We start from the raw sequence: 288,358 nt of genomic DNA, 5'->3' as shown, positions 1-288,358 counted from the left end.
ACTTGGATGTATTGAAGGTCAATTTTGGCAGCGTAGCCCCAGCCAGGACTAGCATAGAGTAATACTGGTCGAAATATAGATATAAGAGGAGTTTATTTGAAGCGGCCATGTTAGTTCTTCTGCCAAGAAGTGGGTGCATAGGTCAACTAAACGTCTCTACATTATCAAGAGTAGTGCTTTTGTGGATAGCTACTTCAACAAGTGGAATTTTCCGTCCAAGAAACGGACGCGAGCTAAACGGCTCCGTTGAAGGGAAAACATGGCACTCACTCTTTTGAGCTAAAATTCAGTTTTTAGACCCTTAGGGCGCGAAAAGATACACAGCCTAATCAAAAACGTTATTTTAAAATAAATATTTCAACTATTTCTCAGCACATGAGTCAAATATTTTCGTAGCACATGAATTAATTCAAAGGATATTCTTCGGAGAACAGCCTTGACGCCAAAAGAAGGAGAAATAGTTTATTATGGTAGATCAGGCTATGGTTATCATCCGATGACATACTTCTTCTAGGGCAGGGATGGACAAACTATGGTCCGCCGGAAGGATCTATCCGGACCGCGGATAGAATTTTCATTTGCCGGTCCGAGGCAAATTAAAAGAAATATATTATTTATATATTATATATCCATCTCCTTTTCTACCTTATATCTAGTATAAGTAAAAAGTGTTAAGGATGGAGAATGTCAGATGGATATTTGTGCTTTTCTCTGGGAAATGGAGAACATCTAAGAGAGTTGATGCAGTTGTTAGGATGAGTGAGAACTGAATAGAAGAAACTTCTGGCAAATTTTTGAATATAATCTTGAATTGTATCTACTAAATGAAGATAAGCTTAAGAATTATGAAGATGGTTCGAAAAAACTACATTTTGAGTTCGAACGCAGATTTCAAGATTTCAGATCCATTCAAACAGAATTGGATATTTATTATTTTAAATATTATTTTTTTCTTCCTTTTTTCAATGGACTGGTGAACTTTTTATTGTCTCTATTTTTGTTCTACAAAACATAAATCGACGGAAATACCAAGCACGGACAGCTTTCAATTGGTTATGTGTTAAAAGCAGAAGTTCTTTGTTAGTTATAGCTGTAGATTTTCTCCAAAAAGCGCTATCTCTTTCTCAGGGAGCAGACATATGGGAATCCAATATAGGTGAATTAGATCTCACGTGTGGCAGACTGTGAATTGTAAGCTCCAGCCAGCGGCTTTTTCTTTTGGCACGAGTTCTAATATTATTGATTGCGTATTAAAAGATTGCGAACATACACTGGTGTGCAAAAATTAAGGACGAAGTCGAAAAATTAACATATCAGCTGAACGAAGAGGCAGAGTGTACAGAAAGACCAATCAGGAGATTAAGTAAGGTGATGTACGGTAGCACATGCGCAGATATGCAGGTAGACGTAATGGGGGAGTGTCTGAGTAGTATAAAGCATGTTGTCGGTGTAAGATCAGTATTTCTGGCAAAGAGATTGCACGCCGCATAGCAGTTAAAATCACACCGAGTTGCTGCCTCAGCGAGAAATGGCGAATAATCAATCTGTTAGACGACATCTGGATGCTTTTACCCGAGGTCGAATCATTGGGAAGTTGGAGGAAGGCCGCAGTGTGACAAGTGTGGCTGCAAAGTTCGGAATTCCTCACAGCATCGTTTCACAACTTTGGAGACAATTTCAAACTACAGGAACATCTATCCGGGGGGTTCAGTAGTGGTCGTCCACGAGGAACCACACCCGCAGATGACCGGTATATTGCCTTATAGGCCAGAAGAAACAGACGGCAGACAGCGGGAGAAATCGCTAGACACATGACACAGGCGACTGGACGACCGATATCGCGTTTTACCGTGGCCAGAAGACTGCAAGGTGATGGTCTGTTTGGTCTGTTTGCACGACGCCCTGTACGGTATGTACCTCTAACGCCTGCCCATCGGAGAAGACGTTCTCTGTGGTGCCGGGAACACCGGAATTTTAGAGACAATGAATGGGGACGAGTACTCTTTACAGATGAGAGCGGATTCAGTCTGTGTAGCGATTCTCATCGCATACTCATCTGGAGAGAGCGGGGAAGCCGCAATCATCCCTCGAACATCATTGAAAGGGGCAGGTATGGAGGTTGCGGTGTTCTCGTTTGGGGAGGCATCATGCTTGGTAGTCGTACAGGCCTTCACATCTTTGACGCAGGTTCAGTCAACGGGACCCGTTATTGTAACGAGATTCTTCTTCCATATGTGCGTCTTTTTAGAGGCGCTATGGGTCCGCAGTTCCTTTTCATGGACGACAATGCACCATGTCATCGCACAGTAGCTGCCGAACAGCTCTTAGAGAGTGAGGACATTGAACGTATGGATTGGCCGGCACGATCTCCGAATCTCAATCCCATCGAGCATGTATGGGATTTTATAGGCAGACGCTTGGCAGCTCGTACCTTACCACCAGTAACGATTCCGGAGCTTCGATTGGCGCTGCAAGACGAATGGGCAGCAATGCCTCAACAACTCATTGACACCCTCATTCTCAGCATGGGCAGACGCTGTGAAACCTGCCTAGCAGTCAGGGGAGATCATATCCCCTATTAAAGACCTGATGTTTCTTGCTGGACACCCATCACAGGGATGTTTCGGCCTTCAGTCGCATTGCGCTCCATGCTACTTTTTATCCCTCTGATTTCTCTTTTAGTAAGTGTTGCTTACATTACTCATGTCCTTACGTATTGGAGATCTTACGGTATTAAATGTGTTGATTTGGGAAGCTTTTGTACAAAGTTATATTGAAAAAACCGTCTCGTCCTTAATTTTTGCACACCAGTGTATATCATCATTGTGAATAGTGGTGAAATTATTAAAAGTATAACGTAACTGGTGCTTGTTTGATCTATTCGTAAAACATTACAACCCCGAAATGGCCACTAAAAACGTAAAGTAGATTCAGAGTGCCATGCTATTAATAATGAATACACCTGGAAATATTTTAAAGTTGTAAAAGATAAACCGGTGTGTCTCATCTGCAATGAAGCTGTAGCAGTCTTCAAAGAATATAACATTTCCCGTCATTTCACATCTAAGCATAAGAATTCCAATTATGAAGCAATGTCCGAATATGAAAGAAAACAAAACGCAGAAAGTCTTTGTAAAAAATTATCAAGCAGACAAAATTTTTTCCAAGCAGGTTAACAGTATCCAAGAAGCAGCTACACATGCAAGTTACATTATAACATACAATATTGCTAAAAAATAATAAAGGTCTGAGTGATAGGGAGTTCGTTAAACAATGCATGCTCCAAGTTTGTGATGTTTTATGTCCGGACAAGAAAAATAATTTTGTGACTGAAACTTATCTCGAAAAACGTGACTTCTAGAATCGAAGACATCGATAAAAATTTGACATCACAATTAGAGTCAGAGATTGGCCAGTTTGAATTTTGCTCCTTAGCAATGGATGAAAGCACTGATATAAATGCTGCTGCTAAATTACTATTATTTATAAGAGGTGTTGATAAGAACTTTGAAATTACCAAAGGAACTGGCGTGCATACGTTCTTTAAAGCGAACTACAATAGGATGTGATATCTTTCATGAATTTCAGGAATTGCTTTTAATTTTGAAAGTGCCTATAAGAAATATATGTAATATTACGACCGATGAAGCGCCAAATATGACAGGTAAAAAATCAGGATTTCTTGGACTCTTTAATCAAAACTATCCGGGGAACAATGTTGTTTTCTACACTGTGTTATACATCAAGATGCTCTGTGTAAATCTGCATTGAATATGAAACCCGTGCTTGATTCAGTCCTGAAATTTGTAAATACTATTCGATCTCATGGGCTTACTCACAGGCAATTTCGAGATTTTCTTCAGTCCATGCAATCTTAATACTCTGATGTACTTACACGAAAGTAAGGTGGTTTAGGGCAAAATGTGTTTTCGAGCGAGTCTGGCAGCTGAAAGACGACATTGTGTTGTTCTTTCATGATAAACAGTGTTCTGCTGTATGCGAAACGTTAGAAGATGCAGATTGGCTTTCGGACTTTGCATTTTTTACAGATCTTCTTTGTCAGATGAGGAATTTGAATGTCAAGATGCAAGGAAAAAAATCATTTTATCGACTATCGACGATATCTGGGCCTCTCTCAAAGCTTTTAAACCAAAACTTAATCTGTTTGCTGAGCAGCTAGCTAAGAACAACATGTCTCATTCCCTGAGGTTAAATTCAGTATCTTACTACTAAGAACATATAGTGAATTCCAGTTTCAGAAAGCAGCGCATTCTTTTACTCTGTATCGCGTGAAGAACATCAGTAAAACAAAAAGACAAAAGTAAAAGTCAGGTGGCCGCCATCAGTCAACGAAAAAGGTGAGTGTCTGGTTGAAGGTCCAAATCAGTAAACTGAAGAATCTAGTATAAGTAAAAAATGTTAAGGATAGAGAATGTCAGATTGATATTTGTGCTTTTCTCTGGGAAATGGAGAACATCTAAGAGAGTTGATGCAGTTGTTAGGATGAGTGAGAACTGAATAGAAGAAATTTCTGGCAAGTTTTTGAATATAATCTTGAATTGTATCTACTAAATGAAGAGAAGCTTAAGAATTATGAAAATGGTTTGAAAAAACTATATTTTGAGTTCGAACGCAGATTTCAGGATTTCAGATCCATTCAAAAAGAATTGGATATTTTTACCATGCCTTTCAACGTAAATTGAGAAGCAGTGAGGCCAGATATGCAGTTTGAATTAATTGAGTTGCAATCTAACAATCATCTCAAGCAGTTATTTCTAAATACGCCAAAGTTAGAGTTTTATAAATCATTATCGAAAGTAAGTTTCCCAAATTTAATATTTCACACCCAGAAAATCAGTGCTATGTTTGCTTCATCTTATATATGTGAAGAAGTGTTTTCAACTATGAACCTTAGGAAGAATTACTTCAGAAATAGACTGACAGATGAGCATTTAGCCTCGTTCCTTAGAATCAGTACATCTCACTTAGAACCTCAATATAAGAAACTTAATGAAAGCGCAATTTCATTCATCTCATTATCATATTCCAATTGTAACACTGGTATATTGTTTTTAAAATTTAAAAAAATTATCTCAACCCGACAAACTTTTTTTTTTTTTTTTTTTTTTCGATTTTTGGCCCGCGATCGGAAACGTTTGCCCATCCCTGTTGTAGGGAGACAGCCGTGATACTTTTTCCCTGCTAAGGGATTATCCGTAGTAGCACATCAAGGTACGTCTTCGTAAATATCGTTCTGTTTGCTGTTTACTATCAACGGGGTATAGCAAAGAGTATTAAATTCAAAATAACACATAATTGAATAAAATATAATTCTAGGTATAATTATTGATAACTTATGTAAAACTAAGTATTCTGCGTCTATAAGTATTTATTTAATGCTTTATTTTCTGTTTTTATTTACTTTGTTATGCTTCCCTGTATTCATCGATGTTCAAACTTGGTTTATTCTATAGCTTTTTAGCATTTGTTTATGTGCATTGCAAGTAATCTATTAACATTTTCTTGTATGCCCTCACTGATACCTAAATTACTATACTTATGTGGTGTAAATGTTTTGCCATCGGCTTCGTACCACTAGATACCCGTGTGTGATAGGAACAATCATAATAAACTTAAGATCATGAGGGTATAAACGTTTGTATAAAAACGTTTTCTTCCTTTCTTTAACGACTAAAAATATTTCAATTACTATTCACTATTGTCGATTCCTAGTGTGTGTTCAAAATTATAATCATCAATTGAATGTGTAAACTAGTGTAAACGGGCTTTTCATAATCATTTTCCATAAAATATATAAGCTTAAAATATTTAAAAGCCAAACTATTCTACACCACTGTAACATACACAGTGACAGAAACATCTTTTGTTGATTATAGCAGTGCTGAAAAGGTTTATAAAAATAACAATTTACTAGAATTTTTACATCTTTTTTTTTTCCTCCTCGCATCCTTTAAAAACGAAACTGGTTAAAATTAAGCTATATCTCAATTAATTGGACTCAAACCACATCAAGTTAAACACTGACGTCTGAGAAGATTTGAATTCGACCATTCAATTGAGATATGAAGTACTTAAAAAACGACATAAAAATTTATGTATTTTTTCATTCCAAGGGCTAGTTTACAGATTTCTTTCTGACCTCTTCTTGGTAGTTGCGACGTATGTCGTCGAAGATCGTCATATTGTTTGAAGCTTCCGAAAGCAGCGCTTTCGCTTTCTTCACATCTGATGGGAGCATCTGGGAAGGAAAGGGGAGGGCCGTTCGACTGGAAAGTAGTACTGCTGTTTCGTCGATCATATGGCGGGAGTGGAAACCCGGTTGACTCTGCTGGCGGGGGCGCTCAGTTCAATGACCCTAATAGCTAAGCTCTTCTGCTGGTTGCTGGGGGAATAAGTATATCCGCTGCGCATTTGTGCTTAGAATTGGAGGGGCGATTTCTTAAAGAGGCAATTAGATGATTATTGTGGTTTCTGACTTTACTGAAGAAGTTAGCTGCGGTTTCTATTATATAATCGTTGATGGGCTTTGAGATCGTCGTGAATATTTACATTCGGGAGGAACCAGGGTTCGTCAGTGATTTCTCTTAAAGTTTTATTTTGAATGACTTGGAGTTGTTTCAAATTTGTCTTCGCGGCATGACCCCAGATTTCACATTCGTAGAGTAATGCAGGTCTTAAAACTTGGTTATAAAGAATGATTTGGTTTTTAAGGAAAGATTGCTTCTTCTTCCTAGGAGGGGACGCATATGGACCCTGGTGTAATTGAGGTTTTGTTTTGTTGCTTTAAATTGCTGGCGAAAAGTGAGTTTATTGTCAAGTATTATTCCAAGGTATTTTGCCTCGTTTTCCCATTCTATTTCTTCTTCGAAAATGATAGGTTTGGGAGGTCTTTTATCAAAGTTGCCTTTTTTAAATAAAACTGCTTTGGATTTTTGGGTATTAATTGTGATTCGCCATTTGGAGAGCCGGTATTCAAGTTGATTTAGATAGTTTTGTAGTTGCAGCCAGACGTTAGTTAAGGTGGAGGCTTAAGTTAAAATAGCTGTATCATCTGCGAAAAGCGCTATTGTGATAGATGGATTTCTTGGAATATCGTGAGTGTATATATTATAAAAGAATAATTTCCTTACATATTATAATATAGATATAAAAAATATGGGAAAAGTGCTGATCCTTGAGGTGTACCTACCATTATACGAACTTCTTCTAGAGGAGAGACTGCTATTAATTTTGACCGAGAAGGTTTCTGTTATCTAGGTAGGAGGCGACAAGTCGGAGGAAGTGGTTCGAGAAATTTAATTTGATGAGTTTGAATATAAGGCCATTGTGCCATACCCTGTCGAACGTTTTTGCGACATCCAGAAATATGGCACTTGTGGGCAGTTTGGCGTTGAATCCATCCGTGATATAGTTGATAACTTTTAGTAATTGATGTGTGGTGCTATGTTTTTCTCTGAAGCCAAATTGTTCGTCAGGCAGGTAGTTGAAGGAATGAATTTTTTGCTGGATAAATATGATACGGTAACCTATTTTTGCGAGGTTGCTCAGTAGACTAATGGAACGATAATTTTCTGGGAAAGCCGGATTGGAGTTAGATTTCGGGAAGACAACAATAATTGCGTGTTTCCAAATTTTAGGATAATAAGCCAGTTTGATGATGCTGTTGATAATTTTAGTGAGACAGGTGATGGCGTTGATGGGAAGAATCTTCAGTGCAATATTTGTGATTCCATCGTCCCCTGAGGCTTTTTTCCTTTTCTGATAATTGATAAATTCCGCTACGGTGATAGGATTAGTGAGGAAAGTAAAGTTGCGAGGTCCAGGGGTATTGACAAAGTTGTTAACAAGGCTATTGACTTCATTTATTGTGTCTTCATCATATGGGTTTGGATTTATGAGTGAATGTTTCTTGCAAAGTGTCAGCGATGGCGTTTGCTTTGTCTTGGTTGGAATATACTACGCCGGAGATTGTGTGATGATTAGGGATTTGTTTATAACTATTTTTGAACTTTCTAGTGATTTCGTAAAGACTATTGTCTTCTGTAGATAAGTCATTTAAATAATTTTTCCATCTGTCTTGCTTGAAATTTGCGATGTTTCTTTTAATTTCGTTTTGGATCCTGTTGAGTTGGTTTTTAATAATGGGGTCTCCAGTGTTTTGTCAGATTTTTCGAATCCTGTTTTTTCTTCTAATCTTGTCCTTGATTTCCCTGGGGAGAGGCATATGATTATTTTTGATAGTGATGTTTTTGGTAGCTAGATTGATGGCATGTTGAATATTTTGAGTGAATTTATCAATTTCTTCTTCTATTTGGGATTCCTATTCAATTTTTGGGTTACCTGGTATCATAGAGTTTAAAATTTCGGAGAAATTTGGCCAATTTGTAATTCCCACACAGCGTCCCAAAGTCGGAGAGTAGGCATTAGTGGATATTCCAAGCATGATCGGGTTGTGGTCGGATGTTAAGGCTGGAATGGCAGAGATGGTACAGTTTGGAGTTAGGTTACAGGGAAGAAAAAAAGTCTATTGTAGAGTGGCTATTGTACCCGTAATGGGTAGGCTCATCGGTGGCATGTATGTTAAGATTTCTATTTTGAATGAGGTTGAAAATGTCCCTGCCTATTTTATTAGATGAGTTACGATTCCATAGTCTATGTTTGGCGTTGAAGTCGCCTCCCATTATTGCAGTAGAGTTTGTAGGAAGTAGAATTTCTAGTTCTGTCATGTCCGGGTTATTTCTTGGTGGGATGTAAATATTAGATATAATATATCTTTGATAGTTGAATTTCACTATAATGCTGTTGCTTTCAAATGAGATTAAATTATTGGGTGAATTTGATGATCAAGACTTCTTTTGACATAGGTACAAATTCCTCCTCCTCTTCCTGTGTCCCGGTCTGTCTGGTAGATATTATAATTTGCTATTAGTACTTTTTTGCACGGCTTCAGGTGAGTTTCTTGAATGAGAATTACGTCTGGTTCCAGTTCTTGAATTAGGTCATTAAATTCTTCTTTTTTTGCCGAACAGACCGTTCGTATTCCAAGAGAGAATTTTTAGTGAGCTGCGACTGTTATTGATTGGGCGTATGTACTGCGACGTATGTACGCACGTATGTAGACGACGTTTGTAGACACGCACAGACGAATAAGGACCATTCTGGTTTTTATAACCTTGTCATTGATTCAGCTGGCAATGCGCAGATCACAAAAATATGTTTCTGCGCAACAATTCGGAAATTTACAAAAATGTTTTCGAAATGCAGAACGTCCGAGGTGGGACTGCTAGACACATTTAAGATAGCAAATTTATCGTTGTGGAATTGAGTAATAGTGTGTACTTCGGCGAATTTTGAGTATGTAATTGTTTTCCATTTTATTTTCTACTATTTGAATTCTAATAGTTATGTATTATTTTACTCTTGCCTATCATAAAAAAAAAAAAAAAAATACGTTCACAGTCTTGAATGTGGACAAGATCTAAAACAATGTACAGAGTCGTTTTTTCGTGTTATGAAATTTATCTGTATTCAAATATTTAAGCTTTATGTTTTGTGAGTTGAAACAGGGATTTGTTTAACTGCAGTTTGAGGAAAGAAATGTGGCTTCTTGCGAAAAAGTCATTTATTTATTGTTAAGCTATGCGATGGGAAATTAGAGCTAGTTTAATATTATATTGTATTTATTTGGTGTTTCATTTAAAGGGAAGAAACGTTCAGGAACTTAATCCTGTTTAATGGCCACTGTGAAATGAAAGCTGCATTTTCAGCGTTTTGGTGAAAACTGTTTTTTTATTTGTTTAGAGATGTTCCGTATTGTCTCCCTTAGCTGTAATTAAATATTTGTTTAAAAGCAGAAGTGTATACTTTTTAAGTATAAAAAAAGTTAGAGTTATGTATGCTATTTTAACTCTTTTCTTGTATCCATTATACTCCTTATATTTTCAGAGCTTCACTATTTATCTAGATGCATATGAAATCTGATTTCGGTAGTAGCGAAAATTTCCGCTGCTGTATTTGCTTTCATGTCCGTACTGGAACTATAATCCTTGGTATTTGGCACCTGGTAAGTTCACTTATGCATGTACGAATTGATTTAGCTTATAAGTGTTACTAGCTATTTACAATTTAGTCCATAATATTAATTATGTTTCATATGAGTAACTTTCAAATCTGAAACTCCAATTATTGTTACTGGTATTTTTCTAGAAGATCGAGTAGTACTGGAGAGTGTTAATAGTTTCTCTGAAAATCTAAAAAGGAAGTGTGCAAGTAAAATTAGACTGCAAAATAAAATTGTTATATCGTTTATTGACATTACTTGAGAATTCATGAAAATGTTTCAGATGCTATCAAATTTTCTAATTTACATCAATTAAGAAAATTGTTGAATAGAGTGAATTTTCGGTTGATCTTTACAATATGGTAACTCGTAGTTTGGCGACATTTTGGAGGCGATAAAGGTTACTACCTGGGACTTTGGTAATAAAGTGAGCAGTACTCAGTTCCGATTACGCATTATTTTGTGTGAGGGAAATGAGAGATCATGGGATATGTCATGTGATATTAATGGACGAATTACGGTTCTTGAATCGGAAAAGAGGGGAAATCGGGAAAAAATCTGGAAATTTTGTATTTGGTTTATTCTGTGTTGTGTGAAACAGTGTTCGTGAATTTTTGGATCCCATGGCCGTAACTAAAGAAAAGTTTATCGGACACGTAATCAAGATTCTGAAGAAGATTATGTAAGTTAGTATTTTTAATTACTTGAGGATATTATTTTTATGCATTGTTCTAAATGTAAGGTGGAAGTAAAGGAATTTGGTATTATTGGGAAAATTGTTATTAGCAATGATTTAGTTTAAAGTAATTAGGATTGTAAGGTAATTTTTATTAATTTAATGTATGTGCTCATTTATATTTTAAGTAGTGTTTTTGAATTTAATTATATTTTAATTAAATGATAGTTATTTTGTGAATTTTATGTTTGTAGGAATTTGGTATACGTTATCAGGTAATTTCATATATATTCTTTTTACCGGGTTTAAAGATTGAGAAAATTGTCATGTATTTTCGTGAAATTTTTCTAATTTATGAGAAAAAAGCAGTGTACATGGATGTAGTGAAGAGTGTGCGCAATGCCATTTTTGTGCAATCCTGGGATGTTTTTTTAAGTAAAAATAAGTCGACGTGTACATGGTTTAGTGATATTTTAATTAAATGATAGTTATTTTGTGAATTTTATGTTTGTAGGAATTTGGTATACGTTTAAGTTGAAGTAAACGTGCATGGAAATAATTTAAATATTTGATATTAAGTATTTGTAATGCTTGCGGTATGAATTCGTTGGTGACGTGTATAATGTAATAGATGATTTAGAGGTAAAAGTTTTTGGATATTTTATTTATTTTATATGTGGAAATGTTCATATTTGGAAAGGGTAAATACTTTTTCGCGATCAGGTAATTTCATATATGTTCTTTTTACCGGGTTTAAAGATTGAGAAAATTGTCATGTATTTTCGTGAAATTTTTCTAATTTATGAGAAAAAAGCAGTGTACATGGATATAGTGAAGAGTGTGCGCAATGCCATTTTTGTGCAATTCTGGGATGTTTTTTTAAGTAAAAATAAGTCGGCGTGTACATGGTTTATGTGTATGTGTTATTTTGAAAAACGCGTAAGGAGTATGGTATTGTGCACTTTTTCCAATTTTGCAGTGAATGTTTGTCATGATTAAGTAGTTTTGTTAGATAAAATTTCTAGCATAAGTGTAATTCGGCTAGTAGATTGTTGGAAGAAGTGTTCAGTAGATAAAAAGAAAAGAAACATGTCTTTACTTCGTGAAGACAAAATGGCGGCGGGAAAAAAAAAATAGAGGGTTGCTGTAGGAGAGTTGGTCGCCAAATTTTCGCCAAAAAAAACGCCAAGTTACCATAATATGACTACGAAGTTTCTTGGATATACACAGACGCATATACAGAATTATCATAAAGAGAACGCTGCTGAACACCAGATTATTAGGAAAAAATAGAATAAAATAAAATGAATGGCTGTTAGAATTTGGAAATTGGTGAAGTATTTGTGAACTAATATATTTTTTAATTTCGCACAGCGTATAGAATAATGAAATGCACATTATAATTTTAAATTCCATAGATTTAAGGTCCAAATTGGAATGCTTTTCAAAGATTGAGCTGTGCAAACAGTTTATATCCGATAATCATAATTCAGTTTTGCTTGATTTGGTAAAAATATATTTCAGGTACCCCCCTTGGTGAAAATTGATGATTTTTTCGTGCCGTTCCCATTTACATCCAAAGAGCCTTCCTAGTAAAATGGCATCCAAAACGTAATACAATAAAACATACAGTGGAACCTCGAGTTTAGTATGTTCCAGTATTGAGCATGTATAGCGAATTTCTTGTATCTAGAAACAAACTTCCCCATTCAAAATAATGGAAATCCAGTTAATCTTTCGCAACTCCCAAAATAATCAACATAAAAATCAATTTTCATAATAAATAACACTGGTAAATAATGCCTGGTGTTTTTCAGAGGAGGTTCAAGTACAGATTCTTAACCTTAGCACAAATGTTAGCTTCCGACACCGAATCACCTTTTAACTGCTTCTCGCTAATCCACACCAACAACAGCTTCTCAACATCTTCTAGGAGTTTTGGATGGTGCTTGAATGTAATAGTTACTCCTTTGACCACATCAAGTTTAGTTTCTTCCTTCTTTAGAATAGTGCAAATGGTTGATCTTTACATTATGGTAATTTGGCATTTTTTTGGCGAAAATTTGGCGACCAACTCTCCTACAGCAACCCTCTATTTTTTTTCCCCGCCGCCATTTTGTCTTCACGAAGTAAAGACATGTTTCTTTTCTTTTTATCTACTGAACACTTCTTCCAACAATCTACTAGCCGAATTACACTTATGCTAGAAATTTTATCTAACAAAACTGCTTAATCATGACAAATATTCACTGCAAAATTGGGAAAAAGTGCACAATACCATACTCCTTACGCGTTTTTCAAAATAACACATACACATAAACCATGTACACGCCGACTTATTTTTACTTAAAAAACATCCCAGAATTGCACAAAAATGGCACTGCGCACACTCTTCACTATATCCATGTACACTGCTTTTTTCTCATAAATTAGAAAAATTTCACGAAAATACATGACAATTTTCTCAATCTTTAAACCCGGTAAAAAGAACATATATGAAATTACCTGATCGCGAAAAAATATTTACCCTTTCCAAATATGAACATTTCCACATATAAAATAAATAAAATATCCAAAAACTTTTACCTCTAAATCATCTGTTACATTATACACGTCACCAACGAATTCATACAGCAACCATTACAAATACTTAGTGTCAGATATTTAAATTATTTCCATGCAAGTTTACTTCAATTAAAACGTATACCAAATTCTTACAAACATAAAATTCTCAAAATAACTATCATTTAATTAAAATATAATTAAATTCAAAAACACTACTTAAAATATAAATGAGCACATACATTAAATTAATACATACATAAATACCCATTTCGAATTCACTTTAGTTACGGCCATGGGATCCAAAAATTCACGAACACTGTTTCACACAACACAGAATAAAGCCAAATACAAAATTTCCAGATTTTTTCCCGATTTTTCCCCTTTTCCAATTAAAGAACCATAATTCGTCCATTAATATCACATGACATATCCCATGATCTCTCATTTCCCTCACACAAAATAATGCGTAATCAGAACTGAGTACTGCTCACATTATTACCAAAGTGCCAGGTAGTAAACCTTTATCGCCTCCAAAATGTCGCCAAACTACCAGTTACCATATTGTAAAGATCAACCGTGCAAATTATCGATGTTGAGCAGCCATCCAATTCCATGACTCTTATACCACGCTTATGTTTATCTATGATTTCTTTCTTATTTTCAATGCCCATGGTTTCCTTCCTTTTCTTTGCAGCACTATGTGAGCCAACAATCTTATTGGGAGGCATCGTGAAGTAATTATTTTCATGTTAAATGAAAAAAAACAGCTCACAAGCATACAAACTCATAGATCAAAGAACACTCGGTGATCTGACGAGGGGTTTCCCAGAGTCAAGGCGAATCAGGAGACTCACCACGCATACCAGCGGTACTTGTAACTTGAGTCAGTGCTTGTATTTAGAGATGAATTTTTCACCCATACTTTCCTCGTATCTCAAATGTTTCGTATATAGAGGTGCTCGTATCTCGAGGTTCCATTGCAAAACAAAATAAGGTAAAACTGGATATTACGGTCCAGTTTGGCATGTTCTCAAAAAACCGCCAAATCGGTTATTTTCACGCGTTTTAGAAAATCGCTAACTTATCATATCGGCATATTAAATGGTTGCGAATTTGAATTAATTCTGTAAACATGAAAAAAATGGGGAAAGTGCAGAATTGCCCACTGCTTATCGCATTTTTAAGAATCGCACATACTCGGTATCCATGTACACATCGACCTGTTTTCACTTAAAAAATTATCCCAGAATTGCACAAAAATGGCATTGCGCACTCCCTTGACTTAATCCATGTACACATGACCTATTTTCAGTTAAAAGTCAAAGAAAATTGACAAAAATCCAATTCTTCTTACTCTTGTAAAAAGCGTCAAACAAATAAGTGGGTGATTTTGCACTTTACCCCCAAAAATAGGTGCAATTTCGCTTCATTTGGCGACTGGACAATAATCTCCAGTCTAGCCCAAAAAGTATATAATCTCAATAAACTGCATTTTAAACCAAATGACGGACTAACATAGGAATGGAAATGTATGTTATGTAATCTGTGCAATACAAAAAGAAAATATCAACTTGCGTTATTTAAAAATTTCTGTTTCTTCGGTACGTGAAACACATGGAATTCCTTAACAGCATCCAAAATCTATTTAAAATTATCAAAACTAGAATCTGTATACTGCAGTCACCACATAAATTCACAAAAGCAAAAATGAAAAAAATATATCCGGACTGTCGATGGCATTTCTTTCAAAAATCCTTTTTTTATTACATCTTGCATACCTTCAACAGTGTAGATCCTTAAATCTCGCTGCGTAATTTACCATGAGGTGAACGAAGCCATTTAAATCTTCATTTACAAACCAGTCAATCGATGTTTTATTTGCCAATCATTCTAAAGTCTTAGAGTTAAGGTTAAAGAGACTTAAGGTTAATCGTACCATCAGCAACCAGTTTATAGTGTAAAGCACAAAATGAGCAACTTACTTCCTAACCAACACCCAACACATAAACTCTTAACAATTATTTTCCTATCAGTCGAATTCACCACAATCATGTCGTAATAGGGTTTCCATAACATTCAACTACTCAGGTTACCATAAGTGAAACAAGAACTTGGTGATAATCCAAGGGGAAACCTAAAATATAAATGTACCTTTGGCTTATACTCATCATAATTTAATTCGAAATACAATGAGTAAATACAATATGTTAGTCAATTATTTAAACACTGAAACAGTTTAATAATCATATTGGTGAAATTTTTATTTTTTTTTTTTTTCATTTCATGTATTATTTTATGGTCAAATTATATTTCAGGTTGGCGATTGGCCAGCAAGGCACAATTTCAAGATGTCCGCTACATAAAGCCAAAATAACAAGTCAAAGACTCACACAAACTCGGTGTCCATGTACACATCAATCTATTTTCGCTTAAAAAAAATCACAGAATTGCGCACTCCCTTGACTTTGTCCATGTGCACATGGATCTATTTACACTTAAAAAAAATCAGGAGAATGATGACATTACGTAATGTTAAAACAAAGTTATCACCAAAATTGAACAAAATTTGTAGCCAATCGAACCTCAGTAAAGTGCATTTTAAATCACACAGTGAATAACATAAAAAAGGAAATGCATATTTATCACACATGCGCATTACAAAAAGGAACTATTGACTTACCATATTTAGAAATTTCTGTGGCATACAAAATTCCTTAACAGCATCCAGAAACTTCCTAAAATTATCTGAACTAGAATATGCATACTACCGTCACCACATAAATTTACAAAAATAAATGTAAAAAAATATCCTCTGTAGTGTCGGACTGTCGGTGGCATTTCTTACATGAATATTTTTTGCGGCGAACCCAAAGTGATCTGAACGATCTTTACTTTCAGCCATACGCATTTTCTTTGTGAAAACAAGACACTTATAATGACTGCTAAATGAACCTTCATTTACACACCATTCAATTAATGCTTTTTTTCCCTCTTTCATTCCAAATCGTACATAAACTTCAGATTAATTTCACCACTTACAACCATTTTACGGTGTACAGTACAAAATAAGCAACATACTTCCTAACTGACATCCAATGCAAAAATAAGTCCTTACAAATATTTTCCCATTAGTCAAATTCACTGCAATCACACAGCCAATCATATCATAATAGAGTTTTCATAACATTTAGCTACTCAAATTATCATAAATGAAACAATAATTTGGCAATAAATGAAACAACAACTAGGCAATAATGCAAGGGTCACCTTAAAATGTAGACTAACCCAATTTATGAATACTGCTGATACTTATACGTGGTATAAATTTACATGCAAGTTTATTTTCAGTATAGCGAAAAATAGAATTAAACTAAAACAATTTCATATGAGTATACATGAAATATAATTTTGGTAAACGACTGATGCTTATGCGTGGTAAAAATTTATGTGCAATTTTATTTTCAGTTTCAAGTGAAAAACAGAGAAAATTCATCTAAAATAATTTCTGGACTAGTGTTATGAATACATAAAATGTAATGTCAGCAAAAATGAAATTGGAAAGCTCGTAAATTTACATTTATTATTAGAATCAAGCCTTTAGCTTATTTTTGTACATTATGCAGTTAATGGGCAGTCAAACCTGGTTGGCAGAAAAAAAAAAAAAAAAAAAAAAACAACTGTGAAAAATTGTAAATTATTGAGTGTACACAAGTAAACAGCATCCACACCTCAATATTGACCTGTATTCTATTGTGTCACTACACTGCAGTCAACAGTCTGTACCTGCTCGTTCATCAACCTCAGTACGAAGTTGTATTTGGCAAAGAGTTGATATTTTGTTTGTTCCCTTTACCTGTGACAATGTTCGGTTTACACTGCAGTGTTTTTACCTTGTATTTACATATTCTGTTCTGTGTTGTGATGGCTTCAAAGAGGAAAAAAGTGTCTTGTTTCTATAGAAGAAGGGCTGAAAGTTTTAAAGAGATTGAACAAAGGTGAAATATATTAAAAGTGGCACAGGGTTATAATGTATGAAAAAGACTATAGGAGACTGGAATTTAGATGGAAAAGGTGTGTTCAGAGCAAATGACAATTAACATTGTAGAATAAATAAAAATGTTAGCAAAGTATTGTTTCATTATAGAGATAAAGGTGTCCCTCTGTGTAGGTAATCTTATATCATAAAGCCTTGCAATTCTGCAGAAATTTAATGAGACTAACTTCACTGCGAGTATTGGATGGCCTGATAGGTGGAAGAAAATGCAGCTAATTGTTTGTGAAGAAAATGATGAGTGAGAGAGCTTCAGAGATAAGTTTCGCAAGTTATTGGGCAAGGAAAGTGACTGGTGACCAGATATTTAGCTGCAATGAGATGGCACTAAATTATAAAATACTACCTCCTAAAACACTCGCAGCTAAGTTTGAAGCTTATAAGTGAAGTAAAGAGCGAGTAACAATTCTTTTCTGTAATAGTGACACAGCAAATCTTAAAATGAAACTTACTATGATAAGTATATAAAATAATCTAAAAGCTTTCAAGAATGTGTCCAAAAGTGCTCTTCCAGTGAAACATGTTTTACCCACTAAAGTACTTGGTTGAGTTCAGATATTTTTAAAGATTGTTTTTTCTAATGGCTGTGCTACATACTGACGAGTTTTTGAAAAAGAATAATTTGCTAAGAAAATAAATACTCAAAAATAAAAGCCACATTTTTACCTCCAAATATCAGGTATCCTCCAAATATCAGATCAAGACAATGCAGACAAACAAGTTAGTATTAAAACTGTAGAAGTTTTTATTAAAACTGAAAATGTGAGTGAAGAGATCTGAAGCTACGCGAGAAAAACTAAATGTCAGGAAAGAGAAGCCACTAATAGAACAAAAACAAAATATGTCGCTGATTCTAATCATGAGAATCTGAGAGGAGGAATCATCAGCTGCTTGGGATATTAAACATTAGAACATGATGCAAGAAAGTGAAAGAGCTGAAAAGAGGGCTAAGATCTTAGAAAAAATGAAGAATTTGGAATTGGTGCACTAGTAGAAAAAGAATTCTATAAGAAGGCGGCATATGCAGCTCAAGATTTAAAATAATTAACTATAGGTCATGATGCTGGTGCTTTTAAAGATCATAAAAGTGTTCTTAACATTTGAAGATAGAAATGTTGTTGAAGAAGATGAAGATGTTTTAGAGAATATGAATGTTTTTAACAGTGAGCAATATGCTAAAAATGTTGAAAATAAGAAAAAAAAACCAGATTATAGGTCATACGAAGAGTCTGAATATGATGAAATGGAATGAGAGAAAGAAAGCATCACAGATTATTACTGTTAATAGTATGCCATATGTTAGCAAAGAAGAAGAATTGGAATTACTCAGAATGAAATCAAATCAACAACATGAGGTATATTTAGAGATGCCAGAAACTAAAAAAGCTAATAAATATTACACAACTGAAGAACTCGTGTAGTTCAAAAAGCCAAAGGAAAAACTGTGGGAGCCTTCCATATTGGAAGCATATGATCTTCAAGGAGATGTGATGGATGATGGAAAAAATTATTTGGGTTCAAGGAAAATGAAAAGGTAAAGGATTTCTGAGCCAGAAGAGACCATTCTAGGAACACAAACTAAAATACCATTACCTGAAAAAGAGAAAATGTATGATATTTCTAATGTAGTTATAGATGAAGTTTCAGACTTAGGAGTTCAGAATGCCAAGCTTGCCTCACAAATTGAGTACTCTAAAGAAAAGGTACAAATTTTGCAATTCAACCTGGAAACTAAGAATATACCTCATTTAAAGAAAAGAATTGTCAGCACAGTGCTTTGATAATTCAGCACCAGCAAACAATAAACAGTTTAAGACATGATCTAATGGTAGCTCAAAAAGTTACAAAATCTGAAGTAACTGTTTAAAACTTAAAAGCTGAATGTGAATTACTGGGAAATGCAGAACAGTGTCTGTTGCAAGAGAAAGAATCTGCTGTAAGAGAAAAGCAGCATCAATTGAGAACATCCAATTATCAAGCTGTTCAAAATAATTTGGAAAGAATTAAGTCAGAATATAAATGCAGTCTTCAGTATCAGATTGGGAAATGTGAGAAGGAATATTCCAGTTTGAAATAAATTCCATAAATTAGATAATGCTGATGAAAACTTATCACAATGCTGTAAAAGTTTGGGAGAAATTGAATAAAGATGTATAAGCAAAGGGCGATGCTTAAAATGAAAGAAACCAAAAATTACGTGAAGGCTTAGTTTGAATCCTTTGTGAAATTTGTCTGGTGAGAGGGCCCTGGATTTTTTAATACCCCCATCAGCAAATGGCCAAAGCTTAAACTCTTCCCCAAAATGCAAATCGTGAACTTAGAAAAGAAATCGTCAATCATTTCTGTCATGAACATAGAAAACACAAATAAGTATCATGATAAATATTCTTGAAGTTATTGAAAATTACAATGTAGATGTGCAGATTCATCTCCAACCTTCAAAACTTCTGTCGTACTTTAGGGGAACTTACAACAATAACTTCAAAGAGGTGCCTTAATGACTAAAAGATGTCTACGAGTACTGATCCCAGTGCTATCAAGAAAACTGACTCCGTTGTGGGGTCTAATCAGCAACTACGATTTACTAGAAAGAGCAGACCTTATTAAGACTGCCAATAGACTGAACTAATGAACTCATTAATTGTTTTGTTTACTTCTAATTTTTATTCATTTATTGTAACAAGTTTATTAACCCTCTGACTGCTCGATTTGTGGACCAAAATCACTTCAAAAATTGTGTGATTTTTTTTTTTTTTTTTTCATATTTTAAATCTATATACAGTAAGACCTCGCTTAACGCGGGGGATATGTTCCATCAAAGTAGAGCGTAATACGAAACAGCGCTAAACAAGGCTCTCTTAACATGTAAATAATGGGGTTAGGGAAAGATGGATAGAAAATTGGTTAGGTGTTAAATTTAATATTGTTTTTTTAATAAAAATAAAACCAAACATTTATTTCTTACAAAAATATAAACAATATAAACGAATATACTTATAAAAAACAAATAAAATTCTCAGTCAGTCAGATCATTCAGTCTATTCTGTGTTTCCAATTTTCTGCTTTTTTGTCAAGAAGGCATCTAATGTTGAATCTAAAGAAGTTGCCAAATTCAACGCAGCACTGATTTGAGATTGACGTTCACCAGAATCTAATCTTCTAATGACGTGCATTTTAATTTCCAGTGAAATGCTTTTTCTGGTTGCTTTCTTTTCTTGTTTTTTATTATCACCCATGATAAAAACTAAAGATCATAATATTTGTCACTGTATTAATCGTTATGGTATTATATAAATTTCTACTTACAATAATGTCAACAAATGTTTCAAATGATAAAAATGTGTCCGGACAGCACCGCACCAAACAAGAAACACAATTACACTGTTTCGGATATGTTATTTGGAAACCTAGCGCTGCGCACAATTTCAGGGAATCCCCGAGTTGAAATGAAAGAGCGCTAAACCGAAACAGCGCTAAATGAAACAGCGTTAAGCGGGGTCTTACTGTATACTGGAGAATTAAAAAATGCATTTTTCCTTGCTAGAAAATTATTTTTTTTATAGATTTTTATCATGAAAAACTAAGTTGCCAGAAAAAATTTTTAAAATAAATTTCAGTCAAATTGCAGTCAATTTCTATTTATTGCATAATATACAAAAGTAAAATATATAAAATTTAAGAAAATATAAAGCACTGACGAAAAAATACCTTAGAAATGCAGTTTAGTATGATAGAGTTCAAAACAGGATTCAAGGCAAAGTCCAACTTCACAGTCTTTGCACCAGATTCAATAAATCTAATTAATGATCAATCTAATTATTAATCTAATGAATAAATCTAATTAATAATTCAACAATTTAATTAAATAATCAAGATAATCGCTGAATGTTTTCCAGCAGCTATTTCTGCAAAAAAAAAAGGGCGCAAAAAGTGGAGTTTGAGCGGTAATACCACGTGCCTTCAAATGCCAAAATTTAGTGGACAACTAATGATATTTGTTGGCCAGAATGTAAACTAAACGGGTACTTGCATATTATCGCAACCAGGTTGGCGCTATTTGTAAGTTTGAGTAAAAAAGTATGAATAGAGAGAAAATGTACATTTATTAATTACAGATAATTTGGTACTATTCGGTTTTGAGGGCCGTAAAAAATCGCCAAACTATTGTTTATGCCAGTGCTGCCAAAAATAATTGCGGCAACCCTAACACAAGAAAGGAAGTATAATAATAATAAATAACTATCTAAGATTGATGTTTTAATTTAGATGAAAGGTTAATTTCATATAATACTTTTTATTATTATAATTTATATAGAAAAGGCTAAACATGACTGAATGGAAGCATAAGAGTAAATAACTATTTCAGATCAGTATTAGAGGCCCACCAGCGGCTGAGCGGTAAAGTCGCTGAACACTGGTAGTTCGGTCCGAGGTTCGAATCCTGCGAACGGGCTGGCTGCATGGGTGTTTTCGTGGTTTTCCCCATGTGTAACGTGTATACGAGCCAGTTTCCCTTAGAAAGTCCTCCACGAAGGCATCCCTCCCCTTAGGCAGATAGCCCTAGTGAGCTTTGCCATAATTAAATACACCACACACCACACCAGATCAGTATTAGAATTTATATAAAAATTGCTAAACATAATTGAATGGATGCCTGCATCGCTATTCCGCTACCCAGTTATCGCTAAAGCATACTTTCATCTCGTTGGTTGTTCAAACATAATTTTCTATAAGAATGATGCCTTTTCTTTGGAAACATTGTCGGTAAAATGCAGAATTGCCCACTTATTTGTTTGCCGCTTTTTACAAGGGTAAAGACAATTGGATTTTTGTCAATTTTCTTTTACTTTTTAAGTGAAAATAGGTCGATGTGTACATAGATAAAGTCAAGGGTGTGCGCAGTGCCATTTTTGTGCAATTCTGGAATTTTTTTTGAAGTGAAAATAGGTCGATGTGTACATGGATACCGAGTATGTGCAATTCTTAAAAACGCGTCAAGCAGTGGGTGATTTTGCACTTTACCCAAAATTCTATTGCCGACTTTTCTTCATGGGCAATTCCCAAATTGTTAAATACATAGGATATCAAAAAAGAATTTAAAATCAAAAAAGGATTTAAAAATTAAACTAGTATTTCAATGGCGTCTTAAGAAAGGTAGAACTATATAAACTTACGCAATCTGAAATCAGCGCGTACGTTAGATTTGGCGCACTGTTAAATGGGCGCGTTTGCTAGATTTGGCGCTTTTGCGCATACATTTTCGCTGCAATTTTTTTACGGTCCTCAAAACGGAATAGTACCGATAAATTTTTAATAGAGTTTTTTATATTATTTTGTTTTAAAATATAAAATAGCAATTAAACCCTTCCAGTTTCGAATTTGAATAAGTTGCAGAATTATTTTTTCGGCGGAAATCTTTTGGCTATTGCTTTTAGCACTGATTGAAAACCTTATTTGCCATAACCATGTACACGTCGACTTATTTTTACTTAAAAAAACATCCCAGAATTGCACAAAAATGGCATTGCGCACACTCTTGACTTTATCCTTGTACACTGCTATTTTCTCATAAATTACAAAAATTTGCATGAAAATGCAGGAAAATTTTGTGAATGTCCACATGCTCTTTTTACAAAACTACGTATAACACGTAGGGTTGCCATAAGTAGGGTAGCCAAATTTGGCAATTTATGCAAATTTTGGCCTGGTTGCATTAATACGTAAGTACCTAAACGTCTAATACTGTATATAATTTATTTCAGTGGTTAAATGGGGAAAAAACTGGATGTGCTCCTCAATAGAGGAAGAAAAACCCATGCCCACGGAAATCGCGGGATGAGCAGATTTTGCTACATTTGAGTTGCCCGTGGAAATCGCGGGATGAGCAGCCAGAGGGTTATTAATGTTTTCCTTTTCCTTTATGTTTTATTTCGAGTCTAGATGACCAAAGTCGTAGGTGGAAGGATGAGCTATTGTCACTGTCAGGTGGTGGGTCATTAAGTTAGAGCAACTAACTTCCTGTCTTTTACTGTAACCAAAAGCTGTGATAACTTGACAGTTATATAATTTGTTGCTAAAATGTTCGGTACTATTCGATTTCGAGGGCCGTAAAAAATCGCCAAACTATTGTTGATGCCAATGCTGCCAAAAATAATTACAGCAACCCTAATAATTGCAGCAAGAAAGGAAGTATAATAGTAAATAACTATTTAAGATTAATGTTTTAATTTAGATGAGGTTAATTTCATATAATACTTTTTTATTATTATTTTTTATATAAAAAAGGCTAAACATGACTGAATGGAAGCATAAGAGTAAATAACTATTTCAGATCATTATTATAATTTATATAAAAATTGCTAAACATAACTAAATGGATGCCTGCATCGCTATTTCGCTACCGACTTATCGCTAAAGCATAATTTCATCTCGTTGGTTGTTCAAAAGTAATTTTCTATAATGAATGATGCCTTTCCTTTGAAAATATTCTCGGTAAAGTGCAGAATCGCTCACTTATTTGTTCGCCGCTTTTTACAAGGGTAAAAACAATTAGATTTTTGTTAATTTTCTTTTTACTTTTTAAGTGAAAATAGGTCGATGTGTACATAGATAAAGTCAAGGGTGTGCGCACTGCCATTTTTGTGCAATTCTAGGATTTTTTTAAAGTAAAAATAGGTCGATGTGCACATGGATACCGAGTATTTGCAATTCTTAAAAACACGTCAAGCAGTGGATGATTCTGCACTTTACCCAAAATTCTATTGCCGACTTTTCGTTATGGGCAGTTCCCAAATTGTGAAATCCATAGGATATCAAAAAAAGATTTAAAATCAAAAAATAATTAAAAAATTAAACTAGTATTTCAATGGCGTCTTAAGAAATATAGAACTATATAAACTTGCGCAATCTGAAATCAGCGCGTACGCTAGATTTGGCGCGCTGTTAACTGGGCGCGTTTGCTAGATTTGGCGCTTTTGCGCGTACATTTTCGCTGCAATTTTTTTACGGCTTTCGAAACCGAATAGTACCAAATGTTCAGTTTCTTCCTGTAAAATGTTTGTATTGTAAGTATGGATCGTAATTTTGTCTGACTCATTATTGACTTCAGAACAGCATTGGCATCAACAGAAAGACCTGTCAGCGAAGTGACATTTATACATAATAAAAAGTTTTGGAATTTTCTAATGAGAAAGTTAGCACATAAATACTTTTTGGCCATTTTGTAGGTTGCCATATAATACTGCTCTGCATCAATACTTTTTGGTGGGGAGTGTAGATAAATCAAAGTACCTTATTTATTTTATGTGCTTTTAAATGAATTTTCTGAATTCATTTATTGATGAACGATTCAATTCTGAATTTTATTTTAAAATTTATTTTATCCAGGTTTTACATCTTTTGGCTTTAACACTTCTATTCAGTGTTCTGATAAATCCTGATGCAAGAAATAGATTTACATCTTGGGCTACATCTGGAACAGCTACACCTCATGATGTCAATGGTCTTCTGACGTCTGAATATTATAGTCCTCAGTTACCTGATTTAAGTGCAGGCCCTGCTGCAAATTATGCATTTAGTCATGACAAGCATCAATTAAGTATGTATTTATCTTTCAGCCAACATGCTAATGATATCAGTATTCTATTTTATTTATTCAAACTATATTTTAATAATTTTTATTTTCATCAGAGATTGATTTGAAATTTAAGGGGGGGGGGAGAAATCCTTAAAATTTTTTGTAATGAGCATACATGATTATACAAGCTGGCCTAGGGAAATTACAATATTTTTAGAATGAATTTTAACATTAAGTGAGTCTGTGGTATATTAACATTCTTAAGTGATATTTATTTATATTGTATAACTTATGTATGATATTCTAAGATATTCTTTTCCTACTGTATAAATTATGCCAAAATATTATGAAAAATATAGGAAACAATATTTTGATGATTTTTGAACAGTTAAAGTGAAGAAACAAGTATGCTTTGGTGTCATGTCCATTAACCTTTTGGGCTTGAGGGTTTGGCAACTATACGAGCTTTGAAAGTTAAGGGTTTCTTAAACCTCCCTTTCTTTCTTAAACCTAATACTTTCTTCCTTAGGTCCCCTTTCGGAACCTAATACTCCCCCCCTCACTCTTAACTTACTTGAAACAAGGATCCTCGTGTGTGCTTTAATAGATTCACAAAGGAAATGTAGGGTTTAGTGAGTACACTTCTGGATGTTTTTTTCTCATTGAGGGGAAATTTCAAAGTGCGGTTGTTCCGAAGTCGGACTACTCCAAGATAATGCAAAAGGGAATGTAAACTTCTGTTACAGAAAATGTCATTTTTTAATATTATAGTACATAAACTTTTTTACAAATAAAGTTTGAATTTTAAAATAATGATTTTAAATTACATTACAAAATTATGTATTTTTATAAATAATACACTAATTATTTTATCTTTATATTAATGCTATGTTATAAAATTCCTTCACTGTTTGATTATTTTATAGCTAGTTTTAATCTTTTAGATTTATCTGGTCTTCGTCTCAGTCTTTTTTTTTTCACTGTTAAATTTTCTCATAATTTGTAATTTGGTTTTGTATATATGTTATCAAATAGATTTAGATCTTTAAAATTTGTTTCTATACAAGAAATAGTTGGAAACTGAATGCTTAACACTACAGAAATGATTAAAAATTTAAACTCTGTGAAACTGTTAAAGTTAATCTCTACAGCAATGTTGAAATTTTAACTCTACATAAATATTAAAAACCTCTGTGATAACCTACTATTTAAGGAGGAAATCTGTCAGCAATTTAGAATATGCCAGATTTAATTAAAAATAATTTCATTTTATCATACATTGCTCATATTGCAATGTCCAGTTATGTAAGTGCACCTAGTTTAATTCAGTTCTTCTCCAAAAATAGCTGCAGAATAAAACAGAAGTGTGGAAAACTATTTTCTGGAATAATTTATTTCAGTTTTAAAAACTGGAAAAAGATTATTTAAACTGGTACCGTTTTATACTGTTTATTGAAAATTGCCCAGTAATATATTTCAGGTATTCATAATAGAATGAATTTTAAGTCATTCAAAATATTTATATAGTATGCAAATGCATAATTCAAAACAATTTACTCATGGATTCCTTTTGCATTCTTTTTACGCAAAATTCCCAGCTTTGCTATGAGAACATGTTAGACTGTATAAACATGTTTAACTGTTATCGAAATTAAGAAAATTTCTTAGTTCAAAGAGCTTTTCAAGTTTATAGCAAAATTGTGTGTTGTATATAGTTTGAAAGTCTGGAGGAAAAGTAGTTACATGATAGTTAGCTGTTGTCTTAGATACATAATTTGGCACTTTATGAGAAATGTCCAAATAAATTCAGATTCTCTGCCAGTGAAAATCTCTCCTTTCTGAAACTGTTGTCATATGTCAGTTTTTCTGTTTCCTGTATTAGCTATACCAGTTTCAACTCCAGACTGTCTTGCAGCAGCTTTGACATCAACCATGTCAGCATATTCTAATTTGTGCAGTTTAAATTTTATGATATATCTGTGATATTTAATTATTCTAAAAAAACCTTATTGTGTCAAATGAATCCTGTAAGTCCTATACTGACTCTGTTGAATTGACTACTTTTCACTTTTTCACCAAAAAAATTTGGCAGTCATTCTTTGGTTTCGTGGAGCCCTATATGCACCATTATCAAAAATTTTATAACTAAGAAACCAAGACATGCCTCATGGTTCTGTTTTTCAGTGTTATTGCTGAGGTATGTGTTCAGTGAATGGAAAGCGATTCAAACAGTTAAAGGACAATGTTTAGAAATTCAGATGGGGAACCTCGTCTTAGAATAGTGATTTGTATATTAATGGGAGACATTTTGCATAGTGTTTGTATTATGGGAGCTCAGCTGACAGTGATATTTCACAAATACTGGGCAACAAATGCTATTTGGAAAATCCAACTTGAAAATAAATTACCAGATGTTCTCTGTCATGAAATCTCCAAGAAGAAATGCAACGAAGAAATTTATCTTCTACAAAGAAAAGCAAAATGCTTTCAAATCGCTTGACTAGTTTTAGTGTATTTATGATTATAAGGTTTCAGGTTGAAATTATAAAGCTATTTTTGTTTCTGGGACCTAAAAGTTATATCTATGTTCCTGTAACTTGTTTGAACAACATTCTTATCACATTAAACTTCCTTGTGTGAAAGTCACTTTAGAATGAACAGATATGTAAATAAAGAGGACAGGATGGTTAAGAATGAACTGATAAGAATATAAGAAAAGACTGGTTGTATCTGTACACGTGAGTGCGTAGGAATTTATTTACCTTGTATTGCTGTATGTTGGATTTTTCATGATTGCTTTCTTATTCCCATTCTCTAAGAAGCAGCACATCTTTGTGGAGCTTTGTTTTGAATGTGCCTGTGCTCTTCTGTCAATGAAATGATATCTGAGACTGTAGAGCTGACTGAAGTTCCTGAATCATTGATGAGCTGATTTACAAGATTTCTTGGTTGATCTTTACATTACGGTAACTTGGTGATTTTTTGGCGAAAATTTGGCGACCAACTCCCCTACAGCAACCCTCTATTTTTTTTTCCCCGCCGCCATTTTGTCTTCACGAAGTAAAGACATGTTTCTTTTCTTCTTATCTACTGAACACTTCTTCCAACAATCTACTAGCCGAATTACACTTATGCTAGAAATTTTATCAAACAAAACTGCTTAATCATGACAAATATTCACTGCAAAATTCCGAAAAAGTGCACAATACCATACACCTTACGCGTTTTTCAAAATAACACATACACATAAACCATGTACACGCCGACTTATTTTTACTTAAAAAAACATCCCAAAATTGCACAAAAATGGCATTGCGCACACTCTTCACTATATCCATGTACACTGCTTTTTTCTCATAAATTCGAAAAATTTAACGAAAATACATGACAATTTTCTCAATCTTTAAACCCGGTAAAAAGAACATATATGAAATTACCTGATCGCGAAAAAGTATTTACCCTTTACAAATATGAACATTTCCACATATAAAATAAATAAAATATCCAAAAACTTTTACCTCTAAATCATCTATTACATTATACACGTCACCAACGAATTCATACATGAAGCATTACAAATATTTAGTATCAAATATTTAAATTATTTCCATGCACGTTTATTTCAACTTAAACGTAAACCAAATTCCTACAAGCATAAAATTCACAAAATAACTATCATTTCATTAAAATATCACTGAACCATGTACACGTCGACTTATTTTTTGGCGGATACACTTTTCTTCATTCTCTTTCAGAATCTTTAAAATCATACTTATCTTTCAAAGCAAGATACCAGGTAAAATAAATAACATAATAAAACATGTTTATTTCTCTCTCACACAACCTTAAAAACATTTCTTACTATCCTTTTCAATACCACTAAATACCCATTTCGAATTCACTTTACTTACGGCCATGGGATCCAAAAATTCACAAACACTATTTCACACAACACAGAATAAAGCCAAATACAAAATTTCCAGATTTTTTCCCGATTTCCCCCCTTTTCCGATTAAAGAACCGTAATTCGTCCATTAATATCACATGACATATCCCATGATCTCTCATTTCCCCCACACAAAATAATGCGTAATCGGAACTCAGTACTGCTCACATTATTACCAAAGTCCCAGGTAGTAACCTTTATCGCCTCCAAAATGTCGCCAAACTACCAGTTACCGTAATGTAAAGATCAACCGATTTCTTTTTTTCTGAAATCTGTGATTGATATGTATGCAATTTTCATTTTGTATAAAATAAAGGTGCTTAAAACTGTTAAATCAAGTAAGTGGAAAAAGATTTTTTGGGGGCCCAGTTATCCTTCGGGGCCGACTTACCATTCGGTGACTCAAGTTAAAGAAATGTTTTTGTTGTAGGTTGATACAGTTTCAGGCTTTCCTGTTTCATCATAGGCTGCAAGGGGATTATGCATATTGCTGAGCATAAAAATGTGTTATGTCTTTCCAAGAACCTGAAATAATTCTGGGTAAAAATTTTATTTTAATCTGTCATTTCTGTATTTGGATGGCAGCATTCAATTTTGGGTAATTTTTCTGATTGTTGTGAATTGTACTAAAACTTGATTTTATATTTATATAGCAATTCATGAAATAAATCTGTTGGAGGAAAGAAATTATCCATCAAAAGCTTATGTTCTTTGCCTTTTACTCTCTGCTAGCAACATTACTCACTCTGAAATTTTTTAGATACGTGCAAACGATAAATGGCAGAAAAAAATTAACAGTTAGATGTCAAAATATGAACTATTTTAGCATAGCAGACAAATTTTCTTTTTAGCCATTTGCAAGTAGTTCAGTGTAGAATAAATTTCAAGCAGAAGGAAAAAGTTAACAAGAGAACATTATCACAGAATGATTTTCTATGGTTTTAAATTGGGATTAAATCAAGAAGAATACATTCAACATCTACAGTTAGCATTTGGAAATGAAGGTCCATCTTATATTACTGTATTCAGATGGTATTCATAATTTCACAGAGGTCGCAACTCTCTTCAGGATGAACATACAGGAAGGCCACTGTCAACAGTGTCAGCCAAACGGAAAATGTTAATTGATGATAATCACTGCATATACCAAATGATACAGATAGTACTTAACATTGAATCTGACGCCATACATAAAATTATTCACGAAGAATTACATATGAAAAAACTAGTTTGCTATTGGATTCTCCTTCATTTAACTGAGGACCAAAAAAAGGAGCATGTCAGAATCGGTAAACAAGCCCTTAAATTACTTAAAAATGGTGGCCACCTCATTATTTCTAAAATCGTTATTGGTGATGAAACTTGCATGCAATTTTTTGACATTCCAAACCATCAGGAAAGTAAAGTGTGGGTCTTTGAAGATGATCCTACGTCCAAAAGAGTAAAAAGAAAACATGCCATGAAAAAATATCTATGTCATTTTGTTCAGATTTACAGGACTGGTCAAAGCCATCAAGTTGGAAGGACAGAAGATAGTAACAACTATCTGGTACACCACTGTTTTCCAGAAATTCTTCAAGAAGTGAATGTTAGAGGACTCATGCTCCACGATGACAATGCATCATTGACAGTTGAGTTTCTTGAACAAAAACAGATCAGAGTGATAGAACATCCACCCGTGTTCACTTGATATAGCTATTTGTGACTTTTGGCTATTTTTTAATCTTAAAATGAAATTACTTGGATATTTTCATCCCAAAGATGAGATTCATGAGGCTCTTAAGTGCATTTTTTTCATCGACTCCAAAAAATGAATGGTTTGAGGCATTTAATCTTTAGAAAATTTACCTACAGAAATGTGATTGGACGTCCCTAAAATTTTGTTAAGTATAACTTTAAAAACCTATGTGTATCTCAAAAATTTCAGTGACCCTCATAGGGTATTATACCCCTTAGTCATGGCTAAACTATAGTATAACCTCAAAATAAAAAATTTTCAAATGATGCATTAAAAAAAGGGTGTGAAAGCTTAAGAAATCATTTCTAATTTATTTGAAAGAGGTGCATTTTTAAGAAAAGTATCTGGAATCTGAGGAAGCTTATATTGATGACCTAATATGATCAGTTACAATAAGTATAATTTGGTAGTTTTATGTGTGTAAAACTACTAAAACAATAATGTTAGCTTGTATGTGATTGCATTTCTGTATTTCACATAAAGAGGATGAAAGGCTCTATGTGGAATATTCAAATACAGCAACTTGGCAACATAAATAAATTTATCAAATTTTCAAAGGGGAATATTTTGCTTATTACTTGTGTGTGTGCTGTATGTTTAGAATCACTGCATAAAGATGGCAAAGCTTATGAACTGTTCTTGGATTTGGAGTATGTATAGTATCTTATTTTAGATTCAGCTGATTTTTCATAGCTATTCCCTATAAAGCATATTTGCCTTTTATTGAATTTTTCTGAAATTAATTTCATAGCATGTAAAGTGATAAATAGTTTTTCCTATAGTGATGTACAAATAGATATAATTATATTTGAACTGTGAACAATTAATTTTATTACTTTTTATAGTGATTTAAGTGTTTATAGTAATGAATAGATTTATAGATTGATACCTAGCAATGAAAATGTATTGATCCATACTCATAATTTTAATATTTACTGCTGCTCCAAACTAAAATTTATTTTTTATGCCTATTTTAGAAGATGTTCATGTAGCTTTGGCAATTACTGTGTGTACTGGTGTACTGACATTATTTTTGTTATATGGAACAATCAGGGTAAGTAACAGGAAATCTTTTGTCAAAAGTTAATGAGGAGTATTAATTAGATTTAAAATATTGTGAAGAATTTTATTTCAAAACTTTATGATGAACTTAAAATTAGTTTAGAATTTTTATCTTTTTCATTTAACCCTCTCGCTGTATATCCCACGATATCCATGGATAACGTAGAAGTAGCAAAATTTGTGCAACCCACCTTTTTTCCCATTCATGGTTTCATTTGGGCTTTCCTGTGATGTTTGTTTATTCAGATCTGAGTTAACTAAATGTCTGTGAAATATAAGAGCATATATTGCACCATTTTGTGCACTATTTTTAAAGCTCGAAGATGTCTGACAGGAAGCGTTTCATGAGTGATATAACCTACATTCCTGACAATATTTCCGACACTGATAGCAGTTCTGACTCTGATTTCAAGTATATTGAAGATAGTTATAGCTAAACTTATGAGAATTTCTTGGTGGATAGTGATGAATCTGAATATTCATTTTCTATTCAAAACTTCAACAGTGATAAGAAATTGATATGCAAAATACTCCACCAACTCTTATTTCATTTCTTTTTCCTAACAATCACTGTGGAATGCTTATATCCGTCATAAAAAGAATAACTCATTGCAAAATATAACGCTTCTAGAGTTCCGTTTACAAATTATTTAGCTAAGCATTTCGAAGTATTCAGATGGAAATTCCAGTGTTTCCCTGGCAGATGTAGTTAAACTATCAATCCCATGAGACTAACTGCTTGAGATTTTGCCAGCCATATATCCCCTCAATCCCATTAGGAAAGAGCCCCGTAGATAGTGTGCTGTTTGTTGCTTGAAAAAACAAACTGGCAAAAACAATTCGCTAAAAAACGCGAATTTGGTGCAAAAATTGCAAGGCCTCAAGCCTTGTTCCGAAGTTTAACATATTAAACTTCATTTCTAATAAATGTTTTGCAAGTATTTTTGTACATTTTCATTAGTATATATGTTTTACCTTGGTATTTCATAAAATAATTCATAATTTAACCAAGATTAATTTTCAAAATTTTGCTTTTATATGCTTATTCTTCAATTTCCATTTTCCAACAACCTTTTTTTAATGATCTAATTCTATACTGGAAAACAAAAACAAAAAAAAAAAAAAAAAAAAAAAAACTTTTACAAAAATTTTTATGTTTTAACTCACAAGTGTATGTATACTTGAAATATGTGCTAAGAAAAATACACAATTTTTTAACCTGTTTTTGATTAAAAAAATTACGCAGCGATAGGGTTAATATAACATGCAAAGAAAATTATTGGGATTTGATTTCAGTAATAAATATATGACTAGTTAGAAAGCTTAATGGAAAACACTTTTGTCAGAACCCATTCTTGGTCAGTAATAAAAACCTAAACAATATTTAGCATAATCAATTAACTGCCACTGTACTTATTTATTAACATGTGTTCTAAATTCTTTTAAAGTTATATATTTTAATAAAAAAAAAATGGAATTTTTTGCTGAACTATAAAAACATAAATGAAAGTCATACAAAGTGCAATTTTGCTTCCAAATCAGCTAGTAGATTTAATATTTTGTTCACTGAAAAAATATTGGTTGCTTAGAATCTTTTAGATCTTGGTATTTTTATCAACATTCAGCTACCTGAAATAGTTAGAACCCCCCCTTAAAAATTAAGCAAATGAGATTTGTAAAGCAAGTATAGGACACCTTTACCTGACATTATGGTTTAGTGTTAGTAGTTGATAATCATGGCAACATAAGACAATTATAAGATTTCTGCATTTATGTAAACTCTGAATTCTCGATAAGCTGGTTTAGATATCATGAAGAAGAATATAAATTAACTGATATTTATGTTTTTCCCTTGCATTTGTAAAAAGTGATTAAAATTTGGGACCTGCCCTTTATGTAACAGCACACAGTTCAGAGTAGTACACATTAATGGGTATGATATTGTTGCATTAGTTCTACGGGTTAATGGATTTGGAGTGATTAACGACAACACTTGATGAAGAATGAAAACACAAGTTATTAGCCAGTATTAATCAAGACAGTTCCAAAATCACGTTTACAGTCATCGAAAAACTACGACAAACAAGCTGAAACAATCAGCAACATGGCCTTCAGGCTATAACTGTGAGACAGCTTCACAGCGAAGCACTAGATTACAGCTCCCAACTCAGTTCGGTCATTCTCGGAACTTACCATACTCTCAAGACTCTTCGCACTACAAATTGCGATGCACTCAACGATATACTCAATAGTCTCAATAATGCCACCAACTCACGATACACTCACGGTTAATAGACGATCAATTTGACAGTAGACAGCTACTCCATGTACAGGCAGGGTTTATATAGCTTTTGGCCTGCTTTCGAGAACATTTAACCATTTAACAACAAACCAGTAAGAATTCCTTCTAAAATGTTCTCCATCCGTTTATGGCATATCGCCAATTTTGCCACCAAATACGTGATTTTGCACCAAATCTTGCAACCCTGCCTTTCCTTGCCATTTCTTCTGGCAACCCTAAACTAGCCTTATGGGGAAGCTATCTTAACATCAGCTGGACCTTCTGTAACAATATACAACTTTATTTGCAAATGGATAAATAATGGTTATGCAACTTGAAAAATTATAATAAGCAGTGTCAATGTTTTTGCCGCCGTAATTTGTATTTATTCATTATCTTTCTAAATAAGAATATTTTCCATTAAATATTTGCTAGAATGATTGGCATAAGTATGATGTAATCTCCATCGAATTCAGTTCAGGATGATGCCTTTCCCCATTCAAAATGTGAATGGATACAAGCCATTTTTTTCTTAGAAAATCCTCAAAGGCATCACTTTCCCATAGGCAAGTTGCTTTGCTTTTGTAGCTGTAGCTGGCAGAAATAATAATTACATACTTTCTTATTTAACAAAAAGAGCAAAGAAGCGGCTGAGAGGTAAAGTCGCTGAACATTGATAGTTCGATTCAAAGTTATAATTCCAATGAGCAGGCTGGCCTCATGGCCATTTTTGTGGTTTTCTATACGAGTCAGTTTCCCTTAAAACATCCTCCATGACGGCATCTCTTCCCTGAGGCAAATAGCCCTCAAATCCTTGGCTTCCATGAAGGCATCCTTTCCCATAGAGGCATATAACCTTTAAATGCTTGGGATAATTAAAAAACCAAACTATTTAACAAAAAAAGATACACTCTCAAAAAGAACTTCAATAATATACTTTTTAAGGTTTTTGGTTTTGTTTTTGCTTTTACCATTCTGAAGAACTAAAAAATGACTATAAGCTCAACACTAGCTAAAAATGCAAAAAGTATTTCAAATGAAAAATATTGTATTAAAAAATATGCACATGTACATATGAAATTGAAAATAAATTTACTTTTCAATTCTATCATGACTCCTTAATCGATGAACATATCATCAGTGGGTTTTGAGATTTCATAACTGAATAATTTAAGGTCTATGAAATACCTTGGCTTTTATGTTTGATATGAGTTTTTTTAAGTGTTACATAATTTTAAATTTAAGCTTTTCATGTATAATTTGATAATAGATAAGATGACTATTTTTAGAATTTTAGATTGGAAATGTCTTCTGCCGTTCCTTTGGACTGTCTGCTGTGAATTGCATTTTTTTTTTTTTTTTGGCATTGCTGGAATTCTGGCTTGCATTTTCCTGAACTTTCCAATATTTGACCATTTACAGTATTGAATATTCCCAAATCCTGCTGGGAACTCTAAATTTTGCAGTTTTATGGGAATTATGTACCAAACATAAGAATATGGTCCATCAGTATTGCATTAATTCTGTAAGATTAAGAACAGGGATAGACTGGGGAACAATTTGTAACACAATTTCTGTTAAGCTCGATTTTTTAGCTGTTTTAATGCTAGGCATACTGTTTTCAAATCTGTAGTTACTTTTCTTCTACCATGTCAAGTTTGTCCTTTACTCCTTACGTGAATGTAACCACTCTGCTTCATCGAAAGTCGATCTTGGGGAGTGTTACTGCTCTCCTGTTGACTGACATGAAACCTCCGATTCATGCCAGGTGAATGACACCATAGGAGACCAACGACAGGTGCATACTTGTTTAGACTAGTTCAGTTACACCTGACATACTGTTGTGAGACGTGTGTTACTCTGATATAGTGAAACACATTCCTACACGGAATCCGATTTCTTGTTTATATAGAAGGTTAGCAGTGTTTAATTTTTATTTATATATAAGCTGAAACCTTTTCTTTTCCCTTCCACTGCTACTTTGTGTTTTAAATGCTTAACCAGTTAATTGTGATTGACAAGTATACTCATCATGGAGAAGCGACACGATTTTGTGTATTGACGAGTATACTCGTCATGTGTATAATGAAATGGAAATACAAAAGGGAGGTTTATTTAGTAAGTGCTGTACATAAAACCGGAGCTAGTGATTGATTATAATAAAAAAAATGGGTGGAGTGGATATGAGCGATGGAATTATCATAGCGTACTCCACAGCAAGAAAACGGCGCAGAAAGTAGTACAAAAAGATATTTCTCCATTTCTTAGACATTATATGTCTGAATGCATTCATATTATATAAAAAAAATAATGGAACATTATCACGTATCAACTTTTTGCACAAATTTATTGAAGACACTTTTGCGACGTATTCAGTTGAAAGAAATAAATCGACACAAACCCGACCATTTAGACCTAATATAAGCCAATTAGGTGGAAATCATGTTCCGGATTATATACCAGGAACATCAGGGAAAAAAAACTATGCGAAGGTGTTCGAAATTGCTACAAATGTAATATCAGGAAGGAATCACGTTACTGGTGTTCAGTTTGCATATTGAGTCCCCTGTTTCGCTAAATATCACTCCACAGCATGCATTTTAATTCTTACTTTTATATGTGTAATATTTTATTTATTGTGTTTTTAGTTTCATATGTATGTAATATATGCTTATGTTAACCAAATAAGTAAATATTATTAATAAAATTTTCAATGTTATAAAATAAACCCATCTTTTTCCTCAAATATCTTACCAGCGCAACTTACTGTGTAATTGACGAATATACTCATCATGGCTCGATTCTGGCGACACAAAACGGTGTGCACTCTTAAATGAGAGCACCACAGTTAACTGGTTAAACAGCTCTGATTCATTTTATGTGGAGATTTTACCATTCCCAGTCTAAGGACTTATATCAGCACATTTGTCAGGCAAGTCTATTTTAAAGTGTAAACTGGTGATCAAGATAAATCATGGGGCTCTCACTAAGTCTGCAAGCAGTATGTTGAGAATTTACGGCTGTGGATGAAGTTCTAAATTTCCAGTTGGTGTACCTATGATTTCACAAGAGCTCAAACATCACTCAAGTGTTACTTTTGTATAGTGAAAACATCAGTATGTTACAAGAAAAACAAATGGGGAATAGAGTTTCCTAGTTTAACATCAACTATATGCCCTGTGCCTCACTCAGCTGAACTCCCAGTGCAAGTTTTCAAGGAATTACCCTCTTCAGAAATATAGAAATACGATTCTGGTGAATATCAAATTGACCCCAACAAGGAAGGTTTTGAAATTGAAAATTATTCTCTTCATAAGGGATTTAACCCTCATAAGTTGACTGATTTGGCAAGAGATTTGAGACTTTCCAAAGAGAGAGCTGGCTTCAGAGCTGTCAGCGTGCACAATAAAAACATGCTTATAAAAGAACTAAGGAATCCTGCTTTTGATCTAGAGAAAGTATGTTTCTGCTATACTTCCGAAGTGATGATGGATTTGTGATTGCTGTAACATATAGGGTTGTAATCATTAGGTTAATTTGAAGTAGGAAAGATGAAACATTAGCAACGCCTTTGCCAGGAATTCAACCAAGGACTTCTGGAATATGCACCCAGCCTGCAGACCACCACACCAAGAAGGTAGGAGAAATACCTTATATACGCCCCCCTTTTAAAAGGCACGAACCACGGACCTCTGGAATACGTACCCAGCATGCAGACCACCACTCCATGAAGGTATGCCAAGGTGGGAGAAATACCTTATAGGGGTTAATGTAAGAGTTAGGAATTTCAGCGTATAAAGCAACTCAATGGCTAAGAGCCTGAAATTTATCCTCTCCTACAGTGGAAATTTATATGGGGCAGTCTTGATAGGCCATTTAGTTTGTTTGTCTGAGGAATATAAAGACCTAAAGAGATTCGTTGATTTGTTGTAATATCACATGCACCAATGGATCATCTATGTTGACCTTAAACTGGTTTGCTTTCTCCTTGGCAAGCAGTGTGGATATATCAAGTATTACTGTTTCTTATGTATGTGGGACAGAGCTCATGAGAAACATTGGATGCAGGCTGATTGGCCATGAAAATCCGACCTGAAATCTGGTGATCCAGACATTACATCAGCCAGTTGTCAACAGAAAGAACATTATATTTCCATCTCTGCATATGAAACTGGATTCTGTGAAGCAATTTCTTAAAGCTTTGCCAGTTGAAGGAGTCTGTTTCAAATATCTCATTTTGACATTTTCTAGTCTGTCCTTTGGAAAGATAAATGCCAGTGTGTTTTTATGATCCACAGATTTAATAGCTCATTAAAGATGAACATATTGGAACTCCAAAAGAATGCTTGGTTAACATTCAAAAACATTGTCAAAGACTTTCTTTGAACATACAAGCACAGATTTACAGCCAAATTGTCCAGCAACTTCTGGAGAGCTTCAAAATACTTGGTTTCAATATGAGCATCAAATTGCCTTGTTTTACATAACCATCTTGATAACTTTTCCAAAAATCTTGGTGCAGTCAGTGATGAGCAGGATGAATGATTTCACCAAAATTTGAAAGTCATGGAAGCACAGTACCAAGGTAGATGAGATGCACATATGATGGCTGACTATTGTTGAAGCATCAAGCAAGAATGTACACTGATTAAACACTCCAGAAAAAGACATAAATGAAAGTATTTGCCCTAACTCATGATGCGCTTGCCAAAATCGCGAACATGAGAAGGCATGCTGGGTGTGTCATATCAGAAAGCAATTAACACATTTTAAATTTCATTAATTATATGTTAGGTGATCAAGTATGAACAAGCCCTTATTAAGCATTGGGTTAGGTATTTGCACGTGTTTAGGCAGTTGAAGTCGCTAGGTAGAGTTGCCTAGAGTAAGAGAATCACACCATACTTTATTTAGTAGCCCTTATGATGAATGAAAAGAGTGTGCTCATCTTTGTTTAGCAATGCATAATTATAAAGTTCTTTTTGTGAAAATGTAAAACCAGTTGAAATTTACCTCAGACTGCATGCTCAGTTTGGGGAAGCTATTCTTTCATGGTCTAGAGCAGGATTTCTTAAACTTTTTTCAATCGTGACCCATTTTTATCATTGAGATTTTTTTGCGACCCCCCAGGATCCCATAATATTTACAAAAATTTTGTGGAACCTCATAAGCATTGTGCAAATACAACACACTCGCGAGTGAAACTGCCAATTTCTTCACTTGTACTGTAATATACTATTGCAGTTTTAAGTCATTAACTTTAATTTCTAATTTTAAGTTATAAAACAATGTGAAAATTTTAAATAAGTAACAGACAAAATGACAGTGTCGCATGCAAAGCAAAAAAAACGAACATTTATATTATAAAAAGAACGTGTCTACCTGTTTTCCTTTTTCTTTGGCTGTATTGTCTTATCTTTATCTACTTTCAGATACATTGTGTAAAAATATTTGGTAATTGTAAAATTATTATAATAAGTTAAAGAAATATCAAAACTGCTAAATTTTTGGTGACCCTCTGCTGCAGGTTGAGACCCACAGTTTAAGAAATGCTGTTAAAGGTTTACTGCAGTGAGTTCGAGCAAGGCCATGATCCTGTTGCGAATCAAGGTCATCCCCATCGTCCTTGTATCAGTGCGACTAATGGAAACATTGCATGTGTTCATGTGTTTATCGAATGTGATGGATGTTGCACATTTCTTCAAATTTTGGAACAATTTGGTGTTAGCTATGGAAGTGTCCAAACAGCCATCAGAAAGCAGTTGGGCTTCAGAAAAATCTTAGCTCATTAGATTCCGGTCGTTGGTTTCTGATGATGATAAAAAAGCTGCACTAGTTCACATTTCTCATTTGCCTCAAACTCTTTCTAAAGAAGGGCAGTCCATATTTACACACACACACACACACTCACATATATATATATGTATATATTTCCACCTTTTGCATAAAATTGTCACCTGTGATGAGACATGGGTGCATCATTACGCACCCTAGTCAAAGCGTGCATGCATGGAGTGGTGAAGGAAAGGCAAAGTAAACTCTGTGAAAGCCAAAAAATGTTGGCCATGTTACACAAAAGACGAGATTGTCCCATCCATGAATTGTTGATCCTGTACAACAATGCTAGGCCCCGCACAACATGTGTAACACAGCAGAAACTGGTGGATGCACTGGAAAATGCCTGATCATCCACCTTACAATCAAGAATTATCATCATGTGATTTTCCCATGTTTGGACCCTTCAAACAAGCACTTGGAAGTAAGTGATTGGAGACCAAAGATCAAGTGGAAATAGTGTACAGCTGGTTAGATACCTGTCCAACTTCATTCTGTGAGAGTGAAATGAAAAATTTTCCTAAACGTTAGGAAAAATGTTTCATAAAAGGAGATTATTTAGAAAAATAATTCGTAGAAATTTAGATGTTTCCTATAAAATAAATTTTGTTTAAACCAAAGGCTCGTTTGTATTTGATTCATCCTCGTGTAAACACCGGTGTAAATGGGGATTAACATCAGCAGTACACTTCAGAATATTTTAAAGAATGTAATAAATGAAATACAATTATTATGCACATCTTGCAGATTGTGCTCGTATGCTCCTTACAAATACTATTATTGCAAATCATGTCTTTCCTTGTTTTTAGGGTAATCAGTGCATCTTCTGTAAATGTTTTTCATCTTTTTAGATGGTGGTTCCAATGTTACAACCTTCTGAAATTAATTTTTCTTTTACTTCCAAAGGAAGTATTATTTGCTCCTGCCATTGATTTGTGTAATGATTTGAGTAAAGAATGCCTGTTTCTATTTGGGTTGGTGGCTTACTGTGGTTATCATATACTTTACGGTTGGATTCCTGGACATGTGGGTAGAAAAGAAAATCAGTTGGCAGACATCACAGCAAGATCAGCTGTTGAACTATCTAGTGAACTCGTCCCTTTGAGAGATATCAGAGCCGTCATGAAGCAAAAGATCCTGACTAAATGGGAGCATTTTTTAACCATCAAATAAATAATAAATTGAGAAATGTAAAACTGAAAGTAGAGTTTTGGGAGGCTATTAGAATTTAGAGGGAGGAGGTTATCGTGCTACTGATAGTTATCTTTTGAAAGCCAAGAGTGAGCCTCTTTGCTTGAAATATAATGTCTAGCTTATGCTGCATCACATTTTAGAAAAATGTGTATTTATTTAAAATATTATAATAGCTTTGAAATACCTCTTGGCCATAAAAGAGGTCAATTTAAACTTCTTTTAGTATTTGAGAGAAATTGGCTTTTATTATTTAATTTGATTGGGTTTTGATTGCTTAATTAGTTTTAATTTGTGTTTTATGTATATAGCAAGAGTGCAACTGATCTGCAATTATGTTCAGATAGTCCACAGTTTTCATGGTCTGTTCTACAAAGACTAAGGGTATAATAGCTGCCTATGAGAATGCCCCCAAAGCATAATACTGCCACCATTAGCCTGTGTATGACCTGCTATACAGTAGGACAGGAACTGTTTGCCTGGAAGGTGGTATACCAACATAACCATTATATGTATTGAGATTTTACCTGATTTTAAATTTAAATTTATCATGTTGCTTAACTAGATTACTTGATTAACTTGATAAAAGTCCTTTTAAATCAGCATAATATGATCTTGTGTTTGACACGTCATAACCTTTTAGGTTATACACCATGAGTCATATCCTCCATCCTTCCGAATTTTCAGGTAATTTTAATGTGCCCTCTATCGAATTTGCTTAGATCAGCTGCATTTCCCATCACTCGCAAAAGTAAGTGCAAGAATAATTCCTTACTTTCTCCAAAGCAGCAGTTAAATACCATTCCCACACAATCACATGTCATTCAGTGAGTTCATTGAAAAATATGGGGATAGTCATAATGTTTCGACTCATCAGTGTATATAGTTTTTGTGTGAATAAAACTGTACTTTGTGAAAACAGTATATTTAATAAGGTTTTCCTTTATATGCATATTTTTTATGACTTTTTGATGAAGAGAGGGTATCCTGTAGCTTAAAACGTTGATGTGTTAAACAAGAACTGAGGTTATTTTTGGATTCAGGAGCCAAAAGTTAGTCAAAAACAAGTGACATATTGAAGACCAAGGAATTACTGTTCTGTGATATGAAAGATATTCGAGAAGAACAGTTGTATGTACTTGTAATTGATGCTTAAAATGCCTTTTCCAGTTATATATTGATTTAATAGCCCAAAGGGACGTTAGCTTAGAAGGGCTATTAGTCTCGAAATTTCATTTTGCATTGAATCGCTTAAATGCGATGTATCACTTTTCAAATTGTTGCCACCAAATAATATTGCCTTGTATTATATTTAAAGAAATTAAATAGTGAAGAATCTGCATGAATGTATGTACGCTTCTCGCATTGTGAATAACAGTGGTACCTAGAGTAATCAAATTTTGAATAACATCGGCCTTCACCCGGACGACAACTGGAAGCTTGAATTTTGAATTTGGTTTATTGTCTTATTTCATATTTTCTTAAACTTTAGCAAATTTTTGATTTAAAAAACTCGTGGATTTCAAAGTGAGTAGGGGCAACACTGAAGGGAATGAAACACTTTTATCTCTAATGGGCAAGACTGTCTATCGGAAATTTTAAAAATATGCTGTTTTTAAATTTTTTAGCTCAAATGCTGTAAATGAATAAAAAAAAGGGGGGAAGGGCCGTTTGGGCATAATATGAAATCTGAAATCTTTCGGATTTTATATATATATTTATTTTTTACCCGTTCAGTCATGGACTGCGTGAACCTTTGAATAATTTTTATGTTTGCATGATACATGATTTTACTTGTAAACAAATAAGCCAAAACTGTGGGGGGGGTTTGGGGGGGGGAACCTTTTTGGGCTAGCATACATTCACTTTCTTCCTTTGTGTAGCATTTACATTGAAAGTAATGTGTTCTCTAACTAAATGGCATTTTTATTACATAAAGCAAACAGAACTTTCTGTCTAACCACTGTTTGATGACTATTACCCAAGTAGGTAAGTGCCATAGGAAGTTCTTAAACAGTTTATTTAGTTGGTCGTATATTGTTTCAGATCTTTGTATTGTATGATGATCCACTTTTTTTTCAGAAAAGTCATATGAACTTACTTTCCTAATGCAGATAGTCCTTGAGTGCTTTCTTGTATTATATGAGTGCTTCTATATATTAAAACTATTCACTTGTTATTTTTTAATCACACCTGATTTTCATGCCATATTTCAGCCCTCATACAAGTAGTTAGTGTTTTTGCATTTGCGAAATTACGCTGTTTGTTAGTATTTCTGGGAGAATACTATTTTAATGTAGTGTAAATAGTATAAAATAATTTTTTTGTTTTTTTTTTTTGTTTTTAAACATTTAAGTAACTAAACCTCATGTTGGTAAAATATGTAAATGTGCTCATATTTTAGTTATGTATGCATTAAAAACATTTATCTAGAATACAAAAAAAAAAATTTATATTTAGATTGCTTTTTTCAGGGGAAGCCAAACTACTTGATGCCGTTTTTCAGCCTCCAAGTTTTTGACTTCATAATTTCTGCATTAACGGCTGTTGGCTATTTTTCATCAGTTCCCGATGTGCGTCGCATGCTGGAAGAAGCATCTGATTTACCGCTTCAGAAAGAATTACTACACTTAAATCCTGAATGGTTATGTGCAATTTTGATGATAGCTGTTGTAATTTGTATGATGTTAAAAGTAAGCAATATGCTTTTCTTTATCCCTATAAAAATTAATTGAGCAGTTAGTTGATAATTATATATTAGATTTCATAGCCTTTTTTTTTTTTTTTTATACTACTAAAACATATAGTTTGGCTGAGTTATCACCTCTTAGATTTTGCTGCTGTAGGACATCACATTCAAATTTAAAATTAATTTGATAATTTTATGTTTAAAATAAAGCTATATTTTAAAATGGGGTTGTGCAAATAATTTTATAAGTAATTTTAGCATTTAGGGATATCGTATATAAATCTGAATGAAGTTGATTTTTAATTTTCATATTGAAAGGGGTTTTAAGATATGAGTTTTGATGTTAGTGGGCCAAGCAAACCAAATGCATGTACTGGGTGAACAAGAAATAACATAGTTCTCTAAGAACAGAGGTGTTTACAGCTGTAAATGTAATAATCTAACTAGTAAAAAGAATGTTACATATGAAATGAAAAATAAATAAGCAGTATGAAAAGGAACAGAAATATGGCAATGTGAAACTTAAAATTTGGCAAAACAGGAACCATATTTTGGCATAAAATTCTAAATGAAATTCTATAGATTGCGAGGGCAAACAAACACAGGTTACCTTTCCATCAAGAGCAAAAAATTCTGCAATGAAGGCAGGAGCAATGACTGTATCAAAATCAATGACTGAAGTGAAGTGAAAATGAGTGTAGCACCATCTCTTGAAAATAATAATGAAATGTGAAAAATTAAGAAAAAATTTTAAAAGCATTGAAAAGACTCTATTGGAGTTGATGTCATTAACTAAAAAACATAAATTTGTGTGTGTGTGAAAAGCTTCAAGAATATCAAATTTACCAGCTAAAGAAGCTTTATGGATATTTTTTTTCAAACAAAATGTGATTAGATGTCCAATTGTGATTAGCCATCAAATATTTATTTGTCATGTTTTGGTGGTGGGGCTGCTGAAGAAGAGGAGCTTTGTCTGATTGCCCTTGAAATCGAAGTTTTATGTAAAATCTATACCAAAATGAAGTTGCTTCTTTTTCAAATTAACTTTGATTGTAATTACTGCATGAAATGAAATTTGTTATATCCATTTGTTAAAAAGTACTGAATTGTACCAGTTGAAACAAAAGTGATACACAATTTGCCTTTCCACTTACAATTTTCTTTGAGATACTGAATATGTTAAGAATGGGATTAGAATATTGGTGTTATCTCTTGAAATTTAAAATGTGATTTAAGGGGAAGAGATTAATCTGAGACCAGGTAATAAGTATGTTTTAGCAAAATTCAAAATACCAAAGGAAAAGTTGATATTTTGAATTTTGTTAAAATATACTGTGTGATATCAAGAATGTAACTTGAAATTAGGAGACTAAGAAATAAGTTCAGATTCAACTTCATCAGCTAAGTTTCATCTTCAAAACAGACAAAAATTAGTACTTTTCTATTAAAGGTATACTCTGCGTTTTCAGCACCGTATTGGCACATTTTTGGCTTCCTTCCCTGTCCCTTGTTTTGATACTAGATGTGTTTCCACAAACTTCTGTTTTCTCCATTTTTACATAATTTTTATTGGTAACTTTTTATTTCTGTTGGTTTCATCTCTGAAACTCCTTATAAAAAGAAATAACGAAAAAAAAGTAGTTATTACATCTTAAATGATCCAATAAAATACACTAAAGTAAAATAAAAGTGAACAGTTAAAAGAATCTCACAAGGCTAAACAGCAATCAAAATTAGAAGTGGCATTTAGTGTAGCAGAGAATATTTCTCCTTTGAAATACATATCATGCCATATGAATTTAATTAAATTAGTCTAAATGTTGGCAGGTGTTTATTGCTTAACCTCCATGCTCTCAAAAAATGGGTAATAATGCCCAGTATCTGGATCAGTGAAATGACAAGAATAATTTAATACCAAATATTCCAAATCGTGAAACCCATTTCACTATGTAACACAAGACCTATGATCAGATGAGACATGTTGTAAGCGATTTTAAAGGCAGTTATGCCAAGAAGGAAGCCAAACAAACTGCCACTAAGAAATAATGAGAAGACAAAAAAAAAAAAAAAAAAAAAATAGCATCAATTGATATGACTTTAACAGGAGAGAACTTAAAAGTGCTTTTCTTTAATTTTAAATATGTATTAGACTTAAAAAGAAATTTGTTCACTTTTTAAGCATGTTTTGTATTTTTAAACTTTGATGTATGCTTATCTAATATCTAAATGTAATTTCAAGTATCCACAATTAGTTTTTAAATCTTGTTCTGATTATTTTATTAGTGTTTTTTTTAATCATGTTCTGTTTATTGTGTTCCATATGCATTTGTAAAATAAAAACTGTTTTTATAGGCATATTTTATGGGAGTTGTATGGTCATGTTATAAGTATTTAAAATTGCTACATGTTGCTGAAATTGTCGGGAGCTATATTGAAGCTGATAATGAGGTGAGGAGATATGTTTTAAAATTTTTTAACAAATTGAAAGTTATTTTATTTCATTACTTAAATAACCTTTCATAAAGTCTACTAAATCATTGATGTAAGCATTCTGTCCCTAAAACAATTTCTTTTTGTATGGCTTGAGGGAAGGAAAAGACAGGAGGCTATCTGTCTTTAATGTGTGACTTATTGCTCCTTTCGTAACTTGGGATGTTTTTTCGAAATTTTTTTTACAAAATGTAAATTTTATTTATGTTTGTATACAATTTCTGTTTGTAACTGTTTTATGCAATATAGGACAATGATAAAAAAAGTAACAAACATAATTCAATATCTGTATAATAATATTTCACGTGAATGTAATATCTATAAACAAGTTGTCAAGTGTACTTGGGTAGTTTGTTCCATAAGTACCATGTTCAAATAAAAGTGCTGTTTTAGGAACTTGAATGCCTTTTGGTTTCTTTTCATGTCTATATTAAAATCTCCTATCGTAATAATTGGTATGTCTGTATCTATATCAAACTCTTCATCAATGAGCAAACTTGACTAAGTATCAGTGCACTAAAGAGAAACAGTTTTAAATCAGCTGAATTAACTGTCAGATGAATGTATGGAGATGCCAATATAAAACATGCTGCGAGAACTGCACAATTGGGAGCTTCATACATCTTCGTGTGAGAACTCCTCGCATTACACAGCAGTGAAATTATCATTCTTATTCTCTGCATTCAAATTTTTCATAAACCATAGCCTATCACAAATACTGCAAACATATCTGAATTTATTGTGCATAAAATGTTGTGTAAAATATTTTTTACATTGTTTATCTTAATACTTCCATTGTTTGCAAAAACATTCTCCTGTGTGATCAGTCTGAGGTATGCATAAATCTGGTGATAATGTACTGGATGAATTTGTAGTTGAGGCTCCTTTATTTATTTGAAAATAGTCTTGTGACATTGAAATTGTTTTGCTTTTTTTTCATTGTCGCATTTTGCTTATCCTTTGTGCAACATATTTGTTCGTTTTTCTTTTGTCTTTATCTGAATAGCTACTCGCTCTGTTCTCCCTTTCAACAAATTTTTTCATGGACTCATTTTAAAATTTAATTATTTTCAGTGAAACAAAATTGAAAAATTGTACAACCATTCATTATTATTATCCAACAAGCAACTGAATTGGAGCCGCCCACCATACGAGAATGTGTAGGGGTGGGGATGCATGGGCCTCCACTGTGCATGCTCACAGTGTAAAGCATCATCAAAAGCTTTAAAATTTTTAAATTTTTAAACTTTGACAGTCAGCTGTGGTTAAACCATAATTTCCAAATTTTATTTATTTATTTTATTTTGTAGTGTACACCTGTGTTTGTCAAATGAAACATAAACCTCTGTGATCAACAGTTTGATTTTTCAGTGTTAATTTCCAGGAATTGTTATGTTAGAATAATTTATTAAATCAGTAATTTTAATAAAAGTCATACCATGAACACTAGCCTCAGAATCTTTAGTTGATTGATTGCATTGATAGTTGATAAGAAGTTGTTAACAAGGCAGGAGTGTAATTAATATGCATTCACACAGCAAATATGGTTGACATGTAGTACATCATCATCTATCATGCTAAGAGTGGTCATTGTAATGAAGGTGGATTTAATATACTGAGTTATCAGGTGGGACTTTTGTGACTGGTAGTTGTAATGACTGCTATGATGAGCAGGTGTTATGGGCATCTGATGTTGCATGGATAACTCAGCACATTTCATAGAAATTTCAAATATGGAACTTTTTACATAATGTGATTACAAATTAAAATGTTGCATTTGATTGTCGCAGCATGCAAATAACTCGCATACTTTGTCGTAATTGATTGAGCAAATTGTCATCTCTTCATATTGATAAACATACCTTTTTTTTAAACTGCATTTCTGCTTTTTATGTAAGAGTTTGTAATTATTTTTGTTTGAATCTGTACAACAGTTTTAAAAATTTGTATTCACATCATTTTGTTATTTTAGGTCTTGCTTCCACCAGATTATGATACAGCAACAAAATCGCCACCACATGCTCCTTTGTATGCTCCTCCTCCATACGTTGCTGATTTCCATGGGGTGTGATATGTTTCAGATATTTGTTAACTCGTCACTTTAAATATTGTAGCTAGTCATTTGATTTTCATTCATTATGTTTCTTAGATTAGAGGCATAATATTTGCTAAATTGTGTACCAAAAGTAAGTATTTTAAGTTTGCAAAAAAATTCTCTTTATATGTTATCCCAATGTTATTTAGTGGAATGGTTGGTGGCAATAAAATGTTTTGAATTTCATAATAGATCTCTGTAAATACAAATTACTGCCTATATTTGTTAAATTTGACTGCTGAAAAAATAGAAAAGCTTATTTGGATGTATTTCTGAGTGAAATTTTTCAGTTTATTTCATTGAATTTCCAACTTTTCATTTTTAGAGGAAGGGGTGTCTGTGTTATTTAAATCTATAGTAAATTATGCTTAAACCTTTTGTTCTTCTCATTATGTCATATTTCTGTTTGTCTGTATAATATTTTTCTTAAAATCAGATATCAGAAATCATAATACAGTGAAACCCCACCACAATGAAATTCAAAGGACCGGAAGTTTAGTTTGCTGTTTAATCCAATGAGAATGGATTATCATATAGAAGTGTAAAATTGTCTGAGGAATTGAAGGGGGGGGGAGTAATTAGTACTGTGAACTACTGAAAGAAGCAAATAATGAATTAAAATCATTTTAAGCATTAATTACAGTAACTAAGCACAGTTATTAATCTTTTCATTCTCACCCTACATTAATTTTACATGATAAATTAGCATAAAATCATGCATAAATTTAGTCTCTTCTGTAGTATGTATTTATAATTATTCATGTTATGAATAAAATATATAAAAACGCTCAAAAATAATAATGAAAAATGGTGAATTTATTTTTTCTGCTGACATTTACTGCAGTGTAATTTTATCTTTACAAGACTATAAATTTTGGTTTTGCAATTTGTATGACTAATAAATTCTGAATAAGTTATTTACAAAAACTGTAGAACATGCATCACAACTTTGACTTTTTTTTTTTTTGCTAGAATTCTCTTTCCATGTATATTGTTTCTTCAGTATTCTTACCACCATCAGAATCTTTGAAGTCAGCATATATTACTGGTCGCTATATCTTCACCACCTCAATCTTTGAACATCTTCACCACATTTGAAAAAGCTCGGTCACATTCTGGAAGTGCTGAAATGCCATTTTTTTGCCAACCACTCAGTTATATGCATATCCTTTACTTTATTATCTTCCTCTTCAGCACAGTCTGGACATCTTCCTTTTCAATACACTTTCAACACCAAGCATGCTGAAAACAGATTTAGATGATTGGTTCTGTAATCATTTGCTGAATTTTTTTTAGTTTCATTGCATCAATAAATAAAATACTATAACTTATTTTTAATTGTCACACTTCCTAAAAATGGTTAAACTGAGGTGCGTTCTGTAATAACACTTCAAGGACCTGATCATGTCTTTATCCACATGTAGCAAGATCAAAATTGCATTGGGAGGCAAGAAAAGAATCTTGATGATTTCTATTTTCGACATTGGTGCAGTAAAATTGCTGATCAAATGATCTTTGACTTTTGGCCTGAACTTCTCTATCTGATTGTAATTCTTCTTCAAGCACTTCTGATGACAGACATACCTTATAATTATTAACTATTATCAGAAACAAAAAGAATCATATTCTTAAAGCATTTTGGCTTTGAAAACTTTATAATCACCAAATGTCTATGCTGCTGAGTGCTATTCATGTAGGCACACACCATATTCATGTAGGCATCAGTGTAAAACAAACTTTCTATAAAGGTGCATGTGTATTTTCCCTTTCAAAAAGGTCACTATTTTCCTTGCTCAGAAATAGTGACATTTAACAAACATCTAAGGAGAAAACAACAGCTATCTAAGCATGTATTTGGGAAGAAATTGCTTAATCTCACAACTACCAAAGTGTTACAAGTCCTGGAGTTTTAAAATCACATATAAGCTCATTGAACTGGAAATTCCTTCATGAAAATAAAAGCCTCAAAGCCCTAATACATATAGCTTTTGATTTCTGAAGCAGAGGTTTTTGATGTGAAAAGCTGAACTGTTTAGCATCATTACAAAAATCTTGAAATCTCACTTGTTCTATTAAGAAATGGATTATTCTCCAAGAGAGATACAATTTATTATGCATTTCTAACATTTTGATTACAACTAGTTCTGCATAAGAATTAATTTCATTTCTAATATACAACAATTAACTGTTAAAATTCTTTCTCCCATCTTTCTTAAGAACAATTTCTCACTAAAATAGGAAATGAGGACAAATTTACTGTTAAAGACTTGTTCTCCCTTGATAATTTCTGTAGTAAGCTACAAAAGATATAAACAACTGAAGGCACAGTAAAAATATATACAGTGTTGAAAAGTAGCAATTTACAAACAAAAAACTGCAAGAATGGCATAAGTTTCTAAGAAAATGTTAATACTGACAAATTTCTAAACAATTGCAGCATTTCAAATTAACATGGATGACATCAAACTCTGTATATAATGTTGTTAGGCATAAGAGTGGCACTCCTTGATCAGTGTTGAAAATGTGTTTTCTTTCTTTGTAGTGGCAAGAAACTCCATCCCAGATATTTATTTTCCGTTTCTTACCATCAAATTTTGAAACATTCTGAGTCTTCGATAATTTTTCCTTAAGAAATGTGTTGTTTTTAATCTATCCAACCTGTCATTTGAGTAGTCCCTCCAATGTGGTTAGTAAATATTAGCCCAGATATTGGCAGATTGTGGTTTCTGTGAATTATTTCAGCAATGTTTCTTTCAACATACTTATTTTTGGCTCTTCTCAACTGTGTCGTGAATATTTTTTCCTTGAGCAGAAATTATCAAGTTATAGTTTTCACTCACGGCACTAACTGTAGATTTGGATAAACTGTATTCTCTGCAGATATTGATTAGGCTACATTCACTTTATTTTTGAAATAATGTGTAACCTTGTCTTCAATGCTGAATGTTAACAGTTTGCCATACAGATGAATATTTGACAGAAAATTATCACTAGTGAAGTCAAAAAATATGTGAGGCTTTGCCCTTCAGAAAAAATTTAAAAGGAAGATAGTTTTGTCAGAAAATGCTCTTTGAAGGATCCTCCTCGTAGGCAAATATCTCTTATGGCTTTGCCACATTCAGATAGCCAAAAACCAGTATCCAGTGAGAATGGATTGTTTTCCCAAGAATATGTGGCTGCAAAGCAAAGGTGCAACAGCATTTGTAAAGAAATTCTGAACATTACAAAATACTGTATTAAAAAGACAGAACTTGGAGAATGTTTTAAATACAGAACAAAAACTGATAATAAATTTCTATTCCCTAAAAGAGAAATCACCTGTCTAGTCCCAAACATCTACCTCTTACTACGAGTTAAAAAGTTCACAGCATCAGCCTTAATGGAGCTGTCTTACAGTTCAGCAGACTTAAATGATAAAAACTTGAATAAGAGAACCCAGTCAAGTTCATTGGTTCCATAGTTGTTGTGCGTCTTTTAGAATATGCTTATTGTGTGTCATAGTTTTCCAAGAATTGGGTGTTAAGTCTCCTTTACATAGCTTTTGTTTAGGACACTTAAAATGGTGTGGCTGAAGGTAAAAGAACGTCTAAAAAAGGCATTTTCTACTATCCTGACTAGCCTAAACTTAAATTATTTTAAGGTTAGTAATTTTTCAGTGAAAATTGCAGAAATTCTAGACTGTGTTCATCAAAGATATCCATCAAGTTTGTTATATCTGGTTTTCATACATCGTGAGGTTCACTGTGGTCACAGTCAAAACCTTGTACATTATATACAGAGTTTGATGTCATCCATGTTAATTTGAAATGCTGCAATTGTTTAGAAATGTGTCAGTATTAACATTTTCTTAGAAACTTATGCCATTCTTGCAGTTTTTTGTTTGTAAATTGCTACTTTTCAACACTGTATATATTTTTACTGTGCCTTCAGTTGTTTATATCTTTTGTAGCTTACTACAGAAATTATCAAGGGAGAACAAGTCTTTAACAGTAAATTTGTCCTCATTTCCTATTTTAGTGAGAAATTGTTCTTAAGAAAGATGGGAGAAAGAATTTTAACAGTTAATTGTTGTATATTAGAAATGAAATTAATTCTTATGCAGAACTAGTTGTAATCAAAATGTTAGAAATGCATAATAAATTGTATCTCTCTTGGAGAATAATCCATTTCTTAATAGAACAAGTGAGATTTTAAGATTTTTGTAATGATGCTAAACAGTTCAGCTTTTCACATCAAAAACCTCTGCTTCAGAAATCAAAAGCTATATGTATTAGGGCTTTGAGGCTTTTATTTTCATGAAGGAATTTCCAGTTCAATGAGCTTATATGTGATTTTAAAACTCCAGGACTTGTAACACTTTGGTAGTTGTGAGATTAAGCAATTTCTTCCCAAATACATGCTTAGATAGCTGTTGTTTTCTCCTTAGATGTTTGTTAAATGTCACTATTTCTGAGCAAGGAAAATAGTGACCTTTTTGAAAGGGAAAATACACATGCACCTTTATAGAAAGTTTGTTTTACACTGATTGTTAAGAAAGTAATAAAAACATTATGCTATAATAAATTTAATGAAAATAACACTGTATTTGCTAGTGAATCTTTAATTCGTAATATGACATCAGGTAATAAATTTATGGATCAATAAAGCATATAATATAATAATAAAAAAATTAATGAAATATGCACACACCTAAAGTCACTTTCATGTGTGGTAGAATATTTAAAATGTGAAAGGGGATATTTCACACAGCTAAAATCTGCTTCCCCAGTTCTGACCTTTCAAAACAAATATCTGTAAGTGAATAATTTTCATTATCTGATAAAAGATTTTTGTCTTCAACATCAGCTTTCTCTTTAAAAAAAAAAAAAAAATTATCTTTAATGTTATTTCTAGCTATACTTTGCTTTCAAAATATAGCAATAGAAACTACTTAAAAAACCACCAAATTCACCCTTATTTGTGCAGGAAATTATCCAGTCCTGCTGTCATTTATACGAAGTAAAATTAACTAATTTGCGAGTTCAACTCATTCGTAATGCTGTCAACTGTTTTGAAGAACAAGCCCACTTCTGCACCCACTGGAGCAAAAATCTACTTCATGAGTAGGACTCATTCTTTACCAATTTAGGCAGAAATTTGTAATGCAAGCTATGCTCATTTGTGCTTACTGTGGCACGTAACTGAAATGCAAGATGAACTTGTTGATGACTATCAAGAGGTTAAAATAAATCTTCCAGTGTGAGAACTTAAATATAGGCAAAAAAATGTCAAGTTTAAAATCTGAATGAATTATGGGTATGAAATGTTTACTTTCTAGATGCTTCTCTTTCTCTCAATACTTTCACTTTTATTTATTCAAGTTACATACATGAGTTTTGAAGTCCAGACTCCATTCTGTGTAATGTCAGAAAACCTTCTAGCTACTATTCCCAGACTTTTATTTCTTCAGGTTATCTCAAAATTCTCTGAAGAGCCTGGATTTCTCTTCTTTGGAGACTGTTAAACATTACTTCGATAATTCTTTATGACTAAATTAATTACTTTTTTAAAAAATAAATTTTCTAAATGCTGGAGAGATCCAAGAACAAAATGGTACATATGATTCAATTAAATTTTTTTGTTTTCATGTTGCTTTAATTGTATTTACCATAAAAAAATGCCAAAACTTTCCAGACGACCAAATATATTTTCGAATAAAACTATATTTAAACCTCTGAGTGGCATAATCTTTTACGAGTGCATATGAATAAATGTATTTAAACAGCTTTTATTAGCTACATTTTTTAATAATTTGTCTGCTTTCATAAACTTTCATTCATTAAGATAATCATTAAAGTAAATAAAAAAAATATTTTAAATAAGGTAATATATACTAAATGATAAAAAAAAAAAAAAAAAAAAAAAAAACTCATGACCAAATAAAAGCAAACATGTCTCTTAGGGTGTTATTTATGAAATTGTAGAGAATGGACAGCTCTGATTTTCATGTTTGATTGGGATTTTTTAGATGCTGTCATTTATGAAATTACTGCTTATCTCTTTCTTCAGAGCAATAAATAAAATACATTTAACAAAAAACTTTCACTTTTTGAGGGAGCAAAAATATGGTGAATTTAAATAATGCACATTATTGTAGATGCTTTCATGCACAGTCCAGTCACATTAATGTCACCACCTCCTACTTTTGGCATGAACCTGAAATAACCAATCACAAAAGGCAGCAGAACTAAGAGTGAAGGGTATATAAAGGATGTCGTAAGGAATTGGTTGTAATGCATAATTCCACTCATTGCCGTAATGCAAAAATGGGGCGATTTATCCAATACCCAGAAGGGCATAATCATTGGCTTTTGGGCCAAAGGTGGAAACATTTCCAAAGCAGGTAATTTTGTAAATTATTCATATGCCATTGTGGTAAAAGTGTACCGTTTATTGCAAAATTTTACTACCCAAAATATTAGTGACATGGCAAATGTGGTGCACCATGGGCTGTAGATTACACAGAAGAACAATAGTTGCAGAAATGTGTTTAGGCAAATAGCCCAGATGAACCAAGGGGCTACCAGCAGTTTGCCCTCAACTGTTCTGCAAATGTTGCTGTGTATGGGCCTCCACACCACATAACCTGGTTAATGCACCTATGCTGACTGCTGTTCATCAGTGATGAAGGCTGGAATTTGCAAGTTAGTATCGCAACAGATGGCTTTTTCCCAATGAATCATGTTTAATGCTCCATCGGATAGATGGACGTTGGCAGGCGTGAAACATCTGAAAACAAAAACTCTGCAACAATTGCGTGAAGGATCCAAATTGGAGAAGGGAGCGATATGGTCATTGTAGATAAAAAGAAGTATCCATCTGTCCTTGTAGATCATGCCTACATGCAAGTTTTTTTCTCAGCACAATGGCATCTACCAGCAAGACTGCGAGATTGTCATACAGCCCACAGTGTATCAGCATAATTCGAAGAGCACCAATATGAGAGTAGCATACTCCGCTAGCCATCAAACTTCCCAGACGTAAACCCAATTGAGAATCTGTGGGACCGCCTTGTTCGTGCTATCAATCCCCAAGGAACCTAACATAGTTGGCCATAGGACTTGTATCCACATGGCTACACATCCCTGCGAATACCTTTCAGAACCTGTCTTCCATGCCTTGCAGCAGTCCACACTTCAGAAGGTGATTATTCGTGCTTTTGAGAGATGATCATGCAGTATTTGCTTTTCATTTATATGATGAAATATTTAGCTGATCATATGAATGTCAAAATTTCCAGTCTTAATTAAATGGAAATTATTTCTACTTTGAAATTTAAGCTTGTTTCTGTATAGTGCTTACCAAGCATTGGTGAACATAATCATTTTACGGTCTTTTAGCCTTCATATTTCAACAAAGGGATTGGTAAAGGTTAAACTCCAAGTATTATACAAATGCATGTCACCTGTACAAACTATTCTCCTTAGCTTCACATAGAACCATAGTGTTCAATATCTGTAGATAACTGTTGCCAGTAGAATTGTTATTTGGACTATGGGAAAGCATATAAAGGCTATCTACCTAAGGGAAGACAGAACTTTTTAAGTAAACTGGTTAGTATTCATGTTTTCATAGAGATTTGTCTGGCTTAGTTATTGTGTATACTCCAATTTCTAAGGTTTTATGTTAATTAACCATGATTTGAATATTTTTATCTTTACTGTCACTTCTACTTTCATTGTCAGCTGAATACAAATTAGTTAATGTACATAAGAACAGAGTTCTTGAAGTTAAGAGAGAGCTTTTAGCAGCGATTGCTGACCTTCTGTATATTATTTACCTGGATCAGATTTAGACTTCGGCTAGCCATGTTTGCTTGCACAATTAGTTTGCAGTTTTACTTTGTTGTGCGAATAGCATAATTTAATTACTTAAGTTTTATGTTGACTTTCATATTGTATTAAATTCTAGAAAATGCAGTGACTTTGTTCTGTTATTTACATGTACTGTGCAAGTTGCTAAATTGAAGCTGTAATAAAAATATTAATTTTTAACCTTCTGAGTTTGTAGTTCTTTCTCTGAAAGACTAAGACAGAGCGATAAGTTACCTGACTCTCTACACAGAACTGTAATTTAGCTTTGAATTATACAGATTCCATATGAACTCATTTGTGACTGCCATCTCCTTTATCTACAGCTAGCCAAGAGGATTAAAACAGAATTGTTACTCAGACAGGAGAATGAAATTTCAGTTGTGTTTTAAGAAAACTCCAGTCTATCTGCATAGTGTTTGTTCATTGGCTGTGCTAAAAGTAAATTAATAATGGTACCATCTTTTGAAACAAAACTTTGCCAATTACATATGACTTACATGTACATATATTTATATATAATCCCCTAAGTGTTATTATTTTGACTAATAGAGTTGTTTTTCTCAATAATTCATTTGCAAAAGAAATTAAATGCCTGCAATGCATTTCATCTAAGTAAATAATAAAATCAGAAATGACATTTGTTGATTTTTTAATCCAATGCATGAACTTTTAACACTAGATTTTTCTCCACCATTAATTGTGATAAAATTATGTCATTAATGATAGCTTTATTGTTTTAGAAATTCTTATAAATTGGTAAGAAAGTATAAATAATTCTGGAATGGAAGTTATTGTTCACAATATGGCAGTGTGAGGCTAGTTATATCTATCCTATTAAATAATATATAATTGCCAAACAATCACCTCAGTAATATTACAATGCTTGCTAAATTCTGAAAGATAAAAATAAAATTGTTGATTGAAAGATAAAAATAAAATTGTTTTAGAAGTCAACAGACTTGATGAAAAACTTTTAATATAGGCATATGTAATACAAATTAAATATAACATTTTATTAGAATTCAAGACATTTAGCATATTTAAGCAAAACATTAACAGAAAAAGTACTAATGAAAAATCATTTCTTGTTTTAAGTGGGCAATTTAAGTCAAATGAAGAAACATTTCTGCTGAATTTTTGTTTATTATCGCACAGTTTTTTGCCTTCAAGTGCTTGGTGATATCATAATTCTAGATGTTACTGCAAACTTGCTTTGCCTTTCTGAAGGATTGGTGCCGCGAAAACTGGCTCTATGCCAGCTGCCCGTAACGTATTCAAGGGGTTACTGGAAACTTGCTTTGCCTTTCTGAAAGAAATCTGATTGGCACTGTTGGCTCCACGCTCTAATGTTGCTCACGCGATACACAATTCGCCAAAAAAGTGACCGCTTCCAACATTGGCACGAAAATCTCTTTTTTTGGGGCGGGATCGCAGTATGAAATTCCCAGACTTTTCTAGATTTTGACTAAAATATTTAAATTCCCAGACTTTTCTGAACTATTTTTGATTTCCTGTTTTTTTAGGTAGCCTGGCAATCCCGTTAAAATCTGTTACATGAGGAAAAGAACAGTCAGGGTATAGTTAAAAAACTGTAATGTAGGGTTTGTCTGTAAAATAATGAGACCAGCTGCCGGGTGCTCCATTTGCGAGCAGTGCAGCAGTTGCATCCAAGCTCTGATGCATTGAGGATCATGCGAGCTGCAAAAGCTGTTTTCGAGCTTTTGTCACAGCAAAAAAGCGTTCATTGGAGCAGTGCTACATGATTAAATTTTGCTTTCACTTGGTCAAAACCATTTCTGAGGTGCTTGCCTTGTTAAGGAGGTTTACAAAGTCACTGCTTACTGTCAAGGGTGCAGGTTTTATGATGATTCATTGAATTCAAGAACGGACAGGAGACATTGAAGACATGGCGTGATCTGCATGCCCTTCAGTGAGTGGTTTGGATGAAAACGTGGACAAAGTACGAAATCTGCTGGACTCCGACTGTCATTAGAGTGTAAGACTGGTCGCAGAAGACCTCAACATGTGCAAAACAACAGTTCACAAAATTATTTATAAAAATATGAACATGTAGAAGGTTTATGTGAAATTGGCACCAAAAGTCTTGAGTGGTGAACAAAAACAATGACGAATTGATATTTTCTGTGAGATGTTGGGGCTGTTAGAAAGTGACTTGGATTCACTTGTTAGACAACATAACAGACAATGAATCATGGATCTTCCCGTACGACCCTGAAACCAAGCACCAAAGTTTGGAGTGGCACACCTCGAATTCCCCATGTCCAAAGGAAGTGAGAATGTCGAATGAAAAGCATGGAGTGGTCCACAAAGAATTTGTACCTCTGAGACAAACCGTCAGTGCCGTTTTCTATGAAAAAATCCTCCCGTGTCTCCACAGAGCCATCAAAATGGAAATGACTGAAAATTGCCTATTACTGGAAGCTCCAGATGGCAATACTTCAGCCCACACATCCTTAACTGTGACTGCCAATCTGGCCTGGATAGGGGTTGCATCCTTGCCACAGACCCTGATGTGGGCCTGGTAGATGGCCTGTAACAGTCTTAAACAGTTTACAGCTGACTTTACAGTGAGCCTTTGCAGCATGGGAATTGCGTCGGCAGTAGTGTATTGATGTCCAAGGAAAAGAATTTTAACAATATGTACCAATCAGACCCAGTCTTGTTACTTTTTGGATAAACTCTGTTAATTGGAATAGTCACTTGTGGGAAGTTCATACTTGTAGAGCTTCCAGTATAATCAGGACTTAATAGTACATATCGATGAAAGCCTTTTTACAAAATAAGTTGAATACTTTCACAGCTGTGGCTATTTGGTGGATGTCAGTATTGCAGGAAGTTAAATATTATTTCTGTTATAATTGTAAACACATTTGCTAAATTATTGTAATCTATTAATGAAACGCGTGTTTTAGCTTGGTTACAGTTTCCTTTAATTATGGACATTAGTTTGCTATTTTGACTATTTCTTATTTAAGATGTTTCTTGGATTTTTTGAAAGAAATATTTATTCTTTAATGTATTGCTGGTCTGTAATAGCATCAAATATAATTTAATAATGTATATATATAAGTTTCTCATCATGACAGTTTCTTACAATCACTTAAAAAATTTCTATTAACTCAATAATTCTATATTTGTCAAGCGTATATCTATCATGTACCTCTCCATGGTTAGCCAATCAACAATCCCCTCATTGCCAGCAAGCATGAGAGACGATGTCAGCTGAAGTTGTGATTTGTCTGCAGCAATTCTGAGTGTTCACACCTGAGTTTGTTTTTTAGCTTGTGTCAGGGTTGCCACTCAAACAGGAGAATGAAATTCCCTGACTTTTCCAGGTGTGTTCGAAGAAAATTCCAGTCTATCCGCGTAATGTATGTTGGCTGTGCTAAGAGGTAAATTAATTATGGTATTACTTGTATTGTGTAGCAAATTCACTTAATTATTCAATAAATCCCACAGGACATTTATTCTTAATTATTCTTGGTATATTTTGTTTACTTAATTTGTCCACTTAAGAAACTTAATAAAATTTAAGATATATACATTGGATAACAACTGTATGTTTTATTTAATTATTACTCATGATCATTGCCAGTTCAACACCAGGCTAATCCGGTCTTTATAAATCACAACGCAATGCTAAATAGTTAGGTTAGATTTTAGGTAAATTTAATTTGTGTGAGGTGTCTTCTTAAAAGGCACCTTAACACTTGAAAACACAAATATAATTATAATAGGAGTTGTTTTCTCCACTGAAGATTGAGATTAAAATCTGCCCAATCTGGAATAAAATAAGGTTTTTTTTTTTTGCAGACATTCTGCAGCTAAACGAAAGAAAAATCTATTTAATGATATTTATTTCACAGCATACATAAGGAAAAAATATGTGCATTAAATTTCGTGATGGTATGTCATCATACTGCTAGAATTAATTTCAGGATTATGCCAGAGAACATTTCCTGAAATTTGGAAATATTATTTACTAATAATAAATAAATTTAGAGGTAAGAAGCAACATTAAATGATACGAATAACATAAAAATAAAAATAATTACTTAAAAATTGAATTAGAATAATAAACGATATTTTAGCGAATATAGTTATATTACATGGTTAGCCTCTGATGCAGAGAGGTTTTCCTTCTTTACAATACATATTCTTCGATTCTAATCTCCATGGTATCGTAAAATAAGATTAAACCCATTTTGTTTTATACGAGAATAGGTACTTTCTTTAGTTCATGCACTGCACATGCGATTCTCCCAATTCTCGAGGTTACTGGAATGCAAAAGTTGCGGGAAACTTGCTTTGCCTTTCTGAAAGACAATCAAATAGGAGCTGCGAAAATTGGCTCTATGCCAGCTGCCCGAACGACACTCACGTGATACACAATTCGCCAAAAAAGTTATCTCTTCCGACGTCGGCGCAAAACTTGCTTTTTTTGGCAGAATCATTGTATGAAATTCCCTGACTTTTCCAGATTTTGACTAAAATACTTAAATTTCCTGACTTTTCCCTGAATTTTTTGGTCAATTTTTGAATTCCCTGACTTTTTCCGGTTTTCCAGATAGCGTGGCAACTCTGTTGTGTAGCTGGTTTATTGGGTGTTAATGTTAAGCCCTAAATGGAATATTTCAATTTACATACCCTTCAAAATTATTTCATCAATATGTACACAATCCTAACAGGCTGGTTGCATGGCTTCACAAAAGCATCTTTTCTCTAAAGTGCTTTATTGTAATCAATTAAACAATATATACACAGTTACGGAATTAAGCACATGATTTTCACAATTTCATAATCTGCCTCAAATAGCTGAAATGGATGATAAACAGGAGGAGGAATATGATTTTTCAAGAAATGCAGTAACTTAGTATACATCATGGAATCTGGTGATTCTGGTTTGCAGGTGCTCAAGTGATCCACTGGCAATGTATAAAATTTACCAAATCCAGGATCTAAAATAAGACATATATAGAAATCATACACTTAATAGCAGTTTTTGCACATTTAATACTGTCTAAACCAAATATTTTCAAAATTTATATTAGACTATAGAATAATTTGCATCCAGTACTTATATTTGATCCTGAACATTTCATTAATTTATCATAAATGCAACATTTCAAGTACTCATCTGTTTCCAAACTGTGTCCTACTTTGAAATTTTTTTATAAAACTTAAAATATATTTTTATTACACTGCAAATTCTTTGTTAATAACACATCTGAAAATGATATTTCTGTGTTAAGCTTGTATCTTGTATATTAGCTTGCTGGCCATCATTACAAGATTCATAACAGAATTTAAGTGAAATCATGAATTGACAAAGAAATAATGTTTACTATATAATGTCTCAGAGAGCTTTAATACTGATGCAATGTTTCCCACAAGTATTCAGCTTAAATGCCGGATATGCTATTTATGGATCCTGTGGTCAGAGGGTTACTGCTAATTTGGGATGATAAAAGATGAAATTTGAGTGGACGGGAAAGGAATGGTCAATGTTCTTACTCACAAGCCATAATTTATTGTAGGTGTATAAATTTTGTAAGAGTGATATTGTTTCTTCTGTATATATATATTATAACTGTAGAAAGTGTCTACACTGACTGGGACAGATAGTGTGAAACACAAAAAAAGGTGGGAACTATGTTCATATTCTATATGTGACTGGGATTTTGAATTATGAATATTCATATTATATTATCTGCTAATTACAAGCTTGTGCTTAGCATTTGCCAAGTATTAACATAATCCAGTTCTCAATTCTAATAACAAATTCCTTAAACTTTTCAGTTTAGCTAACGTATCATGGCTTTCATGCATCACAAGAACAGCTCTCAAACGAGTTGCTTGTAGAAACAGCCTAACCCATTTTTTATGAGGGTGTCTTGAAGAATTGCTTTTCAATGTGCCTTCTTAACAAACTCATTTTCTGTTTAAAACTTTCTCTTTCCTGTGGCTAACATTGGCCTAAACAAAAACAACATAAAACATTCAGTTGGCTCATCCCTACTTTAAATATATTTAGCCCTGTTGTTATAGCATGTGCCACCAACTAGATATGGCAAGAGCAATTCTTCTGATAGACAGACAGTAACCAACACCCCCTACCTTACTCAAGACCAGGGCGTGCAGTTTGTGATGTCATTGCAGTAGGGATACTTTCATCCTCGCTAACTTTAAGGATGCCTTCTTAAATATCCATTTGAAAGGCTTATAAATAAATTGAACTTAAACTTTCATATTTTGCTCTTATCGTTTATAAATCTGGAAAACACTTTGTTTTCATTAGAATGTGAAGAACCGGATTTTTATTTTTAGAATGTTTTGGATACGAATAATTAGAATTTTTTATTCCATTAAATGTTATCATTACTAATTTTACCAAATTTAATCGCTGAGAAACTCTTGTTAATAAAAGAAACTTCACACTTAATGAATCAGAATTTTATTTGTATGCAATAATTAAACAGAAAGACGATTTAAGACATGAAGGCAGGATATAGATATAGATCCTAAAAAATTAAGATAAATCCTAACTCATTTAAATTAGGAAGCTATTTTACCTGAAATCATGTAGCAACATAAAATCATTAATTGAAAACAAATATAATTAATCAAAGATGTTTAGTTGTCAAGGCTTAGTAATTATACTTACCACGATTTATGCCTCGACTAATAGACATCTTTGATAAGTATAAGTAATGTATCTTATTTTTGACATATGTTGCTGAATAATAATAATAAATATTCATATTTGAAAAAAAAATAACACTAAGCTTGCAACTATTTAAATAAGTTTTCATAATTATGAGACTTTAGTTGCACAGAGAGAAATATATATTTTGCATTCTAAATAGCAAACCTCTGATGTCTACAGGGAAATTTTATAACATGATTTAGCAGTATTATGTGGAATGTAAATGTAACAAATCCTAAACTGGGATACTGAACACAACAAATGTAAAAGACAATTATCATTGCATTATATTGCTGTCGATTAAAACTACTAAAATATAATGCCTTAAGATGCACTAAATTATACATTACAATTCTAAACAATTAATACAGAAATACTTTGGATAATATGTACATGCTTATTTTCAATTCAATCAACTCAAAGAGGAAGTATTATTCCAATAGAGGAAAAGAAGAAAATCATCAAAATTGTCTTTGCAGTAAATTCAGAATTATTCAAAACTGTCTATAAATGGCAAATGATAAAATATTACTTTTTTATTGTATACTGCATTTCATGAAATAAAAATGTATGGCATGATACTGCTATACAAAATATAAAATTGAAACTAATACATTTGGGGTGAAAGAGAATTTCATGATTTTTAACATATATATGAATTAATTAAATTAAAAAATTAAAACATAATAAAAAAATTTCATGAACTTTAACATATATAAAAATTGCATTGATATTGTACTATACATGTATATGAAGGGGAATACATAATGAATACCTTTGGTAAAAAAGAAATGAAACTCAGAATTTCGTAAATTTTGATGCCTACAAATATATAGAAATGCATGCATTCCCTGAAGCAGGTCAAAATTCAAATTTTGCTTTGAACAGTTTTTTATTTCAAAGAACAAATATTTTTTGTGACAGACACTGTTCAAAGAATGTTTTGTCTTTTTGGTACACGCATAGACCCACATTGCACGTTTCGCACATATCTTTTTCTATGATGTTTCTTCCTTGTGCTACAAAATGTACACTGATTGGATCTAAATTTCACTGGTATGTGTTCAGCGTTATTTAGTTTCTTTTCATCTGGCACATGAATTTTGTGGTTTTTTTATGTTAACGAGGGGGCTTGGTCTTTTTTTTGGTTTGGTACGGATCATTCGTTTCCCATTCATGCTTATTTTATTCATATTTCGTCTCAAAATATTCAAAAAATATTTTTAAATAAAACTTTACGCGATTTCTATTTTTAATTACAGCAGAGTATATTTACATTAAATTTAAACCACAGGAAATAATTTATAAAATCACAATACTAGCTTGGGGAGCAATTGTTTTGAGGTCAGAGAAATGTCTCTGGAAAAGAAAGACCTTTTTACTGGGTAGGTGCATGTATTGTTTAGTAATAAAATAACTCTGTGATTTCAAAACCCCTTATCTATATCCGGGTAAAAATAAACATTCCTATTTGGGAAGCAAGGAAACGCCATTGTGAAGAGCAGTGGTTTCAAGGCACGACCACCAAGCCTCTAGAGCATTGTGACACAACACTCTAGTGGTGCAGTGCTCGTGCCCTGAAACCACAAAGCAAATGCCATACATATAGAAGGTTTTTTTAATATATGCAGTTCAATTATTGCTATTTTTTATTGTTTATGATAGAAATCATGATGTGCGTCGAATAACTTTTGAAATTTAAAGTTGTTTATATTAATAAAAGGAAGTTATTTTGTCTCATTGAAAACAAATTTTAAAAGGCATCCGATTTGAAGTACTAAGACCTAAAACATCTATGATTCTGTAGCCATTTTGTGTTATTTAGAGGTCAAAGATCAGTAATCAATTGATTTTCACTCAAAAATTTCGGAAGGAAGAGGAGAAAAAAATTCGAAAATTGGTGGTTTCAAGGCACGACCACCGCGCGTCAAAGGGTTAACTTGATAAATAATGCCATTTACTACAAATTAAGTGACTAACATGATGATAAATAATGCCATCTGCTATAGATTGAACGACTAGCATGATGACAAACAATACTATCTGCTTAAATTAAATTAATAGTATGATTAAGTATATTAATATAATCACTATTATACTTACAAGAAGATTAAATATGTTTACTTTCTATAAATGTATGTACTCACTTTAATTTATGGTAATTATAATATATTTAACACAGAAGCATTTTTTTTAAGCACAGATAAGTATAAGCTCATTCATTAGGGAGGGGGGAAAGCAATTTACCTTCAAAAATTTTGTTGCCTTGAAATTGCCTCATGAATTGTGTTTATCCATTTGGTTAACAATTTTTTTTCATTAGGAAAAGAGAAAACCTGTACTTTTGGACCATTTGGATACACAGCACATGTGAACCATATAAAAAATTTGAAAAACAAATAATATTAAAGTGGAATAGTCTTAAAATATCTAAAAATTGAAAGAGAATGTTGACTGTTCTTATGAACGCCTAGTGACTGTCAAAACTCCAGAAATCCACCCACCACATTCCTGGGTGGGGAGAGTTAAGTGAAATGCAACTCCCACTAACATTGACGTCACACTTTCTCCTGGGAAACGCGACATGGCCTGGTATGTATCAAGGGGGTGCTGCAGTAACTCACCCATCACACTAGCAGTGACATGAAATGTAATTCCATTTTTCTGTCACTAAAAAGAATGTTTTTCCAGTGTTTCATATATCTTAATGGAAATGGACCGTATGCCACCCTGTTTTAAACTCAGAATTTCTGTAAATAATGTGCAGTAGCTAGACCATGAATAAACAGTTTGGATTCAAATGAAATTGTTGGATTCTGTACTGCTGATGTAAGGTAAATGTTCAAACCATGCATTTCAGATCTATGTCAGTAAGACTGCTCAACAGTATGTGCTTGTTTTAGATATTGGCCAGTATAAACAAGACAAAAAGCTCCATGAATTGATTTGTTATAAAACCTTATCACAGTATTGTCAAACTTGAATTATTTGAGCTATCTTATTTTTAACAAAGATTTATAGAAAGGAGGAAACCATTTTCTTTAATGCTACCTACCAGTACATTGAAATTATGGGTCGGGATGTACACATTAATTGTTGGTAATTCTACTATCAGTCTGGGTTTAAATTAAACTTTTGATATAATTTACATATTGTAAAAACATTTGAAATTGACAATTTATACTTGCAACAAACTACATAAAATATACTTTGAGAGGAAATAAGTATTATTATTATTATTTTAATTTCCTCAAGCGAAAATCGTTTAGTTGAAAAAACAAAGATATCCTAGCTTAACCCTATATTTATATAGATTTTGTAGCAGGTTGTGCTGCAAGAGTCAAACGTTTATTATATCAGTGCTTCTAAATAATTTTAAATCAATTACCTAAAACTTTGGCAACAACTAAGGAATTTTATACGATATGAAAAATTCAAAAGGGCCTCTTTTGAAAGTGCAAAATTAGTTTCAAAAGTGTCTTTTTTGTAAACCTCATCTAAAAAATAATTTAAATCAATTTTAAATATAGTTTTGGAGGGAATATTAATAAATTGAATCACATGGAACTAAATTTTAGTTTAGTGCAGTATTTCAATAGATGCTTAATGCCTAATTTTTTTGTAACTTGGATGCAGTATTATTAGATACATTGCATCCATTTCCAGGGCTTAATTTCTAAAATTAGAAGTGCCGGAGCCCTATGGAAGACCGTCAGCAAAGAACAAAAGTAGTTAAATAAAAAAGTTTATTACAATCACTAATAATTTTTTAATTAAATAGTTAATTATTACAAAATTAATTATTATCTAATTAAGAGCAATAATTAATATTTGTCAATTATTATTTAATTAAATAAAAATAATTATAATTACTAAAATAGTTAAATAATTAAAATAAAATGTAAAGACATAAAATTTAATAAGTGATTTGTAATATAATTTTACTACAAAAAAATTTTTTCGAGATTAAATTTCTACCGAAATTGTTGTTCAATTACATAAAAGAGCCGGAGCCTTCTGATTTAGGGCTCTGGTGTGCTCCGACTGGAATTATGATTTTCCCCCAAAACTAAGAAGTATCGTAGCTGGGCTCCAGTGCAATTCTATTCTGGATGAAATAATTAATGGTATGATCAAAATAAGATTTTTATGACAAATTTTAACAAATACTCTGCATATTACCATCAAAATTGATTTGATTTAAAAATGTTCTCATGTATTATGCAGTAGCAAATTCTAAATAGCTAATGACATACTTTTAAAGTATATGTGTCATATAAAAGCATTATATTATGCATCTTAAAACTTGAAATAGTCTAATAATATCAAATTTGCATTTCTATATCATTTGGCACAGAATGTTAAATTTCTTCAATAACTTTTTAAAAATTAATAATGGCATGATGAGCCATTAGATACTGGATTGCATTTTATTGGACGTCTTAAGATGTAACTGTTTCAGTACTTTCTGAATGCAGTGAAAATGGAAGGGAAAAAAAATTAGCTTCCTACTCTTAGATGAACAGAAAGTTTGCTATGAACAGAACTAAAATTTTAAGGTGGGGGTTTTTGAAGTGTAGAGTATTTACTCCCATATTTCCCTTTCCTACTAATTTTATCCCCGTTGATGAGATCTGCTTAAACAATAAATAGGAAATAAATTATTATAGCACATATAAATATATACTAATATTATATATATTTTAAAGAACTTATCAATTTCAATCATATTTTTACCTACACAAAATACATTCCTCTTAGAGCATACATTTTACACCGTTACCATAAATCAAAAGTTTCTAAATTGAATGCTGTAAAAACTAGAGGGAGAAATTGGCGTGTGTGAATAAAAACAGTATTTATTCACACTACCCTTGCAAAAAATGGGATCTGGCTAAATTATGACTGATATGCTGACAACTACACAACAAGAACCCGGGATAGGAATGTATTTATTTCATCCTCTATCTTATAAATGGGAAGAGGTAACTCTCAGTTCATGAGTCCAAGTTGTTATTGAATTACCATTTACCAATTTTTAATTCCGAGTGCATTTCCACAACATTTTGGGAGTTATTTCTCGAAAAGGTCTTGGTAATCTGGCATAAAATTGTGCTTGGCTTTTCAGAATACAGGACTGCTGTGCTGACTATAACAACAAAAGGAAGGCATGCCTTCAATTCCTTACAGGCTAACAATTTCAAGCTTTTATCATGGAATTGACTGAATACATTATCTACACATAATTTATGAGATGATTTTTAGTGATTTGAAGAGAGTCTTAAGAAATGTTTGCAAATAAGAGCAATTCCATTTTCAATGTTTTTGGAGAATTTCAGATATTCAAGACATTTTTTCCTCTTTAATTAAATATGGCAGAATTCAGATAATCTGCAAATGATTGTAATCCATGCCTAATTTTGAATGTAAAGAAACACAGTTTCAGTTTTCAGAAAACATAGCATGGCAAATTCAGTGTTATTTATTAAGTTTATGAAAATGAATTTGTTTAAAGAAATGTAGGTTATAACATATCTTGATCAAAAAAGCGAATTTATTTCATTAATGAAGTTAGCATTTTTTGTGTCTGTGCATTCTCTTTTTTATAATATTGTAAATGTTTCACTTTAAACAAATCTATCTAGTTAGATGCATTCTGCTTTTAATAATAATTATGAATTTATGTGGCTAATTAATTTTGAAATTTCATGACATTCAGGCTTTTCATAGATGGTTTTTTCATTACATAAATGGTGAACAGAAAGAACTTCTTGAAAGTAGCACTTGTAGAGATTTTTCTCACATTAAAAGTGGAAATCATGATAAAAAGAAAAAGGGTTATAGGGCAGAAATTTAGTTTTAAGAAATCCAAAATTTCTTCTCGGTGCTATCAATCCTACTGCCCATGCACAGAACATAATGGAAGTATTAGGGAATTAAATTAACTGTTGGGCTTACTTTCATTCACAGCTGAAATCCATACTCCTGGTACTTTTGTAAAAGTGTATGTATTTATTATCATATTTTTCTCTCACTTAAGAGTTCAAATTTACTTTGAAAATAATAATGTACAATTCTTTTACATGAAATTCTTTGTCAGATATTTACTTAAGTTCTGAAATATTTGTCTCTTTTATCTCTCTTCTATGTCTTCCCTATTACTGGCCTAATTCTTTTTCAATATAGCCCAACTGCACAAATCAAGGTCAACGCCCTTTCGCCTGTCCTTGGAATTTAACAACCTCATAAAGTGAAAGAAGTTTTCCTCTTCCCTAAATACAAGGAGTCTTCAGACTTAAAAGAGCCCCCTTTATAAAAGCTGAGGGTTACTATTTAGTTTATTTTTTGAAGCCCATAGCAGTTAACAGGAAAAGAAAAAAAAAAAAAAAAGAGAAATAGAATTACATGTCACACGAACAAGTAAAGAATTATCTAAAAAGCAGGCTAATTACTTGAATAACAGCAATAAATGCAAGAGCTAGCCAAGAAAATGAAAGGTATTAGTAAACACAAATATTTGTATTAGAAAAATCTTTAATTAAAATACTAGAGCAAACAGTATTATAAATCAGATAATTATATATTATTATATTTATAAAGCATATGAATTATATTTCTTATAATATACATATGTTAATGCTTTTTTTGACACATTTAGTCATAGTGTCTGGAACTAGACTGGAACATTTAATACAAGATAACAAAAAAACGTTTTCTGATATGGCACTGAAAGAGTAAACCCCAACATAAAAATAGTCGCCAAACCACGCAATGAAGTGGTTAGGATGGGAGTCTGGACATTGACCAAGAGTATAAAAGCACATTGCATCGGTACTTCAAACATAACTCGCACAACGACTGATTGAAATAGCCACGTCAAAGCCGCTCGTTCAATGTTGTTTGCTGTATGATTTTGAAGTGGGCCTGTCAGCAGCAGAATCAAGTCGCCGAATTCACCAGGCATTTGAGGATGATGCCGTTAATGAACGAACCGCTAGAGAATAGTTCCAGAAGTTCAGGTCAGAGGATATGTCTCTTAGTGATGCACCACGCAGCGTTCTGTCACAAACGCTGGAAGATTAGGCCCTGAGAGCAGCCATAGAGTGATAGTAGCCAAACATGTAGAAAATCTGCTGCATACTTCCAGGTATCTGATGAAATGATCAGACTCCATTTGCACTGCATACGAAAGGCTTACCAGCTGATCAAGTGGGTACCCACTCACTGTCCAATACAAAAAAGCAACAGTGCATCGCTGCATGTTTGGCATTGTTTACTCGGCACTGCAATCCATCCATATTTGATCGAGTACTCACCAGCAATGAAAAGTGGGTCCAGTATGATAAACCAAGGCATTCCAGACATTTTTTGTCACCATGAGACCCTGTGCCTCACACTGCAAGACTTTCTTTTCACCCATGCAAGATCATGCTCTGTATTTGGTGGACTAGTCGTCAAGTGTTGCACAATGAGCTCCTGCCAGTGGGCCGAACCATCACGGCTGGCCTGTACTCGCAGCAGTTGAAACATGTGCATCAGGCAATGATGCATAAAGAGCCAGCATAGGTCAATCGTAAATGTGTACTCCTCCTTCATGACAATGCAAGGCCACATGTGGCTTGGAAGGCCATGGACTGGGCAGGGAAACACTACCCCATCCACCATACTCCCCAGACCTTGTGCCAACAGACTACCACCTTTTCCATTCCCTGGACATGAAACGCTTCGTGTGAAATCCTCCAACAACATGCCAGACCTCTAAAAGGCCCTCGCAGACTTCTTTGCATCCAAGACTCCCGAGTTTTATCGCGATGGCATTACACAGCTAGCCACTCGTTGGCAAAAGGCACTAAATGCCAAAGGTGATTACTTTGAGGATTACTAGTGATTATTATTTGTTTTATACTTTTTCTTTCTGGCCGTCCAAAATGGCAAGAACTTTTTGGTTACCTTGTATAATTAAGTGGCATGCAAACGATTATTCGATACTAAGTATAGTTCTGAAATAAATGTGTTAAGCTAAGTAAGTATATGTGTTAAGCAAATTAGATGGAGACATAATCCATAATTTATCGATATCCGTATAAATTCCATGTTTTTGGAAAAGTAAGGTATAATTTGCACCAAGGTATCAATCATGAAAACAGAGTTAATTTCTTTACTTATTATTTTCTTATTAACGAGAAAATCATATGCTTGTCAAAGTAAAAGAAGGGTTAAGTATAGTACAGTTAGAGTAATTGGAAAACAGAATAAATAATTAAGTTTCCAATTTTTAAATATGGAATTTGTAAGGCAGTTAAATAATTTCAATGATTAAAAATGAAAAGCTTAATAAGACATATTACAATAATATTTGTGTGAATTTAGAAATGCTTAACAAACCTGATTTTTAAATTTAATGAAGAGAATTTTTACAATTAAATTAGAACTATTTACCTAAAATGGTTAATATGAGTTAAAACCATTCTACTATCTAAGAAGATTTGTTAACATTTAGCTTGACAAGAAAACTAACTTAAGGTGCACTATATATCTGATATTTGATAGGTTGGTTATATATATTTATCAGTTTTATACATATCAAAACTGATATACAAGTATATACAGTACAAAGTCTGTAATCCGGATGTCCATTATCCAGGATGATCTATAATCCGGACCTCAAAGCCACAAACTTTTTTTTGTATGCTTTACGCATGCGCGTTTAATGAGTTTACACATGTGCGTAAGACTATTTAAGACTTTTTGAAATTTTTAGCATAAAATCTGCTGTGTGGAGCATCGCAAGATCGTGGGAGGATGTGTCTCCAGATATGTTAAAAAATGCTTGGCATAATTTATGGCCAGCTACCATATTTCATAGTGAGGACGATGAAGATGATAGCCGCGAATTTGAAAGTTTTCGGAAATCGCAAACTAAAGGTGAAATTTTCCAGTTATTGTATTTTGTAAAGAAATGTGGAGAAGCGGTAATAAATGAAGATGATATAACAGAAGTTTTTTTTTGCGACGACAATGACCCAATCATCAATCAACGCACGGCAAAATCTGTAGTATGGTTCTAGATCTAGAAAATGCCGCTTCCAACAGTGAAGAAAGTGACAGAAAGGTTATTGAAAATGAAAAAATTTCGATTGACAAGTTAGTCGGCATTCTCAATACAGCAATTACAGGAGTTGAACAGTGGAAATTTGTAACTGAACAAGAAATCATGTCTGTTTATACAATTAAAGAGAAAATATTAGCACAAAAAACGAAGCAACTTAAACAACTTGCTTTGAAAGAAATGTTTAATAAAGTAAACAAATAAATATAAGGTTTTTTTTTTTGTGTGTGTGTAAAATTTGATACCCTTTAGATCATAATTGCTCTTTATTTCATAAATTACGGTTTCATATTTTTAATTGTATAATTTCTGCATGCCATCTTACCAGATTTAAATTGATGATATATAGTCCGAAAAAAACCCTAATCCGGAATCTGAAGTCCCGACGAGTCTGGATTACAGACTTTGTACTGTAATTTTCAATCCTATAATAATAATAAAGACTTAAATAATTATAAATTAACAGTGATAGTTGAGCTGATTACATTCTAATTCAGGCATTCTAATTTTTGAGTATATTTCTTTTAAATGAGCATTTCCATATTATTGATATTTGCTGGTTTTTATGCCATAAAAGTTTATCTTTGATATGTTCCCATTATTTTATATTTTCATGTACACTCCCTTTTCTTATTATATATATTTTAAATTTAAATCTTCATTTTTTATTTGTTTTTGCAAAGATTGCATTATATTTCTTATATTTCGTAATTTTCTAATGTTTATTTCAATTACTTTGAGTTCTATTTCATAATGCCAATTTCCAATGTTTAATTTTATACAAATAGTTTTGAATTAAAATGCATAAACACTAGGGTGTTGGGGGGACAATTACTCAAGTAATTTAACAATTTTACTGCATAAATTGCTTTTAACTCAAAATTGAATTAGCGAAAATGCTTAATCAGAATGACTTCTTTAATGCTCTGCATTGGTTCTTGATCCCTTCAATTCACGGAAATATTTGGCCTAACTTAAATTGCCAGTTTGGCATCGCCTTATTACTTGAGTAAAGGATGAAACACCTTCGTATTCATTTCTTAATTATTGTTCATTGAACAGGAGTTGGTTTGTTCCCCTTGAAAAGTCAACTAATTTCCGATCAATGGCAATGATTACTTCCTTTTAATTTAATTTCTTTTTACAACTGAAATTTTGTTATTCATGATTTAATTCAAGTCCCCGTTAAACATTTAAAAAAATTTACATTCAAGTTACTTTAAAACAATTTTCGGAATTAAACTTACTAACTATGAATTCACTCTTTTTAGATAATTCTACTAAAATTAATCTTAGGAGATAATATAATCAATATTTCTTTAGTAAATAAATTATTATTAACTTACTTTGCAGCTATTGCGCAAGTAGTAGAATAACTCAATTTCGCATTAAGTGAATTTAAGATCATACGACATATATATATACATACTTGTATTTGCTTTTTACGAATAGAGAATGTTTGTTAAAATATATATATATAACAGCTAAAATCTACATCTTGGAAATTTTTGAATTTCTGTGGAGAATAAACAAGATCTGGTTCATTATTCTTTTAAGTATTATAAAAATATAGTATGACTGTAAAAGAAATTCATTTTTACTTTAGCACATATCAGATTTTATTTTGAAATTTTTTTTTTATGCACAATTTTTACAATATTTGATAAGTGAAAATAGAGGCTTGTAGTCTCAATGAAATGTTGCATTAATACAACTTTTTTGTAACAACCATTTTCTTGGGAATTCAGATTCTTAGAAAGAATGTGGGGGGGGGGTCAAAGTCCCGCAGTTTGTGGGTCTTTGTTTACGCTTCATATAAAAGGTTAGGGATGGAAAAGCTGGTTATTGTTTATTGTAGGGGAAATGGCACTTAGATAAGGAGGGAGTCTTCAATTAAATTTTATGCGGTTCATAGCCTACCTTCTTTTTAATGTAATTATATATAAAATGTAACAGTTCATAACTAATGAAATTTAACTAGATAATTATTAAGATATTAACTTATAAGTAAATGCTACAATTTAGTAGGACATCTATAATTCTCAAAATTCAACAAGCCACATAAACCTTTGTCCCGAGTTATCCAGATTATCAAAATTCTAGTCTATAATAAAATATTGTACAAGTAATGAGCAATTAAAAAGAAAAATGACATTCAAAATTAGCAAAATTCACCCTTAGAGTAGCTTTGGTTTTATAAAAGAGAATGCATATTGAGAGAAATCAACATGAGATTTGTCTTTTCTAAGGAAGGCATAACATCAAGCTTCTTCAATAGCCAAAACATTTTTCTACAAAACAAATATATGTTTAATGTTAATTTTTGCCTAACTTTAAAATTTTGCATTAGTTTTCTTCTGTTCCATGTAGTCGGATTTCTATTAAAATTCAGCTTTTAATTTCAGAAGATAAGATAACAAGGATTGTCTGATTTCAACTACATTATAACGTAAAAATGATATAGTAATAATTTTAAATACCTGATGAATCCAATGACACGAGCACTGTTAAATTTAAGCCCCATCGGGATTTTTTAGTTTCCCCAAAGCTTAAAACAGCTATATTATTCTGAAGAACAGTATCTTTAAATTTTTCATGGAGGGATTGTAAACCTGAAGATCCTGAAAAATACCATGAAACTGATATACATATAATGACATACACTATGAAAAACAATTAAATTAAAAAAAGTTTAATGAATCAGTTAATACCTGGGAAAGGCAACAATAACAACAACAAAAAATATTGACTTCAAGAGGCTTATGTTACTACTTTATATTGCTAGCTTTGATATTTATCTTAACACTGATTTCATATTTTTAGATATTCACTAGGAGTGAAAGTTCAGAATTGAAATAACAGTGCAGTATAATCAATAACTGAGAAAAATGACAATATATGTGTAAGGAATGAATCGTCCAATCACTCTTGGATGAATATGGGGCAATGTTAATAAAATATGAAGTAGTATTTTCTAAAAATATGTCGTACCTTTATGAAGTTGGCTAATATCTACAGACGGTTGAAAAACAAAAGGCATCATTTGCAGTATGTTGACAATCTCACTTCCTTTATGTGGAACACTAAAGAAAACAATACCAACTGTGTTACATAAAACTGAGTGTGCTTTTTCATCTGTACTTGCAGCAGCTTCCACTAGTATTTGTTTGACTAGAAGACCTAAAATTTTAAAATGCTTCTTGAATTAAATTTAAAAAATTAAACACAGAATCTGACTAATTTTGTTCAGCTTTAAAATTCTTTATGAAGTTCCTTTCATTCAGCACTGATACATAAATTATGCTTTTTACCTACTATATAAACTTTAATACCAATACCGAATCATACAACATTTTACTGTAATCTTAAAAACCAACTTAATCAAATTACAGAACTTATCCACAAAAAAAAAAAAAAACTTTTTTAACATTTAGCCATCATTTTTCAGCAATTTATGCACATAGGTATAATTTAGAATGAAAGCAACATCATTACTGGTTATAAAACTGTTGTTATGCTCTTTCTGTATAATAATTTTACACTGCTTTTAAATACCTCTCAACTTATGCATTTATTGATACACAACTTATACATTAACTATATACAGGGTGCTCACTAAATGCTTTACAACATTAGCATTCACTTTTTCTTTCCTAGGATGCTAACTCCGCTTTCCACCAGATAGCTTCTTCAATAGTTTTTTGTAAGCTATCTCATCTAATAGCGCATAGCCACTTTACTATACCTAGACACCACTTTTATGACTGTAGCTGCAGCCATTCGGCACTTAAAGGACTGGAATTTAGTGAGCACTCTGTATATAAAATGTATGTATATTGACATAAGTACAAGATAATGACGAAATGAAAGTTTTGAGAAATTATTATGATAATACATATACTTTATTTCATTCTACATATACTAATTAATTATAACTACAGTCAAAAGTCATTAATCAGGAATGATCTATAATCAGGATCTCAAAGCTACAAACTTTCTGCGCATGCGTCAACGCATAATGCGTTCACGCATGCGCATAGGCGTTTACACATGCGCGTTTAATGTATAACGGACGGTATAAGCTAAGCTAAAATTATCTAATTATCTATTTCAGTTAATGTTGCAGATTGCGTTGTTCCTTCAAATTGGATACGGCTTATTATATTTTGCACACTGTTAGAGCAATTTTATAAAAGTGAGCTTGAACTTTCAATTATGTCAAATAGAATTTCCGATTCTGGAGCTCCCAAAGGATCTATCAACAAAGCGAAAGCATGTTTCGATGTCCATCAAACAAAAAGTGGAATTGCTGCAAAAAATGGATAAAGGCATATCCTTTGTTTTTCGTACCATTCTGAAATTTGTTTATCAATTTCACGCTGCTCTGCGAGGGGGGGGGGGTAGTGCGGCACGCTATGAACTGGAAGTTGATCTGTCAGCACTATCCTTATCTTCAGGGCAGATGTTTTTATTTTATTCGGCTTCTACTAATTCCTTACTAAATGTAGTATTTCATCTCGATGTACTCCGTCTTTGATATGATTTAAATCAAATTCCTCATCATTATAAATATCACGAATACACATCAAACAGTTTTCTGGTTGCAATTTTCTAATTTCGACTATGCGTAATGTATGCTTTAGGCATGCGCGCGTTGAAAGAAATGTTTAATAAACAAATAAATATTAAGCTTTTTTTTTGTAAATTTTGATACCCTTTAGATCATAATTGCTCTTTATTTCATAAATTATGGTTTCATAATTTTAATTTTATAATTTCTGCATGCCATCTTACCAGATTTAAATTATCTATAATCCGGAATCGCCGAAGTCCCGACAAGCCTGGATTAAAGACTTTTAACTGTACATTTTTTTTTATAACTCAGGGCAGGATTTCAGTATATGGTCAAGTGCATCTTTGAATATTGACAGAGCTTTTGGATAAGTGCACAGAAGATTAACTGCTTATTAATTATATTTGTATATTTTTCCGATTTTCTAATATGTTATGAAAATGGCTCCTTTCGAAGCAAATTCACACTAGAAAGCAGAAAGTACTCAAAAATTTTAAGCCCCCCAAAATAATGGTGGTTAAGAACAATTATATATATATATATATATATATATATATATATATATATATATATAAATCTTTTTAAGTAAACTTTTAAATAAGAACTGTGAATGAGCCTTTTCATGCCCTTTGAAGACTAGCTACCTGATCAGCCATTTTTTGTCTAATGAGCCTAATACTTTTCAGATATCAGTCTATTATTTCTTTGTACAACATAGTTTACTACTCTCCTTTTATCAAAATTTCCAGTGAATTACACTCTGACAACCAAAGAAGGGTTAAGATTCTGCATCACAAAAATGCATATATATTTATGAAGTTTAGCTAATGTTCATTGTAAAGGCAGAAATCTATAAAATGTTGTCCCCAGGATAAAGAGGCTAGTACTTTTATGAAGATTTCTAGCCTCATGTTAAAAATAGAACTTCATAAAGGAGTGGCACTTTTATGCAGACAGAGATACAAATGTTTTTGTTTTGATAAATACCAGCTTACCTACATAAAAGTAAGCCCATGTTGGGATATTGATATGAAGACACCCCCTCAATGAACATCATCATGTTCTTTATGTATTAACTGAACTAACTGAAAACTAAGATTTTGTGCCCAAGGTGAATATTACTAACAGGGATGAATGTTGTTGTTGAGAATGGATAGAGTACTATTCTACTCTCTCTTTATAAATCCTTTTCACTGAATAACAATATTTATTTAGTTACTGCATTTTATTACAAGTTATGGCATATATAGTCTACAAGAAAAAAAAATATCTTTATGACAGTTTGCCTAGATACAGATACATTTGCAATTCCAATTAACATCACAATCCTCCAACCTTTTGATCAAGTCTATAAAATTAGTAATCAAAATATGCAATAAAGTTCTAATTTCAAAATAATAATTCAGTTTAAAAGTTCAATCCTAAAATCTAGGAGTTAAGTCCTTCCAATTTTTGTCAAGACAGTTTTTTGATTCATTGGGGTGGAAGGAAGAAAGTGATCAGGTTAGGAAAGTCTCCCTTCTTTGCTGGGATCCTTCTTCAACAGATGCAGATATTTCCAAAAGGAAAAATTTTTGAACGGGTTGTGCCATCTCTCCACGAGCTGTTTTTAACTCAAACTACTCTGATGCTCCCATCTTTATCTTATCCAACTTTTGCTTTGAAAAAATTTTTAAGCTTTTGCAGGCATTGAACCAGTCGATCAAAATATTCATTTCTGTATCTCTTTCTTAAAATAGTATCCTTCAAATCTTGCTGATGTCTTAACCTTTTGTTAAGATTCATTTTATCAATTTGATCTAAGTCAAGTATTCCAGCTTCTCTAGTTTCTTCCAGAAACCTTGCTGAGTCAACGAGAAAAGGACCTCTGTATCATTAGAGGCATACATGAGTGGCCTAAAATTCACTACAGTTTCGTGAATACACAAAAGGCTCATGAGCTCCTCATATGTTAGAAATTATCTTCCGAAAACTTGATGTAGAAGTTTTTTAATTATCCGAATCATCCTCTCCAGAAACCCTCCCCACCAAGGAGCTGTAGGAAGAATAAAATTCTATTGGATTCCGTTTATTGAAGCTTCAGTTTTGTGGTAAAGGTAGTTGCTGCAGTTCAACATATTTTTACAATCAGATCAGTTGCATGAGCTTCTTGTGTACATAAGAAAAGATGCTAATGCTTTAGAGCACAATTCACTAACAACTATATAATTCCAATTATCAATTACTGCTTTTGCTATTAAAGAAGCTGGTCTCATAGCAGTGCACATAGCACATACTGGTCTTACAGCAGTGTTCCCACCAAAAAAAGAACATTATCTATAATCCCGGAATGCACTTTGAGATGAGAAAGAAACCAAGTTCTGGATAGTGCTGCCATCTGTTGAGGGAAATGGGAACGATTCCCCACAAATTAAATGACATCCCAGTATATGAATTTGAAAAGATTCTACGAAATTACTTCCATTATGACCGTAAATAACCATAGGACATCCTCTTCTTGCAATAAATCCGCACAATCCAAGTAAAAAACTTAAAAGATGAAGAGTTAAAAGAGAGGTTACTAATTTTAAGGCCCATTAGTGGCCAAGCGGTAACTCACTGAACACTGGTAGTTCGGTCCGAGATTCAAATCCCGCAAACGGGCTGGCTGCATGGGCGTTTTCGTGGTTTTCATCATGTGTAATGTGTATATGAGCCAGTTTACCTTACATAGTCCTCCACGAAGGCATCCCTCCTCTAAGGCAGATAGCCCTTGAGGCTTTGCCATGATCACACACACACACTAATTTTAAATGAATGGCTCTGTAGATAGCACAAGGAAACAAGATAATCCAGGCCTTTTCCTGATTTTTTTAAAAGCAGATCTCTTAAATCCACTCCACAGATCCCCAAAACAGTAGAGTCTCAAATACTATTTGCAAGTTAAGATACTGAAATACTCTCCATTCTTTTAGCTTCATGTTTTGCATTGTTTGATGCATCAAGATATAACTCTTCGAACTGTCTTCCTACTTTTCAGTATCTGGAACGTTTCTCTTAGCTTGAACAACAAAACATGTAAGCCAGCGTGATGCATCTCTAAATGCATATCTTTTAATGATATATTCAAGTTTGATTGCTTGGAAGTAGCATGGGATAGATAAAATCTTAGTGATCTTTCTTTCAATCAGTTTGGTTTTCGACTCTCATATTTTCTCTGTCCATAAAGACATTTATTATTCTCAATTTCTTAATGGTTTCTGCATCAAATACTGGTCTAACTAGTGTGAAGGAATTTTCTTTGAAAACTGGTTGATATGAAAGGTAGTGTATTTTCCCCATTTCATTATCTAGCACTTTTTCTACTATGCCCGATTGTAACCAGTCTTGCATTGCCACATTATAGTCTTCTAATCTAAGTTTCTTTGTGGTTGAAAGTAATCTCTTTTCAGCAGTGTCTTTATTGACTGGAAAATTGTCCTGATGATCAACTCATGGCAAACTGACTTCATGTCTACCATCATAATTTTTTCTCAAGGTCCTATTAAAGTGATCCAATACATCCATTTCCAGTTCTACATTAGACTTGATTCACTAGGATCAGTTATGCCCTTGCATCCACAAATAATCTAAATTATTGCTTCCTAACCAGTATGTTAATTCATACTGATTACCAAAGATGAAGGGTGAGATGAAATGCAGTTGTTTATCTTGACCATAACAATTAAGCCAAATAGTGTCTGTACTGGAACAAGATAAGATGACAAAATATTCCCAGTATGAAGACTTCCAGAATAGTGAGCTCCAATCAAAAGTACTGTAGGTAATGATTCTTTTTCTACATCAGTAAGTCAGATGCCTTTATCCTGTAATTCAACCATCCAAGGTCCTTTTTGAATACTAGGAATGTATACACAAATAACTTGCTAATCCAGAAGTTGGATTTCACAAGAGTTAACAAATTTTCGGGAATGCATGAATCCACAAATTGTACATACTTGTCAGTAGTTATGCTAATCGACTCAAATGTAACTCCAATATGGTTAAAAGTAACTTTTTTATTGAAAAGCTTATTTTTACAGGTAGACTATACTAGATTTAATGTATTTACATACTTATTTGTTTTTGTGGGTTTTTTTAAAAACATTTTAGTCATAGTGGTGGTTCAACCTCGCATAATCAGCAAAACATTGTAATCCTTTTCGATTCATTTGCAGCAATATTTCTATCTCATTGAGCAGATAAGGATTGATAACATTCACAGCATCGTTTCTGTGCTTTCTCCCAGTTCCGAATACTTCTCAAGAAAATGTGCAATTCTTCATTTAGGTGTTTGTGATTCTGTAGGCATTTCATCCAGGAGCTGATCAATAATATTTCCTCTAAATTTTAAAATGCTTTAGTACCCTACCTCTTACGAATATACCATGCATTGACAACTGATATTGTGCAAATCAATTCTGTGATAAGTTTTCTGTATCACTTAACAGTTTTGCATAAGAAATTGTAATATGATACAATTTTATCGGATATATCAATGCCCTTCTTCGCATTATTGTAGTAAAAAATAGCATCAGGTTTTAGTTTACTACTTGCTCCTTGAATCACAGTACAAGTATGCAGACATAATTTTCAACACACTATAAAGTGTTATTGATTATTAACTTTTGTTTTGCTTAAGAATACATAAAGTATTACTTTCACTTACATGCAATATTTTTGCAATTAACAATAATTTGCTGAACTTAATAACCATAGATCACTGCAGCTGAATATTTTTTTGCACCAGACTCTAAAAATATCAAGAAACACATTTAACTTCCAACCCTACTGAATTTATGAATGCTTTCAGACCATAAAGAGAAGTTGTTTGATAAATGGTCTAGTGTGGTGCACTGCTGCTGGCACTTCATTCCTGTTAGTTGATTGCTTCTATGCATCCACAGTACTTCATTATCAGGTATTGAATTAAAATTATTGTCTTTATTTGGTGGTTTAAAATACATACATGATCTGGATATTGTTTGAAGATTATATAGCAGACATTTTGAAATTAATAGATTTTATACAAGAGAATATTACATACAAGAGATTATATACAAGAGAAGTGAAATATATGATTTCTAAGATTTCAAAAGATATGAAAGGGAAATTATGCTCAACAAAGTAATAGAAGAAATTCTTACTTCATCAGCTGAGAACACTTCCTTTGAATAAAATGACACATTTGAAATTAAATTAATACGTAATTTGAGAGGGAAAAATCAGCTGAAACCTTAATCATGTATCATGGGATTCTAAGGAAGGGGGAAAGGTAAAAATTTGGCATGCATTAAATGATTTGAAAAAGAAAACTTGTAGTGTCGCAGGTGAAAATTTATTGAATTTTTATTTTAAAAGAAAGCGAGGACTTCTAAAGGGAAATGGCTCGTATTCACCTTATACATAGGGGATAATGCAAAAACTTCCATGGAACTCTGTTCACTGTGATTTGAATCCGTGTTGAAATAGTTGTGTCAGCCATTTAGTGGTCAACTGCTGATGGCTTTACAATTTTGAAACTTGAGTACAGTGTTTCCTCATTTTTCACAGTTAACGAGGACTGGAACCTCCCGCGAAAGCTAAAAAACCGCGAAGTAGGATTTGTCCCTAGGAATTTTCATGTATGCGGGTACAAGAATGCTTTAAATATGTAAACAGTATTTATACTTTACACATCTAAGACAAATTACAACAGTATACATATTTACTTAAACGTGTCAGTGCTAATTAATAAGGTTAATTACTTGGAGGGAAACATGGTTAAATTTTAATTCAATACCTGATAATGGGTAGTTGTTGTCTTTGTTTTTTCTTTTCCTTCAAAATTCCACAGTACAAGGACATAACCCCGTAAACGCGATTGCTGAACTCAACAGCTCGAACCATATTGTTGTCAAAGTCTTGTGCAAATTGTTGCATCGCTCTTGCCATGTTGCAGACTCTCCAGGGTAAGGCCACGATTTTCAGGTTCTTCTTCGTCTTCCTCTTCGTTTTCTTCCTCACTTGCAGACTTTGTCATCTCAAGGAGGACTTCATTGGTCAGTGGGTCCGAGTGGCAATCGATAAAGGCGGCTGATGTCTTCTTTGTCATGTAGACAAATCCTTCATTCCTTATGGGTGTGAGCCAGCCTCACCGCCTTCTCCACTGCTGAGTGATGAACTTCTTCAGGAGTGAAGGACGGATAGTCATGCACCTCGTTCGACCATAATTTCTTCCAACTAGAACTCATGGTTTCACTCTTCATGTCCTTTAATGCTCGCTGAATATTAGACAAACATGAGGCAATGTCGTAACTGCGCCAGTATGCTTTCAAGGTGAATTCGTCATTGGCATCGTCAACTGCCGAAATGAGACCTTGAGGCACAAATGACACATTGATCCATCAGCTTAATTGGAGATGTAGTGTTTTGGGGCAGAAACTCTATCTGCACACCATCATATTGCAGGACCGTTGCATGGCCTCCTGCACAGTCCATCAGGAGAAGGACCTTAAAGGAGAGGCCCTTTTCAGCCAGATGCAGCTTCACCTGGGGAATGAAGCAATGGAGGAACCATTCAAGAGTCAGAGCTTTCGTTATCCAGGCCTTGGAGTTATGCATCTAGAACACGGGCAACAGAGGCGTATTTTTGTTTTTTTAATGCCCGTGGATTCTTGGCTTTATAAATAAGGCCTGGCTTAAGCATAAAACCTGCAGCATTGCCAGCCATGATGACAGTTACACAGTCTTTGTGAGCCTTGAAGCCTGGCCTCTTCACTTCGTCCTTGAAGAGGAATGTACGTGAAGGCATCCTCTTCCAAAAAAGTCATGTTTCATTCATGTTGAAAACTTGTTCAGGGAGGTAGCCTCCCTTACTGATGAGGTTAGGAAACTCTTCCTCCACATAACGAAAAGCAGCATCGTTGTCAGCAGAGGAAGCCTCACCATACAGAAGCACGCTTGTGAGGCCGTATCTTTTTTGAAATTATTCGAACCAGCCTTTGCTGGTTGAAAAGCCTCATCCTCGAGGAGGCAAATCACTACTGGAAGCGCTATTACTGGCTTGAGGCTTGTCAAAACCTTCTTCAGCCTCTTCATTGTCATCATCGGGCAAGATTTGGTCGTAGACAGCTTTGGCCTTTGTCCTGATCATATTAGTGTCCAAACTCACTGTCTTTTGTCACTTGTCAGCAATCCACAATGCCAGTGCAGCTTCAATTTTCACAATTCTGTTATTACGCGGAGTTACCACACGTTTCACTTCTTTATTAAAGCAGTTTTGCGGATATTTGCTTTCTCTTTCTCGATGCACCGCACTGTAGATTCATCCCCCCCCCGTAATGGTGTGCCACAGATGCATAAGTTCTGATCATATCTAAAAGTTTCACTTTTTCACTGATGGTCATCATCTTCTTCCTCTTGGGCGCCCTGGAGGAAGCTTACACAGGAGCGCAGTGCTTAGGCGGCATTATAAGGGCTTAATTAATAACAAAAGTTATTGCTTAAACAAAAACAGTTATTGCCAACACAACACTAAAATACAGTATGCAAGACAGTCAACATCATGGACAAGACTGGCGAGATACAACAAGAGAATCTGCTAAGTGAGGCAGCAATGATGCACAGACAATCAACTCACAGGGATAAATCTACTCGTACTCTCATTGGTCGATGTTGCACCGGAAACCAATCACACTCCTTTAAAGCCCATGGTATGTACTCTAAGTCAACTCATCTCTTTGTTTGACATGCAGGGATCCTTCTCTCTCGTGCATCAACATGAAACAATGCTCCTTTCTGCAATGTGGCTGCCGACATGGTTGTATTTTTTCATTTTTATTTTTGATGAATATTTTGGAAAAATCCGTGGAGCGCTGAAGCCACAAAACATGAAGCGCGAAGTGGCGAGGGAACACTGTAATTTGATTCAGTTTGCTAATTGTAATTGGTGTAAAACAGATTATTTTGTTCCTTTTTATACTGCATTTTTATCAAGGCTGAACATTCAATCTGTAATTAGTGTATTTATTATTACTTGCACTAGTTTTGCTTGTATCACTATAAATGATTAAGTTACAATGCATTTTTCCAATGTAAAATAATTTCGACATTTTATTGCATTCTGACTTAATTTTTCAAGGGTTAAATTTCCATAAGTTCTATTTTTATTTTAAGATTGTGTGTACTGACAGACAAAACATATTTGCTTTTTATCACTTCATTTGTTTCATATTTCTATTTGATCAATTCATACTGATCAGGTTTGCTAAATTTCCAAACTTGAACATTGAAAATTTTAATAGCTGGCAAATAGTGAGTGCCATTTTGCCAAATCTCATTATTTTTACCACTTTTTTACTGCAGATCTATAGAATATTAACAGACATATTTTATACTACAGTACAAAATCTGAGATCTGAAATGTTTCAGACTTTGGCGATTTCTGATCATCAGTTTAAATCTAGTAAGATGACATGTAGAAATTACAAAGTGAAGAACATGAAATAGTTGTTCATGAAATAACGAAGCATTTATGATTTTATGGGAATCAAAATTTACAAAAAAGTTCAATGTTTATTTGTTTAATTAAACATTTTATTCACTGTAAGCCCAAATATGTCCTTTGTTTAAACTCCTTCTTTCTTTTTGCGTTAATACTTTATTTCTCTTTAATTTTATAGACCGACACAATTTCTTGTTCAGCTACAAAGTTCAATATTTTCAATTGAATCATTGTCTTATAACAATTGCTGTGTTGAGAATTCCCACTAAACTGTCAATCAAAATCTTTTCAGTCTGCAAAATCTGTCTGTAGCTTTTTTTACTAATCACAATGGAAATCACATCATCATCAAACATTGCCATCCCAATGGAAACTTCTGTTACATCATGTTCATTTATAACATCTTCAATAGTACTCAAAATTTAAAACAAAATGCAGTTGTTGTTTTGCCTACTTTTGAAATTGCACTTTCGTAAATCCAAATTGCACCCATCCTATTTTCTCTCACTAAGGCCATTACAGAAGAGTAGTACCAAATATGTTTTCATTTTGCAGATCCTGCTAAAGTTTCAAAATTAGAAACTCTCTTTGGCATAATCAAAATTAAAACTTTGATTTTGATAAGATAGCCATAATAGCAGCCTGCAAAAAAATGGTGACCTGGATTAAATTAGAAACTTAAGAAGAACATCTGCTATGTTAACTGAAATTAAGTACTTTGGGATCTAATTCTTTCTCTCTTCTGACCAGCTGTGCCAAAAGAAAATCTGTATGATCAACATCCCACTCCAAACATATATGCCAAATATGTCTTGAGATTCATTTATTGATAAGGTTAGACAAAAAAATGTTAGCCCTTCCAACAACCACTTGAGGGCCAAAGGCATGGTCACAGCCAACAAGAGTCAGCATACTCACATTGACCTCAGTGGAGTTCCCTAGCCAGCTAGTCTTTGAAATCGACATACAGGAATCTCAGCTAGTCAGAAGAAAAATCACTTTTACATCACATCTACTTATAATATTCCCCACTCTAAGATTTTATGAAAAAAAATTCAAGGGGAAAAATACTGGTGGTCAGGATATTACATCGTTCAGGATCATTTGGATTTCAGATGATTAGACCATGTGTACTTTTTTTTTTTTTTTTTCCCATAAAACTGAGTTCAAATTAAAAGAGCTTCCTTGTAAGTAAGGATGGTGTCAAACAGAATATTTCTTTTCTCATCCATGAAAAGTTATCACATTTGACAGCTGAAAAGAATTCTAAAATATTAGATAGCAAAAGTGCCATGTGATTATTAGTTACTTGAACATGATGATGGCCTTGATTTCATGCAGTAGAAAAATTAAAAAACCATATAGTGTTTTATTGTTCAAATGATTTTTTGTTTGATATTTTATATGAAACTCTTTATCTATTCAGCAGAGTGGTAGAGATACCCGTGTGGTGACCAGGTGTGAAAGATTAGTCCCAATGTAGGCTATGCATCTCATAAGGTGGTGTATGGTGTATTTAATTATGGCAAAGCACACGAGGGCTATCTGCCGAAGGGGAGGGATGCCTTTCATGGAGGACTTTCTAAGGGAAACTGGCTCGTATACACATTACACATGGGGAAAACCACGAAAACGCCCATGCAGCCAGCCAGTTCGCGGGATTCGAACCTCGGACCGAACTACCAGTGTTCAGCGACTTTACCGCTCGGCCGCTGGTGGGCCATGCATCTCATAAGAGATGACTAAAATGGGTACCCAATGTCCAGGGGTATAGCCAGGCATCCTGCCCCTGGGGATTATATCAGGGATTGGTCCTCCAGGTTGAAGGTGGAGCATGAGGTTCACAATCCCACCTTGCAAAATCTACCTGTCCAGAAATCTCAAGGAGTTAATGACAGATGGATCTCACCCAAGCAACATGGCAAGAAAATGGATTTGATTATTCGAAGCCGGAATTTTAGAACTCTTTATAGGAGTGAAGCATTGAGAAATCTTGTTGGTGTTTTTATTGAGTTCAAAATTTATGTCCTGGCATTGCAGGAAATTTGCTGGACTTGCCGGGGGGGATCTTTGAAAAGAGGTAACACTGTGTGTACTACAAGTTGTCAGGATAACCAGCATCATTTTAGTGTAGGGTTCATTGTGAGTAGGAGAATGAAGGTTTATGTAACTGAATTTAAACCTGTTAATGAGAGAATTTGTAAGTTGCGCCTGAGGATAAGCATTACAATATTAGCATTATTTTTGCTCATGCACCCACTGAGGATAAGGATATTACCGAAAAAGAATCTTCTTATGACAGTTTAGAAAGCACCTTTGATGGTTGTGCTCAAGAGTGGTATGAAACTCCTGATTGGAGACTTTAATGCATAAGCTGGAAAAGACAGTACAATAATACCAAACATTGCGGTACAGAGCTTACACCTTATAAGTAATATCAATGGAGGTTTTTTTGACTAATTTTGCTGTTCCAAACAAATTATAAATTGGTGCACAGTGTTTCACCACAGGAATATACATAAGGCAATATGGAGGTAAACAGATGGGAAGACTTCTAACCAAATCTACCATATTCTATTGGATGTTCGATGTTACAGAAGAGCGAATGTGGATTCTGACCTTTTCCTTCTTATCTCTAAAGTTAGATGTTGACTTTAAAAACTTTTCTACCATAAGAGGGAACAACCAAGCAAGGGGTTGGCTGTTGACAAACTCTAAAAACCCTAATATTTTAAATGCATATGGAACTAAGCTCAGAACTAATCTGCAAGCAGAAGTAACTGTACAGAATAACAACTACATTTGAGAAAGACAAGCAAATAATATATAATTCTGAAACTGACACCATACCAGAGAAGAAAAAGAATGGGAGTACAGACTGGTATGATTTGGAATGTGCACTGGCTACATTACAGAAAAATATTGCCTATAAATTAATGATTCAAAATCATTATACCAGAAGAGCTGAGGAGGAATGCAGGGAGTTAAGACGGCAGGAAAAAATTCTACATAGAAAGAAAAAGAGGCTTTTTCTTGAGGAGCAGTAGAGAGAAATTGAAAAGTTTAAGGCCCAAAAAGAATCAAGAAAATACTTTCAGCTGATAAATAATACCAGGAAAGATTTCACGCAAAATGGAATATACTGCACAAATAAAGATGGTGTGCTCCTGAACTAAAAGAATGAGATCTTAGCAAGATGAAGGAATACTTTAAAGATTTGCTCCATGGTTAAGACACTATAGATATAGACAATAGAATTATATTTCCTCTCCATACTGATGAACAAGACCTTCATTTACCAGTATTTTTGAGATTGAATCTGCAATCAAGAAACTTATTTGAAACAGATCAGCGGGCCGTGATGAGATTAATGCTGAACTGTTGAAGGTTGACGAACCTGATCTGACTACGGCTATATGTGCTATTGTTTGCAGGGCTTGGACATCGGAGCAGGTGCCCATTGAATGAGATGCAGGCTCCATCTGTCCCATCTTTCAAAAAAGGTGATAGACCAGACTGTTGCAGCTACCATAGAATTACTCTTTTGAATACTATATTTAAAACAGCACTACAGTTAAAGTTACTATTATTAGTTTATTACACACTTAGTAAGTGATTTCATGAAATAACTACATATTCAATGAAATAACTCAATTCACTTTAACGATAATACATAAACAATATATATATATATATATCAGAATTTTTAGAAAATGTCAGTTCCATAGATACTCCACAAAATAAAATTTAAAGGTTTAAAACGAAGACCATGGCTTAGTAACAAATATGTGATTTTTCAATCACATATTTGAGTAAAATCTGAATAATAGGCAGGAATTTATTGTTTGCAATAAAAACCTCATATAAAGTAATAACTTCATATATACATTCTCATGCAACTGTTCAAATATAACACTCATAACTTACCACCCATAGAATGAGCTACCCATACAATAGGTCTCTCCCCAATCTTTGACAACAGCAATTTTTGCAGTATGTCCTTGGCTTTGACATCTAAATTATCTCTGTGTAAAGCAACACAATAAACAAAAAATTGCATTAACAATTTGACTAATAATTCAGTGAATATCAAATTATTAATTGTAGAGTATATTCAAACAATGTATACATCTAATTTCAATAAAACTAATTATGTTACTAAAATACAGAAATATAAAATATTACACATAATGAATTTTTATTCACATTTCAGTAATTCTGTAATTGTGATAAACAAGTTTTTAGTTATAGCTACGCTCCATTAAAGATGATCACTTAAAAGATTAAAAATCACATAGAAGAGCATAGTTTTCCCCCAGTTTTTGAGATGAATATAAGTAAAATCAATGCACTGATTCATTAGATAAAATATATAATATTTTTATATTACACGAAGGTGTCTTTCAAAGTTTAGATAAAGGGAAACTAAATGAAGAGTTTCAGTTTGCATAATACAAAGCAAAATATTTCAAAACACTTAGCATTTCCTAATTTTGATAACCATTTGCTGTCCTTTTAGAGAAGAAAGTTTGAATACATGAAAGGATTCCCATAAGTATACCACATTTCCAACTTTATGTTAGTAATTCCCTGCCTGTTTCTCAGAGTTTTGATACCAATAATTGCATTATCAAATGAATGAAAAACTTAACATGTAATCCAGACATGTGTTACATAAAGAACTAACTGTCACATGATAAAATATTTAAATTTTGTACTCTTCAGGGCATTCCTTTAAAATTATGTATTAAAAACCGAACTTTATGTTACAAATGATAGCTAGTGCAAAAAATTCTTTAGAATGGAAATATCAAATTGAATATGATTTCCTTCAAGACCTATATACCTAATTTTCACATAATTCTGACAATGGAATCTGAGAATCTCGTACCACTCTTGCTCATAACCAAACACTCAAAAAGACTTCCTGATTGAGAGATTTTAAGTAAGGAAGTTAGAATAGAAATAAGGAGTGTTTCAAGCTTTCTGTATTATTTGAAAATGAAATTTGTTTGACAATGGGCAGCTAAGTTATTGTCAGCAAAACATGTGAAACTATGTTTTGTAAATATGTTACAATGAAATGCAAAATTTTTATTCTAATGTAATGATGATGGTATTTGGCCTAAAAAAACTGCATACCAAGAAGTAATTGTTAGATCATAAAGAAACTTAGCATGAAGGTATGTGTCAGGCAGATAGGCAAATGACTAGAAATTCAGTGCAATTGCACATTGCATAATGCCACTATAGGACAATGAATTTTGATCTCTCTAGCATATAAAAAAGGTTCACAAAGGCATTTTGCCTGTACTCAATTTTTTTTCATAGGGATGCTGTTACATTATCATCAATATGATTAATAGTCACAGTCTGAAAGAGAAATCATTGGAATGAATCATTGGAATGATGGAAGTTCAATGTTCAGCTTGGCAGATATTCTTCCCACCTAAATCATCCTAAATTATTATTAGGAGATCTTAAGACCAGCAGATAAAAGGTTGCAAGCAAAGCGGCCAGGGTCAGCCTGCCCTCAAAAGCTGAGAGGATCATCATGACAACCCAATAATTTGTTCATGACATCTTTCAACCACCAGTATTTCCACATATGGCAGGGCTGTCAGGAGACATCTTTAAACAGGACAATACTCAGTTATACACAGCAGGGTTGTCACAATTGTCACAAGAATGCTTCTGCCACATTCCCAACCTTTCCATGGCCTGTCCACTCTACAAATCTGACGCTGTTCAATCATGTTTGGGGTAATTTGGGACGGGAAGTTGCACAGACTATGAGTTTGATCAAATTACAGGCATGCTTACAGCGAATGTAAAATGACATGATACAGGACATCATATGGGACTTGTATGCCTCAGTGCTCTCTTGTATCGCATGCTAGAATTGCTCATGAATACAGAGTACTAGAACCTCCATTCATTTGGAGCTTTTCCTGTAATAAAATGATACTCTTGTTTTTATTTTATAATCATGTGTATATACTGGGTGGCCATAATTAAACTGACAGTGCTCACAGTGTTCTGTAGCGAGATCTATTTGCGAGAATGACGCCACATTTTGTAGGAAGATTAAACAAGATGGGGGATGAAGGATTCTGCGAAAAAACAAATTAGTTCTAAAAGTCACTGCTAGGGAAATATTTGGCGCTGTGTAATAGAAAATAGAGTGTTAACAAATGCAAATCAATACGGAAATTACCTTTTATTTTGCATTCAAATGAGGTTCAATGTGGCTGCCGTTGTTGTGGACCACATATTGCATTCTGTGCACGGTATGCCCAACAGCAGAAAGTAACATGTCTGCAGGAATCTCCCGTACAGTCCGTGATATGTTATCCTTCAACATAGCCAGGTCCTGGACCACTCCTTGATAGACCTTGGATTTAAGGTAACCCCCATAGCCAGAAGTTGCATGGGGTAAGATCAGGCAACCGAGGTGGCCATGCAGTTGGAAAGTAGCGGCTGATGACTCTTTCTGTTGTGAATTTCAGTCATAGCATCTGTTGCATCCGCACAACAACGTGTGGAGGGGCTCCATCTTGCATGAAAATGATTTCCCCCAGGCATTGTCTTTGCTGCAGTGAAGGAATGACAAAGCTGTTCAACACATGGTGATATCTCTCTCCGGTAACAGAACAGGTTTCCGGTCCTGTTGAGGTCATGTTCTCATAGAAGAATGGACTTACGATAAATTCCGCTGTGAACCCACACCAAACAGTTACCTCTGGTGAATGTAAGGGAATTGCTGTGACTGCATGTGGTGATTTGTCATCCCAAATTCGGCAGTTCTGGGTATTCACAGTTCCATTCAGGTAAAAGTGGGCCTCGTCTCCCCATAAGATTTTCCACGGCCAAGCATCATCCACCTCCATTCTGGCAAGAAAGGTGAGAGCAAAAGTCAATCACTTATCATGGTCGGGGTACAGTAACTCCTGTACACGGCTGATCTTGTATGGATAGAAGCTGATAATCTTTCGTAAGATTTTCCATACCGTACTGTTAGGCACAGCCATATTCCCAGCCACGAGCGCTAGAGGTGGCAGCAATATTGTGTGGTCCTCTGTTGACAATCGCTGTGGCAACTGCTTCGATTGTATCCTGTGGTACAGGTTTTCGTCTTCTGCCTGACTGAACCTTCAGAGAACCTGTTTTCTCAAATGTCGCAGCCATTGCTTTTAGCCCATTAACTGACACAGAACCATTACCTTTATGCACTTTTTTGTGCATTCTAAAAGCACAAAGAGCGGCTGACGCGTTGCACTGGTTGAGGTAAAAGAATCTGACCAGTAACACACGCTCGACTAAAGAAGGAGACATTGCACATAAACTTTCAATCCAATTGATTCGAAACGTAACACAATGCCTTTTAGAACCCAAGCAGCTGGCACTGTGCGAATGGATGTAACATGATATTTGAATAAAGAACTTCTTCTTCTGCTCAGCGTACGTGATATTGCAGATCATGAGACTTTATCGGTGTTTATGTAGATTTTGCGCTTTTTTAAAAGTATTGCCATATTGCACTTGAACTAAATCAGAAAATGTGCATAATAAAAGGTAATTTTATTTATATTATTTTATTATTTATTATTAAAAGGTAATTTAATTTGCATTTGTTAACACTCTATTTTCTATCACACAGCGCCAAATATTCCCCTAGCGGTGACTTTTGGAACTAATTTGTTTTTTTCGCGGAATCCTTCGTCCCCCGTCTTGTTTAATCTTCCTACAAAATGTGACGTCATTCTCGCAAATAGATTGCACTACATAACACTATAAGCACTGTCAGTTTAATTATGGCCACCCGGTATATATATATCAATGTTGAACTCTCATAAAATTTCACTCAATTCTCGAAATTCGTTTTTGGTGCATACATTTTATGGATGTTTTACAACTCACAAAATGCAAGAAATTATGCTGAAATACTGTGAAACCCCCATGCAATATCAGCATCACTTAAAATTCAAAATGATATTTATATATATTTTAAGAACTTGTTTACTGCTTTGCATTATTTCTCAATTCAATTTCCCCCCCCCCCTGCTGTTGGTTACTTTTCAATATTTCCTTTTCAATTTTAGGAATAAGTAATTTCACATTTACTTGGAAAATAAAAGTAAGTTCTTAGAGCTATTCTTATTGCTTCAAGTTTCTTAACCTGATTAAGGAAATTGTCCTGCATTCAAGCTTGATTAAAATCTCAAGTTTAAAAAGCAATTAGGGCAGAGGTTGTCTGTTGTAAACACTGAACTATGACTAATATTTTATTATATTTTTTACTGTGATACCTACATATAAATTTATCAATCTTTAGTATACATTAAAAAAAGATACACTTCATACAAAAAAAAATTTTAACACAGCATAGTTTAGCTTGAATAAATGTATAATCTACATTCATAGCACAACACAATAAATAATGTACATGTATATAGTTGAAGGGTTACTACTATTATTTTTCACTTACCAATTATTTTACATTTTGAATCTTTACTGTTACTTCTCATTTCCATTTCCCTGCCAGTATGTAAATGAGGTAGCAAGAGAGTATTTAAAGGAAAATTTTGGAAGTTTAATTCAGAACATGTTCTGCCCCTCAAGAATGCATTACTAGGTTTTTGCTAACTCACATAAGATTTCACTCTTTGGCTTTGCTGACATTAATGCCGACATTTAAATATTTGCGGCTGTTATATCTGTGAGCCAACATCGCATTAACCGTTTGACTGCTACACGGCACAAAAGCGCTGCGTTCATTTGTCTCGAAAACCGCGACGCAGTGCTTTTGTGTTGTGAGTTTCAGTGTGTCTTTGTTGCTCCGCGGGTGTGAACGTAGTCTGACCTCACGTGTACTTTGTAACAAAAGTGCATTCTAAAATAACTTTTTACCGTTTTTGTATATTATTTAAAAAAAACAACCATGACACAGTCTATTATTTTGAACGTTGATTCGATTGCTAGTGATTCTGAGGATGGTGAAAGAACAGACACAAAGTAGTGATGATAGCATTATTATAACTCATCAAAGAAAAAACAGGATTGAAAGTGAGTCTTCTATCCGATCTTCAGAAACAGAAGAAACACCAACTTTTACGAATATTCCTCCGACAAATGTGTTTTCCAAAGCAACAAATAATTTTTTCGAGACTCCTGGACCTAGATGTGCGCCTTTCCCCGATGCTACACCATAACATATTTCAAGTTATTTTTTACCACATCACTGCTTGAAACCATCGTAAGGGAAACAAATCGATATGCTACCCAGTTTTTTGCCTCGCACACTGTTTTGAATAATTCTCGGGCAAAAAAGTGGGCGCCGACAAGAATATACGAAATAAAAGCCTTTATTGCAGCCTCACTCGAAATGGGGATTACAAGAAGGCCAACAATTGATAGTTATTGGATAAAATGTTCCCGATATATACCATGGTTTACAACAATGTTTTCAAGGGATAGGTTTCAACTGATTTTTTCACTTGATTGACAACATGTTATTATTTGATCCAGGCCATCTGAATTATGACCCATGTGGCAGGTTTGATATGCTTGTCAAACATGCAAATACTGTATTTCAGTGGCATTATTTGACAACATCAAGTCAAAATAGGTCCCGCAGTTTTCGTGAGTTCTTGCAAGAATTGCGTGAAATGCATTGCAAGAATTGCTTAGCAGTCAAACGGTTAAAACATTTGTGTAACCCTTGCTAATAATCTTAGTTTAAACCTGAAATCTGAATTTACCATTACTTTAAGTTACACTGCCACAAGTGGTTGGCTGACTTCTAAGCATGAGTCATGCATTTATGTTTAAAGTTCCGATTTAATAAAAAGGTTTATTGAAACCTTCTCAAGTTTGTCATTAACTTCAGATGCAATGATAATTCGCTCCTGTTCTGTTAAGAAATGGGACTAAGCTTATGTTACCAGAGCAAGTCAAACTTTATATAGTAAACAATACATACATAACGGGTAAAATTAAATTTTTAGTTCAATGCTTTCACCATTTATTAAAATATGCAGTTTTTTTAAGGGGCAATTTGCTCAGAAGAACTATTAATTTCGCTTTGACATTTTGCATTGAAAACCATAGATGGCGACTCACTTTTCAAATTGTTGCCACCGAATATTAGAGCCCTGTATTATATTTAATGAAACTAAGTAATGAAGCTTGCATAAATGTATGTATGTTTCTTGCACTGTGATAAAATAACGGTACCTAGAGCTATAAAAATTTGAATAACATAATCTTCCATAGAACATGGGCAGGTGGAAGCCCGAATTTGAAATGCATTTTATTATTGATTTCATATTTTGATTCACTTCAACAAATTTTTGATTAACAAACTAAACGATTTCAAAGCGAGCAATGGCAACACTGTATCGGGGGGAACATTTTTATCTCCAGTGTACGAGACTCTGTATCAGAAATTCTAAAGATATGCTTATTTTAAAATTATTTCGCGATATTGCTGTTGAACTGAATTTTATGGTTTGAGTACGTAGAACATGATATTTAATAAAAAAAGGTAACACACAAAACATTAAAAAAATGCCCCTTTGGACATAATTTAAAATCTGAAACCTTTCAGATTTTATACTTAATTTTTTTAACATTTCATGAGAATTAAAATCTTTTATACTTAAAAAAATTCAAATAGTACACAATAAAATCCTAAAATATATCATTGTATGTTAAGGAATAACAATATCAGTTACATATAGAAACCAAAAATTATTCTTTCATAATCTGCTTGCTAATAAGTTCTTTACTTCACATACATGACAAATATGTGATGCAGAAATATTTTTCAATATATTTTCAAAATTATAAATAGAACATGAAAAAAAAATTTAGCATTTTTTTATGAAATATAATCCTAATGATTTGTTTTGATCTTCAAGGAATAAAATTGTATGCTGAACATGATTCTATAATTTTTCAAAAATAAAAGTGAATGATATCAATCAGTGGAGGGAGTAAAAGGGCTGCTCTGTGGATTTACTACCTAAGGCATATGCTCACTCCTTTACATTAAGTGTCCCTATTACGCAAAGGCATTACAGTTGCAAGTGTCCATGATTTTTGCAGAATTCAAACTCAAGCCTAGTCTTCTCTAACCATCATGACATCACAAAAAACCTTGAATTATTCAACTTGTATGATTAAGAATGAAATGAATTTATATGTATTACATTTCAAGAGATTGCTTAAGGGATGCAATGATCAGTTGAGGAAAATAATGAAAGATTACACAGAAGTGAGATGGATCTTAGTAAAAAGATATTATAGAATAAAATAAATATAATCATAAAAAGATATTGATGGGATTATTTAAATATTTTCTACTAAAAGTAAATGAACACTGGGAAGCTAAAATACATATATTATAATATCATATATCATAAAAGTTCAACAGCAGCCAAATGTGTGAAAATAAAAATGTCCAACAAATTTTTGAAAATTATAAATTAATATTTTTTTCTGTTTGATCAACAATCGTTCATATGCTGCATATTTTGAATGTTTATAATAACAAAGTTACATAGATGCTAATACATGAAGGAAGTTTTATCAAAAAATAAAGGCCAAACACTATTGCTACATTTAAATTTGCAACACTAACTAGCATCCACTTGCTTTGAAAATATGTACACAGCAGCTTATTTTTATTGTACTTGATACTCAAGTTAGTTACACAGATCATTTACAGTTAACAATTCATTGTTAGTCTTTCTTCATATATACTTGACATTAAAAAATGCATACACGGCAATTTTCTTTTTTGAAAGTTGCCTTTGTATCTGCATTTAAAAACAGAGAAAAATGAAATGTCTTCTTATTTTTTAGATAAAAGAATGTCATGCAGAATTTTAATCACTGATACATCAGCCACTCATATGATCCATAATATGACAGTATTAAATTAATATACTTGTGTTATTTCAATATATATGAAGCAGATAAACTTGCACTATACATAATAACATTTTCTGAAAGTTCAAAATACTGAGAACTATTGTTAGCAACACTAAAATTCATAGTTTTATAATTCACATAGTTTTTCAGAAAATATTCTGAAGTTTCTTCTCTTTCTTTATTCCATAGCCTACAGGATATGTTACTCACTCAGATATTTGCTTTGTTTTTAAAACTTGCAGAGATATAAACTGATTTTCTTTACTCTTTCAGTTACTACCACAGCTTCAGAATATGACAACACAGTGACAATTTTATATAGTGGAAAATTTAAAAAATTCAAACGTTATGACCTCTGGCTACCAGGTGTGTTCCTTAATGTTTGTTTATATCAGAATTAGTCATTTGTAATTTTTTTAAGTAAAATAATCTTCCTTTTATTAGAAGGGAAAAAATATGACAGGATAACGCTTATTACTGAAAGAGATTATGAAAGACCTTTCATTGGCGCAATACTGTAGAGGTATTAAGTTTTTCAAAGTGCAAAGCTTATAAAAATTTACTGTTACCACTGGGGTTCAGACCATGGATCATCTGCCTTTCATATTATGAAAGCATTCACCATGACTTGATAATTCCTTCCCCCCACACTTAAATAACAACAAGGAAAAAGAGACCAGAGATATCATCCACCTCATTTTATTTTGGATTATATTACAGAGACTATTGGATTCCTCAGACAAGGAAGTGTGAAAAATCAACTGTGCCCTCAATAAGATTTAAACCACAGATCTTCCACCTCCCAGCTGAATATGCTAACTAATCATGTGAGCATGCATGGAGGAATGTAACAATTCCCCCACAATGTAAACTAAAGTAGTTGCTCATAAAAAAATCTTAATAATAAATAAACAGACAGTTTATTTATTATCCCTATAAAGCTAATGCGACATAATTTCAAGTAATAAAAAATACAATATAAAAAGCTTACATACTTTTCTTTTCGTTGTGAACACTGCAATTTCCAGTTACTGAGGCATGTATTGTAATCAACAGAAATGAGACGGAGATTAGGAAGATCCCTGGCAAGCCAATCCTTTATATTTAAAAATGTGGATGTAAATAAATTTGTATTAAGTCAGTAATATTCTCACAGTAACAACCGGTAAAATACGCAAGTAACAAATTTTAATATTAGGGGCTAAAATACACAGGACATTATAAAAATAAACATACTACTTCCAATAACAGCAGCAAAACAAAAAGTTTCAGATGCCTTTTAAATCGCTCAAATGATCTACAAGCTCTCCAGGTGAATGAATATGATAATATTAAAAATTAAATATTTATTTAATTACATGCAACTTAAAATTTACATTGCTAAGTAAAAACATAGAAAACTATTCATTACACTGTATTAATATTAAAAATTAACAACCAGTGTTGCCATTCAACAAGTAAAAAGTAAAACAAAAACATAAGCTAAAAATCGTTGAAACTAGTTAAATAGTGATATTAATTATTTTACTATCTGTAATATACTCCCACCTTGCTAAGTGATAAAATTTTAACTTTGTAGTTCAAATTCAAAATCTTGACATGTTTTTACATCAACTTCTTTGTCCCAACCAATTTTAGATTTCCACAAATTCTGCAGCCAGATTTTCAGACACAGTATCACCAGATCCCTAGAGGATCAAAAACTTTCCATAAAGCAGATAAAATATTTTTTTCCCCTCTGATTACTACATTTGTTGCTTCTATCACATCAGGGATGTTGATCAAAAAAGTGTAAAATATCACAATGTCTGTCCTCCATCATTTTTGGAATGCCTGTTTGACTTAATATAGATTCCAATGGGTTAGTATATTCCTACCTTCATAAATCAATTTTTCTTTCAGCCCTTTCAGTGGCAACTTCAATAAATTGCTTCAACTCTGATTCAGTTTTGATGCCAGTCAAGTAATTATCCACACAGAAGCTGAGTCTCAGTTATCAGATAATATCTTCATGATATTTTTCATTTCCTTGCATGGCTTCATCTAGTTTCTTTCCTAAATGGTTATGAGTGGTTGACCCAAGCAAGAACGAACTAAATGCAACACCAAAGACAACTTTGCGATGGTGATAATGTTTCAGCTTTCCATTTTCATCACAGCATAGCAATCGTAGAAAATCTCTCTTGTATACAGACTTATTTGCCAAACCTTTTTGCTTATATCAACTGTTATACCAAATTTATACAAGGGAAACCTTGTTATCATGGAAGGAATTAAATGTATCAAATTCAATCCCTTCAATCACTGTGAACACAATCACTGTGACTGGGAGTTCTCTTTTGTTTAGAAGAAGCATTAAACATAGGCCTAATCTTAGTCATACTGTTCTCCTTCACCACGTGCCGTGCATGGGCGTTTTCGGTTTTCCCCATGTGTAACCTGTATACAAGCCAGTTTCCCTTAGAAAGTCCTCCACGAAGGCATCTTTTCCCTTAGGCAGATAGCCCTCGAGGCTTTGCCATAATCACACACATACACACACCACGTGCCGAAGGGGCAAATAGTGAAAAGATGACTTCATTTCTTCTTCCCCAGGAACCTCTTCGATGATGCCTTCTTGTTATCATTCTTTGAAGACTTCTCCATACTCTTCATATAACTTGCCAACTTTGAGCTTACAAATGGTCATTTGTAATCTCTTGAATGTCTAATTAAAATTGTCAGGCAAGGGTAAATGAACAAGAAGCGGTGGTAGACCAACGAAAAAATGTCCATTTTTGACAGTCTTTAACAAGTGTTCCATTAAGGCCTCTTAAAAGTTCCTTAGTTTCTGATCTGAAGGATCTTGTATCCATAAGGAATACAATTTCCACATTTCAGAAATATCAAATTCTTTTACTAAAAGGGAAATTACCAGCATAGCATTGGTTACAGATACTTCTCTGTCAGGTACTTTTTCCCCATAAAGTCCAACCAAGTGAAGTTTCCATGGTTTCAAGTCTACAGGTCTTTTACACTGACCTGCCGTAAGTTTTCCTATTATGTCAGCTCCAAGGAGTTTATTTATATTTAGCTAAAGCTTGCAAATCGGCTAGTGGTCACAAGGTAGAGAAAAGCCATATAACAATTCTTCTCATTTGCAATGCTTCAGGCGATTGTATAATGAAACCATTGGTTATTAACATATCAAAAACATCATGCTCATTCAAACGAATAAACATAAATAACCTTTCCATTTCTTGGATGGCTAATAGGAAAGCATGGGTCACTGCCATAGCTTTCAATGAATGGTTTCATAACATGTTTGTCCCAGATGTCAAGAATTATTTAAGTGAAAAGGGATTACCTTTTAAGGCTCTTCTATTAATTGATAATGCAGCTGAACATCTTCAAGATTTACAACACGAAAATGTAGAAGTTGTCGTTTTACCAAAGAATACAACTTCCTTATAACAGCAATTAGATCAAGGAATAATTTCGACTTTTAAGACTTTCTATATCAAACAGACCTTCAGGTAGATTTTAGAACAAATGGAGAATGAAGAAATATCTTACTCTCATGGCTCCTTGGAAGAAATTTACAATATTGGATTGTGTTAAGCATGTTAAACTGTCATATACTCAGAGTTAGCAATCAATGCTCAAATATACTCAGATTTAGCAATCAATGCTCAACGCATGCTGGAAAGCAATATGGTCGGATGCTGCTACAGATGATAATGATAGATAACCATTACAGCAAGAATATTCTCAGATCAGTAAATTGGCCCAAACTATACGAGGAGAAGGTTTTGAGGATTTAGCTCAGGCAGATATTGAAGAAATAATGGCTGATGAAGAAATAAATGAAGATGAGTTAATTAACATGATTCATGAAACAAACATGAAGACAATGATTTTGATGAAACCAGTTGCGTTCACAGGAAGTCATCAGGGTAAGACTTGAATTGGGAAGAAAATTAAGCAATCATTTTTTACAATATGTCACAAATGTTGAACGAGCTCTCCGATTCCAATGGGAGCTCAGTAAGTGCTAAAATCAATATGAGGAGGTTTACAAAGATTTAGGAAAAAAAACCTAGGCAACTGATTAATTACGGATTTCACTACAAAGTCTTGGCGATTGCTAATTTGTCCACCATTCAAGCAGAATCTTATCAAGAATGCTCAAGTGATGAAAGTGACATACTAATCAAGAAGAAAAGACTGATAGTTCATGAAAGTGATGACAGTGATTAAACTTATAATAATTTTTTGAATGATCTTATATTTTTCTAATGCAAAATAAATTAAATATGTACTTTATTACTGAGACATATTTGTTATTTTATGAATGACGTGTAACTTTATTTATTTCAAGATGTCATGCTTTTGTTTTACACAGTATGTTTTTCGTTTTACACGGTTTTAGATAGCAAAATCCAAGATTTCGATTTACACAATTTTGAGCGGAACCTATCTTTCATGCAAATTGAGGGATGGGTGTATAAGAGTTTCTTTCCTTGCTGGACTATATCACATTTCTTTCACCAGATTTTTTAAAATATATGTTTTTGAGACTCTGAATCTAGGACTGTTCTAACAAGGAAATCCTTACTATTTGATACTAGCTTTATTTTCATGATCTGAAGGATCACCTTCGGACCATACGTGATGTTAGACATGATGATTTCAAAACTTGCACATTTTCCATCACTTATCCAATGTCTTATTCCGAGCATCTAGTTTCACACATAAGTGGCACATGTGTTTTACCACATACTACACATCACTAACACTTTGCACTTATTAACTAGATGTCCAGCCATTAGGCATGCGACACAGCACTCTTTATCTCTTAAAACACTCTGCATTTCAGCTGAACTCGTCTTTTGAGCAGAAAAACAGTCTGAGCTTGGGTGTTTCCCAGAACAAAAACACATAATTTCTTCATATCCTTTTAAGCTGTAATAAGTAAATTGGCAGCTGTAGACACTTTTCCTGCAGTCAAATGCCCTCCTCCTTTCTTAAAAGATTGGTGATTTTCACTTGAACAAAAAGCAAAACTAGACATCGCTAAATTTATTCTTTCTTTCCCTTCAGCTTCGGCTTAAAGGAAGAACATAAAATTAATCATCCGTTCCTCAGCATCAGCGCAAGAAGATATATGACATACCAGTTAAGAAAAATGCATGAAATGAAACCATAACTCAAAAATAAATGAAAGGTAAGAAATGTATAGCTTCTGTGCCGTTTAGGGACATTTTCAAAAATTTTCTGCTCATCTAATCATTATTTCCTATCTGGTTCATTTGCGGTTTTGCAGCTGAAGATGGTGGTTCGGTAAAACCATCGAAACTAGTCCTGTGAAAATTTTGTAAATATAACGCTGATTTTTGTTGTTTGACTTCTGAATTAATATTTATTTGGCGTGTTATTGTGTCTTAAAATAACGTTCGCAAAAAGCAACTGAGTGGTCTTTTGTGTGGGAACAGCACCAATCTATGCACAATGACAAGGCCATCCAAACTATGTACAATGACCATCATAGGAAATATTTTTAGTGCACCTAAACGCCACATGGGTAGAAACGCCGCACCCGCTGAAAATTTAAGTTTTAAACACGTAAACGCCGCGGCGTTTCTTCCGGAAATTACGGTAAGTTTTTATACTATCAACAGCTTTGGCATAGTTGGCTGCTGGTGGAGAGAAGCTTTCTAAAACTTCTCATGCTCTGGACCCACTTACACTAGCTTGAACAAGGTACTGAAATTTAATTTCAAGTGCAATGTCTTCATTATCATGAATCTCAAGAATTGACTACAAAAGGGTAGCCTTAATGTCACTACTAAACAGCCTAAACTCTAATTTTGATAGATTTAATTAATTTTTAGAACCAGTAAGAGGAGCAGAGTTTTGAGACTTCCCTGCCATTGGTAATTTTATATGAATTTGTGCCAACTCCAGTTCGTGTTGCCTTATCTTTCCCCCTTCTTCGATTCTATTTGCTTTAGCTTTTCCTGATCCTCATATTCTATTTGCTTTCATCTCTTTTTTTCTTTCTACCTCCATTTACTGTCATTTATCTCCATTTTGTCAAAAAATCTGTAACAAATTGCGGATTTTCTACACACTGTTTACTCTGTAAAATAACTTCTTTCAGTTTTGCTATTGTGATCTTTCGAGGTAATGCCACTCCAACTTCTTTGACGACATAAAACAAGCCCTCTTTCAGTCCTTTTGCTGCTTCTTTCCAAATCATAAGTAAAATCTTGTCGCAAAGGTCAGTAAAATGTAAATAACAGCAGCAAAACAAACAAACAAAAAAGAAGACACCTTTTAAATCACTAAAATTAATTGCAGGTTCTCCAGATGAATGAATATGACGTTATTAAAAATTAACAACTATTTATTACATTAAACACAACTTAAAATTATCATTGCTAACAAAAAAAAAAAAATTGAAACTACATTCTATTAATATTAAGAATTAACAATCAGTGTTGTCATTCAACAAGGAAAAAATAAAACAAAAACATAAGCTGAAAATCACAAATGAAAGCAGTAGTTAAGTTGAATACTGATATTATTATTTTACAATGTGTAAGAAATGGCATCCAATAATCTGGTATTTATCTGCAGACAAATGAACACTTTCTTAATACCATCAGGATGTTAAGGTCTGTTATGATGATTATTTGAATACATGTATTAAACAAAGAGACAACATTAAATACAGCTTGTCGAACCAGATCTCATGAAAGCGAGTATTTTTTAATGGAAACATATCAAAGATAAACTTTTATGGCATAAAAACCAGCAAATATCAATAATATGGAAATGCTCATTTAAAAGAAATATACTCAAAAATTAGAATGCCTGAATCAGAATGTAATCAGCTTAACTATCACTGCTAATTTATAATTATTTAAGTCTTTATTATTATTATAGGATTGAAAATTACAGTACAAAGTCTGTAATCCAGACTCGCCGGGACTTCAGCGATTCCGGATAAGGGGTTTTTTTGAACTATAGATCATCAATTTAAATCTGGTAAGATGGCATGCAGAAATTATACAATTAAAAATATGAAACTGTAATTTATGAAATAAAGAGCAATTATGATTTAAAGGGTATCAAATTTTACAAAAAAAAAAATAAAATAAAAAAAAAATAAATAAAAAACCATCATATTTATTTGTTTACTTTACTAAACATTTCTTTCAATGCAAGTTGTTTAAGTTGCTTCATTTTTTGTGCTAATACTTTCTCTTTAATTCTATAAACAGACATAATTTCTTGTTCAGTTACGAAGTTCCACTGTTCAAGTCCCGTAATTGCTGTGCCGAGAATACCGACTAACTTGTCAATTGAATTTTTTTCCTTTTCACTAAGCTTTCTGTCACTTTCTTCATGCCTTTATCCATTTTTTGCAGCAATTCCACTTTTTGTTTGATTGACATCGAAACATGCTTTCCCTTTGTAGATCCTTTGGCAGCTCCAGAACTAGAAACTCTTTTCAACATAATCGAAGGTTCAAGCTTAATTTTTATAAAATTGCTCTAACAGTCTGCAAAAGATAATAAGCCAGATCCAGTTAGAAGATTAAGGAACAGCACAATCTGCAACATTAACTGAAATGCCTTAGAATCAGTAAAGATAATTTTAGCCTAGCTTATACCATTCGTTATACATTAAATGCACATGCGTAAATGCATCACGTGCATGCGCAAAGCATACAAAAAAGGTTTATGGCTTTGAAATCTGGATTATAGATCATTCCGGATAATGGACGTCCGGACTTTGTACTGTATATATACACTGGTGTTCAAAACTTAAGCAACAGGTGTTCTTTTTGACATAAATCCACGAGATATCATCCGAGAGCAGTCGCGTAGCTAGGGTGGGGCAAGGGGGGACATCTGTCCCTGGGTGCAGCATCTAAGAGGCACCAAATTGATGCTACAAATTTTAGAATGAAATGTTTCCCATTCTTGTAACACAGAAAGAGGCGCAAAATCTTTAGTTATCCCCGGGCGTTAAAAACCTTAGCTACACCTCTGTCTGAGAGACATGAAATTCAGAAATAAGAGACAGCATTTTGTATTTAAACGATGACGAAAGCATAATTGCGCAAAAATGAATACAATGCATACAGTATGGAATTAAACACAAACATGCTTTATTGAACTCATAGTATCGTTACACATGATTGTCTATATAAGAAGAAGAACAACAAGCAGATGTTCCTTAGTATGGGATATGCCCTCCCCTTACTGCAATGGTTGCTTCTCACCGTCTCCCCACACTCAGCACCAGATTATCCAACAGATCTTGAGGTGAGAGTACCCATTCCTCAATCAGCATTTGTTTCAGTTGTTGGGTGTTCACCGGAGGATGTAATCATGCCTCAAAGCATCTCCCCAAAGCTTCCCATACATGTTCTATGGGATTTAAATCAGGGGAGTATGCTGGTCAATCCATTTGAGTGATATCTTCAGTTTTCAGTAGCTTTTGAACAGCAGGAGTCCAGTGTGGCCGTGCATTGTCATCCGTAAAAACAAAGTCTGGTCCAATTGCACCTCGGAACAGATGCACATAGGGAAGGATCACCTCCTGACAATAGCGATGTCCGGTTACAGAACTTCTGTCGAAAATGTGGAGCTCTGTCTGCCCGTTCAGCATAATGCCTCACCAGACGAGATCTCCAGGACACCATAATGGTCTCTTTCCGTGATGTTACCGAGATTAAACAGTGTCGTTATCTCTCTCCAAATAAGTTGGTGTTGAGAATCGCTTGGGGCACTAAAACGACCCTCACCCGTAAGGAGGACACGACTCCATTGATGAGATGCCTAGTTTTTGTGCTTCTTGTACCACTCTAAATGGTGGTGCCAATGGCCAACTTTCAAAGGGACGCAGCGTTCAGGACGGCGGGCGAATAGGCCATCTTTGTGAAGGTGTCTGGACACAGAAAACCACGACAATTGTCGCCGGTTGCTGTACACAGTTGCTGAGCTGTGGAGCTTGCTGACTGGTTTTGGGTTCTTTTCGCCTGTAGGACAATATATCGGTTATCTGCTGCAGTTGTTGTCCTGGAGCGGCCCCCACCAACCTTTCTAATAGCAGTACCTATGGTTTGGAAGGCTTTCCAAGCCCGCAAAACGACACTTTTGTTGACTTCGAAATCTTCAGCCACACTGGTCACACTACGTCCCTCCTCCAGCTTTTCGATCATTCTTCCACTCGTGAAGTCATCCAGATGATTTCTTCTAGCCATATTTCATGAAAGATTTTACTTGCAGCGAATGTCTTTAATTGTGTCTTCATCCTTCCTTTTATGGTAGTCTCAATTGGAGCGCACGCGTTTTGCGTACGATCACGTAGCCTGTGATGTTTTTTTTTCGAACATATGCATATGCATGGCCTTTCTACTGAATTGCGTGTTCATTGTACCAATAGCAAGAATCCCTTTTTTGCAACTGCATGGTTATCTGATTAAAATTTGCATTGCTGCTTAAGTTTTGCACACCAGTGTATATACACACATATATATATCTTAGTAAACAATGCATTTATAAACAGTCAAAAAGTGTACACATTTTTTTTCCCTAACACCCTGTACATTATACTCAATTATATAAATTGATGAATTTAGCATAGCTAGGAATTACTAACCTTTTCCTTATTTTAAAATGCTTCAGCAAAACTTTACATAAAAATTCAACTAAGAATGAGAACAAAAAAAGTATTTTTCAAAGGGCTAAATGTACACATAATGGAAATATTCTTTCATAAAGAACATACTATTTCTAAAAAGAAAATACATCACAACTTATATGTTTGTTAAATTTACTAGCAATTAACTAAAATTTCAATTTATTAATTTATGATAAATCTTACCTTTGGCCAACACAGAGTATAATTTAAAGAATTACAAAGTTCATTATGTGTATCTTGTTCAGGTTTCCTTTGTTTTCCACTAGTAGAGATATTGCTTCTTCTCTGATTATCATGCTGACGCCATGTCCAGAAAGTGGCCCCCAGTAACCCATGAACAAATATTATATCAGCCAAATGATCTATGGGGCTGGGAAAGAAAAAATAGATATCTTAACTAAAATTTTCATAAACATTTCAAACTGTTCCATTAATATGCCAGGTGAACAAAAAATAAAACAAATAGCATTAATATACATACACTCAACAATGAAATGTCAGTACCAAGAAGGCAAGATTGTAAAATAACTGTAAATGAAGGAATGAAAAGAATGAGAGGTATGCCCGAGATAAGCAAATGATCAAATTTTCATGAGTCTAGGTCCAGTTAATGACATAACAGTATATAAGTCTTAGGTGGAAAGCAGGTTGTCATCATATACAAGATTTTCCCTTAAGGATTGATTTTTGGTCAGATAATTCCCAGAAGCCTTTTTAAGCAGCAGATTAAAGTAAATAAATGAACATGTCCTCAATAAATATCAGTACAAATATTCAACGTATAATTTGTCATTGCTTATTATAATGTGGAAGAGTGATGAAAAGTCTAGTTATATTGCAGTAAATTGCCTCATATAATGTGTCAGCTATTGCCAACTGCCAGATTCCGAATCTGATAGAATCTCTTAATGTAATACAGAAATTTTTTTGGTCAATATCAAAACACATGCATGCAGAAAAGCACCATTTGATACTGTATACTATACTGCTTCTAAAGACACTTATGAACATGACAATGATGAAGAGGAGTTTAACAGAAAATGTTTATGTTAATGGTTTGCCATATCCGAAGACAGGCAGAAACTTTCCTTTTTATAAATGCAAGTGAATTTAGATGCTACTTATAATAAACTTAACAATGTATAAATAAACCATGAAAAATGGTTCACATGATTATGTTTTTGGGCTGGATAGCCTGTGCCAGTAACTTAATAAAGTCCGTATCTTCACAACGTTTGCCTAACTTGAAGCATAAGATGCCAATAATAGAGTCTGGAATAAATGAATATCTTATTTAATTATAAACATGTTTTTCTCACATTAAGTAACAATGGCTGGAAAACAACTGGAGGCAGTGCACAAAGAAAATGAACAAGCATACACACAAACATGCCACTAATCAAAATAATAGTAATAATAACAATAATTACACTTTTACATTACTTTCAATATGTATCACATTTATATTCATTATACACTGCCCTTAAAAATTTAAGGAACAGTATATTTTTTGTGTCTAATTTGAGAATGAAGTAACACAGAAACATGGAATTTACAGGACATGTTCGAATGCAACATAGAATGTTTCTGAAGTTAAAATTGCCCTCTTGACAGAGAAATCCAGTCTTGAAGAAACAGTATATCATAGTTTTTTTTGAGGAAAAATGGGATAGTAACATTACAAAATGAGTTCTGATAAGGAATGTGTCCATGCCCAGCTGCAATACATTGTTGGCAGTGACGTACCATGCTGTCAATTAAGTTGTCGGTCAGTGAAATGGGATGCAACAACCAGACATGGAGTAATCCTCACTCAAGCTCATCTATCACCTTGGTGGAGAATTTAAACCAGCAACCTGTCTCGTAAGGTAGTCCCAAAGATGCTCTATTAGATTCAGGTCTGGTGATTGAGGTGGCCATTTCACCCGCTCCATACCATGACCCTCAAGATATTCTACATATAACCCCAAGCTCAATGTGGTTGTGCATTGTCATCTATCAGAAGAAATACAGGACAATAGCAGCGACATATGGGCAGACATATTGATCAAAGATCTCATCTCAATATATCACACTGGTCAAAGTTCCTCCATGGAACACATGCAGGTCAGTGTGACCACCGAGAGATATCCCAGACCAAACCATTATATATTCCACCTACTCTGTAACTGTCTTTCCACAATGTGGCATTGGTTGTATCTGGTATGTTGTTCCCTCCAGATCAGCTGACAACCTGAATCACTCTCCAATGTGAACCTGGACTTATATGTGAAGTCAATAGATGCCACTGTTGACTGTCCAGGAGACGTGTTCCCTTGCCCAACATAAACGGGCACCTCTGTGTCCTCAGGTCAAGAAGGCACAAACAACTGGTCGTCTTGCATACAGACCTGTATTGTGCAGCCATCTGCACACTGTAGTAGCTGAGGTTATTGTTCCTGTTCCCACTAAATGATCTACCATGAACTGAGGTATAGTAATGTTACTCTTCCTTTGGGCCGAAGGAGCTAAATAACAGTCTCCCGCAAGCATAGTAACTCTAGGTCTGCCTGGAATATGTCTTCTAGACACAACATTCTCGGATTCAAACTGATTCCATAGTTGGTGGACCACACTACGAGAGACATTGAGACTTCTAGCAGTATGAGCTTGTGACATCCCCATTTCCATCCATCCAATCATCTGCCACCTCAATGTAACAGGCAAACCATTTCTCCTGAACATTGATAGACTCTCCTGGATATCATCCACGAAACTGTACTAACAACTGAAGATCAACAGTCATGAACAAAAATTACAATTATTGCATTTTTTCTCCAACACCTATATAAGTATACATTTCTAAAAAATAAAAGTGGTAGCTATTGATTTTGCATATATTTTTTTAAACTTCCTTACTGTCATGCATGTGAACTGTGAATTTAAATGTTACTGACCTTTTTGTAACAGTGAGCTTTGGGGGGGGGGAAACCATGCTGTTTCTTAACTTTTGGAAGGCAGTGTATATTCATTGGTATTTAATATGCATGCTCATGTTGCACCATACAACTGTAGTAAATGGTGCTGTTGCGCTTTTGCTATCTCCTAATATGGCAAGTAAAGTGCATGTTGTTAAACAGCAATAGCATGTGGTATGTTGTCTACAAGTGTAGCTAACAATATCTGTGTCATTGCATTATACTTTATGTTCATATATTTATATATAAACTATGGAAAACTTTGTAAAAAGAAGAAAAACAGCTAACAAATTTAAAATCCAATGGCGTAATGAAATAGTTGAAAGAAAGACGCTAAACAGTAAAAATAAATTATGAATTCCATCATGGGAAATATTTTTATACAACGAAGAACATAGAGTTATTTGTATTTACTGTTGTGAAAACATGGAAGTAAGGATTTTATTAGTAGGGAAAGATAGGTAGATAATTGGAAACTAAATTTTTTAAGGGAATATAAATAGTAAATCTCGTGGACAGAGTAACAAAATTAAAAAGCAAAAATCCCTTGCTACTGGCAACAGGATTGGTATGTTTATTGAGTGATACTTCAGATGTACATCAAAAGAAACAAATCCACTCCTGAAGAAGTGAAAATATTAATTTATAATGTTGAAATGACTAGCAATTAAACATAAAATTGAAACAACTAAATTAAATTAGCAACAAACTGACAACTGAAATGACTAGCAATAGAAAAATTGAAATGACTAGCAATTAAAATGAATATTTCCTTGCACTCTGTCCAAGATATAAATATGGGAAAGCATGTTAAAATTCAAGAAAACTGGTGAGGTAACAATTATATTTTTCATTTTTTTAAATGATTAATTTGTGGAAAAAAAAAAATATTAACCTTAAGGAATCTAATTTTTGCCCTTTAACTGTCGACGAAAATATTGACATTTTTATCACCAAATGTTTAATACTATAATTTAGAGGTAACCAGAATAACCAAAATAAGACTTTCTTTGGTGTAATAACTAAAAAAAAATCATGTGATGCTTTTCAGTTGTTAAAAGAATTTTATAAAGAAAATTTAAAAGAATTCTATGATGAAAATATAAAAGAATTTTATAAAGAAAATATACTGAAGGGTTATGTTTACTTCTAATGGAAAAGCTGTTACACTAAGATTTAGGTATTTACAATGCTTCACAAACATAAATTAATGACAGATATTGAAACTTTGATGAAAATGATATACACCATGTTTTCTAGATCTGAAAGAAAGTGTAAATTTAAGATACTGCTAATGATTTAGAAAATGAATTTATTACCTTTAAACCATCAAATGAAGTTGGGGGGTTATCTAGGTACCTTGCAATGAAAGAAATAATTAAAAATTACGAAGCATTAATTAAATATTTTAAAGATGATGATGGAAGTAACCATACTTCAAAATACTGCATACAGAAATTGGAAAAATACTGAATTTCATATAAATTTATATGTTATGAATGATGTTTCTGAAGAATTTGTAGCACTGAGTAAAATTTTTCAGTAGTGCAATCAACACCACTTCATGCATTTCACTTTGTTCGTATTAAAATACATAAACTTAAAGAAGAATATCTTAAACACAGCATCATTATTTGGAGTAGTGCAACGAGAATACTTTTCCATAAAGCCGAAAAGAAATATCTAATGAGGACACCATATGACTTCCTTGTATGGTTTACTAAATTATACACATTTTTTGCTGCAGTTCATTTAAACTTATTTCCTCGAATTTCATTAGAGATAAATTTTTTATTCAATTAATGCAATTCTCACTTTGCAGTACGGGAAAAATACATAAAATCTCAAAGCATCTTCATTAAAAATTTTAAAATGCAGAAAAACATAAAACACCAAATACATTTAAAAAGAGTTTAAAAAATTTACAATTAAAATTAGAGCTTTTGCACAAAAACAAGCAATTCGGGAAACAGGCATGAAGACGGAGTTTTCGGTGCACAAAACTGAAAGTTTACTTTTGGTCTCACTCGGCAAAAACACTCTGAAGTTGGTGCACAAACTGATTTAATTCACTATTCTACTAAGAGTTTGAAATGTAAACAAATGGAAGCCTAAACAAAAGGATATTTTTACACTTAACACCACTTAAACTTTTATATTGTTGATAATTCTATAATTATTGTACACAGATTAACTATAGGCATAAAAACCTTAACCATAACAAACAAGAAACACAACTGAATCATTTTTAAAGCAAAAAAAAAAGCACAATTTATTAAAATATAGGAATAAAAAAAACTGGGCTCACTCAGCCAGGTAACAGAGTAGTACATGTGTGTGGGTAACGAAAACAGTCTTAGAAGTAATGAATATTGTATATTTTTTAACTAAAAAGGAAAACGGATAATAAAGCCATAAAAGCTTATTTAATTGAGTATGATGAGATGAGATAATCTGGATAAAAGAAATCAATATTGTCATTTATGCATGCAATGCCATATTCAATAACAAACTTATAAATTGTGAAGAAAGGATGCAGTTATCTACCAATAAGCCAATAAGAAGATGAAAATTAATGACACTTCATGATTCTTAAATGAAACTTCAGAAGAATCCAAACATATGCAGCAACAAGAAGGATACAATGATGGTTCAACGAAGTCTTCAAGCTTAAATATAACTTTTATGGACTAAAATAAGCATCATGTTGTTGGAATAAATATTTTCAAGAGACTGCATCAAAACTTGGCTTCAAGACAAGTGAAATTAACCCATGCTTGTTCTTATGCTGTATGCAAAATTCCTCAAAAAACTGAAATTCACGATTCAAAATCACAACCAAATCAAGCAGCATACTTTCTTATACTTATAGAATTAAGCATCTTCAAGATGTAAGCATTAAAATTAGTGAACAAGCTTACACAAGGAAACTCCTTCAGAAATTTGATATGGAAAATCACCAAGCCAGTGATCACCTCTTTATGCTGAGAGAAAACATGCAAAATAAACAAAGCAGTCTACCCTTACAGATAAACTATAGGTACTTTAAGGCATCTTAAGTACAAAACCAGTTTTAACATACTGTATACGCATTTTTCGTGTCATTTAAAAAAAAAATCCTTTAAAAGTGAATTTGATCAAAGTGGATCATGTATGAACACATAACTAGTTTTTAAACTAAATATGTTACGAATAAGAGCGTAAAACAAGTAGGAATTTTGGAATAGTATAGTGACACAGATTTTAGAAAATGTCAAGAATTGGGAGAAGCATGGAAAAGATGCAGTAATGTTATGGATTAGCCAAAGACAGTCAATTGTTGCAACCTCAACAATAGAAGAACAGATAAATGCAGATAATGAGTGTTAAATAGAAATTGCATGTTTAATCCTGTTCTTAATTCAGTGATGTTACAAAGTTACCCGAAAAAAGCACATGAAAAAGCAACAGATACCTAGGGAGACAGACATTGCTAACATAATGACAAAAATCACCATTTAAACTATAGCTGTTGATTTTTTGTAATAAGATTGGCCTCTTGTGACTTTACTTGTCTATTATTTTTTCATAGACAAGGTAAAACATAAATTTATGCATTATATAAAAAATAACACTTTCTAATTCAACTTTTAGCCTTTGGTAACAAAATTTTAGTTGTTTTTCAGTATCAATTTGACTGCTTGTGCATTACAACATTGTGAAGTTTGATGCAAATTTTTGCAATTCTTATTAAACAACGACTTTTGCTCTACAGTTTATTTAAAAAATACTTTAAAATAATTTTGATATTCATGAATGCAAACTTTATTTTTGATTTCAATTCTTACTAAAAAAATTACATATCACAAGAAATGTGAATTTAGCAACACCTTTGCATAACAACAAATTTTAATACTTTTAGTAGCATACTGGATTTCCAGTAAAAATGAAATATTAAAGCTGATATCCATGTATGCATATTTAGGAACTTCATGATTCACATGAGAGCCTCATGTTCACTTTCAACATACACACTTTTGAACCAAGTAACTTCCCTAATGGAACCATCATTAAAATAAGATACTGAAGTACTGTATGTACAGTAGCACATTTCTTGAATTCCTGGATGCTGAGTTATCAAATGGTAAAGTTTTTAAACCCATATAATGACTTTCTTACTCCCCACAAAGTGGAATTTTAATAATTATTTTTATAGGTACTTTCCTTTCCCGATTCCCACTCTTTTATCAATGAAATTGCATAAAATGTTTTAAAACATATTCTATTCTCAGTAGCTCATTTTCCATTAACACTTGCTTACTTGTTATGCTGAATTTGGATTAAATTTTTAAAATTGTTAAAATATGTTAACTGATCTAACATACTGTTAAATAAATTGTACTTAGATTTGGTTACAAGGAGCACAGCAACAATTTTCATATTTCAAATTTGCTCAGTGTAGAGAATTGTTGATTGAGTTGTCTGTAAAGTATATGCCAAGCTCCATAGCTTGTTGAAGGTAGTAATGCCAGTTTTACTGAATGCAGATAAGGCAACTACTTAAATGAACATGAGAGAAGTTCATGTACAGTTTGCTTTGAACCTTCTTGTCTAATCCATGCAAGGGCTAAGCAAAAGAGATGCCTCTGTGAAGAATTCTCTCACAGAAACTGGCTCGTATTTACATTACTCACTGAGAAAATAATGAAAATTTATATGCAGCCAACCTATTTCTCAGATTCTGAATCCATGACAAACCAATAGTATTCAGTAGTTTTATGCACTCAGCCACTGGTGGGTAATAACAGACAAGAAAAAAAAGCTGCAAAGTGACAGTGAGTGAGTGAGTGAGTGATTATGGCGCAAAAACCAGAGATGATTATGACGCGCCAAACAAAAGATGAGATGATTACAATTGATGACATTAAAATTCAATAAATAAAACAAGTAGATAAATGTATCAAATCCAGAGGATGAAGTCATATAAACACAAGTTAAAAGCAGATATTAAAATTCAAGACACAGTCTTCAAAACAAATTACATTTGGTAATAAAAGCCAATCTCTTTTAAATAATAAAATAAATTAGAATTGACCTCTCTTCCGATTAAACGGTCGAGAGGTAAGTCACAGCTGTTAAAATATTTCTGGCGAAGACTATTAAAACATGGACACTCAATTAAAATATGACGAACAGATAAACAAACATTACAATTAAAACAAACAGGCTCATTTTCAGCTTTGAGAAGATAGTTATGTGTGACTCTAGTGTGACCAATTCTGAGGCGAGTCAAAAGAACGTCCTACTTACGATTTCCAACAAAATCCCAAAGCTCAATTCTAGGCTTGACATTTCTCAACTTGTTGTGATGCTGAACATCCCAAAATTGCTGCCATTTTTTTCGGACCTTTCCCTTGATGACACTGCAGATATCTCTAAAAGGGATAAGGCGACTGGACAGTTCAACAGCAGATTTGGCTGCGATATCTGCAAGCTCATTTCCCTTTATTCCAGCATGTCCAGGAACCCAGCAGTACAGGACTTCATAACCTCGGATCGTTAAATTTATATGAATTTTGAGAACATCCACTACCACAGGATTCTGAGTGTTGGGAAAAGCTTCCAAGGATTTAAGAGCACTATACGAGTCTGTGTAAACTATGAACTTTTTGTGGCAGAGCTTTGAGATGTACAAAAGACCATAATATATCGCAGTCAGTTCAGATGTTAGGACTGAGAAAGCATGGTGCAGGCATCTGCCCTCTATGTAATTTTCAAATACAAAAGCCATCCCGACATGATCATTTGACTTTGATCCATCTGTGTATATCGGATAATAACTGCTATATTTGTGCCTGTGCTCAGCAAAGAGTTGTCTGTAAACGATCTCATTAGTGCTTGCCTTCAAGTGATGTTTGAAAACATCGAGAAGCTGAATCCGTGAATTTTCCCAAGGTGGGATTTCAAAGTTCTGTACTGCTTGGGGGCGCATATCAGAGAGGGAATGTTCCTCAATGATAGGGCGAAGTCTTAAAGGAAAGGTAGGAACACAGGATGGACGTGTTTCAAATAAAGTGTTACACTCATTATCAAGTAAGCACAGCTTATTGGGATGTTCAGGTTGGGATAAGATATTAAAATATTGTAAAAGGGACAATTGCTCACGCCTCAGATAAAGTGATGGTTCGTTAGAGTCAACGTATAGGCTCTGTACAGGAGAAGTCCTGAAAGCTCCTGAACAAATCCGCAAACCTTGATGGTGAACAGGATCCAGTTTTAACAAAACAGATGAGTGAGCGGATCCATACACCACTGAGCCATAGTTCAGTCTAGCTCTAAAGCGCTCTGTAAATGCGAAGCATGGAGCAACGCTCTGCACCCCAGGAGGTGTTCGCCAACACTTTTAAAATATTTAGTGTTTTTAGACACTTCTTTCTCAGGTTTAAAACATGAGAAAGGAAAGTCAATTTCTGGTCGAACGTCACTCCTAAAAATTTCACTTCGGGCACAACTGGAATAATTGTACCATTTAGATATAACTCAGGTTCAGGATGGAGACCTCGCTTCCTACAAAAGTGAATGCACACAGTTTTCTGTTTCGAAAAGGTAAATCCCTGTTTGTCTGACCATTCTTGGATCCTATTCAGAGCCATCTGCAATTGCCTCTCTATGTATCTCATGTCTGCTTCTCGACAGCTAATCTGTAAATCATCTACATATAGTGATCCCAAGATGGTAGGAGGAAGTTCTTTTAATACAGAATTTATTTTTAAACTGAACAGCGTTACACTAAGCACACAGCCTTGAGGCACACCCTCTTCCTGTTGGAAAACATCCGAAAAAACAGAGCCAATCCTTACTTGAAAAGTTCTACTGTTCAAGAAATTCTGAATGAAAATTGGTAGGTTGCCGTGCAAGCCACTCTCGTGAAGATCCCGGAGTATACAGTATCTCCATGCCTTATCGTAAGCTTTTTCAATGTCGAAGAATATCGAGACAAGGTGGCTTCTTCTTACAAATGCTTTTCGAATAGATGTCTCTAAGAGGAGCATGTTATCTACAGTTGTTCTTCCCTTTCGAAAACCGCTCTGATAAGGTGATATAATATCATTCTTTTCCAAGAAGTAGACTAGGCGGCTGTTTACCATCTTTTCAAACAGTTTCCAGAGGCAACTCGTAAGGGCAATTGGTCGATAGTTGGAGGGATTCCTTGGATCTTTCCCTGGCTTAGCAATGGGAATGACAACAGCTCTCCTCCATGCACTGGGAAAAATACGCTCCTTCCACACTCTATTGTAAAGAGTGAGAAGGGCAGTCAGTGACTTATAGGACAGATGCTTTAGCATTTCGTAATTTATGCCATCAAAACCCGGAGAAGACTTATGTGTCTGCAATAAAGCTCTCTTTAATTCCAGCATAGTAAATGCTCTATTGTAAGGCTCAGATTTGGTAGAGTTGAATGCGATGGGACTTATTTCAGAGTGCTGCTTGATAGAGAGAAATGCAGGTGAATAGTTTCTGCTGGAAGAAACGGCAGCAAATGTCTCACCAATAGTATTCGCAATTTCCTCTATGGAGCTAATCACTCGGCCATCTTTTTCCAAAAAGGAAAGTGAGTGTTCTTTATATATGCCGCATGCTTTTCAAACTCTTTCCCAAACCCGCTTACTAGGCGTGGAGGATGTTATTGACGACACATATGAAATCCAAGAATCCCTCTGGCTCTGCCTTCTTACTTTGCGTGCATTTGCTTTGGCTCTTTTAAAGGCCATGAGGTATCGCAGAGTAGGATATCTACAAAAAATACCCCATGCTTTTTTCTGTTTTTTCAGTGCTTCATGACAGTCGCGATTCCACCACGGTTTCGAATATTTTAGTATTTTTCCTGATGTTCTAGGAATCGAAAGCATAGCTGCCTAAATAATAGTATTAGTAAAAGCTTCCACAGCGTCATCGATATGCACATCTTCTACCATTTCCTCTGTCAGCTCTGCGGAGGAAGAGAAGAGTTTCCAGTCTGCCCTGTCCAGTATAAACTGAGGGAGTCTCGACATGGGGTTTCCTCCTCTTCGTTCAAGAGATACAAAAATGGGATAATGATCGCTGTTGTACAGGTCATTTCCGACACTAAAAGTGCAAAATGGCAACAGGGATGGTGAACAGATGGCAAGGTCGAGAGCGTGGAATGTCCTTGAAGGCTCATGGAAGTACGTATCCTGCCCATTATTTAGGAGACAAAGGCTATGATCTTCGATCATCTGCTCAATTTGTCTTCCTCGGCAATTTGTATCTTTACTACCCCAGAGTAGACTATGGCCGTTAAAATCTCCTATTATGATAAAAGGCTCAGGCAGCTGCTCTATTAGATTATTTAAATTTTGCTGATAAATATGCTCATTTTGAGGCAAATACAAAGAAACAAATGAAACAACAATATCAAAATTTATTTGAGTAGCGACAACTTGGAGGGATGTCGTCAAAGAAAGTACATTTGAGGGATAATCCAGTGAGGAGAGGAGACCTACACCTCCACTGGCACGCTCACCTGCAAGGTTATCCTTCCTGACGATAGAAAACCTCCGAAGTTTTGCATGTTGTTCTGGTTTCAGATTTGTTTCCTGTATAGCTAAGCACACAGGATGATACGCATTTATAATAGATTTGATGCCAAGCAAATTTCAGTGGAAACCGCGACAGTTCCATGAGATGAGGGTGGGCATTATGATTGATGTTTGTTGTTCCTGTGTTCCTTTTTAGTTTTGCGCAGAAGCAGATGATCGGGAACTTCTAGACCGTCTTCCACTTCCATACTGTCTGAATCTGCAGATTCAGAAATAATTTCATTTGCAGAACTATTGCTGGGACTTCTATTTTTGGTTTCTATTTTTGGAGGCACAGTTTTGGGTTTGCTCGGGATTGCTATTTCTTTATTTTGTATGATATGTGTTGGATTTTCTTTGTTCTTGCTTGCAGGCTGCTGGATTTTATTTGGTGGAGTCTGTGTACTTATGGAAGTTTGGGTGGCTAATGTGCGGGTTGATTTCACGGCATTGGCATATGATTTGTTTGATGTAGGCTGTGTGCTTTGAACTTGTCTTCTGGCTTCGGCATACGAAATGTTCCTGGAAACTTTTATGGTCTGCACTTCCTTTTCTAATTTCCATTTCGGACAGGAACGAGAAAATGCTGGATGGTTGCCCTTGCAATTTATACACAGTGCTGCAGCGGTGCAATTTTCGCTATCGTGGCCAACCAACGAGCATCGAGCGCACGACAGGACATCTTGGAATGGCCAAAACGCTGGCACTGGAAGCATCGCATGGGGTTTGGAATACAAGGCCTTACGGGGCAGTTTAGATATCCAGCCTTAATATTTTTCGGCAGATCAGGTGAGTTGAAGGTCAGGATCACGTGTTTAGTGTCAGTCAACTGACCTTCCTTACGCATCTTGATCCGCCTAGCACCACAGACTTTTTGGTCAGCTAACTCGGAAACGAACTCTTCTTCTGAAACACACAGAAGGTCGATTTCCGAGATCACACCTCTACAATAATTCAGAGTTTTATGCGCTGACACAGTTATAGCTACATTTCCAAGTTTGGTTTGTGACAAAAGGGAAGCAGATTGGGTTGGCGAGACAGCATCTATAAGCAGGTCTCCAGAACGTAGACGCTTTATGTTCTTTGGTTCACCTATGCAAGAACGGATATATTTGCTTACAACGAAAGGGGACATCTTTTGCAGTTCACCAGAGGGACTCGAGACTACAAGGAAGCGTGGGTTATCAGTGATTACTTTGGCATTTGCATCGGTACGTATTTTCTTAGTAAGAGATTTATCAATTATTTCAATACTTTTGTCGTTTTCATTTGATTTGAGAAGAAACATAGAAGCCATATTTAAGAAAGAAAAGATTCGGGTCCGACGGCCCCGCCCACCACGGAGCCCAACAAGGGAACACAGATTCCTGTGTTAGGGCTAGCCGGACCTATACGCAAACTGAAGCCCCACAGTCGGCTTTCCCGAAAGCAGGTACTCCCGAGAGCTTGACCCCAAGCCACTGACACAAGGACTAGTGACCAGCTGATTGACACCCGTGAGGACGACTAAGGTGCCTCCCGTTTAGCTGAAGCAGAGGCCAAAGCAGTGTGTTGGGGACACTACCTCGCCCCTCAACTACTAGGACCCTCCTTTCCAGCGACACGGGTCTCCACGCACGGCAAACACGTGGGCAGTTTTCTCGCCATTTGAAAATTGGACGCAAGGGTTGTTCCAGTTTCTCGTGACGAGCCCCAAACTCCGTAGAGAGAAACCACAAGGGAGAAGGGAAGGAGAAAAGTTCCAGTTAAGAGGAGAGGAGATGGAAAAGAGGATAGATCACTGGGGCTCCAGGATCGTGACACCCGTCTCATCAAGAAGATGATCCCTTGAAGGGCTAGGGTACCTCGGGACTGCCACACCCGTACTCACAAAAGTGAGCCCCCTGAGGGGCAAAGTGACAGAATGATGAATAACCATTTCTTGCATGTACAGTGTTTCATATTTTGAACTCTACCATGAGGAACTAAATGAAACATGTAATGCAAAAGATACATTTTGTGCACAATCACAGTATTATACTACACAGATATTACATACAGCTTTTCAGATTTCATGATCAAAAACATGAAATAAGTTCTTGGTAGGATTAGTTGATACTATAGACAATTAAAGCCAAAAACAAGAGATTCTATATCCCTGTTATAAAACAAATCAAACAGATGTGACATGGTTCTAAAACACTGAAAAGCAACATTAATAAAGAGTGTGTTGATGTAAAGTGATGTAAAGGTAATGTTACAACACTGTTATATACCCCCCAGCAAATTTTAAAGTGGGACTGCACTGAAAGAACATTTCACTCAATGTTCAACACAGCTGTTAAGGTATACATGAATGTAAGCTGTATGAGTTCTTTTCAAACAACCAGATGGGATAGCCCCATGTACAACTCACAGCTGCATAACCAAAAGGAATGAAGGCCTTATGCAAAATTTATGCTAACCCATTTATTACTGTTTAAAAAGCTCAAAACAATGGATAGATCATTGTTAGGGACTAAAACACAATGCATTGATGGAGTCACGATTCTGGTAAGTGCAGTCTCTAAAGATCCTCCAATTTAGGTCTACAGATACCAATCAAGAAAAAGTGCCTTGCTTCAAGGCTGGTATTATACTCTAGGATATTCTCAGTCTAACTTGAGAAGCAGCCTAGGTAGACAGCATTTGTGCACTTCTTCCAAATTAAAATAAACAAATATAGGACTGGCACTTGCTATAGCAAATCAGTGCCAGAGCTATTGTGTCTTTGTAAACATAAAGCTGCTCGCATTTATGTGAGATGTCTTACCTCAACAGGATATTCTCTACATATTCTTTCAAACTACCACTTTCTCAGAAAACACTTCAAATCCATTAAGACCATGAACATGCGGATAGTTTTTTAACTGAATCTTGTAAAACTCCAAAAGGATGGAAAATAATTTAACATTACAAATAGCAAAAAGCAATACAACAAGGAACATATTTTGTTTAACAAAATTTTTAGGGAGGAGAGGGAAGACACATTTCCTTACATATTATTTTTCAATGCACACTTTTTTTAACAACTGGATACATAGTCATAGTTAAAAAATCTGTTTCTCGGAAATTAGTATTTTTGGAGGGGATCAAAAAGAAACCCCAATATGAAAATAAAATTAAAAGGATGAATTCAACATATTTCAATACCCTTGTCTATTGTGAGGATGAAGTAGATAAACTCCACTGTCATACAATGAATGATGAAAATCATCCTTATCTAGATTTGCAAGAGCTTTAGCAGCTGGAAGATTAACCTCAACATATGGAGATATTTTCCATGATGCTAAGATGCCAATCCAACCTAAATAATTTTAAAGTATAAAATATGTTACAAGGGTTATTTATTTATCCAAAATTTACTATATTATTTTTCTATTCTGTATTTAGTATTAGTTCATAAAATTATAGTACAAGATTTTATGCTAAAATATTAAAAGATTTAAAGAATAGACCTAGCACACTCAAAATTAAGAGTAAGCACAAGTTTTTATGCTAAAATATTAAAAGATTTAAAGAATGGAAATTATTTGCAAAAAAGGTAAAAATACATCATTGACTGAACAACAAAATACTAAGAAAGAAATGTATTTATAATCCTACATATAGAAGCACATTCAAAATTAAGAGCAAAACCTAAAGAAATCATTTGACATTCTTATCCTTAGTAACATACCTTTTATGAATTATTTTGAGAATAATTTGTACTACAGTTTTTTTTAACATATACTAAAGTGTTTAATAACTTTCAGATGTGTTTGTTTACAAGGAAGAAGTTTAGTTTCCTGTTTCCCTTAATGAAAAAAAAAATTTCTCTACTTAAATTATAAATAATTACGGAAGCAGGAATAAGAATAAAACATTCCTGATTTCCTTGGTAGGACTACATGAGAATTATTGGGTCATCTGAAAAGTTCCATACGATGGCCCTTTAAAGTTCTCAAATATGGTGGAAAAGTGCTCAAATTATCCATTCATGGAAAAATTATTTCAGTCTCAACTGACCGGTGAAACCAGCATTTCTGTTGAATACAGACATGGCTACTCGCTTTCCTGATACTTTGAAACCTAGATCTGCCCATCATGCCAAACCAAATATTCATCAAACACGTTCGGGCCAACGTGCATTTCCTTGATTTTTATGTATCATCATGCTGATAACAGAAGGGGAGTATGCAGTGGACTACAGGGAGATGAGAAAATCCTGTGTGTGGTCCCCGCAAGTCACTGCTTCCAAGGTTTTCTGTCACACACCATGCTTCTAACATCGCAGATGCAATAATTCATTCCAGTTAACAGTGCAAGAGACATAACTTCACAACTAGTGTCAGAAGATTTTTAGAGTTCTACATACTGCGTCTGTCATCAAATTCTCTTGATTTCAGGAGGGTTGACAAACCAATGAACGATTTTGTTTTCCCTCTGATATCATTTCACATATAACGAATTAGAGGATGTAAAATACAACAAAAAAATTAAGGAGGCATGCCTAAATGTCTAAAAAAATTTTCCATCAGAACAAGATGTCAGAAGGCTCCTGAACTCTCGATCATACAGACCTACAGTGCTCTTGAGCTTTCGACTAGGGAAGCTCATTAGCCAGCTCCTCACACTATGAGAACTATAATTCCTTTCAATAACTGTCCACACTATCCATGAATTATATACTATATACATATAAAGAGCTCCTCGTAATTGTAATAATATGTTTCGAGTTCAATAATCAGGGTTGCCACTCAAACAGGAGAATGAAATTCCCTGACTTTTCCAGGTTTTCCAGGTGTGTTTCAAGAAAATTCCAGTCTATCTGCACAATGTACGTTGGCTGTGCTAAGAGGTAAATTAATTATGGTATTACTTGTATTGTGTAGCAAATTCACTTAATTATTCAATAAATCCCAGAGGACATTTATTCTTAATTATTCTTGGTATACTTTGATAATTTTGTTTAGTTTTCCACTTAAGAAACTTAATAAAATTTAAGATATATACATTAAATAACAAATGTATGTTTTATTTAATACTCATGATCATCACCAATTCAACACGAGGCTAATCCGGTCCTTATAAATCACAACACAATGCTAAATAGTTAAGATTTTATGTAAATTTAATTTGCGTGAGGTATGTTCTTAAAAGGCACCTTAACACTTGAAAACACAAATATAATTATAATAGTTTTTGTTTTCTCCACTGAAGATTGAGATTAGAATCTTCCCAATCTGGAATAAAATAAGGCTTTTTTGCAGACATTCTGCAGCTAAACGAAAGAAAGAAATCTAATTTAATAAATTGAGGTATTTTATATTAATTTCGCAGCATACATAAGGAAAAAATATGTGCATTAAATTTCGTGATGGTATGTCATCATACTGCTATAATTAATTTCAGGATTATGCCAGAGAAAATTTCCTGAAATTTGGAAATATTATTTACTAATAATAAATAAATTTAGAGGGAAGAAGCAACATTAAATTATATGAATAACATAAAAATAATTACTTCAAAATTGAATTATAACAATCAACGATATTTTAGCGAATATAGTTATATTACATGGCTAGCCTAGATGACTGATTACTATTTTTTTATTTTACTGCAAAATGGCAAGGTATTTATTAAAAAGAAAAAAAAAAAAAAAAGGTTTAAAAAGATTTTGCGGTAAAATTCTAGTATACGGTAAGGCTTTGGGCACGATTTTGAAAATTGTCGCCAAGACCAAAATGACCCGTTTACTGCGCATCATGATGTCGCCAAATCTTCTTATTATTCTAACCAAAGAACGTCTATGTAAAAGAAGAAAAGGTTCCATACAAGTAAAATGCTATTACGCCGCTAGAATGCGGAGGGAAAATTTGCCAAGGGATTTGGCGACGGAACCTGGCGGCCAGAATTTTCCTCTCCGCGATGTGTACAGGAAATTGAGAAACACGTGTTAAGAAGAAACGCTCTTTGACAAAAAGAAAACTACGAAAATCCGTTTTTAAATTATTGCGAAAAATCCAAGAAGAAACGTTTTATTAAAGGGCGTTTCTTCTTGGATTTTTCGCAATAATTTTAAAAACGGTTTTTCGTAGTTTTTTTTTTTTTTCCTGGAAATAACTAATCCATGAATTAATTTACTTGAACCAAAAAATATTTTCTTTTCCTTTAGAGTTTAACCACTTGCGCTAAGACTAAACTTCACGGTTGCGGTGCCATGCGCTACAATATAACAAGCGGTAAAGTGTCTCATTTACGCCGCTCCGCATCTGCGAGTGCAATCCAGAGCTGTAACTCGAGAAATAAACAATCTCGTTGTTAGGCGACGTGTGCACCACGTTATTTTCATTTTTGCGATAAATGCTTATCGACGTGGTGTTCACGTCGCTCGCGGTTTGAGACAAAAGCATCTCGACGTGCGTGGCACGTGTTTTTAGCGCAAGTGGTTAAAGAAATTTTAAACGATATTCATTTTATGAACTCTTGATAACGTGACCTTCGAACTTCGACACCGGTTTCGAGCTTTGGCGACAGATATATCAGACATGCACAGCTGTTTCCCTCTATGATGGAACGGAGCCACAGCCACGTCTGTTGCAGAGAGGTTTTCCTTCTTTACGATACATATTCTTTGATTCTAACCTCCATGGTACCGTATACTAGGATTAAACCCATTTTGTTTTATACGAGAATAGGTACTTTCTTTAATTCATGCACTGCACATGCGATTCTCGAGAATACTGGAAACCAAAAGTTGCGGGAAAGTTGCTTTGCCTTTCTAAAAGACAATCAAATTGGAGCTGCGAAAATTGGCTCTATGCCAGCTACCCGAATGACACTCACGTGATACATAATTCGCCAAAAAGTTATCTCTTCCGACGTCGGCGCAAAAATCGCTTCTTTTTGGCGGGATCGTTGTATGAACTTCCCTGACTTTTCCAGATTTTGACAAAAATACTTAAATTCCCTGACTTTTCCCTGAATATTATGGTCAATTTTCGAATTCCCTGACTTTTCCCGGTTTTCCAGGTAGCGTGGCAACCCTGAATGCAGTAAGTATCACACAACCTCACAAACGTACCCAATTATTATTTATAAGAAGTCAGTTGCACTACCTGCCGCCTGTAACCCACAATAGCCCCTACAGAACATTCAGTGCACAGCCAGCATAAACTTCAACTGCATACAGTAATACAGTTGTCCCTCGGATTTCTTTTCATGGAACCGTTCCCCCCAATGCATTTTGAAATATAGTGACAATGAGGTATGCTGTGCAATCAGATTTTGCTTAAACACTTTTTCAAAGCTTCAGGAGGCCTATGCATACAATGTTTTGTATGCATACAATTTATAGAATTTTCAGAAGGAAGGGAATCTATTGAAAATGAATCTCACTAGGAAAGATCTGCTGAAAAAAATCAGGAACAACTGCAAGAAATGACAAATATGTTGCCAGAATGTGGGATCTTGTGCGTTCTAATCATCACTTAACAGTCATAATTATTGAAGAATTTAATCAGATTTTGACAAATGAATTGGGGATAAAAAAATCTATGCAAAAACTGTTCTGAAAAGCCATTTTTCAGTACAAAAGAAGAACAGAAGGGGAAAATGATTTGATTTCTTGGAGTGGATTGAGAGTGATCCTCATTTTCTAGAATATGTCATTATTGGCAATGAGTATTGGGCATTCAGGTAGGCCCCTGAAACGAAGTGCCAGAGCCAGGAATGGCCCACTTCAAACTCACATACACACACACACACACACACACACAAAAAAAAAAAAAAAAAAAGATAAAAAATACGCAGATTTGCTTTTTTGATGGCAAGGGAATCGTGGCTCCACGCCAAACAATAAACTAACACTTTTACAGACAACTTCTTGAAAGACTTCAAAAAACAGTCATGTGTATGAAGACCAAGAATAAAAACCAATTGGGTACTGCTTCAAGACTATGCATCTTGTTACACTGCATTTTCAATTAATGAATTTTGGGCAAAAGAACATTCCTATGGCTCAGCTTCAAAGGGCGATTTTGAGACTCTAGAAACATTAAAATGATCGTAACAAACCAACTGAAAGTAATTTCAGATCTAAGTTCCAGCAATGCTATGAAGAGTTTCCAATGGTGCTATCATTTCCAATGCTGTTTTGGCTTCCCAACGTGATTAATTCGAGACTGCAATTTTAAATGAATAAAAATTATTTAAAAAAAAGTCTCATTACTTTATTTTTACACCTTGTAAAACAAAAAAATTAAACTGAAAAATGAGATAAAAATTACAATTTATATTATGTCAAATCATTATTATTTCAAATGTAATACAAAACAAGAAGCAAAATTTAAATTAAAAATACAAGAAAACAGAATAAAATTCAAAATAATAATCTAGGGAAGGAAGAAATTTCATTTACCTGTAACAGAAAATATTTTTGTAAATTCTTCTTCCAATGAAAAATTTGCAAGAATTTGAGCAATCAGACTTTGAAATTGATAATCATTTTCATGACATTTTAATATCTTTAACAACAGTTTCATTACCCCATTTTCAACCATAATATATTTATGCGATTTTACAGCAGAATGAGCCAAAATAGCCTCCAAGCAAAGTTTATGAAATGTAAACACAGCCTTCTTTTTTTGCTGGGAGTGATAAATATTGGTCATATCTTCCAACTCATAGTCCCATGTGGATTCCTGAGACAAAAAAAAAAAAAACAAAAAAAAAAAAATTACCATTTGTCTACATAAAATAATATTTATTAAACAAATTTAATATATATAAAATAATATTTATTTAAATGATTTCAGATTTTCAAACAAAAAATGTAAATAATTAAAAGAAGTTGCAAAAAGGCAAATTTTAAGCAAGTGAATAAGTACAATTCCTGCATGGATTAATATGATGTTCTAGCCTCAGGTTATACTTCCAAATGTCAAACATGCATAAAATTCAAATGAAACAGCAATTTAGGTTACTTCACTAATTATGGCACACTTGGTGGCCATCTGACAAGAAGGAAGTGCTTTTGTGACTTTACCCCCCCCCTCCAAAAAAAGGACTCATAACTCCCATGGAAAAAGACATGCAGATCTCATGCTAACAATCCACAGCCCAGCGGGACAAAAGCAAAGAGAAAATATCAGTTTCTGAATAAATGATGATTCATCAAACATTTAAAAACATTTTGTAACAATATTTGAAACCAACATTTCTTTAGTATCTGAGATTTTATTCTTTGCTCACTATAAAATTGAAATATCAATTCAAATTTAAAAAAAAATATTGATTAAAAGAATATCCAAGGCTAATTTTTAATTTCAGAATTCTAATATTTCATAAATTTTTCGTGTTCTTTAATTATCTTGACAATTTTGCTTGGCCTATCTGGAATAAAATTTTGCTCTTAAAATAATAATAATAATAATAAATTAAAGAATCTTCTTTTGACAGAGTATTTTTTTTTCCCCATACAGAGGAGAGATTTTGCCAGTTTCTCTCAAAATGCATAGAGATTTCCTATAAAACCAATGTTAGCACGAGTTTTGTTTAAAGCCACACCACACTACATGATATTTAGCAGAGAATGACTACCAAGTGAGGCTTCAATACCCATTTGAATGCTGTTATGAGCACTGTTCAGAACTAACAATGCATATGGTGTAGGCACATTCAGTGAAAGAGAAAAAGGTTAATGTGAAAAGGCACCAAACCATAAAAGATTACTTGGATATACTGGTGTTCCAAATGAAAGAATTATTAAATCAAACCAAACTTTTCCCCCAGATCACGTAAGAATTGTACATAAGCATTAATAAAAGTATAATGTTTTTCAAACTGAATAATGCAAAAGTGTTGCTGCTAATTCCAAACTATGGACAAAACTCTAAAGCAGGAAACTATCATTTCTGTTATCATCAAATAATTATATCACCATTAGAAGATATAATTATTAATGGGTTCCATGGCCTTTTCTCATCTTATAACACCTTTTGATATTATTAATAAATTAATTCAATCCAGCGATGTAAAACGCCATTCTTCTAAGAGGGCAGATCTATGTTTCTGAGTGTTCTGGGGAATGGAGGTAGTGCTCCACAACTCACTGACTTAAGATAGCCAGACAGGCACAATAAGATTGAGGTCAGGCAAGCATGGTGGCCAATCCAATTAAACAATTTTCAGTTTGAAGGTACTGCCACAACAGTTCAATAACATCGAAAACTGACATCTATAGACAAAAACTGAAAGTATACCAAACTTTAACAGCCTTACTTAGATACAGAATTGTTGATTATCTATAGTCTTGCCCAAATTATTGTTAGGAATTTTGTATATATGTAAATAATTTTAGTGAAATTATGTACGAAATTGTAGTATCTTTTGTATAACGTACCATGAAAGACAACAAAGGTCTGTTATAAAAATAAGATTACAAGGGCACATCTAACATTGAGGTAATTAGCTATCTCATTAAAGTGGCAAAATATCGCCAAGCTGGCAATGGATTTAGAGACTAAAATTTGTGGTCAAACTCAGAATAATCGTCAAATATCGTGACCATTTGGTGACATTTTGGTTCAGTCCCTGTATAACTATAACTGGCACTATAATAGATCCCTACATGTAACTGCATCCTGCCCTTATATGTAACTTTAACTATATATGCCTTCAAGAAATGGAAGATACTAGAGATTTCTCGGCGGCCAGGAAAACTATACAAGACCAATAAAAGTATCAGTTCTCAGATTTTTTTTTTATCTCAGAGTTGACATCGAAGTATTGATATCTTCATGAGAGTTTCACTCTTTAGATGCACTTTGCAGTGCTTTGTGTTTGACGTTCTTAGTACTTTGAAGTGGTAACTACTCATTGTGCTCTGTCATATTGAGAAGAGCTGTATAAATAAATTTGTGGAAAGCTAAAGAACTGTTAAGTCTTTCTTTTCGAAAAATAAATTTTATCAAACTATCATCAGTTCTAAGCACATTCAGTCCATATACAAACCATAGACATGCAACAAGTTTTGGTGTCAGAAGTGGGACCGAATGCCAGTGACAAAAGGTATTAACGAGCAACTAAGCTGGTGACAGCCTTTCCTGCTTTCCATGAGAAGATAGAAGGGCCATAAATTCAGTTAAAGAGGAGATGAAAACTGTTCAAGAAGAGATGTAAGCAGGCCAAGAAAAGACTGAAGCAGGTCAAGAGGAAATGAAAATGCAAATCACTGCCATAAGAAGAAACAAAATCGAGTCTAGGGAAGGCAAAAGAGACATGATTGAAGATAAAGTTGGAGAAATTCAAAAAAGAGTTTCTGCTGTCGATCAACAAACCAAAGAAGGAATTTCTGCTGTCAATGAACAAATTGATAATAGAGTTTCTCGCACAGCAAAGTTTCCATAAAGGTAACAAAGATTATACCATGATACTTCAATATTAAATTCCTTTAAAGCAATTTTTGTACACTGAAGAGCTCTTGAAAATTCAGCAATATTTTTTTCTGATTTCTCTCTTGCTCCTAATATTAATGTATTCATTTATTATGGTGTAAATTCAGAAAAATCTTAACGCCTTTAGAACTAAATTTTCATTATGTTTGCTAGGATGATCTGTAAAAGAAGCAAATATGTCTTTTGGAGAAATTGATTTATTTCACTCAGAAGTGTACTTCATGCAATATAAATCACATTTTACAGTAGTAGGATGTTGTAAAAAAGCATCATTACAAAAAGTATATACATATATAATATTAGATGAATTAAGAAACTTCCTAATATTATCAGGGATAAATTTTTTTTTTAATTTAATTTTGTCCTGTTTATATTCCCCAAAAGGATCAAAATATTCTACAATATTTATATTTAGAATCATTATAGTAAGGAGCCCAGCATGTTCCAGGACCTCTAGATGCATATAAATTAAAGATTCCACTTTCAAATTTTAAAATTTTTTTAGATAATGTATCTGATGAAAATACACCTCTAAATTCTTTTCCCTTTTTTTTTTTTTTTTTTTTTTTTTTTTTTGTATTTTCTTTTATCATTTGATCTTAAATTACCAATTCAGTTATTTTAATTTTCCAATGGCTTTTCTTTTCTTTTCTTTTCTTTTCTTTTTTTCTTTTTTTTTATTATATCCTTGAGATTTTTTTCAGCTTAGTGGAGCTCTTGAACATCCATCCACGTATTCAAAACATTGACGCATTCCTTTTCCTAAAAGTTTCTGAGGTGTATAAGAACCTAAACCACTTACTGCTCCTAATCCGAATGACGCTAAAATAGGTAATATAAAATGCTGAAAACCTCCAAATAACTGGTTGTTGTTTCTTATATAAAATATTGAAAAATGGTGTATTTTCTTTCAAACATGTTTTTAATATTTGAGAATGAAGATTTTCTGGATCCAAATGAACAATTTTTTAATAACTGAAGTAGTCTGGGCATGTTTAAAAATTTCATAAGTTCATTAAGAATTTGTGGTTTTCTGGTTATCTGCTTATTCTAGTTCAGGTAGAAATCTTGATCTGAATGTAGGAAATTAAATAATTCCAATAGCTTCTTGAATATTTTTTACAATTCCTTTCAGTGATTTTTCATAATTTTTTATTTCTTTGGTTTATAAAAATCCTCTCACGATTTTTGAATGCCTAATTTTTCTTCATTATTTTTTAAAATCTGTTTAAGTAAATTTTTAACTGAATCTTTTATCTTCAATTTTTTAGAGTTTTCTTTCTCATTCACTAAATTCTGTCTCTTTTTACTAGTTGTAAATTTTTATGTACTACTTGTAAATTCATCCTTAATACATGAAATCAACAATAACAAAAAAGAGATAGAGAGAATATCTTCATATAATATTAGATGATGATGAAGATGACGATGATGATGATTTTACAGACCCAGATTAACATTCTTTATAACAGATTCACACCTTTAAACTTGTAATCGTTGAAGATTCAGCAGGGTTGCCACTCAAACAGGAGAATGAAATTCCCTGACTTTTCCAGGTTTTCCAGGTGTGTTTCAAGAAAATTCCAGTCTATCCGCATAATGTACGTTGGCTGTGCTAAGAGGTAAATTAATTATGGTATTACTTGTATTGTGTAGCAAATTCACTTAATTATTCAATAAATCCCAGAGGACATTTATTCTTAATTATTCTTGGTATACTTTGTTTGATAACTTTGTTTAGTTTTCCACTTAAGAAACTTAATAAAATTTAAGATATATATATTGGATAACAAATGTATGTTTTATTTAATTATTACTCATGATCATCACCAGTTCAACACGAGGCTAATCCGGTCCTTATAAATCACAATGCAATGCTAAATAGTTAGGTTAGATTTTAGGTAAATTTAATTTGCGTGAGGTATGTTCTTAAAACCTTAACACTTGAAAACACAAATATAATTATAATAGTTGTTGTTTTCTCCACTGAAGATTGAGATTAGAATCTTCCCAATCTGGAATAAAATAAGGCTTTTTTTGCAGACATTCTGCAGCTAAATGAAAGAAAGAAATCTATTTTAATAAATTGAGGTATTTTATATTTATTTTGCAGCATACATAAGGAAAAAATGTGCATTAAATTTCGTGATGGTATGTCATCATACTGCTATAATTAATTTCAGGATTATGCCAGAGAAAATTTCCTGAAATTTGGAAATATTATTTACTAATAATAAATAAATTTAGAGGGAAGACGCAACATTAAATTATATGAATAACATAAAAATAATTACTTAAAAATTGAATTAGAATAATCATCTATATTTTAGCGAATATAGTTATATTACATCATTAGACTGATTACTATTTTTTTATTTTACTGCAAAATGACAAGGTATTTATTAAAAAGAAAAAAAAAGTTTTAAAAAGATTTTGCGGTAAAATTCTAGTATGTATACTAGTGCCAAGGCCTTATTGTAACATTATTGTTATGCCAAGGCCTTATTGTATAATCGTGCCAAGGCCTTATTGTAATAAGGCCTTGGCACGATTTTGAAAATTGTCGCCAAGACTAAAATGACCCGTTTACTGCGCATCAAGATGTCGCCAAATCCCATTATTATTCTAACCAACAAAGAACGTCTATGTAAAGAAGAAAAGGTACCATACAAGTAAAATGCTATTACGCCGCTAGAATGCGGAGGGAAAATTTGCCAAGGGATTTGGCGACGGAACCTGGCGGTCAGAATTATCCTCTCCGGGATGTATACAGGAAATTGAGAAACACGTGTTAAGAAGAAACGCTCTTTGACAAAAAGAAAACTACCAAAATCCGTTTTTAAATTATTGCGAAAAAACGTTTTATCAAAGGACGTTTCTTCTTGGATTTTTCGCAATAATTTTAAAAACGGATTTTTGTAGTTTTTTTTTTTTTTTTCCTCTGAAAATAACTAATCCCTGAATTAATTTACTTGCGCCAAAAAATATTTTCTTTTCCTTTAGAGTTTAACCACTTGCGCTAAGACTAAACTTCACGGTTGCGGTGTGCCGTGCGCTACAATATAACAAGCGGTAAAGTGTCTCATTTACGCCGCTCCGCATCTGCGAGTGCAATCCAGAGCTGTAACTCGAGAAATAAACAATCTCGTTGTTAGGCGACGTGTGCACCACGTTATTTTCATTTTTGCGATAAATGCTTATCGACGTGTTCACGTCGCTCGCGGTTTGAGACAAAAGCATCTTGACGTGCGTGGCACGTCTTTTTAGCGCAAGTGGTTAAAGAAATTTTAAACGATATTCATTTTATGAACTCTCGATAACGTGACCTTCGAACTTCGACACCGGTTTCGAGCTTTGGCGACAGATATATCAGACATGCACAGCTGTTTCCCTCTATGATGGAATGGAGCCACAGCCACGTCTGTTGCAGAGACATTTTCCTTCTTTACAATACATATTCTTTGATTCTAACCTCCATAGTACCATATACTAGGATTAAACCCATTTTGTTTTATATGAGAACAGGTACTTTCTTTAGTTCATGCACTGCACATGCGATTCTCGAGAATACTGGAAACCAAAAGTTGCGGGAGAGTTGCTTTGCCTTTCTAAAAGACAATCAAATTGGAGCTGCGAAAATTGGCTCTATGCCAGCTACCCGAATGACACTCACGTGATACATAATTCGGCAAAAAAGTTACCTCTTCCGACGTCGGCGCAAAAATCGCTTTTTTTGGCGGGATCGTTGTATGAACTTCCCTGACTTTTCCAGATTTTGACAAAAATACTTAAATTCCCTGACTTTTCCCTGAATATTTTGGTCAATTTTCGAATTCCCTGACTTTTCCCGGTTCTCCCGGTTTTCCAGGTAGCGTGGCAACCCTGATTCAGGTTCAGGTAAAACAATTATGTTAGTATTACAATAATATTAATTAAATACTATTTACATTTTTAATGCATTATATATATATATATATGCAAACATATTAATGAATCTGAATATTCTACATTAGAAGAAAACTATACCCTCTTTAAAAGATATTGAAAGAGAAGATACTCTCAAAATTCTTAAACCTAAGAAACTAAACAAAAAGAAAGAAGAAATTAGATGATAAATATTTGCATATTAAAGATATTATAGAAGCAACTGGGAAAAGAATAGAAAATGCTACAAATGCAATAAAAGATCAAGATGCTACTATGAAAAAGTTTATGATATTATTAATGATGTAATTTATTCAAATGAATTTGGTCCTTTATATGCCACTAGTTCACCTGCTGCTATTGAACTTCAACTTGGTAAAAATGGACTATTATTAAACTTTCAAAATTTATAAAATATAGAATAGTGAATGAAGGTTCTGAATTCGTAATATACGGATTTATTCAAATCACTTCAGAATTTTTCAAAGCTGAAATTAAGAAGGGTCATTCAATTTTTGATTTTAATACATATACAAATAAATATAAATCATGTTTATGTATATTAGTAAAGGTGATGAGTTTATATTAGAAGTTTGAACAAAGAAGGTAATTATTATTGAACCTTATTTGAAAACTGAAATGATAGACTAGAAACCTCTTCAGAAGCATCAGCTGTACTGTCTGCTGAATTTTCATCCTTAATAAATGGATATTGGGGTATCAAGAATTATCTGAGTCTTTCATTGCTGAATATAGAGTATATTGGGATATGTATGTAGAACTTACTAAAAATGATCCAAACTTTTTTATGATTATGCATGAAAAATCTTATCAATTGGAGTATTTTATCCAGATATAAAAAATTAATTTTAGATAACAATGGAAAAAATGATTGTGATATAATTTCAGAATATCAAACTTTAATTGATAAATTCATATTAGAAAATTTTAAGAAATTAAATATAATATTAGCTTCTAGATACCAGAACTTATCCAAAAATACTATTGAAGAACTGAAATGTGTAATAGATTGGAATGAAATAATTAAACATCAAAATTTAAGTGAAAACATTTTAAATAAATATGAAGATAAAACAAACTGGTGTAATCTAGATTTATACAGACAAGTAATGTGTAGCTTTATTAAAAGAAATTATGAGAGAATTAATATTACAGTATTAACTCAAATACGTGCATACCTTAAAAATGCTTGAAATTATTGTTTAAAGTTTAGAAATTCATCAAGATTACTTTCAGTGGTGTGTATTTGGGTAAGTTTTAAATTTTTACTTATAATAAATGAAGGACTCTAAAACAGCAGATTTAAATAAGTTCTTTACAAAACCACAGTGGGTTATATATAAGATCGAAATTAGTGAGTATATACATTTAAGCAAGATTAACGAACTTATAAAAACAAAAAAACAAAAATTTTCACAGAAGATTCATGATTGTGAAAATGTAATATTTATATGCAAATATTGTGAAGAAACACATCTGATATATCATAAACTATGTTATACAGCAAATCATCTCCCTAATTAAACTTAGAATTTACACAAGATTTGTACAAAGAAATTAAGAAACACAACACTTTAAATATAGTTAATAATTACATACGTAATTCACCTAACTGTTGAGAGAAAAGACCTTAAAAGCATTTCTCCTTATAACTGGAGATAATTACATAGGTAATTCACCTAACTGTTGAGAGAAAAGACCTTAAAAGCATTTCTCCTTATAATTGGAGCTAACAGAATTTAAATTAATTCAGTAATTAAATATTAATTAAAATTAGGTCAATAAAATTAAAATGGTCAATAGCTTACCTGCAAAATATAATACTGAATATTTAGGAAGTTCTAGATTTACAGATAGTAAATACTGTACTGTAAAATTTTAAAAAAAGATAAATAGATAGATTATATTATAGTGGAATAACTTTATATATTTCCAGGAGTTACATGTTTACCCTCCTGAATCCTTTTAATAATATTTTGATTTATAATATTTTGAATTTGTAAAGAATGAAAACATCACCATTTCATATGGAAATGAATCTTTAATTTAATGCTCCTTCTAGCAGGGGTCATGATAGAAATGCACTTAATTCTAATGGGAGGTTTTGATTATATCGGAAACTCTGATTCTTTTCAATTTTTTAGTCTCATTTGATATTTATCTTTTATTGAAAAAAACTTCCGATTTTTCCTGTAATTTTTTTAGAGTCTGACATAGCTAAAAAAATACATCTTTTGTTATAAAATCTTGACACAAGATAAAGTCGTGCAGGTTTGGGGGATTATGTTCGAGTTCTATCATTTTCACTCTGTCTATCGCTTCAGTAAATATCGAATGTCACAGATAACAAAGATGAACTAACTTTATGCATATTTTCAAAATACATATATCAGAATATATTAATGTGTACAGAAAAAGGGAATGAAACTTACATGTTGAAATAAACGATTTGCAAATATTATAGCTCGCTTTGACAAACGCTGAATGCACAAGTCAACACCATGAACTGGTAATGCCATTACAAAAAGCAAAAGCTCTAATTGCAGATTTCCCTGGAAGAAAAATACAAGAGAGAAATTAAACTAAATGATACAGAATAAAATTCAATTTTGTAAGTCACAATGCTGAGTACAATGCAGTCATAAGAGGAAAAAAATAACATTATAGTAATCAAATAAAATATATTGCATACTTCTATTGCAAGAAGAGTTACAGAAATACAATCAATAGCGGTATAATAATATGGCATTAGCAGCTTTGAAACATAACCACCATAGATTTCTTAGCTATTAAGAGTCCAAACAAATGCATAACTACATTCATTAATATTGTTTTGAAACACTTATTGAAAAATATACATTAAGCTAATCAAATATCCTAAACAAAAAGACTTATTTTAATGAAATAAATGAAAATTAGACCTTAAAGAACAATTACACACATTTAACTTATCTTAACTAAAATGCTACTTTCTCTTACATAAACAATAATCACAAGTAACTTATAAGTACATCTTATATCCAAGCAGTTGAATCATTTTGTTCTGTTACAACAAGAGCGACCAAACTTCACGAAAGCAAAAGCCTCATATTAGAATTCAGGAATATTGAAGAAACATAATTAAACTTTTCAAAAGCTGTAATTAGATATTTATATCATTTTGAAAGTAAAGTTTTTTAAAATGGGGGTTGAAATAAATTAATAAAGATTCTGCATTTTTATGCAATTAGTATAGTTATTTAGAAACTAATGATTCTTGTTTACACTTGTTCTGCATCCTGGAAAGTATATCCTTACAATATACAAATTTCTTCGTGTGGACTTAAAATAAAAGGAATAAAAAAATGCATGTTTAAAAAATTTTTTAAATCAGATTTTTTTATTTAAATCAGTTTTCTCGCCTACATTACTAATTAAATGTTTGCCATGCCGTTATGGGCTAATTAATTTAGCCTCTAATTATTATTACTAATATTAATTAATACATACCATGTATTTTTATATGTATGTTAATACATTAATTTACAATTAGAGATAATACAAATTTCATATAATTTAATTAATTAGTAGCAAAAAACACAATAAAACAACTTGGTACCTTATGGACATTAATAACTTGCAAATTACTTTAATCACTTAGGTATCTTAAATGTATACTAGAACAAATACAAACAACAAAAAAAGACAAAAAAGGAAAACAAATTCTTGTAGTTACATCTTTTATATAAATCAATTTTATATCAGAGTAAATGTAAACATCATAACATTGGCACTTTTATCTGCAGCCTACATAACATTTCCAAAACCAGTTGATCAAATATTACCTTCATTACTGGCATTTGCACTCAGTGCTTTAAACAAACAAAACATACTGCTTCCATTTCAACCCCTGACCGCTTTCTCAATTTACTGTGCGTACATTCAAAAATAGAAAACATTCCTTCAGTCCCGGTCAATGAAGCTTCTGCTATGCTATCATTTCAGTTATAATCAATCCTTCTGTTCAATTCCTCTTATGCATTCTTTCAAAAGAGGTATTGATTGCCATCATTCAGATGAAGTCGCCGACTCTAATTTTCAAAAAAGGATTTCACAGGTGGAACACGAATTATTAACTTCAGTGTAATGCTGAATAAAGCAATGTATACATACTTTTCTTTTACTTATTGAAATATGACTGCTACATTTTACTTCCTAATAAGGCTTGTGCTTTATATTTTGGTGAACAAATACAGTAACCTCACAAACCTGACTTAATGTAAACTGAAAGAGTGACTGAGAATTACTGAAAATGTGGAGTTTTACAGAAGCCATAGATTATTTACAACTCACAACATTTTGTCCAACACCTAAATCCATAGCAATTTTATTAATATTTTCCTTTTTGTCCAGTCTCTTAAGCCATCCAATTTCAATGTTAATTTGTTTTCTTACTTCTTATTCGACATTTTTCACTTACACACACTACATAACATTTCTAGGCCTGGACCTACTGAGAAATTCTACACAGAATGAAGCGAAAGTTGAACTTACAACAAAGTACAGCCATAAACCTTCAGGCAAATCTACTAACGGGAGGGAAGAACAGAAAAGAATGCAAGTGGTAAATAACACAAGTTACCTGACTTTGTTACCAAGAGAAAAAATAAAATGGACTGGAATTTCTGCAAAAAAGAACAAAATCTGTCATCAAATATTTTATACAGTTTTGAGAAGATGGCACTTTTAAAGCATACTTACTTAGATCATGCATAACAGGTTTTGAATTAGTGCACTCAATGCCATATTTACATCTAACACTTGATAGAAGTGACACATTTTCTTGCATTATATTACCATGACTTGTTTAAAACATTTTAAATTATTTAATTTTTTAAAAAGTTTCATTTTTCATACTGAGTAGTTAAAATCTTTGCTACTTTCCCATTTCGCCGGCACAAATCTCACCAAGCAGTCTTTATTGGCGACAACACATAGTATACACATAAAAAATGTCAACAAATGTTAGTTTTAAGAAATTTTTATTTTGAAGGCATAAACATTTTAATATCATTTAAAATTTTGTAAAAAGACAATAAATATTGATGATAAATTTGTAAAAAGACATCAATTTAAGAATTTACTATGCTTTCATGGTACAACATCCTAATTCACCGTTTCATAACATGTGATCCCAAGTAAACTCATCTCATGTAAACTATGCTACAAAAATCTAATTCTCTCAGTAATTGTCTACATTAATTTCAAGTTAAATCTTAATTTGGAATACAAGTTTAAATGCAAGAATTGTTTCAATTTGTACGAATAGCTTACTCAGAAAACATGTAAAACCACAGTGCTTTACTTCACTAGTGCATTCTCATTAGAATTGATGAATTTAACCCTTGGCTGCCTTTTCTATATTTTTGTCTTCGGATGAGCAGTGTGATTGCATCCTAATTGACTTAATTACCACGAATGGCCTTGGTGCATAAAATTGAACTGTCTGGTAAAAATTCTATGTAATTGTATGACAGTATTGAAAGAAACGATCAATTTGATAAGAAATGGCTGTGACTTGTTTTGAAAATGAGACGTAAAAAGTTACCAGTGAGGATATTCTGTTTGGCATTGGTTGCACCATTTTTGGCAACTTTATAGCTTGGGCCGGAAAAATGGAAAAGTACCAAATCTTTTTTAAAAGCATTATAGATTATCTTAATTTTTGATTTTAACACATTTTATTTCCTTTAAAAGAAATGGGACAATATCTGATTCCAATGAATGATCCTTCGTTAACAAATCCACTGATTAAAATCATGATTGAAATCATTCATACCCTGTTGGAAACTCTCATTTTTCTGGTTTCGAAAGTCCCCCCCTCCCCCGATTTTAACTTTCTTCAGAGAGAAAACTGATTTTATTTTAACTGATGGTCATAAAGGATATCACTCTAAAATATATGCCAGAAAAAAAATACCCCAGGGGGAAAAAAAATCCTTGCAAGAAATATTCTTAAAAAATATTTGTTTTAATTTTTTATTATTTTACAAAAAATTATTTAATGTTATGTCAGGAATGTTATAAAAATTAATATGTTTATATATTAAGTTTTATAAGTTTAAATTAAATGAATATGTTTTATCAAATGAATAAGTTTTTGTTTATCGTTACGAATTTTGTACATATATAAATAATTTTTTCGAAATTATATGTGAAAATATAGCATTTTTTGTATAATGTAACATGAAATGCTTGAAAGAGAAGATGCTCTGCTGGAAAAATAAGAACACAGGGGCAAGTTTGTTTAACATTGAGTAAATGGCTATCCCCCTAAATTGGTGCGATATCGCCAAGCAGGTGATGGGTTTAGCGACAAATCTTCGGCTGCCAAATTTGGCAATATATTGCCAAAAGTCCCCATTTGGGTTCAGTCCCTGTATAAATGTAATTATTATTGTATTTGAAAAACTGTAATTGATCCTATATATAACTGCTAACATTCTTAGTATTTTGCACTAAGCAATTTCTTAATAGTTTGAAGGGGTAATTACTGATTGTGCTCTGTCATAAGGAGAAGAGCTGTATGAGTACTTTTGTGGAACGTTCCAGAACTATGACAAGTTTCTTTTGAGTAAAATAAATTTTATAAAGCTAGCATCGCTTCTGAGTGCATTCATTCAATCACGAACCCATAGACTCCAACCTTCAGCAAACCTTGTCAGTAGTCAACGCGCGATCGACATTTTTACAACTTTGAAAATGTGCACGTAGCGTATGTTGTAATTAACCATTCATTAATTTTAAATTAATAATAATTTATTAATTTAATAATTATCGTAATCAATTTTATTACATTTAAAATCCATATACATATAAAACTGAATAATTAAAAATATACCTTATAAATTATATGCACATTTAATTAGAAATTTTCTTTTAACTCCTCAAGCATTCACTAATAAAAAGTACTTCAAATCACTACTAATCATAGAAAAAATCAGAAGCTATAAATCATATCTTTATTCTGGATATGATTTCTACAGGGAAATAAAATTTAAATAACCAAGAATGATACATATAAGTATTAAACAAAATACGCATAATTTATAAATGCAAAGATTTATATGTAGCATGCTTAGCAAGCTTAAGTTCTGATTTTGAGAATGTTTTTTTATAACACAGTTCTTCATTTGCCTGCATATTTATTTTTTCAATCAAAACTGCTTCAAGAGTTTTAAGACCTAAATTTGGTCGAAATTCCGTCTGATTTTTTTTAACAATAGAAAAAATTCTTTCGCAAGCTGCATTTGAATGAGGTATTATTAAGACAGCAAGCATTACAGAAGGCAATACTTTGTATTTAATACACCCATTCATATTTTTTAATTTGGCAATTTCTCCCCATGCTATATCAATATGCAAATCTACAATTTCTTTCAAATCATCTACTTGATACATGGAAAATTCAATTTCTACTTGATTAAGACATTTTTCATCAATAATGGATGGAAAAGTATTCATCAAGTAAAGAACAGATGAAAATGAGACTTCAGTTCTCAAGCTGATGTCAGCAACTTCAGCATGTTTTAGAAATGGATCACTCAGTGGAAATTTATCAATTATATATGAACATGCAGTTACAAAAAAAGCTCGCACAGAATTGAAAAATGATTTCACTTCACTTTCATTCAACTTGGCATTTTTTTAAATATAGTCTTGTTTCCGCACCAATCACTAAATTTTCATTTTCTTTTTGTTTACTATACTTCTGAAATGGAATAGACGTTAGAGTAACATCTTCATTTTCTTTAGAAATTACTGATGGTTTTACGAATCTAACAAATAAATTCATTAAAAGTTCAAAAAGTTCTCTTCTCAATTTATGTATATAAGGAGCTTGTTGTTGCAAATTAATATTTACTGTTATAAACAAAGGCAAAGTATTTTTCAAAAATAACAAGTACAATTTGGTGGTCAGTGACTGTAAAATTTTTTTAATGTTTTGCAATCTCTTTCCTTCATTCTCACTGTTATCTGGTTTATCTCCAAAAAAATTTATCACAGCATCCCACTGTTCCAAAATCCTTGTTATAGATTCTAAAAGAGACAACCATCTCGTACTGCAATATTTCAAAATTTTATGAGATTTTGCATTCTGTCCCAAAATTTGTTGAGCAACTTTGAAGCTATGCTTCCGTTTCGAACTTTTCTCCAAGTAAAAATATATATCTATTATCAACATTTCAATTTCTGAGCCAATTAATTTTTCAGTAGGTTTTTTTGCAGCTATATGCAAGAGGTGGCACGGACAACCTCGGGTGATTATACTTGGTTGATGCATTTTGATAAATGTTGCTACACCTTTAAACTTTCCAATCATATTACTAGCATTATCTGAAGAAAATGATAAGCAATTTTTCCATTCTAAACCTTTGTTTTTAAAGTTTTCATTTACACAATTAAAAATACCTTCTCCTGTATTATTCATGCATTCTAAAATAGAAATCAATGAAGTAATTATCACTCCCTTTTCTTTACTGTAGTATGTTATAACCAATGGGTACAGTTTGTTATCATTGTTATCATTACTTCCATCAGTACTTAGAGAAAATGATGTACTGCACACTGATTTTATAATATCAGCAACAGTATTTTCTGCAAGCGTTTTCACAATAGCAGCAGTTTTGGTATGACCGCAGCTAAATTTTTTTGCTATGGCAGAATCCGGAAACATTGCTTTGAAAAGCTCTTTGGAATGATCCGAAACAGAAAGAGGTAGATTATGTTCAATTAAAAAATGAACAAAATAGCATTCGGCTTTTATAGGATCTGTTTCATCATCTTTTATTAAGAAATTTGTTATTTCTTTAGATTTTACAGTGCCAAGTTCTATATGCTTTTGAGAAAACACATGCCGTTTACAGTCATCTTTTCCGCCATGAGCAACTGAGAAGTCTTTGTTGCATACACTGCAGTGTGCGTGATTCACAGAAATTTCGGACGCTTTAATGCATGGAAATTCTGAAGAATATGAATCTTTAAACTTCTGCTTTGATAATTTTGGCTTCTTCGTTCGAGGCAGCATTATGATTAAAAATCTTTCACCTGATTCACAGTTCACAAGACACACGCTAAGCTCTCGCCGTAAACTACACAATGCAGCCGAATGCAGCCTAAACACGCATCAGCGAGGAACCTGGGAGACAGACAATTGGGTGGAACTATTGATAAGTCGTTAACGGTTGGAGTTACTGATCTACGATTGGCTAATTCTTCAAAACTAGGAACGCACTCAACACGTGATATATGATAACACGAGTATTCAGCCAATCATCGGATGAATTAGTTGGTTCCGTTTTGCGTACTGGTTCTCCTGCTCTTGTTTCTGTAAAATCCGTAGTTTTTTCCATACTTTTCGTAGCTCGTAGTTTTTCATGAATTTCTGTAGAAACTACGGAGAATCCGTAGTAGTTGGAGTCTATGCGAACCCGTACGCATGCAACAATTTTTGGTGTGAGAAGTGGGATTGAATGACAGTGGCAAGAGTGGTGGAGGAACAATTGAGACAACTGCTGACAGCTTTTGAAGCATTTAAAGCAGAAATGAAAGTGGGCCATGAAAAGATGGAATTAGCCATCAAGTCAGCTGAAGAAATGTAAGTGGACCAAGAAAAGATGGAAGAATCCATTTAGACACTTCAAGAAAAGATTGAAGCAGGTCTAGAGGAAATGAAAACAGAAATTACTGCTATAATAGAAAACAAATTGGAGGCTACAGAAGGCAGAATAGATATGGTTCAAAATAAAGTTGGAGAATCTGAAGATGCAGCTTCTCCTGAAGAACAGCAAATTGGAAAAAGAGTTTGTGCTACTGAACAACAAATCGGAAAAACAGTTTCTTCGGTCCAATAACAAATCAAAGATAAAAGCTTCTGCCATTGAACAACTAATCCATGAGAGAGTTTCTGTTGGTGTTGTGAAGGATGTTGACAGTCTACAGAAACCCATAACAACAACTGGACAAATTCACACCTATTGTCATCCCGAATTTCTCTCAAGATATCCATTGTATGATGGAATGACATCCTGCCTAGTGTACAAGATTCAGTTCTCTATAGCGGTGGATGCAAATAGATGGATTCCAAAATGAAGGCCTGCCACCTTGCCGTTCGTTTTAAAGCAGACACAGTAAATATCCTTCAGACTCTGCCCCCAAACCCGAGGCTAGACTTCCAAGCTCTATTTGGCCCGTTGGAGCTGTGCTTTGGTGAAAACTGTTTAAAAGACTATAGCAGGCTCCAGTTAAAACCTCAACAATAGAAGTTCACAGAAAACTACAGAAGATGGCCATGAATGTTGAAAGGCTGTCCCATCTCGCCCTTTCTGATTGCCCAACAGACATAAGGAAATCCTGTCCCAGCAGAACTTCATTGATGGCATTTGGGATCCTGAGATAAAGAAAGTCTTGTGAATGGCAGATGTCAAGGATCTAAAAAGCACTTAGTGTATGCCATGAAGTTCAAGGCAACCCAGCAAGTAACTCGTACAGATCGCCACTCAATCAGAGCTCCTCAAACCAGAGTATGAAATGATTATTTTACTAGATGATTTAACCAGGCAATTCAATGCTTTGTAATGGAATATAGAAGGAAATAAAACAATCTTCAAGTGCTGGAACTTTGATGGTGAAGGTAACCCGCAAAGAAACTGCAGAACACCCTGAGGTACAGAAGCTAAAACTGCTCCCCAGCAATGAGGCAGGAAACAAATTAGAGGCCTTTTTGCACAGAAAAGTTTACCAGATACTGAAAAAGGCCCCATTTTCTGATTTTTGCAATGAGTGACAGCCATAAAGGACTTCCCATCATGGAATATAAAAATGTAGCTTCTTGCTATACGACTATTGATACAGAAACCAATGTTACCATTATTAAAAAAGATTTGGCTCAGCAACTGGAGGGTAGGCTCATCTGGATGGCACCCTGCAATATATGATTACCCTCAAAACTGTATCCAGGGGTAAAATTAACATCAGTGGAAAGCTAAATGTTAAAATTACATTTGAAAGTGCTGCCTACCATCATCTGGGATATGTGGCAGATATTACAGAATCTTGCCACCCAGCTTAATTCAATATTTCAACTAACTGTAAGTTGGTGGCATGGTTCAAGGTCACTGCAAGGTCAAAGGAGAATGTGGCACCCGCAGTGGATAGAATCCCTCTTTCATTAAAGCTTTGAATGTCTATGAATATATGGAAACATGATAACATGGCGGTACTAGGGAAAATAAAGTTACAATAATAAAATCAAAATGTATTTAAAATTCCTTTTAATTTCTGCACTTCTATTCATTAAGCACTCAAACCTTTCCTTATAGATTTTATAATAGCCTCTTGTTAATTTCTTAAATTCTTTCTGGTGCATAACTGTTGCCAGGTTTTATGAAAGTTCTTCTAAGCATATTTGTTTTGCACACGGCAAAACCTAGAAGGGCTGTCTGCCTAAGAGAAGAGATGCCTTCATAGGACACTTCTTAAGGAAACTGGCTTGTATTTACATTACACGAGGGAAAAGGCGCAAAAACACCCATGCAGTGAGCTATGTAAGTTGAACTAGTAATAATCTGCAGCCTTAAAAACTCAGGCATTAGTGAATACTGATCATAATAACAACTGAGACTGTATCAAAGAATAACTACATATATATTACATTTTTGTTTTTTTAAATGGAGTTATCAGTTCAAATACTATTTCTACTGTTCTTGCTTCATATTAGTTTTTCTCCAAAAGTTTTATGTCCGATACTTTCAGAAGAAATTCCATTTTTTTTAACCTAGTGACTTTCAAAGAGTGAAACTTCATCAACACAAAGCAACAGGTCATACTTTGAAAAGTACCATTATATTCTTCGAAAAAAAAATGAAGATTGATACAGATATTGTATAAAAATCTTTTCAACCTATTCCAGCAAAGTCCCCTAACATATTTTGCCTATGCACTTACTGTGCCTCTGGCCTCTTGAAAAGACTTCCTAAATGCAAACCCAGCATGACTGATAGACTCTAGAAAGTAGTGGAAGAAGAATGGAGATTAATACCCCTGAAAATTTTATGAAAAGCCCTTCTATTATAGAAATCACGATGCAGATTTATAGTAAAGAAAAAGGCTATCAGATCAAATATTTTAAAAAATACTCTTTACATTTTACATATTAAGTAAACAGCCCTGAAATCATCCTAAAAATATATAAACGTAAAAAATGGTAAACTAGAAACTGCGATGAAAAACAGTGCTTTGTAATTGCACAAATTTGCATTCCAGCCACTCATAAGAGGAAAACACCTAACGAATATGCAAACAATAAAATGTGATGAGGCTTTTTCAAATATCATCTCAATTATCCACTTTGCAGAAAATGTGAAATATGTCTCCACATAGGTATAGATAATAGTACTGAGAAGTGATAGACATTGGATTGGATTAAATTATTTAGTTTATGTAAAGCACACAAGAGTTGCATGCCTATGCTTTACCCCAATTTTGATCAGAGCCCAGCATAATGGAATCTGCAGAACCTCATATTTCTCAGATCTAACACAAAATTCTCAACAGGACTTTTGACTCAACAAATTTCAGATACGACATGAGGCAAAGACACTAACACTAGTGACTGCATAGGAACATTTGTGACTAAATGCTTGTAATTGTAGTCATGAATATCCTTGCTTACATGGTATTCAAATCCAGATAAGTAACACTGAGAAAAGCAAGAGCATCATCTAAGCATGTTGTTAGCTAGTTACCATGTTGTGTCTACAAAATCCAATTATGATTCAAATGCCGAGCCTGCAATATATGATTAGTAATTCAAATCAATAACCACAATATTATGATCACAACTAGTACGTTAAGACTAGGTTTTGGTTTGGCTCATGAGATTACGGCAAAGCCTTGAGGGCTATCTGCCTAAGGGGATGGATGTCTTTGTGGAGGATTTTCTAAGGGAAACTGACTCATAATACACATTACACATGCGGAGAACCATAAAAATGCAGATGCATGCAGCCAGTTCCTGGGATTTGAACCTTGGACTGAACTACCAGTGGTTGGTGACTTTACCACTCAGCGCCACTGGTGGATTTAGGACTAGGTCTAATACTTTATATCAATTTTCAGTGTTTTATTAAAGTTATAAAGAACTCCAGCACTTCTCTTTCCTTTCAAAACATAATGATTACAACAACTAAAAGAGGAAAATTAAATGTGGGAATTTAATATTTTCCTCCTTCCCCTTCTTATACATTAAATTCAGCAACACAAATATTTCAAATTAATTTAAGTTTTCCTAAAGTAAAAAATTCATTTGTTGTTCATTAAAATTTCTTAATATTGGTGCAATAATCACCAGCCAATTAAATTTCAGCAGCCATTGGAAGACTTTTATTTATATGTAACATCGGCTTTTTGCGCTTTGAATTCTTCAACCATGGGTATAATATAAATGTTACTTGTATCATGCTTATATTACCAGTGGCTAACATTTTGCAGTCAAGAAATCTAAATAAGCTATAATACATTAATAATATACTCATCAAAAGAACATTTTTAAGCAATGCAACCCAGATCTGGTACTTCCCAGTTTCTGAAAAAAATTGTTATTCCAGCTGTAGACCAAAATAAGATATTGAGTATTTTAATATATTATTTAACTATTTAATCTTAATTTATTCATCTTTTTACTCTTTGCATTTTAATTAATTATTTTATTTATTTTTGTAGCAGTAGTTTATTTTTGTGGCATTCAGTAGGGCTCATGCACTTTTATATTTAAAAACCCCATCATGCTGTTTTGTCATTCATCAGTACTTTAGTTCAAAACACTGGCATATAACTGCAAGTACAAAGGGGATGTAAGAGTGCAAACAACATTATTCAAAATCCTTCAACACCTACAGTTGATGAATTTAAAAAAAAATTCTCTGACTCCTTATCTGGATTTTTTATTGTCATTGGGAGGAAGTCAGATTTTCAAGTGATGATGATTTATCATGCCTTTTGTTACTGTCATTGTAACCTGTGGTTTTGTTAAGAGATACCAGACAAAGAATTTAGTAAAAAAGGGCAGTGGTTTCATGACTTTTATGATTTTGGAAGTGAGACAGAATTCTAGCACGATTTTTCAAAAAAAGAAAGCAAAGATCAGTAACATGAAGAAGTGGATATTGGAAGACCTTGGTAAAAAAGGCAATGACTCTTTTTTTTTTTTTTCCACAAACAAAACATGCTCTTCTTCTCAGCCTTGGACAGTGATTACTAATGAGAACTCATTTAGTACCCTGCACAAAGTAAAAATTTGATGCACTCAACAGTGACAGATGATTGTTTGAATTACCTGAGTGTGCATCAGAAACTAGTTTAAGAAAGAAGAATTAAAATAGATAGGAATTTTTAGAAAGTTCTAGTGTAAACAGAAGAAAAGTTATTGTAACACAAGTTAAAAACTAAATTAACAAGAAAAAGTTCAACCTACTTATTCCTATTTCACAAAGTTTAGCAGTCTTACCCATGTACTTGAGTTCATTGCTTATTTACTCTTTAATGACAAAGCACCTAAAGGAAGGCATGTCTCCGTGGAGCGTTTTTTAAAGGAAACTGTTTCGTTACACGTGGAGAAAACTACAAAAATGCTCATGCAGCAAGCCATTTCACCAGTATTTGAACACCTGGGCTGGACTACTAGTGTTCAGCTGTCTTTCAATTTGGCCAATGGTGAGCATATTCAAGCCTGTTTCTAATTTAGTTTTCTTAATCTAAGGTTGTTTGCACTTCCTGTGTGCCTACTGGTGGTGTATAATCATGATTCCTCTGCTAATGACAGACTACAGGTATAAAGCCAGATTCAAGAAAGAAATGCTCACAATTTATATGTAGTATCAACCTCTCATTCGATATGAATATCTGCTATGACATTAAGCTCTTATGAAGAACCAATATCATCAACATATTTTTAAATCTACGCATCACAAATTTCACAGCCAAACTCTCTACTATTTGTTTATAAATGTGAAACATACAGGTATAAGTGAGTGGAACACCAGAATTTCACCATTTGGCCATACAGGTATAGTCTTGCCATCTTTGAAGTTCCAATTTTGAGGGAGAACGCCGGAGGCAGTTCGAGGGTGTCCCATCCCTCTTTCTTTACCACCAATCTCTTAAGAGGCCTTTTGGCTCACTGTGTATTTTGAGTGCTCTTTGCTGTACAGACACTATACACTTAAACACCCATGCCTTCTCCCAGAATTGAGGCACACCAGCGGCCAAGCAGTAAAGTCACTGAACACTGGTAGTTTGGTTCAAGGTTTGAATCACATGAACAGGCTTGCTGCATGGGTGTTTTCATGGTTTTCCCAATGTGTATATGAACCAGTTTCCCTTAGAAAGCCCTCCACAAATGCATCTCCCCTTATGCAGATAGCCATCAAGGCTTTGCCAAAATCACATAAACCAAAACAAACTTCTCACAGATTCGAACCCAGTATGGCAGTCAGCATCAGTAATCACTATACAGGCTAGGAAGAAAGAGAAACCCACATCGAAATATAACCAAATTATTTATGCACAGCAGAAAGGGTTGCTTTGTTCTCTATGTTATTTTGCCTATTCAATCACCCAATTATTAATACATGTGAGACATGACAAGATAGCAATTGTAATGCATTCAAAATGCACCACTGAATTTGGCAAAATGAAGTTTGCCAAATTCATTAATATTTATTAATATATTTACTTTATTTTGCTAGTCTTCAACAAAGCTTGTAAAACTGCATACAATTTATGATTTTGTAATCATCTGCATAAAACATCTCCTTTCTCCAAAACTGTATTAAACTTTCTACATGCTGCAAATTATTTTCTTCAGCTCGCAGTGCATGAATAAAAGACAATATTTTCTTTCCTTGATAAAAAGTTAATTTAATAACACATGTAGGATTACCTAATTATAGCAAACACACAAAACTTGAATAGGCTGGCTTAATTCATGAACCAAACTGTGGTCTCATGGTGAGACTATAGGGTCAAACTATAGTTAATGCACTTCAGGTTCTGCAGCCAATACATTAATATCTTTCTCTGTGTAAATACTGGCTAGTTGGATGGATTCACCACACAATGCTTTGTCAGCATTCATTCTGAAATATGATACAGCAAAATATGACTTACGGTTAAATATATGTTGTTCACACAGATTTGAGCCTTCATTGCTGATTTGATTATTACTGCACAATTTGGCTGCAGCCTTGTTATCTAGACATGCCTAGATGATCCTCTGTGGCACTGTGCAGTGTATCAGGAAACATAGTGTGCATGACACTAATTTCTCCACCCATGTGGAATTGCATGCTCTTGCCAGATCTGATGGTAATTAACATGTAGTACCTGCATGACAGACTCACTTATCTTAGTACTCTCACTCAGAAAGAGATCAATATATTGCTTCCAGAATCAAAAGTGTGTTTTCAAATCTGTGACATAATCTTTGGTTTCTAAACAGCATACTGTGATTGAACCATTGAACCTACATGGCGACCAATACCTGTCACAAACGCAGGTCTAGGTTACCTAAGTCACAGATACAGAATGATGTCACCTCCAACTATAATCCTAATGAGATAGTGCTACAAGACTACAGCCTAAGGAGTGAGACTATTTTAGCTTGCTTATTAAAATTCTGTATTATTAGCCATGAGGTTATTCATAAAGATCACACTAAATTTAAGGCAAATCAGTTTTTCTTTTAGTATAAAAAGTTTCTGCAATTCTTATGAAATACAGTATATATTAAGCACAACCAACCTCCTCTAAATCCCTGAAGGAAGGTGAAAGGAAGAAGGATGTATTAACTTTAGGCATCCTAGCAAGGCCCACAGATGTACGTGAATCAGCTGCTTGAGAAATTATTGTATACTGCCAACCTGTAATTAATAGGAAAAATTGTATTTAAGTGATATAAAACAATTGAGGAAAAAATAATGAGAAATGAAATGGTAGCTATAAGACGATACTTTTCCATTATAGCAGTGAATTAATATGTAATAAAACAAATAGAAATAAATGCAAAGTCAAGTTACAGATATCTCCAAAGATTTGAACAAAGAAAGAATGAAAAGAATTTGCACTATAGCTTCATGAATGTGGGTTAACCGTAGATCATCACTGCAAAACAAACAAAATAACCTAAAAATAACAAAGGATCTTAAAAACCAAGAAAATCTAAAACAAGTTAATTTTCATAATTTGGATCACCCTACTGCAAAACAAATGCTTATTGTATGTAGATAAAAGCAATAATTTAAGCAAGTACTCATAAGATATGCAACTTACAGAAAATTCTAATTGTCTCAGACAAATTTACTATGAAGATGATTGTCCTAGTCCATCAAATGCTGAACTAACTCGGCCATTAAAAAAAAAAAAAAAAAAAAAAAAAACTGTTAATTATCATCAGGATCAACATTTAAGCATTTTTAGTTCATTTATTATTAAAACCTGGCCAATCAGTTCTAATTTTATTCCTTGTCATTTCTACCATCTCCTACAACAGCAATCACCATTGCTTCTGCTGCATTTAAACAGTTTATCGTCTCTTAATTTAAAATCTGATGGCATTATACCCTTACTCAATTCCATAATCTCTAATCACAATTCTGTACTTATGAAAAGTTTTTAAAAGGAATTCTTTTAAGATTTAATATCTTTAACAGCAGCACAAAACAAATTCATCGACTTCAGGTTATATGTTTTGGAATTTCACAATGTTTCCTTACTTCTTTAGTTCTGTACAGCAGTGATTTCTAAAGTGGAGTACACAAAATGATACCTAAGGGTAGAGCTCAAAATAATGCCAAAAATCCAGTAACCCCCCCAAAAAAACTTGTTGCCATAAACTTAAAATAATGAAAACTTAGTACCAGTAATTTCAGTGCCATTAATTTTTTACATGGTCTCTCAGCTGCATCATCTTCATCCATCTTATGCTTCAGACACTCTCTGGTTGCACTGCTAATGCATCTTGATGCTTTGCCTCTTTGCGGCTGAAAGTCTATTAGTAAAGGTTCATTCAGTTAATCATCATCAGGTCATTACGTATCATGTTATCTATACATGTTCTGATATCAGTCTTAATGAGATTCACTTAGCTAAAACCTCGTTCACAAAACGCTGGGGAAGATGGCAAAATTGTGACTATTGACAATAACTGGCAAAGAGGAAATCTTTCTTTATGTAAATTTAATTTAGAAAACCATTCATGTATTTTTGCATCCTGCCCTAAAACTTGGACATACTCATACCATTACCCGTAAAGATTTCAAGGTTAGCTCTTTAGAAGACTGGGTTTAAAATGATAGATATGCTTCAAGGTGAAAGTCACATTTTCATCCTTTCCATAACTTTTCAAATTGTCATGAGGCCGCATGAAAGTATCAAAGACAGCACCTGCTTTTATAACATCTACATCTCATCACAAAAAAGTTTTCTTAAGTGAAATTATTTTCTGTTCGCCTGAATAAAAAATCTGAGAATCGCCTGAATAAAAAATCAATATTTGTAAGCTGAATGTTCCTAAACTTCTCACTAATAGTAGTTGAATTGAAAAGTTATTGTTCATATATGCTTGGTTTAGATTCTCAGATTGCCCTATTCACATGATCCTCTATCTGCTTAAATTATGATCTATGCTTCAAAAATCAGATAAAGTTTCTTGAATATGGAAAAAAAATCTAGCAAGAAATCTTTTGGAAGTTAAGACAAACTGAAAGTTTTGCATTTGTTTCAACAAACCTCATATCGCAGCTTAACAGCTTAGCCTAGTTGCCTTAGGCTTTTTGGAGAATTAATATAAAATTTACACATTTTCTTAAAATCACCATCCAGTTCATCACTATATTTTGTGTCTTTTACTGAGTGCAACACACTTAAATTTCACTTGGGTGGGATACAGTGTTGTGTTACAAGCTCCTTTATGTCCTTTTTTCAACATGACAGATAGTACATTTTCTCTTCCAATTATGTTTGCAGCCCCATCTGTTCGAAGACCTACTTTCCAGCTTCTGACCAGCCAATTGATTCCTAGCTTTTGGAAATCATGACCTTTTCACAATAACTTAACGAAGAAGAGTCTCTAGGTACAGTCGAAAGGAACAACTCTTATAATACCTAACATATGTTATTAGTTTTTCTCTGTACATTTATCAGTTAATACATCGAAAAGAATCCAAGCATAACTACAATCTAAAATTTTTGCAATAACCTCCTTACAGAAAATAGGTGCAATATAAGAAATAAACCCCTGCAATGTCTGCCATTTTGATATTCACTGAGAGCAATGCCTACTTCAAATTTATTAAGTAGCTTAAATCTTTAAAATTAGAAAATGCTTTATTGTGCCTTGCAATGTAATAAGCTGTGCTAAATAGCTTTTCTTAAGTGCTGAAATAGTCTTTCTTTTCTTTTTTTCTTTTTTTTTTTTTTTTTTTTGTTTGGCACACTGCTAATGGTGTTGACTCTGGATATTCTACAATTATACCTTTGAACAAGCAACCTTTATAAATTTGTGATTGATTGTGTAAGTTGAATGTTCCTGATCTGAATAGCATATTGAAACCTTGCAGAACGTGCGAGTATTTATCTGCTATTTACAAATACTTTGCACACACTCTGCACCATTTTCATATAATAACCACTGAAATTCATCACACCACTTGTCTTTCGAGTTGCCTCTTGCTTTTGCCCTTTATAGCACCACGCAATCAATACTAGTATCACTTCCTTCAGGCTGTTCATTTCGTGCACTTAGCACAGGCTATTCAGAATGTTCATGACCACATTGCACAGAAGTCTAATGTGACAAATCTGTTTTCTTGACAAACAGCAAGAGACCTTTTTGATTTGAGGCCATGATCATTGGGAAGGGGGGAATTTGCATGAATCCACTAGCAAACATGTTTATCACAACTCCATCAGTGAAGTACCGTGTGGTACAATATTCACAACAACCATGCTGAAAATACCCTGCACATATACATTTCAACACTGATTTCATGCAGTAAAATAAACACCCATAATTTCAACAAATGATTAAGATCACAGGTTCTACAGTATTCGGTAAAATATTTTAGAAGTTCACAAAATACATCACAGCAATGTTTAATCAGCATTAATGACAAAATGAGCTTCTTTTTTATGTTTCCAACAAGCTAAGAAGTGACAATCTAAATGCACCTAGAAAATCTTACAGGCAAAACTTCAGCCATGAGCCCAGACCATTTTACATGGAGATGAACCCTAAATCATGTAATATAAAATTTTATTTTATATTTGGAAACAGAAAGCACAGCACAAGTACAAACAGAACGTAGCCTGTTAAAAATATCATGAAAATAAATGTGGGAAGTGTTAAACATGTATTTTTTATGTTATCACCTCCCACTCACCAGTACAAAATTTCTCATTCACTAATGGCAAGCTAGTGACTGTTGTTGTAAGCCCTTATGTCACTTGTCAGTTACAATCATATATCATGTGAGTGCAAGGTTCTCTCACTGGTTGGTCTATCTGGTTTCACTAGCATCTGGAGAGCTTAACGTCATAAATGCACATGCTTTTAAAGCACATATTACATTATATGGGGGTACAAAATTTATAATCAATTTTGTCCTGGGGGAATGCAGTCAAAAACATTTGAATATCACTGCTTCACATCATCAACTCCCAAATCCTTTTTTCAGAAACCTTTTATTGTAAAGACATATAGCAGCATATATAACAGTTTGGCCAAGTGACTGAAATAAGAAAATTGTACTGGGTGCAAGAACAAGCATCTAATTTTTATATTTTTAGTTAAAACACTTTTCAGGTCCCAGATGAATTGGAGTATTTCCCAGTAAACATTACAGCCTTAATTTCACTGCTACACTTTTTTTACGGTTGCACTTTGTTATCCTGTAAATCTGACATGGTGCTTTTGTATAAAATACACAGCAAACCAGGCACTTCTCAAATTATAATAATAAATTGAAAGGTTATCTATTATGTTTTTAACTGGTTACAACAACTGAAGTCTAAACATAATAAATAATGTAAATGTTAATACATAAATTTCCATCTCATATCAAGTAGATTCAAACACAAAAGTAACCAACCTTTAGACAAATCCAATTTTTAACAAATAGTCCAATTCATAACTCTAAAAAATCTGATCACGAAATGTTATATTTTGTGAAATACATGAAAGAAAACCAAATCTAAAATGAATTTCTGCAGTAAAATGATTAAAGATTCAGAATACACAAGAAGAACATCCTTTCATTTAGAAATTATATATTTTTCCTCGCTTGTTGCTCTGTTAACATCTTACTACTTATATATATATTTATCAAATATATCGTATTAAAGATGTTAAAAAAAGGGGTGCACAGATGTAACTCATAAGAATGAAGTACAGACCGAGCCAAATTAGCTGCACCTGCAGAAAAATTCCTTTGCAGCAATAAAAGAAAGCTTTTAACTAGCTAAAATGAGTGCCACTATCTTAAACAGCAAGTTCTGTCACATTGTGATCATGTATGCAAGTCATTTACCTGGATTACGAACTTGTGCAATGTCTATGATACTTAATGAATTTCCAAAAACGTGATTAATTCATGAGTCTTCTTCATCCGCATATAATTAGAAAGAGAAGTATACATTTAAGATGTTCCATCTAATTTCTCAGTATTAGTAGTGTGCCCACAAGTGCCATGCATCTGAATGCGATTCGTTTTGCTGGTTTCTTAAAGTTATCACACCTCTTCTGTGCTGCTGGCTTTTCAAGAGGAAAAACTACAAAAGAAAGCCAAACAAATTTTGCAAACTTAATGTTCTTCTGTATTCATTTTTTTTTTTTTTTTTTTTTTTTTTTGGTCTGTCCATATAAATGACCATTCAAATTTTTGTCATAACTTTAGGATAAGTAAGACAGTTATAATTTCACCCTGTCTTGTTTATGACGGCATTACTCTACTGCTCAATTTTATTTCCAATAACTTGTAAATTTTGTGTAATTATAAATGAATACTAGATGAAAGGTATCTAAAATGAGAAGGAAAAACATTCAAAATTATTTCTTCAGATAGAGGAGAATTTAGATGCCCTGTTTCCGATTCTAATAAAGCGTCATCTACTACAAAATAGCTAACAGTTTGAGAAATGGTGCAGTGCAAAAGACATTTCTGGAAAAAAAAAAAAAAAAAATTGAGTATCTTCCCAAATTTTTTACAAGATAAAACTTTATCATTCTATGTTCACAAATGTCTTGAAATAGAAAACTGGAATCTTTCGAGAGAAAAGTAATTACATAATTCATTAGCTTGGGAAGCATTTCATTTGAAACATTTTGCTTCAGTTACATACACAGCTGAAATGATATTGATAAGAGTTGTAGTGGCTATACATTAAAAATTCTTTCTTAACAGAAACATGCCTCATACTTTTGACAAAAATTAAAAAGGCGACTTTAAGGGGCTATTTTACAAAGTAAGGTTATAATTTTGTTTTACTTTTTCTTTCTTTCTTTTTTTTACTTTACATATGCAATGTGATGATTTAAATGTTGGAAGCAATCATGGCCAATTATGTAAGAAATTTTACGTGGAAATATATTTTAATTGCCAAAGAGGGCGTAAATCTTTCATGATGTATATATACTTCTTGTTCTTGGATCTGGCATCCGCCAGTTGAATGTGTGTTAGATTTGAATAAACTTGGCGGTTTAGAAACCTGATTTGTAGTGTTCATGTATTTGAAGTTATGTGTGATTCGAATTAGTGTTTTTTTTAACTATAATATCATGCAATTCTTCACAGTTAATATAATATTTTAGACTTTTGGTGCCCAACAGTTGTGCACGAACAATTTTTTATTTAGAATGCGGTGTTTTTCGTGTTACTGAAAAATTATTCCTTTGCACTGAACGTGGCGGGATTAACGTTCGGAATACGTGTGAATGTGTTTCACCAGGAAAGTGATTTACCAAATTTGGATTATACCATTTGAAGCCTGCACCAGGTAAAAGAATAAAAATTACTTTTGTTGTTATTATGGCAGACGATATTATTAAACTGAAATCTGCTAGGAAAGTCCTGAGAGGCAAGCTATTTCTAGAATAATAAATGTTGTAGAACCTGAAATAAAAAAAGACATTTTGGATAAGAATATGGTAGAAGAAAATGTGTTTTTACTTACTTCTAAACAGTCTGTGCTAAAAGAAATTAATGAAAAAAATATTGGATTGTTTTAAAGGGGATTAGTCTGAAATTGAGAAAGAATGTAATACTGTGTTAGAGTATGATGAAAAAATAAGTTTATGTATTTTTAGGGCTAAAGAGAAAATTTAAATTCTCAGATAGTGAGCATTGAAAGTGAATCGCCTGGTAACCATACTGCTGCCGTAAAGGTCAAAAACAAAACTAACATTCGATTACCTAAAATTTCAATTCCTAAATATTATGGTGATCCTAGTTTATTTTTGGAATTTTATAATTCCTTTGAAAATGCTATTGGTAATAATAATAAGTTAACAAAGGTCGAGAAGTTTACCTGTCTTAAATCCTTACTCGCAGGACCTGCTTTAAGTGCAGTATCCGGGTTTGCACTATCTAATAAAAATTATGACGCTTCTATAAGTTTAATTAAAGAAAGATTTGGATGACTAGATTTGGTAATATCTTCGCACATGAATAAACTCTTGAATCTTGAACCGGTTAGAAGTTCGTCCAATGTGAAAGCACTAAGAACACTATACGATTCCTGTGAAATCAATATAAGAACCTTAAATTCATTGGGTATTGTGTCAGAAGTTTACGGAACCCTTTTAGGACCTGTTATTTTAAAACTTTTACCAGACGATATGAATCTGGAGTTTAATAGAAAAAGAAACTCTAAACACCAATATAGCCTAACAGAACTTCTCGAATTCATTAGATTGAAAGTTGAGAGTCGGGAAGCTTCTAATTTAATAATAAACTCAAAGAAAAGAGACACAAATTACGGTGTTAAACAGAATAAAAATAATTACTTAGAAGGGGCAAGTGTTCCTACTGCTTCAGCGTTAGCTACAGTGACTAAGCTGTATTGTTTCTATTGTAATCAAAATACCCATGATGTAGGAAAATGTGAGAAAACAAATGAGCAAAAAAGAGCGATATTAAAATACCATGGACGTTGTTATAGATGTTTTAAGAGAGGTCATGTAGCTTCCAGATGTAAAATGAAACTTCAACCTTGTGAGTTGTGTAATGGTTTAAATCATAATAAGCTATTTTGTAGAAAAATTGTTCCTGAAGTGGAAGCAGTTTCAGATGTTAAACAGAAAGTAGTTACAGTATCAGATTCTAAGCAGAATGTAGTTGCATCCCTGTCGTTTAACTCTGAAACTGCTGATAAAGGTGTATATTTACAAACTTGCACTGTTAACACTTCAGATACAGATAATACTAGAAGCCAAATAGTAAAAATCTTAATTGATGGTGGATCACAGAGGTCATTTATTAGATCTGATTTGGCTAAAGAACTAAAATTAAGGACTTTAAGGAAAGAAAGGTTATATATTTATTCATTTGGGTATAGCCAAGGTAGACTAATAGAATATAATGTTGTTCAAATTACCCTGAAAAGTATGCATTTCCCTAATGACTCAATCACTATTGAAGCTCTTGTTACAGATACAATTTCTGGAGCAATCATAAAAATTCCCTCCAAAAACATTTTAGAAATATTAAAATCAGAAAATCTAAAATTAGCCGATAATGGTGAAGCAGCTGAAATAAAAATATTGTTAGGATCTGATTCATGTTGGGAAGTGCAAACAGGCGAAAAGAGAAGAGTAACTAATAAATTATTTGCGGTGTCTTCTATATTTGGTTGGTCCTTAGTTGGATCTTTAGAAGGTGATCAGTCTAGTGCCTGTATTTTTACAACTGGTGCTTCTCATTGCTTGAAGGAAGATAATAATTCAGTTAATGACTGTTTGCGAAGGTTTTGGACTCTGGACCATTTGGGATTAGAGGAGAACGAGAATCCTGACGATAAATCAGTCATTGAGAAATTTGAAAAAGAATTGCATTTTACTAATGGTAAATATGTAGCTCGTTTGTTATGGAAATCACATCATGCAAACTTGGGTAATAATTTAGAAAATTCCAAGCGACGTCTAGTATCTTTGGTTAATATACTAAAAAGTGATGAATGGCTTAGGGCGAATTATGATAGCATAATAAACGAACAGTTAAAAAATGAAATAATTGAAGAGTGCAAAATTGAAAATTGTGATAGTAGTAAAATGTATTACATGCCACATTCTCCAGTTGTAAGAAAAAATGTATCAAAAACTAAAGTCCGTATCGTGTTTGACGCATCTTCGAAGTGTAATGGGGTATCCCTGAACAATTGTTTGATGCCTGACCCAAATTTGAATCCTGGTTTGGACTTGATATTGCGGTTCAGACAATACAAACATGCGTTCTCAGCAGACATTGAAAAGGCCTTTCTCCAGATTGGAATCTCGGAAATTGATAGAGATGTATTACGGTTTTTATACTTTGATAATAATTACAATTTGAAACATTATAGAATGACTCGCGTTCCTTTCGGTGTATCATGTAGCCCTTTCATTCTGGCCTGCACTATAAAAAAGCATATAATGAAAATAGATCCAGATAGATAATCCAGATAAATAGATAAATAGATCCAGATAGAAAATCCAGATATTTTTGAGATGTTGAACTGTTCGATCTACGTAGATGATGCTTTCTATGGTTCAGATTCTGTGGAACAGGCTTTTAAGTTAAGTACTGGAGCCTATTGCATGCTTAAAGATGCCGGAATGAATTTGCATCAGTTTAATACAAATTCCGAGAAACTAAAGAAACTTTGGGATGATTGTGGAATAATTAAATCAGAAAATGAACTAAATAGTTCTTTAAAAGTATTAGGGCTTAACTGGTGTATGAGTAAAGATGTAATTTCCTTGAACATAGACAACTTGTGCGAAACATTAAATAATTGTCGAAAAACCACAAAAAGAAATATATTAAAGGTGACTGCTACTATTTTCGATCCAGTAGGTTTTTTGGCGCCATTTGTATTACGTGCAAAATTGATAATGCAAAACATTTGGCAGTTGGGTTTAGAATTTGACGATGAAGTTCCAACTGAATGTAAGCAGTTATGGTTCGAGTGGAGCGGTGAAATTGAAAAGTTAAAGAAATTTGAAATTGCTCAAGAATATTTCCCCGGCAAATTGAATCAAAATAAGGATATCGAACTTCATTTATTTTGTGACGCATCTATTAAAGCGTATGGTTCAGTTGCATATTTTAGGTCAGTTGAAGAAGGACAGGTAGCATTCATTATGGCAAAATCTAGAATTGCGCCAATAAAACAAAATCTCACACTTCCAAGGTTAGAGCTGCTAGGAGCATTAACATCAGCAAGACTTGCTAAACATTTAAAAGAGCTGTTTTCAATTCATGAAGAAAATATTTATCTGTGGACTGACAGTATGATAGTAGTTCACTGGATTCATAGTGCTCCTGAATGATGGAAAATGTTTATAAAAAATCGAGTATCTGAAATACAATCATTAACTTGCCCAAATAACTGGAGACACTGTAATGGGAAGTCCAATCCAGCGGACATTTTATCTCGAGGATGTTCAGCTGAATATTTGTTGTCTTCAAGATCATGGCAGTCTGGGCCAGATTGGTTAGTTGAATCAGTGAGTGCTTGGCCTAGTAAATTTATCATGACAACGGAGTTTTTTGATGCTGTATTAGAGCGCAAAAAGTGTATAAATGATACGACAATACTACCGTCTATTGCAGAAAAATCTAATTCTCTGCTGAATCTTGAAAATTATAGTAAATTAATTAGAGCTATTAGAGTAACTGCATGGATATTTAGGTTTATTCACAATCTGAAAAATAAAACTGACAAGAAAACTGGACCCTTGATAGCAGAACTTTTTGCCGCAGAATTATATTTGATAAAAAAAAGTTCAATATGAACATTTTTCTGATGAAATTAATAGTCTAAAGTCGGGACAGTTGATTTCAAAAAGCTCAAACATTTATGAACTAAATCCTTTTCTAAGTGAGGAAAGAGTTAGTAGGAGGAAGACTACAAAAATCAACTTTAAGTTTTCATGAAAAGCATCCTATAATTATTCCTTTAAAAACTCATTTTACAGATTTTCTAGTAAGTGATGCACATGAATGAGTTCTTCATACAGGTGTAGCTAGTACTCTCATGTTCCTCCGTGAAAAGTACTGGATAATTAGATCCAGACAAAATGTGAAACGTGTTGTAAGAAACTGTGTACTGTGTCAGCGTTATAATTCCTGACCAATGCGACAAGTCATAGCACCATTACCTCTATCAAAATTTAGAGTGCTAAGAGTATTAATATTGTATGATAGTATACTTCTTCCTGAAAATGTAATCGTAATGCTACTAATGTTGTATCTTTTTTATTTAATTGCTATTTAAAGCACTGTATATTTAATATTTAAAGAAATGTATATATTAGAAAATTTTAAGGTTGTAGAAATGTATAAGTGTATTTAAAATTTTAATTTAATTCTGGAAAAAAACAAAAAGACAGGTTTCTTGTAATAATTCTAGTATTTTAGTTGAATTATGATAATCTTGATTTTGAAATAATTTGTTTAATATTATCTTGAGTCATATAAATTCTTGATTTAAATCCTGATGCTTGAACAGGAATGTTATGACAATAATTCTTGATGAAATTTATTTGAAAATTTACTTGATATTCTTGAAACATATGGTAAGTTTTACATGTTCTTGATATTTCTGTGACGATTCTTTATTACAAAACTTGAATTTGTATTGAAATGCATAATGATTCTTGAAAACAATTCTTGAAAATGTTCATGTAACACTGATAATCTTGATTGTTCTGAACTACAGTTCAGCCGGGCCCAGTGTGTAAGAAATTTTATGTGGAAATATATTTTAATCGCCAAAGAGGGCGTAAATCTTTCATGATGTATATATACTTCTTGTTCTTGGATCTGGCATCCGGCAGTTGAATGTGTGTTCGACTTGAATAAACTTGGCAGTTTAGAAACCTGATTTGTAGTGTTCATGTATTTTGATGTTATGTGTGATTCGAATTAGTGTTTTTTTGAACTAAGATATCATGCAATTCTTGACAGTTAATATAATATTTTATAAATTGAGTAACTCCTTTATTGTTGGTAGCATATTTTTAATACAACCACAGATAACCTGGCACAAAAAGCATGCCTTTTAAACAGTTACATTGATACTTTTACTCTTTTGGAGATACCTGAAGAAAAAAGGAGTAGCAGCAGACAGCATGCAGCATACTTGCAAACATGGGAAGGAATGTGTAGTTTCCAAATGAAGTATTTAGTAAAGTTATGGTTCTACTTTTTCTTAGTGGACAATTCTTAGTTTCAGTTCGTAAATTTTAATAATATGACTGGTTGAAGTATTATATGAGAGGATTAATTTTGACACTACGCAGTTAAAGAGCAATTTATTACAAGCAGTTAATATTTTTATGATTGAAAAGGGAAAATAACCAAACTAAACGGAAGAGTTAATAAGCTGTTGCAAATAAAAACTAGAAGGTTGTTTTACATATCTTTATCATACACACATATATAGATATAAAACACAAATGCATAAAATTTGAAACTAAAAGATGAAAAACTGAATTTCATTTGTTGCTTGGATGTGTATCTAAAATTATAAAATCAGAGTGCATTAGTTTAAAAGTACATACTTTCTAATTTAGGTAATTCAGACAATGCCTTTATGGCCTGATGTCGAACTTCACGATCTTTGCATTTAGATAGCATCAACAGTTTCCAATATGATGGAATATTCTTCTGCGACAAGTACCATGTTGTATCATAAAACTCATGACCTATTAAAATAAAATCACATTAAATGCACTTTACACTTCTATTAGGCATGTATCCTCTCAGCATATCAATTAAGAGAGTTATTTAAATTCAGTCAGTATGAAAAACTATTCTTTTGTGGTTATCAAATTCACACCCCAACAGATCATTAAAAAAGATATAAAGTTTTGTTTTTACTTTCACATACTTCAACTTCAGCAGGAAACAAATGCAGTACAAAGTCCGAGATCCAGATTCATCGGGACTTTGGGATATCTGGATTTTTCCAGACATTAGATCATCAGTTTAAATCTAGTAAGATGGCATGTAGAAATTATAAAAAAATATGAAATTGTGAATTATGAAATAGTAAAGCATTTATAATCTAAAAGGTATAAAAATTTTACAAAAAAAAAGCTTAATATTAATTTCTTGGCTTTATTAAACATTTTTTTTTTCAATGTAAGTTTGTTCAAGTTGCTTCGTTTTTTTAAGTTAATACTTTCTCTTCAATTCTATAAAGAGACATAATTTCTTGTTCAGTTACAAGTTCCACTGTTCAAGTCCTGTAACTGCTATGTCAAGAATTCCGACTAACTTGTCAATCGAAATTTTTTCGTTTTTAATCCCTACCACCTTCTTCACGATTGGTAGTGGTATTTTCTGGATCTAGAACCATACTACAGATTTTGCCATCCGTTAATTGACCGATGACTGGGGCATTGTCATCGCAATGAAAAACTTATGTGATATCATCTTCATTTATTACCACTTCTCTACATTTCTTTACTAAATTCATTAATCGGAAAATTTCACCTTTGATTGGCGACATCTGAAAAACCTTCTAATTTGCGGCTATAATCTTCATGAAATATAGTAGCTGGCCATAAATTATGCCAAGTATTTTTTTAATGTATCTTCAGACTTATCCTCCCATGATCTTGTGATGCTCCACATAGCAGATTTTGTGTTATGATATTTCAAAAAATTTTGTATAGTCTTGCCATTACTTGAGAAGTTTGCCATGGATTTTAAAAATGCTACCCATATTTGCATTTCAGCTCACGCACTATTCCGATATCCATAGGCTGAATGACATACATACAATTTGGAGGAAAGAATATTACACATACATTATCTTTCACTAAATCTTTAAGCAATATATGATCCAAACACTTGTATACAATAAGGACAATTTTTGCACCATCAGGTAAACCAACCGAATTAAAATTATCCTGAGCATCAGGTATGAAATGATTTTCAAACCAATCATTCATTAATGCTTTTGTCAGCCATGCTCTTTTATCTGCACAATATATAACAGGGAAAATCTTTATTCCTTTAAATGCTAGATGTCACACATTTTTTCCAATTACCAAAAGTTCATACCTATGTATTCTTTCAGCATTTGCGTATGCTAAAATTGTTAGTCTCGCTTTCGAATCAATGACACCAGTTGGAGCCTTTTTTTGTAGAGGCTGCCAAGTTATTTCACAATACATATTGCCAGAAAAGACCAGCTTCATCAGCATTGTAAATTTGTTCTGCAGATAACTTTTCACTATTAAAGAGTTTGATTAACTCCCGCAAATAGTTCAGCATCTTCAATACCAGCTGAAACATTTTCACCTGAAATTTTTAATTGCCTTTACTGTGGCAATTTTTTAATTCGGTCAACCAACCTGTTGCACTCAGTTTCTAAGCTCATTTTCTCATGAAATACTTTGGCTTGAGCCATTAGCATTGGACCCGTCAATGGTACGTCCTCGCTGCAACGCTCCTTGACCTATTCAATCATCACTTCGTCATGATCGTCACTTTTAGCATAATGAATAATTTTTCTGTTATTCATTACAAGTGGGATGTCGGAATCCACAAAAGCTTTTGTAAGTTCCTTTTTCTGTTATGTCAAATACAGGTGACTTCCCAATGCCATATGCCTCTCATAATTTTGAGACAGATACACCTTTATCCATTTTTTGCCGCAGTTCCACTTTTTGTTTAATGGACACCAAAACATGCTTTCACTTTGTAGATCCTGTTGCAGCTCCAGAAATAGAAACTCTTTCCAGACATCAAAAGTTTAAATTTTAATTTTCATAAATTTGCTGTAATAATAGCAGCCTCCAAAAATAATAAGCTGGATCAAATCAGAAAGTCAGGGAACAGCGCAATCTGCTATATTAGCCGAAATTCCTTGGAATCTTATTGGTAATGGTAATGGTAATTATTTTGGCGCACAACCTGGACAGGTTATTAGTACCAGACACACGATAGTTAAAAACAAGTTACAGTCACATCTACACATAAATTCTAAGCAATCGCAAGTTTAAAACAAGAACAGACTTATAAAATAAAAAGAAGCAATAAAAATGGTGAAAGTTAAGATGAAGTAACTCCTGAATTGTGTAATGATGTAAGATGTGACGCATGTATGAAATCATAAAATATGATATACAATAAAATTTATAGCACTAAAATCCAAATACTCATCAAAAGAAAATCAAATTAAATAACAAAAACCACTCTCCTTGAGGTACTGAAATAAATTAGCATTGGCCGCTTTCCTGATTACACAGTCAAGAGGCAAGTCAGAGTTGTTAAAATACTCCATTCTAAGTGAATTAACCCTCTGAGTGGCAAGGCTTTTTCTGGAAAACCACATTAAAAATAATTGTGTATACTCAATTGGTCTTTTGCAAAAATGGCAAGTATTTTGATTGAAACTACTTGGAAAGTGGGCACCCCCACATGTGAAAAAAAATTAAGGTAATTCTCCCCTCTCTTGAATTTAGTGAGCAAAATTAGTTTTTCTACCTAGGGTATCTTTGGAACATGCGTGGTTGCCAGAATTATATTTTAGCTTGTATTTGGCTATTTTGATTCTAACATCTATGCTATATATTACTTGTAGCTTAATCAGGATATGTGCCAAATGTAGAAATATAGTCAATATGCATCAATAGAAACTATGTAATATGTTTTGAGTTTCTTTAAGAAACTGCTTCGATACTGCTAAAAAATTAATCTTGTATTCTTTAGACATTTTCTATGAAAATACTTTTAAATATCAAAGTCATTTTTATTCAAATTTTAGTCAAAGAAAATATGTAAGAATATTTTCCCCTTGCATTCCTGTTCTTGGAATATATATTATGCACAACTTTTTTAATATGATGTTTTTAATTTAATTTTCAAATATTTTAAGTTTATTTCAGATTAAACTATTAGATTTAAATAATTCTTTATATTGCATTGTAAATTTATTATTAGTTAATTATTTATCATGTCGTTTTCAATAACAATTTAAGAAATTATTTTGGGTAACAATTTTTATTATTAATAATTAAGAAAACGGAGTGAGATAAATTCTAATATTGATATCTGCTGGCAAATATGTTCATTGGCAATTTAAGAATAGCTGAACTTGTTCACTGACTTCCCCCTTAGCAAACAATTCTTATAAAAGTTCTATCAGTGAACAAGTAATGTTATATGCTGTACGTCAAGGCTACATTCTTAATTAAATGAAATATTGTTTTGGCCCAAATACAAGGTAGCTTCACATATATGAATGACCTTACTATTTTTAATTCCTTGCGCGAAGTAGAGAAAATATTGTATTCATCAGAAATTTCAATTTTCAGGTTTCATAGGAAATATCCATTTTGATTAGTTCCGATGTGACGTCAATACTTACGTATGTCGCATAACTTAAAAAAAACGATTCGACACAAAGTGCTGGAACTTTATACATATTTGGGAGTTATGACTAGTTTCGGCATGACATGTGCATGTACGTATGTATGAATGCATTTCGCATAACTCAAAAATGATTATTCGTAGAATGTTCAAACTTTCTACATGGGACTGCTATAATATCTAGTTGTGCACCTAGCTTATTAATGTGAGCTTGTTTTAGTATTGGAGAAGAAAGATACCAGGATGCTGAAACAACAAAATTTGGATTAATTACAAAGGAATAAACTGGCAGTTCTAGCTTCATTAATCGTTCCCATTATGCTATTTGTAATTATTCAATTCACAGTGGATTACAGTTTTAAAAAATTGTTAATGCATTTGAAATTACCAGACAAGGCATTTTCTATGCTCTTCAAGCATAAAGATAATTAAATGTATTTTAAAAACTGAGTTTGTAATCAAGCTTCACTGTCTAGGAAGCTTGTAATTAAATTTGAGATAGAATATAGCTTGCAACTATATTATATAAGTTATATTCTTTCTTAAAAAAAATAATATTTCTTTTGTTCACCTATTAAAAATACTAATCAGCAGCATGTGTGCTTTTGAAAATATCCCTAAATGCAACATAAATACAAGGCAGATTTCTTTAGGGAATCTTTTACAAAGACATTTTCCCACTTATCTGGAAAAAGTTTTGCTAAATTAACCAGAAACTCTAAATTTACAAAGGCGATTTTATGAGAAAACAGATCATGTAAGTTAATTACGTGTAAGTTAATGTACATTGGACTAATAATTAGCAAGTTGCTCATGAGTAGAAAATGGCAATCTTGGATAAAATGAAAACCGAAACGATAAAGAAAATTCTTCAATAAAGCATCTACACATATTGCAAATTTATATAAAAAAAAGTGTTTTTTATTTTGCTAGTTTATTTGTGAAACTATCAGAGAAATAATCTTACTTTATCTTGTTGGACTTGGAAAATGTTTTTATCTGTTATTATCTATCACACATTAAATATTTTGAACATGGATCCATTTTAAGCTGTTGAAAATATTATTTGTGTTCGAGCTTAGTGTGTAAAAATGTTTGTGCGCTGTGTTCATTCATAAGTATATGTATTTCACATGGACTTTGATTTTGCACTTCCCAGTTTTTAGCAAATAACATAAAATTAGCATTTCATGGAAAAAAAAAAAATTGTTTATCTTTAAGTTAAACAACAAAGGTATTGGAACTTTTATTAATTTGCAAAAAGTACTTGGCAAAAAGCTGGATTTTGAATTTGAAATGTTTTTGCTAATTTGGTAAGTAAATTAATATAATGTCGTATACAGTCAAAAGTCGTTAATCCGGACACCCATAATCTGGAATCATCTATAATCTGGACCTCAAAGCTACAAACTTTCTGCGCATGCGTCAACGTCACGTAATACCTTCACGAAAGCGCATAATACGTTTACGCATGCGTGTTTAATGTATAACGGATGGTATAAGCTAAGCTAAAATTATCTAATTATCTATTTCAGTATTATTAACCAGATTGTTTTATTAACCAGATTGCGTTGTTCCTTAATCTTCGAATTGGATCCGGCTTATTATTTTTTGCAGACCGTTAGAGCAATTTTATAAAAGTAAGGTTGAAACTTTCGATTATGTCAAATAGAATTTCCGATGCTGGATCTACAAAGGGAAAGCATGTTTCGATGTCCAACAAAAAGTGGAATTGCTGCAAAAAAATGGATAAAGGCTCCTTTGTTTCTCTAACCATTCTGAAATCTGTTTATCAATTTCACGCTGCTCTGCGGGGGGGGGGGGGTATATCGCGGCATGGTATGAACTGGAAGTTGATCTGTCAGCACTATCCTTATCTTCAGGGCAGATGTTTTTATTTTATTCAGCTTATAATTCCTTACTAAATGTAGTATTTCATCTCGATGTACTCCGTCTTTGATATGATTTAAATCAAATTCCTCATCATTATAAATATCACGAATACAAATCAAATTGTTTTCTGGTTGCAATTTTCTAATTTCGACTATGCGTAATGTATGCTTTAGGCATGCGCGCGTTGAAAGAAATGTTTAATAAAGTAAACAAATAAATATTAAGCTTTTTTTTTGTAAATTTTGATACCCTTTAGATCATAATTGCTCTTTATTTCATAAATTACAGTTTCATATTTATAATTTTATAATTTCTGCATGCCATCTTACCAGATTTAAACTGATGATCTATAATCCGGAATCGCCGAAGTCCCAATGAGTCCGGATTAAAGACGACTTTTGACTGTACTACTTAGTTAATTATGTTTTCATTGGAAACCATTTAAGGACATACACTCACGTTTGTGAAAATTGCAACACCAAGAAGGAATCGTCATAATTGAATGCAATTTAATACACAGTTGAGTGGTAGTGGTACAAATAAATGATTAAATGTTCAAAGCAAACAAACAAGAACAAGAGATCAGAATCAGTATTTTGTGTGGCCACCACGTGCCGCAATAAGTGCTGCTACACGACGTGGCATGGAGTCAAACAAAGTTTGAATGTCTGACTGAGGAAGAGCATTCCATATCGTTCGTACGCGTACCCAAAGTTCGTCTGCAGACGCAACAGGACGAGGATCACGAGCAAGACGCCGACCAATGACATCCCACACATGTTCAATTGGCGACATATCCGGGGAACACGCAGGCCAAGGAAGAAGCTGTACCTGCTGCGCTGCAAAGAAGGATTTAACAATCCGAGCAGTATGAGGGCGGGCATTGTCCTGTTGAAATACAGCGCCTGGCAAGCTTTGAAGGAAGGGAACAGCTTCGGCTGTAGAACTTCACGGATATACCGGTTGCTGTTCAGATTGCCCACAATTCGTAGCAATTGAGATCGTCTATGATATGCTATGGCGCCCCAGACCATAACTCCGGGTGTTCGTCCACTGTGGCGTTCGATAATGCACTCCGGAAGGTGGCGTTCACCGGCATAGCGTCTGACACGAATGCGGCCATCATGGTACCACAAATTAAAGCGGGATTCGTCAGAAAACACGACATGCTGCCAATCAGCATGCCAGTCTCTATGCTGATTGGCCCATTGTAGCCGCAGGCGGCGATGGTCGTGCGTTAGGGGGATCCTGTATAAAGGAGTCCGTGCGCGCAGTCCACACTGCAGCAGACGTCTACGAATTGATGAAGCACACAATGAAACACCTGTAGCTATTGACCACAGTGCTGCCAATTGTCTAGAGGAAGCTGTATGGTCCGTCCGCGCCATGCGGACCAGGTGTCTATCATCGCGAGCTGACGTCACATTTCGGGGTCCACTCCCGGATTTCCGAGTTGTCCGACACCCGTCCGTCCACTGCTTCCAAACGCGCATCACTGTGCTGCTGTTACGCTGCACACGAGAGGCTACTGCACGATACGACAATCCAGCTTTACGAAGGCCCATGATTCTCCCTCGTTCAAACTCTGTAAGTTGTTCAAATCTCGCTCTCTTTCGTCGACGAGGCATAAGTACAGATTGAGTTAACGTTTACCACTAGCAGATAACCACCGATAACCATACACGCCTCGCTACAGCCGTCTATTTATTCGGATCCATCAGCCGTTCAGAGGGCGCTGCTCAGCATACGCATGCGCTACGGATTTGCAATTCTAATCATTTGCATATCATGCGCTACTTTGCATTTCCTGAAAATTTCAGCTCACTCGCGTAAGTCCTTCATGGTGTTGCAATTTTCACAAACGTGAGTGTATTATAACGGTAGAAATTACTTTTTTTTTAAGTTCCTCTATGCATTATATTATTAACCAATTGAGCAAAATTTGCGTTATACAATAAAATAAGTACTGTAACACAACAATGATAAATAGCCTTCTTATATAACAGCCCCAATTAAAATTTCTAACTAAAAACAACAAACACGGAGACATTTCTATTATGTAATAAAGTAAGCTTTAAAATATTTTGGAAGAACTGGTCAGAAATTATGTGATAAAAAGGGAATCCAATTTTCATTTTTAAAAATTTTCATACAATGTGTCAGTTTATTTTAAGCCATTTTAACTAGCAATAGCAACTTGATATTATTTCAAATTTAAAATAATAAATGCAATATCATTCACATTTTGAAATGGCTTATTTAGTTATACTGCTATAACTACAAGAAATAATTGTTGATGGAACATTTCCCCAGCAACATCATTTTGATCTGCTATGCAAGTTTATTTAAGTGTTTAATTTTTTAACAAATATTGAATCGTCGAATGTAAAAAAAAAAAAAAAAAAAAGCATTAATAAAATTTTTAAATGCATATATTTGAATTTAAGTTCAAACACAGCATATTTAAAACAAGAGACTGTTAAAAGAGTTTGCTAGGATCCTGCTAGCAGCCCAAAAACGCTTTATTAGATGGAAACAACTGATTGAAAGCATGTGTTCAAATTATCACATGTGTCATTTATCTGTGGAGAAGAGGAACGACTTTTGTATGAATATGCTTCAAAGCTTGTTTTCCCATTCTGCAAGTATGCCACTCTTTTACCACAAATCTGAACTGCAGTTCTTCCAAAATGTGATTATAGACTATATTTACGATGACATTACTGAATGATTTTAAAGACATCTGCTATTCTGAACCATTTTGTACTTTTCTTTGAAAATACAGAAGGTTATAAGTACAGGTTTTTTTACACATCTACAGTTATTCTTTTCTAATTACTTCACTGTCATGTAACATAAATACAAAATCATTTAATATTTATTTAGTCTTTCACATAACACGTCAAAACAAATTTCTCTTAAGTGATTGGTTTATGGCTGAAGTTGCTATGCGCATTTCTTTAACTTATGCTTTGGAAGTTAAAAATACAGAGATCACAATAAAAAATATAAAAATTCTGCACATTTGAAAATAAAATTATGGTAAAATGCTTGAAAACCATCTCCAATACTAGAGATTAAATTTAAAAAATCATGTTTGTGCTAAAATATTAATCTCTTGGAAAATCTTTTCCATCACACGTGAGAATTTTCTATAGCGCGACAAGCATTTTTTTTTTTTTTTTTACTGCTTAGATCTATGAACCTTAGATCCTTTCCCAGATTTTATTAATCAGGTCTTGCTGACCTAAGATGCAATACTTTCATAAAGAAATTTTGAAAAGGTTAGCTTCTATTATTTCTGTAATTCTGAATATTTATTAAAATTGGGACTACAACAAATTTTATTAAAAATCATCTTATGATTCGAAAAGGTGCTTCAGACCGCTGACGAAGTTATTTAAATTAAAAGGAAACTGTATTTGATATGGTAATAAAATTAAAATATCATTGCAACTGCTTAGACAACATTTAATCTAATAATGCTATTTTAGAGAATTCTATGCATTTCAAATAAAAAAAACACAGATCATTCTTCTTTATTCTACACGACTACTGCAACATTCGCCAACAGCATGCATTCAAAAACAATATAAACAAATAAATAATAAAAACTCCATAAAAATCTGAATCTTTCTACAAATATAATACAGGGCAATAGTATTTGGTGGCAAAGATTTGAAAAGTGACACAGCCTTTTACAGTTTTCAAAGCAAAATCGCAAAACAAAAACAATAGTCAGGGACAACACTAAAAAACGGCCAAAAAAATTTTCAGATTTCAGATTTTGTAAAAGATTTTTATCTCCAGCACATGAGACTCTATCGGAAATTCTAAAGATATGCTCATTTTAAAATTAATTTGCGACATTGCTGTTGAACTGAATTTTATAGTTTGATTATGTACAACATGATATTTAATAAATAAAGGTAGCACGCAAAACGTTATTATTTTTTTTTTTTTTTTGTATGCAGTATACACCATATTCCACAATACTACATTTTCCTTCAACCTGACTACTCTCACAATGGCACTCTCTCATTGTAAAGCCAGGTATAATGATGAGATTCCTGCTAAAATATTTAAGGTGCTGGTTGGTGAGGTTCTAAATACTTGGCAGATGCTCTACAGAAATGGCCTGTGCTAAACTCAAAGCCAACTGCATCATTTTGGTTAAATCAACACCCCACACAGAAGTGCCACGAACATTTATATGCTCAGTGAGCATGTAGTACCATATTTTGAGCATCTGTGAGGAGACACCCCCAACTAACAGCTGCAGTTCCTTGCCTAGTATTTGAAATCTTATGAAGTCTTTCTAAATGTCTTCGATATGACAAAGCTAGAAAATTTCATTGATAGTCACACACAAGTAGCAAAACTGACCAACAAATTGAGTGTTTCTGTCATGCAGTTTTACACAAGGTGTATGCTCATGCTTTTTACTGGGCTACAATCAGATCAGTAAAAGGTTATTGGTTTTGATTTTAGAAAATGTGAGTTTGTGTTTGCTTGCCCATTGGACAGTCTTATTTAATGCCTTCTGAGGATTCGTTTCATATCCATTTCAGCTAGGTCCTATAAGAATCAGCCAAAAGCCACTAGCATAAGCAGTAATTTCCGTATTCCCATTATCATCGAAAATGCAGAGCACAATGAATTGAAAGCGCTTTGGAAATTGATGATGATGATCAAAATATGCATATTATTCTGCTTGTTGCCATGCATTGTGTTCCAAGGGTTATTCAGCTGATGGTCAGCTGATTTTCTGGGTTATGTTACCATATTTCCTGTCACCTAAGATCTTGTTTCTATAACTATGAAAATTAAGTCTCTGCAGGATTGTCATTCTAGGATTTTCTCCATGGCTGGGAGAAGGCAGAATGGCCTATATGAGGTTACCTCATTTGGGTCTTGTTACGTTTTAAGAATAGGGTGATTTCTGTGACTTTTAGTTCACTTTTAGTTGTCAAATTCTCCAGCACGTTTTTATGCATGAAGAAGCAATGCTTAGTGTGTATAATATGCTTCTTTATTAAGCCCATCTGATCCAAGTGTTTTATTCAGATTGAGCCTTCTGATTATGGCTTTGTAAGGTCCTTTCTTGTATGCTGGGATAGCTCTGTGTTTGCTACAGTCATTATGTAGTATTGCGTGATGTTTGTAAAAATTTTCATCTGAGCACCGCTGTATAAATTAGGGTCCGATGTGCTAGAAAATAATATCTAAGATGAAATGCACTATTTGCATGCTATTATTGCCAGCATAGGAGACTGCTAGATGGTCTAAAGATTTTGTGATGAGCAGTCTTGAAGCATGCACCATATTACATGTAAGATTAGTTTTAGCTATCCTGCATTTCTAGGCAGCTCAATGTTTCTTGGATATTCCCTCTACAGCTTCTTTTACTCTGAGGTCATGACATCTTCGGAAGAGTATCTTTAAAGCATGAACACAACTTCTTCCATCCAAACTGTTTTCTGAAAATGTAAAAAATATGGTTTTTGTAGATACGGCACACTGTCTTAAATTACTGAGCAATTATTTTTTGGGTAAAGGATTTATTCTAGATGATGGAACTGTTGCAAATGTTGATATTAGTACGACTGTTTTAAATAGAGATTCAGGAGGATTAGCCATTTTTCCAAATTCTCTGATTTGAGCTTCTTTAAATTTTGCAATTCGAGATTTTAATTTTTGAGCTTCTGATAAAAAAAAAAAAGTTCTAGGTGCATCTATATTTTTTCTGTAATAGATCATTAAGCAAACATTCTATAATTTTTTGTTTTTCCCTTTTTCAATATAACTTTCTAAGGACATTATTTTCGCCTTTCATAATTACAATGCATCCTTGTTTGCTTGTACAGTTTGCACATTCAGAGATATTTATATCATCATTTTTTAGTTCTATTTCAAAATCATTCACATCTGATTTATTTTTGTTATCACTATTGTAACATTTAGCAATTTGTAAATGGGGCAACAGTTTGGATACTACACACCCAGTTTTACATTCCAAGTCATATTTAGCTCATGTATAGTATTTACTAATGCGAATTGACTTTTATATGAAGATTTATCTTCAACGAACTCATCCTAATAAAGGATTTCTAACTAATTAATGTATTTATGCGGATATTTCTGTGTAATTGTAATTACTTGAATTCGATCCACAGTGCAGCTCTAAGTCACATGCCTTTACGAATGCACTCTCACGTTATCTCTGCTCTAGCCATTCTGCATTGAATGCTCATCGTACGTCACACACCATCTCTAAGTTACGCTATAATTGCACTTATAACTAATTACTGAAACAAATTGATTGAATTAATGGAATTCCCTATACCTTCTCCAGAATTCCCTATACCTTCTGACCAGAATTTTGCCTGGGGGGACGGTGCTAATGCACCCCTGATTCAAATAAAAATAAAAGCGAATTAGTGCAACCTATTTTAGGTGCACTTTGAATTAATGGATAAAACTCTTAGGTAGTTAGTGCCAAAAGTGACGATTCTGATTCTAGACAGTTTGGATGCATGTAAAAACAGAACTTTGTCAGTATTGCAGTGCTTTGTAATATATAATATTCTAAGCATATAAATAAATAGTTTAAATAATTTTAAATGCACCCTCTTTATTTTATAGTATTCAGCTTCAAAATGAATTTTCTTTGGACTTAATTCATGTAGTCTTTCAAAAATGCTCTGCATTACTTTTCACTTGTCTCCAACAATTTGTGTTATTTCTCCTTTTGTTCATTGCAGATTCACTACAGCACTGCAGTTTAGTTTCTTTTGTGGCATCTCAAACAAACAATTTTCCCTCCCTCTTCATAATCACTGCATAGTAAATGTTTGTTGAAAATTATTATGTTCTTCACATTCATGTAGCATTGTCTTTGACATTAATGCATCCATTCTTTCATCAAAAGCAAACTGTCTTTTGAGAAAGCAATATCCCTTCCTTTCTTATTTCTATGAGTGTTATGGCATGCTGCTAGAGCACAAGAAGATATATTACATGAATGATAATTTACAACAGAGAACTTAAAAGAAAAGCTGAATAAAGCAAAACATACATTTTTTTAAAATATTTACATAACCAGAAAACACTTATATATGTTTAGAATTAATTTGAGATGTCCACACCACTAGAATATTATTTCACAGCAGAATAGAAAATGCATGAAATCCGGTGACATAATGACATCAGACTAGACTACTTCCTGTCAACTTCCCCTAGAAGCACTACATCACTAAGGAGTCCTTTAAAGGAATAAAGTAGCCTTTCTCTTTAACCTTCAGGCTACCCCTTTAAGCAAAAGCATGCCTTCATGGAGGGCCTAACATTTCATGAAAGGAAAATTTTTTGCTATTTAATAAAAAAATTAGTAAAACATACCATAATTTTCAGGAAGGTAAATATATGAACAAACATTTTCTAATTCTGGTACAGATGGAGAATCACAGACAGCTTGCAAATGATTCAAACATATCTTATTTGTCCAGGGGAAAATGTAACAGCTTCTATAAAATGAACACAATAAATAAACAACACAAACAAATGCAAAATGCATGAATAAGAAAATAAAAATACTAAAACATAAATCAAAGTTATGATTATGAAAACAAAGTAAAACAGGCAGGAAAAATAAATAGGCTTCAGAATATTTAAATGATGATTTAAAAGCACATTTACAGCTCACATGTTGAACAACAGTCTAGTGGGCATTTCAAAATAATCCAATGTTGCTGAAAGACTTATAGCTCCAATTAGTAAGAATAGCTGTAATATTACATATACATTATATAGAATTGGTTTATCAGTCTTCCTTCAGCTTTAGAACTGTTGGAGAAAAACATATGCAAACTTGTTGGTAATGTCAGAAGGAGCAAGAAAGAAATTTTAAAGGAATTTTTACCCCAGAGAATTACCATAACTCCATATATGCTCCTAAAAAAGGTCTGTAGTACTTTTATCTTTGTGGAGAACTTCGCATTTACCTTGCACAAATTCGTGAAAACTATGCACCGTTTGCAGTTGTAATTCCATAAATCTTGCATGATTATATTAAGCATCTCTATCAAATAATGCACCTGCAGCTTCTAAAAAGGCAATTTTGATTACTTCACCATCTTCACATGGTTTCTTATCCTGAACAATAATACTTGAAAATCGAAATGATGCTTCAGTTGCTGCTGCATTCTTGTTTAATGGTTTTTAAAAAGTTGATTGTTGAATATTAAGTTTCAATTTTAGCTACCTTACCTTTTCTTTCCTTAAAGCAGAATTCAGTGGGAAATTTTCAATCTCTGCGCGAATGGTTTTGAATTGATGTTCACCATTCCCATTCTTCCCAATTGATTTGCGTGCCTCGGACAATAAACACACCCATTTGTCCTTTACCTAGGTAAAGAAGTAATCAGTTTCCCATTCCGAATGAAAGTGTAAAGTTTTTTGCTTTTCGCTTGAACACACATCATTACGACATACCTAGCTTAGTAAAAATGCATAAATCAAACTAGCCAAGTTAGCAAATATCTAATATACACACAAAGAACATAATGCACCCAACCTCATGTGTATACAATCAACTATGAGATGAAGCTGACAATGGCAATTCCGCAAAAGCAACAAGTAGTTGTTGTCAGTACCCCTTGTCGTCAGCATCAGCTTACTGCAGAAATCAAGGTTAGCTAAACAGACTGTTAACGCGATCTACTGAAAATGTCCCCATGAGCTACTAGTAGCTTGGAATTGATGGTTTGGCGATCACTGGTTTAAAATAAAAAATGTAGCTAGGATATATAATCTGAAGACTAAAGTCTGAATGCCTCTGTATCAAATACAAACTGTTAACGATGCGGGTTTTGAAAGGATATATGATATCTCAAATGTTATGTATTTCAATGTTAACATAGTGCCTTACAAAATTAAAGGTGTTGCACAATGCCAAAATTGTCAGCAGTTCAACCATTCATCTGTTGCCTTATACTGCATTGCATCAAGCGTGCAGGGCCACACAAGACTGAAAATTGTTCAGCATAAAAGGCTCAAAATTTTGAAATGCTGCAATTGTGGCCAAACAGGACATATGGGGAACTGCCGTGCATGCCCAAAGTTCGCTACCCAAAGTGTTGTCACTAAAATTAAAAGTTAGCACAAGTGCTCGCTTGACAAACATTCTACCTATGCCAATATAGTTAAGAATCATGTTAAAAGTAATGGCGTTAATTATGATGCACCCAACAATGATACTGCCAACACTAGAAAGCATACAGCATACTCAATCAGTTTTTAATGTAATTTTGGAAACTTTGAAAAACTTTCAAAAAATTATTAATGAATTGGAAAACATGTTTCATGGTTTGTCTGTCATGCATATAATCCAAAAAATTTATCTCCATCTTCCTGAATCACAGGAAGTGGAGAATTTAATAGATAAATTTTTTGTGCGTTTATCTATGTTTGAAGAGGTATGTGGTTCAAATATAAATGTAAATATTATCAATTAATTTGTATGCATCATTAAGTGTAATTACATGGCATGCAAATAGTTTATCCTGAAAAATCAATGAAATTTGGGATTCTATAAAAGAGTACTCCTCTGATATAGGTTCATACAAGAACACAAGCTTAGCCCGAATCATCCTATGTATATTGTTAATTATAATATATACAAAAGCCATCGACCCTTGCAAGGACAAGACATCCTAGAGGGGGTGATACGGCTATTTTTATCAAAGGCTGCATTCCCCATTACTCCATCACAATTACACAGCTTTATGCTGTTGAGACATCAGCTATCACACTTACAAACAAACACAAATATAACATACACATTTGTCTCCACTAATATCCCTCCAAATCGGATCTCTGCACTAGTCACCACTGATTTGGAAACTCTACTTACACTTGGTAACCAACTGGTGGATGAGCTGCCTTCTGACCAAAATCCATTCAGAATTATTTTAGATATCAGTTACTATATTATATTATTAGTCAAAAGAGCCATTATTACCGATTGGTCTAAGTTGCTCTGAACAACACTCATTATACATTTCCAACTGTACATTCGGAGAATGCATTAATAGTTTGGTAAGAAATTTTACTGACTCTCTTGACAATGCTCAGAAATGTTCCAGCAGAACCATTAACTATTCCAAACCTCGAGGAAACTTGGACCTAAAAAATCCAATTAAAAAACACAATGCTTAAAGAAGGCAATTTAAAAAAACTAGACATTCATACGGCAAGCAGCAATTTAATAGACTGAATGAAGAAATCAGGTCTCTTATTAACTCATAATCATAAGACAGGACCAACTTTCTGAAATCACTCTCTATTGATGATAACTCCACCCAGAGAGATATTTCTAGATACGGGAAATGATACAATAACATTCCACCCCTTAAAGGACACAACAGGATTCATCACATCAAAGTTGAGACGGCAGAACTTTCAGCAGAGCACCTGGAATCTCAGATTTGCACTAACAGCATTCATCACACAACAGAACACTCTGAATTTCACTCCAATTATACAGCAAACGCACTCACTAACAACATTAATCCAACCCAGCCATCGGAGGTTATTGGCTATATCAAGAATTTGAAATCTAAGATGAGTCCTGGGCTTGATCTGGTAACTAACAATATGATCAAGATATTCCACTTAAAATCATTCTCAAGCTCACAAAAAGCCCACTAGCAAGTAAGGGTCCTACCGGACGATTAGCCTATTCTCAGGTCTAAGTAAAATTACAGTAGCAGCAATCCTTAAAACACTGTAAGATGACCTGGACAGGAATAATATATTATTTTACATCAGTTTGGTTTTAGAAAAACATCTGTTGACCTCCTTTCAACTATAGCAGGTGGTTGAACACATCTCAGAAGGAATGCATCATAAAAAAATTCACCGGTGGACTGTTCTTAGATATAGCCAAAGCATTCGACCGAGTTTGGATGGATGCACCCATAAACAAGATTCATAATCTGGGCTTCACAAATTACATTACACACATAATTAAATCTCTCATCTGTAACACATATTCTACTCACCGTGCTACTTCATTTAGTGTTCCACAGGGATCCTTACTGAGGCCCATTCTCCTCAACACTTACATGAACGACATTCCTCACACACCCAACACTACACTTGAAATGTACACAGATGATATAGCGATCCTTGCTCAGAATGCAATTCGTAGTCCAGTCATACAACACCTCCAAAATCACATCCATGCATTAGAGACTTGGCTACAAAAATGGGAAATTAAGGTAAATGCTAACAAAACTCTTACAATATTATTTACCAGGAAGATCATTAATAAGCATCTGTAGTTCTATGGAGAAACTCTCCCCTGTGTTAAGCAAATCCCTTATCTTGGGATGATCCTCACAAATTATCTCACACGGTACCCACACATACATTCTGTTATCCAGAAGTTTCAGATGCATAAAGCTACATTCAAACCCCTAATTGCTCAACACAGCAATCTATCTATTGATAACAAATTACTCATTTATAAGTCCATCTTGCACACCATGCTCTGTTATGCTTGTCCGGTCTGGGCATACTCATGTAAATCTTACAGGAAAAAGTTGCAAACTGCCCAGAACAGTGTTCTGAAGCAGATTACTGACACATCATGGTATATCCATAATAACACTATTCATGAGGAGCTTGGCATTGTCAAGCTCAGAACCTTTTACTACCATCTTGCTAAAAGTGTTCATTGCTGTATTAGAAATAGTAACAAAACTGAATTCAAAATTTACAGTTATAATTATAATGATGTGCAGAACATAAGATGGCCTATGGCTATACTCAATCCTAGAATTATTATGCAAGATTAACTTATTATTACTTTGCTTTCTTTTGCTATTTATATTGCATGTTTGTGTACTTTTATATGTAATTTTATTCTACCTTTCCTCTGTTGGTATGAATTTTCGCACTTGCTCACCATTGCTCATTGTACCAGCTCAACCGCTTTATGATACTTCTCCCCATTTAATCATTTTCTAGTACAAATTTTAATACATTTTATATTATTAGAAAGAAAAAAAAGAAATATTAGTATAAATCTATATATGTATTTTTATTATAATTAATCTGAAGTTAATTGAGATACTATTTTAAAGCTTTGCACTTTTTGATTCGTTGTAAGGTTCGCCCAGGTACTCTGTCTTACATTCCACAAGAGAAAGATTCAACAATCAACCTAATCTTGCTGAAATTATTTGAAGAAATTTGTTATCGAACACAAAAAAGAACATCTTGAGAGATTATAAAGAGGTAGAATACCAAGTAGCAGCTGAACAAAAGTAGACAACTGCTAAATTTGCCAATGAAGTTTCCCAGAAAATCACCTGTTTATCAGTCACATAAAGAATGTCCAAAGAAATCCATTCAAAAAACTTTATTTATTTTTTAAAAATTTAGTAAACAGTTATGTAAAATGCATTTCCTAATTATATCTATAAATTGTTTTGAAAATATATTGACAAAAGTTCTTTGGATGGTAACAAAACAATTTATTTAGTGTATATATATATCATAATAATAACAATAATAAAGAGAGATGACAAATGAATTTAAAATTTCAATACTTAATGTTTAAGCTTCAATTACTCAAAATTTTGAAGTGCAAGCATTATACAAAATACTAATTTTTATGGTTATATTAATATTCTTATATAAGAAAAATATAATTGATTGTATTACAAAATGTTTTAACATACTAAAATAAGGTAAAAAATAATGAAACACAGAAATAATAATAACATCAGAAGTGCTTTATTGCTTTGACACTTAAATTTTAAAACAAATAATATGCTTCACGTACAAAAAAGTATTCAAATATTTAGTGTAACTTAATTATTTTGTGTAAAGTACTGATATATTAAAGAAAGCCTTCTGTAAATGTTTGTGTCAAACTGACCCAACACATTTCTTACATCAAGAAAGATGGTATGTATGCTGAAAGGTTACAAAATACTACCTTGGTTTCATGATATGGTATGTTATGGGTTTTTATTTGTGGATGTTTCTTTCAATATCCTTCAGACTTTACTAGACTGACATGTGAATAAAAACAGTATGTCAAAGTTGTAAAAAGGTTCTAAATAAACTTTTTATTAAGCTCTTGAAATTAAACAGAAGAAACCTGAGCTTACAAATAACAGATAAGTTTAATAGAAATACTTTTGCTTACAAATAACCTCTGCCACTTGCAGTTATTTAAAATAACTTAAATTGATATTTAAATACAAGGTAATGCAGCAAGAGACTACACAAAATGATCTACTTAAGCTCACTCAAATAATTTAACTGTGCATTTTTAACATCAGCTATCAGCTAACAAAATGGCTAAAGCCAGAATAATCTCTGGCAGAACTGGCGATAGGATATAAATCGCATATAAGGCTGCCAAAAGCTCTAACACTAAAACATTCTAAACCCTTGCCTTAAATACTCAGCCAATTAATCTGCATTCTGGTGAGGACTAAGGAAAGGAGAAGTTACAGTAGAGATTTAAATCATAATAATTGGTCAATTAACATAAAAAACCTTATAAAGTATTTATAAAAATATCACATAATAAACTAAATTTTCAGAAATGACACATGATTGAGCATATGTATTTCATCACAATGACTAGCACTTAATATTTTGAGAGTAGGTATAAGTTTGTGAGTTATGTGGTAAGGTATGCATTGATATCAAATAAAATCTACCTTTTGGTCCCATGCAATTCCTTAACGTTATTTTATACACTCTCTTGCAAAAAAATCGAAGCACGATGAAGGAAGTGGTTGTTTTTGATGAAATTGAATACGTGTATAGCTCATACACAGATAATAAAATGATTAAAAAATCATAGTACCTGTTCACAGATCACAATCACCCACTGAGTGTTCAAATTAGTAGTTGGTTGAACTGCCCCTGGCGGCAATGCATGCTTGAATTCTTCGAGGCAAGGAGTGGTAGAGGTTCCTAATGTCATCCTGCAACACATTTCGACACGCATTCATCAGTTGTCACTCCAGATCTACGATATTTTGTGGTTCCCCAATCTGGCAAATTACCATATCCCAGACATGCTCAATTAGTTAAAGGTCTGGTGAACTTGCTGGCCAAGGAAAAGTATTAACCACATGGAGACTCCAGAGATATGCGAGCAGTATGTGGCCTGGTATTATCTTGTTGCAAAATGGCCCCAGGATGATGTGCCATGAAGGGTAATGCAACCGGCCGCAGGATGGTATCAACATATCGTTGAGCTATTAAAGATGTATGGAGGATGACCTGCTCATAAGAAAAAGCACCTCACACCATCATACCAGGGGTTGTGCCAATATGCCTTTCTAAAACAGAGGCTGATTGGGACCGCTGGCCCCGTCCTCTCCAGACACAAAGACAGTTGTCATCTGCTTCAAGAATGAAGTGGGATTCATCGCTGAACACTATACGATGGCAGCCATGATGATCGGCTGCAACAGCACTCCAAAAGACTCCACTGATGTTGTGGAGTCTAGGGCAAACGTCTTAAAGCACAATCCCACCTCAGAACAAGCACTGTGAGATGGTGGACAGTACCACGAGAGGTATAGACGTGGCTGTAGTGCGTTTAATAGACAACAATGATACCATTGGGGCGGTTCAGGCATTGCAAACATTCATCCTATCTTGCCTCGCATTTGTGCTCCTTGGCCTTCCAGAGCCTTCATTTTGTTGGCAATTTCCTTTTAACAACCATTGCTTCCAACATCTTTGCACAGCAGTGTCTGTATGCTGCAGGTGGCAGCCTTTTGCTAGGTATGACCATCCAGCTTCAAGCAACCCTACAATGTGACCATGTTCATTAAGTCATTTAGTTGTCTGTAAGGTCTTCAATATTGTCGTATTGGCATCTCTAGTTGCTTTTTTATGGAATTACAATGGCAGCAACAAAAAAGATAAATTTTCCACCTCTGTTACTGGTTTTATACTTTGCGAATTGTGCACTAGAAATGTGCGCTATGATCGCAATTCCTGTTCATTTGCCTTGAAACTTTGATCATTTGCATGTTCGATCACGATGTTTTTGCATACCAAATTCCGTCACGATCGCAAAAGTCCTTCTTGGTGCTTCGATTTTTTTTTGCAATAGAGAGTACATATATAGCAAACATCCAAATGCATAAAAATTGGATACAACAAACTCTGCAAATAGCTTGGACTCGCACTTTTTTCTATTTTTTAAATTTTTTTCTAGAATTTCAGCAACTTTTAACTCAAAAGTTACTCACCTTAAATTCCTCCTGTTTAGAATATCAGAATAATTAAAAACATCTTTAGGCTACTATTCTTTTACTTCATCCCCACCTTGCTCTGTGTTTTAAATAAAAGGCTATGCAAGGCAGGTGTGGGACTCAACTCTTGGAAAACCAGGTCACCCAAATAAACATAACAGGAATCCTAGTTTGTCATGCATTCAGCCAAAAAGCCATCGATCCACTGAGAAAAAGATCTTGCTTCAGTTCTTTGACTGAGCTGTCAAACAGCACTCTGCTGAAGGCTGACGCTTATTCATAATTTTAAATGCACAGTTTGGCTAGAAATGTGCAATTAGAGGGATAGAGCTAAGCCATGACTTTTGTGTTAAATAACTGGTACTCTTCTGTTATCAGGACTGGATTCTGAAATGTATGTATTCATTTAAGTATGGAAGTATGTATTCATGTATGCATGTACATATGTATGTGTGTATACGTTTCTGAAGCTGATCCCAATAACAGAGGAGTATCAAATAATTTTTTGGGGTAAAATTAAAAATATATAGTAAAACTGAAAAAGTAATTTAGCTATGGCACATATTAATTATTGTAGTTAACTCTTCATATTTTTCGGTAAAATTACTGTTAACATTTTTAAGCAGATGTAACAATGCTAATGATTCCTTCTGCGTGATTCATCAGATGTAACAATGCTAATGACGCCTTCTGTGCGATTCATCAATCAACTTTTACACTATTTCCTGAGATAATCCATTTTTTTCTTATCAGACTGGATACAGCAAACCAAATTTTTGGTCTCTTGAAGTCTGTAGCAGGACTCGATTGTAATAGCTACAGTACAAATAATTCCATTTTTTTAAATATAGACAGTTTCCTGAAAAAAACAGAACATGGAAAAACGAGCATAGCATGCAAAAAAATATCATATTGGTTTCAGATAAGGGGGAAAAGTATAAATACTACATTTTCACATAAATCATATAAAAAATGTCAATCTTTATTTTCAATACTTTTTACAAAATAATACTGTTTAGTCAAATATTTATTTCTTAAAGACATTACTATTGTGAAACTTCTAAATATTTATAATTTTAACATGAAATGGAAGACTAGATCTATTATACTGAAGACAATTCTCCATAAAATTAGTGTTGCCACTATGTCACAAATAAAATAAGCTTTGCACTATATTTCCACACTAATTAAGATGTTTTTACTACACTTCCCATTCAATATCAGTTTAAATTTATCTTTCTAAATACTCTTAGCCTAATAGATTAAAATAAGAATTTGGAAAGCACAAAATTTGGGGTGGTTTTGATGAATAAAATAAAAAGAACTTGTTAACTGCATAATTGTGTGGGCCAGTCTGGCGCATTTCCGAAAAATCACCAATTAGCCAAATGGGTAAGTTTTGCGTGCTTTAAAAAATTGATAACTGACCGAATATCCATATTATATAGTTGTGATTTTGAATGAAACCTGTAAACACGCAAAAAAGTCATATTTAAAACAAAAGTTCTCGAAAAAAAAAATATTTTAAAGCTATGTATATTATGGGATCAACAATGGTAACAATTTTCACAATATCTATTGCTCATTTTTAAATATATAGTATAAAACATTTTATCACAGAATTAAGAAATCGTAATAACAGTAAATGAGCAGTAAATATGAGGAAAACATATTGATTCATACATAGGCTAAAACTTAAGATTAAATCAAAGCCAAACAAAATGCAAAGGAAAAACTAAGATAAAATTAAAAATCGTGATCATCTGAACCCTGAGCCATAGAAAATAGTAAAAAAAAAAAAAAAAAAAAAAAAAATTAGGTATACAATTTTAACTACGTAATTTAGTTGATTTCTAATAAATAGTAGAAAACCATTTTTCTTCATATGTATACCAAAACATAACAATACAATGAATATAAAATTCAAAATGGTGCACTCATTTCAATCACATGCTTAATCACGTGTAACATACTTGCACCTAATGAGAATTACTTTGATTGTGAATTTATATTTAAATCAAAATCTGTATTAATTAATACAGAAAGTTTAATAAATCTACCTTAAAGTTTTTCGGAGCTTTGCACAATTTCAATAAAAAAAGGGAGGTAGCCAGATTTGGCGAGATTTCATGTCACTTGCCATCTAGCCCATAATCTCCAGTCTAGTCAGCATTTTTATTTCACAATTTGGTATTATTCTGTTTTGAGGGCCGTAAAAAAATTGCAACGAAAATGTATGTGCAAAAGCGCCAAATCTAGCATACATGCCCATTTAACAGCGCGCCAAATCTAGCATACGCACTGATTTCAAATTGCGTAAGTTTATATAGTTCTATATTCCTTAAGACGTCATTGTAATACTAGTTTAATTTTTAAATACTTTTCTTGATATCCTATGGATTTAACAATTGCCCATGATGAAAAGTCAGCAATAGAATTTTGGGTAAAGTGCAGAATCATCCCACTGCTTGACGCAATTTTAAGAACTGCACATACTCGGTATCCATGTGCACATCGACCTATTTTCACTTAAAAAAAAAATCCTAGAATTGCACAAAAATGGCACTGCGCACACCCTTGACATTATCTATGTACACATCGACCTATTTTCACTTAAAAAGTAAAAGAAAATTGACAAAAATCCAATTGTTTTTACCCTTGTAAAAAGCGGCGAACAAATAAGTGAGCGATTCTGCACTTTACCGAGAATATTTTCAAAGAAAAGGCATCATTCATTATAGAAAATTACGTTTGAACAACCAACGTGATGAAATTATGCTTTAGCGATAAGTCGGTAGCGAAATAGCGATGCAGGCATCCATTCCGTTATGTTTAGCAATTTTTATATAAATTATAATAATGATCTGAAATAGTTATTTACTCTTATGCTTCCATTCAGTCATGTTTAGCCTTTTCCATATAAATTATAATAATAAAAAAGTATTATATGAAATTAACCTTTCATCTAAATTAAAACATCAATCTTAGATAATTATTTATTATTATACTTCCTTTCTTGCTGCAATTATTAGGGTTGCTGCAATTATTTTTGGCAGCATTGGCATCAACAATAGCTTGGGGATTTTTTATGGCCCTCGAAACCGAATAGTACCCACAATTTTTATTGGAGAAAATTTGAATTTACTACATTTTCAAAATCAAAACTGTTTAAAAAATTTCACAAGACTTTTTTTTTTAATAACTGGAAATTCCAGAATTGTTTCCCTCAAGTAGGGTTTCAGAGATAACTACTTGCATATCTTGTAAAAAGATAAAATCAAAATAAATTATATTTAAAAAAATGAAATATTTTTTAGCTCTGTTAAATCAAAACTGCATAAAAATATTTCTATTAAAAATAAATAAGTAAATTTACGACTTTTATACATGTCATACACATGTTTGTAAATTAAATTTGAAATCCATGAATTTTATTTCATATTATAAAATAAATAGATAAGTCCCTTTTCTCAATAAAAATAAGATTTTTACTTTCCCCTACCAAAGAAAAAATTTTTAAAAATATAATAAAAAAGTTTCTAGCAGATTTTTAGTGAATAAGATACAATAAGAAGATTATGTAGAAATTATGCAAGTTAGGAATTTATTTTACTTAATGATTTAATGAACAGAAAAGCAAAATAACAGTAATAATAAATTAAGCATATAATGTATTACCCGGTGAAAGCAGCAGCATACAAAATAATCTTCTTCTTCCACATTACAAATTCATTCATAAAAATCTTCTCATAGACACAGAATATTTATACTCTGAAAAAGAAGGTCAATTTTTAAATGTACTCCTTCATATATAACTTAACTATAAATGTACAAGGACTGATTGAAAAGTTTTAAAAGTGTATATATTTCTTTGCTTTGAGGCAACATTAGATGTGATAACCCTGTTTTGTATTGTTCATACATCAATGTACATGAACTTGCAGTTAGTTGTAGCCATTTAGTAGAATAACAACAGTCAACTAATGGGGAAATAAAAAATTGCCATCAAAAATTACTATTCATGAAAAACTCTTGACAAATAAATTAATTCTTCTACTTCTCTTTACACAGGTTCTTCAACGTAAAGCACTGAATTTCCTATGGGCAGATAGTGAATGGTGATTATTAGGCAAATGTTCTGAAAACCTATTCATGTGCAGCCACAAGAAAGAAAAGTTCAAATTTGCTCAATAAATTGGTTTTTGCTGCAAGACAATATCCAGCTGCATGTAGCTCCTGTGATATTACCAGCATTGACTGAAATTGATAATATGGCACCAGAACACATTAAAACAGCCTAGACTTAGCATTATATGATTTCAAAGCATTCATTCCTAACACTGAAAAGAACATGGAAAGAGATTTTGTTCAGCTAATGATAATGAAAGCACTAGTCACAAATGCTAAAAAGAGATATTCTTCATAAAAATGTGTCAAAGATATTCTCAGAGTGAAAGATATTACTTTGAAAAAGAAATAGAGTACGATGTTGGAGATCCGCAACTGTAAGGACTTCGCAAGCTCAGATTTGGGATCATCTCTTTAAATTTAGTTCGATAACATGTAAAAATTTTTTAATAAAAATATGAAACATTTGTTTAAGAAATAATGAATCAAAATTTACCAAAAAAAAAAAAGCTCAATATTTACTTGTTTGTTTTATTAAACTTTTCTTTCAATGTAGTTATTTAAACTGCTTTATTTTCAGTGTTAATACTTTATCTTTAATTTATAGACATAATTTCTTATTTAGTTACTAAGTTGCACTGTTCAAGTTCTATAACTGCCATTTCAAGAATTTCCATTAAACTGCAAGTTGAAATCTTTTAATCCCTAAAAATCTTTTATATCACTTTCTTCACAAATTAGTAATGATATCTTCTGGATTTAAAACCACACAAGATTTTGCTATCTGTTAGTTCATTGCTGATTATAGGTCTTTGTCACTTCAATAAAAAATTATTGTTACGTCATCTTCATTTATTATCATTTCACATTTCTTCAAAAATTCCATTAATTGGAAAATTTCACATTCTATAGTATTCAAAATCTACAGCAAAATAAACTCATTGTTTTGTCTAATTTTTAAATTGCACTTTCTTAAGCCTGAATTACACCAAAGCTGCTATAAAATACAAGTAATAGACATGCTTTCGCTTTGCATATCCTTCTACAGCTCCAGAATTAGAAAATCTTTTTGACATATACAAAAACTGAAACTTTAATTTTAATAAGATAGCTGTAAGAATAATAGCCTTCAAAATGTAATAAGGTGGATCAAATTACAAAGTTAAGTAAAAGTGCAAACTACTATGTTAATTGAACTTAAGTACTTTGGAATGTAAATTTTTTTTGGGTGGGGGCCTTCCTGTTATTATGCCAGGAAAAGAAAACCTACTCTAAATAAATATGTCTTCGAGTTTCACTTATTGTTTAGGTCAGACAGAAAAATGTTCTCCTGCCTACTCCACCACCAATCAAATGCCAGAAGTGTGGTTGTGGCTCGCATCAATCAATACTGTAATTCCTTAGGAAGTGGAAATGAAATGCAAAAATACTAAACAAGTAGTGCCATCTGATGGGTTTCAATGTATTGTGATCACTGATTGTTAAAAGTAAATGAGTAATTATTTTAATACTGGCCTTGGGATAATAGTGGACTGGTTAATGTTGGACTCACCACCTTACTGCCTGACTTATTTTCTTCAATTTTGCACTGCTGCTTACTAAACTATAATCTACGGCTCTTGGTTGCTTCTCAAGATGATGTGCAGAGCTTTGTCCATGAAGTCATACCCTCCGAACAAAAATACATGCCTCCCTCTCCAGACAAACTTACTTCTCTGCCAAACACATCACTTTTTAGATGTAAGAGTGCCTCCCTTTTTCCTTTCCAGATTCTCTTAGGAGACCACCTGAGGAATCTTCAACCTGCCAGGTCTCTTCATGGGATCAACTGAGACAGCTGCTAAGAATTATCAGTTGAATGTTTTAATACAAACATCTATCAATCAATGTATTGTGATCAAAATGGCATACAGGAATCTCAGCTAATTGGAAGAAAAACATTTCCATGCTTCTTGTTTTTTCGATCATATTCTCCTTTCCTAGACTTTGTAAAGAAAAAAAAAAATGTTGACAGTCAGGATTTCATACTTTGTACTTATGCATGTATGTGTCTGTGCATAACAGGTGGTTGTCAAAATAATGGAACAACTGTGAATAAAAGTGGCATTTAAGAATGTGCTTCGTAAGCATAATCCTAGTAACCAGTTTCTTTTTATTACAAAAAGGACATATCATGGTAGTATGAGGTAGCTTAAATGAAGTTATATACGTCTTGGAATTTTATCAAAAGCGTAAAATGTCAGACCTTAAAGTTACAATGAGGACAAATTGTACGAGCCCGATTAGCTGGAGCAATTGTGATCGAAACCTCTCGGCTGTTAGGCGTTTCTAGAGATACATTGTCTAAGGTCATGACAGCATATACACAACACAGCAAGACAAGCTTGGCAAAGCAAAATAGTGGTCCGAAGGACAAGTTGACAGAAAGAGACCAACGGGTATCGTAGCCGATTGTCAACTGCAATCTAAAAAGAAAACAACTACAGCCAAAGTGACCGCAGAACTCAGTCAGCATCTAGATTCTCCAGTGTCAATAGTTACAGTTAGGAGACACCTTTCTCAATAGAACACTTTATGGCACAGCAACTCTTTCCAAGCTACTAGTCATAAATGTTATTGCCAAACATCGTCTACAATAGTGCCACAACCACAAAACCTTGTCAATTGATAAGTGGAAAACAGTTATATGGGCACACGAATCATCTCATCTTTCACACTTTTCCTTACAACAGGATGGGTACATGTTTGGAGGGCACCTGTAGAAGCATATGATCGTGATTGTCTCCTTCCATCAACCAAGCATGCAGGTGGATCCATCATGGTATAGGCAGCCGTGTCATTGTTCAAAACGACAAAAAAAAAAAAAAAAAAAAAAGTCATAAAAATTTTAATCAATTTTCATAATGCATCACATAAAATTTATATTGCTAAAAGTTTACAACTGGGTGCCCTTTGATCTTATGGCTATTCTTTTATGATGCCAAGATCGGTACCAGGAAAGCAAGATAGCCGCTACACAAAATCAAAAGAACAAGTCAAAGAATTCCACAAACTTGGTGTCCATGTACCAATCGATCTATTTTCACTTAAAAAAACATCAGAGAATTGCACAAATTAGGCACTGCACACTCCCTTAACTCTGTCCATGTACACATCGATCTATTTTCACTTGAATAAAATCAGGAAGCTAAAACAAAGTTAAAAGTATCATGGTAACCAGAAATGGGGTTTCATCTCCAAAATTAAACAAAATTTGTCACCAATCAAAGTGACACCCAATTCTACATTACAGCCCTACACATTACAGTGAAACCTCAGTTCATGAACTTAATTTTATTCCTGAAAGCCGTTTGTCAACTAAAATAATTTACCCCAGAGGAATTAATGCAAAATACATTAATTCATTCTTTCACTACAGATGATTGCTTATTTAAACTTCACAATAGTACTTTGTGCATAAGCTCACAGCCGATGTAAGTCATTAAATACAGAAAAATAACCACAATATTAAACAGATCAAACAGAGAAACACTTAATTTCATCTTACTGCACTTGTGTGAAGCAGGTGTCAAAAGTGCAATATGAGGAAAATTGTATAGTTTGGATAAAAATTTTTCTTCTATAAAAACAGTACGCGTTTTGTCTATCTTTTTTTATCTTTTATTTGCCTTTAAATATTATTCAAATCTGCTTGAGACTCACTAGGCATAGGTTTTTCACAAAATTTGTCCAACGTGAAATATGCACTTTCAAATTCGGGAATCTAACTGTAACATTATTTTAAATGCTTCCACATTAATTACGCAAAAACTAATAATACTTCACACACACACCTTTTTGTTGTTGTAACTAGAAGTATAAAAGCATGCACAGAAAAAAGTTAAAACTCTACTGGGAGAACGAAATCCAGGTCAAAGAAAATAACTATTATTCAAGAGAAAATAAAATATTAGCGAGTTCTGACATGCTTAGCTGAGGATTATGAAAAAGTGTATCACATATGATATTTTTGTAATACACTTTTCCTATTGCACAACATGCCGATTTCTCATTACAGCGCGCTTAGCAAATGCCAAACGCAATAAATCAAGTAGGAAAGGTATTTCATTTAATAAATATGGAAAAGATTACAATTTATTGAAAGCTGCTGTCAGCGTCATCTCAGTGGATGCGGTTCAAATTTTTGTAACAGTAGAAAATACACTTCGTTTTCCAATCACAACATTCCTCCCAGTTGATCAACGTCGCTCACGCTTTCAAAAAGTACACCTTTTAATCCTGATTGCCAGATTTCCAATGCTGTTGCATAATTATTTCCACCTGCGCATATGTATCAAAGTCTTTGTATGTATATCCCAAGGTCTATAGCAGAGAGCTTCTTTATAGAAGCTCTGAAGACCTTGAATTTTTCTCTTATGTAGGCTTTGTATAGACATTGGATATACCTCTAACGTTAACAGCAAAACTGAAAACTATTTCTGCTCTTCCGGTTTAAGGAAGTATTCATAAGCTGTGTCGTTGCTACTTGCGGTGCTACGCATCATAAAACAAACATGATATATCTTCGATTTGCGCATAGACCACTAATAAGAACATAATAAGAAAGTAGTGCTTTCTTATACTCTGCATCCGGTGAAGATTATCAGTGAAACAAATGACTAGTGTGGACAAAATAAGACGAAAGTACGAGGGCTATCCAGAAAGTAGATTACGTTTTGGAATAAAAAAATAAACAAAGTATAGGAAACAAATTTTATTATATACAGATGAAAGCCACACTCAAATACTACTTTTCTACATAGTCACCATACAAATTAAGGCATTTATCGTAGCGATGTACGAGCTTGGAAATTCCTTCGTCGAAAAATTCGGCCGCCTGCGCCTTCAACCACTTCGTTACCTCTTCTTGCCTTCCATCTTGCACAAAACTTGTGGTAACCAAGCTTTTCGCTGATGATTTCGTGCAACAAACTTCGCGAAATTTGTGGAAAACTCAAAGAAAGTTCCGTTATTGTGAAATTTCGATTTTCACGGACTTTAGCATCGACTTTTTCGAGAAGTTCGGCGGTCACTATGCTGGGTCTCCCACTTCGATCTTCGTCGTGAACATTGGTTCGGCCATTTTGAAATCTTATGACCCACTGACGCACTCCACCTTCAGTGATAATGTTGTCCCCATACACTTCACGAAGCTGCCGATAGATTTCTATCGGTTTACAGTTTTTTGCAGTCAGAAACCTTATTACTGAGCGCACCTCGCAGGATTTTCAATTAACGCAGACATTTCAAACCGTCACAGTATCTGAACGGAGCACAGCACGAACCTCTCACTAGCACGGCTAGATGCAGACTGAGCTGCGCAACGCTCTGACCCCAAGATGGCCGGGCTAGCCCCGCCCCTAGCGGACACAGACGGAAACGTAATCTACTTCCTGGATGGCCCTCGTATTAAATCAAGTGGCCGCCATCGGTCGACGACGTTTTCTTGTGGAAGGTCAAAATAATAAATGACTTGAAGGGTCTAGAATGAGTAAAAAATGTAAAGGAGGGAGAATGTCAAATGAATATTTGTGTTTTTCTCTGGGAAATGGAGAGCATCTAAGAGAGTTGATGCGGTTGTTAGGATTAAGGCTACTACTATATACCTAGAGGAGCCTTAAGTAAAAGTGTTGGCATTGTCTTAGTCTGAATGCACCATTCCGTTGACAAAAGGGAGCGGATGAATTCGTTTGAAAAGTTTCTTAAATTTCTTTGCAATATTAAAAAGTTAATTATCTTCTGTTGCGAGAGAGTTGAGGAACTTTCGCCTGCGTTGCGCCTCAAAGTTAGTAAAGTCATTCTTGATGTCACGTTGAAGAGTGTTCAGTTGTGTTTTCAGTCTTGGTTCCCTTATAATTTGCCAGCTTTTCGTAATACGATTTTCGCATTTGACTTTTTCTCTTACTCTGCATTCAGTTAATGAAAGAATAGCTGCACAGATGTCAAACAGCGCATATTGTCCACACAAAGAATGTTAGAATATGCAACAATAACTTCAATGAGTCTGATTATAGGAATGATCTTAAAAATAGTTTGTTAGAATTACCGATAAAAATGTTCTATCCAAACTGTTAATATACCTGACTTTGTTATTTATCAGAATACATGTAGACAGCAAAGGCAACAGAAAAGAAAAAATATAAAATGCGTTTGATGGAATTAAGAATTTAAGTTCTACAAAGGCATATCTGGAACTTCGAAATGGTAACAGCAGTAGCCATGACGAACTGAATGAATATACAATTAATATGGAATGTTGTAATTGTTCTAACCTCCAAAACAACGTAAGTAATTACAAGCTCAGAGAAAACAGTTCTTTCTCTCTTTTTTTCAGCAGATTGACAGAAAGCAGCATTTAAAAATTATTTCTCAGGAAAATAAATAAATAAAATAATTAATTCTGAAAGCTTTCATATTTTATACTTTAATTTAAGAAAGGGACGTTTTCTTAAATTAAAGGTTTTGAAGAAAAATTTAAATAAAGAACAAAAATTTAATAAATTATTAAATTCATGCCAAATAGTTAAATAAAAGAAAAAATATCGTATCATTTGGGGCTCCGTCATTACTTGCAATTTCATTCAAAAAGTAAAAAATGCTCAGCCAGCCTCCGGAGGAATTTAAGCACTGAATATGAGGTATAACGTACTGTTTCAAGGCATGAGATAAATAAACACCATTCATTTTTCATCACACCAATGGGTAAACGGTTAAAGGTTCGCTTATTAGTATAAAAATAATGCTGGAAAGAGTATGACAATATGGAATGAAATTTTAACGTATAATCGTAGCTTTGAATACAAAGGGAGAAGTGTCCAGCACTTTCTGACCGTGATGCCACGCCGGTAAAATTCTAGCTGTTAAGCAAAATGTGATTAAGAAAAAAAAAATTCCTTGAATCAGATCCGATAACAATATGAAAACAAATGTAAGATCTGCGCCATTGACAGTTTCATTGCATAGTTCTGTAATTCGTTACATAGTTCAAAGGTCTGCAGGAGTTCAGTTGGAGGCTACTAACGCTGGTCGTGCACGACGAAGATTCAAGGTGATCACTTTTAGCACTTTCGGGAATAACAATTGTATCGTCTGTCATAAATTCATTGCCTTACCTGGATCATAAATATTTGATATATGGATGGAAGCTTTTCCTTACTTAAAAGACTCAACCTCCGTCTAAATGTTTGTTTCTCAGAAAAATACAAATATGCATTTAGAAGTTATAAGCGATTTTTAACGCACACCTTTTATTGAAGTAAACTTTGCCTGTTGAAACTATATTTAACTTATTACATGAAAGAAGTGCCAGAGCCCTTTTACTTAGGGCTCTGGTGAGTTCCAGCTGGAATTACGATTTGCCTAAAAAACTGAGAATTTCTGGAAGATTCAAGGTGATCACTTTTAGCACTTTCGGGAATAACAATTGTATCGTCTGTCATAAATTCATTGCCTTACCTGGATCATAAATCTTTGATATATGGATGGAAGCTTTTCCTTACTTAAAAGACTCAACCTCCGTCTAAATGTTTGTTTCTCAGAAAAATACAAATATGCATTTAGAAGTTATAAGCGATTTTTAACGCACACCTTTTATTGAAGTAAACTTTGCCTGTTGAAACTATGTTTAACTTATTACATGAAGGAAGTGCCAGAGCCCTTTTATTTAGGGCTCTGGTGAGTTCCAGCTGGAATTACGATTTTCCTAAAAAACTGAGAATTTCTGGAGCTGGGTTCCTGCAGAATTTAAATTCTGGCTTTAGTTACGTACTCTTAAACTTTTATGTTTGTGCAGTAAAGAGGAAACTGCTTTTATATAAAATTTGAAGCATTGCTTAGTTTTAGTGCTTTCTGTGATTAAAACATAAACCATTTCAAATTTTTAACGTAATTACTTAATAGACAAGACCGGCCAGCTATGTAAGTGAAGTTTTACTTAGAACTCTCTGGATAATTCCAAAAAATTGACATGAATGAAAGCAGCAGAATTTTCTGCAAATAAAAAGTAAAAAGCTGCTCTTTAATATTCCGTGTTTTGAGTGTCACAAACAAAGAATTATTATATGTCTGCATGAAACAAAACAGTAGCGCCCTCAAGAAATAAACGGCAAAAAGTGGGGAAAGTAATGGTTAAAGTTTTCAACTCTTTTCTTCCTTTGGTTATCATAACAGAGGCGCTCGTTGTGGTTGTTTTTCGGTGTGCATGGTGTCTGTTTTGTCTGTATGTTTGCGACGAAAAGGGTGCTGTTGAAGGGAATGTATACTCTATGTTATGCTCGAATTTTTCTGTATATTTCAAGTCTGTTGTACATAAATTTGTGAGTTCATAAAAATCAAGTTGATAAATGATGAATACTCATGATCCTCGTGAGATCGCAAAGCACATTAATTCCCGCAATGCTAAAATATGTGCTGTTTTTGTTGTATTAGGTTTCATTGGATACCATGGTATTCTTCATTTGACATCTGGTATGTGTTTTCTCCGTAAACTTATTAAATTTAACATCTAACGCCAGCATGAAATGAGCGAATGTGATCTTAAAAATGTAACTTTCTTGTTGATTAAGTGTATGGAGGTGTGGATATTTTTTATGGATAAGTTGTTTAGAAGATTTGTCATATTTGATTTATAAAAATAGATCGAAGATTCTTTTATTTTTGTTTTTACTCTTTCGTTAAATTCGTTCTTGAATCTGTCAACTGAAAATGATAGATTTGGAGCTTTCAGATTTCATATTTACTTAGTGAAGAGTGGGAAACTTATTTTCGGTTATTCTTTTGGCTGGAGTGTTTTACGATTTTATTTTTTTAAGTTGAAACTGTGGTTATCTGTCTGATTTCAAATGTATGAATGCCGCATATTTGAAGTTTTTTACTAAATTTATGTTGCTTGTGTAAAATATTACATAAACATATATTTGTTTTGATTATTAGAAGCAGTGCTAGATAAAGACATTTTCATGTCTTGGGTGGAAAGCATCTCTTGTGGCCTATTTTTTTATAGCATTAGCCCCTTTAACTTTTTCCTCCCTCATTTGGCATCTGTTTAAACCTAGTGTTCAGGACAGCCATCTATGTAGTTTACCTTTTAATATGTGGTTAAAATTTTCTGCATGTTCTTTAGGGGTGGGTGTGGAAGCAGGTTGTATGGGTATAGTCCCACTACACTAACTGCACAGCTCTATTCCAGTTTTGAGGGTGAATACCCTGGGTAGGGCGATATGAGGATCTCCCACCTCTCTTCTGCTATTGTCAATCACTTGAGAGGACTTGTTCCTCATCATGTGTTTTAAATGCCTCCTTGCTGCACAGACACTTATGCAATTACAAACATCCATGGCTCTCTGGGATTCTAACCGAGGCCCATTGGTTTGGCAGTCAGTGTCACCAGCTACTGTATCATTTGGCTAACAGCAGAAAAAAAAAAACAGTATCATTGCTTAAAATTTGAAAATTGACATCATAAAGTGAGCACTGGGAGGAGAAAGGCAGTGACAGCCCTATATATGTGGCTGGGTACAACTTCACAGTATAAACACTAATTCAGAAATGGATCTGCTCAGAAGCGACAGTTATTTTGGACTTCTTAAAGAGTAATGCAAGCTTGGATAACCTGGGCTTTGACAAATTTACAGTTACTTATAATATCATATCTGTGGATGAATGAGTAGGTATACATTCAACTACAGCTAGAAGTATATTGTGTCACATTACGACACAGCTCCTTCAGTGTAAAAAAAATGGGAACTGCATTGTGTACCGAAATGCATGATTTCATGACACTGTACAACGAATTAGACTGTTGGACTTTGTTACAAGATTTTTAGAAATTATATGCAAAATAAGAATGCTTATGCATGTGAACTTATTTAACATTTTTTAGCTTTTGCAGACTTCTTAACCCCTTCTAGGTCTGCATCCCATCTCACGCGGTCGGTGTCGCATGCCATGCGATAATGTGAAAAATTCCATCATTGAAACCGAATTCATCGCTACTCACACGTTGCTTTAAATTCCATGATTATTTTTGTATTTCTGAATATTGCTAAGAGATAGCACAACTAGTTGTAGTTTCTTCATAATTTTTGCAGTGAAATTTCCTGCCTTGCATATCTGTTATTAAATATCCGTGTGATATCTGTTAGAATTTCAATTAAAAAAAAACCATTCAACATATCGGGTTGGAGGGAAAGTTCTGTCGTATTTTAAATAGGCAGATGATTTTTCTTGTAAATAAAAAAAACATCTGGCTAGTGAGTCAATCGGATGTTTTTTTTTTGTTTTTTTAGCTGCTGTATAATATAAAAGGTGCCCTTTTTTACCGTTCATCATTTACTTGTAATATTTAAAGGGAAAAACATGTCGGTAGATAAAGTGCATTTACGACACTGCATTTTATATGAATTCCAAAAAGGAAGCAACGCATCTGTTGCATGTAAAAAATTATGTGCGGTATATGGAAAAGATATTGTAAATGTTTGTACTTGTCAAAGATGGTTTAGCAAATTTCGTTCCGGGGACCTGAGCCTCAAAGAAAGTGTTCGATCTGGACGATTATCCAAGATCGATAATGATGTTTTTCGATCCATGTTGGAAAATAATCCACATTTAACAAGTCGAGAAATTGCAGAAGAGTTTGGCATTCATCATACAACTGTTGGAGATCACATTAAATCACTTGGGTTTGTGTTAAAGCAAAGTGTTTGGGTTCCACATGAATTAACGGAAAAGAATTTGTCTGATCGTGTAAGAATATGTTCATCACATCTGATTAGACACAATGTGGAGCCGTTTTTGGACAGGCTGGTTACTGGAGATGAAAAGTGGATTCTTTACGAGAATATTAAAAGAAAAAAATCTTACTGCAAACCAGGAACATCCTCAGCAACAGTTCCAAAACCAAGTATCCATCAACGAAAAGTACTGCTTTGTTTGTGGTGGGACAGGAAAGGTCCAGTGTATTACGAGTTGCTGAAACAGGGAAAAAACATCAACGCGGATCTGTACTGCAATCAGCTGGATAAATTGAATGCAGCTATCAAAGAAAAAAGGCCAGCATTAGCGTTCAGAAAAGGAATAGTGTTCCATCACGATAATGCTCGCCCGCATACTGCAGTGGTGACACTACAAAAACTGAATGCGTTAGGATGGGAAATCCTTAGTCACCCCCCATATTCACCTGACATTGCACCCTCTGATTATTACCTGTTCAGATCTCTGCAAAATTATCTAACGGGAAAAAAATTCAAGTCTTTTGAAAGTGTTTCTAAGGCAGTTGCTGACTATTTTAACTCCATGGATGAGAATTTCTACAAAACAGGAATTTACAGGTTACTTGGAAGATGGCAACATGTTGTAACAAATAACGGAGCATATATAATTGATTAATATTAAGCACATATTTTTATAAATGAATTCAAATATTTTCTTTAAAATACGACAGAACTTTCCCTCCAACCCAATATTTTTAATATTCATAGCCAATTTTTTTCATCACTGCAAAGTAGGAAATATATATAGTATGTATATAAATTTATAAAAGAACTACTGTATAAAAAAAATATTGATTAAATAAATTATTTTGGTTTTCTGTTAAATGTGGTTTTTATACTTTGATGTCCAAGGCAGGTTGTAAAGCTGCTTTAATGGTAAGGTTGGAAAACCATTCACTAAAGCATTTTTTATGTAATTTTAATAATTATTTTTTGTAGATATTTATACAATACAAAGTCCGAAATCCGGACGTCCATTATCCGGAATGATCTAAAATCTGGATCTCAGAGCCACAAACTTTTTTTTATTATTAATGCTTTATAAATACGCATTTGATTTTTCCTTCCATACTAAAACGTGTAGGTTTTCACTTAAAAATTCTCGGTTGATCTTTACATTATGGTAACTTGGCAATTTTTTGGCGAAAATTTGGCGACCAACTCTCCTACAGCAACCCTCTATTTTTTTTTCCCCGCCGCCATTTTGTCTTCACGAAGTAAAGACATATTTCTTTTCTTTTTATCTCCTGAACACTTCTTCCAACAATCTACTAGCCGAATTACACTTATGCTAGAAATTTTATGAAACAAAACTGCTTAATCATGACAAATATTCACTGCAAAATTAGGAAAAACTGCACAATACCATCCTCCTTACGCATTTTTAAAATAGCACATACGCATAAACCATGTACACGTCGACTTATTTTTACTTAAAAAAACATCCCAGAATTGCACAAAAATGGCATTGCGCACACTCTTCACTATATCCATGTACACTGCTTTTTTCTCATAAATTAAAAAAATTTCACGAAAATACATGACAATTTTCTCAATCTTTAAACCCGGTAAAAAGAACATATATGAAATTACATGATCGCGAAAAAGTATTTACCCTTTCCAAATATGAACATTTCCACATATAAAATAAATAAAATATCCAAAAACTTTTACCTCTAAATCATCTATTACATTATACACGTCACCAACGAATTCATACATGAAGCATTACAAATATTTAGTATAAAATATTTAAATTATTTCCATGCACGTTTATTTCAACTTAAACGTATACCAAATTCCTACAAGCATAAAATTCACAAAATAACTATCATTTCATTAAAATATAATTAAATTCAAAAACACTACTTAAAATATAAATGAGCACATACATTAAATTAATAAAAATTACCTTACAATCCTAATTACTTTAAACTAAATCATTGCTAATAACAATTTTCCCAATAATACCAAATTCCTTTCCACCTTACATTTACAACAATGCATAAAAATAATATCCTCAAATAATTAAAAATACTAACTTACCTAATCTTCTTCAGAATCTTGATTACGTGTCCGATAAACTTTTCTTTAGTTACGGCTATGGGATCCAAAAATTCACGAACACTGTTTCACACAACACAGAATAAACCAAATACAAAATTTCCAGATTTTTTCCCGATTTCCCCCCTTTTCCGATTAAAGAACCGTAATTCGTCCATTAATATCACATGACATATCCCATGATCTCTCATTTCCCTCACACAAAATAATGCGTAATCGGAACTGAGTACTGCTCACATTATTACCAAAGTCCCAGGTAGTAACCTTTATCGCCTCCAAAATGTCGCCAAACTACCAGTTACCATATTGTAAAGATCAACCAATTCTGATTCTTAATTTCACTTAGGCACTAAATACAATACCTCATTGTAAAAAAGCAATCATGTAAACATAAATTTGTGAGATTAATAATTTGGCTCCGTAGCTGAGTATCTACTCGGCATACATCTTAAACATTCACCTATTTTATATTCCTGATGCCGACCTGGTGAGTCATTATTTATTATGCAGTATAAAGTCCGTAATCTTAACGTCCATTATCCGGAATGATCTATAATCCGGACCTTAAAGGCCACAAACTTTTTATTTGTATCCTTTACGCATGTGCGCGTTGAAAGAAATGTTTAGTAAAGTAAACAAATAAATATTAAGCTTTTTTTTTTTTGTTTTTTTTTTTGTAAAATTTGATATCCTTTAGATCATAATTGCTCTTTATTTCATAAATTATGGTTTCATATTTTAATTGTATAATTTATGCATGCCGTCTTACCAGATTTAAATTGATGATCTATAATCCGGAAAAAATCCTAATCCAGAGTCACCGAAGTCCCGATGAATCCGAATTACGGACTTTGTACTGTATTTTGCTTTCATCACTGCATATTTATCAATACATGGCAGCTTCAGTAATAACTCATGCTGTGATGTCTAAACTTTTTTTATATTAGTAATTGAATAACAAGAGTATGGCAACCTTTTATGCTAACATTATGCTTGGCGATAATTATAGATTTTTAAATGCCCTAAGAAATATTGACGAGGAAAAATTCAACAGAAATTTCTTTTCATATGATAAAAATAGATTTTGTTAATAAAGCTCCCAGGCCAAAAGATTACATTTAGTGCTATTTTAATTAAGAATAACTGATATGTTATTCACCATAAACCCAGAAATGGCAGCAGAATTTGTTGGCACCAGACGGCAGAATTTAGAGAAGACAAAAATTTTGGATTTGGGGAAGCACCGGGCGGCAAAAGTAAGTGATAAGAAGTTTTTATTATTTAGGGAAAGCACTGGGATCCAAAGTTTAGGCACAATGAAAATTTAGAACTTAGGAAAGCACTTTGTAGTAGAATTTAGGACCCATAGAGACTGCATCAGGCGGTATCGGGCACCGGGCCCTAGATAAAGCATTAAGTATATGCGGGAGTTTATTTATTCAGGACTCGGATTTGTTTGAAGCATGTGCAAGAAATAAACATAGGTATAGTAAATAACTAAACTAATACAATTCAGGCTTAATTCAGCACGCAGTAGGAGCAAGACTAAACTTAGCGAAACAACTTGGCTTTCGTCGCCAACCTTGTGATACACAGCTGATAATGTATAACGAACGCTGTTAAGCTAGGCTAAAATTACTTTACTGATTCTAAGGCATTTCAATTGTAGCAGACTGTGCTGCTCTCTGATCTTCTAATTTGATCTAGCTTATTATTTTTTACAGACTGTTATTATTATGGCAATTCTATAGAAACTAAGCGTGAACTTTTGATTATGTCGAAAAGAGTTTCCAATTCTGGAGTTGCCAAAGGAATGTGGTCGATAGAAAAGCGAAACCATGTTTCGATGTCCATTAAATAAAAACAAAAAGTGGAATTGCTGCAAAAAATGGATAAAGGCATATCCGTCTCAAAATTATGCTAGGAGTGTGACATTGGAAAGTCCACTGTATGTGACACACGAAAAAAGAAAAGGGAACTTTTTGAATTTTTTGTGGAAGCAACTTACATTGAAAGAAATGTTTAATAAAGTAAACAAATAAATATTAAGCTTTTTTTTGTAAATTTTGATATCCTTTAGATCATAATTGCTCTTTATTTCATAAATTGCGGTTTCATATTTTTAATTGTATAATTTCTGCATGCCGTCTTACCAGATTTAAATTGATGATCTATTATCCAGAAAAATCCCAAATTCGGAATTGCCGAAGTCCCGACCAGTCCAGATTTCAGACTATGTACTGTATTAAACACATCCAAACAATAGAGTTAATATAGTACAACATCGTATTATTTTAAAATTTAAAACTTATGCATTACGGAGAAAACTGGTGATCAGTGGATGGGATGTTGCATAACTACCTGTTAGTCCATCAAAAACCGCTTACTGTCCAAAATATTTTGCATTTTTGAATATAGGGTAGAACATATATTATTTTTCAGCAATAAAAAAAAATTCTTTTTTTGGGGGGTCAGAAATTCGAAAAAAAGGTCCGACCAAGAAGGAGTTAAATCGGTGGTTCGCATCTTTTTTTGCCCAATGTATCTCTTTCACCACTGTTAAAAGATTATTATCCCCTTCCTTTTGAAAACTTGAAAAATATATCTAAAATATGAAAGACAATAACTAATGAGATTTTGACAGGAGACATTTAAATTTCTGATTTAAACTATAAATGTCAAATTATGAAGTGCAAATTGTACCCATTGGGCTGTGCAATGCCATAAGATGTGTTTAAATAGAGGAATCAACAAGTAAGAAAGGTATGCTCAGATTATGAAGCGATTTCTGATTCTTCAAAAATTGCATCAATAAGTTGCCAGCAGTATGTTCACCATTTCCAGTCATCTATTACACTATCTATTATCTTTGTCCCTACAACAACTGCTACATAGTTGGTTTCATCTGTCGCCAAAACTAAAATATTACTTACATCTAGATGTAAGATAAAAAGTATATGAATCAAAATTATAACTTAAATTAGAGTACTTTTCCATTTTGCAAGAGCAAGTGATAAAATCGCCAAAAATGGTACAACCGAAGCCAAACGAAATATCCTCGCTGGTAACCTTTTACGCCTCATTTTCAAAACAAGTCGCAGCTATTTCTTATCAGATTGATTGTTTCTTTCAATACTGGCATACAATTTCATAGAATTTTTACCCAGATAGTTCAATTTTATACCCTAAGGCCATTCAAGGTAATTAGTCAATTAGGATGCAATCACATTGCTCATCCGAAGGCGAAAATATGGAAAATGCAAAGTCGAGGGTTAAATTCATCAGTTCTAATGAGAATGCACTAGCAAAGTAAAACACTGCGTTTTTACATAACTTCTGAGTAAGCTATTCGTACGAATTAAAATAATTCTTGCATTTAAAATTGTATTATAAATTAATATTTAACTTGAAATTAATGTAGATAATTACTGAGAGAATTAGAATTTTGTAGCGTAGTTTACGTGAGATGGGATGACTTGGGATCACATGAAATGAAACGGCGAATCAGGATGTTGTACCATGAAAGCATCTAGTAAATTCTTAAATTAATGTCTTTTTACAAATTTATCAGCTTTATTTATTTTCTTTTTACAAAATTTTAAACAATATTAAAATTTTTATGCCTTCAAAATAAAAATTTCTTAGAACTAACATTTTTTATGTGTATACTGTGTGTTGTCACCAATAAAGTCTGCTTGGCAAGATTTGCGGAAAATGGAAAAGTACCTAAATTAGTAATAGCCTTTTAATTTCTCATTTTAACTTGAGTATTGCCCTTTTCCATTCTAAAAATGTAATAACTATTTCTGGATTATGTCATTTCTTGATTAATCTATATCATTTGACTTCTGTAACACTGGTAACTTGTTAATTTGGAACACAAACTCAAAATTTTGAGAACCAAAACTTTTCTCTTAGTGATTTTCCATATTGGACAACTATGTTTCTGCTACCTCTAAAATGCTTCCACACTGCTTCTTTTCTTACCACAAAGCTATCAAAAATGTAAAATGCTTGAGATGGCATGATTAGAGTGCTAAGTGAATTGTGGCCACAGATGTCAACTGAGATAAAAATGAATATTTAATCTGCCTCAACTGCCAAGTTTCCTGTTCGTTATGGATCAAATCTTCAGCATTGCAATCAATTTTTCTGCATCATTTACATGTTAACATTTCTACTTATTACATACATTTATTTAGATTATTTTCTAAAGTGTTTAATCAGTTAAACAAAAAAAAAAAAAAAAAAAAAAATATATATATATATATATATAGAAAATATAGGTTAATCCTGAAACTTGAATAAAAGTAGTTTTTTATATTTATAAACTAAAGTGAAATACTTAACAGCTAAGTGAAAGTTGGTCAGTAAAACTGACCACATTGTCCTCTTCGGGGGGGGGGGGATACTCCAGTGATTGAAAAACCCTGTGGTAAATATTTAACTTGCAAAAGTTAATTTTAATAAAAATATTGTACTAATAACCTTTTTTCTGTTCTGTTGAGGATTGTAAAATTAGCTTGTTAAAAATATGTATTTACATACGTCGTTTTAATATATGTCGCGGCGCACAATGAACTGGAAGTTGATCTGTCGGCACTATCCTCATCTTCAGGGCAGATGTTTTTATTTTATTCGGCTTATAATTCTGTACTAAATGTAGTGTTTCATCTCGATGTACTCCAATATGATTTAAATCAGTTTCCTCGTCATTATAAATATCACGCATACACATCAAATTGATCCTGTGCAACTCATATTACAAGATTCTGAAATGAATTTTAGAGAATTATTGTATGATCTTGAATCATTAGTGACTGAATTTGCAGAAATTTGAGACGAGATCTGTGAAGAGGTAATAGAAAAATTTCTTTGTGAAAAAAGGGGTATTGATATAACAATCCATGTTAAAAGATGCTGAAAAATGCCCGAATTGGCTAGAGATGTTGGCCTTTCTGCAGAAAGTGAAATTTCTCACGCTATGAAAAGAGTCTGTGATTGTCTGTAGCAGGAAATAAGTTTACAATTTACATGACTATTTTATTAATTAATATTAATTCCAAATGTGGCTATTTACTGGATGTTGAAAATTCATTAAACAAGGATAATACTGATACTGATCTTTGAAGGAATTATAAACATTCGGATGAATTTTATAATACAGGTTTACTGGAGCAGAACTCTGTCTCAAAATATGTGAGTGTAAGATGTTACTCCCCACTAGAAAAGATATTGAAACTAAAACTTCATTAGATCTTACCTTTAAAATCTCGTATGGAGAAAAGGTTTTTCCAAACTTGAGAGTCGCACTTCAAATACTCATTAATGTGTCAGTATCAATTGCTAGCTGTGAACATTCGTTCAGCAAATTAAAATTAATTTTGTTATATCTACGATCAAGGATGGGATAAGATTGCCTAATGACTTAGCATTTTTAAATGTGGAAAGAGAAAAATTTGAAATGATCGACTGTGATAAAGAAACTGATAAATTTGCTTCATGAAAGGCAAAACAAAGGTATATATAGTACAGTAGAAGTCCAGAAATCCGCAAAGCTTGTGACCAGAGGTTGTGCGGATTTTAGTATTTTGTGGATTTCAGGAATTATTATTGCATATGTAAATTGATTATATTATTCATTGTATTATATATACGCAGCATCGAGGTTTGCCGATTTCGCCTCATGCAAAGATTTCTGGTTTTAGAATCATTGTTGCTCTAAAATTTCAACAGCTTTTCTTTTCCGTATATCGTACACAATTGTATCGCAATTCTATAAGATTCTGCTATAAAATGCACCTGTCTCCATCTTTTGCAGAATTTGCACTTTTTGCATTACCGTCAATGCAATGTGTTTACGTGTTTCAACGTTGCAAGCAGTAAAATCATGAGTGTGTTTCTTATCTGTAATTGTATTAAAAATAGTTGAAATTTAAAATATTCGTAATTTATCCACAAAATATCCGAATTAAAAAAAATGCGGCACTAAATAATCTTGTTAGATAACAAAGCTCAGAAAATACAATAACATGAATTGGGAACTTGGAAGAAGAGTTGAGTGAATCGTCTGCTTTTTTACCTTGATGCAGATTAGACGGGAAAAAACTTTTATCGATGTCAATAATTTGGTATTTCCGTTATGACTCATTATTATTTGGTAATTATGACTTTTTTACTCAATAAGTATTTTTTCTTCGATATTTCGTACTCAATGTTGCGGTTTCCGGAACCTATATAAACTGAATGTTTATATTTTTGAGAGGCAACGCGAATTTCAGGAGTTGGCGGATTTCAGGTCAGCGGATTTTCGGTATTTGACTGTAATAAATTATATTAATGTATTATAATATTATATTGTTAATAAATATATCTACTTGTATACAATATATATTAACTTCTTTCATTGTTTAAAAACTATATTACTGTAGTTAAGAAAGATCCAGTAGTTGTAACATGTTTTGGAATAATTGAAAACATATAGCTCTTTTTCTCTTGTTCAGCAGTACAATGGGAATTAAAAAATGCATTAAAGAAAATTATTAAACATAAATCTGAAACAAGATAGAGTGCCAGAGCACAAGTGTTTACTGTTACTGTTAATGGGCTGGAAGAATTAGTAATTAACAGAGGGCAGTTCTACCACAAATTACACCAGAAATGAAGCTACAGTTTTATAGCAAAATACGCTGAATTTTAATTTCATAACTTAAGTCTTTGTCTGGCATGAACTATATTTTTAAAACAGTTATATAAATATGTAAAATATATATCTTTTTAACTAATTTTAGATGAGTGTATATCTGAATTTTCTACTGACACAGACACATATCTAAATCCATTCTAGTATTGATTCTTTTAACTAGATTTTTTTGTCTCAAATTTAAAGCCTAACCTCAGCCTGTCATCCCGAAAAACAAACTAGCATTTTGTAGATGTGTAGTTAGGTAATGACTATTCATATACATTACAGAGTATTTTAAGATTGATATGGCATTTTATTGTTATTTGTATTATATTGTTATAATGAGTATATTCTATATGTTATATTACTATATGTTTTCCTTGGGGGATGCTAAAATAGTATTGTGGTCCGGTCATCAGTTATGCTTACTATGCCCCTGGTCATTCTCAAGTACTAGCATTCCTTATTAAGAGTCGAATTGTAATAAGTCTAATCACCTGGTCTATTATCTATTATCCTGCATTATTTCTATTTCACCCATATTGTATGTAACTTATTCATGAAATTTTATTACTTTTAAAACCATTATTTATAAATCAAACATTTTCATGCAAAATTGGAGTTTTTATCCCTTTAAATATCTTTTTAGGAATTGATTCATGTAAATGGTTACTCAGTGATGGACGATTTCAAGGCTTTAGTATTTGGCAACCATATGGATGTATGATGCATTCTTACACATCTGGGTAAGTTGCTTTCTTTTTATAAGCTATACAGTACAAAGTCCGAAATCCGGACTCGTCGGGACTTTGGTAATTCCGGATTTTGGGATTTTTTCGGATATGAGATTATCTGTTTAAATCTAGGAAGATGGCTTGTAGAAATTATAAAATTAAAAATATTAAATTGTGATATATGAAATAATGAAGTATTTATGATCTAAAGGATATCAAAATTTACCCCCCCCCCCAAAAAAAAGCTATTAAACAGTTCTTTCAATGTAAGTTGTTTAAATTGCTCCGTTTATTTTTGTGCTAATACTTTCTCTTTAATTCTGTAGACAGACATAATCTCCTGTTGAGTTGCATTATTGAAGTCCTGTAACTGTTGTTTCAAGAATTCCGACTAACTTGTCAAATGAAATTTTCTCGTTTTCAGTAACTTCTCTGTCACTTTTTCCACTATCGGTAGCAGCATTTTCTGGATCTAGAACCACACTACAGATTTTGCCATTCATTGATTGATGATTGAGAAGCATTGTCATCACAATGAAAAACTTCTTTTATATCACCTTTATTTATTACCACTTCTCCACCTTTCTTTACAAAATCCGTTAACTGGAAAATTTCACCTTGTTTTGTGTCTGTCATTATCAAATTTAGCTATCCTTCACTATACATATTTGGCTATACATCATGAGCTTGGCAATTAATGACAAGTTGTTCTGTTAAATTTTATCGTATTTCTATTGCGCACTGAGACAATTAAGCCTGAATTGTATTAGTTTATTATACTTATGTCTATTTCTTGCACATGCTTAAGGCTTATCAGAATTCTGAATAAGTAATTCCCACATATACTTAAGCCTTATTGAGGGCCAGCGCAAAATATCGTACCTCCTGATGCAGTCTCTGCGAGTCCTGAATTCTGCGACCCGGTGCCATCCTTTGCTGGTGTGGCCATGCTAGCCGTGGCACAGGTTCTGGGTTTATGTGAATAACAAATCAATTATTCTTAATTCAAATAGGCCTAAAATGTAATCTTTGGGTCTATGAATCCACAAAATCTATTTTTAGCATATGGAAAGAAGTTTTTGTTAAATTTTTCCTTGTCAACATTTTTAGTACATTTAACTTAGATCTGTAACCATTGCCAAGCGTAATGTTAACATAAAAGGTCACCATACTCCTTTATTATTCAATTACTAACATAAAAAAATTGTTAAGGCATCGTTACATGACTCATTATTCAAGTTGTAATGTTTTAATAAACATGCGGTGATAAAAGGAAAGTATAATAAATAATGATTTGCCAGGTTGGCGTCAAATCACAGTTTGAGATGTGTGCCAAGCAGATACGCAGCAATGAGCCAAATTACTGATTGTACAAATTTATGCTAAAATAATTGTTTCCTCAATAACAAGGTATTTTATTTATTGTCGAAGTGAAATTAAAAATCAGGACTCTCCAGATGTTTTATTATGCGCAGAGGGGGAAATCAAATATGCATGCATAAAGCCTTTGAGAAAATGTTGTTGGTCATATTGAGGTCCGGATTTTAGATCATTGCAGATAATGGACATTCGGATTTTGGACTTTGTACTGCATTATCGAAAACAGAAATGTACGTATAATAATGTTTTCAGCAGTACTTACAGTGATCATTTCGATAAAACAAAATCTATTGCCAAAAAAGTGTTGTCTCAGCACACTCATAAAATTTTTGCTTTGGTTTTATATAACCTTGGTTAAGTCTTGATAAGCTAACATGGAAGTATTCAATTGGCTTCTTTTTATCTGCAATTGTTGCAAGTTTGGAAGATCCACAAAAATAATAAATTTATAGCTGCAAAATTTGAATATTTTAAAATTAATCAACTATATTATTTGATAGATTCTAATACTCAGGACGTTGAAAGATTCTGGGCACAATAAAAAACTGCATAACATCACTTACATTCATAGTAAAGTGAATTTATGTGGCACTGAGTTTTCAGAGAGGATAGCTATTTTGTTGTTATTTTAAATGTCATTAGAAATTTTTGATTGCTGGAATGACTGGTACAATTTTTAATGAATTTGTTTGTCGGATATCTCTAAGTTTGAGCTTGTGTTGAAGTTTTTTTAATGTTCTGTATCCATTATATTTATCTTGGATTATGTAACTGAATAGACAGCCATTCATTGCTTCAAAATTCTGCAAGACTTATTGGTGGAATGTCTGCCAGCTTTCATGCTTAACAGGAAAATAAATTCACCAGCCAGAAAATTAGTAATCTTTGAGCAGAAACACAAATGCTTTATTAAAGTGCTACAATTGTAGCAGGCATGTCACATGGTCACTGGTATGGAAAACTCTTCTTTGAGATTACAAAGTAGCGATGATGAGGGAGAATGTAACTCTAAATGTTGTAATTTTTTGTTAAGTTGAGAATATGCATATGCAAAGATGTAGCTGAGTCTCAAAAAGGGACAATCATGTTTCTCTGTGCCAATCACCACATGGTGACATCATGTTTTGAAGCAAACTGTAAAGTGTATCTGTGTATAAGGAGTGGCTTAATAATTGTGGCCGTGAAACATGATGTCGAAACTATAACCAGAGAAAGAATTCAAGCTAGAGGGACTATCAATGAATTGCTTGGCTTAAATAAGTGGCCATCCCCGTGTGTGTTTGAGTGGACACTTTGACAGGAATTGTTTGCAATGAATAGTTGGAGTACCTTCAAGAGACCCTTGCTTATGCAGGCACATAAAGATACATATCTTCAATGGGCCAGAAATCACCAAGCTTGGATAGTATAGATGACTGGAGACATGCAATATGGTCCAACAAATCATGATTTTGTCCATTTTCTGATGATGCACAGTATGAAATAAACTGACAGCCCATTTCATCCCAAATGTTCCAATGTGTAGTTCAAGTTGGTGGTGGATTTGCGATGTTTTAGAGGTGTTTTTTTTTGTACTATGTGTACCCACTTGTTGAGGTAAGCATTCACATGGATCAGCATGTTTCAATAAACATTCATGAAGGTCATGTGTTACTGCATGCTGTCAACATTCCCATTTTTCAAGATGATAACAGTAGAGTTTATAGAGTTGCACATGTATGAGGGGAATCCGAAAAAAAAGGTCTCCTATATTTTTAGATATACAAAGAACCGTTTATTTTCTATAACTGCTACATCACTTTAAAGATTGAAGAATGCTTTATTTTTCAACATAATCACCATTTCGGTCGATGCATTTTTGTAGACGCTGTGGCAGTTTTACAATGCCCATGTCATACCAGCTTGCTGCCATGCCCTTCCGGAAGCGTTGAGGAGCTTCAGGAGCATCCATAGTGATCCTCCGATCTTTACGCATGAGTTCCTCAACTTTCGCGATTGTCTCGTCGGCAATTGACGGCCTCCTACTCCTTTCTTCGTCATGAATTTCAGTACGATTGACTGTAAACTCTCTACACTACTTGCGAACGTTTTTGACATCCATGCACGACTGACTGTCCATACACTTCCATCAATAGGCGGTGAATTTCAACCGGTTTAACGCCTTTTGCGTTCAAAAATCGAATAACTGCGCACACTTCGCACTTAGCGGGAACGTTTATTGGGAGCTCCATTTCGAATGGCTGCCAAGCCAAGACTGAGCATCCGAGCAAAGCGCCTGCGTGCTTATGTGGTAGTGGAGAAGGCACCACTCACAACGGTGTTGCCAACAACCGTATTAAAACTTTCTCTACGCCCCCCAAAAATAGGAGACCTTTTTTTGGGGGGGATTGCCCTCGTATATGACTGGCATGATGAACATTCACAAACCTTTCCGCACATGGATTTTCCCATTAAATTTCTTGTTATTAAACTGCTGAAAATTTGTGGGACTTTTAGGAACAGGTAATGAAATGCCACACTTGGTAACCCTTTAATGCATCAGGTTTATGTGATTAAATCATCAGCAAGTGGTGTACAGGATCTGATGTACATACAGAACTGTCTAAACTCCTTTCCTATTATCCCAGGTGATTATCAGGGACAGGGGGCACATGATATTAATGTGATTTCCCTAGGGTGGACTAATTTTTTGTCTGGCGAGTTATGTAAATTCCTTATCAGTAAATTAATTGTTATGTATGCTGCAGTAGATGGATATATATTGATTGAAAGGCTTGGATAAATTGCTTTCACATTTAAGTATTGTTCGTAGTGAATATTAATGTAAGGCAATGGAAATTAAAGAAAAGGAGGACTCGGAGAGTTAAAAATCTGTTATTTCCTCCTCGTAAAAAATGCTCTTAAAAACATGAAAGTTAATAAAAAAATTTTTTGAAATATTTACTGAAATTGCCTGCTTATTGCAAAGGCAAATAAATTATGATGATTCAAATGTGTGAAACACTTTATGGCATAGAATTAACCAAGGTTTTGACACTGGTGACACTACATATTGTCTGTTTTGGCTATATATAATGCATTGCCTCATGCACTTTTCAATGGATTGCAGATAATCGGAAATAACCATGATTTTAATTTTAAAATTGTAATGTATTACAGCGATTAAATTTGAGGTACAGATGAAATCAGTATGTATAAAGTGTCTTGAAATGTGGATGACTGCATTGTTTCAACCATCCACTACAGTTTAGCTTCTGATTAAGGCTGCAGCAGATCAAGCAGATGATGTGCTGTCATGTCTCACCAATACTCTATCAGTGTGAGATCTAGAGACCTTAGTGGCCAAAGAAACATCTGAGTACCTAGGACTTGTCTGCTGAGATTTTTGTATGTTATCAGATGCTTTTGTGCTGGGAAATAGCATACTGGAATTGTTGAAGGTAGGGTAGTACAATTGGCTATAACACCTCACTCTGGTATTCTAAAGCCATCATCGTGCCTTTTATATGATAAAGAACTGAAGGCGACTGGCTGTCCATGGCAGTGGCATCCCAAACCATGATCAAGTATTGTTGAGCAGTATGATGTTTAACAGTGGTAACAAGGATGGACATGTTTCTGCATAACAGATTCACACAACAAAAGCAGTGTTTGTTCATAATGGTTTGATAGTTCACGCATGTTTGTGCAATGTGATGTTGACCTCTCCAACTAACTCCTTATGATATCTGTTTTAAAGTGTTGAAACTGCAGTAAAAGTATTTAATTTAAAATTGGTATCATTAATCCACATAAAACGAGCATTTATGCCTAATGCGGTTATTCTGAAACCATGATCCGACGTAGTTGAGCAGAATGGTGTAAAACAGGCGCAACAAGAATGGACATGTTTCCACATAAGAAACATACTACAAGCAAGTACACGTAGCAGCGGTTGTTCATAACGATTTGAAAATGTATTCTCACATATTTGTGCAATGTAATGCTGTGCATTGCCCTCTGCAGCTAACTTACAATGTCTGTTTTAAAGTTCTGTTACTGTACCACTAATCCATATAAAACAAGCATTCATGTCTAATGCAGAAATGGATACTTGCTAGCATGGTAATTTAAAAGGTAGTAATACAAATCATGGCAAACTAACATTTCCCCGATTTTTGTGTATCATTACAATGATAACTAAAACCCTTATCACATATGATATTTGTTGCCGGAACAAAACGTTTGGTGGAACAGTTTTGAGAAATGCTCTTTGGCGAAATAGGGTTACCATTTCCACTTGGTAAACAGGCTAAAAGCCAATCAAGAATCAGTTATCGCTCAGATTGGCGAACGTGACGTTTGCTTCCTTGTGTTGTTTTGTATCTCTCACACTCTTTTCATTTTAAACTTTATTGTTAGTAATGGAAGATAATAGAAAGGTGATTGCTAACAAGTTAATCACTTTGATCTCCACTCTGGCACTTCAAGTAACAGATAAACACACTTCTGGGTATAGCAGTCAATTACATCAGTAATAGCCAAATTCTGTATACACTAAGAATAGTTTAAAACGTGTGCTGGATAAATCTATTTATCAGACATTACTTATGTGTATTTTCTGTTGTCTGCATTCCAATGAAAATTTAATGGCTCACTGGAAAATTTGTGACCTGGTGAAAGCATTTTCTTGACTAACTTTATGGCTCATAATTACTGTTCTGTCCATTCAAACAAACGAACAGAGGGAAAAAAAATAAAAAAAAACTTCTATGACAAAAATCTATATGGCTGATATTTACATCCTCACAGCCAGTCGATACTATTCAGCAAAATCAAGATCAAATAAAGCATATGACTATATGAGCAATCAAACATGTGCAAGTTGTTTACTGTTCTATAGAACACTCGGTAATATACCTAAAACACATTAATTATACCAACTCTAGAAATTAGGTGGTGCACATCATGAGTTTATGTGATTACGGCAAAGCCTCGAGGGATATCTGCCTAACAAGAGGGATCCCTTTGTAGAAGATTTTTTAAAACTGGCTCATATATCAGTTCTATAGAACACTCGGTAATATACCTAAAACACATTAATTATACCAACTCTAGAAATTAGGTGGTGCACATCATGAGTTTATGTGATTACGGCAAAGTCTCGAGGGATATCTGCCTAACAAGAGGGATCCCTTTGTAGAAGATTTTTTAAAACTGGCTCATATATCAGTTACAAATGGGGAAAACCAAGAAAATGCCCATGTAGCCAGTCTGTTCGCGGCATTCTAACCTGAGACAGAACTACCAGTGTTCAACGACGCTTCGGCCACTAGTAGGCCCGTGCACTTAATTGGAAAGTACAATTCATTATGTAAACAGACATGAAGGTGATAATCAGTTGTGCACTGTTCTAAGTAATCAAATGTTATAAATGCACAGCTGTTACATTTCTTATTATTTATTAGTCATGTTTATATTATGTAGACCATACATATGATATAATTATGAATTAACCCAATAACAAAATGTGTACACTCTTTAGTACTCAAATGCTCATAAATTATTTTTCAACTGATTTCCATAATAATTTGCTAAGAACTGATGACTACAGTTGCTGCCAATTACATGATCATTATATGAATTAAAAGTAACTTTAAATAAACTTTTTGGCAATATTCATTTTTGTATTCATACATACATATATATACGCATCTAATAAGTCATATATTTACATACAGATAGAGAGATGCGATGGTTTAGAAGTTGTTAATATATATTTATTAGTATTAATGTAATGAATAAGATTTATATTAATGAATGTATATACAAATGTTTTTCATCATGCATAATAATAAACCCATAAATTTCCTATGTTTCAATATGTAGCATTTACAATAAAAGTATAGTTTCTAATGTATTTATAATTCAAAAAGTATTTCGTTAATAACATGAAAATAGACAAATTTAATGAGTACTCATTATTACATAAGCTATGCTTTTCTTTTTTTATACATCTTTTATGCTGTTTAAAATGTGTCACTGATTATGCAATTGACAATTTAAAAGATAAGTAATTAGGAGAAAAGCCGCTCATATAAAAACGGATTTTAAAAAATTATTCAACTTAAATTTAAGAAATAAAATTCTATTATATAACAGTGATAGTACATGATCAGCACGAAATACGACAAATTTGGCAAACTTTTGACGATAAACAATTTGTAAACAAATCTGAACTGCAAGAACGTAGTAAAATATTGTCAACTCTGAATTTCAACGATTATATATTTAATGAATATATAAACATTTTAAAAATGACTTAGGCAGTTATATTACAACAAAACAGCAATAATTAAATCGGCCTCTATTTCCACCGTCCATGTCTTCACAGTGAGAGCCATCGCCATATTGAAAGTTACCCTTGATCCTTCAGAAGCAGAACTTTCGTCTGATTGGTTGAACGTTCGAGGACCATGTCTCCAGCCGGAACATTTTCGGAAAGGTTTTAAAATGTTGCTCGTAGTCGGGACATGTTCCATCTAGCTAGACGAAACATTTCTTGGGAGCCTCCCACTTAAAGCAGTGCTACTAGAATCTCGTTTCTCGGAATTGTCCCGCATAGCAGCGCGCGTCCCTAGAAGTGATAGCCTCTTAAGGAGCATGTGGTACTTCATTTGAAAATATGAAATACCATTTTGAATCTTTATATGCGTTGGCCATACAATTTGCAATAACAGTCAAACCATTAAGAGGTGTGACACAATAAAAGTAATAACTTTACTTGTAATGTTTCTGCTCAACATTACAAAACTTATAACTTCATGACTAATTTGAGAAGATCTCAGTTGCCTGCAACATATTTGCCACTGAAGTGACTCAGTTCATTGACTAATGATTCTGCTGACTCTTCTTATATTGCTTCATCAATAATGAGTCTAGTCAGAGTGTAAGGTTTTCCTTACTTTTCCTAACGAATTATTTTAAGTCCTTTTCTGAACTTCTCATTTTCTTTTCGCATTTCCTAGCCAGGATACAAATTTAAAATTAATTAAAGACAGTATTTAAACATATGAATCTTGTAGTTTATTCAGAGCATGATTTTGCTAACCAGCACACATTACTAGTTTGTCCTTCTTGTTATGCAGAATTTCTGATACACCTTTCTGGCCATTTAATAAATACATCGCCGAGTAGGTTGTTTTGTCAGACTCATTAGCCTTAAAATAAATTGTTAGTCCAGCACTACTCTTTATCTTTAAATTTATTGTCGCAAGTCATCTGTGTTTTTGTAAGCACAAAGTGCGCACATTTTATGTTAAGAGTTTGAAGAATAATAATAATAAAGGGTTATTTTACCCTTTTTCTGTGCTGGTATACTTTTATGCCGGTGCGAGAAGTCGCCAGGTTATCTTGTAAGCTTATTTTACCTTTATGCTACCTAAGAAGGTACAATCTTACAAGAGGATTTAAATTGATTGTATAAAGACGAATAGGCATGACTAATTTAGTCTGCAAAATGTGTAAGACAGAACAAGTATGTGGAATGCTCTGAAACTTTGAATTAGAGAGAACTCATAAAAACTTTCAGCTAGTTGGAACTAATTTTATTTTCAGCTTTAACCCCTTCGCGCCGACTGTCATGTCTACGTGCCAGCAACGAACACACTCACTTCCCGGCCGACATGCAGGCGTGCCAGAGCATTTTTCCGTTCAGCCCTGACTGTCACGTATTTGTGCCAGTGTCCTGGAATGTTTTAAAAACTATAATTTCTGCCACAAGATGGCACTGTATGTCCATATGGTTTCAGATACATGTACATTAGACCTTCTACTTGAAATGAGAGAAGCATGACTCACATACACATGTTTTTGATTATATAAACAAAAGGGGAAATAAATGTTTCCGAATGGCGTGATTTATGACGTCTCTTTAAATTCGCACGTGGTAGTTGTTTATTTTAAGTAGAGAAGTTTTTTTTTTTTTTTTTTTTTTTTTTTTTTTTTGCTAAAGCGTTGGGTATTTCGGTTTGCAGTTCAGTTTTTAGAAAATAATTAGATTTTGTTAGACGTGAATTCTTCCTGTTTTTACTGTTGCCATGTCGAAGCGTCGAAAATGTTTAACAGGGCATGAAATAGCAGAAATGATGCAAAATATTTCAGATATTGATTCTGAAACAGATTCTGATAGTAGTGATAGTGATACTATGATATATTCTGATCATAAAGAATCTGGCGAATCTAATGATGATGAGGACATTTCAGACATCTGTATGCCGACGCATCATCATTAATCCTTAATTAATTAATGTCCTCATCATCAATATCGTTATTACGAGTGCAAGGAAAGTAACGTAGGACTGTGTGTAGATCCCTGTTTTCAAATTTTTCATACGAAAAGAGAATTTTAAGAAATATATTTAGTTTTCAGATGTATAATGTTAAAAGTCATAAAATGGTGAGTAATTAAAATAAAATGTGTAAAATATGCATTTAAACAAGAAATAAGGTAATTAAAGTATATATAAAAATGTCTACAAAGCATATCTATAAAGCATAAGCCGTTTAAATACTCTATAGAGCATTATGAAACAATGCATTGATACTTTGGAAATTTCATGGATTTAGGCTTAATAGCAAAAAAGCCCCCGGTCCTGTAAGACACTGCCGGCCTCAGCGATGAGCGCGCGTTTGCGCTACCCGGCGCGAAGGGGTTAAAGGAAATGGCTTCACTTAGTTATGAAAAATGAAAAACTATGGGTTTTGATAAATAATTGGGTGCTTTTTGACTATCTTCACTATCCATGAAAAGCTGCGAAAGAGTATGAGGCAAAGCAGTATGTCAACCAGATAGGTATGTGGCAACTCAGATTGTGATGAAAAAGTATTTGTATGGCTACCAAAGTTATGTATGTAACACATATTTGATTTAGTCAGTGCTCAATGCCATGTTTATGCAATTCTATGATGCTTTTAAAGCAAAAATGAATTGCTGTGTACATAAGGAGAATAATAGTTCCCCCCCCTCCCAAAAAAAAAAGAAAATTCTCGAAAAAGGTAAGTGTTTTATGATTGACGTTTCTTGCTTGTTTAATTTTATTGATTGACTGCTCTTGTATGGAATTCTTAGTGTGCCACCATTTTGAAAATGGCTGTTGCATTTCATACATTAGCTTGGCAAAAAATTGATTGCCAGCAAGTTCGTAAATGCTCTCCAGAGTCGGCAACGAGTTTATACTTTTTAATGGGGGTTCAGATAATCAAAATGTGCCTATAATTTAATGCAAATAAAGTTGATTGTTAAATTATATTGTTGATATCTTTATAAATGTTATTAATGATCACTGAGTTTTCATAGATTATTATAAAATAGTTCAATATTACAGTTGTTCATCATTTAGAACAAATGTTACACAGCCAAACACACAGCTGTAAAGGATCTTATAAGTGTAGACCTTCTTGTGTATTTATAGGTAAACTAAAGAACCTTTGTAATTTCTTTCCCAGAAGTGATTATTATTGAAAACTTCCAAAAATTAAAAATTTTTTTTAAAAACTTGCAAAAATATAAGTGATAACTACTGTACTTATTCAAAGATGTTTTAGTGGTTTTGTTAAAAATATGCTAGAGCATAGTTAAATTCTAAATTCACATTTTGAAGTTTGATTAAACACTAAGGCAACTCAGGTAGTAAACACAACTCGAATATCTTCATTATTTCAAGAAGCAGCACAAAGCAAAAATAAGAATTCATGAAGAAGAATTTCAAAAAAGATAAGCAAGAAAAACCATTTGTTAAAAATCATTTATGCTTTATCTTGTTCCTCTAGCATGTCTAATACAGTCAAAAGTCGTTAATTCAGACACCCATAATCCGGAATGATCTATAATCCGGACCTCAAAGCTAAAAACTTTCTGCGCATGCGCCGCGTTGACACATGCGCATAGGCGTTTACGCGTGCGCATTGATGTGTGCGCAAGCGTAGAATACGTTTTCGCGTGCGCGTTTTTATATGTAACGGATTTGAACGGACGGTATAAGCTAAATGATGATTGCGTTGTTCCTTAATTTTCGAATTGGATCCGGCTTATTATTTTTTGCAGACTGTAAGAGCAATACTATAAAAGTAAACTTGAACTTTCGATTATGTCAAATAGAATTTCCGATTCTGGAGCTCCCAAAGAATCGTACAAAACGAAAGTATGTTTCGATGTCCATCAGACAAAAAATGGATAAAGACATGAAGAATGTGACAGAGAGGTTAGTGAAAACGAAAAAATTTCGATTGACAAGTTAGTCGGTATTCTCGGCACAGCAATTAACGGGACTTGAACAGCGGAACTTTGTAACTGAACAAAAAATTATGTCTGTTTATAGAATTAAAGAGAATGTATTATCACATAAAAACGAAGCAACTTAAACAGCTTACGTTGAAAGAAATGTTTAATAATGTAAACAAATAAATATTCAGCTTTTTTTTTTTGTAAATTTTGATACCCTTTAGATCATAATTTTTCTTTATTTCATAAATTACGGTTTCATATTTTTAATTTTAGAATTTCTGCATGCCATCTTATGCGATTTAAACTGATGATCTATAATCCGGAAAAATCGATAATCCGGAATCACCGAAGTCCCGACGAGTCCGGATTAATGACTTTTGACTGTATCAATTTTGTTATTTTTGATAATAAGCATTTCATTGTGTATTTTATATTTACAGGGATTCTCAGATGTGTCTTCAGTACATAGCTTATTGGGGTGGTAAAACACATATTGTTTTCATTGGTGACTCTCGTATTAGACAGTTATTCTATGGCTTTGTATCTTTAATAAACCCAAAGTATGAGGTAGGAGATCGTTTTGTTCATCATGATTTACATTTTGGAAATGAAGAACTAAAAGTTAATGTTGTAAGTAAAATTGATTTTTCCTCTCATTCAGTATTAATTTAAAGGCATTATTTCTGTTGCTTGTATCTCTATAATATTCATCATAATTTACTTACTGATGTGTGATATAAAAAATGTATTTGTGATTATTGTTTGTATTAAAATATATTTATGTATAATGGATGTATGATATAAACATAAAAAATTGGGATTCCTTTCTGAAGTAATTTAGGTTTTTTTTTTTTTTTTTTTTTTTTTTTTTTTTAAACTGGGCAATATGCTTGAAATTCTTCTTTCTTACTTTTAATACTAAATTTTCAATGATTTTTCTTTTTTAGGATTTCATATGGGCACCTATGGTTAACCAATCTATGTTTGACATATATAAGTCTTGGCTGCAGGATGCCAGTATAAGGCCATCACTTATTGTAACTGGCAGTGGAGTATGGGCTATAAAAATAAGTAATGCTAGTATGGAAATGTTTGAAAGTTACCAAAGGAATTTAACTGAACTGATGCCTGTTCTAAACAGCTTAACACCAAGCACAAAAGTATTATGGGTTTTGCAGGATCCAGTTTTAACCGAAAAATTACATCCTTCAAGAAGAATGATCACCAATGAACAAATTGATTTGTATAACAAAGCTGCCATGGATATTTTGTAAGTTTTTTATATTTATAATTTTTAGTTTAAATGGATCTGAGTGATTAATATCTTTACTCAAATTTTAAGTATATTTGCTGTTCAGATTTGTCTAATATCTCACTATCTCTCAAATTTAGATAAAAAATGTGTCTTGTGAATACAGACTAAGTGAAATTTAACAACTGTATGTGAGTAATTCTGATTGATTTCTGGCTGCAGTGAATTTGTACATAAATAGTATTAATAATTTGTTGCTGATAGACTTAACAGTATTTTGCTTCCCCCTATTAGAATTCAAAGGGATATTAGATTTATGATTTTTTTTTAGTTTCACTTTTTAATAGGCAAAGCAATGCTATTATTTTCATTTTGCTAATAAAATTCTGAGTGTATTAATGCAACCACCTTGGCACAATTTGGCAATTTTCTGCAGGTGGAAAGGTGAAAATTACTTATTGGGTGCAAGTTGGTGATTTTTGCTACTTTTTTTTTATTCCCAGACTATTGATATTAATTGTAAATCGGCAAACATTATCAGCATATTAAAAAGTAATGCTGCAATTTAAAATGCAAATTTAATTATTAAATAAGGATTATATGATACAAAAAATAAAGTTTTCAACATCATTTTGTAATTTTATGCTTTAATGTCCCAAGTACACTGTGCTCTAGTTTTGCTTAAAAAACATCAGAAAACTGCCCAAATCCGGTATTGTGCACATTTTCAGCATTATTAAATGGTTATCTATCAAATGCATCCAATTGTATTCCATTTAGCAAGTTGGCCAAAAAAATACTGTATTCCTGAAATTTCATTGCTGTCAAATTCTACAACCAATTATTTTAAAATTGAGTCTTAGGGAGAAAAAAAGAAGAGAGAGAGAGAGAATATCACAGCTTGTGTATAAAAACCTTGGGGGGGGGAAGAATGCTGAACAAAATGGTGATGTTGCTTGACTGAGAGATTTTTTGAATATGGTTGTCTGAATAGGTTTTAGTGCAAATGTTTGCAAGTGTTCGGAAGTTTCCATTATGGTATTTGCAATAATACCTGAGTATCTGAGCTATCAAATTTTGAGGGTAACTTTAGGCTTTTTTGCATACTTTTCTGATTAGTTATATAAAAATAAATGTTGTCGAATGATGAACGAATTTCAACATTCAGGCTTTTACAATTGAATAAACCTTACAGCTTCATGATCCATATCCAAGTTATTTATTCAATATAGTTATATATCAATTATATCTTCAGCTTTACATTCTAGAGATTGCCGTATAAAATGGGAAATGCATGTAAAATTGAGGGTCACCTTTTAAAGGCAAGTAATCACAGTCTATGTGAAGTACATATAGTAGGCTAATGGTTATAGCAATAATTGCATTAACTGAGAATTGCTGTACAAATGTCACTTGTTTATAATTGCTATTCTAATTGCTGATATTAACTGTGAAGTGGAAATTTTCAAGGATATAATGAATTCTATATTATGGCCATTTTTGTTTTGCGTACAAAATTTAGATACTAGAATAGAATTGCTCTAATTTAATACTGTTTCGCAACTATGACATGGTGACAGATTGCTGATGTATTTTTATATTATTCAGTCTAAAATCAAATAGGATCAAGCAATTCTGAAAGCCAATAGGCAGAAATTTATCCTTAATGATTTTTTTTAACTTTGTGAATCTTTTAATTTAGTTGAATAATAATGATAAAATAAATTAAATTTTTTAAAAAATAATTCACTTTGAATTTATTTGATTTCTTTCCAGTCAGTTATCATTAGTTCATTCATTAATCAGTGAATTTGAAATTTGACAATGATTAAACTCCTTTTAAAGAAGCTCTGTAGAAGCAAATTTTGTTCAAAATCAGTATGTTTTAGTCTGCTTTGGAAAGAGAGGCCTGACTTTCAACTACTCGGGAAACAAGCTGCAATATGTAACATGTTGGCACCAGATAAACTTCTTGGTAAATTACACCACTTCCAAAAATAAGCAGTAAAAGGTGCCAAAACTCCAGCTGACAAAATAGTTAAGCTATTAAAAAAGTAATTTTTTTTTCATTTTACAACATCTAAATAAAAAAGAAATATCTATGATTTTTTATGTATTAATGCTGCATCAGTGCTTATATGAATAGTCATTGAATATAGCTGGAACTCTTATTTTATTCCTCATTGAAATGAACATTGAATATAGTTGGAACCCTTATTTTATTTCTCAATGAAATGAACTGGCTACATGAAGTTGTTTTTATGATTTTTCCAGAGAGAATCAGTTTTTCTAAGAAGTTTATTGTGAAAGGCATTTCCCTTGGTGAAAATTACCTTCATGTGCATGATAAAGAAATCAAAATCCAGTATGTTATGCTTATGAAAATGCTGCTTTATTTTCTAGCTTTAGTTTTTAATGATTAGATTACAGAGTCTTTTCCTATTAAGACCAAAGATTTTTTCTGGCATTTCCATAATACTAGGAATTAATTTGTAGCTGAATATGTGTTAAAATTGATGCTTTAAGTTATAAAAGAATGAAACTTAAATCATGGTGTGTTCATGTATAGTTCAACTTAGGCTCTGTGTTGTTGCCAATCCGTCACAATTTAGCTCCAGCTAGATGTGGTCCATGACTCCCATGCTCCATGGCAAAGTCAAGCATCAAAAGCTAATGCATGTAAATAGTATCTTCAAGTGCAAAACCCAAGCAATTAAGAATATGATGAAATTGTTGTCCCTGCAGTTATATAATCATTTAGGTGGAGGGTGCATTGTGGCATAATATTGCAAATACACACATTTTCTGTTTTAACCGACTAAATGGGCAAATCATAGTTATGTATTTAATAATATTATATTGGTCCTGGTGGATTTTAAGTGCATCCATGTGTATCTTGAAATATTCTTAAACCATTAAGGGGTATTTTGGATGTATAATTAACAAAATACCTCTTTTTATTACTATCCCTCTGACAATCTATATTAATCTGTAGATGTTGTATGATAAACTGTTTGTTATATTCCTATGTGGTATTTTGTTAGTAATATTATACAGACTTTATTTCTAATTTACTATTGTATTCATTTGTAAATGTATATTTGAATGCTATCTCTAATATTATTACCTTAAGATATAGCTGCTGTTTGAATCCCATTATTTTTTTTTTCTTTCAGTCATCATAGTAAAGTTTTAATATGGAGTTCCTCTCGATTGGTTTGTCAGGGATTGTATCAAGATCAAGAAGATGGTTTACACATGGGCAAAAATGCCCTTAATTATGTTCGTAGCAAGAAAGTTTCTTATCAGAACTGTCATTTTTATATTTACTTATTTTATGTTAACTATCTTTCAGTTATAGTTTACTAACTTTTGTGTTTTATATAATAGGCAGTTCAAATACTTTTGAACATGTATTGCAATGACCACATGAATTACAATGATGGGACATGCTGCAGTAGTCCAGAGCCAGTAACTGTCTTGCAGCTGGTTGTATTTTCCATTCTAGGAGTGAGGTAATTTTTTTTTTTTTTTAAATTGAAACAAAGTTATTGTTTTGTTAGAAATCAAAGTAAAAATTTTAATGAAAATTTCATATATTTAATTAATCTACTTTGTTTTTAATTTTAGGTGCTAATTAATCTATAGCTTATATTTAGGAGAATGCAGCCAGACATACTTGTTGACTTTTTTCAAAAATTAATTTAAGCCTTAATAGACTATCTTAATTTATTATGAAATTGCTATTAAGTTAAATCTTCTTTTGATTAGTGAATATGTTTGCTATAAAGAAAACTTTTACAAATGTTTAAAATATCTGATGATTTAGGCTATGGAAGTGAAGAAACATTTTCTATGGGAAAAGAGAGGGCATCAGCTATCTTGCAGTAAACTCGGTGCTGATGGATGATTGATTACATTACAGTTATGCTGTTGTAAATGACTACTTTTAAAAAATCACAAACCATTTTTTCCCCACAGTATAAACTTATATTTTCTGAAGAATGATTTCGCGGCAATATATATATATCTTTTGAGCTGGGACAACACAGTGAATGCAATAAGCACTTTACAATAGCTATAGAGCATATCACATTTTTATACAGTGGACAAGGTCAACAGGTGATTACTACATGTTAGGGGGAAAAAAAAAGTAGTAGTAAAAGTCGGGCTATTTTTAGAGATGCAAAGTCTGTCTGGATGTAGGCAGGGATTGGTTTAGAGTTCTCAGCATTGTTGAACACACTGCTGGTGTTGGACTTTAGGAGGGTACATAATTAAATCTGAAGAAGAAATTTAAAGGGTTATTGCTAATTAATTTGCTGAGTTATGAGTGATTTATTCTCTTATTTTATAGTTTATATATATATAATATGTAAGATATAACAAAATATGATATCTGTTTAAAAAAATAATTGGTGACCTCAAAATTAACATTCTAAATTTGGTGATCTCCCCCTTGGCTCATCTTTTCTCCCAGGTTCCAGATGTAATGTTTTAATGCAGATACCTCTTGTCCAATCAAATTAATTGTAAACCAAAACTAGGAACTGAAACTTTTCCGACTCCCAACCTTCTTCCTCTGAAGTGCTATGACACTCTTCCTTTTTCACATAAGCTCTCCTACTGGCAAGATGCTTTTCATTAATGCTGCTGCCACTTATTTGCTTAAGATGACGTCGTACTTCAAAATGGAACTAATTTATATTCAAATATAATTAGGAAACATCTTGTCTGCAAAAGGATTGTTTGATATACATAAAAAAATAAAGATAGCGGTTCTTCGAGATCCGTTGTGCTAAATGCATCATCATGCTTTTCCACTTAGCCCTACTTTCAAGCCACTAGTCTTCTCAGCCATCTATGCAACATCGAAAGCTGTTAAAAGTTCTAATGTTTTCATCTACGCATTTTAAAATTATTACATTTTTATAAAAAGTCAACAGAGGATGAAAAAATTTTCCCCAGTGGTCTTCAAACTCTGCTGCCTCAAACTTCCAGTGAATCATCAAATTTGTTTCTGGTGTGTGATTTAACGGCGAATTCAAAAATGCTTTGAAGATCATCGAGTATCTGTACATTCAAAATCGAAAAGAGAAGAGAAAGTGTTTCGAATCAAGGTCAGTGCCACAACGGTGAAATATGGTTAATGGTTATGGCTCACTTCAAATATTCACAATGTTTATGCATTTCTGATTATCGTGCAAAAAGAAAATTTAACATCCAAAGTGCTTTGAAGGTCAGCAACCAAGTGAAATGCGAAATACCAAATAGTGTTTTGCGCTCTTTTGCGTGTTCAGTGCTTTATTTCACAAATTCTCCATATTCAGAGAATGCATTATTATCAAAAGTCATCAAAGTGGTATTAAGTTCCAAATTGAGTAAATTACATTAAAAAAAAAACTTTGCATTTATATGTTATTGCATTATTATTTATTGATGTTAATACTTTGTTTAAATCATTTTAAGATCAAAGTTAATAATTCAAAAATTTTATGATTTATTTAAAATGTAGTTTTGTATTTTTGAATTGGGGAAAAATATTGAATTTAATAAAAATTAGTTAAAGAATTTGAAGGTTTTACTTAGGGAAGGTTCCTAATGCGAATAATATTTTTATACTATTGTTTAAATTCCTTTGAATTTATATTTTTGAATTTTTACTGTATTTTAAGAATGAAATTATTGCTTGAAATTTTTGAATTGTAGGTATTTCTCTAATGTTTTCAAGATAAACGTTGAAGGCTCTCACCTTATGAAAAAATACATTTAAAAAAATAAAATCTAAGTATTTTTATTTTTCATAAAAAGAGTGTGTTTTTAATTTTTATAATGGAATGACAACAGTCTGAAAAAGGCCAGTTGCCTCTATCAAAGGAATGGAGGCCTTTTCTACAATACCTGCTAATATAGCAAATCTTTTGCCCTCTGGTGAAGAATAAACACCTGTTCCCTCAACTGAAAAACCAATGTAACGGATATGCTGGTATTTAGAGAAAGTTGTGGAGTCTTCAGGTTTTGTAAAGAATAAGTAAATTTTAAATGTCTTAATAATAGTGAAAAGTTTGAAATTTATTGTGTTTATGAATGATGTATACAAAATTTTTATATTTTAAAGTGCCCCTCCCTAAAACTATAATTATGGAGATTCTAACAAATAACATGAAAGTTGGCATCTCAATCTGTATTATAATAGAAATATTTTCATCAAGAAAAATTAGAAAGACTTTTATTTAAACATTTACTTTGTCAAAAAATTTGAGTATTACTTTGTGGAACTATTTTCATCAAAAACTTTACAAAATTTCATTGGACATTCTTATCTTGGAACTCTAAAATGACTAAAATGCAATTGTTTTAAAAGAATACAGTGCTTAAAATTATTATTGAATTCAAAATTTGATGACTTTCAGTGAAAATATCAGTCAGAATTTAATGACAATAATTTTTTTGTTTACAAGTTCAAAATTATATCTCTCTCATTTTGCTGCTCTAATGCTTTTTCTTCCACCCTACTCACCCAACCTTTCTTTTGAAGGGGGGATATGTAAGATATAACAAAATATGATAGCTGTCTTAAAAAAATAATTAGCAGCCTCAACATTAACATTGAAAATTTGGTGGATCTTCCCCTGGGTTCATCTCTTCTCCCAGGTTCCATATTTTTCTGTGTTATGTAATGTTTTAATGCAGCTACCTCTTGTCCAGTCAAACTAATTGTAAACCAAAACTCAGAACTGAAACTTTTTCGACTCCCAACCTTCTTTTCAAAAACTATGACACTCTTCCTTTTTCACATAAGCTCTCCTGCTGGCAAGACGCTTTTCATCCAAGCTGCTGCCACTTACTTGCTTAAGATGACATGTACTTCAAAATGGAACTTATTGTATTCAAATATAATTAGGAAACATCTTGTCTGCAAAAGAATGGTTTGATATACGTAAAAAAATAAAGATTGTGATTCTTCAAGATGTGTTGTGCTAAATGTGTCATTATGCTTTTCCACTTAGCTCTACCTTCAAGTCGCCACGGTCTCTCACCCATCTATGTAATATCGAAAGCTGTTAAAAGTTCCAATGTTTTCATCTACGCATTTTAAAATTATTATATACAGTCAAGTCATTAATCCGGATTCGTCGGGACTTCGCGATTCCGGATTATCGATTTTTCCGGATTATAGATCATCAGTTTAAATCTAGTAGGATGGTATGCAGAAATTATAAAATTAAAAATATGAAACCGTAATTTATGAAATAAAGAACAATTATGATCTAAAGGGTATCAAAATTTATAAAAAGAAAAAGCTTAATATTTATTTGTTTACTTTATTAAACATTTCTTTCAATGTAAGTTGTGTAAGTTGCTTCGTTTTATGTGATAATACTTTAATTCTATTAAACAGACATAATTTCTTGTTTAGTTACAAAGTTCCACTGTTCAAGTTGTATAATTGCTGTGTTGAGAATACGGACTAATTTGTCAATCGCAATTTTTTCGTTTTCAATAATTCAATTCGTTTTCAATTTCGTTTCTCTGTCACTTTTCTTCACTATCGGAAACGAATTATAATGACGAGGAACTTGATTTAAATCATATCAAAGACGGAGTACATCGAGATGAAATACTACATTTAATAAGGAATTAATTATAAGCCAAATAAAATAAAAACATCTGTGCTGAAGATAAGGATAGTGCTGACAGATCAATTTCCAATTCATTGTGCACCGCGTCATTTCCCTCCCCCCGCAGAGCAGCATGAAATTGAGAAGCATATTTCGGAATGATTAGATAATCAAAGGATATGCCTTTATCCATTTTTTGCAACAATTCCACTTTCTGTTTAATGGACTTCGAAACATACTTTCGCTTTGTAGATCCTTTTCATATTAGTAAATATATATCCGAAATTCTATTTGACATAATCGAAAGTTCAAGCTTACTTTTATAAAATTGCTCTAACAGTCTGCAAAAAAATAATAAGCCGGATCCAATTCGAAGATTAAGGAACAACGCAATCTGCAACATTAACTGAATTAGATAATTTTAGCTTAGCTTATACCATCCGTTATACATAAAACGTGCATGCGTAAACATATTATGCGCATGCACACACGCATATTCGCAGCCATAAAGGTCTTACACGCACACGTAAACGCCTATGCGCATGCATCAACGCGACGCATGCGCAGAAAGTTTGTAGCTTTGAGGTCCGGATTATGGGTGTCCGAATTAATGACTTTTGACTGTATAAGGAAAAAATATGGAACTCAAAATTACTAACTTTAATTTGACTACATCCCCTTTCTGAAATCTAAACTGCTTTAATATAAAAGATTTTTTTGTATGCCAATATAAAATATGAAAATTGCAATACTGAATATTGTTGTAATCAATTAATAATTGTACAGAAAGGCATATGTTAAGATAAACTTTGAAGGCTGCCACCTTATGAAAAAATAGTAATTTTTCATGTGTAAATTATTGATTGATTTATTTTTTACGTATAATGAAAATTAAAATTTTTTAACGTGATGGAATGTTTTAGTACAGTTTAAAAAAGCCAGCTGTCTTTAAAAGGACTGGAGGCCTTTATGAGAAACTGTCAGATCAAACCCCTTTAACTGTTGGTGGAATATGTGAATTAGTTAACTTGGATTTGCTCCAGTCATGGATGTGTTTGTTTATATGTGGGTTCTTCCAGTTTTGTGTAAAATAAATATATATATATATATATATATTGAAAATAATAAAAAGCATAATTTCAGTAATACAATTTCAAATAATGTTAAAGTGTAAGTTATAATAATGAAAATTAGTTCCAAAATTTTGAAATTTTTGTGTGAAAAGTCTTGATAAGCGTTCCCTAAACAGATAATAATTATTAAGATTCTAAACCTAACTGTGACAAATTGTTGTCAAATTTGATTTCCTCTCAGTCTGGCTTCTTTTTGTCTATTTTTTTTAATTATTATTGTAGGATAATCTAAAATTTCTTTTTATTCACTAAATTTGTAACTCCTGACTTGAACATACAAGTTATTAGTCTTAATTTGAATTTTCATATTAATTTTTTTAATTTCAGTTTTGTAATTTGAAGAATTTCAGGGCCGTACTTCATAGTTAATAACTTTGATCTATTTGTACAATGCTAAAAGCTAGTTAGTTACATTGTATAAGGAATGGAGGGTTTTAATTGCTATAATATTAAAGCATCCCACAAACATCACCAAGGAGTTATGCTGATATGCTTTGTGAAGACCTGCCCATTTTTATCAAAATTATTTGGCTATTATATTGGATTTTATTAGGTTTCTGTGTTAATTTCTTAAGTTCATTTTACATTGCTTTATGATAAGAAAATATGGTTTTGTTTTTATAATGAGTGAATAAGTAATTTTAATAGAATCTGGTGAATAGTAGAAATATTTTGTTTTTATTTTGACTACAGCAGTTTCTACAAGAAGACTTTTAAGGCAAGGGCTGTTAAAAATTATATTATGGTATTCAAACAAAGATTTTGAAGAACTGGGAACGTTTCCAATTACTTCATTAAAAAATTAGGACTCCAAAGACAATTTGATTATATTTAAAAACATTTTAAGAACTTTCAAAACTTGTATTTTTAAAGAAAATGAAGTTACGCATTTTTCAAAAATTTGTCTACATTTACTTTATTATATAATATATACATATATATTTCCAAATTACATTCTTAAGTGTAGTTTTTGTATGTTTAAGATATAAGAAAGTTCATGAGCAAAATGACAAGGCATAGAGAAACCTGAAGTCTATGTCCTTGAAGAAAACAATTTTCTTCCTTATTGAGGAAGCACATATTGTATATATTGCACAAAATATATCTTCATTTGCTAATGCTATAAGGTATTTTCTCCCTTCTTTTATGCATGCCTTCATGATGTAATTGGAAGTATACTCGGCATGTATTCGAGAGGTCCTGGCAAGGGGACTGCACATTTTTCATGTTCCAGCATTGATATAAGCTAATGACACTACACCACAAATACTGTAATGCTTTTTTTCCCTAAAAGGATTTTCTTTTACTAAGCCTTTTTCTCTTTGAATGGAGAGATATGTAAAATATATATATATATATATATATATATATATATGAAACACAAAATTACTAACTTTAATTTGCCTACATCCTTTTCATAGAATCTAAATTACATCATATCTGAAAACTAATCTACATTATGTTGTCTTATACTTTTGTATTGTGGATGGCTCTCATCCAGTCACTGAGCCAAAATTTAAACAAATGAACTGAGTTTTTAAATACCACTATTACTATTGCTCAGTCCCTTCCTTTTCATACTTTGCATTCCTGCTGATTAGAGTGTTGCTTAATCTCTGCTAGCTGTTGTTCATTGCTCTGAAAATCTAAGCTGTGCAATTGTAGAGTGCAGGAAAATCTCATAATGGTGATATATGGGGCCAGTTTTAACTATGAAATAAAACTGTATATATCAATACCACCTCTGCTAAACACACTAGTGTTTGTACATTGCCTTCATGATAAAATTTCCTTCCAACCATTTAGTCCATCCAATCCCATAAAGTGCTATAATTGACAGTACTCTTATTCAACTTTCTTCTATGGACAAAACAGTATTGTCTTTGAACACAATACATTGCACATCTTCCTTGATTTGATAATGGACATTTGATTCACAGGAGACAAAAAGTATGAACATTTGGCTGACTGAAATGGAGCATTGTTGAAGAAAATTATCAAACATTTACTGTGTACAAAATTATCAAACATATAATTCATGTTTTGCTTATTTTATTTGTCAGGTTTATTTAAAATTTCATCTAAAATTGTGTATTTGAAGAGTTCACTGTGTGAATAAAAGTAAAATGTTAAAAAGTTTCTTATGAAATTATTTCAAATATAAGTTTTCGTCAGATGTATTTAAATTACATTTAAAATACATCTGACATGAATTGTTAAATGATATTTGTGTAAAATTATATTATTTAACTTTTTGTGTCACTTTTTTTGCAGTTGCTGCATAGCTTTAGCAATGGTGATTCATTGGAAATGGATTAATAGGAAAACGTGTAATGCAATCATATTGAATTCAGATGATGGTAAATGACATGTTATTCATTTTCATTATAGTGTTTAATTATATCCTTGAATTGCATTGTAACTAAATAGGATAATTATTTAAGTTTTCTGAAATTCCTCTATATTATGTTCTAAGCAAAACAAAACAAAGTTAATACGAAAGTGTAGTATATTTTTACTATTATTAAAAACACTGCACTTAACATAAGTTTTTTTATGCATTATAGAAGATGAAGTGATGTTTAAATTGTAATAGCCATTGATGGAATATGTTGTTGTGATAACAATGACATATACCACCACATGTAATAGTGTAAGATATTTAATATAGCTTACAGAACATATAAAAAAATAATCTCTCAAAAAACAGTTTATTTAAGGGATTTTGAAGATTCATGCATAAAAATTATAGATTCCATAAATACCAGTCATTGAGACTTCAGGTTTTTTTTAAACTTAAGTTTCAATCCAAATCACTTTGAAGTTTTTGCTTTTAAGCAATATTTTAATAAATAATTTTTGTACTATATTGATAAAAGGGAGAATATGTTTTGTTATTAGTCTTTTATTGTGTCATTTCTCTTAACTCTAAAAATTATCTTAAAATCTGGTTTTCATTTGGATGAGTAAATGTTTGATACACTGTCTTCTCTAAATTAATTTTCATATTATGAGCGTACCACCAATCTTCTAAAATCTTTAAAGGCCTGATTTAGAATTAGCTCCGATTGTTCCTTTGTGTGACGTTTAGAAGTCTCAGTCCAGAAGACAAAATCAGCATACAGTAAACCTTTAACATTGCTTTTTTTCAGTTTCACTTATGGGACTGTTTATATGTATGTTAAATGGAAGACAATTGGTAACAGCTTCTTGTGGTAGGCCAGACCTAAGAACTTTGTATCGTGAAAAGCAATTTTCATAATGAACTCTACAAATTCACTGGCTAAGAAAACTTGGAACTAACAAAACATGTTTGAGTAAACTCCAGTATTGGAGAGCTCCCAAAGTAGAGTAACCCTACAAACTAAGCCAAAATTCAGCATGGATTGTATCTTTGTCTATAGATTTATTAGGTTTTAAATGGCTTAATGCCACAGAGAGTACATCCATGGTGATTAAAGTACCAAGAAAGTGAAGGGAATTTTGCACCTGCATTCCACTGGAGAACCTATAGAAAAGAACTTTGTTGGTGATACATGATACAGAACTTTGTTGGTGAAGTTTGTAGATCACTTAGTCATATTTCTGCATTACTGGGATGCACCGCTATAAAATGGATCTACATTGCACCCCAAAATTGGAAAATAAAATAATAAATATGTATTCAACTAAAATTGAAATATCAGTTTAGTAAAACAGTCCTGATGTTAATATATTAAGTGGTAAGCATGAGTATGTAGATTGTTGTAAAAAGTTTTGGTCAATATATATTTTTTCAAGGAATTCTTATTCACAGATTCTAATAGAATTTGTGTTTTGGAAAGTAGTGGCAGGCTTTTTAAACATTTACCCAATAGCTAATTCGAAATATTATTTGCATAAATTAAAAATCAAGAGTATTTCTAGTACATTAAATTGTTTCTCTATTATTGTTAGATTAAGTCATGAAACTGCATGTGAGTATTATTGATATATTTTTAGCATTTGGATACACATTGTTATGAATTTTATATTTAAGTAGGTAAGTTCAGTAGAATTATAATTAAAATTGTATTTTTCTGTGTAATGTTATGCGAGACAAATTTTTAAGAAAACGCTATACTTGAAAAGTAAGAATGCAGGGGCACATGCATTTAGCATTGAGTAAATGGGTATTGGTAATTTGTATTGAGATTGAACAAATGTAATTGACCACAATGTTAGCTGTAATTCCACCCTTGTATTGCTTTCCAGTAATTTTAAAAAGCAGAAATTACTAGAAATATCTCACAATTGGTTGAAAACTATTTGAGACCGAAGAATAGGCATCTCCTCTCAGTTGTTTTGTTGTCGTTGTTGCGAGATGCTTAGTTAGCTGCTGCTGTTATTGTTGTGAATTCAGCATGAGATCCGATTAGCTTTTTCTTTAGATGCACTTTTTATTGTGTTTTGTTTAAGGTTATTAATAGTTTGTAGTGTAACTACTGATTATACTGTGAACACTTATATGAATATTTCTGTGAAAAATTCCACAGTTCTGAAATATTTCTTTAGAAAAAAATAAATTTTTATTAACTTATCATTGAACTTATACATTCAATCTGTTATGAACTCATAAGCACATAACAATATGAATTACTTGTGAGAAAATGCTTGTGGTACTCCAAATGCCAGAGCTAGGACAAGGGACTCTGGACTATTCCCCAGAGGCAAGTAAGGTATTTCCTGCTGGGAAAATAACAGGTGTGCCAGTATGCAAGATTACCTACAGATATTTTTAAATTAAAAAAAAATTATATTATGGTTATTAACTTTAAAAGTTGGAACCTATCAATAAGTATTAAAAGAACTTTGTTTTATAAACTATCCAGATGAATTAGAAGCATCAATAACATTAATTTATTCTCATAAGTACTGAACTTTTGCAGTATTGTAACACTGTTTTCTAACATAAGATTTAGTCTTGGAATTAACACACTTGTGCACACATTAAAAGTTATTCTTGGAATTTGTGTTTGTTTACACTGACATATCCAGCTTCACAAGACTAAACTTGTATAGACGCTACCATACTGTCCAAAGTCCACCAACTGAAAATGGATGGTTATGTAACTAACTATTAGAGTTTCTCCATCTTCATCAGTAGATTTTTGCAGTTCAATAAATGAAAATATCTTTTTATTTCATCTTCATCAGTTTCACATTCTGAATTGCTGTCATTGGAAACTTCATCAAAATCGTGAAGGAGTTAATTAAACCTTTTTCCTCTGCTACATGACAGTAGCAAAACATAGCTAAATATGGGCAAAGAAGTAGCATCCATTGGGTCCTAGATGAGTCGGAAAGTGTAGTTTTAAACTAGGGAGAAGTTAAAAATGTGTTCCTTTCTTTCAAACAATCAAATTTCATCAGTTATCAATAAGCTTTAAAAGTATTGCTCTGTTTTATGTTAGAAAGCTGTATTTGAATGGTGATACTTATCTATAGTCATAAAATTGAAATTATGTGTAATTAATTGAAATTATTTTTTAGACTAAGTTTATTCTTCCTCTTGTCTCCGTGTGTGTTTTAAGAAATTGTTTAAAACTGGCCCTTTAATTTGAAATAATTGGCAAAACTGATGAAAACACATGTTGCTTCTGAGCAACCATAAGAAATAAAGGATTAGCCACTGTTTTATGTAATCTGATTGATTGATTATGTAATTTCAAAATGATAATTTTGCTATTTAACTCTATTCTTATTTTTGCAAAAGTTTAAATTGCAATTCAGCACATGAAATCTTGCTAATTGAACTATGCTGTATGAAAGGAAATTTAAAAAAAAGTTAAGATATCAAAAGGTTACCTGTAGCAGGTCTATTGTGAAGATGATGTGGATGATGGAGATTCTTATTTCTGTTACACGTTTGCGTAATTTTCATTAGATGACTATACATTGCTTAGAAACTGTCTGTTGACTTTAACACCCTCATTAAGGTCACTACATGAATATTTGGAATTCATTTTCAAGTTTAAAAATTCCTTTACTGTTGATATTGTTACGGTTTTTTATTAGTTTGCTATTTTTATTAGAATTGTTATTAAATTGTTTCATTTCTCCATGCAATGCTGCACGCAACAAGTTTTAAGAGAAAGCTGCACCGAAAAAAGTAAAAATACAGGAGCATGTGCATTTAACATTTAATACATAGATATCTCATAATTGTGTTCTTTTGCTATCCAGAAAAATCGAGAAAATACCAAAATGTTCTCATGCATGATTAAAAATCTTATAAAAGCCAGATCAAAACATTTCAGTTCAGTTGTTTATTAGTTGTTTACTTAGCTCTTGTTGATTGTAGCGGATTTCCGGTGAGACCAGATTAGTGTATACTATTTAATGTTTTAGTAGTTCAAAATATAATTACTCTGAGATATTTAATACTGTACGAATATCTCTGAGGAAATTTCAGCATTTTGTTTTATTTCTTGCGATAGGAATAAGTTTTATTAACTTTTTATCCATTTGTGCTTTCAAACCATTATGAACCCATACACACACAACACTTTTTGGTGTCAGAAGTGGGATATTGAATGCCAGTCACAAGAGTGATGGGAAAACAGTTAGGGCAATTCATGGCAGCCTTTGCTGCATTTAAAGAAGACATGAAAGATTCTGTTAAAGACAAAATGAGGCTGTTAAAGAGGAGATGGAAGCTGGCCAAAAGTCTGTTAAAGAAAAGATGAAAATCTTCAGGAAAACATTGAAGCAAGACAAGAAGAGGTGAAAAGAGAAATTACTTGCATAATAGAAAATAAAATTGAGGCTATGGAAAGCAGAATAGACAAGGTTGAAAATAAAGTTGGACAAATTGAAAAAAAAAAGTTTCTTCTGTCAAAGAACAAATAGAAGAGAGAGTTTCTGTTGTGGAACAACAAATTGAAGGAAGTGTTTTTGCCCTCCAATACCAAATCGAACAAGAAATTGATGGCAGGGTTTCAGCAGTTGCAAAAGAAATTGATATTTTAAAGAAGTTCATAGCAATGGCAGGGAGCAATTTTGAAGGCTTCAAAGTTTTACCTGTGCCTGCTCGTTCCTCTCTGAAGCTATCCACTTATGATTTAAAAGAGCTCCTGGTAAGAATATAAGGACACAGTTTTCTATAGTGGCAGAACCAAATAGATGGGATCCCCAAGCTAAGGCCTGTCATCTTGCCTCTTCTCTGAGAGCAGATGCAGCGGATATTCTTCAGATTGTTCTTGAAAACAAAACCCTAGATTTATTTCTGGCGCATTGGAGCTGCGCTTTGGGGAGAAGTGTTTAAAAGGCTACAGCAGGCTTCAATTAAAATTCCATGAACAGAAGCCAATAGAAACGTTCCAGGAGCTCGCCATGGATGTTGAAAGACTATCCCACCTCGCCTTTTCGAAGTGCCTGACAGAAACAAGGAAAATCCTGTCCCTGCAATACTTGATCAACAGTATCCAGGATCCTGAAATACAGAAAGCTCTGCGAATGGTGAAGGTGAAGGACATAAAAAGTACTCCAGTATACACCATGAAATATGAGGCAGCCCAGCAAGCAATTAATAGAGATCGCTACCCAGCCAGAGCTGTGCGAGTCCATGAGCCAGTGGATCAAATGATGGCTCGTTTAGATGATTTATCCAGACAAGTCAATGATTTGATACGGAGTATAAGTGAGAACGGACTGGCTCTAAGATGTTTGAGATGTGGTGCTGAAGGTTACATACAGCAGCATTGCAGAACACCCCAGGACAAGGAAAATACAACAGATGATTTGACCATACAAGTCAGTGCCTTGTGACGGAATAGGAGTGAAAAGAAATCAATCCTAAAGTGCTGGAATTGTGATGTTGGTGGCCACATATGAAGGAACTGCAGAACACCCCAGAGCACGAAAATAAGACAGACGATTTAAACAGACAATTAAATGCCATGAGATGGAAAAGGAGTGGCCAGAGACCAAAATGCTGGAACTGCGGAGCTGAAGGCCATGTACAAAGGAACTGCAGAATACTCCAGGGTATGGAAAATAAGACCATTTTCCAGCAATGACGTAGGAAACAAATTAATGATCATATCGCAGAGCGGAGTTTGAAGGATAGTGAAAAACCCTGCTTTAAAGCGCTCAAGATTTCTGCAGTGAGTGGCAAGAGTAATGGACTATCCATCAATGGGCATATTGATGGAATTCCTTGCAATATGATCATTGACACAGGAGCTAATGTTACCATCAATCGGAAAGATTTAGCTCAACAGTTTGAAGATAAACTCATTTGGACACCTTCCTGTGTTATCCTCCTGATTGCGTCTGGTGATGAAATCGACATAGCTGGGAAGTTAAATATGAACATCACGTTTGGAAGTGCTGCCTACTATCATATGGCGTATGTGGCAGATATTATTACAGATCCTTGCATACTCGGATTGGACTTTTTAAGGAAATACAAATTTTCATTGGACTTCAAAAACAACAGACTGCTTTCAGCATCAGAGGATATCACTATCCATCATCAGAAGAGATCCTCACCTGGAAATGCTGACGTCTTGTCTGAAGGATCATGCTCAGAAAGCTCCCAAAATCATACTAGTGTGTAAGAGAAACACTAGACTAGTGGCTGTTCTCCATCCTAAATGCTCGTCAGTTGTGATCTTTTGTTTGGTCGCCCTCTGAATGTGCCTTCTTAGCCTGAAGAATACATTCAAGATCTCCAGGCCCAGTTTTAAGTGATGCAGAACTTTCCACGAGAGTAAGTCAACTTGGCGACGGAGAAGATGAAGACCTGATACAACACCAGACCTACTGGACATCGATTCAACAAAACATTCAGACAAGGTGTGGTTGTGGAATCCGACTTGATGAAAAGGACTCTGTCCTAAATTACAGTCACCTTGTGATGGTCCGTACACAGTCGTAAACAGGCTGAGCGATGCCGTGGTTTGGATCCATAAGTCATCAAAATCTAAGCCTAAAGTCGTTCATTATGACAGGTTAGCTCCTTACTTTGGCCATAGTACGTAGGGTATATAATTGTAAATAGTATTCTAAATACTGTAATTTCTGGAAGAAAGGCCACATCAACGTAAACCCCGCACTCGAGAAAAAATGGCGGGGAAAAAATTAAAATTACACAGAAACGCAGCATCAGCGTAAACGCAGCAATAGATTAAATTGCGCGTGACATCGTCGTGGGCCGTATAGATGGAAAATCCCAACCTATTTCCTGATATATGACATATAAGTTAAGAAAAATGCATGAAATGAAACCATAACTCAAAAATAAATTAAAGGTAAGAAATGTTGAAAATATATTTACGTTCACGAATATACTTATATTTACCCACTAAAGAAGTCCATATTTGTAATACTCAGATTATATTATAAAAAATGTTGCAACAACGAAATATTAAATTTGGATTACAAAAGGAAATTTCAAATTTTACTTACACAAGGAATTACAGCAAACTATGCATCATATGAAGCCATCAAAATCTTATTCTTATCTTTCTGAATTAAAAAGATTTAGTAAATCCTGATCTAAGTCCAAGTCTTCCAGATCGTCACATTCATCGTTTGGGTTTATAGTATCTTTATCTAAAGGTACAATTTCATCTTCTTTGAATCCTGCTATTATTGACGATGTTTTTACCGATTTCCGCGCATTTCCTACCCGCTTTGCAACTTCTTCATAAGATGCTCTACAAATTTTATCGCTTTTGGTATACGTATGCAATTCTTCACTCATTCAACACTCCCACCGCTTTCGGACTTCAGCTTTGAAAGATTTATTACCTGACAAATCTAATGGTTGTAAGATTTTTGTCAAACCACCAGGAATTATTGCTAGGGTCGTAGGCAATTTTTGACATCTGGTTTTCACTGACTCAAGTAAATGAGCACGCATGGAATCCATTATCAATAACCCTTTTGGTTGAAAAAAAGATCCCTTACAACGCTGCCAAATTTTTTGTAGCCACTCATGCATGATTGTTTCGCACATCCAGCCATTCTCATTTGCACAAATAATTACGTCATTAGGAAAATCTCCCTTCGGAATAGTTTTCCTTTTAAAAATGATCATCGGCTTTAGCTTGTCACCGTTTGCGGCACAAGCTAACACACATGTAAATGACATTCTTTCATGCCCCGTCGTAAACACAGATACAGTTTTTGCAACTGTTTCATCAACAGTTCTGTTTGCAGGAGAGTCGAAAGCTAACGGCGTTTCGTCCATATTTATTATCTGTGACCGAAGATTTTGTCAATAATATCTGTCACTTATTTTAGAAAAGATGCCTTTCTATCCTGCCAGTCCATTGGTAATTGTTGCCCGACTGTTGTTCTAGTAAGCACAGAAATATTTTTTCTTTTCATAAATCTGCTACACCAGCAAGGCCCTCCTTTGAAATCATTTATGTTCATTTGCTTTGGTATAAATTTTGCTTGTAAGCAAATTTTTACAGTCGAAATTGCCATTCCTTTTTTTCGTTGCTCCTTTATCCAGTTTGCAAGGTCATTCTCTAGATTCAGCACCTTACAGTACCACTTCTTTTGGCTCATTTCTGTTGTGGCATATTTTTAAGTTCTTCTTTTTCATTTCTCCAACGTCGAATACATCTCTCGTCCACTTCAAACTCTCGAGCTGCTGCTCTATTTCCAATTTGTTCAGCACGTGAAATTACATTAAGCTTAAAACCAGCAGTATAGCTTCTGTGCCATATAGGTACCATTTAAAAAAATTTTCCGCTCCCTTCTTACTTAAAAACTATCCAACAAGTACTTGTACCCAAACTGATAGGATCTGTATCTGCAGAATGCCAAAAAAATCGATTCAGGCTGAAGGGGAAATACGCCAGAGCTCGTTATTGCGAGGCAGGTGGAGCCGCGTTCGCCTTTGAAAAAAATTGCAGAAATGGCAGGAGTTGGGAGAGGATGGTTCCTGGAAGATTCATTGACTGGTAGAGGAGAGAGACTATTCAAAATGATGAGAATGCTGATTTGAAAGGGGGAAGAATGTTATTGTTCTGAGATCCCATTTAGGGTGAATAAGGCATGTAGGTCCGTTCAAGGGAAAGAATGTAAACAAAATAATGTTCGCAAAAAGCAACTGAGTGGTCTATGTACAATGACAAGGCCATCCAAACTATGTACAATGACAAAGTTATTCAAACTATGCACAATGACCAACGAAGGAAATATTTTATTTTTAGTGCACCTAAACGCCGCACCCGTGGAAAATTTAAGTTTTAAACGCGTAAATGCTGCGGCGTTTCTTCCGGAAATTCCGGTACTATAAGACCATAGTCCTTTTTGTTTCTAAATTTGTATTTGATTTGATTTAATTTGAATACAATACGTGCGCATATTGTATTAGATAGTATTTGATTTAAGTTACTGTGGCGGCTTGCCTACTACAACTCAACGCTGCCAGTCTGGTAACTCATTGCAACGAAAAACAAAATAATGTTTATTGTTAAGATATTACTAGCGATCTGTTTTTGTTATCGTAGTTGCTTGTCCTGCTATGTTTTATTTATTATTGTTTAAAATGGCTTATTATACAAATTATATTATTATATTAAAAGCAGCATGTAATTATCTGTGTTAAAAAATTGTACTATCATAATTGGTGACCCGGATTTTTTACGAATAGCAACCTGCAATGTTGCACGAATATGGAGTTTGTATGTCAAAATTCTGAGCAAAATAAGTTATCCAGTGTGATGAGATGCAAATAAGACATTTTACCTGTGATTTCAAGCATTGTGCCGAATTCTGGTGAGTCAACATATTTCTGTCATAAATTTAGCAGATATATGTACTGTCTGCTGACTTTGAGCTGCCAATTTTTCTGATTTAAAGTACCAAGAAACTGTGTCACTATATACATATTGATTATTTTTCTGCATTGTGCATATTTGATTGATCTAAGATGGTTGACAACGATGCTGCTTCACAATTGGTGCAAGTGGCAGTTAAGCCACCACCTTTTTGTCAGCGAGACCCATTATTATGGTTCATTCAACTGGATGTGCAGTTTAAATTGAGTTAGTTACATTACTGCCGACGAAACTCAATTTTATACAGCGATCACCGCGTTAGAATCAGAGGTACTGCAATCAGCTCATGAAATAATTTTGAGTCCACCGGCGATGAATAAATACGAATCTTTAAAAAAAAAATTTAATTTCTGTTTATGAAGAATCCGAGACAGTTAAAATCAAGAAGCTTTCACAAGATTTACACTTGGGTGATTATAAGGCCTTCTCAATTGCTGTCTAAAATATCAGACTTAGCCGCTGGTAATGTAACAGATAACATTCTTAAAATATTATGGATGAATAGACTCCCATCTAACATGCAAGCCATTTTAGCGGCCAGTAGAGAGCCACTTAAAAAGCTCCCCGAAATTGCTGATGAAATTCAGGAGCTAGCCATTCCAGCCCGAATACACACAGTGCAGGCTCCTGGTCCAGGTATTTGGCGTTACAGGCTCAAATTGATGAGTTGTCCAAAGAGGTTGCTCAGTTAGTAGCCATCCAAGCTCTGAACCTTTTCAGCGCAACCGCTGAACATCACGTGGTCGAAATACACGTCGTAACCCCCTGAGGTAATATGATGAAAGCCCCCCTTCGGGTATTTGTTTTTAACCACCACAAATTTGGAAACAAGGCAAACAAATGGCGCTCACCATGTCGTTCTAATTACCAGGATAACGAGAAGGGCCATCGCTCGGAGTCGTGAACGAGAGCAGCCGGAATTTTGCATGCCATTTCGTCATCCATAAGAATTCAGGCTTAAGGCTTCTTGTAGACACCGGGGCTGATGTTTCTGTCGTTCCACCACATTTTCGCACGCTCTACCAAGTTACAACTTTATGCAGCAAATGGAACTCCCATTCAAACTTTTGGTGAACGCCTGATATCTGTTGATTTAGGATTGCGTTGCAACTTCCAATGGCCATTCATTATTGCTACTATTTCAAGTCCTATTATTGAGGCTGACTTTTTACAAAAATTCTGTTTGCTTCTTGATCTTAAGAATCACCGTTTGATAGATTCCACATCCAACTTAACTTATCCAGGAGTAATTCTGTCAGGATTTGAGCATTAAAGTGATTTCAGGTAACTCCCCATGGCATCAACTTCTCAGAAAATTCCCTACAATCCCGTGCCCAATTATGGGGATTTCCGAACCCACGCACAATGTACTCTATTATATTGAAACTACCAGACCTCCAATTGCTTTTAAACCAAGACACTTATCTCCGAACAAACTTAAAAGCTGCCAAAGAGGAATTTCAATACATAATGGAACAGAGAATTTGCCGTCCTTCAAAAAGTTCATGTGGCAGTCCATCTGGTTCAGAAACGAAATGGTAATCGGGGCCCATGTGGCGATTATCGCTAGTTAAATGCAGCTACAATTCCTGATTGTTACCCAGTTCCCCACATTCAAGACTGTATGCAAGCTTTAGAGGGAAAAGCTATTTTTACAACCCTTGATCTTGAGCGAGCGTATCACCAAGTGCCCGTTAACCCAGCTGATATTCCAAAAACTGCAGTTATTACACCTTTTGGACTATTTGAGTTTCCATTGATGACTTTTGACGCATGCAATGCTGCTCAAACGTTCCAATGCTTCATAAATCGGGTGTTAAACAGCCTCAACGTTTGCGTACCTTATTTTGATGACGTCTTAATCGCCTCCTCTTCAGAGCAAGAACACTTATCACATTTGAGAACAGTTTTAGAACGCTTTCAAAGTTATGATGTCAGTCTTAATTCTTCCAAATGCGTTTTTGGCCAACCAGCCTTTCTTGGTCATGAAATTTCCGCTGATGGCGTTCGACCCCTTCCAGAGTCACCGCTATCCGCGATATGCCCGAACCATCTACAGTGAAGGACTTAAGAAGATTTCTTGCTATGCTCAATTTTTATCAACGTTTCTTACCTCATGCAGCGACCATACAAGCACCTCTAAATTTTTTTTGGTTGGAAGCAAGAAAAATGATAAACATGTTATAACCTGGACCACAGAATCTCACAAAGCATTCCAAAAATGATTTAATTTCGGCAACAAATTTGCAGTATCTAAACCATTATCACTCTACGTTGACGCATCAACAATGGGTATAGGAGCAGTTTTACAACAGAGAGATCAAGAATTGTGGAGACCACTTTCATATTTTTCTAAAAAAACTCTCACCTGCACAAGCTAGATACAGCACTTACGATCGCGAATATTATGAATTTATGAAGTTGTCAAATATTTTTGACATATGCTAGAGGGACGCGTTTTCATGATCTACACAGATCACAAACCCTTAGCCTATGCTTTTCAACAGCATTCGGATAAAGCTTCTCCTCATCAAATGAGACACCTAGACTTCATAGGGCAATTTTCAACAGATATCTGTTATGTTGAGGGTTTGCAGAATATTGTTGCGGACACCTTGTCTCGTATTGAAAAACTAGCCATTCCTTCGCCAATAAACTTTGCTGCCCTTGTGGATGAACAACGCCGGGATTCAAAACTACAAACCCTCTTGAAAAGCAAATTTTCCAGCAATTTCAACTTGCAGCCTATGCAGCTGTCACCTGGAAAATCCCTTTTTTGTGATGTTCGGGATTCTAGATTTCGACCTTATGTTACCTCCAGGTTTCGCCATGCTAGTTTTAGTCAGCTACATCGTCTGTCACATCCTGGCATCAAGGCTTCGAGGAAACTGATACAGCAATGTTTCGTATTGCTTAGCATGCAGAAGGGCATAGCCAACTGGACACGTTCGTGCTTGGAATGCCAAAGATCTAACATTGTCAGACACACCACCAGCGAACTTAAAAATTTTAATTTGTGCTTATCTCGCTTCTGTCACATGCACCTGGACTTTGTTGGGCCATTGCTTCCTTCTAATAGATATTCCTATATTCTCACTTGCACTGATCGATTTACTCGCTGGCCCAAAGCCGTTCCTTTGGTTGATATGGTGGCAAAGGCATTTTACATCGTTTGGATTTCTCAATTCGGAGTTCCGGAACAAATTTCTACCGACCAGGGGCGTCATTTCAAGTCCCAACTCTTCACGTCACTAAGTAAGTACTTGGGCACTTACAAAGTGAGAACCACCCCCTACCATCCAAGTTCCAATGGAATTGTCAAGAGATTTCATCGCTCCTTAAAAGAATCAATTTGGCGCCACACTGCATTACAGTGGATTGATGTGTTACCTATTGTACTTCTAGGTCTGATTAGCATTAAAAGAGTATCTGAATGCCTCTTCTGCCGAACTGGTATATGGTACTAATCTCCATTTGCCTGGGGATTTCGTACATACAGCCAATCCATCTGCCTGCAACATAGATCCTGTTACATTCATGCATCAGCTTAGAAACTGCATGTCAAAATTGCGACCAGTTCCTGCCAGCGCTCATTGCAAACAAACTGTGTTCATGCATAAAGAACTTAGAAACTCACCTCATGTTTTTCTCAGATGCGATGCTTCAAAGCCTGCTCTCGCATCAGAATTTTTAGGGCCACATCAAGTGCTAGCTCGAAATGAAAAAACATTTAAAATTTTGGTCAACGAAAAACAAGTTGTCATTAGTATTGACCGTCTTAAGCCGGCATTTATCTGGACACCAGAAGCCACTAGAGCAAATGCGTCTTCACCATCACAAATTCCATCTCAAGATCCACATCTGTCTCCAATGGACTTCAGTGCAAGCTGTCCCAAGCCTTCGACAGAAACCACGACTTCCAACTTATCAGATGCTACGACAAGAACACACTCGGGTTGTGGAGTTCGCATCGACCCAAAGTATTTGTAAGGTATCGTTAACACTGGAGGGGGAGTACTCTTGATGGATGGATTATGGATTATTCAGTTATGGCAAACACAAGAGGGCTATCTGCCTAAAGGGAGGGATGCCGAGGACTTTCTAAGGGAAACTGGCTCGTATACACATTACACATGGGGAAAACCACGAAAACCCCCATGCAGCCAGCTCGTTTGCGGAATTTGAACCTCGAACCGAACTACCAATGTTCAGCGTCTTTACCGCTTGGCCGCTGGTGGGCCTGGGGGAGTACTGTGGCGACCTGCCTACTAAAACTCATCACTGACGGTCTGGTAACTCATAAACATAGTAATGAAAAACAAAATAATGTTTATTTTATTGTGAAGATATTATTAACAATCTGTTTTTTGTTATCATGGTTGCTTCTCCAGCTACGTTTTATTTATTATTGTTCAAAACGGCTTATTATACAAATTAAATTATTTTATTAAAAGCAGCGTGTAATTATTTGTCTAAAAAAATTGTACTACCATTATTAATTATTGCAGTTATTGTTTATGGTTTTTTTAAATTTTAATGTAATGTTTATTGTTGCCTTAGTTGTATGTTTGCCTTCCTATCCAGGGATTGTACTGCCCGGGACGTGGAGTCCTTGGGAAGGGGGCAGTGTTACGGTTTTTGTATTTACTTTGTTATTTTTAGTAGAATTGGTATTAAATTGTTTCATTTCTCCATGCAATGCTGCACGCAACAAGTTTTAAGAGAAAGCTGCACCGAAAAAAGTAAAAATACAGGAGCATGTGCATTTAACATTTAATACATAGATATCTCATAATTGTACTCTTTTGCTATCCAGAAAAATCAAGAAAATACCAGAATGTTCTCGTGCATGATTAAAAAGCTTATAAAAGCCGGATCAAAATATCTCAGTTCAGTTGTTTACTTAGTTCTTGTTGTTGATTGTAGCGAATTCAGGGTGAGATCAGATAGGCTTGTTATGCTTTGCATTGAGTTCTATTTAACGTTTTAGAAGTACAAAATATAACTACTGTGAGGTATTGTGATATTGTACGAATATCTCTGAGGAAATTTCAGCATTCTGATTTATTTCCTGTGATAGGAATAAATTTTATTAACTTTTTATCAACTTGTGCATTCAATCCATAACGAAACCGTATGTACGCAGCAATATTTATAATTGACCTCTTTCTGGATTCAAATGATGTACGTAGTTGAAAAAGTCCTTTCTACTAGAGGTGATGCATTTAGTGGGAAAACTGATGGCTAAGCTATTTTTGGAGATGAATAAAAGTATTTTGAGAAAATATGCTTTTCATCAAAACTATTTAGCAGCTCGTACTCTGTTCAAAACTACATCTTTACATTTCCCCATCTGATATGTAAGTGAGAGTGTAAACATAATCTCGTGGTTTTAATTATATTTCACTTACAGTTTTAGTTTCAATAGGTCTAATATTTTTTTCTTTTTGTTAAAAAAAGTAAGAATTTTTTGGTAAGTTTGTGATTTTCATTGCATAAGACATGTGATTAATGTTTAATGAGTGTTTTTATTGTAATTTTTGAGAGGCACCATAGAGAATGTATACTAGAAAAATATTAGAGACTTGTTTATTGAATAATATGATTATATGAAAATTTTGAGAAATGTTATATATTTGTCTCTGAGGGGATGTAAATGATTCCTATTCATGATTGTCTCCTAATAAAAGTATGTAAATTTGTCAATGAAATGTTTCCTTCTGATTAGATGTCTTTACTCTTCCACGGGATGAAGTCTTTAATACAATGCCTAATGTGTAATAATAGTATTCCTAATGTGTGGTAGTGAGACCATTGTGTGAAATAATGCCACTGAAGAATTTAGGTAGGATGTAGATAATTAAATACAGCTTGTGGTTTCTTTCTTTCTTTTTTTTTTTTTTTTGAAATGTTGGTGAAACATTCAGGGAACCCACATTTTGAAGCTACATCAGAGGTTCCTAATAAAACCTGGGGAAGGGAGAGGAACTCTGTAAGGAAAACATACATACATGTAAAAAAAAATAGAATATTGTTTCCAGATGTAAAAATCTCTCGTTAAAAGTTGTTTTTGAGCAGATCATATTAAAATCTGTAATTAAGCCTTCATTTAGTTTTTAGCTATTTTTAAACATATTTTGGTTCTTGTGTCTTATCTGCTATGATCAAGTGCATTTGATGTCGAAATAACTGATTATAATCTGGAGATTTCATTTGGTAGACTCCAGTTTCTCTTTATGTCAATAATGCAAATTTCTTGAAAGTAATTGTTCCAGTCTGTGAAAGATTTATCCACCATATCCAGTTAATATAGTACACAATTAAGACACAATAACACGCTGAACAAATACTAATTCAGAAGTCAAACAACAAAAAGTCATTGAGTTCCATATGCAAGGACCCCATTCCGGATATGAATTCCTGGGGTATTTATAGGATTCCTTGCCAGTGTGGTTTAATTTACATTGCCCAAACTAAGAAAGCCTTAAAATTTCACATCAAGGAACATGAGGCATATGTTGGAAAAAAGGAAACGCAGAAGTCTTCTGTTGCCCAACATTGTTGGTCCGAAAATCACACTTTCAATATTTCTGCTGCCAAAATTATTCAAAAAACATCTTCCATTGGAGAACTGGATTTTCTAGAGGCATTTCACATTCCAAAAAATCTTTCTGTTCTAGTTAACGATTCTAATTCCAATCTATCTTTGCCTTTAAAGAAATTATGTTTTAGTTCTGGTTTCATCAACAGATGGCGCCACTATCTTATTTTCTGTCCAGGCTTTCTTGTCTTATCTGATCATTGTATCCTATCTCGTTCATTTGCGCTTTTGCAGCTGACGATGGTGGTTCGGTAAAACCATCGAAACTAGTCCTGTGAAAATTTCAAAATATAACGCTGTTTTTTTGTTGTTTGACTTCTGAAATAGTACACCATGTTAGTATAGTTTAATTGATGTTAATTCCTAGTACCAACAGTAAATAAATCATACAGCTGTTGATTAAGTTTTCTTCAAGTCGGTTTCTTAGTCTCATTTTAACAATCTCTCTACACTATGCAATGTTGCATTTCTACAACTTATTTTCTTTTGGGATTTCATTGCATGAAAATTAGAATTATCTGGATCTCTTGGGAGTATTCTACAATCTAGGAAAAAATCTCCTAACTTCAGTTTAATTATTTGATAAATACAAGAAATCAGTTTAAAAATAAAAAAACGAAAACATGTTGAAGAATCAAACAACTATTACAACAATACTGAACATATGCTTGAAAGATTATGGAAGAGATTAAGGACATGTTTGCAACATGGAGGCAAATATTTGTTGACAATTTAGCACCATTACACTAGCATCAGATGAAATTGCTAATAATGGATAAGACACACATATTTATACTTTTTTTTATCAAATTTTCTCATTTATCATCAACTTAAATATGTTTGTTTTAATCATTCTTTAGCCTAAAACAAGATTCTAGTAAATGAAAGAAGAAATTTTTATTGATTTTCTGACTGGAGTAGAAAAATTATAGTATAAGTAAAATTATTTTCCCTATTTCATTCATTATTCTTTTTAGCTCATATAACTGTAGTTTTAATCTTGCGCAAATTTTATTAGTGCTAGAAAAGTGTATTTCCAACCAAAACTACTGTAGGAATTTTACTGCAGTTGGAATCTTTTTAAGTCTTACTTCCAAAATGTGTTTTATTATTGAGAAATAACTTTTAAAATCAAATTTCAGATGACGTTTTCAAGAAGGAACCGTTTGAACCATATTATTTCAAACTAAATCATATAAAAAGACAGATGGATTCCCCCTTTCCCAGTAAATTGAACTAAATGGCAATAGCTTGCAAAACAGAATTGGGTTGTATTTATTTTCATCATTCAGAAGTTCATTTTGTCACATTAATAATAAATCTCTAAAATTATTAATGATTGAAGTAATGTAAGTGTATCATTTGCGTTATGGAAAAACCATTTGACAGTGATCAATATGAAATGGTAAATTTTAAAAGGGTTTATTAAGCTGTTACTGTAAACCACTTATAATAAACCCCTTTGGCTTTTCCCCCCTCCCCCAAGAAAAGAAAAATAGGTAAATTAAAATGGAGAGTTAAGGGACTATTGCAAATTAAAGTTAGAATTTTGCTTTACATGTATTTTTTAGCCCTTGTTAATTAGTGCTTTCTTATATTCACATTAAAGTTTTTATACGTGGCTTTATTTTCAGGGAAAAAAGAAACATCATTTTATGAATTATGCACATCCCTTGCTCGCCTTGGTATTGTAATGGCTTATTTTTTTCTATGTGACAGGTAATATTTATGTATATTTTTTATTATAAAATATTTTAAAAAGATAGGTACTTAGATTATTGTCATCACTTACATTCCTTACCATAATTTATCCTTAAATATGATATTTTACTGCCGGTGAAAAAGTATGTTAAATTCAAACGAAATGCTTTTCTTTCAGGACTAATTTTTTCATGAAAGAAAACAAGTACTTTACGTATACAACTTTTTTCCTGCCTTTAGGATACCTTTTTGCTCTTGGGTTATTTTTTACTGAGGAAAGTCAGTTTGTAAGTTTACAATTTACTACAATAACAAAGCATGATATTTATCATACTGTTAATATTGCAGATGATATAAAATTTCATGTTATGGTTGAAAATGGTCTTGCATAGTTGATTTCACTATATTTTATATTGTAATGTATGTATCCCTTAAAGCTGCAGTTCTCAACCTTTTTTCTTTTATGTACTTCATAATGAAACTTTGTTAATTATACAGTGCTGAAACCTTTTTCAGAACCTATGACTCCTGTTCAGTATTTTCGCAGTATCCCTTACAGAGGTATCATTTTAATACCATAAAATTAAACTGCAATGAATAAAGTCAGAAAAATATTATAAATTTTTCATTTTCAAAGAATGATAATTTTGAGGCTGCTTTAAAGAAATCTTCATTGAATGGGCTGAAATCCAACTGTCTTTCTCACTTCATTTATGTAAATAAAGTTTGAACAAATTCAGAGGTCTTTTAAGTAAGTTATTACTCTTTGACTTTTTTGTAAAGTGTCTGAAATGCTTTGGTCTGATTTTTTTCCAGTATATGTTTCTCTCAGATCTAGTTCTTAGCTTAAAATAAGTGTTTTCAGAAGTTTTGAAAACATTAATTAAACTGTTTGGTAATCCTAAACTGAGTTTAACTCAAGTTTATTCTACATTTAAACTGACTTGCATATCAAAGTTTAGAAAAAGATATACTATATAACCCACTTGATGATTCAATCAATACTGAAAATACAGTTAGCTACCAATCACTACATATGATATGCTGTGACAGAGCAGGGAAAATGTGACTACATAAATTGTATAAGAAGGCGGGTCATTTGACAGGTGTTGGGAAAACTAGGTGTAGTTGAAAAAATTTTGGTCAGTAATACTCTCATCTGGAATAGTCAAAACTGCTTTTTTTTTTTAATGAACTGGAAAATTTAAATTGTCTAAATATTTTGATTATTATCAACATTTATTATAAAACTTTTTTTTTTTTTTTTTGCCTGTCCATGCATACCACAGGTTGGGAACTGTTGCCTTAAATGTATCAGTAGAAGTCTTAAGCTTAAAGTTTTGTTGTGCTAGCAGATATCATAATTGAAATAATGTATTTTATTTTTCTAGACTCAGATTCTTCACAGAGATCAAACTAATGAGTGGAAAGGCTGGATGCAATTGGTAATATTAATTTATCATATGACTGGAGCAAGTCGTGTAAGTAAAAAATCTTCTGGTTAACAGGTAAAGTAAAATAATGCTATATGTCTATGTAGAATATTTTTGTGTATTCATGTAAGATTGTGCTGGTTCTTCAGTATGCCCTCATGCAAAAATAATATTTTGTTTTTAAAGCCTGAAATGTATAGCAGTGCCATAAGTGAAAAATAATAGGTTATTTGGGAACCTGTGTGGGTGTCAAGAGTATATCATAAATGTTTATTTTATGCTAAAGAAAAACTGATCATGCATAAACTAAGCTTTTTCTGCTTTGATGACTTTTCTTCTGTTGTTCCGAAGTATTTCTGATTTTGCATATGTAGAACTAAAAAGGTGGGAAAATCTGCTGACCTTCATTTACTTTGATTTCATTGACAAAAGCCTATACTTGTGCGGGTGCAGTTCAGTGGTAGAAAATATGATATGATAAGGAAAGGCCTGAACTTTGTAGCAGATAACTCTTAACTTGTGGACAATCGCTGAAGCCATGAAGTCTGCCATGCCAGAATTGTTAAATACCATGTTGCAGGCATATCTCTATAAGATTGCCAGCAGCATGCTGTAGATGGTAATAATCTTGTTTGGTGATGATGTTGGTACCTAGAAGTAACTGTTGTAAGGAATAAAGATTCTATTTATGAGTCGCCCTCAAAAAGGGGATCCTTTCTTGGCAAGCAGTTGCTAAATTTAATGAATTGCGTGACCTTAAGAACTGATGGTGCGCCTGGCATTCACCTCACTTTAATTTTAATATTAGCGACCCTTATGGTAAGCTTCTCTTTTTCTAGAGTTTAGGTAGTTTGCTAAAATTGGTTAATCTAATGAAAGATGCCAATTGGAGCCATGAAGGGTGATAAAACAGGTCTTGCTAGAGAGCTCTAAAGAGTATTTTGAATCAAGGAAATGGAATTATTTGATTTCTGTTTCATAAAGATAATTATTCTAGTCAGTGCATCACAATTAATGTGTGAAACACTGTTTACAAAACTTCAAAATATAAAACTAATTAAATGGAATTTATTCTCCAGTCTTGAATGAAGTAAGTAAATTATATATAAGTCGGAAATTTTACCTGAACAGAAATTAAGGCAGAAGTGATTCAAATTATCTGTTTTTTACAAACAAAACAAAAAATCTACTCAGTATTTTAAAAATTAGTATACACAAAATCTCGGATAAAACAACAGTTCTATTTTTAACCAGAGAGAAAGTTATAAAATGATAGAAAACGAGTACCTTCCAGTTAAACTATAAATGAAGTGTAATTATAATAATTAAATATATAGTATCATATGGACTAAATTATAATTAATGGATTTTGGGTAATTTAAAAGGTAGTCAGAAATGAATGCTAAGAGTCTGAACAGGGGGGGGGGAAATAATAAAGCTATAGGGAAGAATATTTCAGTTGAAAAAATAACTATAATTCAATCAAAAACATGCACAATCTGACATGAATAAAATATATTTTGAGTTTTCTAATTGTACAAGGATTAATGATTTAAACATAGCATGCAAAAAATAAACTGCCACGAGTTTCAATCCTGCACACCACTAGATAGAACCATTGAGTTAGCAAGCACATGACAAAATTGGATGAAAAAGATTAAGAACTAAACGCGTGTCAAAAATTTCTTGTGACAAATTGAAATGCAGAATTTCATGCATTAATTTGAGTAACATTAAAAATAAATGAAAAAATATGACACACCTATAGACTCCAGCTGTTACAGATTCTCAGTAGTTTCCACAGAAATTCCTTAAAATCTAAGCTACGGTAAATGCCCCCCCCCCCCGAAAAAAAAAGAAAAAAAAAAAAACATGACAGATTTTACTGAAAAGAGGGCACAGTAAATAGTATGCAAAATGGAACCAACTTTATTCATTCGATGATTAGCAAATTGCTCATGACATCATACAGCATGTGTTAAGTTAATGATCTTCATGGTTTTGAAGATTTTAATCTATAGATCATGGTTTGAAGAGTAGGTATTGAAGAGTTGTATTTTATATTTTGAAGAGTAGAAATATTATATTTTGAAGAGTAGAAAATGTCTGAACTTCTCTGTTCCTTCCTTCTGAAAAATATCTAGCAGTTTCTTTCACCTAAATTCAAAGGAAATAGACAACCAGTGCATAAGGATTAAGCTGCATTCAAGTCTTCGAACAAATTAGTGAAGAAAAATAAATGCATCCGCAGTTTCCTTGGTTAGGTTGTAGGGGTAGTTTTAGATTAATCTCTTGACGTGACTGTTTACAAAGACATTTAAATTGCATAGGAGTGAAAGAAATTGCTACTTGTTCTCTATGTATGCTTTGTGATATGAATAAAGACCATCTTGAAGACTACTCAGTTATGATAAAATATTATACTTATTGTACACTACAAGAGAGGAAATATTCAAAATTAATAAATGATGAAAATTATCATGAGTTCCCAATCAACCAGTAATCTTAAAATAAAAATAAATACATTGCATGGTAACCCAATTTTAAAAGTTATGATAAATGTTTTCTTCTTTTAAACTATTACCAGCAAATTACAATAACATTTGTACTTACGTCTTACTTGTGTAGGGCCAGTAAAAAACATCACGATTTTCACATATCATTATTTTTTAGAAGTTATTACATTAATTATTCAGATTATGCAAAATATTTCCAGAGACAAAACAGGTTCCACCATAATTTTTACCGCCCCTGAGTGTTCTTTCATAACAAAATTTACACAGTGATGATCATGAAACACGCGAGTATCCAGAATAATCCTTATAAATAAACTGACAGCAGAATATTGAACAAGGAAAATCACTGATACTCATCTGTTCTTGAATCTATTCAGATTATTTCTTGTAAGTATGAAGATTATTTTTTAAATAACAGCACATGGTAAATGTCAAAAATGGGAAGGCAAATTCTTAGCAGAAACACATTGTTCTTTGATGAATGCTCAAAGATAAGCATTCATCAAAGAACAATGCTCTTGCCTCAAAAACATAAATTGAGATGCATTCTTTGGTGTTTTTGAACTCATTATATTGTTGATTATAGCAGTAAAAATTGTAAGCTTAAGACTTTATTATAACATTATTATTGGTATATTAATATACCATCACTGCAGATAAAGTGTGAAGATTCATGGCAGTAAGAGTGAGGCTAAAACATCATCGCTCTTGCTGCATGTCATTCAAAAGGAAGGGGAAAATCAGTTCAATGAGAATTTATGTATTCACACTGAGCAAATTCATTGAAGATTAATTGCAATTCAAGTGTGAATGCTTGCTTTTATCAATTTAATTTTTAATAGTTCCTGTGAAAGGGATTTTGAATTTAATGACTTTACTTTTTGGATGTTTTATCTGTCTGCTTATTGAGTAATTGCAGAGATGGGCATAAAGGCATAAGATGAAAATTCATGTGTAATTGTTTGTATGCATATATATTTGTAATGCATAAGTTGCTTTTTAATAAAAATAATATTTTGTGTTAATAGATCTTACCAATATACATGCATGTGCGTGTTCTTGTAACATCATACCTTTTCTTAAGTGGATATGGACATTTTACATATTTCTATCAATATGGTGATTTTGGATTTTTCCGATTGTGGCAAGTAAGTTTTACCCATTTAATAATAATCTGGATTTGCATTAATTGAATTAGCTGGTTTAGTAATGTTGGAAAAATTACTTGACTGAAAATTCTAAACTGTTAATAAAAATTAGTGTGAAAAACACCATTTCAATAATATTTGTGCTGTGTAATAATTCTAAAGTTCTTTGATTAAGAATAACAGTTATTTTTATTTCATATTTCTGATGTTTTATTATTTAATGACTTGATTATAAATTTATCATAACTTGTACTTATGTAACTAAACCTGCAAAGAAAGTTCACAATGCGTATGCAAATTCTTTATTTTGAGATAAAGATATTAATTTTAATGTTTGTCAAACTAGAGCATTGATATGGCCATAAATGTAAATGCAGAATTTGAAATACTTTGATGTGTCTTTATGAGAAGTTTATAAAAGCACAAAATCAAAGTCTTCAAATCACAGTCACCTTATTTCCTTTATTCTTTTAATCTTTTACCCATCAAAGCTGTACCTAAAACTCAATATTACATTTCCCAATGCTTTTGAGGATGTAAGTATTCATGCATATTTAAATGCACTGAAGCTGTAAACACTGTGTATTACCGAAAGATAATAATAATAATTGAGGTAGAAAGTAACTGGAACATTTTGGAGTAAGAAGATAAACCGATCTTGTAGCCATTTCAGCAGGTTCATTGTTTAGAAAAGAAATCCTCAGATATTTGGGGGTGCTAAAACATGCTAGTCTGGAAAAAAAAAAAAAAAATGTATGAAGATGGTTTTTGAAATCTTCATCTGGTTATAACATACTGGGTCATCTGGAAGGAAGCAGCACAAAAGCATAAGAAAATTCCATTAAATTGCCTAAGCACTATTTTGTTCAATGACATATTGCCATTTGCTATCATTCTGGCAGCTGGAAAAATTTCTTTTTCAGAAAAGTCATTAGATTCATTTGCATAGAAATTATTGAGGTGCCGTTTAGCAGTCTCAATAGTCTCCACAACTCTGTTAACAATTCTTTATTATTTTAATTAAAAAATTTTTATATTTCCTGGCTCATAAGCAAGCTTACTTAAATTTTGGATTGCAACCCTTATATATTGAAGTAAAGAATAAATGATGTTTTGTCTGTTTTGTGGTAATAACATTTTTCTTCATTTTATTCTGTGGACTGCTGTGCAGTTATTTAAGGACGTCCAGGATTTTAGAAATATCATCAGAATCCGTTTCCATCATCTAATTCAAACTTCTGGTACAAGATGCCATTTTGAATAAGGAGTGAATCCCAGAAAGCTCAATAGTGTTTTATCATAGGACTAGATCGAAATGTCCTGCCAGGTAGCTTTCCTGTTTGAAGACACCATTAAGTTAACTGTGGCATTAATGTCACCCTCTTCTAACTGGGCTTTCATGACTTCTTCATCACTCAATGGGTCCGAGTCTGGTTATGTTGAATTTGTAACTTTACCTACGAACATATTAAGCTGCTCGTATCTCGCTTCTAGCCTGGAACAATAAAGGCAACTTTCTGGATGGGGTCTTCTATATGAGGCATCAGTGTTTCCTTGTGATAATCCATTCTGATGATGAATAGTGATGTCATATTCCTGGAGTCTGCACCCATCTGGCTATTTGGCCTTCAGGATTCTTGAAATTTTAGAACCAAGTCAAGAATGCATGATATGTGTGGAGTAGGAATTTTCTGTAGAGATAGTGACAGAAATGTTCTATGGCTTTAACTATAGGTAGCAAGTCTTATCTGGTGACACAGTAATTCCTTTCCGGTTTAGGTAGACACTTCCTCTAGTATGCCATGACACGTTCTTGATAATTTATTTCTTGGGACAAAACAGCACTGACACTCTCACTGCTCACTGCTCACATCTGTGTCAAGAATAAATGGCTTTTCAAGCTGTGCATTTGTCAAAATTGTGGCAGATGTTAAAGATTACTTCAGTTTCTTAAATGCATCCTCGTATTGTTTTGTTCACAAGAGTTTCTGCTTGCTGTCTGTCAGCTGATGAAGGGGGCCTTCCGATGGAAGAAAATTCCTTCACAAATCTAAACAATGTCCAAAGCCCCTGGAAACTTCTCAGCTGATGGACAATTTCAGAGTGTCTCCAATCTTTTAACTGCCAACATTTTTTATCAGTTCCTACACATAACTTTGGCAGAGATGACATAGTAAATAACTTCTTATCGGAACACTTTACATCCTGGAATTGTTATATTCTTCTATTCTTCCTCAAGACATTGACTAGCATGGCATCACTTGTTGCATAGGCTCCTGGTCTTGAGCAGCTGTGATTGGATGGTGGTCTCTACGAGTTGCTTGTTTGGCTTCCTTTAATTTCATATTGTGCTCTAAAGCATTTTTTTAAATCCTTGATATCTGCTATTTGCAAGGCTTTCTGTATCCCAGTATCTTGGATGCCATCAGTGAAGTACTGCAGGGGCATTGTATTCCTTGTTTCTGTTAGGTAGTCTGAAAAGGCAAGATAAGGCAGCCTTTCAACATCTAGGGTGAGCTCCAGAAGGGTTTCTGAGGGCTTCTGTTGACGGGAACTGAAGCCTGCTATAGTCTTTTAAACACTTCATGGCAGGCTTTGGGATCTCATCCATTTCCATTTGCCACTATGGAGAACCGAGTCTTTTACATTTGACAGGAGGTCTTCCCGTCATGCATGGATAGCTTTAGAGAAGGTTGGACAGTATATGTATAAGTTTAAAGGTGTCAGATTTGTGACCAGCTGTCATTCAAGCTGTCAACTTCCTTGACAACAGCAGCAGAAACTCTGATCTGTTTAATAGCAGAAACTCTTTCTTCAGTTTCTCCAACTTTATTTTCAACTATGTCTGTTCTGCCTTTTATAGCTTCGAGTGTATTTTCTATTGTGGCAGTAATTTTTCTTTTGATTTTCTCTTGACATGCTTCAGTCATTTCTGTAACTGAATGGCTCCATCAATCTTTTCTTGAATGTTTTCATGTATCCTTGGTCCACTTTCATCTTCTCTCGGCCCACTTTAATCTCTTCAATGAATGCAGCAAAGGGTGCCACCGGCAGTCGTAGTTGCTCCTCTGTTGCTCCTGTAACCAGCATTCAACAAAACTTGTGACGCCAAAAATTATTTGTGTGTTCAGGTTCATAATGGAGTGAATGCACACAAAACCAATTATAGTGTGGTAAAATCCCCCCCCTAAAAGCACTACAATTTTGGAACTTTTGTCAAAAATACTTCAACAGCTCTATGTGTTGCAGAGCACTATCAATAGTTACACTTCAAACTACTGAGAATGTTAAATGCAGAACGATGCAAAGCACATCTAAAAAGTGAAGCTCACATGGAGATCTCTCTATATTCCAAACATCTGAGAAATGATGCTCTCTCCAGTCTTGTACAGTACAAAGTCCGTAATCCGGACGTCCATTATCCGGAATGATCTATAATCTCCTCAAAGCCACAAACTTTTTTTTTATGTGCTTTATGCATGCAAGTTTAATGTATAACGGACGGTATAAGCTAGGCTAAAATTATCTTTACTGATTCTAAGGCATTTCAGTTAATGTTGCAGATTGCACTGTTCCTTAATCTTCTAATTGGATCCGGCTTATTATTTTTTTACAGACTGTTAGAGCAATTTTATAAAAATTAAGCTTGAACTTTTGATTATGTCGAAAAGAGTTTCCAATTCTAGAGCTACCAAAGGATCTACAAAGCGAAAGCATGTTTCAATGCCCATCAAAAAAAAAAAAGTGGAATTGCTGCAAAAAATGAATAAAGGCATATTCGTCTCAAAATTGTGCGAGGAATATGACATTGGAAAGTCAACTGTATATGACATAAGCAAAAAGAAAAAGTAACTTTTTGAATTTTTGGTGGAAGCATCTTAAACAACTTATACCAAAAGAAAGGTTTAATAAAGTAAACAAATAAATATTAAGCCTTTTTTTTTTTTTTTTTTTTTTTTTGTAAATTTTGATACCCTTTAGATCATAATTGCTCTTTATTTCATAAATGATGGTTACATATTTTTAATTGTATACAATCTTACCAGATTTAAATTGATGATCTATAATCCAGAAAACTTCCTAATCCAGCATCGCTGAAGTCCCGACGAGACCGGATTACGGACTTTGTACTGTATAGCTTACTCACAGCCATCAAGGAATTTCCAATACCTTCCATTTCTTGAAATTACTGATGGTTAAATTTGCACATAGGGATCAATTACAGGAATACAGGGAACAGAACAAAATGTCACGAAATGGTCGTCAAATTCGGCGACTTTTGGCAACAAAAAAAAATTGCCAAACCATCGCCAGCTTGCCGATATCTTGCCAATCTAACGAGATAGGCATTTACCTCAATGTTAAATAGACCTTGCACTTCTAATCTTATTTTTCCTGCAAAGCTTTTCTTTTCTTGAACACATTGATATTACATTATACAAAATTAATGAGAGTATAGTAAATATCTTTAGGAATTGAAGGCATGCAAAGTTGAAATCTAGTTATTGTTATAATATGAGTTATTTAATTAGAGAGCGAAGTTAAAAATGTATATCTGTCTCTGACTGTCAAATGTTCTGGCTTTTTCTAGACCAACTAAATTTATAATTGCTTTTATTTTTAGGTTATTTTTCGTCTTAATTTTCTGGTGGTTGTTCTATGCCTTTGTATGAACCGTCCATATCAATTCTATTATTTTGTGCCTTTGGTGTCCTTCTGGTTTATTGTGATGTTCTTAACTTTGAAGTCAGTACCTCAAGTTACAGCTCCATTAGCAGAAGGTTGTCAATTCATTTATTATACAATAGTTTATTGAAATTTTTATTTATGTCAATTAAACTGACATTAGTTTAAATTAGGCAATTAGCTTAATTCATAGTTTGTATTGCTATCATTCACATTATGAATATTTTAATTTTGTACTCCATATTCAAAATATTATCCATAATTTTGCACACATATAGATGCATATATTCCCTTGTTTTAATACTAAATTATCTTACCTAATTTAGCCAATCCACTGCAGAATTTCTATATGGTTCTGAAGTTTGTTGCTCTGTTTGGAATAGTTACTGTTTTATATATGTCTGAGGTAAGTTTGTAATATTAAAATGCAGGTAAATGCTGATTGTTTTTATTAAAATTCTCCAAAAATACAAAAATTATTTCATTAACATGTGTATTTTCTGCAGGTTAAGGAAAAATTAAAATTGGGAAATTTTGAAATAATATAGTTATTATGCTTGCTATTAAAAATATATTAGTGTATTTTTCAGTGCAGCATGCTATTATTTGTTCCTTACTCTTTATTTAAATAAATACTACAGATTGCTGTCATTTATAAAGTAATATTTTAGATATCAGTTAGGAGGATCCAAAGAATCCACTTAGTTCAATGAGAATTTCAGCATATACTGGTGTGTAGGCTGTAATTTTATATTGATGCAGAGTTACCAACTCTCCCGATTTAGGCAGGAGACTCCCGATTTTCGACAACTCTCCCGCCAACCTGATTTACAATATATTTCTCCCGACTTTAAACAAAACAAAAAAAAAAAAAAAAAAAAAGTGATTTTGGACATCTGAAAGCAATTGAATTTTCTCTAGATTATATCTGAAACAAAACCTTGCAAATTAGATGAGAATTTCTCCTTTGTGAGTGAGAGCATAAATATCCAGAAACGTCGTTCTCCAGTGAGCATCGAGCTCCACTGTGTGTCATCTGGCATATATTAGCCAATGAGCACAAAGCAAGCTCAAGGCTGTTATTTGGATGTTCTTTAGTTATTTCGTTCATCTTGTCCTGAGTTGTGTACCTTCGAGAAATAGTTTTAGAAATGATCATCTTTTGTTATGTCTGCGAGAAAAGTGAAATACTTGTGTACGTTTAAAAAATTGTACACAGTTGACTTTCCTTTCATTATTTCCTCAAGGAAATGTAAAAAATTTGTGATGTGTACCGTCTGTCGTTGCGATTTTTCGATTTCGCATGGAAGGGCAGATGTTCTCGAACATGTGCGTACACAAAAACACAAAGACAACATGAGTTGTTTTGAAAAAAAAAAACGAAAATAAAATTTTTTTCGGAAGCAAAGGACCAAAACGTTATTAATGCAGAATGTCTGTTCTCTGCCTTTTTACTAGAGCACAACCTGCCACTGAATGCATCGGATCACACTGCAGCTTTATTTAGAAAAATGTTTCCTGATAGTGAAATCGCTAAGAAATACTCAAGTGCAAGGACCAAAACAGGTGCAATTGTTAAAGAAATGGGTTTGAAAAATAAATCTTAGTTATTGATTGCATTAAAACAGCTTCATCCTGCCTCTTTACGAATGGAATCAATAATACCGATTCAAAACTGTATCCAATTGTTGTTTCTTTTTTTAATCCAGAGTCTTCAGAAATTGAGTGCAGTTCCCCACTTTAGAAGGACATTCGACAGGCTTTAATTTAGCACAGCTAATTATTAAAACTTTAAAAGAAAATGCAGTCTCTCTGGATAATTGCTTAGCACTTGGTGCCGGTAATGCACCAGTAATGGTAGGCTTGAAGACTTGCTGTTGCAAGCATCTTAAGAAAGGAAAATTAAGATTTGCAGATTATGAGGTGCACCTGTCACCTCTTAAATTTAGCAGCTGTAAAAAGGGCAGCTTCTTTACCAATATATGTGGATGAACACATTGTTGATATTTATTACCTTGAAAGGGGTTCTAAAAGGAAGGAAAAATTGAAACAGTTCCAACAGCTGCATAATACTGAAATGAGAAAAATTTTGAAACATGCGTGTACACGCTGGCTGTCTTTAAAGAATTGCTTATCTAGAAGTTTTTTTTTTTAAATGATGCTAATAATAAAAATGATGCAAGTAATAAAAATGTTTTTTATGTGTAAGGTATTTTTGTGTTGCTTGAATTTAAGAATTAGTAACTATTTAAATTCATTATTGAAAATTATATTTTTATCATTTAAAAAGTCTTTTTAACGTTGTGAAAAATCTCCCGATTTCTTAAAAAAATCTCCTGATCTATGAGTGTCGTTGGCAAGTATGTTGATATATAAAATTAAAACAGAACTGAATTATTGTGAAAAGACAGAATCACGAACTTCAGATATAACATAGGGCTAGAGATATAAAACTTAAACGTGTTACCTGGCAGTTATACTTGTCAACACAAAACAAATAATCTAAATGTTCATAAAACATGTTCTTTTAAAAAAATTACAAAATAGTGTATTTTATAATGACTTAATTAAAAATTATTGATTCAGCTGAGTATGAAATGTAATGCCAGTATTCAACTGTTCAGATTTTACAATATTAAATTGTGCTATTAATGAAGGAAAATACAAAAAGGTTGCCATGGATTTAAATTCCACTTTGATAAAATTTTGAATTTGGCACCTCTAAATTTTTAAGAGTAAGGTAAGAAATTAAGAACAGTACATCTCATGAAGATTTGAGCTATATTCAGTGGGATTATGTGGTATTATTAGCTAATCCATACATGCTGTCTGTCCTCAACTTCATTCAGTCACTAATCACTCATTGTCACCTATGAGCACTAAATCAGTGCCTATTGTATCTTTGATAGCATTAGCATATCAATTTAGTATATTTTTAATATCTTGTACCTGTTACACATCTGTTTCTTCTTAATTGCATCAATGCATAAGCTTTGATACTTATTCAACTATTATTGTATCATATTCACACAAATCTAAACTCCCTTCTGGTTATACCACATTTTAAAATTTTTTCTTAATGTTCTCCTAGAGCATTAAGGGAAAACTGAAAACAAATCTATAAGTAAGCTTAAAAAGTATCTATTTTTGTCTATGGCCATAGACTCCAACTACTACGGATTCTCCGTAGTTTCTACGGAAATTCATGAAAAACTACGAGCTACGAAAAGTATGGAAAAAACTACGGATTTTACAGAAACAAGAGCAGGAGAACCAGTACTTAAAACGGAACCAACTAATTCATCCGATGATTGGCTGAATACTCGTGTTATCATATATCACGTGTTGAGTGCGTTCCTGGTTTTGAAGAATTAGCCAATCGTAGATCAGTAACTCCAACCGGTAACGACTTATCAATAGTTCCACCCAATTGTCTGTCTCCCAGGTTCCTCGCTGATGCGTGTTTAGGCTGCATTCGGCTGCATTGTGTAGTTTACGGCGAGAGCTTAGCGTGTGTCTTGTGAACTGTGAATCAGGTGAAAGATTTTTAATCATAATGCTGCCTCGAACGAAGAAGCCAAAATTATCAAAGCAGAAGTTTAAAGATTCATATTCTTCAGAATTTCCATGCATTAAAGCGTCCGAAATTTCTGTGAATCACGCACACTGCAGTGTATGCAACAAAGACTTCTCAGTTGCTCATGGCGGAAAAGATGACTGTAAACGGCATGTGTTTTCTCAAAAGCATATAGAACTTGGCACCGTAAAATCTAAAGAAATAACAAATTTCTTAATAAAAGATGATGAAACAGATCCTATAAAAGCCGAATGCTATTTTGTTCGTTTTTTAATTGAACATAATCTACCACTTTCTGTTTCGGATCATTCCAAAGAGCTTTTCAAAGCAATGTTTCCGGATTCTGCCATAGCAAAAAAATTTAGCTGCGGTCATACCAAAACTGCTGCTATTGTGAAAACGCTTGCAGAAAATACTGTTGCTGATATTATAAAATCAGTGTGCAGTACATCATTTTCTCTAAGTACTGATGGAAGTAATGACAACAATGATAACAAACTGTACCCATTGGTTATAACATACTACAGTAAAGAAAAGGGAGTGATAATTACTTCATTGATTTCTATTTTAGAATGCATGAATAATACAGGAGAAGGTATTTTTAATTGTATAAATGAAAACTTTAAAAACAAAGGTTTAGAATGGAAAAATTGCTTATCATTTTCTTCAGATAATGCTAGTAATATGATTGGAAAGTTTAAAGGTGTAGCATCATTTATCAAAATGCATCAACCAAGTATAATCACCCGAGGTTGTTCGTGCCACCTCTTGCATATAGCTGCAAAAAAACCTACTGAAAAATTAATTGGCTCAGAAATTGAAATGTTGATAATAGATATATATTTTTACTTGGAGAAAAGTTCGAAACTGAAGCATAGCTTCAAAGTTGCTCAACAAATTTTGGGACAGAATGCAAAATCTGATAAAATTTTGAAATATTGCAGTACGAGATGGTTGTCTCTTTTAGAATCTATAACAAGGATTTTGGAACAGTGGGATGCTGTGATAAATTTTTTTGGAGATAAACCAGATAACAGTGAGAATGAAGGAAAGAGATTGCAAAACATTAAAAAAATTTTACAGTCACTGACCACCAAATTGTACTTGTTATTTTTGAAAAATACTTTGCCTTTGTTTATAACAGTAAATATTAATTTGCAACAACAAGCTCCTTATATACATAAATTGAGAAGAGAACTTTTTGAACTTTTAATGAATTTATTTGTTAGATTCGTAAAACCATCAGTAATTTCTAAAGAAAATGAAGATGTTACTCTAACGTCTATTCCATTTCAGAAGTATAGTAAACAAAAAGAAAATGAAAATTTAGTGATTGGTGCGGAAACAAGACTATATTTAAAAAAATGCCAAGTTGAATGAAAGTGAAGTGAAATCATTTTTCAATTCTGTGCGAGCTTTTTTTGTAACTGCATGTTCATATATAATTGATAAATTTCCACTGAGTGATCCATTTCTAAAACATGCTGAAGTTGCTGACATCAGCTTGAGAACTGAAGTCTCATTTTCATCTGTTCTTTACTTGATGAATACTTTTCCATCCATTATTGATGAAAAATGTCTTAATCAAGTAGAAATTGAATTTTCCATGTATCAAGTAGATGATTTGAAAGAAATTGTAGATTTGCGTATTGATATAGCATGGGGAGAAATCGCCAAATTAAAAAATATGAATGGGTGTATTAAATACAAAGTATTGCCTTCTGTAATGCTTGCTGTCTTAATAATACCTCATTCAAATGCAGCTTGCGAAAGAATTTTTTCTATTGTTAAAAAAAATCAGACGGAATTTCGACCAAATTTAGGTCTTAAAACTCTTGAAGCAGTTTTGATTGAAAAAATAAATATGCAGGCAAATGAAGAACTGTGTTATAAAAAAACATTCTCAAAATCAAAACTTAAGCTTGCTAAGCATGCTACATATAAATCTTTGCATTCATAAATTATGCGTATTTTGTTTAATACTTATATGTATCATTCTTGGTTATTTAAATTTTATTTCCCTGTAGAAATCATATCCAGAATAAAGATATGATTTATAGCTTCTGATTTTTTCTATGATTAGTAGTGATTTGAAGTACTTTTTATTAGTGAATGCTTGAGGAGTTAAAAGAAAATTTCTAATTAAATGTGCATATAATTTACAAGGTATATTTTTAATTATTCAGTTTTATATGTATATGGATTTTAAATGTAATAAAATTGATTACAATTAATTATTAATTTAAAATTAATGAATGGTTAATTACAACATACGCTACACGCACATTTTCAAAGTTGTAAAAATGTCGTTCGCGCGTTGACTACTGACAAGGTTTGCTGAAGGTTGGAGTCTATGTATGGCTGTAGCTGCTTACTAACAGGATATTGTTAGTTACATCCTGCATTTAATTTTTTTGATGTAAAGTGGGCTCATTTAATAAGTGTTTTTGTAGTTTTTCCTGTCTGTAATGTGACAGTTAGCTAGCTGTGGTAAGGAAGAGTTTTATTCCCTAGACAAGTATATGACTGTTTAGCGATAATTACAATTAAAAATCCTCAAGACAGCCATCCATAGTTCTGGACAATTTTGTGAAAACGTTCACCTTAGGAACATGACTGCTGGTGATTTAAATAACATTATTTATTATTTCAAAAATATTGTTCATTTTAGAAATGATCACTGTACAGATTTCTTAATAGTTATTTTATTATCAGTAAACAGTAACATGCATCTCTTGGTGCCTTCAATGGTGGTTTCAGTCAGAACCACTAGTGACACCATCCTGAGTAATCCTTCTGTTATTTTTCCTTGTCTGTGCTCACTTCCTTTTTAAGATAAGCACACAGCTGATCAGCTTAGATATGTTACCATTCTGTAGGGTTCAGCATGTACTTCTCAGGGGCTCCTTGGCTACTCCAGGAAAATAAAATAAATGAAAACTGAATTAAATTAAAGGATAAGAGAATCAAAATCAGAGATTTTAAAATTATACTTTGAATATTGAATTTTCTCTCCAATAGCACATTGAAGCTTGGTTATTTCTGGAAAATGCATATTCGAGAAGCTTCTCAATGAATTCCTGGATTTCTCTTGAAGCTTCTTGCAGTAAATCCATGTAAATACAGATGACCAGTCAATTAGGAATCACTTTTTACTAGTTTATGCCCATAGCGATAATATTGTAATTTCTTAGTGATCATTCCACTAGTTTTTTGTGCATTTGCTTTCTTTGTGAGGTTTAGTTGCATATCTAGTAACTTTTCACTAAGAAAGGTCATCGTGAAAATAATAAACCATAAAAACCACACTCTCTTAAATACTTTACCCAAAAGTACTTTTTTTTTTTTTTTCCCCTGTTCATAATATATATACATGATTTTTCATTTTGAGAAGTTTTACCTTTGTCTAAGGTGCAGTGGGACCTGTGGAATTGCAGAATATATGTGTATCCATAGATCCATTTTTTAAAATTTCAGGTGGGCATAAAACATAACCAAGAATTACATAGCATGTCTGAAAATAAGATAATAAAATTCAAAATTAGAATCAACTTTAAACTGATTTGATTTTCCAAAATACATGTGAATTTTGAAGAAGGGTGAAACAGGGTTCCTGTTTTTCTAATAATAAGAACATTATGTATTATGCATCAGAAATATGTAATTGATTTGTAATAATGAAGGTAATTAGCAATCATAATGAATTTTATGTTACATAGAACATGAATTTAGATGCTTAAAGGAGGAGAGAAGCATGCCAGAGTAAAACATGAAATTAGGGAAAACAACAACCTTGTGTTTCGCTGTTTAATTAAGGCTGTTTCAGTTTTGATGGCAAACATGTACAGGTCCGTTATCGTCAGGATGAAGGCTGTTTTAAAATCAGTAGCCTGTTAATTAAAATCTATGCCAAACATAAGGTTGTTGCTGTACTTGATTTTATATTTTAGTGCTTAGATTAAATGCTGCTCTGCAGTTTTACCTATAGTTGTTTTATTTCAATTTTTCTTCATTGCAGTATGATCTTTTTTATTACGTTATTGCTTTTTAATAGCAAATTCCTTTAAATAATGTATTATCTTTAGTTTGTGTTCAAGAGTAAAATATTGTTCATGTTTTAGGTTTTCTTTGAAAAGATTTTTGTTACACGTCCATGGAAAGCATTATTTGTTACTACTGATGATTCTATCAAAGAATGGTGGTTTAGGTGGAAGATTGATCGCTATGTGAGTATTTGAAACTCATTTAAACCTAAACGGATTTAACATGATACTGACGTTTGAATGATATTGCAGAATTAGATAAATATGGGGACCATTTCAAGTGTATTGTGCAGTGTATAGTAAATCTCACAAAATACATAGCACAGTTGGAATGTTTCTTTGCTTTGCTTTTATATGAGAATAAAGAAAGCATTAATTTTTTAGCAATCCCATAGTGTTAAGCACAAATATTTCCCAACTTTTCGTTTTTGAAACAAGTGTTTCAATTGCATATACAGAAAATGTCAATTTTTGTACTTTTCAAAATAAAACCAACAACAAATAGATACAGAAGGGCCTACATACCCCTCTTCTCCTCTTTTATTATCCAAAAAACCACAACAGTTGGCAAAGTTTGCCTTTCTTTTCTTTTTTGCATAATGTGTGCATTTTCAATACAGAACCCAAAGACTTCTACTTTTACCCCACGGCTCTGGTCTGTATGCTGCCATGCCACTGTCTGTATAAACGTAAACATAACTTTTCTTTTCATGAACACCTAGCATTATCTCTTAAGAAAAAGCTGAGTTGAAGTAATATCCCCCCTCCATTTGTTTAGTGGTATTAAATCAATAACTATGGCAAGAAATCACGAAATATGAAACAGTCAATTTACCATTGCATTATGCAATTACTTACAGCATGAACATCAGAAGGGAAAACTAGACATCCTCTATTATCTAAAATATACAAAATTTCAAAAAATTAATAATTGAACTAAATTTTGCAGCAGCAACAGCAACATATGTTAAAGAAAGAAAAATAATATTCAAAAGTTTAGAGTTCAATTTTTCAGTGTTTATTGACAAATGTAGCCTTCACACAGTTTTTTTGTTGACGAAATCAGAAAAACTTTTCAAGAATAGCTTGCAAAATTGGATCTTCTAATGAAATCTGTAATGGATGCAATTTCCTTATATGCCCTGAAGTTTCATTTTCCATTTTTATTTAGACTGCTAGAGAACAACCATCTTGGCTTGCGAAAAATATCTTCCCCTCTGGCCAAAGTCTTGTGTTGCCATTTGGTGTTATCTTGGCCAACCAGTACTACTTCACCAATTTTTAGATTGGTGATTTTTTTTAATATTTTTTATTTCACCTGCTATCTAGCTAGATGTCCCGAGTATTGTTTTTGGAAGCTGTTGTAGTTCAACATGCAACTATTGTCAGTTTGTTTTTCTTGAAGTTTTCCTCGTCAATTGCATTAAGGTCAGGTATTCCTATCTCTGGAATGTCCACTATAATCATGCATGGTGTATGTGGCACGAGATCATGAGCTATCCAAAATGTACATAAGAGACTTGCAGTTGATTTGTGGCTCCATGCCACATAAAATGATCAACAGTTCTTCATATTTCGCAGAGTGTAAGTTTCCTAATACTCATAATACAAATGATTTGGCAGACCAAATAAGTCACTCTCACCAGACAGAGGTTGGAGGAATGAACTTCCAGGTTAAACATTTGACAAATGCAATAGAAAGTTGAATTGTCTGCCAGTTTTAATGTTTCAATGCATTGTCTGCTTCTACAAATCTGGTACTGTTGTCTGTGTAGACTTTAGACGGTTGCCCTTGTCTTGCAATAAATCTTTTTAGTGCTTGTAAAAAAGTACCTGTGCTTAGAGATACCACTGCCCTGTAGACAGCACAATCAAACAGGATGATCCATATTTTAGATCTATTCTTTAAAAAAAGAGTTCCACAGAGATCGATACCAACTATCTCAAAAGTGTCTGCATCATGAACACGGTCTGAATGTAACTGAATTGCGGGAGTAGTGTGTGTTGTAGAGTTAAATCTCATGCAGACAGTAGATTTGGTTATGACACATCTAATGACTCATTTAGATGCAATTACAAAGTATTTCTTTCATAATTTTGCTGACAGAATGTTCATTCCAGTATGGCAATTTTTCATGTGAAGTATATTGATTAAACATGTAACTAGATTGGTTTGGAAGCCAAGTAGAAATGGGTAGAGAAAAGCAAATTCATCCCCTCTCCCAGTACTCTTTGTCTAAACTTTAGTTAACCCATCATCTTTAATGATCACTAGATCTTTACGAGTATTTTCATTCTGCCCAAAGCTATTAAGTTGAACAGCTATCCTGAAATGTTTTTCAGCATTTTCAACTTCTGCAACTGATAGTACTTCCATAGAAACTGTCCATTTGTGAGCATTGTTAATAAATCTTGTCATTCTTATAATTGTAATAATTCTAATAATATAAAGTTCTAGCAATCTTTGGAGTGAGGCTGGTCAAACTGGTACCTTTGTTGCTTTCTTCTCACATTTTTTTAATTTTTCTGACTCGTTAAATTAGGCAAGTATATCAGCTTTGTACAACCATTCTGCTCCCTCTTACCAATAGGAGGTCAACAGCATTTAACTCACAGGGAATCAAGAACCATCAGTTCATCATCAGTGAACAGCATTTATGCAATAGGCTTGAAACCTTGCATGAGAAAGTGCAGCAGATATCAAATCCTTGATGTGTATGTAATGAAATCATAGACTGGAGTATAACTTCTAATCAAGATACAGATTTTCATCCTTGACAAGCTCATTTCATCTAGTACCCACTGTAGACAGTTTGTTAAACTGTTTTTTTGTATCAACCAACCTAGCAAAAACCAAGACCTAACTGGAATTGCAGTCCCTCCGAAACAATTATTCAGAGACCTAGAATCTACATAGAAAAGGTACAGAAAAGCATCACCCTAAATACTTGGATGTATTTAGTAAAAATTCACATGCCCTTCTTTTGAAATGATCCCCATACAATGGTTTCATTTATGATATTTTTATCAATAACATTTTCTTATTTTTCAGAGTGTAACATTTGGAATGTTGTTTGCTTTTGGTCTGCATCTTCTTAAGCAGTATCACATTTTAGATGACAAAAATAGAGGGAATTTATTTTCCAGGGGCATTTCTTTAACAGTAGCTTTTGCTGCATTTGTAGGACTAGGGGTATGATGTTTCAGATGTTTATATTGTGTTATTGCTGTGATTTCTATACAAAAAGTTATGAATGGCTAATTTTATATGTATTTAATTTTGTTGAAATCATATTCTTGTTAATGAATAATGAAATCAATTTTATTGAAGTTTTGTTTTATGTGTAATTATAGTTTTACAAACATTAATTTTGTATGTAATTGTTAAGATAATTTTGTCAGTTTTTATACTTACAGGGCTATGCAATATTTGCATTTCTGTGCCGAAATAAACTTGAATGCAATGAAATTCATCCATACATTTCATTTGTTCCAGTAAGTTTAATGCATACCTTAAGTTATATTTGAAAGTACAGGATAATTTTAGGCTTCTTTTATTGAATTTGTTATTAGGCTTCTTTTGTTGAAATTGTTATTCAAATTGAGATAAAGGACATATGTATATTACATATTATTTGTATGTCTGGTAGATTCTTGTTTAACTTGTTTAGTCTTAGGTGGGATATACAAATGGCCTGTTATTGCAAAAAAGCTAACAAAATAGCATTTGTAAGTTATAAGTAATATTTTAATTAAAAAAATATACCTGTTCATTGTGTGTAAAAATTTATTCTTGTAGTGAAATTTAATTCTTGTTTTGAAGTGAAAACATACAAGTTTCTGATAAGGATAATATCAATGACTGATGACTTCATTTGCTGTTTGATAGAGCACTTTTATTTTCATTCCAATTGTTAAAATGTTCTCTTTCTGCTTTAGGTTTGTAATTTCAAATTAAATAAAGAACAAGTATGTACACAAAAGGACTGTGATCTAAAATGCATAGATAATTAATTACCAGAAGCACTAAGGTTTAGAGCTCTAAAAACTATAGTTAATAGTGTTCTTGGTTGCATTCTGCTTTTTTAATAAGGTAATATATTGTCTTTGAATTTAGTGCATGGCACGGAATTTGCGGAATTGACTTTGAAAGTTTGATTCATCGGAAGAAAAGGAAGCAATATGGTTAGGAAGAATAAGAGTGTATAAGCAGAGCATCTGTTGTGTATTTTACTAATAAAAATCAGCATTGAATTTTAAGAGAAATGCAGGTGACCTGTGGTATGTATTGTTTGTGGTCTGATGCATAATTTTGAATCAAAGTTTAGGAATGTGTTCCAAGAAGTTCTTCATGGCAAGGAGTGCAACATTATGCCTGTTGACAAGAGCCTTGAACACCATACAGGTGACAGTATGACTTTGCTCAGTTTCGCACCAGTTTTGATGGAGAGCATCCTGGGGGGAGCAGGTCTGATTGTCTTCCATCCTTCTTCCTGTACCACCGGCTTGCCGCATATTTAGAGTGCCATGCAGTCACCATACATTGACAAACATCTATAACTTCTCCGGGATTCGAACCTGGGCTCTTCGGTATGGCAGCCAGCGTTGCTAACCACTATCCCACTTGAGCGGCTAGTCATAACAGTAAATGCCATGAGGTGTTTGTCAGTTCATCCAAAAACTGACTTTGAAATATGCTGCCACTGAATTGAGTACCAATTATCTATTTCAATAAACTCTAGGCAACAATTATTATTAGTCATAATAACTACTACTACTACTACTACTACTAGCTAACAACTACTACTTTCACTTCACCCATCACATAACATGAAGTGTTGTCATGACTAAAATCAACAAGGAACTTCCTTTTTAGTAAAAAGTAAAAATCGAGCGCTAGAGAGAAAAATAAAGATGTATAGTACAAAACATTGATTCTTGCTTTTTTTTCCCATTTAAATTGTATATAAAAGAACATTGTAAGCGGCAACAGCCCTTTCCATTAACTGAAAGTCGGTTAAATTTTATTATAACCTGTAAATAAATTCAATTCATTTTCTAAATATTTGCAATATTTTTTCTGCTTTATTTTCTGAGCAGAGTATTCAAAATTAACTATGGTTTGTGGGTACTTTATATGGTATGGGAAAGCTTGATCGATCTGACTTCAGCATAGCTAAAACAGGATATTAATAATTACAGTTTTCTTATTTTGGTACTGAAGTGCTTTATATAATTAATATATGCTTGTTTAAAATTTTATATTTTATCATAAATGTATGCTGCATTTAATTTAGTAAGTGATATTTTGTGCACTCGTATATAATTCATCCCGGTTGAAAGTAAAAATTTTTTTCTAAATTTTCGAAGTTTCTTCTGTATATGTGAGTTTTAGATTAAATTTAATAAAATATATTTTAAAGAAATGTCGCTCTTAGCATCAACTACTTAATTTTAAAAATCATTTTTCAAATTATGTACTTTATATTGAATCATCTTTCAACATTACTTTAAAAAAATTTAGAAAATACTGTGGAAATTCTTCATGTCCCAGTTAAAACTCCTATAGCATTTATCAATATAAAAGAATAAATTTAATACTAATCTTTTGAAAGAATTTTGTGATATTAAACATATTGATAATGTAAAAGCATCATTATTTTACATTTGCTTTTCATTCATATTTCAGATACTTTCATATCTCATCCTAAGGAATATAAGTGGCTACTTGCGAACAAAGTACAGCATGTTCTTTGCATGGTTTGGCAAACAAGCACAATTTCAAGGGAACTTGGATGAAAACATAAATTTCATTGTCCATTTACAATGGTGTAAAAATATTTTATACAAGAATTATTTTTAGAAAATTAGTTTGTCGAAGCAGAGCATCTGGTGATTGCTGCCAGATAAATGAATCTTACTTATTCTGCAATCATATATACTACTGAATACCTAAAGAAATAGAATGTTGATAGTTTATTTGCATTTTGATAGCTGAGAGAAAAGCATTCATGGGGAAGCATTGCAGTTTTATTCTATGTGTAATGTAGGCACAACAGTGGTCAAGTGGGTCAGAAGATTGAATACTGATAGTTTTTCTAAGATCTAGTTTCTGTGAAGGAACTAGTTGCACAGAGTTTCCTGTAGTTTTTAACACCGTGTAACCTTAATATGAGCTTGGTTTCCATAGAAAGTGCTTGATGAAGGCACATTTTTCTTAAAGTGGCTGCTTTTTATTATTCTGCTAATTTATATAAATTACTTTTCACAAGAATTTAGAGTTGTATTTTTGTTTATATAAAATTTGGCATTATATTCCGTTCTATTACTTCATTGCATACAAAACCACTGACATTCTGACAGCCACATCATAAAAATAGCCCATGTGTGAAAAGGTAGTCAACAAATCAATTCTTTTTCAAAATCCAGTACTGCATTCTAATGGAATTTTTATCCATGTCTGCATTTATCTGCTTTTATTACTGTGAAGCATAAAAATCTGAAAGCTTATATATTCTTATATTTCTTCAGCCTCTAGGCTTAATGTGGAAATAGAATAGTGCTTACTAAGAATTGAGTAATATTAATTAACCCGTAACTGGGGAGGTGCGGTTTCAGAGACCGCTACAGGTGTTGTTCCTATCACCCTATTCTATATTTAGTCTGATTGAGTGGATTCTTGTGCTAGCTTCTCCTTTTGTGACATTGAAAATTCTCACATATTGGCTAACAGTTTTTGCACCTGCTTCATTTTGAAATTCTACTCCATTGTCTGAGAGCGGTATGTCAGACCGCACCTCCCTCTCAGTGTTACGATTTCTGTCCCAGGTGGAAACACGGCTCTGAGACTCGGTCCGAGAAATATCATATATCCTTCTAATTCGCGTTATGCAGAAGTGCTATAAAGAATTCTTGATGAAGTGGAAAGTGAATTTAGCGATGAAGATGAATGCCAAGAAGATTTTGCAGAGGAAAGTTCACATTCCACGACATCAGAATTTTCTGAATTTGACAATGAATGCACTGAACCAGAGACTAAATCGCATTTCATCTATAAAATATTATTATGGGAGGAACGGCTTCAATGGTCATCTGTTGAGCCTCAACGAAATGTGAGAACTCCCGCACATAATATAGTTCATTTTCCAGGATTAAGAGTGTATGGAAAATTGGGTGAAAATACGGATCCTAAAAGCATTTGGGAAGTCCTTTTCACAAACAAAATATTAGAGAAAAAGAAAGAACTGAAAACTTCATATTTATGCATAAGTTGTAAAACACCAGTTTGTTTGGTATGTACACAAAAATTATGTCATGAATGTGCACAAGAATAAGCTGAGTAAGTTGATATCTTTTGCAAGAACACAATAGTATTACTGATAGTAAGGTACTGTGATTTTTTTTTATGTTTCGTATAATATTTGTATTTTTCATCTGAATGTATCAATCACATGTTAAATTAATGGAAAATTATTATTATTCATAAAAAGTAATAGTTATTCTGGTTTGTTTTGCATAATTTACGTTTGCAAGTGGTTTTTCATAAAAAAAGCAGAAAAGATGTTCCTAGTGTTGATTGATTTTTTTGTAAAATAATTTTTTTTTTCTGTTCGAAGATAAGTGTTTATAGAATGTATGGGTAAAATAAAATTTTAACATTTTGATTAGAACATTTTATTTAAACCTTAACGAGACGCGATCTCCGTGACCACACGTCCCCGGTTTTGTCCCAATATTTGACCTTCCCTGTTACGGTTAAATATGAATAATATTAAAAAATAGATGAGAAAGCAATGTAAGCATGAATGTATTGTTAATGAGTGCAATTTTTTATTCCTTCAATTATTTAAAAAAGAACATTAGATTAATCTAAATATTTAAAAATGTTGAGCTTGAAATGGCATGGACTCCCCATCTGTAAAGGGGGAACAATTTGTTTTTTGTTGTTCTTGAAACTGGGAGACCCATATCACTTATTGCTTGAAATTGAGAAAATTTTTATAAGCTCGAATTCCAGTTAAGTCTGGGGGCTGCATTTTACATTGACATATTTCTTTTCCATATAGATAGATGCTTTTAGCTTATAATCATTTATTTTAATACCTATATTCAAGGATAATTTTTTAAATCAGAAGATTTATAGAAAGCTGTTCCTTCAAGCTTTCATATTCTTTTTAAAAATTTTAAATCATGTATATCTTTATGTATGTTTCACTAAGATTTGTTTTCAATATGCTTTTTAATCATAATCAGGGCTGGCACTAGACGTTTTGCTGCCCAGTGCAATCTCTGCGGTTCCTAAATACTGCCACTTTGTACATCCCGAGATTTTGAACTTTTAGCACATTTATTTAAATTCCATTGGCCAGTATGGCCGCATCGATTGCACTGGCTTTGGCTGCCCCTGATTGTAATAGTCATATTCTTGTAAATTCTAATATCTTTCTTCCTATATAGCTTTTTATTGCTCAGTATCACATATGGCTTGCTGCTGACACACATGGAGTTTTGGTATTAGTTCCTGGTTACCCTGTTCTTAATGCATTAGTGACATCTTTCATTTTCATTTGTGTTGCCCATGAAATTCATGTTTTAACTGATATCCTTGTTAAATATGCTGTACCTGCCGACTGGAAATATCTTGTCCGTAATGTTACAATATTTTTTTTATTTCTTGTGCCTATTGGAATACATGATGGGATGTTTTGAAAGATTAAGAACAAAACATTATTTTTCTTTCAAGTTTTAATTAATATGAATTTTAGTTACAGATTTAGAAAAAGGAAAGGACACTTTGTGATTGAATTTTTGAAAACTTAAAATATTTAGTCAAAAAATTATGTATCTGTTTCCAACAGAATTTTAAGCCAAATGTGTATTGCTTTATTATGAAAGTTGTTAGAAATGTATGTTACATTCTGCTGAATCATATTAGTTCAGCTCAAGTGATATTCAAGGATTTTTATTTTTAGATAAAAATAAGATCTTATTTGTTTTACCTGAGTGTAAATGTGCATTCATCATGAATAGTCCTTTTCCATGTATATTTAAAAGTCATATTTCTTTTGCAATAAAATAATTTAAAGTAGAAGTGAGTTCTGTATATAGATATATTTAAAAGCTTGTATATATAATATTTAAAATGTTGTACATAAAAGTTGAAGTCATGCTGTATTTTCAAAGCATACATTATTTGTGATTCTTTTTTTCATCTAATGTATTTTATACTTAATTTTTATACTGTAACTGCTCTGGTAGCAGCCAGAAATAAAAATTTTAGAGTTGTATGTATATTCTTTTTTTTTTTTTTAAATCACTCATTGGAAATTCAATATTGTTATCTACTTGTTTGTACTGATCTACATTTAGTAACCTCTATTACCAGACAAAGGAACATGTAAAAAGTGTTCATGAACGTGTATAAAGGCATATTATCTTGTTTATAATTTGAATATTTCTAAAAAAGTGCTAAGCAGGAAAAGGGAAACTGCAACATCTGCATTTTTATTATGCCTAAAGGGGCATTTTTTTAACGTTTTTTGACTTACCTTTATGTATTAAATATCATGTTCTTCACTCTTAAACCACATGAAATTCAATTCAACAGCAATATCACAAAATATTTAAAAACAGCATATCTTTAGAATTTCTGCTAGACAGTCTTGCACGCTGAAGATAATTTTTCCCCCTTCTCTGTTCAGTGTTGCCATTGCTCGCTTTGAAATCGTTGAGTTTGTTAATCCAGTATTCATTTTAAAGTTTTACAAAATACAAAATATATAATAAAACAAATTCAAAATTGAAAATTTGGGCCTATGTTTGGGTGGAGGATTACATTATTCAAAAAACTGATGGCTCAAGGTATCCTCTTTTTTCACAATAGGAGAAACATGTATACATTCATGCAGATTCTTCATTATTTAATTTCGTTAAATAGAATACAGGGCAATAATATTTGGTGGCAACAATTTAAAAAGTGCTGCCCTGTTCATAGTGAACTGAGGCAAAATGCAGTTTCAAGAATAATAATAGCCCTTCTGGCCTAATTCTTCTTTGGGTTAATAAAATACATTATTAATAGCTATTAAATAAGTTATAAGTGATAAACTATGAATCAAATATGTATTGAATATATTATAAAAATTGAATGAATATAAATATGTATTGAATATATTATAAAAATTGAATGAATTGAATGAAATATGTATTGAATATATTATAAAAATAGTCATGAAACAATTGTTATGTGAGAAATTTAATAATATGGTATGTTATGAAGGATAAAAGGTGAGTAAGTTCTGTAAATAATAAATTTCACTTTTTTCGTAATTGTGATATATGCTTTTAATTCAGTTAATCAGTACTGATCATCATATCTGGATAAATGTTTATCCTAAATAATTTTTCTACAGAAATGCAAAAATTAATAGTTACATTTTTAAACAAAATTTTAAATTTTATTTATCTTCACACCAGCTATATTTTGAAAATTAAATTTTATCCAAAAAGTTTCGATTTTTAATAATGACCATTAAATTCTTATAAAATTATTTCCAAAATTTATGCTTGAAATAGTGGGAAAATATGCCAAAGATTAGTATGTGCTCCTGAAATTTAAGCTTTTTATTAAGAACTGTTACTAAAAGATAAAATAATGCTAAGTATTCTATTATCTTATTTTTGCACAAAATTCTCTTGAAAATTCTTTAAGAAATTGCATTTTCATGACATTTAAATTGATATATTTAACATAAGTATGCCCTAAGCAGATTTTTTAATTTACCGGAAAAGAAATTGTTCAAGGGTGATTTTTTTGAGAAATTTAAAAATATGATCATGCAAAATGCACAAAACTACATATATCTTCTCACTAGGATTAGGACAAATGTATCTCTCAATTTGGACTTTTACATTTCGTCGACTTCAGTTTTATGATTATTGACTTAGAGCTCTTGATGTTACTTAAGGTAGTGAAGTTCAATTTTTCATATCGCTGAAAGGTTTTTAAAATATGCAGAAATTTAAAAGATAATTACAAAAGTTTATGCACAGTGCGAGTTTTAGTTTTAATGCACTGTTCTAGTTTCTTAATTAAGCAAAAGTAATTAAGCTTCTAAACTTTTTAATTATGAATACCAGAAAAAAAGATAATATAACGTGAAAAAAAAGATAATGCAACGTGTAGGGAAATAAAATAAAAATACATGGGGAAATCATGCAAATTTTAAAAATATAAAAATTCAGGTTTTTTGATAAATTAGTTCCAAGTTTGTTAAACTAAACTGTTAACAAGCTTTAAATTAGTTAAGTTCAATTTCATAAGTGAATTTGCTATTCAATGGTACTTGTTTTTAAAAATCTAACATTTGCATCATTTGTTAGAAAATATATCATACAATAATGCTTCTTCCAAAAAAGCACCTCAAATTTTGAATTTATAGCTATCTTTATCGGAACACTTCTTATATTCTGCCATACAGAAAAATTCGTTAAATTGTTCTTTTTCCAGTGCATAAATCAAAGGAAGGTTGAATGATATAAATATGTGCAAGTGTTTAAATAAATTAACATGAATTACATTTTTGAGCTTCATATTTTAAGTGTTTTAAAAAAAAGTATGAGAAATTATACTAAGTAAAACCAGAAATACAAAACGTAATAAAAAATTTATATACACTATGGAATATTGATGTACTGCATTTTTTCACATGCATTACAAATTAAGCAATTTTTCCCTAAACTGTTAATAATAAATGCTAGAAATATAAAATATAAACATAATATGCAAACAGAGCTGTTTTTTATAAGTTAATGGCTATCATTGAAACGTACATTTTTAATACAGTCAAAATTCAGATTTTCAAATAAATTAGTTTTATGTTTTGTGAAACTGAGCTGTTATTAAGTTTTAAACTGCTTGAGGTTCATTTTTCTAATACTATTAATCAATCACTTTTGTGCTATTGTTTATGAAGACGGTCACTGAAATGTCCACAATGCAGTAAAATCCTGATCTTCTATTTGTTTTTTTTTCTGTGTTTTGACTGACTGTCCACTGCATTATGATGACCTGTTGCTAGCCTTGAACATATACAGTGGTGGCCAAAATTGTGGACACTTTTGGAAATTTTTATGTTTTTTAACTTTGTATGCTTATAGAAAACATTACGTTTCACAAAATGTAAACTTGTATATATCATTTTAAAGAGAATTTATTACTGAATTCAATACAAAACACAAAATTCAATTATTTACAATATAAAAAAAGTTAAACGATAATAGTTATCGATATTAGTGATGATTGCAGTGAGTTATCAGTACTTAGTAGGGTACCCTTTATTTTTGATTACAGCTTCACATGGATGTTTCATTGAGCTGACAAGAGTTTTAAGCTCTTCTTTCGCTGTTACACGATGCCAGGAAACAATTATAGCCTCAATTAGTTTCCTTTTATTTGATGGGCGCCTCATTCGGACAAGAGTTTTCAAACGGTGCCACAAATTTTCGATAGGATTGAGGTCAGGACTGTTTCCTGGCGATGACAACAATTTAATGCTCTTTGTACGAAACCACTCTTTCGATATTTTGGCCGTGTGGCAAGGAGCAGAATCCTGCTGAAAAATAAACGAAGCATTGTTGAGAAAGAGATCTCTGATGGAAGGTAGAAGTTTTGGTTCTAGAATAGTGTCAATGTATTTTCTGGCATTCAGTGTCCCATCGATGACACGAAGGCGACCAATACTATCTGCTGAGATGCATGATCAAATCATAACACTAACTGGGTTCTTTACAGTTGCTTGAATGTAGTCAGGATGTAGCTCTTCTCCTATTCTATGTCTTACATATTTTCGCCCATCACTACCAAATAACGATATCTTAGTTTCATCCCTCCATATAACTTGTGACCACTGATCATCCGTCAAATAAATGTGTTCCTTTGCCCACTATAAGTCTTTTTTTTTTTTTTTTTTGCTGAAAATTAAGATAAGGCTTTTTTCGTGGAATTCTACCTCTCAGTCCAACATCTGTTAATCTCCTGATTGTTCTTGAACTGACAGAAACACCAGCATCATTCAGATTACTTCTGATGGCCGCTGATGACATTTTTTTATCTTGGAGACATACTCTTTTTATTCTTCTGTCATCAGTAGATGTAGTGCACCTTTTTCAGCCTTTTCCTTCTTTATTTTTTATTGAATTTGTCTCCTGATATCGTAAACAAAACTTTTGGACTCCTCATGTAGTCACTGAACCACCCACCTGTCTTGCAATTTCAGCATAGGAAAGACCACCTTCTCGTAACACAATAATATTACATCTCTTTCTAGATGTCCAATTTACTTTTTTATTTGATGTCATTGCTTCTTGACTAAATATTAAAATTTTTACAAAAATTCCTACTTGTAATTGCAGTGTATAAGAAACAGGTCCTCCTTCTACAGAACAAAGCAAAATAATGAATTGTTTCAAGTGTAAACATGATGTCAGCTTCTACTGGCAGTTACTAACATTTGATTGATTCTCAGAACAAGAACAGTGATTGGCCAGGAAATCTAGACATTACAAACCACTTCATAACTGTGTTTTTTTATTTATAATCAAGTACATATAACTTTTTTTGTATTGCAAATAATTGAATTTTGTGTTTTGTATTGAATTCAGTAATAAATTCTCTTTAACGTAACATTTTCTATAAGCATACAAATTTCAAAAACATAAAAATTTCAAAAAGTGTCCACAATTTTGGCCACCACTGTATATGTTACTGGCTGAAAGTTTTTGAGTGAAAGGCTGAGGAGTCTAATGAACATTAAATTAGAAAGAGTTTTAACAATGAAAGATGCGATTTGCAAATTAAGTTCATTGTGGAAAATCCCTCGCACACAGCACTAGAAACCGGTTTACAATTTATTGATTGCGAAAGTTTCCGTAATGCAGAATTAAATTCTATTCCATTAGTATCTTTAAAAACTCTAAATTCTCTTAAAGTTTCTATTCATTTAGGTGGAACCTTTCACACAATTTTTTTAATTTCTTCTCCATATGTTACATCATGGAATGAAAAAGACCAAAATTTTGGGTTGAGTACTTTTATAATTTCTTTATATTCAGTGCCAATGTTTCGAACACAAACAGACAGTAGTCTACTTTTCATCAAACCAGCAACATATCTCTATAATTGATTATATTAACTTTTAGGGATAGATGTCCTGCTTTTGCTTAGGCTCACATCTCTGAACTTCCTATTCCTGATTGGGTACGAAACTAAGAAGAGTTGCAGGGGAATCGTAATGAGAGAGAGAGCATTTTCTTTGATCACAACTTTCTGCTGATATAATTATAGCAGAATGTGTGTTGGGGGCAAAAAGAGTATGTACACATGAACATAAAGTTGCAGGTGACACATTTTGCCCCCCCAATCCCATATTTGGTTGCATTAGTGGATACTAATGTAACCAAATACCAGTTAGTATAGGACGTGCTTGAGCAGATTATCTAATTATTTCACTTTATTATGCTCACTCTCACTTAATGCACATTTAAGAACATAAGTTTCTTTTCTTGTGAGGATAACTTATAACGTATTACTGCCACTTTCTTAGCATGGTGTAGTAGTCAGCATGCTCAACGTATATTCGAGGGCTCCGTGATTCGAGTCCCGGCAAGGGCATTGCTAATTTTTCATATCACCTGCTTCAAAAATACCTAATGTCTCTGCAAACTAACTGTAACCAATAATAACAAAGCACTAGATACGATGGCATGACGAGAAATTTACACATTCATAAGTAAATTCTCATAAATTTATTGCACTTCTTAAAAGAAAGATTTTCACATGTGAGTGAGGGGATATTTCTTGAATGTCTCATGAATTTGAGGGAAATAAAGTATTGCGACGTCTTACTTATTGTTAAAATAAAAGGTTATGAATAATTATTCCAAAAGAGCAATTTGCCCAGAAGGACTATTAATTTCATTTTGGCATTATGCGTTGATTCACTACAAGCATTATTTCACTTTTCAAATTGTTGTTTTCAAATATTATCACTCTGTATTATATTTAATGAAATTAAATGATGAAGAATCTGCATAAATGTTTGTATGTTTTTCGCATTCTGATAAAAACAACGGTACGTGGAGCCAACAAATTTTGAAAAACGTAAGCCTCCTGCAAGTACGAGCATCTGGGAGCCCAAATTTCAAATTTGGAATTTGTTTTATTATCGATTTCATATTTTGAAACTTTTAACGAATTTTTGATTAACAAACTCGAGGATTTCAAAGCGAGCAATGGCAACTTTGTACAGCAAAAACATTTTTATCTCCAGTGCATGAGACCGTCTATCGGAAATTCTAAAGATATGCTCATTTTAAAATTATTTTGCGATATTGCTGTTGAACTGAATTTTATGATTTAAGTGCGAAGAACATGATATAGTACAAAGTCCGAAATCCGGACGTCTATTATCCAGAATGATCTAAAATCCAAACCTCAAAGCCATAAACATTTTTTTTTTTGTATGCTTTATGCATGCGCATTTGATTTTTCCTTCCATAATAAAACGTGGAGGTTTTCACTTAAAAATTCCTGTTCTTAATTTCACTTAGGCACTAAATAAAATACCTCGTTATGGAAAACCATCATGTAAGCATAAATTTGTGAGATTAATAATTTGGCTCTGTAGCCGAGTGTCTGCTTGCCATACATCTCAAACCGAAACATTCACCTATTTGATATCCATGACGATGACCTGGCAAGTCATTATTTATTATATTTTGCTTGCATCCTCATCAATACATGACAGTTTCAGTAATAACTCATGCAGGGATGTCTAAACTTTTTTTATATTAGTAATTGAATAACAAGAGTATGGCAACCTTTTATGCTAACATTGCGCTTGGCGATGAGTATAGATTTTTAAATGCTCTAAGAAATGTTGACGAGGTAAAATTCAACAAAAATTTCTAAATGCTAAAAATAGGTGTTGTTAATGAAACTCATAGGCCAAAAGATTGCATTTAGTGCTATTTTAATTAAGAATAACTGATATGTTATTCACCATAAACCCAGAAGCAGCATCGGACAGCAGAATTTAAGGACGACAAAATTTTTGGAATTTGGGGAAGGACCGAGTGGCAAAATTAAGGGATGAGAAGTTTTTTATAATGCAAACTTTTCATAATTGGAAAACATGCATGACCTCGAGCATTTAAAGGAGTAACGATTTTCCCCATTATATATCGTGCATGAATGACACAAGTGTTAATGGATGATTGGTTTGAAAATCATTATATACCCAAGGCTCAGCAACATTTGAATTCCGTTGGTTTACCTCACGACTCAAAAATCGTCCTGATTGTAGACAACTGTTCGGCTAATACTTCACTTAAAGTTTTAGTGAAAGATAATGTATCCGTATTATTCTTCCCTCCAAATGTTATGTTTGTCATTCAGCCTATGGATATCCGAATAGTGCGCGCACTGAAATGCAAATATGAAGTAGCATTTTAAAAATCTTGAACAATGGCAAGACTACCGTATTTGAGGGCTTATAAGATGCACTGGCATATAAGACGCACCCTTATTTAGAAGGCCACACACAAGGGAAAAAAGTTTCAATAGTCCATGCGACAAAACGGTACCGCAATAACGTAAAATGTGGTTTCTTTTAGTTCTCACGTTTCGTAAAAGCCAAATGAACAATCATTGAATGCAATTACCACACATATTTTTATTAAGGAAAATTAACAAACAGCAAGCTATTTTGAACAGGATATGTAAATTTCAATAATGAATAAATGGCAAGCAATCAAACATAATACAAAATAAAGCAGAAACAACAAAAAACACAGATTCAAGGAAAACGTTGCCTATCATGAAATTAGACTTTAATCACTTTCAAAACCATAAAAATCCTTTTCACTATCATCATCATCGAAAACGAGAATATCATCATCACTACTTTTTCCGTCATCGCTAGTATCACCTTCGAATAATGCATCGTCTTCTGTTCCGTCAAGAGCAAGAGTCTTGTTAGATGGTACATCAAATGTGAGTGGAATTTCATCCAGATTTCCTATTTGACCGAGCCCAAAAGAAGTTTTCTTGCTTGCATTTATAACAAACCTATGAAATGCTACTATTTTTTCTTCATAATCTGCTGGCATTTTCTGTGCAATAGTTGTTTTTGTGCACATTGATAAGCCTTGCCTTTTCATGCACCAGCCCTCAGACCCTGAAAAGTTCTGATTCCCATGTTTTTCTGCAAATCCTTTGGTCTCATTGATTGTCATTTTGGTTGAAATACTTATCCCAGATTTCCTCTTATCTATCACCCACATTTTTACGACACTTTCAAGTTCAGGCCAAGATGGAGCTGGAAATCGAAGGTTATGTTTTTGTTTTTTAGCAGTCTTCACTTGATCTTCCTGCAGTCGCCAAGTACGTATCATTTTTTCGGTAGGTGGTGGACCGAAATGCCTTGCTGCTGTTCTTTTTCCATGCACTTGGCATAGTTTAACACTCCTAGTTTATACTGAATTGTATAGCTTAATCTCTTGTTTCCTGAAGTCATATTTTCCAGGGTATTTTTTTAAAACAAATAGTTTTAAGCACCGATACCGACACGTTTATACAGAGTAGCACCGATACCGACACGTGTGTTGGCTGAGTTAAAGAAAGTCTTATGTAAAGAAGGAAAGGCTCCATAGACGTAATGTGACCGTCAAACCTATTCGAACTTTGACATCAGCTTTGAGCTTTAGCGCTTTTAGGCGACAGATATTTTACGAATGCGCAAAATAATTATGGCAGATGTAAAAAAAGTTATGTGTGTCTAGACCTTTATCCAGGCTAAAAATAGCATTCAGTATTGAAAGTTAACCTGTGTCCTTCACGTATAAGACGCAGGTAACTTTTTTGAGACCAAATTTAGGGAAAATGTGTCTTATATGCCGTCAAATACGGCATTCAAGAATTTTGAAATATTTTAGCATAAAAGTCTGCTGTGTGGAGTATCGCAAGATGGATGAAAGATGTGTTTCCAGATACGTTAAAAAATGCTTGGCATAATTTATGGCCAGCTACCATATTTCATGGTGAGGACGATGAAGATGATAGCCGTGAATTTGAAGGTTTTCGGATATCGGAAACTAAAGGTGAAGTTTTCCAGTAAATGGATTTTGTAAAGAAATGTGGAGATGTAATAAATGAAGATGATATAACAGAAGTTTTTCATTGTAATGACAATGCCCTAATCATCAGTCATTTAACGGATGGGGAAATCTGTAGTATGGTTCTAGATCCAGGAAATACTGCTACCAATAGTGAAAAAAGTGGGAGAGAGGTTATTGAAAACAAAAAAATTTCGATTGACAAGTTAGCCAGTATTCTCGACACAGCAATTACAGGACTTGAATAGTGGAACTTTGTAACTGAACAAGAAATTATGTCTGTTTAGAATTAAAGAGAAAGTATTAGCACAAAAAACGAAGCAGCATAAAGAACTTACATTAAAAGAAATGTTTAATAATAAACAAATATTAGATTTTTTTGTAAATTTTGATAGCCTTTATATCATAATTGCTTTTTTTTCATAAATTACTGTTTCATATTTTTAATTGTACAATTTCTGCATGCCATCTTGCCAGATTTAAACTGATGGTCTAATATCCGGAAAAATCCGGAATCTCCGAAGTCCCAACGAGTCCGGATTTCGGACTTTGTACTGTATTTAATAAATACAGGTAACACACAAAATGTTAAAAAAAAAAATCCCTTTGGATTAATAATTAAGATGCAATATTATCACTATAATTTATATCGTTCATTTGTGCTTTTGCAGCTGAGGATGATGGTTCAGTAAAACCGTGAAAACTAGTCCTTTGAAAATTTGAAAATATAACGTTGATTTTTGTTGTTTGACTTCTAAATTAATCACTTTAAACATAATTTAAATCTGAAACCCTTCAGATTTTTTAATTTTTTTTTTTTCTTTTAAACTGTGGTTCAGTTTTATGAAAAGAAGTAACGGAGCTTATTTAGGGCTATCGTATGCTTCAGCTAGAAATGTAATTTGTCTTAAAACTGAGAAGTACTGGAGCCAGGCACAATTGAAGTACTGATCGAAAACAAATGAAAAGGTTGGTCTGGAAACAATGATTTCAGTTGAAAGCATGCCCTGAATCAATATTTAAATTGAAGTCGATGTTGGTATATACGAGATATATACGATGTTGGATATAATATTATATGAAGTCGTTGGTCTTAACCTCCGTCAAAGTGTTTGTTCCCCAGAGAAAGCCAGACATGCATTTGGAAGTGAATCGATTTTTAAGGCATATTTATTTTTAAAATAAAATGTGTCTGATAAACTGTTTTTCACTCACATAAAAGAAAGACAGACAGACAAAATAGACAGATGTCTTTTGTTGCACCCGCTAAGTCTTTCTGCACCGATGGGCAAAAAATCAAGCATAGGTTCGAAGGAACGTAATGGCTAATTGCACCAATGGTGCGAATAGCTAACAGGCTATTCACACCACCTACGTTCGCGCATGCGCACAAGCAGCCCAGGTACCAGCATTTTACGCCGATTTCCGTAGAGGCCAGTTTACATCCGTCAGAGCCACTCGTAGCGAGCCGCGTGTTCGTGTGTTTCGAACCGAGTGAACGGACTTGTACTCTGATAGATTGTTTACACCAATCAGAGTGGACTGACAACTTGCCTCTGTTTGTTTACGAAATGGATACCGACTTGGCAGCTGTAAAAAAGAATATGCATTGAACATACATAGATGTTCTTTGGCTGCAGTGCTTGAAGTCTGGGAAGCAAATAATCTGCTGTAATTAATTATGCAGAGTTCTGATTGGAACTGTGTTATTTCTAGAGAAGAATGCAAAATTAACACATGGAATATTTATTCAAAGCAACCATTAACAAGTCAGAAGTAAAATGTATATCATCTACCTAATTATTCAGAAAATCTTAAATAAATAAGAAGTAGCAAAAAACTTGGAAGCATTACATATATTACCACAGGTAAAAGAATATGTATGTTATGACATAGTTCCAACAGGAAGATATTTATCTCAAATTCTTACTTTTGGATCCTACTGAAATTGTGTTTCTGCACAACACACAAAGTGATATCAACAAAATTAATAATGGTTAAATATAGTGATTATATTTTACTTTTAAAATGCTAAAACTGATAGTTTAAGAAGATTAGAATTCGTCTAGCATAATTTGTATAAACCTTAATACACCTTCAGTACACTCACACATCCAAGCTGAACATGTTTCACATCCAAGCTGAATTGTAACGAATTATAGCCCAGAATGTTTTCATACAAAGCAAGAAATTTAAATATCCCCAATAAAACAGATCTACATATTTTTTTCATAATTCCTTTTTTTTTATTTTTATAGTTTATAATATATATTTATTGCATCCTCATGTAGGATGCTTGTAGAAAAATGAATATAAGCTCACATAATTATAGAAGTATGCAACATCTTAATGAAGCAGTGAAGTGTTCCCTAAAACACTTCATAAAATGCGTATGCATTAAAAAGTGCCGTGGTTTGGCTATCGCTTTACATCTCGGCATTATAGAACTCACTGTCACGACGTCCTTGCGCTGCTCGAATAGATTTTTCAACAGGTTCAAAGTAGAAACGGAAGCGCTGACTCATTTCCCCCTACGTTTCTACTCCGTCGAAGTGAGCGTTTACACCAGGACTTAGAAGAGAAGGGCTAGCTCATAGAGCTTTTCCCCCTGAAGCAGAAAGTGAGAAGTGATGACGTAGCCATGATGACCCTGAGCGCTCCAATATAATTCACAGCTTGGAAATTAGCGTTTTTGAACCAGCGTTTAAAATGAGCTGTGTGTGAAAGATAGCTATAATTTGGAAGAGGCAATGTTACTGCTTTATGAATTTTAGACTGAACCATTAAAAAATTTAATAATGCTTACTCAATTTTAAAATAATAGATAAAATGTGCTACTCTTTTAACATAAAATTCCGTGTTTTTTTTATTTTTATTTGCAGGTTTTTTTTATTTAATGCACGTTTATTTCTAATCATTTCTTTATTTGCATGCTAACTGAGAGAATTTGTATGCTGCTTCTAAGATAACTATAATAGCAGCTATTTAAATTTACTCAAAAAACAACTTTACATTGACATAGGTTTAAACATATATGACATATATGGCAACATTTCTGCTAACCTACGTTTGATTTTTTGCCTAATTGTAAATTTTA

At 33.1% G+C, this 288,358-nt stretch overlaps 3 protein-coding genes across 4 annotated transcripts; 2 read left to right on the top strand and 1 right to left on the bottom strand.

Moving 5' to 3' along the window:
- The first annotated feature begins 9,219 nt into the window (after window positions 1-9,219).
- On the top strand, window positions 9,220-48,545 carry LOC118200242 (lysosomal-associated transmembrane protein 4A). 2 transcript variants are annotated; one of them, XM_035372180.2, is made up of 7 exons: window positions 9,220-9,375; window positions 9,967-10,084; window positions 24,760-24,970; window positions 31,611-31,687; window positions 43,477-43,695; window positions 46,044-46,139; window positions 48,154-48,545. In XM_035372180.2, exons 2-7 carry the CDS (start codon window positions 9,986-9,988, stop codon window positions 48,250-48,252), a joined length of 801 nt encoding a protein of 266 aa, XP_035228071.1. In that variant the 5' UTR covers window positions 9,220-9,375; window positions 9,967-9,985; the 3' UTR covers window positions 48,253-48,545. The 2 variants fall into 2 exon arrangements, with proteins under 2 accessions (XP_035228071.1, XP_035228073.1); XM_035372182.2 differs by lacking the exon at window positions 9,220-9,375 and adding an exon at window positions 9,777-9,795.
- An 8,573-nt stretch (window positions 48,546-57,118) lies between these two features.
- Window positions 57,119-191,903, bottom strand: LOC118200241 (protein SERAC1-like). Its single transcript, XM_035372179.2, has 14 exons — window positions 191,747-191,903; window positions 187,166-187,258; window positions 175,587-175,711; window positions 162,470-162,613; window positions 150,454-150,572; window positions 136,047-136,166; window positions 126,633-126,915; window positions 121,385-121,538; window positions 106,861-107,047; window positions 97,974-98,074; window positions 88,969-89,066; window positions 74,957-75,145; window positions 74,446-74,586; window positions 57,119-61,108 (listed from the first exon to the last, which is right to left on the bottom strand). Exons 2-14 carry the CDS (start codon window positions 187,222-187,224, stop codon window positions 60,915-60,917), a joined length of 1,914 nt encoding a protein of 637 aa, XP_035228070.1. The 5' UTR covers window positions 187,225-187,258; window positions 191,747-191,903; the 3' UTR covers window positions 57,119-60,914.
- A 3,907-nt stretch (window positions 191,904-195,810) lies between these two features.
- On the top strand, window positions 195,811-276,374 carry LOC118192326 (N-acetylneuraminate (7)9-O-acetyltransferase). Its single transcript, XM_085809717.1, has 18 exons — window positions 195,811-196,120; window positions 207,822-207,918; window positions 219,991-220,180; window positions 220,498-220,820; window positions 223,979-224,084; window positions 224,193-224,317; window positions 231,832-231,917; window positions 249,618-249,702; window positions 249,863-249,971; window positions 251,076-251,165; window positions 254,662-254,781; window positions 259,406-259,562; window positions 259,794-259,873; window positions 267,166-267,270; window positions 270,140-270,280; window positions 270,505-270,582; window positions 272,777-272,902; window positions 275,545-276,374. The coding sequence occupies exons 1-18, from the start codon at window positions 195,997-195,999 to the stop codon at window positions 275,794-275,796; spliced, it is 2,394 nt and encodes a 797-aa protein (XP_085665843.1). The 5' UTR covers window positions 195,811-195,996; the 3' UTR covers window positions 275,797-276,374.
- The last annotated feature ends 11,984 nt before the right edge of the window (window positions 276,375-288,358 follow it).

The sequence above is a fragment of the Stegodyphus dumicola genome, chromosome X2 (assembly GCF_044657685.1).
Source record: "Stegodyphus dumicola isolate Sdum_Otavi_A_Nest chromosome X2, ASM4465768v1".
Taxonomy (NCBI): Eukaryota; Metazoa; Arthropoda; class Arachnida; order Araneae; family Eresidae; genus Stegodyphus; species Stegodyphus dumicola.
The sequence above is the reverse complement of the archived record's forward strand: the minus strand, read 5'-3'. Positions and strand labels throughout refer to the sequence as shown.

Excerpts from the sequence above, each read along its gene's own strand:
- LOC118192326 (XM_085809717.1), top strand. The coding sequence starts at position 195,997 with ATGATGAATACTCATGATCCTCGTGAGATCGCAAAGCACATTAATTCC. Across the intron at positions 220,821-223,978 it reads AAAGCTGCCATGGATATTTT|TCATCATAGTAAAGTTTTAA; the intron begins GTAAGTTTTTTA and ends TTTTTCTTTCAG. Across the intron at positions 259,563-259,793 it reads TACAGCTCCATTAGCAGAAG|CCAATCCACTGCAGAATTTC; the intron begins GTTGTCAATTCA and ends TACCTAATTTAG.
- LOC118200242 (XM_035372180.2), top strand. The coding sequence starts at position 9,986 with ATGCATATGAAATCTGATTTCGGTAGTAGCGAAAATTTCCGCTGCTGT. Across the intron at positions 10,085-24,759 it reads TCCTTGGTATTTGGCACCTG|GTTTTACATCTTTTGGCTTT; the intron begins GTAAGTTCACTT and ends TATTTTATCCAG. Across the intron at positions 43,696-46,043 it reads TAATTTGTATGATGTTAAAA|GCATATTTTATGGGAGTTGT; the intron begins GTAAGCAATATG and ends CTGTTTTTATAG.
- LOC118200241 (XM_035372179.2), bottom strand. The coding sequence starts at position 187,224 with ATGAATGAATTTGTAATGTGGAAGAAGAAGATTATTTTGTATGCTGCT. Across the intron at positions 121,539-126,632 it reads AAAAATATTTTCTGTTACAG|GTTGGATTGGCATCTTAGCA; the intron begins GTAAATGAAATT and ends AAAATTATTTAG. Across the intron at positions 61,109-74,445 it reads CGTGTCATTGGATTCATCAG|ATCCTGGATTTGGTAAATTT; the intron begins GTATTTAAAATT and ends GTCTTATTTTAG.